The sequence below is a fragment of the Somniosus microcephalus genome, chromosome 2 (assembly GCF_052327205.1).
Source record: "Somniosus microcephalus isolate GS21.2 chromosome 2, FLI_Smic_1.0, whole genome shotgun sequence".
In the NCBI taxonomy this organism is placed as follows: Eukaryota; Metazoa; Chordata; class Chondrichthyes; order Squaliformes; family Somniosidae; genus Somniosus; species Somniosus microcephalus.
This window is the reverse complement of record NC_140988.1, coordinates 150,246,453-150,534,810: the sequence shown is the minus strand read 5'-3', so window position 1 is coordinate 150,534,810 and position 288,358 is coordinate 150,246,453. Positions and strand designations below refer to the sequence as shown.

At 47.3% G+C, this 288,358-nt stretch overlaps 2 long non-coding RNA genes and 8 other non-coding genes across 27 annotated transcripts; 2 read left to right on the top strand and 8 right to left on the bottom strand.

The window, feature by feature from the left end:
- The first annotated feature begins 55,610 nt into the window (after window positions 1-55,610).
- Window positions 55,611-91,036, top strand: LOC147123020 (uncharacterized). Its single transcript, XR_015080384.1, has 2 exons — window positions 55,611-55,664; window positions 90,856-91,036. It is a non-coding gene; the product is annotated as an uncharacterized LOC147123020 (long non-coding RNA).
- A 6,798-nt stretch (window positions 91,037-97,834) lies between these two features.
- LOC147123019 (U2 spliceosomal RNA) lies at window positions 97,835-98,025 on the bottom strand. The gene has a single exon (XR_015075184.1). It is a non-coding gene; the product is annotated as a U2 spliceosomal RNA (small nuclear RNA).
- A 9,629-nt stretch (window positions 98,026-107,654) lies between these two features.
- Window positions 107,655-216,892, top strand: LOC147123011 (uncharacterized). 18 transcript variants are annotated; one of them, XR_015073083.1, is made up of 10 exons: window positions 107,655-107,843; window positions 122,899-123,079; window positions 138,387-138,567; window positions 153,263-153,443; window positions 168,138-168,318; window positions 183,271-183,451; window positions 186,062-186,216; window positions 198,157-198,334; window positions 201,299-201,453; window positions 216,439-216,892. It is a non-coding gene; the product is annotated as an uncharacterized LOC147123011 (long non-coding RNA). The 18 variants fall into 18 exon arrangements; XR_015073082.1 differs by having other exon boundaries at window positions 198,154-198,334; XR_015073101.1 differs by lacking the exon at window positions 186,062-186,216 and adding an exon at window positions 170,929-171,083 and having other exon boundaries at window positions 183,274-183,451; window positions 198,154-198,334.
- Window positions 113,684-113,874, bottom strand: LOC147123018 (U2 spliceosomal RNA). The gene has a single exon (XR_015075172.1). It is a non-coding gene; the product is annotated as a U2 spliceosomal RNA (small nuclear RNA).
- On the bottom strand, window positions 128,922-129,112 carry LOC147123017 (U2 spliceosomal RNA). The gene has a single exon (XR_015075182.1). It is a non-coding gene; the product is annotated as a U2 spliceosomal RNA (small nuclear RNA).
- Window positions 144,046-144,236, bottom strand: LOC147123016 (U2 spliceosomal RNA). Its single transcript, XR_015075171.1, has one exon. It is a non-coding gene; the product is annotated as a U2 spliceosomal RNA (small nuclear RNA).
- Window positions 158,922-159,112, bottom strand: LOC147123015 (U2 spliceosomal RNA). Its single transcript, XR_015075170.1, has one exon. It is a non-coding gene; the product is annotated as a U2 spliceosomal RNA (small nuclear RNA).
- LOC147123014 (U2 spliceosomal RNA) lies at window positions 173,806-173,996 on the bottom strand. Its single transcript, XR_015075178.1, has one exon. It is a non-coding gene; the product is annotated as a U2 spliceosomal RNA (small nuclear RNA).
- LOC147123013 (U2 spliceosomal RNA) lies at window positions 188,938-189,128 on the bottom strand. Its single transcript, XR_015075168.1, has one exon. It is a non-coding gene; the product is annotated as a U2 spliceosomal RNA (small nuclear RNA).
- LOC147123012 (U2 spliceosomal RNA) lies at window positions 204,172-204,362 on the bottom strand. The gene has a single exon (XR_015075174.1). It is a non-coding gene; the product is annotated as a U2 spliceosomal RNA (small nuclear RNA).
- Window positions 216,893-288,358: the final 71,466 nt, after the last annotated feature.

Below are 288,358 nucleotides of genomic sequence, written 5' to 3'. Positions count from 1 at the left end.
AGGAATTTAGTACCTTCTAAAGTCTGGGTACTGCCGGGTGGGGAACAGTTGCCTTTGGTGCAGCTGCACCATGCTCTTTTCCCTCTGTTATTCTGCCTTCTTATCCTTCATCACAGTAGACACAGGAGAATCCTAGGGGGTGTGCCATTTTCTGATAGATGCTTCAGTGGAGAGGATGACTATTAGTCTGGACACAGAAGAGTGGATGGCACAAGCTGGGACATACAAATTACAAATGTTTGCCAGGGAAAAGCAAAGCCATGGAGGGATTTATAAACAAGGAAGATGATTCTGAAATCACTGCAATGTATGATGGGGAGCCAGTGGAGGTTGGAGAAGACTAGAGTGATGAACGAGAGCGACACTGTACAGGATAGGATGCAGATGGCAGAGTTCTAGCAGAGTTGCTAAATTTGGGTAGAAATTGGGACACCAGCTAGGAGGGTCTTGCAAAAGCTAAGCCTGCAGCTGAAAATGGATTTCAGTGGCATTGAGAGTGAGGTAAGTGTAATGATATCAGCAAATAGTGATGATATTTGTCTGTGTTTGATTACTTATGCCTTACAGCATATTTGTCTGTGTTTTTGATTACTTGTGCCTGACCAGCAGAGGTCATGTGAGAGACAAGCAGTCCAGAGGAGTTTTACTTTCAGTTTCATTCTAGATGCATCACAGCATAGTGTGTTCTGTAAAAAGCTGTAGAAAGTCTTGAACAAGACTTTAGATTAAACAACATTCTCTTTCAGAAATGAGTCTTTATTGAACCCAAAAAGAAATCAAAACAGTAAGGAAGGTGGCAGGTGATGTTTTGGAGATGGAAATAGTTGGTATTGATGATGGGCTGGATATGCAGCTCAGGATCAAGCAGGATAACATTTCACATTGTGAGGATCAACCCGAGTTATAGTGTAAATGGACATAAAATCAGAAGCTACAGTGTAGGGCTTCTTGTAAGAATTGAATAGGATGGTTTCAGTTTTGTTAATGTTTAACTGGAGGAAGTTCTGATCCACCCACAATGGAATGTATAAACATCAGTCATGCAGAACTGCAACAGTCATGGTATCAAGGGAGATGCTGGAGAGTTAAAGCTGGTGTCATCAGCATAAAATGGAAGATTACCCATGTTTGCAGATGTCATTGAGAGGCGTGTAGCTGAGGAATAGGAGGTGGCCAAGGGTGGAACCTCATGGTACACCAGAAGTGACTGTATTGGTACATGAGATGTCAGTGCAGAACACATGCTGGCAATGTTGGAAAAGGAGAGAAAGCTATGGAGAGGCCAAGGAGCAACAAAGTTTCAATCACTAAGGATGTTGTTGGTAAATTTCACCACGGCTGTTTTAATGTTGGGGGTGGGACATAGGAACAGCTAGACAAAAAAAATCCAAGTCCATCTAGTTGGCCTTCTACCATTCTGGTAGTTGCATGATGCCGCGATAATGGAGTTGTTGACTAATCATAGCAAGCAATCAATCTCTAGCAGTTAGTCTACAATAGATGCAGACATGAGGCGAGAAAAATCCCAGTCGTAAATGCTTTGGGAACCATAGGTCCAAAGTCACCTGTTCCTTCAAAGCACGCTACACTTGCCACCGGTCATGTCTCAGATTACTTATATACTGTATCCCAAAATATTATTTTCTGAAATAAATCTATCTAATTTGCATTTCAATGAATCAGTACTATCTGTTTACACCAGCTCCCCAAGGAGCCTGTTCCATAGATTGACCACTTGAAGTCTTCCGTCAGCGGTGGCCATACCAGATCATGATCTATCCTATTGATAACAATCATTTAACACTATACTCAAATACACTTTTGGTTTTACTAGGGCGCTAGTTATAGATTAGTGATGCCCTCCTCCAGTTGGGGGACACTTGTATTTGTCATCAGCCCAGAATCAAAATAGTACTTGAGTCTTAATTTAGTATAGTTATTGAGAACAATTTATAATTTGTTTGCTCTGAGGAGCTAGCTAAGCTTAATAACTACTGTAGAACAATTTCCCCAAATTTTCATGGGATGCAATCCTGGCAGTTACCTTGGGATTGCACCCACCACTGCCCTCCAGCGCTAATTCAATCAGAGGATGCAAGGTCATGGGGCCGGCAACTAATCTGCATAGACCCAGCAGCTGGCTGCACCAAAATGGATAACCCATCAGCGTGGAAACTCTGATGCTCTGCTGCTGTCTCAGGGCGGGGTGGTGGGGCGGGGTACTGGGGTGAGAATAGAAAGATCACGTCTGTTCTCCCTTCCAGAAAAACAATTCAAGGTCATTGATGAAGCAGCTGAAGATGGTTGGGCCTAGGACACTGCCCTGAGGAACTCCTGTAGCGGTGTCCTAGGGCTCTGATGATTGACCTCCAACAACCATCTATCTTCCTTTGTGCTAGTGGAGAGTTTTCCCCTGATTCCCACTGACTTCAATTTTACTAGGGCTCCTTGATACCACACTCAGACAAAATGCTGCCTTGATGTCAAGAGCAGTCACTCTCACTTCACCTCTGGAATTCAGCTCTTTTGTCCATGTTAGGATCAAGGCTGTAATGAGGTCTGGAGCCGAGTGGTCCTGGCAGAACCCAACTGAGCATTGGTGAGCAGTTTAATGGTGAGTAAGTGGCATTTGACGTCCCTGTCAATGACACCTTCCATCACTTGATGATTGAGTAGACTGATGGGGCGGTAATTGGCCAGATTGGATTTGTCCTGCTTTTTGTGGACAGGACATACCTAGGCAGTTTTCCGCTTTGTCCAGTAGATACCAGTGTTGTAGCTGTACTGGAACAGCTTGGCTAGAGGCACGGCTGGTTCTGGAGCACAGGTCTTCAGTACAATAGCCGGGATGTTGTCAGGGACCATACGCTTTGCTATATCCAGTGCGCTCAGCTGTTTCTTTATCACGTGGAGTGAATCGAATTGGCTGAAGACTGGCTTCTGTGATGGTGAGTACCTCAGGAGGAGGCCCTTACTGCCTCCCCAGCTTGAAATCACTTCAACCAGCAGAGCACGAATGAAACGTCCGATCTTCTGCTCTGTGTGGATCAGTTCCAATCAATTTCTCTTCTCTCACTCAGTCGGTCTTTTGCTATCACGCCATGTTTTCCCGACTCACGAGGCGTTTCCCCCACTCACTGACCTGGTGTTTTTCCTTTGCTCTCAATCGCCCTGTGTTTTCTCCATACCCCAAATGTTTCCCCTCATTTACTCCATGTTTTCCCCTGTTCCCCCACACTCATGCTGTTTTCACTCACCCAGCTATTTTCCCCTTCATTCATGCCATTTTTCCCCCACCCACTCTATTTTCCCCATAGCAGGTTTTCGCCTCACCGAGGCCACACTTCCTGATTGCCCCTTGATTGTGCCTTAACTCACGACATCTTTCCGCTCCCCCGCGCCACATTTCTCCACACATTCCCACCACAGAGATGGGCATGAAATGCCGGCCTTAGCAGCGATGCCACATCCCATCAACCAATGAAAATTATTCGAGGTTTTCCCCCCCAGCCCTGTTTTTCTTTCTGGCCTCACTCACGCAACATATCCCCTCACCCCTCTGTTACTGCACCACACATTCACCGTTTCCCCCTCACTCCATATGCTCCCCTCACCCATTATCTTATCTCTCATTCCATCTTCTCCCCTCACCCATTATCTTTTCCCTCACTCCATATTCTCCCCTCACCCGTTATCTTTTCCCTCACTCCATATTCTCCCCTCACCCGTTATCTTTTCTCCAACTCCATATTCTCCCCTCACCCATTATCTTTTCCCTCACTCCATATTCTCCCCTCACCCATTATCTTTTCCCTCACTCCATATTCTCCCCTCACCCGTTATCTTTTCTCTCACTCCATATTCTCCCCTCGCCCGTTACCTTTCCCCTCACTCCATATTCTCCCCTCGCCCGTTACCTTTCCCCTCACTCCATATTCTCCCCTCACCTGTTATCTTTTCTCCAACTCCATATTCTCCCCTCGCCCGTTATCTTTCCCCTCGCTCCATATTCTCCCCTCGCCGTTATCTTTTCTCCCACTCCATATTCTCCCCTCACCCGTTTTCTTTTCTCTCACTCCATATTCTCCCCTCACCCGTTATCTTTTCCCTCACTCCATATTCTCCCCTCGCCCGTTATCTTTTCTCTCACTCCATATTCTCCCCTCATCCGTTATCTTTCCCCTCACTCCATACTCTCCCCTCGCCCGTTATCTTTTCTCTGTTGTAGGAAAAATGATTCCTCGGAAACTAGACTTTGAGTAAGAGAGACAACTTTATTAAATGACAGAGCTCTGGGAGAAGCGTCTGCAACCACGCTGTCTGCGAGAGCACCTTCTCCCCGATTGTAGTACGTGCCGAGCTTATATACAATTCCAAGAAGTTGGTTTTAGATCATTTACATTCATCCAATCAATTCGTTTATTAGCGCATATCATTATTTTCCTCCAGTCAGGAGTTTACACACTTGTGTTGCCAATTCTGCCTCTTCAGGTCTTCGTTCCGTCTTGTTCCCCGGCGGAATGTGATTAGTTCGATAATAGGATATAAGTGATTAGTTCGATGATAGGATACCAGTGAACCTTGTTAGTCCTCAGTGATTCAATTAGTCCCAGTCAGGACACGAGATGAACTTTGTTCCAGCCATGCGTAAGCGTGGCATGTCTCACTGTGCAGTGATTCAATTAGTCCCAGTCAGCGAATTTGTTGTTTGTGTCTTTTCCAGCAAAATCTTGTCCAGCAATCTTGTCCAGCAAAATTTTATTCTAACAATCCCTCCTCTTGGTCCTGGAGCACGATTCATTTGCTCCCAGATGACCATCCTCGGTCCCCCTTTCGTCGGTGCTTACAGCGTCGTATTGGTGTTCTTCGTCCCTTGGTAGCAGGTTGGTGTGTTCCTCCTTGATAGAGGCGATCGGCATCACGGTTTTCATAGCAGTTTGGCAACACAACTTTATAAGGCTCAGCGCACAACACATCAACATACAAATTACAACTATTATTATTATCCCTTGCATCATCCACGCTCCCCACCCGGTTTTCCCTAGCAACCAATCAAGCCACCCTGTGCTTGTGGGTTGATGGAGCTTCTTTATTTCTTCTTGGATATGATTTGCTAGGCTCGTGATATCCTCGGAGCTATCTGGGACATATGTACAGCAGTCTGTCCCGATCAGGGCACAGGTGCCTCCTTGCGCCGCCAACAGATAATCTAGGGCTATCCTATTCTGTAAGGCGGTGGTCCGGATCGCCACCATTTCGGCACTCATTTCTCTCAGGGACTCAGCCGTATCGTTGGCTATTTGTTCGAGCACTGCTGCCATGTTTATGGATTCCCTTGCTATTTTTCCTGTTCCGTACCAGGGGAATGCTGTAGCCCAGAATCTTTCGGTTTCCGTAATAGCTCTCTTAAGACGCTTGGCTGGTTGCCATAATGACTGGTACCCGTAGTGGTGGGTTAGGGAGGATAAATAATGGATGTATGGTACTACGTATCCTATATAGCATGACCCAGTCCAGGTTCATGGAAGCCACGGATACGCCTTATATCCGCAAATGAAATAGGTATTATTATAGGCCTCAAATTTGTTCCAAAGTTGGTACATGATCCCAGGTATTCCTTCCAGGGTAGATTGCTAGTCCGGTTTAGCACTTCGGATAAATTAAACGTTCCCACGTAGGGCCATTCTAGGGCACCTGGTGGTTTAGTACTGGTTTTGGTTAAAGTGTAATTATACTTGCACTTACCCCATCCAACCACTAACCCTATCTCGTCATAGTTTACCAAGCAGACTTCCCCCTCTGCATTGTTTAGTTTTCCCCCTGTGCTGACTAATAGCTCTCTGGATACCTTCGATTATCGTACTGGGGATGAAACCATCCTTTAAAGTTCATGGGGTTATACCCTGCCTGTTTCCACTCATGTTCCAGCTGATCTGGATTCAAGCTATTTTGGGTTTGTATGGTGTCCTCCTTATTCCAGGTGGTATTAGAGTATAATAACCACCCTACCATCTCCTTTACCTTAAAGGGGATAGGCCTTAATGGGATTCCTCCCCCCGTATGGGTGGGCACATGGGCGCACACCCAGCAGGAGCTTTGGCTCATTTTTTTTCGCATAGACATATGACATATACAGAAAGGTATTTACATGCAATCCTCTCTCTTTACGTAAATGGGGTACCGCGCTTCCCGTGACAATATGAAATAACGCCATTACCCATAATACTCTAAACATGATTAATATATCACTACAGTCCAGTCGTTACAGGAATTTTATGACAAAGGGTATGCAGATCACCTGTAAAACAGATTCAGAAAGTAGCCAGTCAGTTGTCTTTATATACTTTCAATTGTGTCCAATGCTTCCATACTCCTTTACCCCTTATGTCTAGACAGGCACAGGTATCCCCACTGATTATGATTTCATATGGCCCACTCCATTTTGGGGCGAACCCTGGTTTGCTGGGCAGAGTTTTCACCATGACTTTACTACCTGCTGAGGGAACATAAGCCGTCATTGTGAGCTCTTGTGCCCGATCCTTGTCCTCCTGATTATCACGGACATTTTTTCGCATCTCCTTTAATTGAGTGCTAAGTTCCAGAACGTATCGTTTTAGTCTATCTTTTAAAGGGCCTACATCGGCCCCACCTGTTATGATGCCTTCTGGCAATTGCATCGCCCTTCCTGTCATCAATTCATAAGGGGTCAAGCCTGTCGTTCGGTTTTCAGTGGCTCGCAGCTTCATTAGAATAATGGGCAATACTTCAGTCCAGGTTTTCCCTGACGTCTGCATTGCCTTTGCCAATGCATTTTAAGGGTTCGGTTCATTCGTTCCACCATGCCCGAACTTTGAGGGTGGTATGGGATGTGGAATTTTTGTTTAATTCCCATTAATTGGCATACCGTTTTTATGACACTCCCGGTAAAGTGGGTACCTTGATCAGAGTCCATTTGAATTGGTATTCCCCGCCTGGGGATTACTTCTTCAGCTAAGACTCTGGCAACCGTCAAAGCGGTGCAATTTCACGTGGGGAAAGCCTCTACCCAGCGGGCGAATTGGTCTATGACCACGAGGCAGTAGGTTTTGCCGTGTGACAGCGGAAGGGGACCTGTGAAGTCTATTTGTATGTGCTCCCAGGGCCCTCGCAGCCTTGGTTGATGTCCCATTTTGACCTTTATGGGTCGCCCGGGGTTATACTGCGCACAGGTGATACATCGATGGCAGTATCTCGCGATATCTCTTCCCATCCCCTTCCACCACCATTCTTTGCTGAGGCTTCCCATCATCGCTTCTCTCCCTGAGTGTACAAGCCCATGGTGGAGTTCTAATAGCGTATTTTGAATGCACTTGGGGGCCGTTACCCTGTTATCCTTTCACCAGACATTATCGCTTCCCCGCTTTGCGCCTTGTTCTTCCCACGTACCTTTTTTGACGTCGGGTGTGTCCTCATGGAGTTCGTCAATACTTATCTCGTCCTTGGAGCTGCTCACAGCGGCTATTGGTACTTCTTCGATCCTTTCTTGCTCTAGCGCCCTTTGTGCTGCTTGGTCCGCAGCCTGGTTCCCCTGGTGATTTAACCAGTCCGGGCTAGTCCGGTCCGGTTCCCTCTGATGTGCCTTAATCTTAATTACTGCTACCTGCTGGGGTTTGTCGCTAGCTTCTAGGAGGGCTTCTATCCTCAGCTGGTGTTTTATGGGATTGCCTCCCGTAGTAATGAATCCACTCCTACCCCATGCAGTCATATAATCGTGGACCACCCCAAAGGCATACCTACTATCTGTGTAAATGTTCACGATTTTATTCTCTGACAACTCTAGTGCCCTGGTGAGAGCCACTAGCTCTGCCACTTGGGCCGATAGGCCTCCATCAATCCGTCCTGACTCTACGGTTTTTAATTCACCATTAACCACCGCCCACCCCGTTCGGGGCAGCCCATCTATATACTTGCGTGAACCATCTACGTACAACGTCTCTTCCGCTGTCGCTAAAGGGGTGTCTTTTATCCTATCTTCTTCCAGGTTCATATCTACGTCCCCACAGTTGTGGGGCTCCCCAGTTCCCAGTATTCCTTCTGCCGGGTTCTCCCCTGTGTCTCTAACAATGGTTACTGCTTTACTCGGAGGGAGGAGGACGACCTCCCACTTGGCACGTCTCATGTTCGAGACGGATCTTAATTTCCCGGTATTCAGCATCTCTACCAGAGTGTGTTTAGTGTGCAATATAATGTTTCCTGTCATTACTATCGGCTCACTAACCTTTACTGCCCAAGCCGCACAATCCAATGCAGCTATGCACCGGGAGAGCCCTGTGACTACCGGTCCCTCCGCTGTGGAATAGTAGGCGACGGGCCTTCTTTTATCCCCATGATCCTGTGTAACTACTGCTGTGTAAAACCCTTCTTCATTGTTGCAATGTATGTGGAAGTCCTTACTCATATCTGGCAGTCCTAGCCCTGGGGCTGATACTAGCTCAGACTTTAGTTGAGTATAAGCTTCCTCTTGTTCCGGTCCCCAATCTATCGGTTCCAACGCGGGTTTACCCCCTTTCACTAATCTTTGTATAGGTTCTGCTAATTTAGCGAACCCCGGGATAAAATTTCGACTGTAATTAAAGAGCCCCAGTACCTTCCTGACTCCGCGTACTGTTACAGGTCTCGGCATGCCCTGGACAGCGTGTTTCCTGTCCTGTGGCATTTCTTTAAGTCCTTGGGAGATTAGATGTCCCAGGTATAGGACCTGAGTTTTTCCTATCTGTGCTTTTTTAGGGCTTACCTTGAGGCCAGCTGTCTCTAGGGCCCTTAGTACTAAATATAGGGTTGCCAGATGGTCTGCCTTCGTTTCCGAGGCTATTAGTATGTCGTCGACGTACTGCAAAATAGTGCTTCCTTTAGGTACTTCTATCTGTTTTAGGATATCACTCATGACGCAGTGAAAAATAGCTGGGCTATTATGGAATCCCTGTGGCAATCGGGTCCACATATATTGTTTATCCCCTACTGTGAATGCAAATTTCTCTTGTGATTCCGGATCTAATGGGAGTGCCCAGAATCCGTTAGCTATGTCTAAAACGGTGAATATCTTCTGTTCAGGGGATAGCCCATTCAAAATTGTTGAGGGACTGGCAACGATGGGGTGTAATTTAGGAGTGACCTTGTTGAGGGCCGTATAGTCTATAGTCAACCTATAGCTCCCATCAGGTTTCTCTACTGGCCATGTGGGGGAATTAGTAGTGCTCGTGGTTTCCCTCAGGATACCCCTTTCTACAAGCCCCTTCACTATGTCCATGACTGCCTTCCTGGCCTCCGCCTTTATTAGGTACTGGCGGTGTGGCTTGTGTTCTGGTCCGGGAATCTTAATAGGGTCGATACTAGCTTTTCCTGTATCTAACTTTGTTTCAGCCCATACCCCAATCACGGAATCACAAATGGCTCCGTATCCTCCCGTATCTTCATGCCAGTCCCTGGTAGTTACGGTGGCCACCCCAAGGGTGCCAGTGTTATTTGCCAGTTGTCTAATCTTTTCCTTACGACCATCCGCCTTTGGCCATGTTAACTTTCCTTTGCCACAATCAATTATTGCTTTGTACTCCCTCATTATATCATTACCTAATATTGTACCTTCATTATTTTTACACACATAGAATTTCATGGGGAGGTATATATTATCGATTTCCACCAGCTGCGTGGTGCTCAAGTGAGCTGGCACTTTATTGCCATTGAGTCCTCGCAGGAGTATTGACTTACTAGTCGTGGGGAGGGGGAGGTTAGTGACGGAAACTGATGTGCCTGTGTCCACCAGCATTTCACATTGTCGGCCCCCTACTAGTGCAGACATATAAATTCTCCCCTCCCTTTGACCTTTTATGGGGGCCACAGGACATCAACTACTACACTTATATTCCTGCCATTCCTTATATTCTTCGGCGGTTAGGATGTTTTGCCCCTCACTAGGCCTGCCGTGTTTTCCGTAACAGGCGGCCTCTAGGTGCCCCCGTTTTCCGCAATAATTGCACTGTTTGTCAACTTTCTTCCCTGGAGTTCTAAAGTCTGTGACACATCCCAACCGTCTTTCTACATCTTCTTAATTAACGACTGTCGGTTTGTCATATAAGAATATGTGAGGGAGCCCGAAGGTCCCCTCTTAACTTCCTCACCTGACATCGCCGTTGCTTCACCGATCGTTCCTTCGTGTCTGGAGATCTGTTCCTTAGAGAGCCCCCCTATTCTTTCCTTCCGAGAATACCCGAGCTTCTTGTCGCACTCTATGCCAGCGTTCTCAGAGGTCCGGGTTTGTCTTTCTCTCAAAACTGCCCGGACGTGTAACGCTTGCTTGTTGGATGGGGTTTCTACCCCTCCCCGGTGTCTGTTTACCTGATCAGGGTCCTACAACACCGACACTAATAATCTCCTAGTTCACTTAGCAACATGATATAATGCAGAAAAATGTTAACCATGCTCGACTAGTATCACGACTTTAGAACACCTTGGAGTCTCGGCACCTACTTCATGGTCCTGGCCTTCGCGTGGGGCATTTGCCCTCTTAACAACCGGCCTGAGGCTAGGTGTCTGAGACAAGTGTCCTCCTGGTCCGAAGTTTTTCTTAGTTACTTAGTTACTATTACACAAATACAAATACACACATACAAATCAAGTAGTCTCTCTTACCCACTCAGTCTGTGTCCCAGATTCGTTTTGGTGCCGCTTCGCCACTCAGTCGCCTTGTCGAGTGTCTCTGATTTATGGGTGGTCAAAAATCTGACTACTCACCCTGGTCACTGACTCGAACGACTGTTCAGCTCCGTGGCACCCTGCTCGCAGCGCCAATTTGTTGTAGGAAAAATGATTCCTCGGAAACTAGACTTTGAGTAAGAGAGACAACTTTATTAAATGACAGAGCTCTGGGAGAAGCGTCTGCAACCACGCGGTCTGCGAGAGCACCTTCTCCCCGATTGTAGTACGTGCCGAGCTTATATACAATTCCAAGAAGTTGGTTTTAGATCATTTACATTCATCCAATCAATTCGTTTATTAGCGCATATCGTTATTTTCCTCCAGTCAGGAGTTTACACACTTGTGTTGCCAATTCTGCCTCTTCAGGTCTTCGTTCCGTCTTGTTCCCCGGCGGAATGTGATTAGTTCGATAATAGGATACAAGAAATTAGTTCGATGATAGGATACCAGTGAACCTTGTTAGTCCTCAGAGATTCAATTAGTCCCAGTCAGGACACGAGATGAACTTTGTTCCAGCCATGCGTAAGCGTGGCATGTCGCACTGTGCAGTGATTCAATTAGTCCCAGTCAGCGAATTTGTTGTTTGTGTCTTTTCCAGCAAAATCTTGTCCAGCAATCTTGTCCAGCAAAATTTTATTCTAACATCTCCAACTCCTTATTCTCCCCTCGCCCGTTATCTTTTCTCCAACTCCTTATTCTCCCCTCACCCGTTATCTTTTCCCTCACTCCATATTCTCCCCTCGCCCATTATCTTTTCTCCCACTCCATATTCTCCCCTCGCCCGTTGCCTTTCCCCTCACTCCATATTCTCCCCTCGCCCGTTACCTTTCCCCTCACTCCATATTCTCCCCTCACCTGTTATCTTTTCTCCAACTCCATATTCTCCCCTCGCCCGTTATCTTTTCCATCACTCCATATTCTCCCCTCGCCCGTTATCTTTTCCCTCACTCCATATTCTCCCCTCATCCGTTATCTTTCCCCTCACTCCATATTCTCCCCTCGCCCATTATCTTTCCCCTCACTCCATAATGTCCCCTCACCCGTTATCTTTCCCCTCACTCCATATTCTCCCTTCACCCGTTATCTTTTCCCTCACTCCATATTCTCCCCTCATCCGTTATCTTTTCCCTCACTCCATATTCTCCCCTCATCCGTTATCTTTTCCCTCACTCCATATTCTCCCCTCGCCCGTTTTCTTTTCTCTCACTCCATATTCTCCCCTCGCCCGTTTTCTTTTCTCTCACTCCATATTCTCCCCTCATCCGTTATCTTTTCCCTCACTCCATATTCTCCCCTCACCCATTATCTTTTCTCTCACTCCTTATTCTCTAATCACAGTCATAGAGTTATACAGCACAGAAAGAGGCCCTCCAGCCCATCATGTCCGCGCCGGCCGTCAAGCCCTGTCTATTCTAATCCCATTTTCCGGCACTTGGTCCGTAGCCTTGTATGCTATGGCGTTTCAAGTGCTCTTCTAAATGCTTCTTGAATGTTGTGAAGGTTCCTGCCTCTAGCAGCCTTTCAGGCAGTGAGTTCCAGATTCCAACCACCCTCTGGGTGAAAAAGTTTTTCCTCAAATCCCTTCTGTTATAAATCTCATCAGTCATCAAGAAACTACTCATGAAATAACGCTGGACGGCCATCTGGTGGCGCCGTCCAAGGAGTATAAATACTCGGGCGTCAGCCCCAGCTTTCCAGGGACATTTTGTAAGACAAGTAACTAGTGAAGTACAACTAGACCTCCATGTTCTGAAACAAGTTGATTAAAGCCTTGCTTTATGCTCAAACCAAGTGCGTACTGAGTTTTATTACGTCAATTTAATCAACTTGTTATTGACTCCACGCTTTGGGTGATTCAGGAACAGCCAGCTACGACTCGAACCGTAGAAGGAAACTCAGACAAGTAATCAATCCATCATGGAGAAATTACTCAGACCCGCCCGTCTCAACCTGGACCCGAATTCACGTACAGCCACTAAGGTATGGAAACACTGGTATCGTACCTTTAGCAACTTCCTTGAGGAGTGTGGTGAGAATGTTCCTAACAAATTACGAATGCTTGCTAATTTTGTATCCCCTCATGTGTTTGATTATATCAAAGACTGTGTAGATTATGACGCCGCTATCCAAATACTACAGCAGCTATATGTCAAATCCCCAAATTAAATTTTTGCTCGGCATCTACTGGCTGCAACTCGACAACAACCCGGGGAATCACTTGATGAATTCCTTCAGAAACTTCGCAGGCTCAGCAAGGATTGTAATCTTAAAGCTGTTACAGCTGAGCAGTACCAGGAGGAGTTAATTCGTGATTCCTTTATTAATGGGATTGCGTCTCCCTTCATACGTCAGCGTCTGTTGGAGAATAAAACCCTCAAGTTACAGGCTGCCTATGACCAGGCATGTTCTCTGGACTTAGCCAAGAGGAATGCAGACACCTATCTTTCACCACGTGCACGGGCTGCTGCTATCTCTTTTAGTGACTCTTTCGATAGGCCTCAGGTGGAAGCCCTCATGGATGAGGACTCCAACCCGGCTGATGACAACCCTACCCTAGAAACCTACACTGATGATGACCCCGCCCTAGTGGCATCTTGGCAATCTGGAAGGAAGTGTTTCTTCTGTGGAGGTGCGTTCCATTATAGGAAATTTTGTCTTGCTCGTAATGCGACCTGCAACCATTGCAGCAAGAAAGGTCACTTTTCTAAGGTATGCCAGTCAAGAGCCGCTGTTAGTAAGAAAGGCCACTTTTCTAAGGTATACCGGTCGAGAGCTCCTGTTAGTTTTGCAGCTACTATCTATAAAGCTGCACTCCCCCGAAGCGCTCCGGGACCTGGCTCCCTGTCCAGTCGGTTCCACAGACTCAACCAATAGAGGGACCCACGGGGATGATGCCGACACTCTGTGCTCCCCCGAAGATGACGCCCTACCTGGGGCATCGAGAGATCTGCTAGCTGCCCCACCGCATCCACTCGGGGAGCCAAGCGTTCCCCGTGGGATGGCCACCCGAGGCCAGGACACCGGTCAATCCCCAGCTATCCAACAGGATGAAGCCAGGTCTGCACCTGTGGGGACCCACACCCGGAGTCACGATCTCCCCAGCCTCCCTCAGGTCAATTAGAGCAACACAGGCCCTGTCGATCCACCGGTACGGATCAAGCAGCCCAGGGACCAAGACACGGTCCGGGGAGACATGCCGTAAATTCTAAGAGACTCTGGCTAGTCGTGGTCCACCTGATCCGCTAAGAGGAAGTAGTCGGACTTCCAAATCTTTTAGGCAAGAAGAATGTTATAAATCTCATCAATCATCAAGAAACTACTCGTGAAATAACACTGGACAGCCAGCTGCTGGCGACGTCCAAGGAGTATAAATACTCGGGCGTCGGCCCTAGCTTACCAGGGACATTTTGTAAGACAAGGAACTAGTGAAGTACAACGAGACCTCATGTTCTGAAACAAGTTGATTAAAGCCTTGCTTTATGCTCAAACCAAGTGCGTAGTGAGTTTTATTATGTCACCCTCTAAACCTCCTGCCCCTTACCTTGAAACTATGCTCCCTGGTTATTGACCCCTCTGCTAAAGGGAAAAGTTCCTTTCTATCTACTCTATCTATGCCCTTCATAATGTTGTATACCTCAATCAGGTCCCCCCTCAGCCATCTCTGCTCTAAGGAAAACAACCCCAGCCTGTCCAGTTTCTCTTCATAGCTGAAGCGCTCCAGCCCAGGTAACATCCTGGTGAATCTCCTCTGCACCCTCTCTAATGCAATCACATCCTTCCTATAGTGTGGCAACCAGAACTGCACACAGTATTCCAGCTGTGGCCTAACTAGCGTTTTGTACAGCTCCATCAGAACCTGAAATAACAACAGAAAATGCTGGAAATACTCAGCAGGCCAGGCAGCATCCGTGGAGAGAGAAACAGGGTTAATGTTTCACGTCTGGGACCCTTCATCAGTATTCCATCAGAACCTCCCTGCTCTTATATTCTATGCCTCAGCTAATGAAGGCAAGATGCCAAATTGCCCTGGATCCCATGGGCTCTTACCTTCTTGACCAGTCTCCCATGCGGGACTTTGTCAAAAGCCTTACTGAAGTCCATGTAGGCTACATCAACTGCACTACCCTCATCCATATACCAAGTCACCCCCTCGAAAAATTCAATCAATTTGGTGAGACATGATCTCCCCCTGACAAAGCCATGCTGACTATCCTTGATTAATCCTTGCCTCTCCAAGTGGAGACTAATTCTGTCCCTCAGAATTTTTTCCAATAATTTCCCTACCACTGATGTTAGGCTAACTGGCCTGTAATTCCCTGGTTTATCCCTACTACCCTTCTTGAATAATGATACTACATTAGCTGTCGTTGCTATAGAGACGGCAAGTGGACCGGTGGCGGTTGGCAATTAAATAAATCGCGCATGCGAGTGGAAAACAGGTGAGTGAGAGAAAAGATAACGGGCGAGGGGAGAATATGGAGTTGGAGAAAAGAAAACAGGTGAGGGGAGAGTATGGAGTGAGAGAAAAGATAACAGGCGAGGGGAGAATATGGAGTGAGAGAAAAGACAACGGGTGAATATGAAGTGAGAGAAATGATAACGGATGAGGAGTGAATATGGAGTGAGAAAAGATAACAGGTGCATGAAGAAATACTGGCGGGCAAAATAAAGGAAAATCCCATGGTGTTTTATAAGTATATTAAGGGCAAGAGGATAACCAGGGAAAGAGTAGGGCCCATTAGGGACCAAAGTAGCAATCGGTGTGTAGAGCCAGAAGATGTAGGTGAGGTTTTAAATGAATATTTTGCATCTGTGTTCACTGTGGAGAAGGAACATATAGGAATAGAAATCAGGCAGGGGGATTGTGATATACTTGAACAAACTAGCATTGAGAGGGAGGAGGTACTAGCGGTTTTAGCGGGCTTAAAAGTGGATAAATCCCCAGGCCCAGACGAGATGTATCCCAGGCTGCTGTGTGAGGCAAGGTAGGAGATTGCAGGGACACTGACACAAATTTTCAGAACCTCTCTGGCCACAGGGAAGGTGCCAGAGGACTGGAGAACAGCTAACGTAGTACCATTATTCAAGAAGGGTAGTAGGGATAAACCAGGGAATTACAGGCCAGTGAGCCTAACATCAGTGGTAGGGAAATTATTGGAAAAAATTCTGAGGGACAGAATTAGTCTCCACTTGGAGAGACAAGGATTAATCAAGGATAGTCAGCATGGCTTTGTCAGGGGGAGATCATGTCTAACCAATTTGATTGAATTTTTCGAGGGGGTGACTAGGTGTGTGGATGAGGGTAGTGCAGTTGATGTAGTCTACATGGACTTCAGTAAGGCTTTTGACAAAGTCCCGCATGGGAGACGGGTCAAGAAGGTAAGAGCCCGTGGGATACAAAATTGGCTTAGTGGCAGGAGGCAGAGGGTGATGGTTGAAGATTGTTTTTGTGACTGGAAGCCTGTGTCCAGTGGTGTACCGCAGGGGTCGGTGCTGGGTCCCTTGCTGTTTGTAGTATACATTAAAGATTTAGATATGAATGTAGGAGGTATTATCAGTAAGTTCGCAGATGACACTAAATTGGTGGAGTGGTAAATAGCGAGGAGGGAAGCCTGAGGCTACAGGACGATATAGACGGGTTGGTCAGATAGGCAGAACAGTGGCAAATGGAATTTAACCCTGAAAAGTGTGAGGTGATGCATTTTGGGAGGACTAACAAGGCAAGGGAATACACAATGAATGGTAGGACCCGAGGAAGGACAGAGGATCAGAAGGACCTTGGTGTGCATGCACATAGATCCCTGAAGACAGCAGGACAGGTAGATAAGGTGGTTAAAAAGGCATATGGGATACTTGCCTTTATTAGCTGAGGCATAGAATATGAGAGCAGGGAGGTTAAGATGGAGCTGTACAAAATGCTAGTTAGGCCACAGCTGGAATACTGTGTGCAGTTCTGGTCGTCACACTTTAGGAAGGATGTGATTGCATTGGAGAGGGTGCAGAGGAGATTCACCAGGATGTTACCTGGGCTGGAGCACTTCAGCTATGAAGAGAGACTGGACAGGCTGGGGTTGTTTTCCTTAGAGCAGAGAAGGCTGAGGGGGGACCTAATTGAGGTGTACAAAATTATGAGGGGCATAGATAGGATAGATAGAAAGGAACTTTTCCCCTTAGTAGAGGGGTCAATAATCAAGGGGCATAGTTTCATGGTAAGGGGCAGGAGGTTTAGAGGGGATTTGAGGAAAAACTTTTTCACCAGAGGGTGGTTGGAATCTGGAACTCACTGCCTGAAAGGGGGGTAGAGGCAGGAACCCTCACAACATTCAAGAGGCATTTAGATGAGCACTTGAAACGCCATAGCAAACAAGGCTATGGACCAAGTGCTGGAAAATGGGATTAGAATAGCTGTCATAGAATATCCCAGGGCTTGATGGCTGGCGGGGACACGATGGGCCGAAGGGCCTCTTTCTGTGCTGTAAAACTCTATGACTCTATGGGCTCGATTTTGCCAGGCCTGAGGAGGCGGGATTGGAGGCGTGTGAGGTTGTAAAATCGAAAAAATGGCGGGCGGGCCTGATCCCGCCTCCATCCTGCCTCCGAGCAATTTTCCCAAATGCGTGTTTTCTGACCCCGTTTCCATCCCGCCTCCAAGAGGCAGGATAGGCCCTTAAGGCCCTTAACAACCCTTAACACTTAATTGCCTCTATAATCCCATTTTCAGAGGCCTTTCTGATTTTAGCACTTTCCCCACCTGCTGCACGTCTCCTCTGGAACACGCCAGTGAATTCTGCTGGCCTCGCAAGTGGATTGCTTACTAACAGCTGCAGCTCCACCATTAAAAAGGAGTTTTCACCAATGATCATTTGCAGGTGGCAGAACTTTGTTGTCTCAGGTCTGAGGGAACTTTTAGCAGGCATACCCATTGTTGTGGAGGTTTGGAGCCTGACACCCATCTCCAGTGTGACCTCCTAGGAAACCCCTCTCGCCACCTTGACTGAGCGCTTCCTCAACTGAGGCATATACCAGAAGCATGGGAACCATTTATTTCCTTTCCTCCTGGACATCAGATTCGGACGAAGACCAGCCACGGCAGCAGCAGAACCATGAACAACAGCACCACCAACAGCAGCAGCAACAACGGGAGCGCCAAGCTGCTGCTCACCCACCTGAAGCTGCACAGGCCAGAAGGCGCCAGCGCGCAACCACATTGCTGCCCGGGATGCAAGGGACGCACTCATCTTGGTCAGATTTGCTTAGCCTGCACAATCAAACACTTTGGTCTTGTACCTTCTTATTAGATCATCGACAATGGCCAAGAACCTACTGATTCCTATCACTCTGACCACCATACTGACAATTGCAAGTCACCCTAAACCCTCAATGTGGAAGTCCCATTTGTGAAATGACACACGCCACAACTGCAACAGTTTGCCATCAGAATTTTTTATGACAATAAGCAACCGATGGCATTTCAAAAATAAACACAAAATTACACCCAAGTCACTACCCTTGTGACTACTTGTGCATTCTCTTCCTCTTACGCATGCTCCTACGTGGTGCTTCCCCTGTGGCTTCAGCAGATGTGAAGGCCCTCTGCTCACTTTCTTGCTGCTCCTGTCTCGGCACCTTTGGCGGGCGTCCTCTGGGGTTGCGAGCCTGTGAGGGCTCGGCAACAGTCTGCTGCTCCTGCGGCTGTGCAGAGGATGAGACACTGATCTCAGTTGGGTGGGGACTCTGGTGGGGCTCTGACCGATGGCTCTGCAGTGGCATGGTCGTGTGAGCGCTTGGTGAGGAGCCCCCACTTCCTTGTTGTATGCCACCAACATCCCTCTCATGGGTCAGCCCCACTTCAGAGCTAGCAAGTGGCAGGACAGCACCTTGCTGCACTGCAGGGAGGCCATGAGGACCTTTTTCTGCACTGGAAGTCCTACTCCAGAGGACTTGCATGAAGGTCTGGTTTGTTTGCTCAATAGCTGACCATCGCTCCTCAAGAGATGTCAATCTATTCTGAACAATTACCATGTTTTCAATACCCTGATGACTAAGCTCCTCCATGGACATAGCCATCCTCTCCTCTACCGTAGCCATCCTCTCCTCTACGGTAGCCAGCCTTACCATGGAGGTAGCTATACTTTCCACAGAGGTTGCCATCCTTTCCGTGGTGATGCGTTCATGCGCCAACGCCTCCACAAAGGCTCAGCTCATGTTAGTGATGGACTCCTCCATTCGCTCCACACTCACAGCGACCCTGGAGACAAAACCTGCCAGAGACTCCTGCACCTGTTCCTAGAGTTCCAGCACCGCTCTCCTTCTGGATGGACCCGGAGGCACAGGGTCGACATGCAGCGGAGCCGGGCTGGGAGCATACTGCGCCCCCCGACGAGGACTCTCCACTGCTGTCCCTGTCTCCACCATCTGCTAATGCTCACTTGTGAGCTGTGATGCACCAGGTGACAACACTACTCTATCTCCCGAAGGTCCCACCGAGGTGTGAGTATCTGCGCTGGTGATGTGTGTGCTTAATTTTGCTGACGCTGCGCCCTCAGAGGTTGCAGCTTCCTCTGAGGAGTCTGGAAGCTCAGGCTCTTCCTCCTGGACAGTGGGGATGGGGCCTGTTGATGGTCCTGTGGGGGAGTAAAGGAAAGAGTTAGAGCTGTGAGGTCAAGGTTACATGCACATTGAATAGTGCAGATGATCATAAGTCAATCTGTTAGAGCATCAGATTAATTATCAGTGACTCATGCAATGTCAATGAGAGAGATGTCATACTATTTTGTCACCAGCTTGCTGTGATGCACCTGCCTGTCCGTCCCCAACTTGGGAATCCTCCTCGATCCCGGCAATTTCCAGGGCCGCCTCCTCCGAGGTGGTGAGCTGGGCTACTGAGGATGGCCTTCCTCCTGTCCTCGCTCTTTCCCTCTTATTGTGGGCTCTCTTTTCCTGCAATGAGGGACATAAGTGGAGTTTGAGTGAGAATGAAGGAGTGAGTGTAGAGATTCCATAGCATAAATGCTTAGAAGGAGACAAAGGGCCCTCCCTGTGTGTTGTAAGCTGTCTTTCATCACATTGATAGAGAGTGTGAGGGCTGCATGGTCGAATAGTTAAGTGAATGTGACCATAGAGAGAGGGAATGGGTAAGGGTGCAGGGATGTAAGTGTCAAGTGGGATGTGGAGGAAGAGGTTGGCAAAGCAGAGTGCTGGTGAGGAGAGGTGATGGAGATCAGATTGAGGGTGATGGGAAAGTCATACTCACTTTTCCTGTGTGGAGAAGGTCATGAAACCTCTTCCTGCACTGCAGCCACGTTCTGTGGCACATAGAGATGGAATTGACCTCCTGGGCCACTTGCAGCCACACATTTCTAGTCTGCTGGGGTGGCTTTTTTCTCCCTGAGGAAGGGAAAAGCATCTCCTTATTAGATCTTGCTCACTGCACCAGAGCTTGGAGGGAGGTCTCATCAAAGCGAGGTGCACACTTTTGCTTGCTGGTGGACATGGTCGGTAAATGAAGTCCCTCATACAATGTCCAAAGCGTTTCCAGTCTCCAGAAGAAGCAAAGCTGCTTGCAGGCCTTAAATCCAGCAGCACTGATGATGTCATCGGAGGCGACTTTCAGGATGGAAAGACTAATTGGGCCAGAGGTTCCCACACGCTGGAAATCAAGTGCCCAATTAGAGGAAAATCGCACTTTTTTCCCACTTCACATCGGAGTTGGGATCCTGACACGAAAACCACCTGACACGCCGCAGCCCGACCCCAGTGGCAAAGTCCAGCCCTAAGACTTTATGTGGTTGTGGTTGTTGGAGGCTAATCATCTCAGCCCCATGACATCGTTGCAGGAGTTCCTTAGGGCAGTGCCCTAGGCCCAACCATCTTCAGTTGCTTCATCAATGACTTTCCCTCCATCATAGGGTCAGAAGTGGGGATGTTCATTGATGATTGCATAGTGTTCAGTTCCATTCGCAACTCCTCAGAGCAGTCCATGCCCGCATGCAGTAAGTAAGATCTGGACAAAATTCATCCCTCCAAGTCACGCACAATCATGACTTGGAAATATATTGCCATTCCTTCAGCATCGCTGGGTGAAAATCCTGGAACTCCCTCCGTAACAGCACTATGGGAGTATCTTCACCACGCGGACTGCAGCAGTTCAAGGAGGCGGCTCAACAGCACCTTCTCGAGGGCAAATAAATGATGGCCTTGCCCGTGACGCCCACATCCCAGGAACAAATAAACAAAAGTTCACACATTGTACTTGAAAGAATGCTACCTTTTACAGTGAGCTAAAATGATTTGGTGCTAATATTCTATTCATATTTGGAATGTGCAAAACATTTGATGTACAATTTCCAGAGATGTTTGCTTACTTTGATTATTTTCAAACTGAGCCAATGTGTAGTATTCAGGCTCTCGGTACACGAATACAATATTGGGTGGGGGCGGGGGTGCCTGAAATCATGGCCATTGAGGATGAACCTCGAAATAAACCACTGCATCTTCAGACTTGCAACACACCTCCATGCCTTCACCCAGAGAAGGTTTCTCTCGAAGAGGTATTGCAAACCTTTTGTATGCCATTTATTATGGAGGAGGAGCAACAAAGGAGAGGGGACAGCATTGAAAGAGAATGCACCCCACCAGACTGGCCACCCCTGCATAGAATATACAGGCAACATAGGTCATGGGAGGGCCTTAGTGAGATGTGTATTAGAATTGTGTGCTTCAATAAACAGGCAATATGTCAGCTCTGCCATCTACTGCATGAAGACCTGCAACCTCCATAATCTGTCCACATTGGTGTCTGGCTTTGAAGGTGATGACTACACTCAACCTTTATGGCACGGGGTTTCAGTGTAATATCAGATAGACTGCAGTACAGGCATGCAATTGAAGCACTTTACAGGACAGCAGGGATATTGATCACATTTGCCATCACAGTAAGGGAGTAGCAAGATGTGGCAATCCAGTTTAACAGGGTTGCTGACTTACCCAAGGTCATGGGTATAACTGATGGCATGTAGGTGTTAGATCTCAAGAGTTTAATAACCTTGCTTATATAAGAATTAAAAGAGTACGCAGGAGACAGAGTTCAGTTAACAGCCATGACTTTCCAGAGAATCTTCTCAACTTCATGCACTCTATTTCCCATAGTGCACTGCACATCACAACTACGGTAAGCTATGTGGGACAATTCAAATACAACATTCAAAATACACAACATCTCCTCCCCTCTTACATTAGATGTCCCAATAGAACCACAAAATTTTTAAAACACAATAACCTGGAAGTGAGGGTAGACTTCCTCCAACCATGGCTATACCCATGGGGATTATTCTGCCCCAGATAAAGGGTAAGCCTCTGAACTATAAGTTCAAACGTATAGGGGCTCGCCACTCTCTGGTAGGATACCGGCGGTCAACCTGGCTCTCCAGTTCATTGTCTCTCACAGGTGACGTCAACACAGGTGTAGGCGGCTGAGATGCCTGTATACAGGTCTCCCTTGCTGATGAGATAGGGGCTGAAGCAGCTGCTTCCTCAGAAGGTGAGCCTCTCGGTGTAGAAGGCGGATGAACAACAGCGTCACCCAATGGCAGATAAACTGCTGTTGGTGGTTTAGTGGGTGTTGCTGCACTTCGTAGAAGCTGATCGGTGTGTCTCTTCCAGACAATGTCCTCAGGTGTCTGTACAGTGTAGGATACTGGACCAGTCTGTGCAATGACAGTAGCAGGAACCCACTTAGGTCCACCACCGTAGTTCCGTGCCAACACATGTTCACCTGGACTGAAGACTCTGTCTTGGGAGCATTGTTCACGTCGCTTGATCTGCTTGTCCTGCTGATACTGTACCACGTCTTTCACCTTTGGCGGTTTCAGCAGGTCGAAGTTGGTTTGCAGCTCTCTTTTGAGCAGTAGAGTGGCAGGTGATGCTTTTGTGGTCACATGTGGTGTGTTCCTGTAACTCAACAGGAAACTATTCAGGCGCTGATGAAGCGTTCCCTGGCCTTGCGATGCCTTTAGAGAGTGTTTCATGGTCTGAACAAACCTCTCAGCTAGACCATTGGTCGCAGGGTGGTATGGTGCAGCCCTGATATGTTGTACGCCATTCACCTGCAGGAATGTAGCCATTTCTTGTGACACCCACTGTGGACCGTTGTCTGAGACAAGTTGCATCAGAGATCCAAATCGGCTGAACACCTCACCTAACTTCTCAATGGTCTTCTCAGCGGTGGTGGACCTCATTATAACAACCTCTGGCCACTTACTGTGCGCGTCAACAGCCACCAGGAACATTCTCTCCTCGAATGGACCTGCAAAGTCTACATGAATGTGGTGCCATGCTTCCTCCGGAATGTCCCAGGGGTGAAGAGGTGCAAGCTGTGGCACATTACGAACTCTCTGACATGAGGAACAGGTTTTAGCTTTGTCATCAATCTGTCTATCCATACCCGGCCACCAGAAGTAGCTCCTCGCTATTTCTTTCATACGAATCATTCCGCAGTGTCTGGAGTGTAATTGCTGTAACACTGGTTTCCGTAGCGATGGTGGAATAACCACTCTTCTCCCCCACAGCAAGCATCCAGACTGCACCGACAGTTCGTTTCTCCTTAAGAGATATGGTTTCAGGTTTGGGTCATCACTGTCAAGCTTGCCCCTGACGATAATGTCCAGCATTGCAGAAAACACTGGGTCATTTCTGGTGTTTCGTCGGACCTGTGTCGAAGTAAAGGCACGTTCTCCACCTGCCTAAAATAGCAGATGTCCATGCTACGCGTCATAGGCTTGGTGACAGGCAGCGGCAACCTGGAAAGACCGTCGGCGTTGCCGTGCAGGTCAGACTTGCGATATCTAATGCCAAATGTGTGTGCAGACAACAGCAGCGCCCACCTTTGCATTCTGCTCACAGCAAGTGACGGAATCCCTGTATGTGGCCCAAAGATAGTTGTGAGAGGGCAGTGATCTGTTAGTAGGGTGAACTGTCTCCCGTACAAATATTGGTGAAACTTGCGAACGCCAAAAACGATGCTCAGTGCTTCTCGTTCTATTTGGGCGTAGTTAGTTTCAGTTCTGTTCAAAGACCTAGATGCGAATGCTATCGGCTTCTCTTCTCCGTTTGGCATGATATGAGAAATGACCGCTCCCACACCATATGACGATGCATCGCAAGCTAACTGTATTGGTAATGAAGGGTTAAAATGCGTCAAAGCCTCTGACTTCAGGAGCGTGTCCTTTGCTGTCATGAACGCCTGCTGGCACTTTTAAAGTCCATTCCCACTTCTTGTCTTTACATAGCAACCAATGCAGCGGCCTCAGCATCGAGGCTAGGTTCCTTATGAACCGTCCATAGTAGGTCAGTAACCCTAGAAAAGAACGCAGCTGGCTGATATTTTCAGGTGCTGGGGCATCCACGATTGCCTTGGTCTTGGACGGTGCCTTGTGAAGGCCTGTGGCATCGATCACATGACCAAGGTACTCAACTGATGCCTGAAAAAAATCGCATTTATCCCTGCGAATTCTGAGTCCATAATCCCTCAGCCTCTGTAGCGTTGCGTCCAAGTTACGCAGATGGTCTTGGTCATCACACCCAGTAACTAATCTATCATCTAAGTAGCACTGGACTCCAGGCAATCCACTAAGGAGCTGGTCCATAGCACGTTGGAAAAGCGCTGGAGCTGATGTAATTCCGAAAGGAAGTCGACGATATCTAAATAGGCCCTTGTGCGTCACAATAGTCAGCATTTCTCGTGACTGTTCATCCACATGCATTTGCAGGTAGGCTTGACAGAGGTCGATTGTGCTAAACTTCTGGCCCCCAGCAAGTCCCGCAAACAAATCATCAATATGGGGGAGCGGTTATTGCTCCACTGACAATACAGGGTTAACAGTTACTTTAAAATCTCCACATATCCTAACTCCACCCCCTTTCTTAAGCACTGGTATGATGGGCATTGCCCATTCACTCACGCTGACTGGTTCTAGTACTCCGCTTTCAACTAGGGCTTCTAAGTCAGCCTCGACTTTTGGTCTGATGGCATAAGGTACGGGTCGTGCCTTCATGAACTTGGGTTTGCTATCCTGCTTAATACGAAGCTTCACAGTAATATCTTTCATGTTACCCAGTTCTCCATTAAAGACTTCTGCATGTTTCTTTAAGATGGCGGGTAAGCCTGGATCATTGTGTGACATCATGTAGACTGATGACCAGTCTAATTTTATTCTCTCCATCCACGAATGTCCCAGCAGGGCGGGGTAGTCTCCTTTAACTACGTAGAGTGGTAACTTCCTAGTTTGTCCATTCAACTGAACTGTGACCTCAGTGATACCTCTCACGGTTACTCTTTCACTGGTATATGTCTTTAACACTATGTTAGCTGGCTGAAGTGAAAGGTGCTTTAATGTCTTTTTGTAGACTGTCTCTGACATAAGAGAGACTGCTGCCCCGGTATCGATCTGCATTCGCACAGGCTGCCCCTCTAGCAAGGGTGAGACCCAGTAGCCATGCGAATCCCCAGCTACAGTCAGCACGTTCAGTGATAGTTCCTCCTCTGAAGTGTCACTTGCCTCTGTTTTGTCCTGTTCTACAAAGCGGACATGCTTCTTTGTCTTTTGTCTGAATGTTTTTTTTCTTCCTTCCGTCTTTGATGTTTTCTCTGTGTCCTTTTTATTTCTGCATGCGCGCTGAATATGTCCCTTTTTACCACAGCTGTGGCAATCCATGTCCACACACCAGCATACAGACGCAAGATGCCCCGTTTTGCCACAATGGAAGCATGGCCCTTGGCTCTCTGTTCTTACTTTGTGCATTTTTTCTGTTGCACCCAACTGTTGAGCTTCCTTAGCTGCCAATTCCATGGAAATACTGACTTCAATGGCCTTTTGTAGGGTCAGATTACTCTCCGTTAATAGTCTCTTCTGTATGGCTTCAGTTCTCATACCACACACTAGCCTGTCTCTTATAGTATCATTTAGAACGTTATTAAACTCACAGTGCTCTGATAGTCTTTTTAGTGCAGCTACAAACATGGTCACTGTTTCTCCTTCTTCCTGGTTACGCCTGTGGAACCTAAACCTCTCAGCTATGACTAGGGGTTTGGGTGAAAAATGCCCTTTTAGTATCTCCACAATTTCGCAATATTGTTTAGTCCCTGGTTTATCTGGATGCACTAAAGTACGCAAAAGATTGAAAGTCTTTGGTCCCATCACACTTAACAATGTCATTTGCTTGTGTGAAGTATTCAAATCGTTCTGTGTATGAGCTCCATTGTTCGACATTCTCATCAAACGGTCCAATGTTACCGATAATTCCAGCCATTTTCCTTCTCTCAGGCTCCTAATTATCATTCACTCGGGATCCTTCCAATGTTGAACTCAACTAAAATCACTATCAGTCATTTAGTGCTTCAATTCACAGATCATTTCACAGTTGAATAAATGTCCTTCCCAATTTACTCACTGCTTTTCCTCCCCTTCTTCAAGTCGTTAGTACCTTATACACCGTCTCGTCTTCCCGCCATTGCAAGCTCCTTTATCCTCGAGCCAGCCTCACTTTAATTAACTGTTCACGGCAAAAATAACAGTTTTAAACACGTAAAACCCGACTATCTTCCGCACAGCAGAGCCACGTAAGTTCAGACGTCCTCGTAGCCACTTTTGTTAGATCTCAAGAGTTTAATAACCTTGCTTGTATAACAATTAAAAGAGTACGCAGGAGACAGAGTTCAGTTCACAGCCATCACTTTCCAGAGAATCTTCTCAACTTCATGCACTCTATTTCCCATAGTGCATTGCACATCACAACTACGGTAAGCTATGTGGGACAATTCAAATACAACATTCAAAATACACAACAGTAGGTTGCTTTTTAAACTTCTACAGAAAATTATTTCCAGAAGGGCTTCTACACCCTGAATGTGTCACACAATATGCACAACATGTCAGCATGGGATGCTGGAAATTGTCACAATGCATTCATCCTTCCAAATTTCTCCTGATCTCTTCAAAAAAAATTCATGTCAATGGATGGCATGTGTGTGACTAAGCCTACCCCCCCGTGTCCCATGGATAATGACCCCACTAAGAGTGGCCCAAACACCCCCAGAGGTGCTACAATGATGCACATGCTGCTCCAACAAGATTGGTCATTTCAAGAACCATTGGGATTTTAAAGGGGCCACTTTTGCTGCCTAGACTGATCGGTAGGGGCTCTACAGTATCCTCCAGATCATGTAACATGGCATACTTATAACCTGCTGCATGCTGCACAACTTTGACATGCAAAAAGGTCTGGACTTTGATGTTGCTGCCAGGGTGGTGCCCCTAGCTTTGGAGATCACACTACATGCAGAGCATCACACTGGCCTACAACAAAGGAATTCAAAGTGCATCTCATCACTGAAGTCTCCTGTGTAACAGTTTCCCTTTGACATCAGCACCTTAACTCTTTCCCCACTTTCAAACACAAGAATACTCCCTCCATCCAGTATCCATCCTTCAACATGAGAACACATCAGCCCTTTTTTTGTCTACATTAGTGTGCCAGTAATCACCATCTGATTTGAATAAGTCAACATGAAAGAAGTACATCTTTTCCTGCATGACTCTAAACTCCATTAATAACAATGCAGGTCAGTGCACATTCTAATTTAAGTACAATAAAGTCCAAAGTGAACGCAAGCCAACATACAGCATGCTTCCCCTGGGTGATTACATGTGCCTTCCTTTCTTCTAGGTGCAACCTTGGAGCTTATATAGCAAGAGGAAGATGGCTGTTCATGGTCTATCAAAGGATCATATTGACTGAGGTGGCGCTCCACTTGTTGCAGCTTGCTCCTGGCAGGGAACTGCTGCTGGCACATGTTCCCGGGCAGTTTGATGTTGCCTACATTCTACATATCTAGTGTTCTATAAGGGAATGCGGGTTGAAACCACTTCCTCCATTTTTAAATAGAATGGCCACATTTTAGGGGTGTGCATGCAAGTATTTGCTGTTGGGGAGATGGGTAACAATACTGTAAGATCCAAAGTCATTTTTATTTGTTCCTGGGTCGTTGGTATCGCTGGCAAGGCCAGCATTTATTGCCCATCCCTAATTGCCCTTAAGAAGCTGGTGGTGAGCCACGTTCTTGATAACTGAATGGCTTGCTAGGCCATTTCAGAGGGCAGTTAAGAATCAACCACATTATTGTGGATCTGGAAACACATATAGGCCAGACCAGCTAAAGACAGCAGATTCTCTTCCCTAAAGGACATTCATGAGCCAGATGGGGTTTTATGACAGTCCAATAATTTAATGGTCACCATTACTGATAGTAGCTTTTTATTCGAGATATATTTAACTAACTGAATTTAACTTCACCAGCTGCCCTGGTGAGATTCTGAACTCATATCTCTGGATCATTAGTCCAGGCCTCTAGATTACTAGTCCAGTAACAGAACTGCTACGCTGCCATACCCGCAATAATGCCCCCTTTAACCAGTGTTGTGCAGGGTTAGTTGTACAACTGTTATTTTAGAGGGTGAAGTGTGTACTGGTGTCCACTGAAAAATGGAGGGAGTGGCCAGTGTCTCCTGGCAGAGAACTGCTGCTGGAGCAGGTTCCTGGGCTTGATGTTCCCTATGTTCTGCACAAGTCAAGTCATTAAATGTTTTGCAGTCATAGAATGATATAACACAGAAGGAGGCCATTCGAGCTATTGCGCCTGTGCCGGCTCATTAAAAGAGCTTTTTTTTTCATTCGCTTATGGGATCTGGGCGTCGCTGGCAAGGCCAGCATTTATTGCCCATCCCTAGTTGCCCTTGAGAAGGAGCTATCCAATTTGTCCCACTCCTCTGCTCTTTCCCCATAGCCCTGCAAATTCTGGGGTGAGCTAGCACTCAATGCTAGTGCCACCTCCCTCTTCAGTCAGAAATGGCATTTTAGAGGCTGCACTCTAATTTCCACACACCCCTGCACATTATTCCTTTTTTACACTGGTGTGTGCCGATCATTATTCCAGTGGTGCAGTTAATAACCTCTAATACATTTGCAGACCTGGTAACTTACATCGAGGTAATCGGAGAGGTCAATCTTGACAAAATTTACCATCACTGGAAAACAGAGAGAGACAGACGGTCGGGAGAAATTTCCAGCATAATGCAAGTCCTGTTCAATAAATATGAACCTTATTTACTTGCATTGTTGTATATAGGCTTTAAGTGGTTATTGTTATCGTTTTAAAAATGTAAACTGCCCATAGACAGAAAAGTAGTGCTCAGAGCAGTTAGTAGCTCAACCAGTACAAAGAAAATTTAGAGGGAACATTGCTCATCGCCAGGACTTTCAAACAAGCACCAAGACGCAGCTTGGCTGGTGGTGAGAAAGACCCTGTCCATCAGATTCTTCATGCGTCTTCGCACCGCCACATGCTGTCCTCGAGGCGGCTGTGGTGGGGAAGAGACAGTCGCCTATCTCGTTCTGGAATGTGCATTTGCAAAGAAGGTCGGGGAAGAGATGCGGTGGTCTTTGTTGAGGTTCACCCCAAGCAGCTCTGTAACACAGGACTCTGTGCTCTATGGACTGTTCCCAGGCTCGCATACAGAGACAACTACCAATTTTTTTTTAATTCATTTTTTTTATGGGATGTGGATGTCGCTGGCAAGGCCAGCATTTATTGCCCATCCCTAATTGCCCTTGAGAAGGTGGTGGTGAGCCGCCTTCTTGAACCGTTGCAGCCCGCGTGTTGAAGGTACTCGCACAGTGCTGTTAGGGAGGGAGTTCCAGATTTTGACCCAGCGATGATGAAGGAACAGCGATATACTTCTAAGTCAGAATGGTGTGTGACTTGGAGGGGAACTTGGAGGTGGTGGTGTTCCCATGCGCCTGCTACCCTTGTCCTTCTAGGTGGAAGAGGTCGTGGGTTTGGGAGGTGCTGCTGAAGAAGCCTTGGCAAGTTGCTGCAGTGCATCTTGTAGATGGTACACACTGCAGCCGCGGTGCGCCGGTGGTGGAGGGAGTGAATGTTAAAGGTGGTGGATGGGGTGCTAATCAAGTGGGCTGCTATGTCCTGGATGGTGTCGAGCTTCTTGAGTGTTGTTGGAGCTGCACTCATCCAGGCAAGTGGAGAGTATTCCATCACACTCCTTACTTGTGCCTTGTAGATGGTGGAAAAGTTTTGGGGAGTCAGGAGGTGAGACACTCGCCACAGAATACCTAGCCTCTGACCTGCTCTTGTTGCCACTGCCACGGTCCAGTTAAGTTTCTGGTCAATGGTGACCCCCCAGGATGTTGATGGTGGGGGATTTGCCGATGGTAATACCATTGAATGTCATGGGGATGTGGTTAGACTCTCGCTTGTTGGAGATAGTCATTGCCTAGTACTTCTGTGGCGCAAAAGTTACCTGCCACTTATCAGCCCAAGCCTGAACGTTGTCCAGGCCTTGTTGCACGCGGGCATGGACTGCTTCATTATCTGAGGAGTTGTGAATGGTGCTGAGCACTGTGCAGTCATCAACATTTCTGACCTTATGTTGGAGGGAAGGTCATTGATGAAGCAGCTGAAGATGGTTGGGCCTAGGACACTGCCTTGACACTTTCCAATATAAGCAGGATGGCTTTGAAGTGTTGTAAAAGGAATGCATTGCTTGTTTTCTGAGATGTGAACTGCTTGTTTAAGGAAATAAGTGTTAGTAATGACATCATCTATGAGTGGTTAATGTTCAGTTTTAGGGTAATAAAATATGGGTAGCGAATCCATTAGCTACAGATAACAGTTGCTAAGGCTTTTTCTTTCAAGGGTTTAGGGACTGTTGTGTCAGGAAATCTTGTTTAGGGGATGTATTGTTCAAGTGAACAACTGCAAACTGTTTACATGAGTAGTCTGTTTTCAAGGGATTTGGGAATAGATATGTCATACAGTCTTATCTATGACATTCTCCTTTGATGTAGTCAAAATATATTGGTGTATAAAAAGGAACATGGTTTTCAACAATAATTCAGAGGGCCCAACAGATAGAGAATCTGAGTAGCCACTCTCTGTATACAGTTAAAGACTGATCACCTTTACTGTGCATCAATAAAGTGTGTTCCATATACTCTACTATGAAGTGTCTCGTGCTTACTCGAAACGTGTTGTGAACCAGAGGAGGAAGGAGGTTGACTGCTAACAATAGCATCGACATCAATGATCAGTTCAGGATCTTGACCATGATTGTGGGGCAGGCTTGATGGAGCAGCTGGTCTTTTCCTGCCCATCATTTTCATATATTCTTATGTTCACACAGACTGATGAGGAGTGAGGGAGAACAAGAAGCCATCAAAAAAGGCGCCCAAGTGTCACAAACGACAATGACGTACTGAGCATCCAACAACTCCGGGAGCAGCATCACCTCAGACTTAGAGCAGTCAGGGAAAAGACAAGAGTCGGCACCAAATCGGGAATCACCTGTTACTCCGCTGCCGATGTCACCCAGACAACCAAGTGCCCAAGAGAGAGAGAGAGAACAGGACTTGTAGCTCAGCCGAGGGGCAGTACAATAGTTGGTGCACACCATGGGAATGCCTCAACAGGCCCCAGGGCTGGGAACAGCACAACGGACTGACTGGCTTTAATTACCCAAATATCGATTGGGATAAAGGGAAAGGAGGGGGAGGAATTTCTGAAATGTGTTCAGAATTTCCTTGACCAGTATGTTCTTGGCCCAACTAGGAAGGAGGCCTTGCTGGATCTGGTGCTGAGAAATTATGTGGGCCAGGTCGACCAAGTGTCTATGGGAGAACGATCGTCGTATCATAAGATTTAGGTTTGCAATGGAGAGGAGCAAGGAACAACCTAGAGTGGAACTTCTAAACTGGAATAGGGCTAACTTCAATGGGATGCAAAAGGATCTAACCAGGGTAAAATGGAACCAAAGACTGACAGGAAAAACTGTAATGGGACAATGGGTGGTCTTTAAGGAGGAGATGTTCTGAGTACAGGCTAAGTACATTCCAATAAGAGGGAAGGGTAAGGGAACCAAAGCAAGGGCTCCTTGGATGACGAGGGAGATGAGGGAGATAGAGAAGGTGATGAAACAAAAAAAGAGGGAGTATGATGCATTTTAGGTGAATTCTTCAAGGGAGGACTGAAATAAAGAATAGATTTGCCTTTCTAATCTAGGCTTTGTTAACTTAAAAATCCTGTAGCACATCTTCAACACCCAGTCCCAACTAAAGGCTGGAAAGAACTGAATTTAAGATGGCCACCACAAATCACATGACATCAACTACCAATGAGATTACAGCATACATCTCAAGGCAGGAAACAAACAACCAATCACAATACTTCTTACTAAACATAAAGAATAAACACCACATTCACCCCTCCTTTTAAAATATACTCCAACCTAAATAACCTTTACAATTTATAATTAATTATTTACAACTAAAACTATGCACAGACAAAATAAAACTATTCAACATGACACAATACTAAGTGAGCAACAACAAATAGTAACATTGCACATAAGTATTAAATATCTCTCAACTAAAACAATATAATATAATATTTCAACAATTTTAAAACATTACTATCAATTTAAAAGTCCATTTTCAATCGGTCGACTGGATATCTTATTCATGTCGACCTTCTTAACCTTGGTGAAATTCCTTGCCCTCCCACACCAGGAGACACAGAAGTATCTTCTGCAGGAAGGCTATCCATATCCCGATTTTCAACGGTTTCCGGATTAGAAATCCCATCAGGAGGTAAACTGGGACGGTCATGAACATCCATCGAGGGCTGACTAATAGAAGTATAATTATCTGCAGTCGGATTGGAAATATTCGTAGTATCTGTAACAGCATCCACATTATCTGGATCATGACTATTGTTAATATCCTCAGAAGAGGGCTGGCCACCACAAGGAGCCAAGTCTTTAATTGAAACGGTACTTTCTTTCCCATCTTGGAATCGAATATGAGCATATTGGGAATTTGCCTCCAACAGCTCCACCTCCTCCACTAAAGGATCATATTTTGACAATCTAACATGGCGTCGAAGCAGCACAGGTCCCTGCATAGTAAGCCATGAAGGTACCGAATATCCCGTAGTAGATCTCCGCGGATAGTTAAAGAGCCTTTCATGGGGGGTCACATTAGTAGCCGTTGAAAGCAATGATCTAATGGAATGCAGGGCATCAGGCAGTACCATTTCCCACTGTGTATTCTTAAGGTTCCGGGATGTCAAAGCCAACATAACTGCCTTCCAGATCATCCCATTGTATCGTTCGCACTGTCCATTACCCTGGGGATTATACGGGGTAGTTCTGCTAGTAGAAATTCCCCGACTCTGAAGGTATTCCTTCAACTGGGAAGACATAAAAGAACTTCCCTGATCCGAATGGATATACGCAGGCATCCCAAAGATGACAAAAAGTTGAGTCAGACATTTGATAACTGTAGCAGCTGATACATCTGCGCAAGGAAAAGCAAAAGGGAACCTTGAAAACTCACCCACAACAGTAAATATATATCGGTTTTGAGTAGTTGAAGGAAGAGGCCCCTTAAAATCGACGCTCAAACGTTCAAAAGGAGAAGTAGCCTTTATAAGATGAGCTCATTGAGGCTTAAAGAAATTCAGTTTACACCGAGCACAGATAGAACATGATGAAGTCATCCGCTTGATGTCTTCAACTGAAAAGGGCAAATTCTTACTGCGTACGAAGTGTATCATCCTCGTAACCCCAGGGTGGCATAAGGCATTGTGAAGATTAATAAGCGTATCTCTGTGAATCACAGAACAATAAGCCCTCGACAGCGCATCAGCAGCAACATTATCCTTCCCCGGACGATAAACTATATCAAAATGGTAACATGCCAACTCAATCCTCCACCTCATTATTTTATCATTCTTAATCTTTCCAAAATGTTTGACATCAAACATAAAGGACACAGACTTTTGATCAGTTACCAACGTAAAATGTCGCCCCAATAAATAATGTCTCCATTTACGCAGTGCTTCTACTATTGCATACGCCTCTTTCTCTATTGAAGAATGCCTTTTTTCACTATTGTTCAAGGTACGTGAGAAAAAGGCCACAGGTCTTCCATTTTGGTTCAGAGTAGCCCCAATTGCAAAATCAGAAGCGTCCGTCTCAATCACAAAAGGAACCTGCTCATCAATAGAATGCACAACTGCTCCAAGGATATCCTTTTTAAAATTATAAAAACACGTCCTGGCCTCCCATGATAGAGGATATGTCGTAACCCGAATAAGAGGCCGGATCTTCTGTGAAAGATCATGAGCAAATGCAGCAGAAATTGATGTAATAAACGCCCTATCTAAAGGCTGAATAGTCACAGAGGAGATAATTGAACCTGATGATTTACACACATGTGCGTAATGACCTCTCTTGCCGCATTTACTACACACAGCCTCCTGAGCAGGACACTTCAGACGAGGGTGCCGGACGTTCCCACAAAAATAACACTTTTGAATCCTAGAGGCAACAGCCGCTGAAGTAGAAACTGTTTCAGAATCTAGTAAACCACTCCTATTAAGTCCACATAATTCCTTTTCATCCGGAACTGCCGAAACCACAGTCACAGGCCAATTAAAAAGAGCATAAGAATCCGAACTTCTCTGAGCCACATCCAATGTAGAAGCTTGCAGGGACAGAGGGACCTGGAAGTTAATGTGCATAGGTCCCTGAAGGTGGCAGGACATATTGAGAGAGTGGTTAACAAAGCAAATTGGATCTTGGGCTTCATAAATAGAGGTATTGAGTACAAAAGTAGAGAAATTATGCTGAACCTTTATAAAGCATTGGTTAGGCCACAACTGGAGCATTGCATCCAGTTCTGGTCACCACTCTTTAGGAAGGATGTGAAGGCCCTTGAGAGGGTGCAGAGGAGATTTACCAGAATGGTTCCGGGATGGGGGATCTTAGCTACAAGGACAGGTTGGAGAAGCTGGATTTGTTTTCATTAGAGCAAAGGAGGTTGAGGGGTGATTTGATAGAGGTGTACAAGATTATGACGGGTTTGGATAGGCTCGACGGGGAAAGGCTGTTCCCACTAATTGATGGTACAAGGACTAGTGGACACAGATTTAAGGTTTTGGGCAAGAGATACAGGGGGAGGTGAGGGGAAACTTTTTTACGCAGCAAGTGCTGAGGACCTGGAACTCGCTGCCGACGGAAGTGGTGGAAGTGGAGACACTCAATGTTTTCAAGGGGAGACTGGATAGGCACTTGAGGGAAATAAACTTGCAGGGCTACGGGGATAGAGTGTGGGAATGGGACTGACTGGATTGCTCCACAGAGAGCCGGCATGGACTTGATGGGCTGAATGGCCTCCTTCTGTGCTGTTATGACTCAATGACTCTATGGTGGCACTTTAAACCAAACATTTCAAAATGAGTTGGAAGATAGCTTCAATTACTGTGCTGAGTGTGAAAAGCACTGTGCAATGTGTTCTGACATTGGGGTACCTCACCAAGGTCAAGGCCGACCTACTATTCTTGCAAGAGTCGACTTACCTCACCTCGGGTCATTGATCTGGTCGTGAGGCAACAATTGCCGTTCCTCTGGCCTCTGTATTCTGCTGCAGGGAGGCCACAGTTTAGGGCCCTCCCACCATTGTACAGAGGGGCTGGAACCCATGTAAAACCCCCTCTTGCTAACAAACGTTTGAGAGAAGTGAAATTAATGCTTTTATCCAACATGCTTTGGGAAAATAAGCTAAGTTGGGGAAGCAAGGGCTGATGGGATTGTTTACGACTGAAAACTGCTCACCCAGCAGCTTACTCAAGGAAATCAGGATGTTTGGTGTGTTGTCGGGTCAACATCTGCTATGTAATTTAATTAAGTGCTGACGTAATAAAACTCACTACGCACTTGGTTTGAGTATAAAGCAAGGCTTTAATCAACTTGTTTCAGAACATGGAGGTCTAGTTGTACTTCACTAGTTCCTGTCTTACAAAATGTCCCTGGGCAAGCTGGGCCCATGCCCAAGTATTTATACTTCTTGGATGGCACCACCAGCTGGCCGTCCAGCGTTATTTCATGAGTAGTTTCTTATGATGATGAGCTTTATAACAAGTACTACAGCTTGAGAGATGGCCATGTGGTTGTAAGGATCCATTGTATTGTTAAATGAGATCACCATTCCTCCAGACCCTGTGAACGGCATATTCAGACAGCATGAGAATTAGGACAAACATCTCCATACTAAGAATGGTAGTGAAGAGGATGAAGGGAGTGGGTGGGTGATGCGCTATCAATTACTCATAAAAGACTGAGAGTTAAGAGAGTAACTAAAGGCTTTTATTAACAAAAGAATGAAGGTCTGCCTCGAGTGGTCGACCGGTCCAGAATACAAAGGGCTGGGGAGCAGTCACCTTTATACTAGGACTTGTGGGAGGAGTCAGCTGAGGCATGTCCAGGCATGTACACAGTGGAATACAAACAGTGGTTTACCACATTCACCCCTTGTTTAAAATTGAGTCCGGCGGGGTGAAGTGTATTAAAAGTTAGTGTATTGGAGTCTCTCCGGAGGTCTTGTCTGCCGCTGTGATCGGCGTGGCGACGGCAGGGGTAGTGGAGCTTCCGGCGTCGAGTCCTGCGTAGGCTGTGGCACAGGCGTGTCGTCCTCGTAGATGTCGAGCGGGTCGCGGGGCCCAGGCCTGCCGTCTGCTGGGGCTGGATATCGGATCGTGGGGGGGGGGTGGTAGTGAGTAGTGGGTTACTGCGGCCCCCGAGGGTGCAAGGTCTCTTATGGAGACTGTGTCCTCCCGCCCGTCCGGGTATGCAATGTAAGCATACTGGGGGTTGGCGTGGAGGAGGTCGACCCTCTCGACCAGGGGGTCCGTTTTATGGGTCCTCACGTGTCTTCTCAGTAGGACCGGCCCTGGGGACGTCAGCCATGGCGGTAGCGATGTCCCCGATGTGGACTTCCTTGGGAAGACAAACATTTTCTCGTGAGGGGTGGCGTTAGTGGCAGTGCAGAGCAGTGACCGAATAGAGTGGAGCGCATCGGGGAGCACATCCTGCCAGCGGGAGGTTGGAAGGCCCCTAGACTTTAAGGCTAGCAGGGCGGCCTTCCAGACTGTCGCATTTTCTCTTTCCACCTGTCCGTTCCCCCGGGGGTTGTAACTGGTGGTCCTGCTTGTGGCAATACCCCTAGTTAGCAGGTACTGACGGAGTTCGTCGCTCATAAACGATGAGCCCCAGTCGCTATGGATATAGCTGGGGAAACCGAACAGGGTGAAGAGGTCGTTCAGACATTTAATGATCGTGGCACTGGTCATGTCCGGGCAGGGGATGGCGAACGGGAAACGGGAGTACTCATCAATAATATTGAGGAAGTACACATTGCGGTCGGAGGAGGGGAGAGGCCCTTTAAAATCAACGCTCAGGCGCTCGAAGGGGTGAGTGGCTTTTATCAGGTGGGCCCTGTCTGGTCTATAAAAGTGCGGTTTGCACTCAGCGCAGACTTGGCAGTTCCTGGTCATGGTCCTGACCTCCTCAATAGAGTAAGGCAGGTTGCGGGCCTTGATGAAGTGGAAGAACCTGGTGACCCCCGGGTGGCAGAGGTCATTGTGGAGGGCCCGCAGTCTATCGATCTGCGCGCTGGCGCAGGTGCCACGCGATAGCGCATCCGGGGGTTCATTGAGCTTCCCGGGCCGGTACAAGATCTCGTAATTGTAGGTGGAAAGTTCGATTCTCCACCTCAAGATCTTGTCATTTTTGATTTTACCCCTCTGCTTGTTGTTAAACATGAAAGCAACTGAACGCTGGTCAGTGAGCAGGGTAAATCGTTTTCCGGCCAGGTAGTGCCTCCAATGACGCACAGCCTCCACAATCGCCTGGGCCTCCTTCTCAACAGCGGAGTGTCTGGTCTCCGGGCCTTGGAGGGTTCGTGAAAAGAAGGCCACGGGTCTCCCCGCCTGATTGAGGGTAGCGGCCAGGGCAAAGTCGGACGCGTCGCTTTCCACCTGGAAGGGGATGGATTCGTCCACTGCGTGCATGGTGGCTTTGGCAATGTCCTCCTTGATACGGTGGAAGGCTAAGCGGGCCTCTGCCGTCAAGGGAAAAGAGATGGACTTGATCAGCGGACGGGCCTTGTCCGCATAGTAGGGGACCCACTGGGCGTAATAGGAGAAAAACCCTAGGCACCTCTTCAGGGCCTTGAGGCAGTGGGGCAGTGGGAGTTCCATAAGGGGACGCATCCGGTCGGGGTCGGGGCCGATGACTCCGTGTTCCACAACACAGCCAAGGATGGCGAGGCGGTTTGTGCGGAATATGCACTTCTCCTTGTTATATGTCAGGTTCAGGAGTTGGGCGGTGCGGAGGAATTTTTCGAGGTTTGCGTCATGGTCCTGCAAGTCATGGCCGCAGATGGTCACATTGTCCAGATATGGGAAAGTGGCCTGCAACGCATTTTGATCTACCATCCGGTCCATCTCCCTTTGGAAGACGGAGACCCCGCTGGTGATGCCAAAGGGAACCCTAAGGAAGTGATAGAGGCGGCCGTTTGCCTCAAAGGCAGTATACTGGCGGTCCTCAGGGCGGATAGGGAGCTGGTGGTATGCTGATTTCAGGTCAATGGTCGAGAAGACGCGGTACTGCGCGATCTGGTTGACCATATCAGCTATGCGGGGCAGTGGGTAGGCGTCCAGCAGGGTGTAGCGATTTATTGTCTGGCTGTAGTCGATGACCAGGCGCTGCTTCTCGCCGGTCTTAACGACCACAACCTGGGCTCGCCAGGGGCTGGTGCTGCCCTCAATAATCCCTTCCTTCAGGAGCCGCTCCACTTCGGTTTTAATGAAAACCCTGTCCCCGGCACTGTATCGCCTGCTCTTTGTGGCGATGGGCTTACAGTCGGGGGTGAGGTTAGCAAACAGTGGGGGGGGGTGACTCTGAGTGTGGAGAGGTTGCACCTGGTGCGCGGCGGGCAATTTGGAAGCTGCTGGCTGCGGACTGTGAGTGGGGGTAGGGGTCCACCGTACGCCATCGTAACACTTTTAAGGTGGCACTGAAAATCTAACCCCAGCAGGACGGCAGCGCAGAGGTCGGGCAGGACCAGAAGTTTAAAATGATCGTACACAGTCCCGTCTACTACGAGTGTCACCACGCAGTAGCCGCCGATGTCCGCCGACTGGGACTCGGAGGCCATAGAAATCCGCTGGTGCGCAGGCAGGACTGGGAGAGAGCAACGCCGCACCGTGTCGGGGTGGATGAAGCTCTCCGTGCTCCCAGATTCAAAAAGGCAGATTGTATCGTGACCATTTACCTTAATGTCCATTGTGGAACTGGCCAGCTGGTGCGGTCTCGCTTGGTCCAGTGTAACGGATGCCAGCGTAGGGGTCGGTGTGTCGCTGCGGGTATCAGATGAGGCGGTGTTGGGGGCCTGCTGCGTTCCGGCTGTCATCCAAGATGGCGGCGTCCATGATCCCCATGTGGCTGGAGGCGTCCAAAATGGCTGCTGTACCGGTGGTTCGCACATGGCCGGGGAGGCCCAAGATGGTGGCCTGCATGGCCCACATGCGGCGCTGCTGGGGTTCGGGGTGGCTTTGGCCCTGCAGACGCTAGCGTAGTGTCCCTTCTTCCCGCAGCCCGAGCAGATCGCGTTTTTCGCCGGGCAGCGCACTCTGGGGTGTTTTGCCTGGCCACAGAAGTAGCATTTCTGGCCTTGGGGCACTGCTGTCTGGCCTTGGGACACTGCTGCGGTAGTTGGGCCGTTGCTGGGGTGTGGCTGGGGTGGCACGGCGCTATGAGGCGGTCCTACCATGTCCCAGGCTTTCATTACCCGCGGCGTCCACGGTGCAGAGGAGTAGGCATCCATGCCCCAGTAGGCTGCATCCAATGATAGTGCGAGTTCAGAGGCCTTGTTGAGGTCGAGGTCACTCTGCTCCAACAGTCGCTGTCGGGTGTAATTGGATCTGTGGCCCGCTACAAAAGCGTCCCGGATAAGTTCCTCTGTGTACACGGCGGCCTTTACATCCTTACAACCACAGGCCCGGCCGAGCACAGACAGTGCCTGAAGGTATTCCACGGTCGATTCCCCAGGTTGTTGTTTACGACTCCCCAGAAGGTGCCTGGCGTACACTTCGTTCACTGGGCACGTGTACTGGTCCTTGAGGAGCTTGATAGCGTCCGCGTATGAGGTCGCGTCTTGGATGACCGAGTACACTCGGTGGTTCACTTTGGAGGTCAGGACATCCAGTTTGTCCTCGTCCGATTTGATTGCTGCGGAGGCGGTCAGGAATTTTTCGAAACACTTAAGCCAGTGAGTAAACTTGGTGGATGAGTCCGCCTCCCGATGATCTAAGTCCAGGCATGCTGGTGTGAGGATCTTCTCCATTATAAAAATTTTGTTAATAAAATTGATGCGCTATCAATTACTCATAAAAGACTGAGAGTTAAGAGAGTAACTAAAGGCTTTTATTAACAAAAGAATGAAGGTCTGCCTCGAGTGGTCGACCGGTCCAGAATACAAAGGGCTGGGGAGCAGTCACCTTTATACTAGGACTTGTGGGAGGAGTCAGCCGAGGCATGTCCAGGCATGTACACAGTGGAATACAAACAGTGGTTTACCACAGTGGGTAATTGTGCAAGACATACATGCAAACCCAATATAAGGATAGCCAGGCACCCCAGTCGGGCAGAGCTCTCGGGACAATCCGTGGCGCCGGTGCTATAGATAGAAGACTGATCACCTGTATGCCCTGGGCACAGCTGAGAACTGAGGTTGAGCTATTTAAACCTGTTTTTGTTTAGTATTGCTTGTAATTGATATAACATTTATATTTAAGAAGGTCAATAAAACTCTCTATTGGGGCCAGTGACCAGCAGAAGGGGGAGAGGGAAGAGATCAGAAATTGGCGGCCCATTTCACTGCTTAACGTTGACGACAAAATTTCGTCCAATCGGGTCAAGTCTGCTCTGGAGCTGGTGATCCAGCCAGATCATAAAAACATAGAAACATAGAAGATAGGAGCAGGAGTAGGCCATTCGGCCCCTTGAGCCTGTTCCGCCATTTAATGAGATCATGGCTGATCATCCAAATTCAGTACCCTGTCGCTGCTTTCTCCCCATATGCCTTGATCCCTTTAGCCTTAAGAAATATATCTAACTCCTTCTTGAATATATTTAATAAGTTGGTCTGTGTGGTAGAGAATTCCACAGGTTCACCACTCTCTGGGTGAAGAAATTCCTCCTCATCTCAGTCCTAAATGGCTTACCCCTTATCCTAAGACTGTGACCCCTGGTTCTGGAATCCCCCGCCATTGGTAACATCCTTCCTGCATCTAGTCTGTCTAGTCCTGTTAGAATTTTATCAGTTTCAATGAGATCCCCTCTCATTCTTCTAAACTCTAGTGAATATAAGCCTAATCGACCCAATCTCTCTTCATACGTCATTCCTGCCATCCCAGGTATCAATCTGGTGAATCTTCGCTGCACCCCCTTCATGGCAAGAACATCCTTCCTCAGGTAAGGCAACCAAAACTGCACACAATACTCAAGGTGTGGTCTCACCAAGACCCTGTACAACTGCAGCAAGACATCCTTGCTCCTTGTAATGAAATCTGTTTGTCTTGATCCTGTATTCGTTTTGCACTCATGTATATTACCCTCCCCCACTGTGTATAGTTTCACTTCCTCTTTCCCGACTAACCTGGGAGGTTCCAGGTCTTGGCTCTTGGCTCCGCCCCTGACTTCTGTTACATAAAGATCCCAGGATCTGTATGACTCATTCCTGTGAACCAGTCGACGTGTTGAGATGTTAGCTCTGATCTTAGTGATTAAAAGCCAACTTGTTTAAGTCTATAACTTGTAGTTTTGTGGTTATTGAAGGCCCATCACTCCTGTACTCAAATCCTCTCGCTATGAAGACCAACATACCATTTGCCTTCTTAACCGCCTGCTGCACCTGCATGCTTACCTTCAGTGACTGGTGCACAAGGACACCCAGGTCTCGTTGCACTTCCCCTTTTCCCAATCTATTGCCGTTCAGATAATAATCTCTCTTCCTATTTTTGCCACCAAAGTGGATAACCTCGCATTTATCCACATTATACTGCATCTGCCATGCATCTGCCCAATCACCCAAACTGTCCAAATCATACTGAAGTTTCTCGGCATCCTCCTCACAGCACACACACACACCCAGCTTTGTGTCGTCTGCAAACTTGGAGATATTACATCTAGTTCCCTCGTCTAGATCATTAATATATACTGTGAATAGCTGGGGTCCAAGGACCGATCTCTGCGGTACCCCACTAGTCACTGCCTGCCTCTCGGAAAAAGACCCGTTTATTCCAACTCTTTGCTTCCTGTCTGCCAACCAGTTCTCTATCCAAGTCAGTACCTTACCCCCAATCCCATGTGCTTTAACTTTGCACACCAATCTCTTATGCGGGACCTTATCGAAAGCCTTCTGAAAGTCCAAATACACCACATCCACTGGTTCTCCCTTATCTATTCTACCAGTTACATCCTCAAAATATTCCAGTAGATTAGTCAAGCATGATTTACCTTTTGTAAATCCATGTTGACTTTGTCCGATCCTGTCACTGTTTTCCAAGTGCTCTGCTATTACATCTTTTATAATGGACTCTAGCATTTTCCCCACTGCCGATGTTAGGCTTACCAGTCTATAATTCCCCGTTTTCTCTCTACCACCTTTTTTAAATAGTGGGATTACATTAGCTACCCTCCAATCCATGGGAACTATTCCAGAGTCTATAGAATTTTGGAAGATGACCAGCAATGCATCTACTATTTCTAGGGCCACTTCCTTAAGTACCCTCGGATGTAGATTATCAGACCCTGGGGATTTATCAGCCTTCAATCCTGTCACTTTCTCTAACACCATTTCCCTACAAGTACTGATTTCATTCAATTCCTCCCTCTCATTAGACCCTATGTTCCCTGACATCTCTGGGAGGTTATTTGTGTCCTCCTTTGTGAAGACAGAACCAAAGTATGTATTTAATTGGTCGGCCATTTTTTTGTTCCCCATTATAAATTCCCCTGATTCTGACTGCAAGGGACCTATGCTTGACTTCACTAATCTTTTTCTCTTCACATATCTATAGAAGCTTTTACAGTCAATTTTTATGTTCCAAGCAAGCTTACTCTCGTATTCTATTCTCCCCCTCTTAATTAATCCCTTTGTCCTGCTTTGCTGAATTCTAAACTGCTCCCAATCCTCAGGTTTGCTGATTTTTCTGGCCAATTTATATGTCCTCCCCTTGGATCTGATGCTATCCCTAATTTCCCTTGTTAGCCACGGTTGAGTCACCTTTTTTGTTTTATTTTTATGCCAAACAGGGATGAACAAATTCTGTAGTTCATCCATGCAATCTTTAAATGTTTGCCATTGCCTATCCACCATCAACCCTTTAAGTAACGTTCCCCAATCCATCCTAGCCAACTCGCGCCTCATACCATCGTAGTTTCCTTTATTTAAATTCAGGACCTTAGTCTCAGAGTCAACTACTTAACTGCTGTGCCCTTATTGCGTGCGTCTCTAATTTCCCGTTTAATGTCATCCCCAACCTCAGCATTACTGTTTGGGGGTCTGTTAACAACTCCCACTAACGTTTTCTGCCGCTTGGTATTTCTGACCTGCGCCGTACCCGGCAGGAAGATATGATAGCCTCGCGCTACTCAGTTATACGATCGCTGATGTGCGGGACAGGAGGGTGGACACCTGCTTAATCAGCTTGGACCAGGAGAAGGCTTTCGACAGAATATTGCACATGTACAAGATGGACGTGCTCTCCAAAATGGGGATTGGAGAGGGTATCCGCAATTGGATCCAGCTGCTCTACACAGACATCAGTAGCGCAGTTCTAATCAACGGGTGGGATTCAGAAAGCTTTCCAATCAAATCTGGAGTCAGGCAGGGCTGTCCTCTCTCCTCTGTCTTGTTCGTGTGTTGTATCGAACCTTTTGCCGAGTCCATCAGGAAGGATTCGGGCATAAGAGGAGTGACGATCCCAGGCAGCGGAGGCGCTCATGTGAAGATCTCCCTGTACATGGATGACGTCGCTGTCTTTCGCTCGGTTTCGCTGTCGGTCCACAGATTGCTGAGCATCTGCGACCAGTTTGAACTAGCCTTGGGGGCCAGAGTAAATCGCAGCAAAAGCGAGGCCATGTTCTTTGGGAACTGGGCCAACTGACCATTTTTTCCCCCTTCCCCGAAGGTGCTGGGAATATGGCTCGGTGTGGCCGGGTATGCACCAAGAACTGGGAGGAGTGCATCGCCAAGCTGAGACAGAAACTGGGAATGTACAGATTCACAAATTATTAAAAGTTGCAACACAGGTAAACAAGTCCATAAAAATTTCTAGAGGAGTGGAATTGAACTGGGAATTACAGACCGGTAAGCCTGACATTGGTAGTGGGGAAAATGCTAGAGTCCATTATAAAGGATGTATTAGCAGAGCACTTGGAAAAAAGTGACAGGATTGGACAAAGTCAACATGGATTTACAAAAGGTAAATCGTGCTTGACTAATCTACTGGAATTTTTTGAGGATGTAACTGGTAAAATAGATAAGGGAGAACCAGTGGATGTGGTGTATTTGGATTTTCAAAAGGCTTTCGATAAGGTCCCGCATTAAGGCACATGGGATTGGGGGCAAGGTATTGACTTGGATAGAGAACTGGTTGGCAGACAGAAAGCAAAGAGTTGGAACAAACGGGTCTTTTTCCGAGTGGCAGGTAGTGACTAGTGGGGTACCGCAGGGATCGGTCCTTGGACTCCAGCTATTCACAATATATATTAATGATCTGGATGAGGGAACTAGATGTAATATCTCCAAGTTTGCAGACAACACAAAGCTGGGTGGGCGTGTGTGCTGTGAGGAGGATGCCAAGAAACTCCAGTATGATTTGGACAAGTTGGGTGATTGGGCAGAAGCATGGCAGATGCAATATAACGTGGATAAGTGCGAGGTTATCCACTTTGGTGTCAAAAACAGGAAGGCAGATTATTATCTGAATGGCAATAGATTGGGAGAAGGGGAAGTGCAACGAGACCTGGGCATCCTTGTGCACCAGTCGCTGAAAGTAAGCATGCAGGTGCAGCAGGCGGTTAAGAAGGCAAATGGTATGTTGGCCTTCGTAGCGAGAGGGTTTGAGTACAGGAAGAAGGATGTCTTGCTGCAGTTGTACAGGGCCTTGGTGAGACCACATCTTGAGTATTGTGTGCAGTTTTGGTTGCCTTATCTGAGGAAGGATGTTCTTGCCATGGAAGGAGTGCAGCGAAGGTTCACCAGGCTGATACCTGGGATGGCAGGAATGACGTATGAGGAGAGATTGGGTCGATTGGGCTTGTACTCGCTGGAGTTTAGAAGAATGAGAGGGGATCTCATCGAAACTTATAAAATTCTAACAGGACTGGACAGACTAGATGCTGGAAGGATGCTCCCGATGGCCGGGGAGTCCAGAACCAGGGGTCACAGTCTAAGGATAAGGGGTAAGCCATTTAGGACAGAGATGAGGAGGAATTTCTTCACCCAGAGAGTGGTGAACCTGCGGAATTCTCTACCAAAGAAGGCAGTAGAGGCCAATTCATTAAATATATTCAAGAAGGAGTTGGATATATTCCTTAAGGCTAAAGGGATCAAGGGATATGGAGAGAAGGCAGGAGCAGGGTACTGAATTTGGATGATCAGCCATGATCTCATTGAATGGCGGAGCAGGCTCAAGGGGCCGAATGGCCTACTCCTGCTCCTATCTTCTATGTTTCTATGTTTCTCGGTTTCTATGAAAAGCAGATAAGCTATGTTAAACTTGTATAGAACGTTGGTTAGACCACATTTATTGTACTGTGTACAGTTCTTGTCTCCATATTACAGAAAGGATATAGAGGCAGTGTATTGGATATCTTAGAAGAGTTAAGGGATAATAAGCAAACTACCTCATATCTTGGAGCAACAGACTTTCTAAACTAATCTGGAGAACAGTGGGGTGACATGGAAGAAAGGATGGATTATGTTCTGCCCCAAATGTCTGATTATGTACAAGAAATGCATGTTCAAGGAAATCAGTGTCTGGGATGACATCGACCAGGAGTGATTAATGTATAACTTTAGTGGCTAGTGTTAATAAACATAGATAGAGGATCAATTAACTATTGTATATAGAGTGGATGTTTAGAAAGATAAGTAGTCAAAAAATCTAGTCCTCAAAGGATCAAAGGATTCAAGAGCAGATTGGTCAGGACATTTTGGCTGTGGAAAGTATCATTGAAGTAAACAGCCAAAACTGTTTCTGAAGAGAGTATTCTTGAAAGGATTCAAGAACAGAAATCATGAGGTCTTATCTGTAACATGCACCTTTAAAGTAGGCAAACTGAGGGCTATAAAAGGAGCATGGTTTTCCAGAATTAGTTGAGAGATTGAAAGATAGAGAAACCAAAACCTACACTTACACGGGTCACTATGCTGTACCTGAATAAAGCTGTTCCATACACTCCACCATCAAGTGCCTTGTGCTTACTTGAAGCATGTCGTTGTGAACCATTGAAAGAAGGAGGTTGAATAACAGTTGATTCAACACACGGGAGATAAAAGTTTTATGAGACTGAACAGGCTGGGGCTCTTTTCTCCAGAAAAAAAAGCCAAGGAGTAACCTAATAGAGGTCTTGGGGGGCAAAATTCAGTTGCTTCACACCTCCCATTAGCCATTGGGTTCATGACACCTGCAGGGCAACCTAGAGTGCGCCATACCTGCGGGAAAATAGTTGCAAGTATTAAAATGTGCGTAGTGGTTACAAGATTTACATGATGTGTTTCAACCAAGGTCTACCTGGCCACGATCAAGGCCAACTTGCTGATTCTGCAGGACTACCCGCAATGGTCTACGTGTATAGACCGCTAGTACACCAAGGGGGAAGAACTTCCATACAGTGAGTTGCAACGCTGTTGCGCAAATGGGAAAATATGAGCTGAGTCTGCCAATGGTCTGGAGAGTTATTCACGAGAATTCCCTTTGTGAGCTCATTTACATATCCACCGGAATAGTGATCGGCACATACCAGTGTAAAATAGGAATAATGTGCAGGGGTGCGTGGAAATTAGACTGCAGCCTCTAAGAAGCCAGTTCTGACTGAAGAGGGAGGTGGCACTAGCATTGAGTGCTAGCACACCCCCAGAATTTGCAGGGCTATGGGGAAAGAGCAGGGGAGTGGGACTAATTGGATAGCTCTTTCAAAGAGCCGGCACAGGCGCAATAGGTCGAATGGCCTCCTTCTGTGTTATATCATTCTATGACTGCAAAATATTAAATGACTTGACTTGTGCAGAACATAGGAGACATCAAGCCCAGAAACCTGCTCCAGCAGCAGTTCTCTGCCAGGAGACAGTGGCCACTCCCCCCATTCTTCAGTGGACACCAGTACACACTTCACCCTCTAAAATAACAGTTGTACAACTAACCCTGCACAACACTGGTTAAAGGGGGCATTATCGCAGGTTTGGCAACATAGTGGTTATGTTACTGGACTAATAATCTAGGGACCTGGACTAATGATCCGGAGATGTGAGTTCAGAATTTCATCAGGGCAGCTGGTGAAGTTAAATTCAGTTAATTAAATATATGTGGAATAAAAAGCTACTATCAGTAATGGTGACCATAAAATTATTGGAGTCATAAAAACCCATCTGGTTCACGAATGTCCTTTAGGGAAGGAAATCTGCTGTCTTTAGCCTATATGTGACTCCAGACCTACAATAATGTGGTTGACTCTTAATTACCCTCTGAAATGGCCTAGCAAGCTACTCAGTTATCAAGAATGCGGCTCACCACCAGCTTCTTAAGGGCAGTTAGGGATGGGCAATAAATGCTGGCTTGCCAGCGACGCCAACAACCCAGGAATAAATAAAAATAACGTTGGATCTTACAGTATTGTTACCCATCTCCCCAACAGCAAATACTTGCATGCACACCCCTAAAGTGTGGCCATTCTATTTAAAAAGTGGAGGAAGTGGTTTTAACCTGCATTCTCTTACAGAACACCAGATAAATAGAATGTAGGCAACATCAAGCTGCCCAGGAAGATGTTCCAGCAGCAGTTCCCTCCCATGATCACCACCTCAGTCAATATGATCCTTTGGTAGACCAGGAGCAGCCATCTTCCTCTTCCTATACAAGCCCTAAAGTTGCATCTAGAAGTACTAAAATCGACGAAAGGAAGGCACATGTACCCACCCAGGGAAAGCATGCTGTATGTTGGCTTGCGTTCACTTTGGACTTTATTGTACTTAACTTAGAATGTACACTAAACTGCATTCTTATTAAGGGAGTTTAGAGTCATGCAGGAAAAGATGCACTTCCTTCACATTGACTTATTCAAATCAGATGGTGATTACTGGCACACTAATGTAGGCAAAAAAAGGGCTGATGTGTTTGTATCGATTTGTATTGTGGGTTCAATGACGAGACATTCATGAAAGAGAATGACTTTTTATCTAAAGTATGTTCAACTCAGTTAACAGCATTACAGGAGACATCATGTTTGAGATCCATCTAAAACGAAAGTAAAACTAAACTGCTTGTCTCTCACATGCCCTCTGCTGGTCAGGCATAAGTAATCAATCAGGCAAACATGCTGGTAAGGCATCATAATCAAACAGGCAAATACCATCACTATTTGCTGATATCATTACATCTCCCTTTCTTAAAACAAAAGTATTTTACTTTTAACAAACAACATGTTTTCTTTGTATTAATCTGCATTTTAACTGTAACACTTAATGAACTTACATTATCATTATCATTATCAAGGTTTTTTTAACCTTGCTTTGTGTGTTCACATGAAATATGTAAATACACTAAAACTTGAAGAAAGAATAAGATAACATTACTTCCTTCTATAACAATAGTCCTTAAATTTGCTCATTGAGTCTCTCAGGAGGCTTCACGTGTCTTGAGGATTTTCTGATTGATTGTCCTTGAATCTGAGTTGTTGCCTCCGATGATGATTTCTCAGCTGTGTGATTAGGTTGTTCAACAGTATCAGTGTTTTGACCTGCTGTGTGATCAGGTTGTTCAACAGTATCAGTGTTTTGACCTGCTGTGGCTGGTCCCCTGAGAAGATCTCGACGATTTCTTCGCAGAACAGCACCCTCATCTGTCTGAATGGTGTATGATCTTGGTTGAACTTCACTCAGGACAGTTCCCTTCTGAGTCCATATGTTTGTTTTGTCTTTGAACCTTACTTGGTCACCAGTGTGGAGTTCAGGTAGGTTTTGTGTTCCTCTGTCATAGTAGTACTTTTGCTTTTCTTTCTGTTGTTCTTTGAACTTCCTCACTTTCTCCCCCTCTTTTGTTTTCAGGAGGTTCCCCGGGATGGGTAGGTTTGACCTTAGCCGACGTCCCATAAGGAGTTGGGCTGGTGACATACCACACTCGAGCGGCGTTGTGCGGTATACAAGCATGCTCTGGTAGAAGTCAGTTCCACTGTCTTTTGCCTTGTACATCAGTCTTTTCACTGTCTGGACCGATTTTTCCACTAGTCCATTGGACTGTGGAAAGTGAGGACTTGACATTGTGTGGACAAAGTCCCACTCTTTGGCAAAGTGTCGGAAACTTGCATTGTAAAACTGAGGTCCGTTGTCTGTGAAGACCTCGCTTGCCACGCCATGTCTGGAGAATATGGCTTTCATACATGTTATCACAGCATCTGCAGTGGTGGTGTACAGTCTACAAACTTCTGGATACAGGGAGTAATAGTCTGTGACTACAAGATAGTCCTTCCCTTGACATACGAATAGGTCAGCACCTACCTTCTGGTAAGGTCTGTCCGGCTCTGGGTGTGGCTTTAGTGGTTCTACCGGATTGCTTGCTCGATATTTCAGGCATATTGTGCAGTTTGACACCTCATTTGTCACATCTTGGTTGATTCGTGGCCAGTACATCACCTCTCGTGCTCTTTTCTTACACTTTTCGATTCCCAGATGTCCTCCATGGATCCTTTTTAGCATCTCTTTTCTCAGACTCTTTGGGATAACTACTTTACTTCCTTTGTAGATGATGTCTTCGACCACTGATAGTTCCGCCCTGCAGTTCCAGTACTCTGCCACGTCAGGTGAGCAGTCTTGCTTCATGTTGGGCCATCCATCCAAGATGCTTTTCCTCAGTCGTCTCATTGTTTCATCTTTGTTTGTCTCAGTCTTTATGAGCTCCATTTTTGCATCTGCTATGGGCAGTGCACTTGTGATCATGTCCACGTAGGCGTTCACTTTTTCATCCATTTTGGTGTTTGCGGGCTCACTTGGGTCAACAGCTCTGGACAACGTGTCTGCTGTATACATCAGCTTACCCGGTGTGTACGCAACATTCAGTGTATAGCGTTGCAGCCTGATCATCATTCTTTGTATTCTAAGCGGACAGCTATTTAGTGGCTTCTGGAACAATGCAATCAAGGGCTTATGGTCAGTCTCTACACTGATTGCTTGTCCTGCCACAAACTGGTGAAATCTTTCACAGGCGTATGTGATGCTGAGCAGCTCCTTTTCTATTTGAGCATATCGCGTCTCCGCGTCTGTCATTGAGCGCGATGCATACGCAATAGGTTGCCAGTAGTCATATTTTTGCAGAAGAACGGCACCGAGCCCACTCTGTGATGCATCTGATGATATCTTGATGGGTCTCGCTGGGTCATAAAACCTCAGAACTGGTTCCTCTGTGAGCAGTTTCTTTAGATCGCTCCATGACTTCTCATGCTCATGATTCCATTTCCATTCTATGTTCATTTCAGTTAGTCGTCTCAGTGGCGCCATCTTTTCTGAGAGGTTGGATATGAATTTACCCATGTAGTTGATCATTCCATTAAACCTCTGCACGTCCTTTTTGCATTGTGGCTTTGGCATATTCTCAATGGCGGACACCTTTCTGGGATCTGGTCTGATGCCCTCACTGCTAAGGATATCTCCCACGAATGTCAGTTCTGTCACCCCGAGCTGGCATTTCTCTCTATTCAGCTTCAGGTTTGTTTTCCTTGTTGCTTCCAGCACTTTTTTCAGTCTCTCGTCATGCTCAGTTCTCGTGGTTCCCCATACTATGATGTCATCCATTGATGTATCAACTCCCTCCAGGTGCTCATAGATCATATGGATAGTTTTGTGATACACTTCAGGAGCTGAGGCAATGCCAAATGGTAACCTTAGGAATCTGTATCTGCCAAATGGACTGTTGAACGTGCACAGTCTTGAACTTGCTTCGTCCAGTTTCATCTGCCAAAATCCTGATGGTGCATCTAACTTGCTGAAATACTTTGCATTTGCAAACTGTGACATGATTTCCTCACGTGTAGGAAGCTTGAAGTGCTCTCTCTTTATTGCTCTGTTTAGATCTCTTGGATCCAGGCAAATTCTGAGCTTTCCATTCTTTTTGTCCACAACGACGAGGGAACTCACCCACTCAGTTGGCTCATCTATCTTCTGAATCACGTTCAGGCTTTCCATCCTGTCCAACTCTGCCTTCAGTTGCTTTTGAAGAGCAAACGGAACTTTTCTGCATGGATGTATGACCGTTGGCATACTTTTATCTACTCTGATCGTGTGTTCTCCTGGAATGCAGCCTAGACCCTTAAATAGGTCGTTGTACTCTTTCATGAGTTCATCATAGACTGTCTCTCCTTCGCTTTCCACAACGAGGACTCTCTTTACCAGGTTCAGTCTCTCACAGGCTTTTAAACCTAGTATGGCTTGCACATCCTTTGGCACCACGATTAATGCTAGCGTGTGCTCTCTGTCCTTGTGTGTTACTTTGACAATGCATCTTCCTTTCACTGGTATATCAGTACCTGAGTATCCTGTCACTTTCACTTTTATTCCATGTATCTTTGGTCTGGGTCTAATTTTCTTAAAATCAGTCTCTGATATCACATTAACTTGTGCTCCAGTATCCAATTTAAATGGAATATGTATGTCATTCACTTTTAGTGTCAACATCCAGTCTCTTTTTTCTTTTTTGTTTTCAGACACAACATCTACATAGAACTCCTCTATCTCGCTTTCATCTACTGCATGGACCTTGCTTTGTTGCGCATGGTTCTTACAGCAACGGGCATAATGGTTGTTTTTGTTGCAACTATTGCATGTTTTACCATATGCTGGACACTTTTTTGGTGGATGCTGTGTACCGCATCGACTACATGACTTTCGATTGTCCCTTTCATTTTTGTTCGCTGGCCACGCCTCTTTTTTCACATTGGCGCTCTTTTCGTTAAACAGTTTGTGTCCGTTCATTCTCACTGCATCCACGTTGCAGCTACTGTCACTGAACAGCTCCTTTGCCTGCGACTTCACAGTCTCTGTAGCCCTACACAGTGCTATGGCTTTTCCCAGGTCTAGATCTTGCTCTCTTAGCAGTCTTTCCCTTAGACCATTATCTGGAATACCACACACCAGTCTGTCTTTTATCAGCGAGTCTGTCAGTCCCCCAAATTCACATGTTTTGCTTCGGTTTCTCAGTTCAGTCACATACTGATCAATAGTCTCTCCTGTTTTCTGTACACATGTGAAAAATCTGTGCCTCTCAAATGTCACGTTATGTTTAGGTATGCAGTAGGCCTCAAACTGTTCCATTATTTTATCTAGCTTCATTTTGTCTCCATCAGCAGCGAATGTGAAGTTATTATAGACCTCCAGCGCTTCATCACCCATGACATGTAAGAACACTGACGCTTTCATTTTATCACTTTTCTCATCAGCTCCGATTGCTGATAAATACAACTCCAAACGTTGTTTGAACCTTCTCCAATTTTCAGCCACATTACCTGTCAACTGAAGCTTCGCCGGTGGGTGTAAACCTTCCATTTTTTCACTTCGTTAGCTATTCTCCAATGGTAAGTAACAATGTTCTCTTTTGGTTTGCTAATATGTGGAGAGCTGATTTAACTTCAGATTTTTCCTCTTCATCTCTTTCAATCACTTCTGACATCATGTATCGATTTGTATTGTGGGTTCAATGACGAGACATTCATGAAAGAGAATGACTTTTTATCTAAAGTATGTTCAACTCAGTTAACAGCATTACAGGAGACATCATGTTTGAGATCCATCTAAAACGAAAGTAAAACTAAACTGCTTGTCTCTCACATGCCCTCTGCTGGTCAGGCATAAGTAATCAATCAGGCAAACATGCTGGTAATGCATCATAATCAAACAGGCAAATACCATCACTATTTGCTGATATCATTACAGTGTTCTCATGTTGAAGGATGGATACTGGATGGAGGGAATATTCTTGTGTTTGAAAGTGGAGAAAGAGTTAAGGTGCTGATGTCAAAGGGAAACTGTTACACAGGAGACTTCAGTGATGAGATGCACTTTGAATTCCTTTGTTGTAGGCCAGTGTGATGCTCTGCATGTAGTGTGATCTCCAAAGCTAGGGGCACCACCCTGGCAGCAACATCAAAGTCCAGACCTTTTTGCATGTCAAAGTTGTGCAGCATGCAGCAGGTTATAAGTATGCCATGTCACACGATCTGGAGGATACTGTAGAGCCCCTACCAATCAGTCTAGGCAGCAAAAGAGGCCCCTTTAAAACCCCAATGGTTCTTGAAATGACCAATCTTGTTGGAGCAGCATGTGCCTCATTGTAGCACCTCTGGGGATGTTTGGGCCACTCTTAGTGGGGTCATTATCCATGGGACACGGGGGTAGACTTAGTCACACACATGCCATCCATTGAATTTTTTTTGAAGAGATCAGGAGAAATTTGGAAGGATGAATGCATTGTGACAATTTCCAGCATCCCATGCTGACATGTTGTGCATATTGTGTGACACATTCAGGGTGTAGAAGCCCTTCTGGAAATAATTTTCTGTAGAAGTTTACAAAGCAACTTGCGTGCCATCAGTTATACCCATGACCTTGGGTAAGTCAGCAACCCTGTTAAACTGGATTGCCACATCTTGCTACTCCCTTACTGTGATGACAAATGTGATCAATATCCCTGCTGTCCTGTAAAGTGCTTCAATTGCATGCCTGTACTGCAGTCTAGCTGATATTACACTGAAACCCTATGCCATAAAGGTTGAGTGCAGTCATCACCTTCAATGCCAGACACCAATGTGGACAGATTATGGAGGCTGCAGGTCTTCATGCAGTAGATGGCAGAGCTGATATATTGCTCGTTTATTGAAGCACACAATTCTAATACACTTCTCACAAAGGTCCTCCCATGACCTATGTTGCCTGTATATTCTATGCAGAGGTGGCCAATCTGGTGGGGTGCATTCTCTTTCAATGCTGTCCCCTCTCCTTTGTTGCTCCTCCTCCATAATAAATGGCATACAAAAGGTTTGCAATACCTCTTCCAGAGAAACCTTCTCTGGGTGAAGGCGTGGAGGTGTGTTGCAAGTCTGAAGATGCAGTGGTTTTGTTCGAGGTTCATCCTCAATGGCCATGATTTCAGGCACCCCCGCCCTGCCTCCACCCCAAGATTGTATTCGTGTACCAAGCGTCTAAATACTACACATTGGCTCAGTTTGAAAATAATCAAGGTAATCAAACATCTCTGGAAACAGTACCTCAAATGTTTTGCACATTCCAAATGTGAATAGAATATTAGCACCAAATCATTTTAGCTCACTGTAAAAGGTAGCATTCTTTCAAGTACAATGTGTGAACTTTTTTTTTATTCATTGCTGGGATGTAGGCATCGCGGGAAAGGCCATCATTTATTTGCCCTCCATAAGGTGGTGGTGAACCGCCTTCATGAATCACTGCTGTCCACGTGGTGAAGATACTCCCATAGTGCTGTAACGGAGGGAGTTCCAGGACTTTCACCCAACGATGCTGAAGGAATGGCAATATATTTCCAAGTCAGGATTGTGTGTGACTTGGAGGGATGAATTTTGTCCAGGTCTTACTACATGCGGGCATAGACTGCTGAGGCGTTGCGAATGGAACTGAACACAATGCAATCATCAACGAACATCCCCATTTCTGACCCTGTGATGGAGGGAAGGTCATTGATGAAGCAACAGAAGATGGTTGGGCCTAGAGCACTGCCCTAAGGAACTCCTGTAGTGATGTCATGGGGCTGAGATGATTGGCCTCCAACGACCACAAATACCTTCCTTTGTGCTAGGTATAAATCCAGCCAATGGAGAGTTTTACCCCCAGATTCCCATTGACTTCAATTTTACTGGAGCTGCTTGATGCCACACTGTCAAATGCTGCCTTCCTTGATGGCAAGGGCAGACACTCTCACCTCTGAAATTCAGCTGTTTTATTCATGTTTGGACCAAGGCTGTAATGAGGTCTGGAGCCAAGTGTTCCTGGCAGAACCCAAACTGAGCATTGGCAAGCAAGTGCCGTTTGATAGCACTGTCGACGACATCTTCCATCACTTTGCTGATGATTGAGAATAGACTGATGGGGTGGTAATTGGCCGGATTGGATTTGTCCTGCTTTTGGAAATACCTGGGCAGCATGACAGCCAGGGTATCCAGTGCGCTCAGCTGTTTCTTGATACCTGGTTCAGCTTTCGCTCAGTGGGTAGCATTCTCGCCTCTGTGTCTCGAAGGTTGTGAATTCAAGTTCCACTCAATGGAACTTGAGCACATAAATCTAGGCTGACACTCAAGTGCAGTGCTGAGGGAGTGCTGCAATGTTGGGAGGTATCAGCTTATGGATGGCATCCGCCCGCAATATTTTGCTATTGTACCAGTAAGGACCATTCCGGCTTCTCCTTCTGTAGTTGCCTTCTCCACCCATCTCCCAGCCTCTCTAAATGTGCTTCCACCAGCACACATTCAACCCTCCAACCCTCACACTGCCGAGCAACGGATTCCTGACCGCTTCTTAAATAGTCATTGTAACGTCAGGTTTCTGGGCCCTTCTCGCGAGGTTTGGCCGGGCCCGCTTTTTCCCGGCCCGCGCGGGCGTTGCTATAGAGACAGCAAGTGGACCGGTGGTGGTTGGTAATTAAATCAATCGCGAGTGGAAAACAGGTGAGTGAGAGAAAAGATAACGGGCGAGGGGAGAATATGGAGTGAGAGAAAAGATAAAGGGCAAGGGGAGAATATGGAGTGAGAGAAAAGATAACGGGCGAGGGGAGAATATGGAATTGGAGAAAAGAAAACGGGCGAAGGGAGAATATGGAGTTGGAGAAAAGAAAACGGGTGAGGGGAGAATATGGAGTTGGAGAAAAGAAAACGGGTGAGGGGAGAATATGGAGTGAGAGAAAAGATAACGGGCGAGGGGAGAATATGGAGTGAGAGAAAAGATAACGGGCGAGGGGAGAATATGGAGTTGGAGAAAAGAAAACGGGCGAGGGGAGAATATGGAGTTGGAGAAAAGAAAACGGGCGAGGGGAGAATATGGAATTGGAGAAAAGAAAACGGGCGAAGGGAGAATATGGAGTTGGAGAAAAGAAAACGGGTGAGGGGAGAATATGGAGTTGGAGAAAAGAAAACGGGCGAGGGGAGAATATGGAGTTGGAGAAAAAACGGGCGAGGGGAGAATATGGAGTGAGAGAAAAGATAACGGGTGAGGGGAGAATATGGAGTTGGAGAAAAGAAAATGGGCGAGGGGAGAATATGGAGTGAGGGAAAAGATAATGGGTGAATATGGAGTGAGGGGGAAACGGTGAATGTGTGGTGGAAAAGCAGAGGGGTGAGGGGAAATGTGGCGCGAGTGAGGCCAGAAAAAAAACACGGGGGCTGGAAGGGGACACCGAGTATTTTTCATTGGTTGATGGGATATGGGCATTGCTGCCAATGCTGGCATTTCTTCCCCATCCCTGTGGAGGGAATGTTTGGAGAAATGTGGCGCTGGGGAGCGGAAAGATGTCGTGAGTGAGGGGACAATTGGGAAGTGTGGCCTCGGTGAGGGGGAAACCTGTTATGGGGAAAATGGAGTGGGTGAGGGGTAACATGGTGTAAGTGAAGGGAAAAATAGCTGGGTGAGTGAAAATAATGCGAGTGTGGAAGGAAGAGGGGTAAACATGGGGTAAATGAGCCCCAGTACATCGCTGCAGGAGTTCCTCAGGGCAGTGTCCTAGGCCCAACCATCTTCAGCTGCTTCATCAATTTGCCTTTGCAACTCCTCAGATAATGAAGCAGTCCATGCTCACTTGCAGCAAGACCAGGACAACATTGAGGCTTGGGCTGATAAATGGCAAGTAACATTCACGCCACAGAAGTGCCAGGCAATGATTAGTGCCAACAAACGCGAGTCTAAACACCGCCCCTTGACATTCAACGACATTACCATCGCGGGATCCCCCATCAACTTTCTTGGGGTCACCATTGACCATAAACTTAACTGGACCAGCCACATAAATACTGTGGATACAAGAGCAGGTCAGAGGCTGGGTATTCTGTGGTAAGAGTCTCACCTCCTGACTCCCCAAAGCCTTTCCACCTACAAGGCACAAGTCAGGAGTGTGATGGAATACTCTCCACTTGCCTGGAAGAGTGCAGCTCCAACAACACTCAAGAAGCTAGACACCATCCAGGACAAAGCAGCCTGCTTGATCGGCACCCCATCCACCACCTTAAACATTCACTCCCTCCACCACCGGCGCACCGTGGCTGCGGTGTGTACCATCTACAAGATGCACTGCAGCAACTCGCCAAGGCTTCTTCGGCAGCACCTCCCAAACTGGCAACCTCTACCACCTAGAAGGACAAGGGCAGCAGGCACATGGGAACACCATCACCTCCAAGTTCCCCTCCAAGTTACAACCATCCTGACTTGGAAATATATCGCCATTCCTTCATAGTCACTGGTTTAAAATCCTAACAGCTCCATGGGAGTACTTTCACCTCACGGACTGCAGCGGTTCAAGGTGGCGCCCTCCCCAGCACCTTCAAGGACAATTAGGGATTGGGAATAAATGCTGGCCTTGCCAGCGATGCCCACATCTCAGGAGCAAATAAAAAAATCATTGGTCTGAGCTAGGGAGGGCAAAAATTAGCCATAATTGTCGGTGCTGATTGCTATCTGCTGACTTCACCTGCCACACATGTGGACATTGTGAGAGGCCAGGTCAGGCTTAATTATGGTGGCTCCCACCATAATTGAGCCTGATCCTGGCCTCTCCCAATAGTTCAATAGTCTGCCAATATTGTGATTCCTATTGCCCTCCTGCTATTCATCATTTCCTCGCTACCCTGAAAGATATCTACTTCCTTGCAAACAATAGCTTCCCTACATTACAACAGTCACTACATTTCAAAAGTACTTTACTGACTATGATGCGTTTGGGATGTCCCAAGGTCATGAAAAGCACTAAAAAGACACTGTACAAGTTCTTCCTTTCCAGATGAGTGTATTGAATTGCTGGCTAGGCTGAAACCTGGTTTAGCAAAGGCAACTTCATTCCCTCATCTGAGGGCACCCAATCTGGTAACATGTTTCCTGCTTCAATCAACTTGGTATGGCTCTTGTCTTCAGATCCAGCTTGACTATTCTCCATACACCTTCACTTCCTTTGAGCACATTATTTTCTAACATACTTCTCAGGCCCCATGATGAATTTCCTCACCAAAATCTCTTCCCTACACTCCTTACTTATCATTGAGTAACTCCTTAACCTCGGGTGATTTGAAACTATATCTAAGTTCACCCATCCACTCCCCTCTGACTTCAGTTGGTAGCACACTTGCTTCTGAGTCAGAAGAACATAAGAACATAATACGTAGGAGCAGGAGTAGGTCATTTGGCCACTCAGACCTGCTCCGTCATTCAATAAGATCATGGCTGATCTGATCTTGGCCTCAACTCCACTTCCCTGCCCACTCCCCATAACCCTTGACTTCCTTACCTTTCAAAAATCTGTCTATCTCCACCTTAAATATAAATCAATGACCTAGCCTCCACAGCTCTCTGGGGAAGAGAATTCCAAAGATTCACGACCCTCTGAGTGAAGAAATTCCTCCTCATTTTCAATTTAAAAGGGTGCCCCTTATTCTGAAACTATGCCCCCTAGTTCCAGATTCCCCCACAAGGGGAAACATCCTCTCTGCATCTACCCTGTCAAGCCCCTTCAGAATCTTATATGTTTCAATAAGATCCCCTCTCATTCTTCTAAACTCCAATGAGTATAGGCCCAACCTTCTCAACCTTTCGTCATACGTCAACCCCTTCATCCCAGGAATCAACCTAGTGAACCTTCTCTGCACTGCCTCCAATGCAACCATATCCTTCCTTAAATATGGAGACCAAAACTTTACACAGTACTCCAGGTGCAGTCTCACCAGCGCCCTGTAAAGTTGCATCAAAACTTCCCTACTTTTATACTGCATACTCCTTGCAATAAAGGCCAACATTCCATTAGCCTTCCTAATTACTTGCTGTACCTACATGCTAACTTTTTGTGTTTCATGTAACCCCAGAGAACTTTGGACTGCAGCATTTTGTAGTCTCTATTAAATCCGTGAATCTTAAGGTATGGTGTTCTTCAATAAATAGATGGAGACTGCAGATCAACAATCAACAGGTGTTTACTGGATGAGGGTAGTCTAAAAACTAACAGTACAGATGCCTGCTCAGGGCTTATATACAGGTGTGGTCACTGCCGGTACTACAGTATACAGGAGCTGTAAAAGTAGTTCTCTCTTAAAGGTACATACACTACAATTCCTCCCCTTTTAGATTAACAGTACCATAACATTCAAATAACAGTTAACACTTTTAACATGCACAGTAACTGAAATAGTCCATTTATAGATTCAGTCTTTGGGGCGGCTTCCTGATCCTTTCTGGATAGCGCCTTTCCTGAGTGTGTTGTTCTTGGTGCGGAGGCGATTCTGGCCCCCTGTCGTCGGTTAGTTCATCAGTTTCCGATGCTACTGTTTCTGGGGTAGATGTCGGGTTCATCACCAGGTACGCTAGACATGGGGTTGACTCGTTCCTGTGACGCTAGGATCTGGTCGACATGGCGTCTCACAATGTTCTCCCCGACATCCACTGTGTACATTAGTGGCCCCTGCCGTGTGCATATCGTTCCGGGTTGCCATTTCTCTGTTCGGTAGTCGCGGGCCAAGACTGGTTGTCCTACATTGAAGCTCCTTGTCGGCTTCTCATTGATGTGCTGGAATTGCTTATTCTCAACATTTCTTCGCACATTTGGTCTGAGCAAATCCAGACGAGATCTCAACCTTCGGTTAAAGAACATCATGGCCGGGGTCTGGTTGGTAACTGCATGTGTCGCATTTCTGTAGGCTAACAGGAAATTGTCCACCTTATGCTGCAGTGGAATGTCGTCATCGCACATGGCCCTTACTGCCTTTTTAAAGGTTTGTACGAACCTCTCAGCCAATCCATTTGTGGCTGGATAATACGGGGCGGATGTGTAATGCCTTACCCCATTACTTCTCAAATTTCCGAAACTCTTCGGACACAAACTGTGGTCCGTTATCAGAGCAAATCTGCTCTGGCAAGCCGTTCCTGGCAAATATGGTCCGTAGGACTGCAATCGTTTTCTCCGTAGTGGTGGAGGACATTTTGATCACCTCAGGCCATTTCGAGTGCGCATCCACTGCTATTAAGAACATTGAGTCCATGAATGGACCAGCAAAATCAATATGCACCCGTTGCCATGGAGAGGAGGGCCACTCCCATGGGTGTAGAGGGGCATGTGGTGGTGCATTTTGGACCTTCTGGCATCCTGAGCAGCTCTTTGTTAGGTCCTCGATTTGTTGATCGATTCCCAGCTACCACAAATAAGCCCTAGCAAGGCTTTTCATTTTCACCCCTCCCAGATGGCCTTCGTGAAGCTCATTGAGCACTCTCTCCCTTAACTTGGGTGGAAGTACCACTCGGGATCCACACATCACTGTCCCCTGACATACTGACAGCTGTTCTCTTCTGGATGAGAATGCTGGCAACAGTGAGTCGCCATGTGTTGGCCATCCCTTCACCGTCAAATCATATACCCGAGACAGTGTCGTATCATTTCGGGTCTCCTTCTCTATATCCGCGTTAGTTACTGGCAAGCGTTCAATTATCGACGAATAAAATATTTCGACAGGGTCCACTGCTGGTGCTTCCTCCGCAGTAGGCAGTGGCAGGCGTGATAGCCCATCAGCGTTTCCATGCTGTTTCGTGCCCTTATACTCTATTTCACATTGGTTCGCCCCTAGAAAAAGGGACCATCTTTGTAGCCGTTGCGCAGTCATCACCGGAACGCCCTTCTTTGGATTAAAGATGGAGACAAGTGGTTGGTGGTCAGTCAGCAAGGTGAACTTCTGCCCGTGCAGATAGTGGTTGAACTTTTTTACTCCCCATACTAGGCTGTGGGCCTCCCTGTCAATCTGGGCGTAGTTGCGCTCGGCTGAGGTTAGTGACCGAGACGCAAAGGCTACTGGCCTCTCCAATCCGTCTGGGAATTTGTGCGACAGCACCGCTCCAATACCATAGGGTGATGCATCACACGCCAACCGAATTGGTAGTGCTGGGTTGAAATGGGCCAACACCTCTTTTGATGTGATCAATTCTTTGCACTTCTGGAAAGCTCATTTACATTCGTCATTCCACTTCCATGGTACCCCCATCTGCAGTAGGGTGTTCAGTGGGTGTAATACTGTCGACAAATTTGGTAAGAACTTATGGTAGTAGTTCACCAGCCTGAGGAACGACCTCAGTTGTGACGCATTTTCCGGTGCTGGAGCCTTGACAACTGCCTCAATCTTCTCAGGGGACTTATGTAACCCCTCTTCATCAATAACGTGGCCACAATATGAGATCTGCTTCTGGAAAAACTCGCATTTGTGGCGATTAGCTCGTAGCCCATATTCCTTCAATCTAGTGAGCACCTGCTCCAGGTTGGCGAGGTGATCACTGTCATTTTTGCCCGTGACGAGGATGTCGTCCAAATAACACTGGGTCCCTGGAATCCCTTGCAGGACTTGATCCATTGCCCTTTGCCAAATAGCCGGAGCCGATGCTACCCCGAACACCAGCCGGTTGTATTGGTAGAGACCTTTGTGAGTGTTGGTCGTGAGGTATTGTTTCGAGGCTTCTTCTACCTCCATTTGCAGGTACGCCTGGGCCAGATCAATCTTAGTGAAGCGTTTCCCTCCAGGATAGCGAGGCGAAAATATCTTAAATCCGCAGAAGTGGATATTGTACCGTGTGAAGGACTGGGTTCACTGTCACCTTAAAGTCCCCACAGATGTGAACCTTCTTTGGTTCCCCAGGCGTATTACTCAACGACCTCTTCATTACAGGAACGATGGGTGTAGCCCACTCGCTCCAGTCCACTTTGGACAGTACTCCTGAACGTTCCAAACCTTCCAGCTCTGCTTCGACGGCTGGGCGGATCGCATAAGGCACCGGTCTGGCCTTAAAAAACTTTGGGCTTGCATTTTCCTCTATTTTAATCATCGCTGTTATGCCTTTTAGTGTTCCGAGTCCCTCCTGGAACACTTCTTGTGCGTCAGTTAGCATTTTTGACAGTCCAGGTGTGACGCCGTCATCCTTTTTGGCCTCTACCGTCAGTGCCTGTATGGAATGCCAATCTAATTGTATCTTCCAGATCCATTCACGTCCTAGTAGTGGTGGTCCTCCATCTGGCAAGACATATAGGTCCATTTTTGGTATTTCCTGGCCGTTGTATATCACGTTCACCCTTATTTTTCCTTTGGGGTAGACTTTTTGCCCCGTGTACGTCTTCAAGACAATCTCTGTAGCTCTCAAGGGTATATGTGAGAATAGCCGCTTGTAGTCCCTTCGGTTTATGACTGTTAGGGCTGATCCTGTGTCCAGTTCCATTTTCACTTGGACTCCGTCTATCCTGAGCGTGACCCAGATAGTCTGGTGATCCTCCATTTTGATTACATTATGTAGTTTCAGACAACCCAGCTCCTTGCTTCTGGAGTCTGTATCACTTTTCTGTTCGTCTGAACTACTCTCCGTCACCTTATGTACCTTTTTGTACTTCTCTTGTGGAGATTTCTTGCTGCTGGTTTTCTTCCCCGACCTGCAGACTCTTGCTATGTGTCCTGTTTTTCCACACTGTCTGCACACTTGGTCCTTGAATCAACAATCCTTCTGGTCGTGTGTTGTTCTGCCGCAGCGATAACACTTCCCTGCTCCATATGACATTTCATTGGTGCCATATTCTTGCGGTCTCCGTTATATCTCTGCAGCACCCCGTGCGGCTGCTTCGTGTGATACTACCATGCTGAAAGCCTTGTCCAGCATAAGATCCTTTTCTGATAGAAGCCGTTTCTGGGTTCCTTCACTTTGAAGCCCACACACAAACTTGTCACTTAACATATCTGCTAGTCCCATTCCAAACTGGCAGTGTTTCGATAGCTTGCGCAGTTCCGTTAAATACTCAGCATTACTTTCGTCTTTATGCTGGTTCCTTTTGTGAAACTTAAATCTTTCTGCTATCAGCAGCGGTGTGGGGTTTAAGTGGTCCTGTAGGATTTCCACTATGTTTTCGAAATCCTTATCCACTGGCTTCTCTGGGGTTATTAGGTTTCGCAGTAAGCCATACGTTTTTGCACCCATGGAATTCAACAAAACCAGTGCTTTCCTGGCATCTGGCACTTCATTCACCTTGCAGTACACCTCAATGCGTTCCACATATGTCGCCCAATCTTCGACTTCATTGTCGAACGCTGTGACACTGCCACTCTTCGGCATCCCTGGGTGTGGTTAGACTGGCTAAAATGGCGTCTCCCGCGCTCTCCCTTCTCCGCTGGCTCAAAATGGCATCTCCCGCACTTCCCTTTCTTCCCGCGCTCGCCCTTCTTCTCCGCTGCGGCTTCAAAAATGGCGTCTCCCGCGCTCTCCCTTCTTCTCCGCAGCTCAAATGGCGTCTCCTGCACTTCCTTCCTTCCCCCACGGATGCTGCTCAGCCCTTGAGCCCTGACTGCGCTCTGCGCGTATTCCTGTGCGCCTCTCTCGTTGCCGCCGCTCGGTCCTGAACCCCGGCTATGCTTTACCCTCTTTCTCTTTTTGTTTTCCGTCGACGCCGCTCGGTCTTCAACCCCCGGCTGCGCCCTGTGCGCTTTACCCTCTCTCTTACCCCGTCGACGCTGCTCGGCCTTTTCTGTGCCATCGGTTGGCTCCAGCCGCCGCTGTCTGGGAAGGGTCTGCGCTGTACCTGTTGCCAGACTGTTGCTGGATCGTCGTGGCTAGAGAACCAAGCCCAGCTCTCAACAGCCTCCCCTGCGATGCTTACTCTCTGCCGGATGGCTGGGTGGTTGCTCATGGTCGACGCCCGTGCTTCTGGCCTCGACTTTCTTCCACTGTCCTCCAGGAGCGAATCCTTGGGAGGAAATGCAGAGTTGCAGGTAGGTTCGAATCGACCTCGTCGCCACTATTAAATCTGTGAATCTTAAGATATGGTGTTCTTCAATAAATAGACGGAGACTGCAGATCAACAATCAACAGGTGTTTACTGGATGAGGGTAGTCTAAAAACTATCAGTACAGATGCCTGCTCAGGGCTTATATACAGGTGTGGTCACTGCCGGTACTACAGTATACAGGAGCTGTAAAAGTAGTTCTCTCTTAAAGGTACATACACTACAGCCTCCATTTAAATAATAATTTGCTCTTTCATTCTTCCTTCCAAAGTGGATAACCTCACATTTTCCCACATTATACTCCATCTGCCAAATTTTTGCCCACTCACTTAACCTATCTATATCCCTTTGCAGACTCTTTGGGCTGGATTTTAATTCAGGGGCGGGTTGGGGTTGTTTAATCCGCATCTCATGTTATCCACACAAATCTAAATCGATGCGGGAGATTGATGCGATTTTAACTTAATTGTCCAATTGAGTTCCAACGTGTGGGAACCCATGGCAAATGAGTTTTTCCAGTCTGAAAGTCACTTCCGATTACGTCATTGCTGCTGCATTTAAGGTCTGCAACGAGCCTTGCTTCTTCTGCAAGCTGACAACCTTTTGGCCTTTAATGCTACAGAGACCTGAAGGCAGAATGGCCAGTGAAAGACCTAGGTCTGCCCCAAGATTTGATGACATTGCCCAGCAGGCTCTGGTTGAGGGAGCAAGAGCTCATAAAGAGGTGCTCTTCCCTTCTTCAGGGAGGAAGAAGTCTCCCCAGCAGACCAAGGCTGCGTTGCTGCAAGTGGCAAAGGAGGTCAGCTCCTTATCGGTAACCCGCAGAACATGGATTCAGTGCAGGAAAAGATTTCATGACCTTCTGCGCACTGGAAAAGTGAGTATGAATTTCCCATCACCCTCAATCTGATCGCCATTGCATTTCCTCACCAGCACTCAGCTTTAGCAATCTCTTCCTCCACATCCCACTTGACACTGACATCCATACACCCTTACCCATTCCCTCTCTCTCTATGGTCACATTCACCTAACTATTTGACTATGCAGCCCTCACACTCCCTATCACTGTGATGCTATGATAACAACTGACAACACACCGGGAGGGCCCTTGGTCTTGCCATCTCACTCCATCTTTGTCTCCTAAGTATCTATGCTATGGATTCTCTACACTCACTCCTTCATTCTCACTCAACCTCCACTTGTCTCCCTCATTGCAGGAAAAGAGAGCTCACAATAAGCGAGAAAGAGCGAGGACAGGAGGAGGGCCACCCTCAGTAGCCCACCTCACCTCCTGGGAGGAGGCCGTCCTGGAGATAGTCGGAGTGGAGGAAGATGCGCAAGTGGGGGACGGACAGACGGGTGCATCACAGCAAGCTGGTGGCAGAATAGTTTTCCATCTCTCATTGACATTGCATGAGTCGCTGATAATGATTCTGAAGCTCTAGCAGATGGACTTATGATCATCTGCAATATGCAATGTGCATGTAACCTTGGCATCACATCTCTGACTCTTTCCTTTACTCCCCCACAGGACCATCGACGGCACCCGTCCCCACTAGCCAGGAGGAGGAGTGTGAACATCAAGACTCCTCAGAGGAAGCTGCAACCTCTGAGGGCGCAGCGTCAGCAGAATTAAGCGCACTCAGCACCAGTGCAGACACTCACACCTCGGTGGGACCGTCGGAACATAGAGTAGCGTTGTCACCTGGTTTATCACAGCTCACAAGTGAGCATCAGCTGATTGTGGAGACAGGGACAGCAGTGGAGAGTCCTAGTCAGAGGGCGCAGGACTCTGCCAGCTCGGCTCAGCTGCATGTCGACCCTCTGCCTCTGGGTGGCATAGTGGTTAGCACTGTTGCCTCACAGCGCCAGAGACCCGGGTTCGAATCCGGCCTCGGGTGACTGTCTGTGTGGAGTTTACACATTCTCCCCGTGTTTGCGTGGGTTTCCTCCGGGTGCTCCGGTTTCCTCCCACAGTCCAAAGATGTGCGGGTTAGGTTGATTGGCTATGATAAATTGACCCTTAGTGTTAGGGGGATTAAATATGGGGATAGGGTGGGATATGTGTTGGTGTAGGGGTTACGGGGATCGGGTGGGATATGTGTCGGTGCAGGCTCGATGGGCCGAAATGGCCTCTATCTGCACTGTGGGGTTTCTGTGATTCTGTGAAGATCAGCGGTGCGGGAACTCCAGGAACAGATGCAGGAGTCTCTGGCGGGTTTTGTCTCCAAAACTCTTCGCTGCGAGTGTGGAGCGAATGGAGGAGTCCATAGCGAACATGAGCAGAGCCTTTGTGGAGTCATTGGCGCATGAACGCATCACCATGGAAAGCTTGGCAACCTCCATGGAGGTGATAAGTCGCCAGAGTGCAGAAAATATGGTGAGTGTTCAAAATAGAATGACATCTCTGGAGGAGCGATGGTCATCTATTGAACAGAGAAACCAGACCTTCATGGAAGTCCTTTTGAGTAGGGCTGCCAGTGCAGATACAGGTCCCCATGGCCCCCCTGATGTGCAGCAAGGTGCTCTCAAGCCACTTGCAAGCGCTGAGGGAGACCTGACCCATGAGAGGGTAGTTGGTGACATCAAGGAAGTGGGGGCTCCTCTCCAAGTGCTCACACTTCCATGCCACTGCAGAGCCCTCGGTCAGAGCCCCACCAGAGTCCACATCCAACTGAGATTGGCATCTCAACCCCTGCACAGCCGCAGGAGCAGCAGACTGTTGACGAGCCCTCAGGATTACTTGCAATTGTCAGTATGGTGGTCAAATTGCTACGAATCAGCTGGTTCTTGGCCATTGTCGATGCTCAGGTAAGAAGCTGCGAGGCAAAAGTGCTTGAGTGGCTAGGCTACGCAAATCTGGCCAATATGAGTGCATTCCTTGCATCCCGGGCAGTTATGTTCTCGCGTACTGCTGCCGTTGGTTGATGGGCCTCTGCAAGATGTTCGTTTTCGCTCTCCTCCTCCTCCTCCAAGTGAGGAGCCACTTGGTCCTCAGGAATCTGCAAGCCACGATGCTGTGCCATGTTGTGAAGTGCACAGCAAACCACGACGATTCTGGAGACCCTGGCTGCTGAGTACTGCAGGGCTCCACCTGATCTATCCAGGCATCTGAAGCGCATGGTTTGCTTGATTATGGCTCCGGTGGACATGTGGCTGGAGTTGTAGCTCTCCTCAATTTCGTTGGATGGGCTCCTCAACGGTGTCATTAGCCACGTCTTCAGGGGATAGCCCTTGTCTCCAAATAGCCATCCGTTAAGTTGGTCTGGCGGACTGAATAGCGGAGGCACACTAGACTGGCGCAGTATGAAGGAGTCATGGCAATTGCCAGGGTGTTTGGCACAAACATGCAAACTTTCCTTGTGGTCACACACCAGCTGAACGTTAATGGAGTGGAAGCCATTGCGGTTGGCAAAAATACCTGGATTACGATGGGGTGCCTTAAGGGCCACATGTGTGCAGTCAATGACGCCCTGCACCCTTGGAAAGCCTGCCAGATTAGCTAATCCAACCGCACACGCCGTGACACTTGCTCGATCCCTGGTGAAATGGATGTGATTGTGCGTGAGGGCAAAGAGGGCATCGGTTACCTGCGTGATGCAAGTGTGTGCGGCCGCCTAGGAGATGCCGCTGATGTCTGCTGCTGATCCCTGGAATGAGCCGGAGGCAAAAAAGTTGAGTGCGGTGGTGACTTTGACAGCCACTGGTAAGGGTTGTCCATCTGGTCCTCTGGGCTGCAGGTCTTGTTGCAGCATGGCGCAGAAGTCACCCACTACCTCTCGCGAAAGTCGGAGCCGCCTTTGGCACTGCTGCTCAGACATGTTGAAGTAGCTCACCCTGTGTCTGTAGACCCTGTTTGGGGGGTATCTCCTGCGCCAACGGGCTTCCATGCGCTGGCCCCTTCTGGCCTGTGCAGCTTCAGGTGGGTGAGCAGCAGCTTGGCGCTCCTGCTGGTGCTGCTGCTGTTGGAGCTGCTGTTGTTCATGGTTCTGCTGGTGCCGCAGCTGGTCTTCGTCCTCATCTAATGTCCAGAAGGGAAGGAAATAAATGCCTCCCATGCTTCTGGTATATGCCTCAGTTGAGGAAGCGCTCAGTCAAGGTGGCGAGAGGGGTTTCCCAGGAGGTCACACTGGAGATGGGTGTCAGGCTCCAAACTTCCACAGCTGTGGTTATGCCTTCTAAAAGTTCCCCAGACCTGAGACAACAAAGTCCTGCCACCTGCAAATGATGGCTGATCTAATCTCTTATTTAATGGTTGACCTGCAGCTGATAGTCAGCAATCCAATTGTGCTCCTACCAGGTTTCACCGTCGTGTTTCAGAACAGGCGTGCTTCACGTGGGAAAAGGGTTAAAATCGCAAAGGCCTTTCAAAATGGCGTTATAAAGGCAATTTAGTGCTTGTTAAGGGCCTTAACGGCCTATCCCGCCTCTTGGAGGCGGGACGGAGACGGGACCATTAGACACGAATTAATGAAAATTGCTTGGAGGCGGGGTTGGGCCCGCCTGCCAGTTTTTGCAATTTTAACCCCCCACACGCCTCCAATCCCGCCTCCACGGCCCAATGAATATCCTGCTCTTTGTGTCCTCCACACAACGGTAACCCACCTATCTTTGTATCATCAGAAAATTTGGCTAAAGTACATCTAGTCCCTTCATCCAAGCCATTAATATAGATTGTAAATAGTTGAGGCCCCAGCACTGATCCCTGCGGCACCCCACCAGTTACTGATTGCCAACCGGAAAATGATCCATTTTTCCCGAGTCTCTGTTTTCTGTTAGTTAGCCAATCCCCTATCCGTGCCAATATATTACCCCCAACCCCGTGCGCTCTTATCTTGTGCAGTAACCTTTTATGTGGCACCTTATCGAATGCCTTCTGGAAATCCAAATACACTGCATCTACTGGTTCTCCTTTATCCACCTTGTTTGTTACATCCTCAAAGAACTCTAGCAAATTTGTCAAACATGATTTCTCTTTCATAAAACTATTGACTCTGCTTGATTGTCTTATGATTTTCCAAATGTCCTGCTATTACCTCCTTAATAATGGATTCCAGCATTTTCCCAATGACAGATGTTAGGCTTACTGGCCTATAGTTTCCTGCTTTCTGTCTCCCTCCTTTCTTGAATAGTGGCATTATATTTGCGGTTTTCCAATCCGCCGGGACCTCTCCAGAATCCCGGGAATTTTGGTAGATTACAACTAACACATTCATTATCTCTGCAGCCACTTCTTTTAAGACCCTAGGATGCAGGCCATCAGGTCCAGGGGACTTGTTGGCCTTTAGCCCCATTAGTTTGCCCAGTACTTTTTCATAGAATCATAGAAAGTTACAGCACGGAAGGAGGCCATTTCGGCCCATTGTGTCCGCGCCGGCCAACAAAGAGCTATCCAGCCTAATCCCACTTCCCAGCTCTTGCTCCGTAGCCCTGCAGGTTAGAGCATCCCAAGTGCACATCTATATACTTTTTAAATGTGGCTTGGGTTCCTGCCTCTACCACCCTTTCAGGCAGTGAGTTCCAGACACCCACAACTGTCTGGGTGAAGAAATTTCCCCTCAAATCCCCTCTAAACCTTCCCCCAGTTACTTTAAATCCGTGCCCCCTGGTTTTTGACCCCTCTGCTAAGGGAAATAGGTCCTTTCTATCCACTTTATCTATGCCCCATATAATTTCATACACCTCAATAAGGTCTCCCATCAGCCTCCTCTGTTCCAAGGAAAACAGACCCAGCCTATCCAGTCTTTCCTCATAGCTAAGATTCTCTACTCCCGGCAACATCCTTGTAAATCTCCTCTGTACCCTCTCTAGTGCAATCACATCTTTCCTGCAATGTGGTGACCAGAACTGCCTGCAGTACTCTAGCTGAGGCCTAACTAGTGTTTTATACAGTTGAAGCATATCCCCCCTGCTCTTGTATTCTATGCTACGGCTAATAAAGGCAAGCATTCCGTATGCCTTCTTAACCACCTTATCTACTTGGCCTGCTACCTTCAGGGATCTGTGGACATGCACTCCAAGGTCCCTTTGTTCCTCTACAATACTCAGTGTCCTACCATTTAATGTGTATCCCCTTTCCTTGTTAGCCCTCCCTAAATGCATTACCTCACACTTCTCCGGATTGAATTCCATTTGCCACTGTTCTGCCCACCTGACCAATTTATTGATATCTTCCTGCAGTCTACAGCTTCCTTCTTCAGTATCAACCACACAGCCGATTTTAGTATCATCTGCAAACTTCTTAATCATACCCCCAATATTCAAGTCAAGATCGTTGATATATACCACAAAAAGCAAGGGACCTAGTACTGAGCCCTCTGGAACCCCACTGGAAACAGCCTTCCAGTCACAGAAACACCCGTCAACCATTACCCTCTGCTTCCTGTCTCCGAGCCAGTTTTGAACCCAACTTGACACTTTGCCCTGGATCCCATGGGCTTTTAACTTCGTGACCAGTCTGTTATGTGGAACCTTATCAAAAGCCTTGCCAAAGTCCATATACACTACATCAAACGCACTATCCTCATCGACCCTCGCTACCTCGTCAAAAAATTCAGTCAAGTTTGTCAGACGCGACCTTCCCTTAACAAATCCGTGCTAACTATCCTTGATTAATCCGTGTCTTTCTAAATGAAGATTTATCCTGTCCTTCAGAATTCTTTCCAATAATTTTCCCACCACCGAGGTTAGGCTGACCGGCCTGTAATTACTTGGTCTATCCTTTTCTCCCTTTTTAAACAAGGGTACCACATTAGCAGTCCTCCGGCACCACACCTGAAGCCAGAGAGGATTGAAAAATGATGGTCAGGGCCTCTGCTATTTCCTGTTTTGCTTCGCTTAACAGCCTGGGATACATTTCTTCCGGGCCTGGGGATTTATCCACTTTTAAACCTCCTAAACCCCTTAATACTTCCTCTCTCACTATGTTTTTTTAATTTTCATTGATGGGATGTGGGCGTCGCTGGCTGGCTATGCCTGCATTTAGTGCCCATCCCTAATTGCCCTTGAGAAGATGGTGGTGAGCCGCCTTCTTGAACCGCTGCAGTCCATATGGTGAAGGTACACCCACAATGCTGTTAGGAAGGGAGTTCCAGGATTTTGTCCCAGCGACAGTGAAGGAACGGCGATACAGGTCCAAGTCAGGATGGTGTGTGGCTTGGAGGGGAACTTGTAGGTGGTGATGCGTCTGCTGCCCTTGTCCTTCTAAGTGGTAGAGGTCGCAGGTTTGGAAGGTGCTGTTGAAGGAGCTTTGGCGAGTTGCTGCAGTGCATCTTGTAGATGGTACACACTGCAGCCACAGTGCGCCGGTGGTGGAGGGAGTGAATGTTGAAGGTGGTGGATGGAGTGCCAATCAAGAGGGCCGCTTTATCCTGAATGATGTTGAGCTTCTTGTTTATTTCATCTAATATTTCATACTCTTCCTCCCCCGATAGCAATGTCTGCTCCGCCCCTCTACTTTGTGAAAACAGACACAAAGTATTCATTAAGAACCCTACCGACATCTCCCGCCTCCACACACACATTACCCTCATGATCTCTAATAGGCCCTACCCTTTCTTTAGTTATCCTCTTACTCTTAGTATATTTATAAAACATCTTTGGGTTTTCCTTGATTTTACTTGCAAGAATTTTTCATGCTCTCTCTTTGCTTTCCTAATATCATTTTTAATTGCACACCTGCACTTTCTGTACTCTAAAGATTCTGGAGTATTTAGCCCTCCGTATCTGTCATACGCCTCCCTTTTTTTCCTTTATCCTACCTTGCATGTCTCTAGAAATCCAGTGGGCTCTAGATTTATTAGTGCTACCTTTTTTCTTTAAGGGCACATGTTTGGTCTGAACCCTCCAGATCTCCTCCTTGAATGCCTCCCACTGCTCTGACACTGATTTACCTTCAAGTAGCTGTTTCCAGTCTACTATGGCTAAATCCCCTCTGAGCTTAGCAAAATTTGCTTTTCCCCAATTTAGAATTTTTATTCCTGGTCTATCCTTGTCCTTTTCCATAACTACCTTAAATCTAACAGAATTATGGCCACTAGCACCAAAATGTTCCCCCACTGATACACCTTCTACCTGCCCAGCTTCATTCCCTAAAACTAAGTCCAAAACCGCCCCCTCCCTTGTTGAGCTTGCTACATACTGGCTAAAAAAGTTCTCCTGGATGCATTTGAGGAATCCTGCACCTTCTATACCCTTCACACTAATTTTATCTCAGTTTATATTGGGGTAGTTGAAATCCCCTACTATTACTGCCCTATAGTTTTTGCACTTCTCAGAAATTTGTCTACATATTTGTTCTTCTATCTCCCTCTCACTGTTTGCGGGTCTGTAGTACACTCCCAGCAGTGTGATCGCCCCTTTTTTGTTTTTCAATTCGACCCATATGGCCTCGTTTGATGATCCCTCCAACATATCATCCCTCCTCACAGCTGTAATAGTTTCTTTAATCAATACCACGACCCCCCTCCCTTTTTACCTCCCTCTCTATCCCGTCTGAAAATCCTGTAACCAGGAATGTTGAGCTGCCATACCTGCCCCTCTTTCAGCCACGTCTCTGTAATAGCTATAATATCATAGTCCCAAGTATCTACCTGTGCCCTCAGCTCATCTACCTTGTTCGCTATACTCCTTGCATTGAAGTATATACCATTTAGTACAGGCAAACCTCCTTGTTGACTACTATCTAGCCCTTGATTCCTCTGTCCTTCCAATTTACTTTCTACATTTTTGTTTTCCAATTCCAGTTTTTCTTCCCTCCCCATTGGCTCTATACTTAGGCTCCCATCCCCCTGCCAAGCTGGTTTAAATCCTCCCCAACAGCACTAGCAAACCCTCCCTTTTTCTCTAGTGATAGAGATGGTTTTAAGTTCCTCCCTCCCTATAGCCCTTGATTATCTGTTATTATTGGGATGTTTTTAGTGGCTTCTACCGAAGACCGATCCAAATTAATTGTTTTAGAGTCTCTGCCATTTTTCTATTTCCCATTATTAATTCCCCAGTCTCATCCAATAAGGGACCAGCGTTTACTTTAGCTACTCTCTTCCTATTTATATACCTGTAGAAGCTCTTACTGTCTGTGTTTATATTATTTGCTAGTTTATTCCTTACTCTGTCTTCTCCCTCTTTATAATTTTTTTAGTCTTCCTTTGCTGGTATCTAAATATTTCTCAATCCTCTGGCCTAACACTAATCTTCGCAACATTGTACGCCTTTTCTTTCAATTTGATACCATCCTTAACTTCCTTAGTTAGCCACGGATGGTGCATCCTTCTCGTAGAACCTTTCTTTCTCACTGGAATATACCTTGCTGAGATTTGTGAAATATCTCCTTAAATGTCTGCCACTGCTGATCTACCGTTTTACCCTTTAATCTATTTTCCCAGTCCACTTTAGCCAACTCTGTCCTCATACCCTTGTAATTGCCTTTATTTAAGTTTAGGACACTAGTTTCAGACCCAAGTTTCTCACCCTCAAACTGAATTTGAAATTCTATCATGCTATGATCACTCTTTTATAGGGGATCCTTTACTATGAGATCATTAATTAATCCTGCCTCATTGCACATTACCAGATCTAATATAGCCTGCTCCCTGGTTGGTGCCTCATCGTATTGCTCTAAGAAACCATCCCGAATACACTCTATGAACTTGTCCTCAAGGCTACCTTTGCCAATTTGATTTGTCCAATCTATATGATGATTAAAATCGCCCATGATTACTGCAGTACCTTTCTTACAAGCCCCCATTATTTCTTGAAGCATCTATCAGAAAATGGCACCCCCTTAGGATTCTCCTGTGTCTGCTGTGATGGAGGATAAGAAGGCAGAGTAACAGAGGGAAAAGGGCATGGTGCAGCTGCACCAAAGGCAACTGTTCCCCACCCGGCAGTACCCAGACTTTAGAAGGTACTAAGGCCTAGAAATTCACTTGGGCGCGGGCAGCTCGCTCGCGCCCAAAAGTTAGCGCTGGGCGGGGAGGCATTAGCGCACGCCGTATATTCGTCTTCTGCGCCCCAATTCGGAAGCGGGCGCTATACCAGGGTGTGCCCGCCTCCGTTTGGGGCGCTGCAACTGAATATCGGCGCGCTAGTTGCCGCAGCGCCACCCGATGCGGTGCGGCAGGCTGCGGTACTGCAGGCCTCCTCCTTCTCTTAAGGGGGAGGTGCCTGCAACGGCCGGAGCCCCGATCGCGAGTGCCGGCAAAAGAACCCGGCACAACGGAGAAGTGCCGGGCTCCACGGAAACCAGCCGGCAATGCCGCGGGGGGGGTGGAGGAGGCCGGGGAAGGAGGTGCGGGCAGGCGGCCGCCGAAAAAGCGGCCGGCCGCACCTTCAGCTTTAAAGCGCCCCACTATGGCAGCAGGACGGCCCCGTTTTCTGTTCGCTGTTTGCGCCCGCTTCGGAGGAGGTGGGCGCAAATAAATATGGGGATCGGCGCGGTTTCGGGGCGTTACGGGCCACCGCGCACACCGATGACGTCATCGGTCCCGGCGCAGCGCTAACGGCTACCGCCGCCAATACCGCTGCAGTCAATTTCAGCGCTACCACCCCGCCGGCGCAAAAGACCTCTTTAGGCGCTAAGTGGGCGCAAGGCCCACTGAATTTCTAGGCCTAAATTCCTTAAAGCTTGTGGAGCCTGACCATAAAGTGGTGTATCAGTCGGCTTTGTTTCCCTAAGGAAACAATCCAAGAGCTGTGTGACATGCTGCATGTAAACCTCCAACCAACCTCCAGAGCGCTGACTGCACTCCCGGTAGCAGTCAAAGTAACCATAGCATTCATTTTTGTATCTGTGGCTCAATCCAGGCTGTCACTGATGATGTCAGAAATCTATCTCTGTCCATTGCCCTAAAGTGCTTCCTTGAGGTTACAGGTTGTTCATTGACCAGGGCTACCAACCTGCCTATGAATGGGATATTTGAGCTGGAAAGTGCTGTGAGCTTATACTGAACAACTGGATTTCCCAGGGTTCAGAGTATTGGATCAGCACAAGATTATGTAGGGTGGAAGATGGGAGGTTGGCCAGGAGAGCATTGGAGTGGTCTGGCTCAGCTTCAGACAGTAACCAGGGATGGAAACGGTGATCGGGGAACGGAGTTTGTGGCAGTACCAAAAGCAATGACTCCAGCAGGATGCAGACGTAGGTGAATGTTATTTTCATATTTTTCTAAAAAAAATTAGAATGATCCATGTAAGGCTTTCATATAAAGGAAAAGTCCATCCATTTGAATGAAGTGTAAATAGTTAGTGGATTGATTTAAAAATGAGGAAGTTAGGGGTAAGATGAGAAATCAGCCCCAACTATTTTACTCACAGTGCAGTAGAGCTGTGCAGTGAGTTGCCAGAGACGGCATTTAAAGTGGACAGTGTTAATCAACATGTTTCTAGAAGGATGTCAGGTAAGGTCATTCTCTACTGTGACAGCACATTGGTTAAAACAGTTTACCTGGAAAGTGACAGAAGGTAGAAATAGTTTTATTTTATGTCAACCTTACTATAAAGCAGTTTTATCCAATTGTGATATGCAGTAATGCAAAGGCTGACATTCCTTGACGTGTGAACCCCGAACCTGATAAACACTATTGATCCTTTTGAGCTATTCTGCCACTCCCCAATATCACAGATTGAATTGTTTTTCTGTTTAATTTCCTGCAACAGGAGTCAGCTAAACTCAGCCCATATTGAGCAATGTTCACCGAGTTTGGCTGCTGGGCCGTGCTACATCAATGATGTCATAGAGTAGTGACATTTCCTATGATATCATAATCCTTAGTCAGTGATCAGGAAATGTCACTGATAAATGCAGTGCAAGCTAATCAGGGTTCACATTTGAGCCTGGCACTAATGCAGTGGAGATCAGAGACAACAATGTGAGTGCCTAACTCAGGCGAGCTTTGGAATAGGCATGTCTGGAGGTGACCAAGGCATGGATAGAGGTTTCAACAGCAGATGGGCTGAGGCCGGGGCAGGGGTGGGAGTAGGCAGTCTTTCTGACTGAGAGGATATAAATTTTCCAGCTTAGTTCGGGGTCGAATAGGACGGCGAGGTTACAACAGTTTGAGGGAGTGGCTGGGGAGGTGGGTGGAATCGGTGACGAGGGAACGGAGTTTGTGGTGGCGGCCGAAGATGAGGACTTTGAACTTCCTATTATTTAACTGGAGGAAATTGCAACTCAGCCAGGACTGGTTGCCAGACAGGCAGTCCAACAATACAGAGGCAGTGGAAAGAGCAAGAGAGGTGGTGGATAGGAAGAGCTGAGTGGTGGAGGTAGAGCTGGGTGGTGGAGTGGCAGAGCTGGATGGTGGAGTGGCAGAGCTGGATGGTGGTGAGGTAGAGCTGGATTTTATTTTTATTTGTTCCTGGGATACTGGCAAGGCCAGCATTTATTACCCATCCCTAATTGCCCTTGAGAAGGTGGTGCTGAGCTTCCTTCTTGAACCGCTGCAGTGTGGGTGGTGAAGGTACTCCCACAGTGCTGTTAGGGAGAAAGTTCCAGGATTTTGACCCAGTGACTGAAGGAACGGTGATATATTTCCAAGTCAGGATGGTGTGTAACTTGGGTGGGGAACTTGCACGTGACGGTGTTCCCATGCACATGCTGCCCTTGTCCGTCGAGGTGGTAGAGGTCGCAGGTGTGGGAGTTGCTGCCGAAGAACCCTTGGCGAGTTGCTGCAGTGCATCTTGTAGATGGTACACACTGCAGCCACGGTGTGCCGGTGGTGGATGGAGTGAATGTTTAAGGTGGTGAATGGTGTGCCAATCAAGCGGGCTGCTTTGTCCTGGTTGGTGTCGAGCTTCTTGAGTGTTGTTGGAGCTGCACTCATCCAGGCAAGTGGAGAGTATTCCATCACACTCCTGACTTGTGCCTTGTATATGCTGGAAAGGCTTTGGGGAGTCAGGAAGTGAGACACTCGCTGCAGAATACCTAGCCTTTGACCCTCTCTTGTTGCCACAGTATTTATGTGGCTGGTCCAGTTAAGTTTCTGGTCAATGGTTACTCCCAGGATGTTTATAGTGGGGAATTGGCAATTGTAATGCCATTGAATGTCAAGGTGGTTAGACTCTCGCTTGTTGCAGATAGTCATTGACTGGCGTTTGTGTGACGCAAATGTTACGTGCCACTTATCAGCCTAAGCCTGAATGTCATCCAGGTCTTACTGCATGCGGGCATGGACTGCTTCATTATCTGAGGGGTTGTGAATGGAACTGAACACTGTGCAGTCATCAGCGAACATCCCCACTTCTGACCATATGATGGAGGGAAGGTCATTGATGAAGCAGCTGAAAATGGTTGGATGTTGGACACTGCCCTGAAGAACTCCTCCAGCGATACCCTGGGGCTGAGGTGATTGACCTCCAACAACCACAACCATCTTCCTTTGTGCTAGTTATGACTAGCCAGTGGAGAGTTTTCCCCCTGATTCCCATTGACTTCAATTTTACTGGGGCTCCTTGATGCCACACTCAGTCAAATGCTGCCTTGATGTCAAGGGCAGTCACTCTCTCACCTCACCTCTGGAATTCAGCTCTTTTGTCCATGTTTGAATCATAGAATGGCTACGGCACAGAGGGAGGCCATTCTGCCTGTTGAGCCCATGCTGGCTCTCTGCAAGAGCACTTCAGCTAGTCCCACTCCCCCGCCCTTTCCCCGTAGCCCTGCAAATATTTTTCCTTCAGATACTTATCCAATTCCCTTTATGAAAGCCACGACAGTCTGCCTCCACCACGCTTTCAGGCAGTGTATTCCAGATCCTAACCACTCGCTGCGTAAAAAAGTTTTTCCTCATGTCGCCTTTGGTTCTTTTGCCAATCACCTCAAATGTGTGTCCTCTGGTTATCGACTCTTCTGCCAATAGGAACAGTTTCTCTCTATCTACTCTGTCTAGAACCATCATGATTTTGAACACCTCTATTAAATCTCCTCTGAACTTTCTCTGCCCTAAGGAGAACAGCCCCAGCTTCTCTTGTCTATCTATGTAACTGAAGTTCCTCATCCCTGGAACCATTCTCCTAAATCTTTTCTGCACAATCTCTAAGGCTTTCACATCTTTCCTAAAGTGCAGTGCCCAGAATTAGACACAATACCCCAGTTGAGGCTGAACCAGTATTTTATAAAGGTTCATCATAATTTCCTTGCTTTTGTACTCGATGACTCTATTTATGAAGACCAGGATCTCATATGCTTTTTTAACTGATTTCTCAACTTGCCACCTTCAACGATTTGTGCACGTATATCACCAAGTCTATCTGTTCATGCACCCCCTTTAGAATTGTACCCTTTAGTTTATATTGCCTCTCCTCAGTGTCAGCTGTGGCTCAGTGGGTAGCACTCTCACCAGAAAATTATGGGTTAAAGTCCCACTCCATGGACTTGAGCACTAAAATCTAGGCTGACACTCCAGTGCAGTGCTGAGGGAGTGTTGCACTGTTGAAGATGCTGTATTTCTAATGAGACATTAAACCGAGGCCCCGTCTGCTCTCTCAGGTGGACGTAAAAGATCCCATGGCACTCTTTTGAAGAAGAGCAGGGGAGTTATCCCTGCTGTCCTGGCCAATATTTATCCCTCTATCAACATAACAAAAAGAGATTATCTGGTCATTATCACATTGTTGTTTGTGCACAAATTGGCTGCCGCATTTCCTACATTACAACAGTGACTACATTCCAAAAGTACTTCATTGGCTGTAAAGCGCTTTGAGATGTCCAGTGGTCGTGAAAGGCGTCATATAAATACAAGTCTTTCTGTTTTCTTTTCCTCGTTCTTCGTACCAAAATGTATCACTTCGCACTTTTCTGCATTAAATTTAATCTGCAATGTGTCCGCCCTATCCACCAGCCTGTCTATGTCCTCTTGAAGTCTATCTCTATGTTCTTCACTGTTCACTATACTTCCAAGCTTTGTGTCATCTGCAAATTTTGAAATTGTGCCCTGTACACCCAAGTCCAAGTCATTAATAGTCAGCAATGGTCCTAGTACCGGCCCCTGGGGAACACCACTGTATATCTTCCTCCAGTCCGAAAAACAAACGTTCACCACTACTCTCTGTTTCCTGTCACTTAGCCAATTTCGTATCCATGCTGCCACTGTCCCTTTCATTCCATGGGCTTCAACTTTGCTGGCAAGCCTATTATGTGGCACTTTATCAAACCGCTTTTGGAAGTCCATGTACAACACATTAACCGCATTGCCCTCATCAACCCTCTCTGTTTGTTACCTCATAAAAAAACTCGATTGAGTTAGTTAAACACGATTTGCCTTTTACAAATTTGCGCTGGATCGTTTCTAAAAGCTTCTCCACTACCAAGATTAAACTGACTGGCCTGTCGTTGCTGGGTTTATCCTTACACTTTTTTTTGAGTAAGGGTGTAACTATCAATTCTCCAGTCCTCTGGCACCACCCCTCTAAGGAGGATTGGAAGATTATGGCCAGTCCCTCCGTGATTTCCACTTTAACTTCCTTCAGCATCCTAGGATGCATCCCATCCGGTCCTGGTGACTTATCTACTTTAAGTACAGCCAGTTTTTCTGGTACCTCTATCAATTTTTATCCCATCCAGTATCTCCACTACCTCTTCTTTCACTGACTTTGGCAGCAGCTTCTTCCTTGGTAAAGACAGATGCAAAGTATTCACTTAGTACCTCAGCCATGCCCTCTGCCTCCATGCGTGGGTATCCTTTTTGCTCCCTAATCGGCCCTACCCCTCCTCTTACTACCCGTTTACTATTTATATGCGTATAGAAGACTTTTGAATTCCCTTTTATGTTAGCTGCCAGTCTATTCTCATACTCTCTCTTTGTCACTCTTATTTTCTTTTTCACTTCCCCTCTGAACTTTCTATATTCAGCCTGATTCTCACTTGTATTCTCAACCTGACATCTGTCATACGTGCTCTTTTTCTGTTTCATCTTACTCTCTATCTCTTTTGTTATCCAGGGAGCTCTGACTTTAGTTGCCCTACCTTTCCCCCTCGGGAATGTACGTCGCCTGTACCTGAACCATCTCCTCTTTAAAGGCAGCCCATTGTTCGATTAGAGTTTTGCCTGCCAATCTTTGATTACAATTTACCCGGGCCAGATCCATTCTCAACCCACTGAAATTGGCCTTCCTCCAATTAAGTATTTTTACTCTAGATTGCTCCCTGTCCTTTTTCAGAGCTAATCTAAACCTTACGATATTATGATCACTGTTCCCTAAATGTTCCCCTACAGACGCTTGATCCACTTAACCCACCACATTCCCCAGAACCAGATCCTTCATTGGGCCAGAAACATACTGATCAAAAAAGTCCTCCTGAACACACTTCAGAAATTCTTCCCCCTCTCTGCCTTTTATGCTATTACTATCTCAGTCTATATTAGGATAGTTGAAGTCCCCCATTATCACTACTTAGTTCTTGCACCTCTCTATAATTTCCCTGCAAATTTGCTCCTCTGTAACCTTCCCACTAGTTGGTGGCTTATAGAATACACCTAGTAGTGTAATGGCACCTGTATTATTTCTTAACTCTAACCAAATAGATCTGTCCTTGACCCCTCTAGGACATCCTCTCTGTCCAGCACCGTAACATTCTCCTTAACCAATACTGCCACGCTACCTCCTTCCATTGGACCAAGGCTGTAATGAGGTCTGGAGCCCAGTGGTCCTGGCAGAACCCAAACTGAGCATCGGTGAGCAGGCTATTGGTGAGTAAGTGCTGCTTGATAGCAGTTCACTTCCATCACTTTGCTGATGATTGAGAGTAGACTGATGGGGGCGGTAATTGGATTGGATTTGTCCTGCTTTTTGTGGACAGGACATACCTGGTCAGTTTTCCACATTGTCGGATAGATGGCAGTGTTGTGGCTATACTGGAACAGCTTGGCTAGAGGCGCGACTAGTTCTTCAAGTCTTCAGCCCGACAGCCGGGATGTTATGATAGCAAAATACTGCAGATGTTGGAAATCCGAAATAACAACAGAAAATGCTGGAAAAACTCAGCAGGCCAGGCAACATCCCTGGAGAGAAATTAAAAGTCGAAGTTTCGGGTGAACCCTTTTTCAAAACTGGAAAGGAAATAAAATAGATCGAAGGCAGGGCTGCGATAGAACAAAAGAGAAGTAAAGAGACATTAAGAGGTATTCAAAACCAGACAAGATGGTAATAGGACAAGTGGAGACAAAGGACGGCTCAGATTAGGTGTGAAGTGTACTGGCAGGATGAGAAACAGCTGCCTGGTTGGCAGACAGGAAGCAAAGAGTTGGAATAAAGGGCTCTTTTTCCGAGTGGCAAGCAGTGACTAATGGGGTACCGCAGGGATCGGTCCTAGGACCCCAGCTATTCACAATATATATTAATGATCTAGACGAGGGAACTAGATGTAATATTTCCAAGTTTGCAGACGACACAAAGCTGGGTGGGCGTGTGTACTGTGAGGAGGATGCCGAGAAACTCCAGTATGATTTGGACAGGTTGGGTGATTGGGCAGAAACATGGCAGATGCAATATGACGTGGATAAATGCAAGGTTATCCACTTTGGTGTCAAAAACAGGAAGGCAGATTATTATCTGAATGGCAATAGATTGGGAGAAGGGGAAGTGCAACGAGACCTGGGTGTCCTTGTGCACCAGTCACTGAAGGTAAGCATGCAGGTGCAGCAGGCGGTTAAGAAGGCAAATGGTATGTTGGCCTTCATAGCAAGAGGTTTTGAGTACAGGAACAAGGATGTCTTGCTGCAGTTGTACAGGGCCTTGGTGAGACCACATCTTTAGTATTGTGTGCAGTTTTGGTCGCCTTGTCTAAGGAAGGATGTTCTTGCCATGGAAGGAGTGCAGCGAAGATTCACCAGACTGATACCTGGGATGGCAGGAATGACGTATGAGGAGAGATTGGGTCGATTAGGCTTACACTCGCTGGAGTTTAGAAGAATGAAAGGGGATCTCATTGAAACTTATAAAATTCTAACAGGACTAGACAGACTAGATGCAGGAAGGGTGTTCCCGATGGTCGGGGAGTCCAGAACCAGGGGTCACAGTCTAAGGATAAGGGGTAAGTCATTTAGGACAGAGATAAGGAGGAATTTCTTCACCCAGAGAGTGGTGAACCTGTGGAATTCTCTACCACAGAAGGCAGTAGAGGCCAATTCATTAAATATATTCAAGAAGGAGTTGGATATATTTTTTAAGGCTAAAGGGATCAAGGGATATGGGGAGAAAGCAGGGACAGGGTACTGAATTTGGATGATCAGCCATGATCGCATTGAATGGCGGAGCAGGCTCGAGGGGCTGAATGGCCTACTCCTGCTCCAATCTTCTATGTTTCTATGAGCCCATTGTATAGGTTCTTGTACGTTTAAGAGCAGCGGCAGCAGCAGCGAGCTGCTTTAAAATGTTGCTGAAACACTAGTTGTGAGCTGTATTTGCAAGTGAAATGACTTTTGGTATTTGGAATGTAGACTGTCAGCTGAGAGTGGCAGCGTAGCAGCATCCTGGCAGCATGCAAGGTTTGTCAGCATTTAGTGGTTTTAAATTTGAGAGTGAATGTACAGACCGCCTGTGTTTGTTTTGAAGTTGTTCCTTGTGTGTAGCTGTGAGTGTCTTAGGTTTTGAAATGTACACGTGTTGAAAAAAAAAAGTAAAGAAAGAAAGTAGATGTTTTTCATGAAGCTCAAAAGATTGGAGGTATTTGTCAGGTTCGGGGTTCACACGTGAAGAATTGTTGGCCTTTGCTTTATTGCACATCACAACCAGATAAAGTTACTCGATGGTTGGCATAAATAGAGCCTTTTCTTACCTACTGTCACTTTCCTGGGGAACTGTTAACCAATAGAATCATACAGCACAGAAAGAGGCCACTACATCGTGTCTACAACAGAGAAACAGGCCGTTCGGCCCAAGTTGTCTATGCCGGCGCTTATGCTCCACACGTGCTTCCTCCCACCCCTCTTCATCTAACTCTGTCAGCATACCCCTTCTGATTCCTTTGTCCCCCGTGTGCGTATCAGGCTTGCCCTTGAACGCAAAATGTCCGCTCAATATGGGGAGAGGCGCAGGGTTTGCTGCGCCCGGGCGCTAGTTGGGTAGTGCCCCACTTGTCGGCCTCTTTAGGCGCTAACGGGTGGCGCAAACAACCGAAATTTTCCCCCTATGAGTCTTGCTGCAATTATGTAGCCAGGTGAGCCAGTGGATGTGGTGTATTTAGATTTTCAGAAGGCATTCCATAAGGTGCCACATAAAAGGTTACTGCATAAGATAAGAGCTCATGGGGTTGGGGGTAATATATTAGCATGGATAGAGGATTGGCTAACTAACAGAAAACAGAGAGTCGGGATAAATGGGTCATTTTCAGGTTGGCAAACTGTAACTGGTGGGGTGCCGCAGGGATCAGTGCTGGGGCCTCAACTATTTACAATCTATATTAATGACTTGGATGAAGGGACTGAGTGTAATGTAGCCAAATTTGCTGATGATACAAAGATAGGTGGGAAAGCAAATTGTGTGGAGGATGCAAAGAATCTCCAAAGGGACATAGATAGGCTAAGTGAGTGGGCAAAGATCTGGCAGATGGAGTTTAATGTGGGGAAAATGCGAGGTTATCCACTTGGGTAGGAAAAATAAAAAAGTAAATTATTATTTAAATGGGGAGCGATTACAAAATGAGGCATCTGGGGGTCCTTGTACATGAATCACAAAAACTTAGCATGCAGGTACAGCAAGTAATTAGGAAGGCAAATGGAATGTTGGCCTTTATTGCAAAGGGAATGGAGTATAAAAGTAGGGAAGTCCTGTTGCAACTGTACAGGGCGTTGGTGAGACCACACCTGGAGTGCTGCGTACAGTTTTGGTCTCCTTATTTAAGGAAGGATATACTTGCATTGGAGGCAGTTCAGAGAAGGTTCACGAGGTTGATTCCGGAGATGAAGGGGTTGGAGTTTAGAAGAATGAGAGGGGATCTTATTGAAACATATAAGATTCTGAAGGGACTTGACAGGGTAGATGCAGAGAGGATGTTTCCCCTCGTGGGGGAATCTAGACCTAAGGGGCATAATTTCAGAATAAGGGGGCACCCTTTTAAATGGGAAATGAGGAGGAATTTCTTCTCTCAGAGGGTCGTGAATCTTTGGAATTCTCTTCCTCATTGAATATATTTAAGGTGGAGATAGACAGATTTTTGAAAGGTAAGGGAGTCGAGGGTTATGGGAAGTGGGCAGGGAAGTGGACTTGAGGCCAAGATCAGATCAGCCATGATCTTATTGAATGGTGGAGCAGGCTCGAGGGGCCAAATGACCTACTCCTACTTCTTATGTTCTTATTAAATATATCGCCGTTCCTTCATCGTCGCTGGGTCAAAATCCTGGCACTCCCTCCCTAACAGCATTGTGAGAGTACTTTCACCACTAGGACTGCAACGGTTCAAGAAGGCGGCTCACCACCACCTTTTCAAGGGCCATTAGGGATGGGCAATAAATGCTGGCCTTTCCAGCGACGCCCACGTCCCAGGAACGAATTTTTTTTAAAAAAGAGAAGTGACCTCATTGAAACGAAAATAATTCTTACAGGGCTCGACAGGGTAGACGCTGAGAGGCAGGTTCCTCTGGCTGGAGAGTCTAGAACTAGTGGTCATTGTCTCAGCATAAGGGGTCAGCCATTTAGGACTGAGATGAGGAGAAATTTCTTCACTCATATGGTTGTGAATCTTTGGAATTCTCTACTACCCCATAGGGCTGTGGATGCTCCGTCGATTAGTATATTCAAGACTGAGAGCGATAGATTCTTGGGCACTATGGGAATCAAGAGATATGGGGGTAGGGCGGGAAAGTGGAGTTGATGTAGAAGTTCAGCAATGATCTTATTGAATGGCGTAGCAGGCTCGAGTGGCCGTATGGCCTACTCCTGCTCCTGTTTCTTATGTTGGGCAGTAGCCCTATCTAAAACCGCTCACCGTCTACTGTCCTTGAGCCAATTTGCAATCCATCTTGTAATAACACACTTGACACCATGGGGCACCATTTCAGCACAAAGTCCCTAATGCAGCACTTTACCAAAACCTTTTTGGAAATCCAAGTGGGTGACATGTACCAAATCTCCCTGATCTACGATACCACTGGCTTTTTCAAGTAGCTGGATCAGGTTTGTCAAACGTGATCTCTCTTTTCTGAAGCCGATTTAAGTATCACACAGTAGTTTTGGTTGAGTGAGTGGCTGACTGATAGCTAGAGCCTGGTCTGTTTGCACTGCAATAACCAGTGACTCTTCCTACTCCCTGCCTAAGGACTGTGATATCATAGGAATGGTCACTGTTCTATGACATCATTGGTGTAGCACTGCCCAGCAGCCAAACTCGATGAACGCTGCTCAATATGGGCTGAGTTTAGCTGACTCCTGTTGCAGGAAATGAAACAGGAGCACATTTTAACCTGTGTTATTGGGCAGTGGTATAATAGCTCAAAAGATCGGCGGTATTTGTCAGGTTCGGAGTTCACACGTGAAGAATTGTTGGCTTTTGCTTTATTGCACATCACAACCAGATAAAGTTACTCGATGGTTGACATAAATAGAGCCTTTTCTTACCTACTGTCACTTTCCTGGGGAACTGTTAACCAATAGAATCATAGGGCTCGATTTTAACTCAGCCGTCAGGCAGGCTTTGAGGCGTGTGGGGAGTTAAAATCGCAAAACCTGGGGGTCAGGACCACCCCCCCCAACCCGGCCTGGTTCCCGACACCTAGCCATTTTAACCCAGGTGTGTCTGATGGTCCCGAATCAGTCCCGCCTGCAACAGGCAGGACTGGTCTTTAGGGCCCTTAAACAGCACTCATTGGCCTTTATAATCCCATTTTAACAGGCCCTTGCCTGTTTAACCCTTTTCCCATGTAAAACACGCCTGGTGGGGATCACGCCTGTGAAACCTGGCGTGAGCACTATTGGCTTGCTGACTATCAGCTGCAGGTCAACCATTAAAGAGGAAATTTGAGCAGTCATCATTTGCAGGTGGCAGGACTTTGTTGTTTCAGGCCTGGGGCAACTTTTACCAGGCTTAACCACACCTCTGGAAGGTTGGAGCCTCACACACTTCTCCAGTGTGACCTCCTGCAAAACCCCTCTCGCCAGCCTAACTCAGCCTTCCTCAACTGAGGCATCTACCAGAAGCATGGGAGGCCTTTTTTCCCTTCCCTTCTTGGCATTAGAGGACCTCCAGCCCCATTCGCGAAATGACACACGCCACAACTGCAGAAGTTGCCATTAGAATTTTTATGCAAAACAAACAACTGATGGCATTTTTACAGAATACACAACATTTCACCCAAGTGACTACCCTTCTGACTATTTGTGCTTTATTTTCCTCTTAGGCGTGCTCCTACATAGTGGTTCTCCTGTGGCTTCAGCAGATGTGGAGGCCCCTTGCTCACTTTCCTGCTGCTCCTGTCTCGACACCTTTGGCGGACGTCCTCTGGGATGGCAAGCCTGTGAGGGCTCGTCAGCAGTCTGCTGCTCCTGCGGCTGTGCAGGAGTTGAGACGTCTATCTCACTTGGGTGTGGACTCCGGCGGGGCTCTGACCGAGGGCTCTGCAGTGGCATGGAAGTGTGAGTGCTTGGAGAGGAACCCCCACTTCATTGAGGTCTGCCACCAACCTCCCTCTCATGGGTCAGCTCCCCCTCCGCGCCTGCAAGTGGCTTGAGAGCACCTTGCTGCACATCAGGGGGGCCATGGGGACCCGTATCTGCAATGGCAGTCCTACTCAGAAGGACTTCCATGAAGGTCTGGTTTCTCTGTTCAATAGATGCCCATCGCTCCTCAAGAGATGTCATTCTGTTCTGAACACTCACCATGTTTTCCATACCCTGGCGACTAACCTCCTCTATGGCTGTAGCCTTACTCTCCTCTACCGTAGCCAGCCTTACCACGGAGGCAGCAATCATTTCCACGTAGGTAGCCATCCTTTCCGTGTTGATGCATTCATGCGTCAATGACTCCACAAAGGCTCTGCTCATGGTCGCTATGGACTCCTCCATTCGCTCCACACTCGCAGCGACCCTAGAGACAAAACCTGCCAGAGACTCCTGCATCTGCGCCTGGAGTTCCATCACCTCTGATCTTACGGGTGGACCCAGAGGCAGAGGGTCGACATGCAGCTGAGCCGAGCTGGCAGAGTCCTGTGCCCTCCGACGAGGACTTTCCACTGCTGTCCCTGTCTCCACAATCTGCTGATGCTCACTTGTGAGCTGTGATACACCAGGTGACAACTCTACTCTATGTCCCGAAGGTCCCACCGAGGTGTGAGTGTCTGCGCTGGCGCTGGGTGCGCTTATTTCTGCTGACGCTGCGCCCTCAGAGGTTGCAGATTCCTCTGAGGAATCTGGCATCTCAGGCTCTTCCTCCTACACACTGGGGACGGGGGCTCTCGATGGCCCTGTGGGGGAGTCAAGGAAAAATTTAGAGATGTGATGCCAAGGTTACATGCACATTGCATTTTGCAGGTGATCATAAGTCCATATGATATAGCTTCAGAATCATTATCAGCGACTCATGCAATGCTAATGAGAGAGATGGAAAACTATTCTGTCACCAGCTTGCGGGGCTGCACCTGTCTCTCCTTCCCCAACTTCCGCATCTATGTCAGCCCCGACAATCTCCAGGACGCCTTCCTCCCAGGGGGTGAACTGGGCTAATGAGGGCGGCCCTCCTCCTGTCCTGGCTCGCTCTCTCCTGTTGTGAGCTCTCTTTTCCTGCAATGAGGGAGACAAGTGGAGGTTGAGTGAGAACGAAGGAGTGAGTGCAGAGATTGCATAGCATAGATACTTAGAAGGAGACAAAGATGAAGTGAGGTTGCGAGACCAAGGGCCCTCCCTGTGTGTTGTCAGTTGTGTTCAAAGCATCAGAGTGAGAGGGAGTGTGAGGGCTGCATGGTGGAATAGTTACGTGAATGTGAGCATAGAGAGAGAGGGAATGGGTAAGGGTGCATGGATGAGAGTGTCAAGTGGGATGTGGAGGAAGAGATTGCTAAATCTGAGTGCTGGTGAGGAAAGGCAATGGGGATCAGATTGAGGGTGATGGAAACGTCATACAGTACTTACTTTTCCAGTGCGATGAAGGTCATGGAATCTTTTCCTGCACTGCATCCAGGTGCGCCGTGTGAGCCCCAAGGAGTTGACTTCACCAGCCACCTGTAGCCACACAGCCTTGGTCTGACTGGGAGGCCTCTTCCTCCCTGAAGAAGGGAACAGGACCTCCCTGTGCGCCCTAGCACCATCCAGCAATGCCTGGAGTGAAGCCTCATCAAATTTGCGGGCAGCTCTTGCCCTCCCGCTGGCCGTTGCTCCTGTGCCATCTCAATGGTGAAGCTTGGAAGCCTGCAGAAGAAGCAAGGCTTGCTGTGGGCCCTAAAAGCAGCAGCAATGATGATGTCATATTCTGCGACTTTCTGACTGGAAATACTCAATTGCCAAGGCTTCCCACATGTTGGAAATCAATTGGCCAATTGAGTGAAAATTGCATCAATCTCACAGACCCATTTAGACTCGTGTGGGAAACACCAAATTCGGGGAACCCGACAACTCCCCGCGCCTGAGTTAAAATCGAGCCCATAGAGTACAAAAGCCAGGATGTTATGCTAAACTTATATGAAACACTAGTTTGGCCACAGCTTCAGTGTTGTGTCCAATTCTGGGCTCTACACTTTAGGAAGCACATGAAGGTATTGGAGAGGGTACAGAAGAGATTTACTAGAATGGTTCCAGGGATGAGGGATTACAGTTACGTGGATAGACTGGAGAAGCTGGGGTTGTTCTCCTTCGAGCAGAGAAGGCTAAGGAGAATTGATAGAGGTGTTTAAAATCATGTAGAGTTTAGATAGAGTAAATAAAGAGAAACTGTTTCCAATGGCTGAAGGGTCGATAACCAGAGGGCACAGATTTAAGGTGATTGACAAAAGAACCAGAGGTGACATGAGGAAAACCGTTTTTACGCAACGAGTGGCTAGAATTTGGAACGCACTGCCTAATTGGGTGGTGGATACAGGTTCAATCGTAGTCATCAAAGGGGAATTGGATAAATACTTGGAGAAAAAAAATTGCAGGGATACAGGGAAAGAGCAGGGGAGTAGGACTAACTGGATTACATAGGCTCTGGCCACAATCTTCCAATCCTCCTTAGATATGGGAGTGGTGCCAGAGGACTGGAGGATTGCAAATGTTAAAAAAGATAAACCGGGAACTACAGGCCAGTCAGCCCAGCGTCGGTGGTGGGGAAACTTTTAGAGGCCTAATTTCAAAGTTTGCAGATGACACGAAACTCGAAAAGGTAGTAAACAATGAGGATGATAGTAACAGAATTCAGGAGGACATAGGCAGACTGGTGAAATGGGCAGACACATGGCAGATGAAATTTAACGCAGAGAAGTGTGAAGTGATGCATTTTGGCAGGAATACTGAGGAGATGCAAAATGAACTAAATGGCACAATTTTAAAGGGGGTGCAGGAACAGGGAAACCTGAGGGTGTATGAACACAAATATTTGAAGGTGGCAGGACAAATTGAGAAGGCTGTTAAAAAAGCATATGTGATCCTTGGCTTTATTAATAGAGGAATAGAGTACAAAAGCAAGGAAATTCTGCTAAACCTTTATAAAACTGGTTCGGCCTCAGCTGGAATATTGTGTTCAGTTCTGGACACCACACTTTAGGAAGGATGTCAAGGCCAAGGAGAGGGTGCAGAGAGATTTACTGGAATGGTACCAGGGATGAGGGACTTCAGTTATTTGGAGAAACTGGGGGGTTTCTCCTTAGTGCAGAGAAGGTTAAGAAGAGATTTAATTGAGGTGTTCAAACTCAGGAGCGGTTTTGATCGAATAAATAAGGAGAAACTGTTTCCAGTTGCAGGTTCGGTAACCAGAGGACACAGGTTTAAGGTGATTTGCAAAAGAACCAGAGGCGTCATAAGGAAATATTTTTTTATGCAGCGAGTTGTTGTGATCTGGAATGCACTGCCTGAAAGGGTGACGGAAGCAGATTCAATAGTAACATTCAAAAAGAAACTTGGATAAATCCTTGTAGCGGTCAGAAATTACAGGGCTATGGGGAGGGAGCAGGGGAGTGGGACTAATTGGATAGCTCTACCAAAGAGGCACAGGCACGATGGGCCGAATGGCCTCCTTCTGTACTGTATCATTCTATGATTAATACTTAGAATCATGAATGATACAGCACAGAAGGAGGCCATTTGGCCCATCGTGCAGTGCCGACTCTTTGTTAATTTCAATTAGGGTGTGAAAATTAAATAATAAATTAATCATTTAGCTGTAAGTCCTCGCGCACCTGCCTCTGCGCTGATTTTGCCGTTACTTTTCTAATTTTTCCCTCTGATTACTTTAGTCTCTCGGGAGCTCTCCTACGATGCTCTGCCGCTGGTCATACCTGCTCAGATTTTATGAGCGCAAATCAGAGCAGCACATTTTCCTGCAGGCACTGGAGCCCCTATTCCATCTGTATTCCAAAATTTAATGTTTTGTCCTTAGATAGGGGACGTAACAGATAGTACTTTGTTAAGAATGTTGTACTTTATCTTAACTAAAAGCCTAGAAATTATAATTTGTAAATTCCCTCATTCTCTTGTGGTCCATTGTGAAGCCAGATTCAGTTCTCTGACCACTTATTTCTGCTCATACGACGTGCTGTCTGTTGTGTAATGGGCAGGCCTCGGGGGAGGGGTCATGGACCTCATCTCTGTAACTGAGACCTGTCTGTGACAGCGGGGGGTTGCTGGAGCCAGAAATGCTTCCTCAAACCCAACCTGAAGACGGGACATGCAGGTTTGTGCGTGGACAAAACAGCAGCATTTTAGGTTCACTTGGATTTTACTAAGGCAAGGGGTGATTGAAAGAGTCAAATGTTTCCCTTTAGCAGCCACTACTGATGACAGAAAGAATACAGGGAGCTGATTTATCACAGAGCGTGCACAAGAAGAGGCCAGCCAAGCATATTGCCAGGAGGAGCCTGAAAGCTGCAGTCAGCACGAGAAAGGGCAGAAAAAAAAGATAACAGCTGGGTGAGAAATGGAGGAAAGTCTGTGACACACGCACAGGTAAGTGTGCTATTTTGCAGTTCAAGTTCAATGTTTTGTGCCAGACATTTTTACAGTATGGATAGTTTCCGCTTTTCTAGTAGCTAGGATATGCCTGTTCCCTTCCGATAAGGTCATACATCTGCATGGTGGTTTCTTTCTGCCCTCGCTCCCCACTTGGGTTGCCTACTTCCAAGAGGGACCGATTGAAGTTTGAAAAGATGATTAAAAGAAAGGAGAGAGGAAATCCGTGCAGGCTTGCAGATTCTGTGCTGTGTGCATGTGGTTTTGCTGCAAAGTTTAGCTTGCGTTCAACTGTGTGTTGGGGCTGAAAAATTCCGAAAATTTTAAAGAAATTAGTCTTTGAGAATGGAAGAAAAAGTTTTTTTAAAGTCCCATCCCATGTAATTGCTGAGACAACAATGGTGTAAGACCTTAAGATAACTGCTTTTCTAACTGTTGAGTGAATTGCAACCAATTCACACCTACTTTTGTGATTACAATCATTCACTGGCACCAAATTCTCAGGAGGTGCTGACTGTGCTGCATTCGGTCCCCTTTTGGGCTAATTGTTGGTTTATTCCCTTATACTTTGCCTCCCTTTGTGCTTGGCTGCAGGTGAAATGCCTCTGGTTGGTTTCGACGGAGTTTCCTTCTTTGCAAGCTCTATTATGCGTAAGTTTTGGGTGTGGAAATCTCTCTTCTCTTAGGCAGTCCCTCGGAACCGAAGATGACTTAAATACATGGAAATACATGAATGTGACCAGTGATGGCTACTTTTAATTGTTGAGTCTTTGACCTTTCAATCATTTGTGGATTTACACATTTGTGACTAGCTGTAAACTGTGCCAATTGTTGTATAGGATCTTGCAACTTTAAGAGCAGCGGCAGCAGCAGAGAGCTGCTTTAAAATGTTGCAGAAACACTAGTTATGAGCTGTATTTTTGCAAGTGAAATGACTTTTGGTACTTGGAATGTAGACTGTCAGCTGAGAGTGGCAGCGTAGCAGCATCCCGGCAGGTTTGTCAGCATTTAGTGGTTTTAAATTTGAGAGGGAATGTACAGACCCCGCTTGTGTTTGTTTTGAAGTTGTTCCTTGGGTGTAGCTGTGAGTGTCTGAGGTTTTGAAATGTACACGTGTTGAAAAAAAAGTAAAGAAAGAAAGTAGATGTTTTTCATGAAGCTCAAAAGATTGGAGGTATTTGTCAGGTTCGGGGTTCACACGTGAAGAATTGTTGGCCTTTGCTTTATTGCACACCGCAACCAGATAAAGTTACTCGATGGTTGACATAAATAGAGCCTTTTCTTACCTACTGTCACTTTCCTGGGGAACTGTGTTAACCATTAGAATCATACAGCACAGAAAGAGGCCACTACATCGTGTCTACAACAGAGAAACAGGCCGTTCGGCCCAAGTTGTCTATGCCGGCGCTTATGCTCCATATGTGCTTCCTCCCACCCCTCTTCATCTAACTCTGTCAGCATACCCCCTCTGATTCCTTTGTCCCCTGTGTGCGTATCAGGCTTGCCCTTGAATGCATCTATGCTTTTGCCTCAACTACTCCTTGTGGTAGCACGTTCCACATTCTTACCATACTTTGGGTAAAGAAGTTTCTCCTGAATTTATTAGTGATGACTATTTTATATTAATGGCCTCTAGTTTTGGTCTCCCCCACAAGCGGAAACAATTTCTCTACATCTACCTTATCATACTCTTCGAATGAGCTAACCAAATGTCCCACTCAATGTCCTTCGTAGGCAGCACTACCTGCTGCGCGTCCTCCCTCCCCTACCACCCCAACCTGACTTCATAGACCCACAGGGCAACAACCATGTGTTTGGCCAGACCCCTTTATATGTCACACCAGCCATCGCAAATTGGAACAACCTTGATTGTGAAATAAATAAAAGCGGTAGGGAGGTAGTGCAACTCTGCCGAGCCTTAGGCCTGTACATAGTTAACGGTAGGTTCAGAGGGGACTCCTTAGGGAGACTCACATATTCCTCAACTCTTGGGTCTGGTGTGGTGGATTATACAATCACTGACCTGGACCCCTGCGATATCAACGCATTCACTGTCAGGCAGCAATCCCCCCTCTCAGACCATAACCAAATAAATGTGTACCTTAAACTTTCTGCCCAAACTACAGACACAAAAAAGGAACCCAGTAAGCTCCATAAAATAAAGCAGACATACAGATGGGCCCCAGACAGTGGAGATAAATTCATCACAGCACTAAATTCACCTGATCTCACAAGTAAAATATCAAAATTTAAAGAAAATCTATATGAGATCACCAGAGATGGTGTAAACATGACCATAGATGATATAAATATGATCTTCCATGAGGCAGCTGTAAAAGCCGACCTTGTGAAACAGAAGAGGAAACGTTACAAAAGACAAAATAAAAATGAGAAATGGTTTGACCACGAATGCAAAAATGCCAGAAAAGACCTGAGAAAAATATCAAACCAAAAGCATCGCCAACCAAACAATCCAGACCTACGTATTAGATACAATGAGACCCTCAAAAGATATAAACACACCATTAGGAACAAAACACAAAATTATACCCACAAAATACTCGAAGAAATTGAAAACTCCATTAATCCAAATCAATTCTGGGATATGTGGAATAACCTGAGTACAACACAATTGCAAGCATTACCAATCCAAGATGGCGACATCTGGAGAACACATTTTGAAACCTCTACAAAGACATCCCAATAAACGAAACAAACCCAAGTCAACATCATGTCACAGAAAAACTCCACACATTAGAAGCAACAATTAAAGACAACCAAAACCCTCTAGACTCCCCAATCACATGGAAAGAACTGGCCACAAAAACAATATCTCTCCACCTAAAGAAAGCCTGTGGTCCAGACAACATCAAAAATGAAATGCTCAAGTTCAGCAATATGGAGATGCAGGGTGCTGTACTCAAGTTATTCAACATCATATTACGTTCAGGCTGTTTTCCCGATATCTGGTGCCAAGGACTCATCTCTCCCATATATAAAAGTGGAAACAAATCAGACCCAAATAACTACCGCGGCATCTGTGTCAACAGTTGTCTAGGGAAGTTATTCTGCAGTATTCTAAATAATAGATTACTGGATTTTCTTAACAAACATAATATCCTTAGAAAAAATCAAATAGGCTTTCTTCCAAAACACTGCACCACCGACCATATCTATACCCTTCACACTCTCATTGAAAAACATATACACCAAACAAAAAATGGGAAAATATTCGCTTGTTTCATTGACTTCAAGAAAGCCTTTGACTCTATCTGGCACGAAGGGCTCTATTATAAACTTCTTCAGTGTGGAATAAGGGGCAAAGTCTATGACCTTATTAAATCGATGTATCTGAAAAATAAATGCGGTGTCAAAATTGGAGACAAACGCACCGGTTTCTTCACCCAGAGAAGAGGCGTCCGGCAGGGCTGCAGTTTGAGCCCGACCCTGTTCAACATATACATAAATGAATTAGAAGACATGCTGGAGCAAAGCGAGTCACCGGGTCTCTGTCTCCTGGATGGAGAAGTGAAATCCCTGTTCTATGCGGACGACCTGGTTCTGCTGTCTCCCACAGAACAGGGATTACAGCAACAACTAGACCTACTCGACAAATACTGCCAAAATTGGGCCCTAACAGTAAATCTAAAGAAAACCAACATCAAAAGGCCCAGGTGTCAGGAAAACAAATACCAGTTTACCCTCAGTGATACCATCATAGGACACACTATGAGCTACACTTACCTTGGTCTAACCATTACAGCATCAGGGAGCTTCAGCATAGCAGTGAATGCACTAAAAGAAAAAGCCCGAAGAGCCCTATATGCAATAAAAAGAAAATTCTACAACATCCAAATCCCAATCAAAATCTGGCTCAAAATATTTGACAGCATAATCCTGCCCATTGCGCTGTACGGTAGTGAAGTATGGGGCCCGCTCAATCACCATAGCTACACTAAATGGGAAAAACACACAATAGAAGCCCTACATGCAGGATTTTGCCGAAGCATTCTTCGCACCCAAAGGAAAACACCAACAAATGCATGCAGAGCCGAACTAGGCAGATACCCACTGATAATAAACATCCAAAAACGAGCACTAAACTTCCTAAATCACCTCAAATCTAGCTCCCCAGACACCCTTCATTTTAAAGCCTTCCAGACCCAAGAGCTAAACCCAGAAAAGAGTCCCCTGAGTCAGCTGCTACTGAAACTAAGTACTCCTACTCAGCCGGACCCTGACCAGTCCCAGACCAACACTGCCGTCCAAACACCAATCCGAGTGAACCAAATCATTAAACAATGCAAAGAAACCTACCTGGAACATTGGAACAAAATAACCAAAAGCCAAAGCAGATTAGAATGTTACCGGGCCCTAAAAAGAGAATATAAACTGGCAGACTATCTCTCGACCATCAGAGACACAAAACAGAGACAGACCCTCACCAGGTACAGACTAAGCGACCACCAACTGGCAATTGAAAAAGGAAGATACAAGAAATCCTGGCAGCCTAGAGAGAATAGAATATGTGATCAATGTCTGGCCGGCGAGGTTGAGACAGAGATGCATTTCCTCCTAAAATGCGAAAAATTCAACACAACAAGAAACATATTATTTGACAAGCTCAGCCAAACAACCCCAGATTTCAAAGAATTGGATGACCTGTCAAAATTAAGATTAGTCCTGGGAGAAGGAGACAGACCATACCTTGGTGCCAAATATGTAACAACATGTCACAACCTGAGGACTGTTTAAAATTAATACTGAATGTACCCAACGATGTACAACGACTGTTTAAATTAATATTGTTTAAAGTAATATTGTATGTTCCCAACGAAGGTCAAAATTGTTTGACACCTACAGAATGTTGGAAAACTGTACTTTTTGTTATGTAAGCTTTGGCAATATGGTTCCCTGTAAACTTTCATGCCATTAAAGCATTTGAATTGAATTGAATTGAATTGAATACAGGGAGCTGATTTATCACAGAGCACGCACAAGAAGAGGCCAGCCAAGCATATTGCCAGGAGGAGCCTGAAAGCTGCAGTCAGCACGAGAAAGGGCAGAAAAAAAAATAACAGCTGGGTGAGAAATGGAGGAAAGTCTGTGTGACACACGCACGAAGTTTCCTGCTTCGACTCCTGCAGCACAGCAGCTGATTCTCTGCTCCTCCGACAGCTCCTCAATCCAACATCTCTCCTCTGGTGACTCCGAACCCCTCTCCTTCTCCAAGCTGCCTCCACCCTGTCTACAACTGAACTTCATCCCATCGTAACCTCCTGGCCCTCAGACTTTAAAGTGGGGTACGGCTAGTGAGTTCTTGTTGGGCCTTGTTTGTACCTTTTGTTAAAAATTGGACCTTCACTTTCCAAAGCGTCATTCTGGTTTGAATCGAAATTTTCAATTGATCCATTTTCGGGATGTAACATGCACCAATCAGCTTATCATGCTTCGCTATTGCTAACCCGCCTCCTAAACTCCTTTGGAATCTTAGCTGAGCAAATCATTCTGCCTGAGGTGGGCCTAGTCATGTCCAATCTTCCCTGTAAGCTACGCTTGTTCTACGCGGCCTGTTTCTTTTAATGCGCGGTGCCTTTAAATTTCTGCGCATGCGCGGTACTTACAGTGTAAAAGCAGGTGAGCGGCCTGCACGGGACCTTTCAGATTACTGCACGCGCGCACCTTAGCGGGAACATTGGTCACGTCCAAGTGTTTGGGTTTGAGGTACTTGAGAAGGATGCTGTGATAACTTCCTTTCAATGTCTCTAACTCTTGTCTTCAACAATTCCATCCAGTAACTTTGAAGTTATCCTTGTCAGATTGGGCTGATGCTTGACTCGGATACTGTCCTCGTGGGCGACTGGAATTTCGGGACCTCTGCTTGGAATGGATTATCATTGCTGTTTGCCACCTTTCCTATCATTTTGGCGAGTCATGGACACCTTCTTGGTTTTGTGACTGGCAATCTAAATTCCTAACTGTATTATCCCGTTGGTTAGGGGCTTTAGCTTTTTCTGATTCTAGTACTTCTTCTGAATTGAGCGAGAGAGTTATGATACTATGTCAGCTGCTGTTGAGTAGTTTCCTTGTGCCCTGCTTCATTTTGTAGGAACTGTCTTACGTCCTTCTTATCCACTTTGTTCTCTTGGCATTCGGCCTCCTTTTGGGCTAATTGTTGGTTTATTCCCTTATACTGTACTCTGCCTCCCTTTGTGCTTGGCTGCAGGTTAAATGCCTTTAGTTGGTTTTGGCGGAGTTTTATGCGTAAGTTTTGGGTGTGGAAATACATGAATGTGACCAGTGATGGCTATTTTTGATTGTTGAGTCTTTGACCTTTCAATCATGTGCAGAGTATGATCTTGTGGATTTACACATTTGTGACTACAGTAGCTGTAAAGTGTGCCAGGTTTGAGCCCATTGTTGTATGGGTTCTTGTATTTTTAAGAGCAGCGGCGGCAGCAGCAGCAGCAGCAGCAGCAGCAGAGAGCTGCTTTAAAATGTTGCTGAAAGACTAGTTGTGAGCTGTATTTGCAAGTGAAATGACTTTTGGTATTTGGAATGTAGACTGTCAGCTGAGAGTGGCAGCGTAGCAGCATCCCAGCAGCATGCAAGGTTTGTCAGCATTTAGTGGTTTTAAATTTGAGAGCGAATGTACAGACCGCCTGTGTTTGTTTTGAAGTTGTTCCTTGGTGTCTTAGGTTTTGAAATGTACACGTGTTGGGGGGGGGAAAAAGTAAAGAAAAAAAGTAGATGTTTTTCATGAAGCTGTTTTTAATTTTTCAAAATCTCCCGAGAGGGAGGTGCACCGTTCCCAGAGGCACTGCAATACCAGGTCGATGCGTGGAGTGGACGGAGCAAGCCCCTATTCCATCTCCCTGTTCCAAAAATCAATTTAATATATGGTCCCCAGATAGGGGACGTATCAGATATTAAACTGATAAGAACAGATACTACACTTGATCTTAGCCAAAAGGCCGAGAAGCGATGCTCACGCCGCCCATAGTGTTCTCGGGTCCCGTTTGCCCTCCTTCTTTTACGTCAGGCTGACTGTGTCCAAAGACGTATAACTGCTGACGGTTTCACTGTTGGGATATTTTTGCCGGGATTTCTAATTGGACCGAAGATTAGTTTACAGAAGTTGCCTTTCTTACCCTTTTCAGTGAAACTGCTTCATAGATATGTATATTGCCAGTATTCCACCAATCAGCTGGGAGAGGGTTGTGCCTGTCCACACGTACGTCACTGTCAGAGGCTGCCGTGGAACAAAAACTTTTTAAACCAGTTGCGTAAGACGTCTTGCAGGGCGTGAGTGACAATGCAACAACCAACTGACAAAGTGGATCGGTGATCTGGGTGTAACAAGCAGGGTAGAGAAGGGAGAACCAGTGGATGTAGTATATGACTTAATAAAACTCACTACGCACTTGGTTCGAGTATAAAGCAAGGCTTTAATCAACTTGTTTCAAAACATGGAGGTCTAGTTATCTTTCACTAGTTCCTGTTTACAAAATGCCCTGGGCAAGCTGGGCCCACGCCCGAGTATTTATACTCCTTGGACGGCGCCACCAGCTGGCCGTCCAGTGTTATTTCATGAGTCTTTCTTCATGGATCATAAGATTCATAACAGTATATTTGTATTTTCAGAAGGTATTCGATAAGGTGCTACACGAGAAGTTGTTGCACAATATTAGGGCTCATGGGATTGGGGGTAATATATTAGCATGGATCGAGGATTGGTTAACGGACAGAAAACGGAGAGTAGGAATAAACGGGTCATTTTCGGGATGGCAGGGTATGTAACTAGTGGAGTGCCGCAAGGATCAGTGCTCGGGCCTCAGGCTATTTACAGTCTATATCAATGACTTAGATGAGGGAACAAAGTGTAATGTATCCAAGTTTGCTGACGAGGGAAAGTAAGCTGTGAGGAGGATGGAAAGGAATGTAGACCACTGGTTAAGTGATTGGGCAAGAAGGTGGCAGATGGAGTATAATGTGGGGAAGTATGAAATTATCCACTTTGGTAGGAAGAATGGAACAGCGGAATATTTTTTAAAAGGTGAGAGACTAGTAAATGTTGGTAGGCAGAGGGACTTGGGGGTCCTTGTACACGAATCATAGAAAGTTAACATGCAGGTTCAGCAAGCAATTAGGAAGGCAAATGGTATGTTAGCCTTTTTTGCAAGGGGTTTGGAGTATAAGAGTCTTGCTGCAATTATGTAGCCAGGTGAGCCAGTGGATGTGGTGTATTTGGATTTTCAGAAGGCATTCCATAAGGTGCCACATAAAAGGTTACTGCATAAGATAAGAGCTCACGGGGTTGGGGGTAATATATTAGCATGGATAGAGGATTGGCTAACTAACAGAAAACAGAGAGTCGGGATAAATGGGTCATTTTCAGGTTGGCAAACTGTAACTGGTGTGGTGCCGCAGGGATCAGTGCTGGGGCCTCAACTATTTACAATCTATATTAATGACTTGGATGAAGGGACTGAGTGTAATGTAGCCAAATTTGCTGATGATACAAAGATAGGTGGGAAAGCAAATTGTGTGGAGGATGCAAAGAATCTCCAAAGGGACATAGATAGGCTAAGTGAGTGGGCAAAGATCTGGCAGATGGAGTTTAATGTGGGGAAAATGCGAGGTTATCCACTTGGGTAGGAAAAATAAAAAAGCAAATTATTATTTAAATGGGGAGCGATTACAAAATGAGGCATCTGGGGGTCCTTGTACATGAATCACAAAAACTTAGCATGCAGGTACAGCAAGTAATTAGGAAGGCAAATGGAATGTTGGCCTTTATTGCAAAGGGAATGGAGTATAAAAGTAGGGAAGTCCTGTTGCAACTGTACAGGGCGTTGGTGAGACCACACCTGGAGTGCTGCGTACAGTTTTGGTCTCCTTATTTAAGGAAGGATATACTTGCATTGGAGGCAGTTCAGAGAAGGTTCACGAGGTTGATTCCGGAGATGAAGGGGTTGTCTTATGCAGAAAGGTTGAGCAGGTTGGGCCTATACTCATTGGAGTTTAGAAGAATGAGAGGGGATCTTATTGAAACATATAAGATTCTGAAGGGGCTTGACAGGGTAGATGCAGAGAGGATGTTTCCCCTCGTGGGGGAATCTAGACCTAAGGGGCATAATTTCAGAATAAGGGGGCACCCTTTTAAATGGGAAATGAGGAGGAATTTCTTCTCTCAGAGGGTCGTGAATCTTTGGAATTCTCTTCCTCATTGAATATATTTAAGGTGGAGATAGACAGATTTTTGAAAGGTAAGGGAGTCAAGGGTTATGGGAAGTGGGCAGGGAAGTGGACTTGAGGCCAAGATCAGATCAGCCATGATCTTATTGAATGGTGGAGCAGGCTCGAGGGGCCAAATGACCTACTCCTACTTCTTATGTTCTTATTAAATATATCGCCGTTCCTTCATCGTCGCTGGGTCAAAATCCTGGAACTCCCTCCCTAACAGCACTGTGAGAGTACTTTCACCACTAGGACTGCAACGGTTCAAGAAGGCGGCTCATCACCACCTTTTCAAGGGCCATTAGGGATGGGCAATAAATGCTGGCCTTTCCAGCGACGCCCACGTCCCAGGAACGAATTAAAAAAAAAAGAGAAGTGACCTCATTGAAACGAAAATAATTCTTACAGGGCTCGACAGGGTAGACGCTGAGAGGCAGGTTCCTCTGGCTGGAGAGTCTAGAACTAGTGGTCATTGTCTCAGCATAAGGGGTCAGCCATTTAGGACTGAGATGAGGAGAAATTTCTTCACTCATATGGTTGTGAATCTTTGGAATTCTCTACTACCCCATAGGGCTGTGGATGCTCCGTCGATTAGTATATTCAAGACTGAGAGCGATAGATTCTTGGGCACTATGGGAATCAAGAGATATGGGGGTAGGGCGGGAAAGTGGAGTTGATGTAGAAGTTCAGCAATGATCTTATTGAATGGCGTAGCAGGCTCGAGTGGCCGTATGGCCTACTCCTGCTCCTGTTTCTTATGTTGGGCAGCAGCCCTATCTAAAACCGCTCACCGTCTACTGTCCTTGAGCCAATTTGCAATCCATCTTGTAATAACACACTTGACACCATGGGGCACCATTTCAGCACAAAGTCCCTAATGCAGCACTTTACCAAAACCTTTTTGGAAATCCAAGTGGGTGACATGTACCAAATCTCCCTGATCTACGATACCACTGGCTTTTTCAAGTAGCTGGATCAGGTTTGTCAAACGTGATCTCTCTTTTCTGAAGCCGATTTAAGTATCACGCAGTAGTTTTGGTTGAGTGAGTGGCCGACTGATAGCTAGAGCCTGGTCTGTTTGCACTGCAATAACCAGTGACTCTTCCTACTCCCTGCCTAAGGACTGTGATATCATAGGAATGGTCACTGTTCTATGACATCATTGATGTAGCACTGCCCAGCAGCCAAACTCGATGAACGCTGCTCAATATGGGCTGAGTTTAGCTGACTCCTGTTGCAGGAAATGAAACAGGAGCACATTTTAACCTGTGTTATTGGGCAGTGGTATAATAGCTCAAAAGATCGGCGGTATTTGTCAGGTTCGGAGTTCACACGTGAAGAATTGTTGGCTTTTGCTTTATTGCACATCACAACCAGATAAAGTTACTCGATGGTTGACATAAATAGAGCCTTTTCTTACCTACTGTCACTTTCCTGGGGAACTGTGTTAACCAATAGAATCATACAGCACAGAAAGAGGCCACTACATCGTGTCTACAACAGAGAAACAGGCCGTTTGGCCCAAGTTGTCTATGCCGGCGCTTATGCGCCACACGTGCTTCCTCCCACCCCTCTTCATCTAACTCTGTCAGCATACCCCTTCTGATTCCTTTGTCCCCCATGTGCGTATCAGGCTTGCCCTTGAATGCATCTATGCTTTTGCCTCAACTACTCCTTGTGGTAGCACGTTCCACATTCTTACCACTCTTTGGGTAAAGAAGTTTCTCCTGAATTTATTAGTGACCATCTTATATTTATGGCCTCTAGTTTTGGTCTCCCACACAAGTGGAAACAATTTCTCTACATCTACCATATCATACTCTTCGAAAGAGCTAACCAAATGCCCCACTCAATGTCCTCCGTAGGCTGCACTACCTGCTGCGCGTCCTCCCTCCCCCACACCTCCCTGGAGTGCTATCAAACATAATTTGACACCGAGCCACGTAAGGAGAGACAATACAAGCAAAATGGTACAATTTTAAAGGGAGTGCGAGAACAGAGAGACCTGGGGGTGTTTGTGCACAAATCTTTGAAGGGGCCAGGACATTAACAAAGCAGTTAATGAAGCATATGGGATCCTGGGCTTTATAAATAGAGTCATAGGGCTCGATTTTAACTCGGCCGTCGGGCAGGCTTTGAGGCGTGTGGGGAGTTAAAATCGCAAAACCTGGGGGTCGGGACCCCCCCCCCCCCGGCCTGGTTCCCGACACCTAGCCATTTTAACCCAGGTGTGTCTGATGGTCCCGAATCAGTCCCGCCTGCAACAGGCAGGACTGGTCTTTAGGGCCCTTAAACAGCACTCATTGGCCTTTATAATCCCATTTTAACAGGCCTTTGCCTGTTTAACCCTTTTCCCATGTAAAACACGCCTGGTGGGGATCACGCCTGTGAAACCTGGCGTGAGCACTATTGGCTTGCTGACTATCAGCTGCAGGTCAACCATTAAAGAGGAAATTTGAGCAGTCATCATTTGCAGGTGGCAGGACTTTGTTGTTTCAGGCCTGGGGCAACTTTTACCAGGCTTAACCACACCTCTGGAAGGTTGGAGCCTCACACACTTCTCCAGTGTGACCTCCTGCGAAACCCCTCTCGCCAGCCTAACTCAGCCTTCCTCAACTGAGGCATCTACCAGAAGCATGGGAGGCCTTTTTTCCCTTCCCTTCTTGGCATTAGAGGACCTCCAGCCCCATTCGCGAAATGACACACGCCACAACTGCAGAAGTTGCCATTAGAATTTTTATGCAAAACAAACAACTGATGGCATTTTTACAGAATACACAACATTTTACCCAAGTGACTACCCTTGTGACTATTTGTGCTTTATTTTCCTCTTAGGCGTGCTCCTACATAGTGGTTCTCCTGTGGCTTCAGCAGATGTGGAGGCCCCTTGCTCACTTTCCTGCTGCTCCTGTCTCGACACCTTTGGCAGGCGTCCTCTGGGGTGGCAAGCCTGTGAGGGCTCGTCAGCAGTCTGCTGCTCCTGCGGCTGTGCAGGAGTTGAGACGTCTATCTCACTTGGGTGTGGACTCCGGCGGGGCTCTGACCGAGGGCTCTGCAGTGGCATGGAAGTGTGAGTGCTTGGAGAGGAACCCCCACTTCATTGAGGTCTGCCACCAACCTCCCTCTCATGGGTCAGCTCCCCCTCCGCGCCTGCAAGTGGCTTGAGAGCACCTTGCTGCACATCAGGGGGGCCATGGGGACCCGTATCTGCAATGGCAGTCCTACTCAGAAGGACTTCCATGAAGGTCTGGTTTCTCTGTTCAATAGATGCCCATCGCTCCTCAAGAGATGTCATTCTATTCTGAACACTCACCATGTTTTCCATACCCTGGCGACTAACCTCCTCTATGGCTGTAGCCTTCCTCTCCTCTACCGTAGCCAGCCTTACCACGGAGGCAGCAATCATTTCCACGTAGGTAGCCATCCTTTCCGTGTTGATGCGTTCATGCGCCAATGACTCAACAAAGGCTCTGCTCATGGTCGCTATGGACTCCTCCATTCGCTCCACACTCGCAGCGACCCTAGAGACAAAACCTGCCAGAGACTCCTGCATCTGCGCCTGGAGTCCCATCACCTCTGATCTTACGGGTGGGCCCAGAGGCAGAGGGTCGACATGCAGCTGAGCCGAGCTGGCAGAATCCTGTGCCCTCCGACGAGGACTTTCCACTGCTGTCCCTGTCGCCACAATCTGCTGATGCTCACTTGTGAGCTGTGATACACCAGGTGACAACTCTACTCTATGTCCCGAAGGTCCCACCGAGGTGTGAGTGTGTGCGCTGGCGCTGGGTGCGCTTATTTCTGCTGACGCTGCGCCCTCAGAGGTTGCAGATTCCTCAGGAATCTGGCATCTCAGGCTCTTCCTCCTACACACTGGGGACGGGGGCTCTCGATGGCCCTGTGGGGGAGTCAAGGAAAAAGTTAGAGATGTGATGCCAAGGTTACATGCACATTGCGTTTTGCAGGTGATCATATGTCCATATGATATAGCTTCAGAATCATTATCAGCGACTCATGCAATGCTAATGAGAGAGATGGAAAACTATTCTGTCACCAGCTTGCGGGGATGCACCTGTCTCTCCTTCCCCAACTTCCGCATCTATGTCAGCCCCGACAATCTCCAGGACGCCTTCCTCCCAGGGGGTGAGCTGGGCTAATGAGGGCGGCCCTCCTCCTGTCCTGGCTCTCGCTCTCCTGTTGTGAGCTCTCTTTTCCTGCAATGAGAGAGACAAGTGGAGGTTGAGTGAGGATGAAGGAGTGAGTGCAGAGATTGCATAGCATAGATACTTAGAAGGAAACAAAGATGAAGTGAGGTTGCAAGACCAAGGGCTCTCCCTGTGTGTTGTCAGTTGTGTTCAAAGCATCAGAGTGAGAGGGAGTGTGAGGGCTGCATGGTGGAATAGTTATGTGAATGTGAGCATAGAGAGAGAGGGAATGGGTAAGGGTGCATGGATGTGAGTGTCAAGTGGGATGTGGAGGAAGAGACTGCTAAATCTGAGTGCTGGTGAGGAAAGGCAATGGGGATCAGATTGAGGGCGATGGAAACGTCATACAGTACTTACTTTTCCAGTGTGATGAAGGTCATGGAATTTTTTCCTGCACTGCATCCAGGTGCGCCGTGTGAGCCCCAAGGAGTTGACTTCACCAGCCACCTGTAGCCACACAGCCTTGGTCTGACTGGGAGGCCTCTTCCTCCCTGAAGAAGGGAACAGGACCTCCCTGTGCGCCCTAGCACCATCCAGCAATGCCTGGAGTGAAGCCTCATCAAATTTGGGGGCAGCTCTTGCCCTCCCGCTGGCCGTTGCTCCTGTGCCATCTCGACGGTGAAGCTTGGAAGCCTGCAGAAGAAGCAAGGCTTGCTGTGGGCCCTAAAAGCAGCAGCAATGATGACGTCATATTCTGCGACATTCTGACTGGAAATATTCAATTGCCAAGGCTTCCCACACGTTGGAAATCAATTGGCCAATTGAGTGAAAATTGCATCAATCTCACAGACCAATTTAGATTCGTGTGGGAAACACCAAATTCGGGGAACCCGACAACTCCCCGCGCCTGAGTTAAAATCGAGCCCATAGAGTACAAAAGCCAGGATGTTATGCTAAACTTATATGAAACACTAGTTTGGCCACAGCTTCAGTGTTGTGTCCAATTCTGGGCTCTACACTTTAGGAAGCACATGAAGGTATTGGAGAGGGTACAGAAGAGATTTACTAGAATGGTTCCAGGGATGAGGGATTACGTTACGTGGATAGACTGGAGAAGCTGGGGTTGTTCTCCTTCGAGCAGAGAAGGCTAAGGAGAATTGATAGAGGTGTTTAAAATCATGTAGAGTTTAGATAGAGTAAATAAAGAGAAACTGTTTCCAATGGCTGAAGGGTCGATAACCAGAGGGCACAGATTTAAGGTGATTGACAAAAGAACCAGAGGTGACATGAGGAAAACCGTTTTTACGCAACGAGTGGCTAGAATTTGGAACGCACTGCCTAATTGGGTGGTGGATACAGGTTCAATCGTAGTCATCAAAGGGGAATTGGATAAATACTTGGAGAAAAAAAATTGCAGGGATACAGGGAAAGAGCGGGGGAGTAGGACTAACTGGATTACATAGGCTCTGGCCACAATCTTCCAATCCTCCTTAGATATGGGAGTGGTGCCAGAGGACTGGAGGATTGCAAATGTTAAAAAAGATAAACCGGGAACTACAGGCCAGTCAGCCCAGCGTCGGTGGTGGGGAAACTTTTAGAGGCCTAATTTCAAAGTTTGCAGATGACACGAAACTCGAAAAGGTAGTAAACAATGAGGATGATAGTAACAGAATTCAGGAGGACATAGGCAGACTGGTGAAATGGGCAGACACATGGCAGATGAAATTTAACGCAGAGAAGTGTGAAGTGATGCATTTTGGCAGGAATACTGAGGAGATGCAAAATGAACTAAATGGCACAATTTTAAAGGGGGTGCAGGAACAGGGAAACCTGAGGGTGTATGAACACAAATATTTGAAGGTGGCAGGACAAATTGAGAAGGCTGTTAAAAAAGCATATGTGATCCTTGGCTTTATTAATAGAGGAATAGAGTACAAAAGCAAGGAAATTCTGCTAAACCTTTATAAAACTGGTTCGGCCTCAGCTGGAATATTGTGTTCAGTTCTGGACACCACACTTTAGGAAGGATGTCAAGGCCAAGGAGAGGGTGCAGAGAGATTTACTGGAATGGTACCAGGGATGAGGGACTTCAGTTATTTGGAGAAACTGGGGGGTTTCTCCTTCGTGCAGAGAAGGTTAAGAAGAGATTTAATTGAGGTGTTCAAACTCAGGAGCGGTTTTGATCGAATAAATAAGGAGAAACTGTTTCCAGTTGCAGAAGGGTCGGTAACCAGAGGACACGGGTTTAAGGTGATTTGCAAAAGAACCAGAGGCGACATAAGGAAATATTTTTTTACGCAGCGAGTTGTTGTGATCTGGAATGCACTGCCTGAAAGGGTGACGGAAGCAGATTCAATAGTAACATTCAAAAAGAAACTTGAATAAATCCTTGTAGCGGTCAGAAATTACAGGGCTATGGGGAGGGAGCAGGGGAGTGGGACTAATTGGATAGCTCTACCAAAGAGGCACAGGCACGATGGGCCGAATGGCCTCCTTCTGTACTGTATCATTCTATGATTAATACTTAGAATCATGAATGATACAGCACAGAAGGAGGCCATTTGGCCCATCGTGCAGTGCCGACTCTTTGTTAATTTCAATTAGGGTGTGAAAATTAAATAACAAATTAATCATTTAGCTGTAAGTCCTCGCGCACCTGCCTCTGCGCTGATTTTGCCGTTACTTTTCTAATTTTTCCCTCTGATTACTTTAGTCTCTCGGGAGCTCTCCTACGATGCTCTGCCGCTGGTCATACCTGCTCAGATTTTATGAGCGCAAATCAGAGCAGCACATTTTCCTGCAGGCACTGGAGCCCCTATTCCATCTGTATTCCAAAATTTAATGTTTTGTCCTTAGATAGGGGACGTAACAGATAGTACTTTGTTAAGAATGTTGTACTTTATCTTAACTAAAAGCCTAGAAATTATAATTTGTAAATTCCCTAATTTTCTTGTGGTCCATTGTGAAGCCAGATTCAGTTCTCTGACCACTTATTTCTGCTCATACGACGTGCTGTCTGTTGTGTAATGGGCAGGCCTCGGGGGAGGGGTCATGGACCTCATCTCTGTAACTGAGACCTGTCTGTGACAGCGAGGGGTTGCTGGAGCCAGAAATGCTTCCTCAAACCCAACCTGAAGACGGGACATGCAGGTTTGTGCGTGGACAAAACAGCAGCATTTTAGGTTCACTTGGATTTTACTAAGGCAAGGGGTGATTGAAAGAGTCAAATGTTTCCCTTTAGCAGCCACTGCTGATGACAGAAAGAATACAGGGAGCTGATTTATCACAGAGCACGCACAAGAAGAGGCCAGCCAAGCATATTGCCAGGAGGAGCCTGAAAGCTGCAGTCAGCACGAGAAAGGGCAGAAAAAAAAGATAACAGCTGGGTGAGAAATGGAGGAAAGTCTGTGACACACGCACAGGTAAGTGTGCTATTTTGCAGTTCAAGTTCAATGTTTTGTGCCAGACATTTTTACAGTATGGATAGTTTCCGCTTTTCTAGTAGCTAGGATATGCCTGTTCCCTTCCGATAAGGTCATACATCTGCATGGTGGTTTCTTTCTGCCCTCGCTCCCCACTTGGGTTGCCTACTTCCAAGAGGGACCGATTGAAGTTTGAAAAGATGATTAAAAGAAAGGAGAGAGGAAATCCGTGCAGGCTTGCAGATTCTGTGCTGTGTGCATGTGGTTTTGCTGCAAAGTTTAGCTTGCGTTCAACTGTGTGTTGGGGCTGAAAAATTCCTAAAATTTTAAAGAAATTAGTCTTTGAGAATGGAAGAAAAAGTTTTTTAAAAGTCCCATCCCATGTAATTGCTGAGACAACAATGGTGTAAGACCTTAAGATAACTGCTTTTCTAACTGTTGAGTGAATTGCAACCAATTCACACCTATTTCTTTTTGTGATTACAATCTTTCACTGGCACCAAATTCTCAGGAGGTGCTGACTGTGCTGCATTCGGTCCCCTTTTGGGCTAATTGTTGGTTTATTCCCTTATACTTTGCCTCCCTTTGTGCTTGGCTGCAGGTGAAATGCCTTTAGTTGGTTTCGACGGAGTTTCCTTCTTTGCAAGCTCTATTATGCGTAAGTTTTGGGTGTGGAAATCTCTCTTCTCTTAGGCAGTCCCTCGGAACCGAAGATGACTTAAATACATGGAAATACATGAATGTGACCAGTGATGGCTACTTTTAATTGTTGAGTCTTTGACCTTTCAATCATTTGTGGATTTACACATTTGTGACTAGCTGTAAACTGTGCCAATTGTTGTATAGGTTCTTGTACTTTTAAGAGCAGCGGCAGCAGCAAAGAGCTGCTTTAAAATGTTGCAGAAACACTAGTTATGAGCTGTATTTTTGCAAGTGAAATGACTTTTGGTATTTGGAATGTAGACTGTCAGCTGAGAGTGGCAGCGTAGCAGCATCCCGGCAGGTTTGTCAGCATTTAGTGGTTTTAAATTTGAGAGGGAATGTACAGACCGTGCCTGTGTTTGTTTTGAAGTTGTTCCTTGGGTGTAGCTGTGAGTGTCTGAGGTTTTGAAATGTACACGTGTTGAAAAAAAAGTAAAGAAAGAAAGTCGATGTTTTTCATGAAGTTCAAAAGATTGGAGGTATTTGTCAGGTTCGGGGTTCACACGTGAAGAATTGTTGGCCTTTGCTTTATTGCACATCACAACCAGATAAAGTTACTCGATGGTTGACATAAATAGAGCCTTTTCTTACCTACTGTCACTTTCCTGGGGAACTGTGTTAACCATTAGAATCATACAGCACAGAAAGAGGCCACTACATCGTGTCTACAACAGAGAAACAGGCCGTTCGGCCCAAGTTGTCTATGCCGGCGCTTATGCTCCATATGTGCTTCCTCCCACCCCTCTTCAGGGGCCAGCACGGTGGCATAGTGGTTAGCACTGTTGCCTCACAGCGCCAGGGACCCGGGTTCGAATCCGGCCTCGGGTGACTGTCTGTGTGGAGTTTGCACATTCTCCCCGTGTTTGCGTGGGTTTTCTCCGGGTGCTCCGGTTTCCTCCCACAGTCCAAAGATGTGCGGGGTTAGGTTGATTGGCTATGATAAAAATTGACCCTTAGTGTTAGGGGGATTAAATACGTGGGGTTATGGGGATAGGGTGGGATATGTGTAGGGGTTACGGGGATCGGGTGGGATATGTGTCGGTGCAGGCTCGATGGGCCGAAATGGCCTCTATCTGTACTGTGAGGTTTCTGTGATTTCTGTGATCTAACTCTGTCAGCATACCCCTTCTGATTCCTTTGTCCCCCGTGTGCGTATCAGGCTTGCCCTTGAATGCATCTATGCTTTTGCCTCAACTACTCCTTGTGGTAGCACGTTCCACATTCTTACCACTCTTTGGGTAAAGAAGTTTCTCCTGAATTTATTAGTGATGACTATTTTATATTAATGGCCTCTAGTTTTGGTCTCCCCCACAAGCGGAAACAATTTCTCTACATCTACCTTATCATACTCTTCGAAAGAGCTAACCAAATGTCCCACTCAATGTCCTTCGTAGGCAGCACTACCTGCTGCGCGTCCTCCCTCCCCCACACCTCCCCTACCACCCCAACCCCTCCCACGCCTGGCCCATTCAAATTTTTGTGCATGCGCGGAATCTACAATGTAAATGCCGATGAGCAGCCTGTGCGGGACCTCAGACCACTGCACGGCCACGCGTGTGCACACCTTAGCGGAATCTCTGGTCCCACTCCCCTACTCATTTTCTCCATAGCCCCAGAAATGTTTCTTTTTCAAGTACATATCCCATTCCCTTTTGAAAGTTACTATTGAATCTGCTTCCACCATGTTTTCAGGCAGTGCATTCCAGATCATAACAACTCGCTGGAGTTAGCTGTAAGTCCTCAGGCTCTTGCCTGTGCGCTGAGTTTGCCGTTACTTTTCTCATTTTTCCCTCTGTTTGTTTTAGCCTCTCGGGGTCTCTCCCACGATGCCAGCACTGCCGCTGGTCATAGCTGCTCAGATTTTAAGAGCACAGATCAGAGCAGCACACTTTCCTGCGGGCACTGTAATAGCGGAGCAGGCCCCTATTCCATCTGTGTTCCAACAGATAGTACTTTGTTAAGAATGTTGTACTTGATCTTAACTAAAAGCCAAGAAATTATAATTTGTAAACTCCCCTCATTTTCTTGTGGCCCATTGTGAAGCCAGATTCAGTTCTCAGACCACTTATTTCTGCTCAGACGACCTGCTGTCTGTTGTGTAATGGGCAGGACTCGGAGGAGGGGTCATGGTCCTCATCTCTCTAGCTGAGACCTGTCTGTGTCAGCAGGGGGCTGGAGCCAGAAATGCTTCCTCAAACCCAACTTGAAGACGATTCATACAGGCAAAGCAGCAGCATTTTAGGTTCTACTTGGATTTTACAGAAAGAAGACAGAGAGCTGATCTATCACAGAGCACTCAGAAGAAGAGGCCAGCCAAGCGTATTGCCAGGAGGAGCCTGAAAGCTGCAGTAACAAGAAAGCAGGACAAAGATAACAGCTGTGTGAGAAAGGGAGCAAAGACTGTGACATACGCTCAGGTAAGTGTGTTGGATGTTCTGTCCTAGGCTTTCTGATTGCACGGCCGGCAGTAAGCCATTTTTTTCATAGGTTACTGTCAGCATTCCAATCTGAAAGCCAGGGCGACCAGGAGTTTTTGGGTGATAACTGGGACTTTGTTTGGCCTGGTGTGGAATCAGGAGGGCTTCCTAGCGCAAGCCTGGGCTTACAACTGCAATGAGATCCCAAAGACGTGACCAGGGCCTCACGTGCATATTTAAATAAGACCCCCGCCAGCTTCGGGCGGGGTCCTTGGCGCCTGCAATTTAAAATTGTAGTCAGGCGATTTTGGGCCAAATCGGCAAGACTCCTTCTCCACTTTAACCACCACCCCCCCCCCCACCACCACCGAGTTTCTGACGGGCAGCGGGTGTTAACGTTCCCGCCACCCCCACCCTGTGAAGACCAGATTAGAAATGAATTTCAATGAGATTGCATTGACGCGACCTTCACATTTCTGCATTTAGGATTAAAAAGCTTTTCAGATTGGTCGGGGGGCATGAGAAATTTCCTCACTCACTTTTAACAATTCAGTTTCTGCTCCTCTGCGACTCTCATAGTTGACAAAGGGACAATTATTGCTGTTTCTCTCTGCTCACTGCTGGGCTGACTGCCATACCACACGGGGTGTTGCTGTCCTGCTGCTCAAGGTCCACTGCCTCGCTGCTTGCTATATGCTTGCTTCGCTGGCCATGGATTTTGCCCCGCTCCATTCTGCTTTCAGAACTTGCCCTGCGCTGGATGGACTGGCTCCTCGGCTCCTCCTGCAGCTCTCGGTGTTGTGTGCTCCTCGTTGCCTAATAGCTGTTCTTCGGCCCATCTTCATCTGCACTGAACTGTTGGTTTTACCCTTCACCTCCCCTGGATCCCTAATCTTTGCTGTTCTTAGTCCCTGGGTTTCACGCCCACTGCTCCATGCTTCTCCACTATCCCAGCAGGTCCGCTGTTAACACCTGAGGTCACTCTACACTTCCGCTGGACCCCAGGATCAACCACCGCCGGTCAATTTTCCTTTCCTCTTTGGCTTTATGAATCCATTGGAGTTTCCTGCTTCGACTCCTGCAGCACAGCAGCTGATTCTCTGCTCCTCCGACAGCTCCTCAATCCAACATCTCTCCTCTGGTGACTCCGAACGCCTCTCCTTCTCCAAGCTGCCTCCACCCTGTCTACAACTGAACTTCATCCCATCGTAACCTCCTGGCCCTCAGACTTTAAAGTGGGGTACGGCTAGTGAGTTCTTGTTGGGCCTTGTTTGTACCTTTTGTTAAAAATTGGACCTTCACTTTCCAAAGCGTCATTCTGGTTTGAATCGAAATTTTCAATTGATCCATTTTCGGGATGTAACATGCACCAATCAGCTTATCATGCTTCGCTATTGCTAACCCGCCTCCTAAACTCCTTTGGAATCTTAGCTGAGCAAATCATTCTGCCTGAGGTGGGCCTAGTCATGTCCAATCTTCCCTGTAAGCTACGCTTGTTCTACGCGGCCTGTTTCTTTTAATGCGCGGTGCCTTTAAATTTCTGCGCATGCGCGGTACTTACAGTGTAAAAGCAGGTGAGCGGCCTGCACGGGACCTTTCAGATTACTGCACGCGCGCACCTTAGCGGGAACATTGGTCACGTCCAAGTGTTTGGGTTCGAGGTACTTGAGAAGGATGCTGTGATAACTTCCTTTCAATGTCTCTAACTCTTGTCTTCAACAATTCCATCCAGTAACTTTGAAGTTATCCTTGTCAGATTGGGCTGATTCTTGACTCGAATACTGTCCTCGTGGGCGACTGGAATTTCGGGACCTCTGCTTGGAATGGATTATCATTGCTGTTTGCCACCTTTCCTATCATTTTGGCGAGTCATGGACACCTTCTTGGTTTTGTGACTGGCAATCTAAATTCCTAACTGTATTACCCCGTTGGTTAGGGGCTTTAGCTTTTTCTGATTCTAGTACTTCTTCTGAATTGAGCGAGAGAGTTATGATATTATGTCAGCTGCTGTTGAGTAGTTTTCTTGTGCCCTGCTTCATTTTGTAGGAACTGTCTTACGTCCTTCTTATCCACTTTGTTCTCTTGGCATTCGGCCTCCTTTTGGGCTAATTGTTGGTTTATTCCCTTATACTGTACTCTGCCTCCCTTTGTGCTTGGCTGCAGGTTAAATGCCTTTAGTTGGTTTCGGCGGAGTTTTATGCGTAAGTTTTGGGTGTGGAAATACATGAATGTGACCAGTGATGGCTATTTTTGATTGTTGAGTCTTTGACCTTTCAATCATTTGCAGAGTATGATCTTGTGGATTTACACATTTGTGACTACAGTAGCTGTAAAGTGTGCCAGGTTTGAGCCCATTGTTGTATGGGTTCTTGTATTTTTAAGAGCAGCGGCGGCAGCAGCAGCAGCAGCAGCAGCAGCAGAGAGCTGCTTTAAAATGTTGCTGAAAGACTAGTTGTGAGCTGTATTTGCAAGTGAAATGACTTTTGGTATTTGGAATGTAGACTGTCAGCTGAGAGTGGCAGCGTAGCAGCAGCATGCAAGGTTTGTCAGCATTTAGTGGTTTTAAATTTGAGAGCGAATGTACAGACCGCCTGTGTTTGTTTTGAAGTTGTTCCTTGGTGTCTTAGGTTTTGAGATGTACACGTGTTGGGGGGAAAAAGTAAAGAAAAAGAGTAGATGTTTTTCATGAAACTGTTTTTAATTTTTCAAAATCTCCCGAGAGGGAGGTGCACCGTTCCCAGAGGCACTGCAATACCAGGTCGATGCGTGGAGTGGACGGAGCAAGCCCCTATTCCATCTCCCTGTTCCAAAAATCAATTTAATATATGGTCCCCAGATAGGGGACATATCAGATATTAAACTGATAAGAACAGATACTACACTTGATCTTAGCCAAAAGGCCGAGAAGCGATGCTCACGCCGCCCATAGTGTTCTCGGGTCCCGTTTGCCCTCCTTCTTTTACGTCAGGCTGACTGTGTCCAAAGACGTATAACTGCTGACGGTTTCACTGTTGGGATATTTTTGCCGGGATTTCTAACTGGACCGAAGATTAGTTTACAGAAGTTGCCTTTCTTACCCTTTTCAGTGAAACTGCTTCATAGATATGTATATTGCCAGTATTCCACCAATCAGCTGGGAGAGGGTTGTGCCTGTCCACACGTACGTCACTGTCAGAGGCTGCCGTGGAACAAAAACTTTTTAAACCAGTTGCGTAAGACGTCTTGCAGGGCGTGAGTGACAATGCAACAACCAACTGACAAAGTGGATAGGTGATCTGGGTGTAACAAGCAGGGTAGAGAAGGGAGAACCAGTGGATGTAGTATATGACTTAATAAAACTCACTACGCACTTGGTTCGAGTATAAAGCAAGGCTTTAATCAACTTGTTTCAAAACATGGAGGTCTAGTTATCTTTCACTAGTTCCTGTTTACAAAATGTCCTGGGCAAGCTGGGCCCACGCCCGAGTATTTATACTCCTTGGACGGCGCCACCAGCTGGCCGTCCAGTGTTATTTCATGAGCCTTTCTTCATGGATCATAAGATTCATAACAGTATATTTGTATTTTCAGAAGGTATTCGATAAGGTGCTACACGAGAAGTTGTTGCACAATATTAGGGCTCATGGGATTGGGGGTAATATATTAGCATGGATAGAGGATTGGTTAACTAACAGAAAACAGAGAGTCGGGATAAATGGGTCATTTTCAGGTTGGCAAACTGTAACTGGTGTGGTGCCGCAGGGATCAGTGCTGGGGCCTCAACTATTTACAATCTATATTAATGACTTGGATGAAGGGACTGAGTGTAATGTAGCCAAATTTGCTGATGATACAAAGATAGGTGGGAAAGCAAATTGTGTGGAGGATGCAAAGAATCTCCAAAGGGACATAGATAGGCTAAGTGAGTGGGCAAAGATCTGGCAGATGGAGTTTAATGTGGGGAAAATGCGAGGTTATCCACTTGGGTAGGAAAAATAAAAAAGCAAATTATTATTTAAATGGGGAGCGATTACAAAATGAGGCATCTGGGGGTCCTTGTACATGAATCACAAAAACTTAGCATGCAGGTACAGCAAGTAATTAGGAAGGCAAATGGAATGTTGGCCTTTATTGCAAAGGGAATGGAGTATAAAAGTAGGGAAGTCCTGTTGCAACTGTACAGTGCGTTGGTGAGACCACACCTGGAGTGCTGCGTACAGTTTTGGTCTCCTTATTTAAGGAAGGATATACTTGCATTGGAGGCAGTTCAGAGAAGGTTCACGAGGTTGATTCCGGAGATGAAGGGGTTGTCTTATGAAGAAAGGTTGAGCAGGTTGGGCCTATACTCATTGGAGTTTAGAAGAATGAGAGGGGATCTTATTGAAACATATAAGATTCTGAAGGGGCTTGACAGGGTAGATGCAGAGAGGATGTTTCCCCTCGTGGGGTAATCTAGACCTAAGGGGCATAATTTCAGAATAAGGGGGCACCCTTTTAAATGGGAAATGAGGAGGAATTTCTTCTCTCAGAGGGTCGTGAATCTTTGGAATTCTCTTCCTCATTGAATATATTTAAGGTGGCGATAGACAGATTTTTGAAAGGTAAGGGAGTCGAGGGTTATGGGAAGTGGGCAGGGAAGTGGACTTGAGGCCAAGATCAGATCAGCCATGATCTTATTGAATGGTGGAGCAGGCTCGAGGGGCCAAATGACCTACTCCTACTTCTTATGTTCTTATTAAATATATCGCCGTTCCTTCATCGTCGCTGGGTCAAAATCCTGGAACTCCCTCCCTAACAGCACTGTGAGAGTACTTTCACCACTAGGACTGCAACGGTTCAAGAAGGCGGCTCATCACCACCTTTTCAAGGGCCATTAGGGATGGGCAATAAATGCTGGCCTTTCCAGCGACGCCCACGTCCCAGGAACGAATTTAAAAAAAAAGAGAAGTGACCTCATTGAAACGAAAATAATTCTTACAGGGCTCGACAGGGTAGACGCTGAGAGGCAGGTTCCTCTGGCTGGAGAGTCTAGAACTAGTGGTCATTGTCTCAGCATAAGGGGTCAGCCATTTAGGACTGAGATGAGGAGAAATTTCTTCACTCATATGGTTGTGAATCTTTGGAATTCTCTACTACCCCATAGGGCTGTGGATGCTCCGTCGATTAGTATATTCAAGACTGAGAGCGATAGATTCTTGGGCACTATGGGAATCAAGATATATGCGGGCAGGGCGGGAAAGTGGAGTTGATGTAGAAGTTCAGCAATGATCTTATTGAATGGCGTAGCAGGCTCGAGTGGCCGTATGGCCTACTCCTGCTCCTGTTTCTTATGTTGGGCAGCAGCCCTATCTAAAACCGCTCACCGTCTACTGTCCTTGAGCCAATTTGCAATCCATCTTGTAATAACACACTTGACACCATGGGGCACCATTTCAGCACAAAGTCCCTAATGCAGCACTTTACCAAAACCTTTTTGGAAATCCAAGTGGGTGACATGTACCAAATCTCCCTGATCTACGATACCACTGGCTTTTTCAAGTAGCTGGATCAGGTTTGTCAAACGTGATCTCTCTTTTCTGAAGCCGATTTAAGTATCACGCAGTAGTTTTGGTTGAGTGAGTGGCCGACTGATAGCTAGAGCCTGGTCTGTTTGCACTGCAATAACCAGTGACTCTTCCTACTCCCTGCCTAAGGACTGTGATATCATAGGAATGGTCACTGTTCTATGACATCATTGATGTAGCACTGCCCAGCAGCCAAACTCGATGAACGCTGCTCAATATGGGCTGAGTTTAGCTGACTCCTGTTGCAGGAAATGAAACAGGAGCACATTTTAACCTGTGTTATTGGGCAGTGGTATAATAGCTCAAAAGATCGGCGGTATTTGTCAGGTTCGGAGTTCACACGTGAAGAATTGTTGGCTTTTGCTTTATTGCACATCACAACCAGATAAAGTTACTCGATGGTTGACATAAATAGAGCCTTTTCTTACCTACTGTCACTTTCCTGGGGAACTGTGTTAACCAATAGAATCATACAGCACAGAAAGAGGCCACTACATCGTGTCTACAACAGAGAAACAGGCCGTTTGGCCCAAGTTGTCTATGCCGGCGCTTATGCTCCACACGTGCTTCCTCCCACCCCTCTTCATCTAACTCTGTCAGCATACCCCTTCTGATTCCTTTGTCCCCCATGTGCGTATCAGGCTTGCCCTTGAATGCATCTATGCTTTTGCCTCAACTACTCCTTGTGGTAGCACGCTCCACATTCTTACCACTCTTTGGGTAAAGAAGTTTCTCCTGAATTTATTAGTGACCATCTTATATTTATGGCCTCTAGTTTTGGTCTCCCCCACAAGTGGAAACAATTTCTCTACATCTACCATATCATACTCTTCGAAAGAGCTAACCAAATGCCCCACTCAATGTCCTCCGTAGGCTGCACTACCTGCTGCGCGTCCTCCCTCCCCCACACCTCCCTGGAGTGCTATCAAACATAATTTGACACCGAGCCACGTAAGGAGAGACAATACAAGCAAAATGGTACAATTTTAAAGGGAGTGCGAGAACAGAGAGACCTGGGGGTGTTTGTGCACAAATCTTTGAAGGGGCCAGGACATTAACAAAGCAGTTAATGAAGCATATGGGATCCTGGGCTTTATAAATAGAGTCATAGGGCTCGATTTTAACTCGGCCGTCGGGCAGGCTTTGAGGCGTGTGGGGAGTTAAAATCGCAAAACCTGGGGGTCGGGACCCCCCCCCCCCCCGGCCTGGTTCCCGACACCTAGCCATTTTAACCCAGGTGTGTCTGATGGTCCCGAATCAGTCCCGCCTGCAACAGGCAGGACTGGTCTTTAGGGCCCTTAAACAGCACTCATTGGCCTTTATAATCCCATTTTAACAGGCCTTTGCCTGTTTAACCCTTTTCCCATGTAAAACACGCCTGGTGGGGATCACACCTGTGAAACCTGGCGTGAGCACTATTGGCTTGCTGACTATCAGCTGCAGGTCAACCATTAAAGAGGAAATTTGAGCAGTCATCATTTGCAGGTGGCAGGACTTTGTTGTTTCAGGCCTGGGGCAACTTTTACCAGGCTTAACCACACCTCTGGAAGGTTGGAGCCTCACACACTTCTCCAGTGTGACCTCCTGCGAAACCCCTCTCGCCAGCCTAACTCAGCCTTCCTCAACTGAGGCATCTACCAGAAGCATGGGAGGCCTTTTTTCCCTTCCCTTCTTGGCATTAGAGGACCTCCAGCCCCATTCGCGAAATGACACACGCCACAACTGCAGAAGTTGCCATTAGAATTTTTATGCAAAACAAACAACTGATGGCATTTTTACAGAATACACAACATTTTACCCAAGTGACTACCCTTGTGACTATTTGTGCTTTATTTTCCTCTTAGGCGTGCTCCTACATAGTGGTTCTCCTGTGGCTTCAGCAGATGTGGAGGCCCCTTGCTCACTTTCCTGCTGCTCCTGTCTCGACACCTTTGGCAGGCGTCCTCTGGGGTGGCAAGCCTGTGAGGGCTCGTCAGCAGTCTGCTGCTCCTGCGGCTGTGCAGGAGTTGAGACGTCTATCTCACTTGGGTGTGGACTCCGGCGGGGCTCTGACCGAGGGCTCTGCAGTGGCATGGAAGTGTGAGTGCTTGGAGAGGAACCCCCACTTCATTGAGGTCTGCCACCAACCTCCCTCTCATGGGTCAGCTCCCCCTCCGCGCCTGCAAGTGGCTTGAGAGCACCTTGCTGCACATCAGGGGGGCCATGGGGACCCGTATCTGCAATGGCAGTCCTACTCAGAAGGACTTCCATGAAGGTCTGGTTTCTCTGTTCAATAGATGCCCATCGCTCCTCAAGAGATGTCATTCTATTCTGAACACTCACCATGTTTTCCATACCCTGGCGACTAACCTCCTCTATGGCTGTAGCCTTCCTCTCCTCTACCGTAGCCAGCCTTACCACGGAGGCAGCAATCATTTCCACGTAGGTAGCCATCCTTTCCGTGTTGATGCGTTCATGCGCCAATGACTCAACAAAGGCTCTGCTCATGGTCGCTATGGACTCCTCCATTCGCTCCACACTCGCAGCGACCCTAGAGACAAAACCTGCCAGAGACTCCTGCATCTGCGCCTGGAGTCCCATCACCTCTGATCTTACGGGTGGGCCCAGAGGCAGAGGGTCGACATGCAGCTGAGCCGAGCTGGCAGAATCCTGTGCCCTCCGACGAGGACTTTCCACTGCTGTCCCTGTCGCCACAATCTGCTGATGCTCACTTGTGAGCTGTGATACACCAGGTGACAACTCTACTCTATGTCCCGAAGGTCCCACCGAGGTGTGAGTGTGTGCGCTGGCGCTGGGTGCGCTTATTTCTGCTGACGCTGCGCCCTCAGAGGTTGCAGATTCCTCAGGAATCTGGCATCTCAGGCTCTTCCTCCTACACACTGGGGACGGGGGCTCTCGATGGCCCTGTGGGGGAGTCAAGGAAAAAGTTAGAGATGTGATGCCAAGGTTACATGCACATTGCGTTTTGCAGGTGATCATATGTCCATATGATATAGCTTCAGAATCATTATCAGCGACTCATGCAATGCTAATGAGAGAGATGGAAAACTATTCTGTCACCAGCTTGCGGGGATGCACCTGTCTCTCCTTCCCCAACTTCCGCATCTATGTCAGCCCCGACAATCTCCAGGACGCCTTCCTCCCAGGGGGTGAGCTGGGCTAATGAGGGCGGCCCTCCTCCTGTCCTGGCTCTCGCTCTCCTGTTGTGAGCTCTCTTTTCCTGCAATGAGGGAGACAAGTGGAGGTTGAGTGAGGATGAAGGAGTGAGTGCAGAGATTGCATAGCATAGATACTTAGAAGGAAACAAAGATGAAGTGAGGTTGCAAGACCAAGGGCTCTCCCTGTGTGTTGTCAGTTGTGTTCAAAGCATCAGAGTGAGAGGGAGTGTGAGGGCTGCATGGTGGAATAGTTATGTGAATGTGAGCATAGAGAGAGAGGGAATGGGTAAGGGTGCATGGATGTGAGTGTCAAGTGGGATGTGGAGGAAGAGACTGCTAAATCTGAGTGCTGGTGAGGAAAGGCAATGGGGATCAGATTGAGGGCGATGGAAACGTCATACAGTACTTACTTTTCCAGTGTGATGAAGGTCATGGAATTTTTTCCTGCACTGCATCCAGGTGCGCCGTGTGAGCCCCAAGGAGTTGACTTCACCAGCCACCTGTAGCCACACAGCCTTGGTCTGACTGGGAGGCCTCTTCCTCCCTGAAGAAGGGAACAGGACCTCCCTGTGCGCCCTAGCACCATCCAGCAATGCCTGGAGTGAAGCCTCATCAAATTTGGGGGCAGCTCTTGCCCTCCCGCTGGCCGTTGCTCCTGTGCCATCTCGACGGTGAAGCTTGGAAGCCTGCAGAAGAAGCAAGGCTTGCTGTGGGCCCTAAAAGCAGCAGCAATGATGACGTCATATTCTGCGACATTCTGACTGGAAATATTCAATTGCCAAGGCTTCCCACACGTTGGAAATCAATTGGCCAATTGAGTGAAAATTGCATCAATCTCACAGACCAATTTAGATTCGTGTGGGAAACACCAAATTCGGGGAACCCGACAACTCCCCGCGCCTGAGTTAAAATCGAGCCCATAGAGTACAAAAGCCAGGATGTTATGCTAAACTTATATGAAACACTAGTTTGGCCACAGCTTCAGTGTTGTGTCCAATTCTGGGCTCTACACTTTAGGAAGCACATGAAGGTATTGGAGAGGGTACAGAAGAGATTTACTAGAATGGTTCCAGGGATGAGGGATTACAGTTACGTGGATAGACTGGAGAAGCTGGGGTTGTTCTCCTTCGAGCAGAGAAGGCCAAGGAGAATTGATAGAGGTGTTTAAAATCATGTAGAGTTTAGATAGAGTAAATAAAGAGAAACTGTTTCCAATGGCTGAAGGGTCGATAACCAGAGGGCACAGATTTAAGGTGATTGACAAAAGAACCAGAGGTGACATGAGGAAAACCGTTTTTACGCAACGAGTGGCTAGAATTTGGAACGCACTGCCTAATTGGGTGGTGGATACAGGTTCAATCGTAGTCATCAAAGGGGAATTGGATAAATACTTGGAGAAAAAAAATTGCAGGGATACAGGGAAAGAGCGGGGGAGTAGGACTAACTGGATTACATAGGCTCTGGCCACAATCTTCCAATCCTCCTTAGATATGGGAGTGGTGCCAGAGGACTGGAGGATTGCAAATGTTAAAAAAGATAAACCGGGAACTACAGGCCAGTCAGCCCAGCGTCGGTGGTGGGGAAACTTTTAGAGGCCTAATTTCAAAGTTTGCAGATGACACGAAACTCGAAAAGGTAGTAAACAATGAGGATGATAGTAACAGAATTCAGGAGGACATAGGCAGACTGGTGAAATGGGCAGACACATGGCAGATGAAATTTAACGCAGAGAAGTGTGAAGTGATGCATTTTGGCAGGAATACTGAGGAGATGCAAAATGAACTAAATGGCACAATTTTAAAGGGGGTGCAGGAACAGGGAAACCTGAGGGTGTATGAACACAAATATTTGAAGGTGGCAGGACAAATTGAGAAGGCTGTTAAAAAAGCATATGTGATCCTTGGCTTTATTAATAGAGGAATAGAGTACAAAAGCAAGGAAATTCTGCTAAACCTTTATAAAACTGGTTCGGCCTCAGCTGGAATATTGTGTTCAGTTCTGGACACCACACTTTAGGAAGGATGTCAAGGCCAAGGAGAGGGTGCAGAGAGATTTACTGGAATGGTACCAGGGATGAGGGACTTCAGTTATTTGGAGAAACTGGGGGGTTTCTCCTTCGTGCAGAGAAGGTTAAGAAGAGATTTAATTGAGGTGTTCAAACTCAGGAGCGGTTTTGATCGAATAAATAAGGAGAAACTGTTTCCAGTTGCAGAAGGGTCGGTAACCAGAGGACACGGGTTTAAGGTGATTTGCAAAAGAACCAGAGGCGACATAAGGAAATATTTTTTTACGCAGCGAGTTGTTGTGATCTGGAATGCACTGCCTGAAAGGGTGACGGAAGCAGATTCAATAGTAACATTCAAAAAGAAACTTGAATAAATCCTTGTAGCGGTCAGAAATTACAGGGCTATGGGGAGGGAGCAGGGGAGTGGGACTAATTGGATAGCTCTACCAAAGAGGCACAGGCACGATGGGCCGAATGGCCTCCTTCTGTACTGTATCATTCTATGATTAATACTTAGAATCATGAATGATACAGCACAGAAGGAGGCCATTTGGCCCATCGTGCAGTGCCGACTCTTTGTTAATTTCAATTAGGGTGTGAAAATTAAATAACAAATTAATCATTTAGCTGTAAGTCCTCGCGCACCTGCCTCTGCGCTGATTTTGCCGTTACTTTTCTAATTTTTCCCTCTGATTACTTTAGTCTCTCGGGAGCTCTCCTACGATGCTCTGCCGCTGGTCATACCTGCTCAGATTTTATGAGCGCAAATCAGAGCAGCACATTTTCCTGCAGGCACTGGAGCCCCTATTCCATCTGTATTCCAAAATTTAATGTTTTGTCCTTAGATAGGGGACGTAACAGATAGTACTTTGTTAAGAATGTTGTACTTTATCTTAACTAAAAGCCTAGAAATTATAATTTGTAAATTCCCTAATTTTCTTGTGGTCCATTGTGAAGCCAGATTCAGTTCTCTGACCACTTATTTCTGCTCATACGACGTGCTGTCTGTTGTGTAATGGGCAGGCCTCGGGGGAGGGGTCATGGACCTCATCTCTGTAACTGAGACCTGTCTGTGACAGCGAGGGGTTGCTGGAGCCAGAAATGCTTCCTCAAACCCAACCTGAAGACGGGACATGCAGGTTTGTGCGTGGACAAAACAGCAGCATTTTAGGTTCACTTGGATTTTACTAAGGCAAGGGGTGATTGAAAGAGTCAAATGTTTCCCTTTAGCAGCCACTACTGATGACAGAAAGAATACAGGGAGCTGATTTATCACAGAGCACGCACAAGAAGAGGCCAGCCAAGCATATTGCCAGGAGGAGCCTGAAAGCTGCAGTCAGCACGAGAAAGGGCAGAAAAAAAAGATAACAGCTGGGTGAGAAATGGAGGAAAGTCTGTGACACACGCACAGGTAAGTGTGCTATTTTGCAGTTCAAGTTCAATGTTTTGTGCCAGACATTTTTACAGTATGGATAGTTTCCGCTTTTCTAGTAGCTAGGATATGCCTGTTCCCTTCCGATAAGGTCATACATCTGCATGGTGGTTTCTTTCTGCCCTCGCTCCCCACTTGGGTTGCCTACTTCCAAGAGGGACCGATTGAAGTTTGAAAAGATGATTAAAAGAAAGGAGAGAGGAAATCCGTGCAGGCTTGCAGATTCTGTGCTGTGTGCATGTGGTTTTGCTGCAAAGTTTAGCTTGCGTTCAACTGTGTGTTGGGGCTGAAAAATTCCTAAAATTTTAAAGAAATTAGTCTTTGAGAATGGAAGAAAAAGTTTTTTAAAAGTCCCATCCCATGTAATTGCTGAGACAACAATGGTGTAAGACCTTAAGATAACTGCTTTTCTAACTGTTGAGTGAATTGCAACCAATTCACACCTATTTCTTTTTGTGATTACAATCTTTCACTGGCACCAAATTCTCAGGAGGTGCTGACTGTGCTGCATTCGGTCCCCTTTTGGGCTAATTGTTGGTTTATTCCCTTATACTTTGCCTCCCTTTGTGCTTGGCTGCAGGTGAAATGCCTTTAGTTGGTTTCGACGGAGTTTCCTTCTTTGCAAGCTCTATTATGCGTAAGTTTTGGGTGTGGAAATCTCTCTTCTCTTAGGCAGTCCCTCGGAACCGAAGATGACTTAAATACATGGAAATACATGAATGTGACCAGTGATGGCTACTTTTAATTGTTGAGTCTTTGACCTTTCAATCATTTGTGGATTTACACATTTGTGACTAGCTGTAAACTGTGCCAATTGTTGTATAGGTTCTTGTACTTTTAAGAGCAGCGGCAGCAGCAAAGAGCTGCTTTAAAATGTTGCAGAAACACTAGTTATGAGCTGTATTTTTGCAAGTGAAATGACTTTTGGTATTTGGAATGTAGACTGTCAGCTGAGAGTGGCAGCGTAGCAGCATCCCGGCAGGTTTGTCAGCATTTAGTGGTTTTAAATTTGAGAGGGAATGTACAGACCGTGCCTGTGTTTGTTTTGAAGTTGTTCCTTGGGTGTAGCTGTGAGTGTCTGAGGTTTTGAAATGTACACGTGTTGAAAAAAAAGTAAAGAAAGAAAGTCGATGTTTTTCATGAAGTTCAAAAGATTGGAGGTATTTGTCAGGTTCGGGGTTCACACGTGAAGAATTGTTGGCCTTTGCTTTATTGCACATCACAACCAGATAAAGTTACTCGATGGTTGACATAAATAGAGCCTTTTCTTACCTACTGTCACTTTCCTGGGGAACTGTGTTAACCATTAGAATCATACAGCACAGAAAGAGGCCACTACATCGTGTCTACAACAGAGAAACAGGCCGTTCGGCCCAAGTTGTCTATGCCGGCGCTAATGCTCCATATGTGCTTCCTCCCACCCCTCTTCAGGGGCCAGCACGGTGGCATAGTGGTTAGCACTGTTGCCTCACAGCGCCAGGGACCCGGGTTCGAATCCGGCCTCGGGTGACTGTCTGTGTGGAGTTTGCACATTCTCCCTGTGTTTGCGTGGGTTTTCTCCGGGTGCTCCGGTTTCCTCCCACAGTCCAAAGATGTGCGGGGTTAGGTTGATTGGCTATGATAAAAATTGACCCTTAGTGTTAGGGGGATTAAATACGTGGGGTTATGGGGATAGGGTGGGATATGTGTAGGGGTTACGGGGATCGGGTGGGATATGTGTCGGTGCAGGCTCGATGGGCCGAAATGGCCTCTATCTGTACTGTGAGGTTTCTGTGATTTCTGTGATCTAACTCTGTCAGCATACCCCTTCTGATTCCTTTGTCCCCCGTGTGCGTATCAGGCTTGCCCTTGAATGCATCTATGCTTTTGCCTCAACTACTCCTTGTGGTAGCACGTTCCACATTCTTACCACTCTTTGGGTAAAGAAGTTTCTCCTGAATTTATTAGTGATGACTATTTTATATTAATGGCCTCTAGTTTTGGTCTCCCCCACAAGCGGAAACAATTTCTCTACATCTACCTTATCATACTCTTCGAAAGAGCTAACCAAATGTCCCACTCAATGTCCTTCGTAGGCTGCACTACCTGCTGCGCGTCCTCCCTCCCCCACACCTCCCCTACCACCCCAACCCCTCCCACGCCTGGCCCATTCAAATTTTTGTGCATGCGCGGAATCTACAATGTAAATGCCGATGAGCAGCCTGTGCGGGACCTCAGACCACTGCACGGCCACGCGTGTGCACACCTTAGCGGAAACTCTGGTCCCACTCCCCTACTCATTTTCTCCATAGCCCCAGAAATGTTTCTTTTTCAAGTACATATCCCATTCCCTTTTGAAAGTTACTATTGAATCTGCTTCCACCATGTTTTCAGGCAGTGCATTCCAGATCATAACAACTCGCTGGAGTTAGCTGTAAGTCCTCAGGCTCTTGCCTGTGCGCTGAGTTTGCCGTTACTTTTCTCATTTTTCCCTCTGTTTGTTTTAGCCTCTCGGGGTCTCTCCCACGATGCCAGCACTGCCGCTGGTCATAGCTGCTCAGATTTTAAGAGCACAGATCAGAGCAGCACACTTTCCTGCGGGCACTGTAATAGCGGAGCAGGCCCCTATTCCATCTGTGTTCCAACAGATAGTACTTTGTTAAGAATGTTGTACTTGATCTTAACTAAAAGCCAAGAAATTATAATTTGTAAACTCCCCTCATTTTCTTGTGGCCCATTGTGAAGCCAGATTCAGTTCTCTGACCACTTATTTCTGCTCAGACGACCTGCTGTCTGTTGTGTAATGGGCAGGACTCGGGGGAGGGGTCATGGTCCTCATCTCTCTAGCTGAGACCTGTCTGTGTCAGCAGGGGGCTGGAGCCAGAAATGCTTCCTCAAACCCAACTTGAAGACGATTCATACAGGCAAAGCAGCAGCATTTTAGGTTCTACTTGGATTTTACAGAAAGAAGACAGAGAGCTGATCTATCACAGAGCACTCAGAAGAAGAGGCCAGCCAAGCGTATTGCCAGGAGGAGCCTGAAAGCTGCAGTAACAAGAAAGCAGGACAAAGATAACAGCTGTGTGAGAAAGGGAGCAAAGACTGTGACACACGCTCAGGTAAGTGTGTTGGATGTTCTGTCCTAGGCTTTCTGATTGCACGGCCGGCAGTAAGCCATTTTTTTCATAGGTTACTGTCAGCATTCCAATCTGAAAGCCAGGCCGGCCAGGAGTTTTTGGGTGATAACTGGGACTTTGTTTGGCCTGGTGTGGAATCAGGAGGGCTTCCTGGCGCAGGCCTGGGCTTACAATTGCAGTGAGATCCCAAAGACGTGACCAGGGCCTCACGTGCATATTTAAATAAGACCCCCGCCAGCTTCGGGCGGGGGTCCTTGGCGCCTGCAATTTAAAATTGTAGTCAGGCGATTTTGGGACAAATCGGCAAGACTCCTGCTCCACTTTAACCCCCCCCCCCACCACCACCACCGAGGTTCCGACGGGCAGCGGGTGTTAACGTTCCCGCCACCCCCACCCTGTGAAGACCAGATTAGAAATGAATTTCAATGAGATTGCATTGACGCGACCTTCACATTTCTGCATTTAGGATTAAAAAGCTTTTCAGATTGGTCGGGGGGCATGAGAAATTTCCTCACTCACTTTTAACAATTCAGTTTCTGCTCCTCTGCGACTCTCATAGTTGACAAAGGGACAATTATTGCTGTTTCTCTCTGCTCACTGCTGGGCTGACTGCCATACCACACGGGGTGTTGCTGTCCTGCTGCTCAAGGTCCACTGCCTCGCTGCTTGCTATATGCTTGCTTCGCTGGCCATGGATTTTGCCCCGCTCCATTCTGCTTTCAGAACTTGCCCTGCGCTGGATGGACGGGCTCCTCGGCTCCTCCTGCAGCTCTCGGTGTTGTGTGCTCCTCGTTGCCTAATAGCTGTTCTTCGGCCCATCTTCATCTGCACTGAACTGTTGGTTTTCCCTTCACCTCCCCTGGATCCCTAATCTTTGCTGTTCTCAGTCCCTGGGTTTCACGCCCACTGCTCCATGCTTCTCCACTATCCCAGCAGGTCCGCTGTTAACACCTGAGGTCACTCTACACTTCCGCTGGACCCCAGGATCAACCACCGCCGGTCAATTTTCCTTTCCTCTTTGGCTTTATGAATCCATTGGAGTTTCCTGCTTCGACTCCTGCAGCACAGCAGCTGATTCTCTGCTCCTCCGACAGCTCCTCAATCCAACATCTCTCCTCTGGTGACTCCGAACGCCTCTCCTTCTCCAAGCTGCCTCCACCCTGTCTACAACTGAACTTCATCCCATCGTAACCTCCTGGCCCTCAGACTTTAAAGTGGGGTATGGCTAGTGAGTTCTTGTTGGGCCTTGTTTGTACCTTTAGTTAAAAATTGGACCTTCACATTCCAAAGCGTCATTCTGGTTTGAATCGAAATTTTCAATTGATCCATTTTCGGGATGTAACATGCACCAATCAGCTTATCATGCTTCGCTATTGCTAACCCGCCTCCTAAACTCCTTTGGAATCTTAGCTGAGCAAATCATTCTGCCTGAGGTGGGCCTAGTCATGTCCAATCTTCCCTGTAAGCTACGCTTGTTCTACGCGGCCTGTTTCTTTTAATGCGCGGTGCCTTTAAATTTCTGCGCATGCGCGGTACTTACAGTGTAAAAGCAGGTGAGCGGCCTGCACGGGACCTTTCAGATTACTGCACGCGCGCACCTTAGCGGGAATATTGGTCACGTCCAAGTGTTTGGGTTCGAGGTACTTGAGAAGGATGCTGTGATAACTTCCTTTCAATGTCTCTAACTCTTGTCTTCAACAATTCCATCCAGTAACTTTGAAGTTATCCTTGTCAGATTGGGCTGATTCTTGACCCGGATACTGTCCTCGTGGGCGACTGGAATTTCGGGACCTCTGCTTGGAATGGATTATCATTGCTGTTTGCCACCTTTCCTATCATTTTGGCGAGTCATGGACACCGTCTTGGTTTTGTGACTGGCAATCTAAATTCCTAACTGTATTACCCCGTTGGTTAGGGGCTTTAGCTTTTTCTGATTCTAGTACTTCTTCTGAATTGAGAGAGAGAGTTATGATACTATGTCAGCTGCTGTTGAGTAGTTTCCTTGTGCCCTGCTTCATTTTGTAGGAACTGTCTTACGTCCTTCTTATCCACTTTGTTCTCTTGGCATTCGGCCTCCTTTTGGGCTAATTGTTGGTTTATTCCCTTATACTGTACTCTGCCTCCCTTTGTGCTTGGCTGCAGGTTAAATGCCTTTAGTTGGTTTCGGCGGAGTTTTATGCGTAAGTTTTGGGTGTGGAAATACATGAATGTGACCAGTGATGGCTATTTTTGATTGTTGAGTCTTTGACCTTTCAATCATGTGCAGAGTATGATCTTGTGGATTTACACATTTGTGACTACAGTAGCTGTAAAGTGTGCCAGGTTTGAGCCCATTGTTGTATGGGTTCTTGTATTTTTAAGAGCAGCGGCGGCAGCAGCAGCAGCAGCAGAGAGCTGCTTTAAAATGTTGCTGAAAGACTAGTTGTGAGCTGTATTTGCAAGTGAAATGACTTTTGGTATTTGGAATGTAGACTGTCAGCTGAGAGTGGCAGCGTAGCAGCATCCCAGCAGCATGCAAGGTTTGTCAGCATTTAGTGGTTTTAAATTTGAGAGGGAATGTACAGACCGCCTGTGTTTGTTTTGAAGTTGTTCCTTGGTGTCTTAGGTTTTGAAATGTACACGTGTTGGGGGGGGGGGGAAAAAGTAAAGAAAAAAAGTAGATGTTTTTCATGAAGCTGTTTTTAATTTTTCAAAATCTCCCGAGAGGGAGGTGCACCGTTCCCAGAGGCACTGCAATACCAGGTCGATGCGTGGAGTGGACGGAGCAAGCCCCTATTCCATCTCCCTGTTCCAAAAATCAATTTAATATATGGTCCCCAGATAGGGGACGTATCAGATATTAAACTGATAAGAACAGATACTACACTTGATCTTAGCCAAAAGGCCGAGAAGCGATGCTCACGCCGCCCATAGTGTTCTCGGGTGCCGTTTGCCCTCCTTCTTTTACGTCAGGCTGACTGTGTCCAAAGACGTATAACTGCTGACGGTTTCACTGTTGGGATATTTTTGCCGGGATTTCTAATTGGACCGAAGATTAGTTTACAGAAGTTGCCTTTCTTACCCTTTTCAGTGAAACTGCTTCATAGATATGTATATTGCCAGTATTCCACCAATCAGCTGGGAGAGGGTTGTGCCTGTCCACACGTACGTCACTGTCAGAGGCTGCCGTGGAACAAAAACTTTTTAAACCAGTTGCGTAAGACGTCTTGCAGGGCGTGAGTGACAATGCAACAACCAACTGACAAAGTGGATAGGTGATCTGGGTGTAACAAGCAGGGTAGAGAAGGGAGAACCAGTGGATGTAGTATATGACTTACTAAAACTCACTACGCACTTGGTTCGAGTATAAAGCAAGGCTTTAATCAACTTGTTTCAAAACATGGAGGTCTAGTTATCTTTCACTAGTTCCTGTTTACAAAATGTCCTGGGCAAGCTAGGCCCACGCCCGAGTATTTATACTCCTTGGACGGCGCCACCAGCTGGCCGTCCAGTGTTATTTCATGAGTCTTTCTTCATGGATCATAAGATTCATAACAGTATATTTGTATTTTCAGAAGGTATTCGATAAGGTGCTACACGAGAAGTTGTTGCACAATATTAGGGCTCATGGGATTGGGGGTAATATATTAGCATGGATCGAGGATTGGTTAACGGACAGAAAACGGAGAGTAGGAATAAACGGGTCATTTTCGGGATGGCAGGGTATGTAACTAGTGGAGTGCCGCAAGGATCAGTGCTCGGGCCTCAGGCTATTTACAGTCTATATCAATGACTTAGATGAGGGAACAGAGTGTAATGTATCCAAGTTTGCTGACGAGGGAAAGTAAGCTGTGAGGAGGATGGAAAGGAATGTAGACCACCGGTTAAGTGATTGGGCAAGAAGGTGGCAGATGGAGTATAATGTGGGGAAGTATGAAATTATCCACTTTGGTAGGAAGAATGGAACAGCGGAATATTTTTTAAAAGGTGAGAGACTAGTAAATGTTGGTAGGCAGAGGGACTTGGGGGTCCTTGTACACGAATCACAGAAAGTTAGCATGCAGCTACAGCAAGCAATTAGGAAGGCAAATGGTATGTTAGCCTTTATTGCAAGGGGTTTGGAGTATAAGAGTCTTGCTGCAATTATGTAGCCAGGTGAGCCAGTGGATGTGGTGTATTTGGATTTTCAGAAGGCATTCCATAAGGTGCCACATAAAAGGTTACTGCATAAGATAAGAGCTCACGGGGTTGGGGGTAATATATTAGCATGGATAGAGGATTGGCTAACTAACAGAAAACAGAGAGTCGGGATAAATGGGTCATTTTCAGGTTGGCAAACTGTAACTGGTGTGGTGCCGCAGGGATCAGTGCTGGGGCCTCAACTATTTACAATCCATATTAATGACTTGGATGAAGGGACTGAGTGTAATGTAGCCAAATTTGCTGATGATACAAAGATAGGTGGGAAAGCAAATTGTGTGGATGATGCAAAGAATCTCCAAAGGGACATAGATAGGCTAAGTGAGTGGGCAAAGATCTGGCAGATGGAGTTTAATGTGGGGAAAATGCGAGGTTATCCACTTGGGTAGGAAAAATAAAAAAGCAAATTATTATTTAAATGGGGAGCGATTACAAAATGAGGCATCTGGGGGTCCTTGTACATGAATCACAAAAACTTAGCATGCAGGTACAGCAAGTAATTAGGAAGGCAAATGGAATGTTGGCCTTTATTGCAAAGGGAATGGAGTATAAAAGTAGGGAAGTCCTGTTGCAACTGCACAGGGCGTTGGTGAGACCACACCTGGAGTGCTGCGTACAGTTTTGGTCTCCTTATTTAAGGAAGGATATACTTGCATTGGAGGCAGTTCAGAGAAGGTTCACGAGGTTGATTCCGGAGATGAAGGGGTTGTCTTATGAAGAAAGGTTGAGCAGGTTGGGCCTATACTCATTGGAGTTTAGAAGAATGAGAGGGGATCTTATTGAAACATATAAGATTCTGAAGGGGCTTGACAGGGTAGATGCAGAGAGGATGTTTCCCCTCGTGGGGGAATCTAGACCTAAGGGGCATAATTTCAGAATAAGGGGGCACCCTTTTAAATGGGAAATGAGGAGGAATTTCTTCTCTCAGAGGGTCGTGAATCTTTGGAATTCTCTTCCTCATTGAATATATTTAAGGTGGAGATAGACAGATTTTTGAAAGGTAAGGGAGTCGAGGGTTATGGGAAGTGGGCAGGGAAGTGGACTTGAGGCCAAGATCAGATCAGCCATGATCTTATTGAATGGTGGAGCAGGCTCGAGGGGCCAAATGACCTACTCCTACTTCTTATGTTCTTATTAAATATATCGCCGTTCCTTCATCGTCGCTGGGTCAAAATCCTGGAACTCCCTCCCTAACAGCATTGTGAGAGTACTTTCACCACTAGGACTGCAATGGTTCAAGAAGGCGGCTCACCACCACCTTTTCAAGGGCCATTAGGGATGGGCAATAAATGCTGGCTTTCCAGCGACGCCCACGTCCCAGGAATGAATTTAAAAAAAAAGAGAAGTGACCTCATTGAAACGAAAATAATTCTTACAGGGCTCGACAGGGTAGACGCTGAGAGGCAGGTTCCTCTGGCTGGAGAGTCTAGAACTAGTGGTCATTGTCTCAGCATAAGGGGTCAGCCATTTAGGACTGAGATGAGGAGAAATTTCTTCACTCATGGTTGTGAATCTTTGGAATTCTCTACTACCCCATAGGGCTGTGGATGCTCCGTCGATTAGTATATTCAAGACTGAGAGCGATAGATTCTTGGGCACTATGGGAATCAAGAGATATGGGGGCAGGGCGGGAAAGTGGAGTTGATGTAGAAGTTCAGCAATGATCTTATTGAATGGCGTAGCAGGCTCGAGTGGCCGTATGGCCTACTCCTGCTCCTGTTTCTTATGTTGGGCAGCAGCCCTATCTAAAACCGCTCACCGTCTACTGTCCTTGAGCCAATTTGCAATCCATCTTGTAATAACACACTTGACGCCATGGGGCACCATTTCAGCACAAAGTCCCTAATGCAGCACTTTACCAAAACCTTTTTGGAAATCCAAGTGGGTGACATGTACCAAATCTCCCTGATCTACGATACCACTGGCTTTTTCAAGTCGCTGGATCAGGTTTGTCAAACGTGATCTCTCTTTTCTGAAGCCGATTTAAGTATCACACAGTAGTTTTGGTTGAGTGAGTGGCCGACTGATAGCTAGAGCCTGGTCTGTTTGCACTGCAATAACCAGTGACTCTTCCTACTCCCTGCCTAAGGACTGTGATATCATAGGAATGGTCACTGTTCTATGACATCATTGATGTAGCACTGCCCAGCAGCCAAACTCGATGAATGCTGCTCAATATGGGCTGAGTTTAGCTGACTCCTGTTGCAGGAAATGAAACAGGAGCACATTTTAACCTGTGTTATTGGGCAGTGGTATAATAGCTCAAAAGATCGGCGGTATTTGTCAGGTTCGGAGTTCACACGTGAAGAATTGTTGGCTTTTGCTTTATTGCACATCACAACCAGATAAAGTTACTCGATGGTTGACATAAATAGAGCCTTTTCTTACCTACTGTCACTTTCCTGGGGAACTGTGTTAACCAATAGAATCATACAGCACAGAAAGAGGCCACTACATCGTGTCTACAACAGAGAAACAGGCCGTTTGGCCCAAGTTGTCTATGCCGGCGCTTATGCTCCACACGTGCTTCCTCCCACCCCTCTTCATCTAACTCTGTCAGCATACCCCTTCTGATTCCTTTGTCCCCCATGTGCGTATCAGGCTTGCCCTTGAATGCATCTATGCTTTTGCTTCAACTACTCCTTGTGGTAGCACGTTCCACATTCTTACCACTCTTTGGGTAAAGAAGTTTCTCCTGAATTTATCAGTGACCATCTTATATTTATGGCCTCTAGTTTTGGTCTCCCCCACAAGTGGAAACAATTTCTCTACATCTACCATATCATACTCTTCGAAAGAGCTAACCAAATGCCCCACTCAATGTCCTCCGTAGGCTGCACTACCTGCTGCGCGTCCTCCCTCCCCCACACCTCCCTGGAGTGCTATCAAACATAATTTGACACCGAGCCACGTAAGGAGAGACAATACAAGCAAAATGGTACAATTTTAAAGGGAGTGCGAGAACAGAGAGACCTGGGGGTGTTTGTGCACAAATCTTTGAAGGGGCCAGGACATTAACAAAGCAGTTAATGAAGCATATGGGATCCTGGGCTTTATAAATAGAGTCATAGGGCTCGATTTTAACTCAGCCGTCAGGCAGGCTTTGAGGCGTGTGGGGAGTTAAAATCGCAAAACCTGGGGGTCGGGACCCCCCCCCCCCACCCGGCCTGGTTCCCGACACCTAGCCATTTTAACCCAGGTGTGTCTGATGGTCCCGAATCAGTCCCGCCTGCAACAGGCAGGACTGGTCTTTAGGGCCCTTAAACAGCACTCATTGGCCTTTATAATCCCATTTTAACAGGCCCTTGCCTGTTTAACCCTTTTCCCATGTAAAACACGCCTGGTGGGGATCACGCCTGTGAAACCTGGCGTGAGCACTATTGGCTTGCTGACTATCAGCTGCAGGTCAACCATTAAAGAGGAAATTTGAGCAGTCACCATTTGCAGGTGGCAGGACTTTGTTGTTTCAGGCCTGGGGCAACTTTTACCAGGCTTAACCACACCTCTGGAAGGTTGGAGCCTCACACACTTCTCCAGTGTGACCTCCTGCGAAACCCCTCTCGCCAGCCTAACTCAGCCTTCCTCAACTGAGGCATCTACCAGAAGCATGGGAGGCCTTTTTTCCCTTCCCTTCTTGGCATTAGAGGACCTCCAGCCCCATTCGCGAAATGACACACGCCACAACTGCAGAAGTTGCCATTAGAATTTTTATGCAAAACAAACAACTGATGGCATTTTTACAGAATACACAACATTTTACCCAAGTGACTACCCTTGTGACTATTTGTGCTTTATTTTCCTCTTAGGCGTGCTCCTACATAGTGGTTCTCCTGTGGCTTCAGCAGATGTGGAGGCCCCTTGCTCACTTTCCTGCTGCTCCTGTCTCGACACCTTTGGCGGGCGTCCTCTGGGGTGGCAAGCCTGTGAGGGCTCGTCAGCAGTCTGCTGCTCCTGCGGCTGTGCAGGAGTTGAGACGTCTATCTCACTTGGGTGTGGACTCCGGCGGGGCTCTGACCGAGGGCTCTGCAGTGGCATGGAAGTGTGAGTGCTTGGAGAGGAACCCCCACTTCATTGAGGTCTGCCACCAACCTCCCTCTCATGGGTCAGCTCCCCCTCCGCACCTGCAAGTGGCTTGAGAGCACCTTGCTGCACATCAGGGGGGCCATGGGGACCCGTATCTGCAATGGCAGTCCTACTCAGAAGGACTTCCATGAAGGTCTGGTTTCTCTGTTCAATAGATGCCCATCGCTCCTCAAGAGATGTCATTCTATTCTGAACACTCACCATGTTTTCCATACCCTGGCGACTAACCTCCTCTATGGCTGTAGCCTTCCTCTCCTCTACCGTAGCCAGCCTTACCACGGAGGCAGCAATCATTTCCACGTAGGTAGCCATCCTTTCCGTGTTGATGCGTTCATGCGCCAATGACTCCACAAAGGTCGCTATGGACTCCTCCATTCGCTCCACACTCGCAGCGACCCTAGAGACAAAACCTGCCAGAGACTCCTGCATCTGCGCCTGGAGTTCCATCACCTCTGATCTTACGGGTGGACCCAGAGGCAGAGGGTCGACATGCAGCTGAGCCGAGCTGGCAGAGTCCTGTGCCCTCCGACGAGGACTTTCCACTGCTGTCCCTGTCTCCACAATCTGCTGATGCTCACTTGTGAGCTGTGATACACCAGGTGACAACTCTACTCTATGTCCCGAAGGTCCCACCGAGGTGTGAGTGTCTGCGCTGGCGCTGGGTGCGCTTATTTCTGCTGACGCTGCGCCCTCAGAGGTTGCAGATTCCTCTGAGGAATCTGGCATCTCAGGCTCTTCCTCCTACACACTGGGGACGGGGGCTCTCGATGGCCCTGTGGGGGAGTCAAGGAAAAAGTTAGAGATGTGATGCCAAGGTTACATGCACATTGCATTTTGCAGGTGATCATAAGTCCATATGATATAGCTTCAGAATCATTATCAGCGACTCATGCAATGCTAATGAGAGAGATGGAAAACTATTCTGTCACCAGCTTGCGGGGCTGCACCTGTCTCTCCTTCCCCAACTTCCGCATCTATGTCAGCCCCGACAATCTCCAGGATGCCTTCCTCCCAGGGGGGTGAGCTGGGCTAATGAGGGCGGCCCTCCTCCTGTCCTGGCTCGCTCTCTCCTGTTGTGAGCTCTCTTTTCCTGCAATGAGAGAGACAAGTGGAGGTTGAGTGAGGATGAAGGAGTGAGTGCAGAGATTGCATAGCATAGATACTTAGAAGGAAACAAAGATGAAGTGAGGTTGCAAGACCAAGGGCTCTCCCTGTGTGTTGTCAGTTGTGTTCAAAGCATCAGAGTGAGAGGGAGTGTGAGGGCTGCATGGTGGAATAGTTACGTGAATGTGAGCATAGAGAGAGAGGGAATGGGTAAGGGTGCATGGATGTGAGTGTCAAGTGGGATGTGGAGGAAGAGATTTCTAAATCTGAGTGCTGGTGAGGAAAGGCAATGGGGATCAGATTGAGTGTGATGGAAACGTCATACAGTACTTACTTTTCCAGTGCGATGAAGGTCATGGAATCTTTTCCCGCACTGCATCCAGGTGCGCCGTGTGAGCCCCAAGGAGTTGACTTCACCAGCCACCTGTAGCCACACAGCCTTGGTCTGATTGGGAGGCCTCTTCCTCCCTGAAGAAGGGAACAGGACCTCCCTGTGGGCCCTAGCACCATCCAGCAATGCCTGGAGTGAAGTCTCATTAAATTTGGGGGCAGCTCTTGCCCTCCCGCTGGCCGTTGCTCCTGTGCCATCTCAATGGTGAAGCTTGGAAGCCTACAGAAGAGATTTACTAGAATGGTTCCAGGGATGAGTGATTACAGTTACGTGGATAGACTGGAGAAGCTGGGGTTGTTCTCCTTCGAGCAGAGAAGGCTAAGGAGAATTGATAGAGGTGTTTAAAATCATGTAGAGTTTAGATAGAGTAAATAAAGAGAAACTGTTTCCAATGGCTGAAGGGTCGATAACCAGAGGGCACAGATTTAAGGTGATTGACAAAAGAACCAAAGGTGACATGAGGAAAACCGTTTTTACGCAACGAGTGGCTAGAATTTGGAACGCACTGCCTAATTGGGTGGTGGATACAGGTTCAATCGTAGTCATCAAAGGGGAATTGGATAAATACTTGGAGAAAAAAAATTGCAGGGATACAGGGAAAGAGCGGGGGAGTAGGACTAACTGGATTACATAGGCTCTGGCCACAATCTTCCAATCCTCCTTAGATATGGGAGTGGTGCCAGAGGACTGGAGGATTGCAAATGTTAAAAAAGATAAACCGGGAACTACAGGCCAGTCAGCCCAGCGTCGGTGGTGGGGAAACTTTTAGAGGCCTAATTTCAAAGTTTGCAGATGACACGAAACTCGAAAAGGTAGTAAACAATGAGGATGATAGTAACAGAATTCAGGAGGACATAGGCAGACTGGTGAAATGGGCAGACACATGGCAGATGAAATTTAACGCAGAGAAGTGTGAAGTGATGCATTTTGGCAGGAATACTGAGGAGATGCAAAATGAACTAAATGGCACAATTTTAAAGGGGGTGCAGGAACAGGGAAACCTGAGGGTGTATGAACACAAATATTTGAAGGTGGCAGGACAAATTGAGAAGGCTGTTAAAAAAGCATATGTGATCCTTGGCTTTATTAATAGAGGAATAGAGTACAAAAGCAAGGAAATTCTGCTAAACCTTTATAAAACTGGTTCGGCCTCAGCTGGAATATTGTGTTCAGTTCTGGACACCACACTTTAGGAAGGATGTCAAGGCCAAGGAGAGGGTGCAGAGAGATTTACTGGAATGGTACCAGGGATGAGGGACTTCAGTTATTTGGAGAAGCTGGGGGGTTTCTCCTTAGTGCAGAGAAGGTTAAGAAGAGATTTAATTGAGGTGTTCAAACTCAGGAGCGGTTTTGATCGAATAAATAAGGAGAAACTGTTTCCAGTTGCAGAAGGGTCGGTAACCAGAGGACACAGGTTTAAGGTGATTTGCAAAAGAACCAGAGGCGACATAAGGAAATATTTTTTTACGCAGCGAGTTGTTGTGATCTGGAATGCACTGCCTGAAAGGGTGACGGAAGCAGATTCAATAGTAACATTCAAAAAGAAACTTGGATAAATCCTTGTAGCGGTCAGAAATTACAGGGCTATGGGGAGGGAGCAGGGGAGTGGGACTAATTGGATAGCTCTACCAAAGAGGCACAGGCACGATGGGCCGAATGGCCTCCTTCTGTACTGTATCATTCTATGATTAATACTTAGAATCATAGAATGATACAGCACAGAAGGAGGCCATTTGGCCCATCGTGCAGTGCCGACTCTTTGTTAATTTCAATTAGGGTGTGAAAATTAAATAATAAATTAATCATTTAGCTGTAAGTCCTCGCGCACCTGCCTCTGCGCTGATTTTGCCGTTACTTTTCTAATTTTTCCCTCTGATTACTTTAGTCTCTCGGGAGCTCTCCTACGATGCTCTGCCGCTGGTCATACCTGCTCAGATTTTATGAGTGCAAATCAGAGCAGCACATTTTCCTGCAGGCACTGGAGCCCCTATTCCATCTGTATTCCAAAATTTTATGTTTTGTCCTTAGATAGGGGACGTAACAGATAGTACTTTGTCAAGAATGTTGTACTTTATCTTAACTAAAAGCCTAGAAATTATAATTTGTAAATTCCCTCATTCTCTTGTGGTCCATTGTGAAGCCAGATTCAGTTCTCTGACCACTTATTTCTGCTCATACGACGTGCTGTCTGTTGTGTAATGGGCAGGCCTCGGGGGAGGGGTCATGGACCTCATCTCTGTAACTGAGACCTGTCTGTGACAGCGAGGGGTTGCTGGAGCTAGAAATGCTTCCTCAAACCCAACCTGAAGACGGGACATGCAGGTTTGTGCGTGGACAAAACAGCAGCATTTTAGGTTCACTTGGATTTTACTAAGGCAAGGGGTGATTGAAAGAGTCAAATGTTTCCCTTTAGCAGCCACTACTGATGACAGAAAGAATACAGGGAGCTGATTTATCACAGAGCACGCACAAGAAGAGGCCAGCCAAGCATATTGCCAGGAGGAGCCTGAAAGCTGCAGTCAGCACGAGAAAGGGCAGAAAAAAAAGATAACAGCTGGGTGAGAAATGGAGGAAAGTCTGTGACACACGCACAGGTAAGTGTGCTATTTTGCAGTTCAAGTTCAATGTTTTGTGCCAGACATTTTTACAGTATGGATAGTTTCCGCTTTTCTAGTAGCTAGGATATGCCTGTTCCCTTCCGATAAGGTCATACATCTGCATAGTGGTTTCTTTCTGCCCTCGCTCCCCACTTGGGTTGCCTACTTCCAAGAGGGACCGATTGAAGTTTGAAAAGATGATTAAAAGAAAGGAGAGAGGAAATCCGTGCAGGCTTGCAGATTCTGTGCTGTGTGCATGTGGTTTTGCTGCAAAGTTTAGCTTGCGTTCAACTGTGTGTTGGGGCTGAAAAATTCCTAAAATTTTAAAGAAATTAGTCTTTGAGAATGGAAGAAAAAGTTTTTTAAAAGTCCCATCCCATGTAATTGCTGAGACAACAATGGTGTAAGACCTTAAGATAACTGCTTTTCTAACTGTTGAGTGAATTGCAACCAATTCACACCTATTTCTTTTTGTGATTACAATCTTTCACTGGCACCAAATTCTCAGGAGGTGCTGACTGTGCTGCATTCGGTCCCCTTTTGGGCTAATTGTTGGTTTATTCCCTTATACTTTGCCTCCCTTTGTGCTTGGCTGCAGGTGAAATGCCTTTAGTTGGTTTCGACGGAGTTTCCTTCTTTGCAAGCTCTATTATGCGTAAGTTTTGGGTGTGGAAATCTCTCTTCTCTTTGGCAGTCCCTCGGAACCGAAGATGACTTAAATACATGGAAATACATGAATGTGACCAGTGATGGCTACTTTTAATTGTTGAGTCTTTGACCTTTCAATCATTTGTGGATTTACACATTTGTGACTAGCTGTAAACTGTGCCAATTGTTGTATAGGTTCTTGTACTTTTAAGAGCAGCGGCAGCAGCAAAGAGCTGCTTTAAAATGTTGCAGAAACACTAGTTATGAGCTGTATTTTTGCAAGTGAAATGACTTTTGGTATTTGGAATGTAGACTGTCAGCTGAGAGTGGCAGCGTAGCAGCATCCCGGCAGGTTTGTCAGCATTTAGTGGTTTTAAATTTGAGAGGGAATGTACAGACCCCGCTTGTGTTTTGTTTTGAAGTTGTTCCTTGGGTGTAGCTGTGAGTGTCTGAGGTTTTGAAATGTACACGTGTTGAAAAAAAAGTAAAGAAAGAAAGTAGATGTTTTTCATGAAGCTCAAAAGATTGGAGGTATTTGTCAGGTTCGGGGTTCACACGTGAAGAATTGTTGGCCTTTGCTTTATTGCACACCGCAACCAGATAAAGTTACTCGATGGTTGACATAAATAGAGCCTTTTCTTACCGACTGTCACTTTCCTGGGGAACTGTGTTAACCATTAGAATCATACAGCACAGAAAGAGGCCACTACATCGTGTCTACAACAGAGAAACAGGCCGTTCGGCCCAAGTTGTCTATGCCGGCGCTTATGCTCCATATGTGCTTCCTCCCACCCCTCTTCATCTAACTCTGTCAGCATACCCCTTCTGATTCCTTTGTCCCCCGTGTGCGTATCAGGCTTGCCCTTGAATGCATCTATGCTTTTGCCTCAACTACTCCTTGTGGTAGCACGTTCCACATTCTTACCACTCTTTGGGTAAAGAAGTTTCTCCTGAATTTATTAGTGATGACTATTTTATATTAATGGCCTCTAGTTTTGGTCTCCCCCACAAGCGGAAACAATTTCTCTACATCTACCTTATCATACTCTTCGAAAGAGCTAACCAAATGTCCCACTCAATGTCCTTCATAGGCAGCACTACCTGCTGCGCGTCCTCCCTCCCCCACACCTCCCCTACCACCCCAACCCCTCCCACGCCTGGCCCATTCAAATTTTTGTGCATGCGCGGAATCTACAATGTAAATGCCGATGAGCAGCCTGTGCGGGACCTCAGACCACTGCACGGCCACGCGTGTGCACACCTTAGCGGAATCTCTGGTCCCACTCCCCTACTCATTTTCTCCATAGCCCCAGAAATGTTTCTTTTTCAAGTACATATCCCATTCCCTTTTGAAAGTTACTATTGAATCTGCTTCCACCATGTTTTCAGGCAGTGCATTCCAGATCATAACAACTCGCTGGAGTTAGCTGTAAGTCCTCAGGCTCTTGCCTGTGCGCTGAGTTTGCCGTTACTTTTCTCATTTTTCCCTCTGTTTGTTTTAGCCTCTCGGGGTCTCTCCCACGATGCCAGCACTGCCGCTGGTCATAGCTGCTCAGATTTTAAGAGCACAGATCAGAGCAGCACACTTTCCTGCGGGCACTGTAATAGCGGAGCAGGCCCCTATTCCATCTGTGTTCCAACAGATAGTACTTTGTTAAGAATGTTGTACTTGATCTTAACTAAAAGCCAAGAAATTATAATTTGTAAACTCCCCTCATTTTCTTGTGGCCCATTGTGAAGCCAGATTCAGTTCTCAGACCACTTATTTCTGCTCAGACGACCTGCTGTCTGTTGTGTAATGGGCAGGACTCGGAGGAGGGGTCATGGTCCTCATCTCTCTAGCTGAGACCTGTCTGTGTCAGCAGGGGGCTGGAGCCAGAAATGCTTCCTCAAACCCAACTTGAAGACGATTCATACAGGCAAAGCAGCAGCATTTTAGGTTCTACTTGGATTTTACAGAAAGAAGACAGAGAGCTGATCTATCACAGAGCACTCAGAAGAAGAGGCCAGCCAAGCGTATTGCCAGGAGGAGCCTGAAAGCTGCAGTAACAAGAAAGCAGGACAAAGATAACAGCTGTGTGAGAAAGGGAGCAAAGACTGTGACACACGCTCAGGTAAGTGTGTTGGATGTTCTGTCCTAGGCTTTCTGATTGCAGTAAGCCATTTTTTTCATAGGTTACTGTCAGCATTCCAATCTGAAAGCCAGGGCGACCAGGAGTTTTTGGGTGATAACTGGGACTTTGTTTGGCCTGGTGTGGAATCAGGAGGGCTTCCTAGCGCAAGCCTGGGCTTACAACTGCAATGAGATCCCAAAGACGTGACCAGGGCCTCACGTGCATATTTAAATAAGACCCCCGCCAGCTTCGGGCGGGGTCCTTGGCGCCTGCAATTTAAAATTGTAGTCAGGCGATTTTGGGCCAAATCGGCAAGACTCCTTCTCCACTTTAACCACCACCCCCCCCCCCCACCACCACCGAGTTTCTGACGGGCAGCGGGTGTTAACGTTCCCGCCACCCCCACCCTGTGAAGACCAGATTAGAAATGAATTTCAATGAGATTGCATTGACGCGACCTTCACATTTCTGCATTTAGGATTAAAAAGCTTTTCAGATTGGTCGGGGGGCATGAGAAATTTCCTCACTCACTTTTAACAATTCAGTTTCTGCTCCTCTGCGACTCTCATAGTTGACAAAGGGACAATTATTGCTGTTTCTCTCTGCTCACTGCTGGGCTGACTGCCATACCACACGGGGTGTTGCTGTCCTGCTGCTCAAGGTCCACTGCCTCGCTGCTTGCTATATGCTTGCTTCGCTGGCCATGGATTTTGCCCCGCTCCATTCTGCTTTCAGAACTTGCCCTGCGCTGGATGGACTGGCTCCTCGGCTCCTCCTGCAGCTCTCGGTGTTGTGTGCTCCTCGTTGCCTAATAGCTGTTCTTCGGCCCATCTTCATCTGCACTGAACTGTTGGTTTTACCCTTCACCTCCCCTGGATCCCTAATCTTTGCTGTTCTTAGTCCCTGGGTTTCACGCCCACTGCTCCATGCTTCTCCACTATCCCAGCAGGTCCGCTGTTAACACCTGAGGTCACTCTACACTTCCGCTGGACCCCAGGATCAACCACCGCCGGTCAATTTTCCTTTCCTCTTTGGCTTTATGAATCCATTGGAGTTTCCTGCTTCGACTCCTGCAGCACAGCAGCTGATTCTCTGCTCCTCCGACAGCTCCTCAATCCAACATCTCTCCTCTGGTGACTCCGAACGCCTCTCCTTCTCCAAGCTGCCTCCACCCTGTCTACAACTGAACTTCATCCCATCGTAACCTCCTGGCCCTCAGACTTTAAAGTGGGGTACGGCTAGTGAGTTCTTGTTGGGCCTTGTTTGTACCTTTTGTTAAAAATTGGACCTTCACTTTCCAAAGCGTCATTCTGGTTTGAATCGAAATTTTCAATTGATCCATTTTCGGGATGTAACATGCACCAATCAGCTTATCATGCTTCGCTATTGCTAACCCGCCTCCTAAACTCCTTTGGAATCTTAGCTGAGCAAATCATTCTGCCTGAGGTGGGCCTAGTCATGTCCAATCTTCCCTGTAAGCTACGCTTGTTCTACGCGGCCTGTTTCTTTTAATGCGCGGTGCCTTTAAATTTCTGCGCATGCGCGGTACTTACAGTGTAAAAGCAGGTGAGCGGCCTGCACGGGACCTTTCAGATTACTGCACGCGCGCACCTTAGCGGGAACATTGGTCACGTCCAAGTGTTTGGGTTCGAGGTACTTGAGAAGGATGCTGTGATAACTTCCTTTCAATGTCTCTAACTCTTGTCTTCAACAATTCCATCCAGTAACTTTGAAGTTATCCTTGTCAGATTGGGCTGATTCTTGACTCGAATACTGTCCTCGTGGGCGACTGGAATTTCGGGACCTCTGCTTGGAATGGATTATCATTGCTGTTTGCCACCTTTCCTATCATTTTGGCGAGTCATGGACACCTTCTTGGTTTTGTGACTGGCAATCTAAATTCCTAACTGTATTACCCCGTTGGTTAGGGGCTTTAGCTTTTTCTGATTCTAGTACTTCTTCTGAATTGAGCGAGAGAGTTATGATATTATGTCAGCTGCTGTTGAGTAGTTTCCTTGTGCCCTGCTTCATTTTGTAGGAACTGTCTTACGTCCTTCTTATCCACTTTGTTCTCTTGGCATTCGGCCTCCTTTTGGGCTAATTGTTGGTTTATTCCCTTATACTGTACTCTGCCTCCCTTTGTGCTTGGCTGCAGGTTAAATGCCTTTAGTTGGTTTCGGCGGAGTTTTATGCGTAAGTTTTGGGTGTGGAAATACATGAATGTGACCAGTGATGGCTATTTTTGATTGTTGAGTCTTTGACCTTTCAATCATTTGCAGAGTATGATCTTGTGGATTTACACATTTGTGACTACAGTAGCTGTAAAGTGTGCCAGGTTTGAGCCCATTGTTGTATGGGTTCTTGTATTTTTAAGAGCAGCGGCGGCAGCAGCAGCAGCAGCAGCAGCAGCAGAGAGCTGCTTTAAAATGTTGCTGAAAGACTAGTTGTGAGCTGTATTTGCAAGTGAAATGACTTTTGGTATTTGGAATGTAGACTGTCAGCTGAGAGTGGCAGCGTAGCAGCAGCATGCAAGGTTTGTCAGCATTTAGTGGTTTTAAATTTGAGAGCGAATGTACAGACCGCCTGTGTTTGTTTTGAAGTTGTTCCTTGGTGTCTTAGGTTTTGAGATGTACACGTGTTGGGGGGAAAAAGTAAAGAAAAAGAGTAGATGTTTTTCATGAAACTGTTTTTAATTTTTCAAAATCTCCCGAGAGGGAGGTGCACCGTTCCCAGAGGCACTGCAATACCAGGTCGATGCGTGGAGTGGACGGAGCAAGCCCCTATTCCATCTCCCTGTTCCAAAAATCAATTTAATATATGGTCCCCAGATAGGGGACATATCAGATATTAAACTGATAAGAACAGATACTACACTTGATCTTAGCCAAAAGGCCGAGAAGCGATGCTCACGCCGCCCATAGTGTTCTCGGGTCCCGTTTGCCCTCCTTCTTTTACGTCAGGCTGACTGTGTCCAAAGACGTATAACTGCTGACGGTTTCACTGTTGGGATATTTTTGCCGGGATTTCTAACTGGACCGAAGATTAGTTTACAGAAGTTGCCTTTCTTACCCTTTTCAGTGAAACTGCTTCATAGATATGTATATTGCCAGTATTCCACCAATCAGCTGGGAGAGGGTTGTGCCTGTCCACACGTACGTCACTGTCAGAGGCTGCCGTGGAACAAAAACTTTTTAAACCAGTTGCGTAAGACGTCTTGCAGGGCGTGAGTGACAATGCAACAACCAACTGACAAAGTGGATAGGTGATCTGGGTGTAACAAGCAGGGTAGAGAAGGGAGAACCAGTGGATGTAGTATATGACTTAATAAAACTCACTACGCACTTGGTTCGAGTATAAAGCAAGGCTTTAATCAACTTGTTTCAAAACATGGAGGTCTAGTTATCTTTCACTAGTTCCTGTTTACAAAATGTCCTGGGCAAGCTGGGCCCACGCCCGAGTATTTATACTCCTTGGACGGCGCCACCAGCTGGCCGTCCAGTGTTATTTCATGAGCCTTTCTTCATGGATCATAAGATTCATAACAGTATATTTGTATTTTCAGAAGGTATTCGATAAGGTGCTACACGAGAAGTTGTTGCACAATATTAGGGCTCATGGGATTGGGGGTAATATATTAGCATGGATAGAGGATTGGTTAACTAACAGAAAACAGAGAGTCGGGATAAATGGGTCATTTTCAGGTTGGCAAACTGTAACTGGTGTGGTGCCGCAGGGATCAGTGCTGGGGCCTCAACTATTTACAATCTATATTAATGACTTGGATGAAGGGACTGAGTGTAATGTAGCCAAATTTGCTGATGATACAAAGATAGGTGGGAAAGCAAATTGTGTGGAGGATGCAAAGAATCTCCAAAGGGACATAGATAGGCTAAGTGAGTGGGCAAAGATCTGGCAGATGGAGTTTAATGTGGGGAAAATGCGAGGTTATCCACTTGGGTAGGAAAAATAAAAAAGCAAATTATTATTTAAATGGGGAGCGATTACAAAATGAGGCATCTGGGGGTCCTTGTACATGAATCACAAAAACTTAGCATGCAGGTACAGCAAGTAATTAGGAAGGCAAATGGAATGTTGGCCTTTATTGCAAAGGGAATGGAGTATAAAAGTAGGGAAGTCCTGTTGCAACTGTACAGTGCGTTGGTGAGACCACACCTGGAGTGCTGCGTACAGTTTTGGTCTCCTTATTTAAGGAAGGATATACTTGCATTGGAGGCAGTTCAGAGAAGGTTCACGAGGTTGATTCCGGAGATGAAGGGGTTGTCTTATGAAGAAAGGTTGAGCAGGTTGGGCCTATACTCATTGGAGTTTAGAAGAATGAGAGGGGATCTTATTGAAACATATAAGATTCTGAAGGGGCTTGACAGGGTAGATGCAGAGAGGATGTTTCCCCTCGTGGGGTAATCTAGACCTAAGGGGCATAATTTCAGAATAAGGGGGCACCCTTTTAAATGGGAAATGAGGAGGAATTTCTTCTCTCAGAGGGTCGTGAATCTTTGGAATTCTCTTCCTCATTGAATATATTTAAGGTGGAGATAGACAGATTTTTGAAAGGTAAGGGAGTCGAGGGTTATGGGAAGTGGGCAGGGAAGTGGACTTGAGGCCAAGATCAGATCAGCCATGATCTTATTGAATGGTGGAGCAGGCTCGAGGGGCCAAATGACCTACTCCTACTTCTTATGTTCTTATTAAATATATCGCCGTTCCTTCATCGTCGCTGGGTCAAAATCCTGGAACTCCCTCCCTAACAGCACTGTGAGAGTGCTTTCACCACTAGGACTGCAACGGTTCAAGAAGGCGGCTCACCACCACCTTTTCAAGGGCCATTAGGGATGGGCAATAAATGCTGGCCTTTCCAGCGACGCCCACGTCCCAGGAATGAATTTTTTAAAAAAGAGAAGTGACCTCATTGAAACGAAAATAATTCTTACAGGGCTCGACAGGGTAGACGCTGAGAGGCAGGTTCCTCTGGCTGGAGAGTCTAGAACTAGTGGTCATTGTCTCAGCATAAGGGGTCAGCCATTTAGGACTGAGATGAGGAGAAATTTCTTCACTCATATGGTTGTGAATCTTTGGAATTCTCTACTACCCCATAGGGCTGTGGATGCTCCGTCGATTAGTATATTCAAGACTGAGAGCGATAGATTCTTGGGCACTATGGGAATCAAGATATATGCGGGCAGGGCGGGAAAGTGGAGTTGATGTAGAAGTTCAGCAATGATCTTATTGAATGGCGTAGCAGGCTCGAGTGGCCGTATGGCCTACTCCTGCTCCTGTTTCTTATGTTGGGCAGCAGCCCTATCTAAAACCGCTCACCGTCTACTGTCCTTGAGCCAATTTGCAATCCATCTTGTAATAACACACTTGACACCATGGGGCACCATTTCAGCACAAAGTCCCTAATGCAGCACTTTACCAAAACCTTTTTGGAAATCCAAGTGGGTGACATGTACCAAATCTCCCTGATCTACGATACCACTGGCTTTTTCAAGTAGCTGGATCAGGTTTGTCAAACGTGATCTCTCTTTTCTGAAGCCGATTTAAGTATCACGCAGTAGTTTTGGTTGAGTGAGTGGCCGACTGATAGCTAGAGCCTGGTCTGTTTGCACTGCAATAACCAGTGACTCTTCCTACTCCCTGCCTAAGGACTGTGATATCATAGGAATGGTCACTGTTCTATGACATCATTGATGTAGCACTGCCCAGCAGCCAAACTCGATGAACGCTGCTCAATATGGGCTGAGTTTAGCTGACTCCTGTTGCAGGAAATGAAACAGGAGCACATTTTAACCTGTGTTATTGGGCAGTGGTATAATAGCTCAAAAGATCGGCGGTATTTGTCAGGTTCGGAGTTCACACGTGAAGAATTGTTGGCTTTTGCTTTATTGCACATCACAACCAGATAAAGTTACTCGATGGTTGACATAAATAGAGCCTTTTCTTACCTACTGTCACTTTCCTGGGGAACTGTGTTAACCAATAGAATCATACAGCACAGAAAGAGGCCACTACATCGTGTCTACAACAGAGAAACAGGCCGTTTGGCCCAAGTTGTCTATGCCGGCGCTTATGCTCCACACGTGCTTCCTCCCACCCCTCTTCATCTAACTCTGTCAGCATACCCCTTCTGATTCCTTTGTCCCCCATGTGCGTATCAGGCTTGCCCTTGAATGCATCTATGCTTTTGCCTCAACTACTCCTTGTGGTAGCACGTTCCACATTCTTACCACTCTTTGGGTAAAGAAGTTTCTCCTGAATTTATTAGTGACCATCTTATATTTATGGCCTCTAGTTTTGGTCTCCCACACAAGTGGAAACAATTTCTCTACATCTACCATATCATACTCTTCGAAAGAGCTAACCAAATGCCCCACTCAATGTCCTCCGTAGGCTGCACTACCTGCTGCGCGTCCTCCCTCCCCCACACCTCCCTGGAGTGCTATCAAACATAATTTGACACCGAGCCACGTAAGGAGAGACAATACAAGCAAAATGGTACAATTTTAAAGGGAGTGCGAGAACAGAGAGACCTGGGGGTGTTTGTGCACAAATCTTTGAAGGGGCCAGGACATTAACAAAGCAGTTAATGAAGCATATGGGATCCTGGGCTTTATAAATAGAGTCATAGGGCTCGATTTTAACTCGGCCGTCGGGCAGGCTTTGAGGCGTGTGGGGAGTTAAAATCGCAAAACCTGGGGGTCGGGACCCCCCCCCCCACCCGGCCTGGTTCCCGACACCTAGCCATTTTAACCCAGGTGTGTCTGATGGTCCCGAATCAGTCCCGCCTGCAACAGGCAGGACTGGTCTTTAGGGCCCTTAAACAGCACTCATTGGCCTTTATAATCCCATTTTAACAGGCCTTTGCCTGTTTAACCCTTTTCCCATGTAAAACACGCCTGGTGGGGATCACGCCTGTGAAACCTGGCGTGAGCACTATTGGCTTGCTGACTATCAGCTGCAGGTCAACCATTAAAGAGGAAATTTGAGCAGTCATCATTTGCAGGTGGCAGGACTTTGTTGTTTCAGGCCTGGGGCAACTTTTACCAGGCTTAACCACACCTCTGGAAGGTTGGAGCCTCACACACTTCTCCAGTGTGACCTCCTGCGAAACCCCTCTCGCCAGCCTAACTCAGCCTTCCTCAACTGAGGCATCTACCAGAAGCATGGGAGGCCTTTTTTCCCTTCCCTTCTTGGCATTAGAGGACCTCCAGCCCCATTCGCGAAATGACACACGCCACAACTGCAGAAGTTGCCATTAGAATTTTTATGCAAAACAAACAACTGATGGCATTTTTACAGAATACACAACATTTTACCCAAGTGACTACCCTTGTGACTATTTGTGCTTTATTTTCCTCTTAGGCGTGCTCCTACATAGTGGTTCTCCTGTGGCTTCAGCAGATGTGGAGGCCCCTTGCTCACTTTCCTGCTGCTCCTGTCTCGACACCTTTGGCAGGCGTCCTCTGGGGTGGCAAGCCTGTGAGGGCTCGTCAGCAGTCTGCTGCTCCTGCGGCTGTGCAGGAGTTGAGACGTCTATCTCACTTGGGTGTGGACTCCGGCGGGGCTCTGACCGAGGGCTCTGCAGTGGCATGGAAGTGTGAGTGCTTGGAGAGGAACCCCCACTTCATTGAGGTCTGCCACCAACCTCCCTCTCATGGGTCAGCTCCCCCTCCGCGCCTGCAAGTGGCTTGAGAGCACCTTGCTGCACATCAGGGGGGCCATGGGGACCCGTATCTGCAATGGCAGTCCTACTCAGAAGGACTTCCATGAAGGTCTGGTTTCTCTGTTCAATAGATGCCCATCGCTCCTCAAGAGATGTCATTCTATTCTGAACACTCACCATGTTTTCCATACCCTGGCGACTAACCTCCTCTATGGCTGTAGCCTTCCTCTCCTCTACCGTAGCCAGCCTTACCACGGAGGCAGCAATCATTTCCACGTAGGTAGCCATCCTTTCCGTGTTGATGCGTTCATGCGCCAATGACTCAACAAAGGCTCTGCTCATGGTCGCTATGGACTCCTCCATTCGCTCCACACTCGCAGCGACCCTAGAGACAAAACCTGCCAGAGACTCCTGCATCTGCGCCTGGAGTCCCATCACCTCTGATCTTACGGGTGGGCCCAGAGGCAGAGGGTCGACATGCAGCTGAGCCGAGCTGGCAGAATCCTGTGCCCTCCGACGAGGACTTTCCACTGCTGTCCCTGTCGCCACAATCTGCTGATGCTCACTTGTGAGCTGTGATACACCAGGTGACAACTCTACTCTATGTCCCGAAGGTCCCACCGAGGTGTGAGTGTGTGCGCTGGCGCTGGGTGCGCTTATTTCTGCTGACGCTGCGCCCTCAGAGGTTGCAGATTCCTCAGGAATCTGGCATCTCAGGCTCTTCCTCCTACACACTGGGGACGGGGGCTCTCGATGGCCCTGTGGGGGAGTCAAGGAAAAAGTTAGAGATGTGATGCCAAGGTTACATGCACATTGCGTTTTGCAGGTGATCATAAGTCCATATGATATAGCTTCAGAATCATTATCAGCGACTCATGCAATGCTAATGAGAGAGATGGAAAACTATTCTGTCACCAGCTTGCGGGGATGCACCTGTCTCTCCTTCCCCAACTTCCGCATCTATGTCAGCCCCGACAATCTCCAGGACGCCTTCCTCCCAGGGGGTGAGCTGGGCTAATGAGGGCGGCCCTCCTCCTGTCCTGGCTCTCGCTCTCCTGTTGTGAGCTCTCTTTTCCTGCAATGAGGGAGACAAGTGGAGGTTGAGTGAGGATGAAGGAGTGAGTGCAGAGATTGCATAGCATAGATACTTAGAAGGAAACAAAGATGAAGTGAGGTTGCAAGACCAAGGGCTCTCCCTGTGTGTTGTCAGTTGTGTTCAAAGCATCAGAGTGAGAGGGAGTGTGAGGGCTGCATGGTGGAATAGTTATGTGAATGTGAGCATAGAGAGAGAGGGAATGGGTAAGGGTGCATGGATGTGAGTGTCAAGTGGGATGTGGAGGAAGAGACTGCTAAATCTGAGTGCTGGTGAGGAAAGGCAATGGGGATCAGATTGAGGGCGATGGAAACGTCATACAGTACTTACTTTTCCAGTGTGATGAAGGTCATGGAATTTTTTCCTGCACTGCATCCAGGTGCGCCGTGTGAGCCCCAAGGAGTTGACTTCACCAGCCACCTGTAGCCACACAGCCTTGGTCTGACTGGGAGGCCTCTTCCTCCCTGAAGAAGGGAACAGGACCTCCCTGTGCGCCCTAGCACCATCCAGCAATGCCTGGAGTGAAGCCTCATCAAATTTGGGGGCAGCTCTTGCCCTCCCGCTGGCCGTTGCTCCTGTGCCATCTCGACGGTGAAGCTTGGAAGCCTGCAGAAGAAGCAAGGCTTGCTGTGGGTCCTAAAAGCAGCAGCAATGATGACGTCATATTCTGCGACATTCTGACTGGAAATATTCAATTGCCAAGGCTTCCCACATGTTGGAAATCAATTGGCCAATTGAGTGAAAATTGCATCAATCTCACAGACCAATTTAGATTCGTGTGGGAAACACCAAATTCGGGGAACCCGACAACTCCCCGCGCCTGAGTTAAAATCGAGCCCATAGAGTACAAAAGCCAGGATGTTATGCTAAACTTATATGAAACACTAGTTTGGCCACAGCTTCAGTGTTGTGTCCAATTCTGGGCTCTACACTTTAGGAAGCACATGAAGGTATTGGAGAGGGTACAGAAGAGATTTACTAGAATGGTTCCAGGGATGAGGGATTACAGTTACGTGGATAGACTGGAGAAGCTGGGGTTGTTCTCCTTCGAGCAGAGAAGGCTAAGGAGAATTGATAGAGGTGTTTAAAATCATGTAGAGTTTAGATAGAGTAAATAAAGAGAAACTGTTTCCAATGGCTGAAGGGTCGATAACCAGAGGGCACAGATTTAAGGTGATTGACAAAAGAACCAGAGGTGACATGAGGAAAACCGTTTTTACGCAACGAGTGGCTAGAATTTGGAACGCACTGCCTAATTGGGTGGTGGATACAGGTTCAATCGTAGTCATCAAAGGGGAATTGGATAAATACTTGGAGAAAAAAAATTGCAGGGATACAGGGAAAGAGCGGGGGAGTAGGACTAACTGGATTACATAGGCTCTGGCCACAATCTTCCAATCCTCCTTAGATATGGGAGTGGTGCCAGAGGACTGGAGGATTGCAAATGTTAAAAAAGATAAACCGGGAACTACAGGCCAGTCAGCCCAGCGTCGGTGGTGGGGAAACTTTTAGAGGCCTAATTTCAAAGTTTGCAGATGACACGAAACTCGAAAAGGTAGTAAACAATGAGGATGATAGTAACAGAATTCAGGAGGACATAGGCAGACTGGTGAAATGGGCAGACACATGGCAGATGAAATTTAACGCAGAGAAGTGTGAAGTGATGCATTTTGGCAGGAATACTGAGGAGATGCAAAATGAACTAAATGGCACAATTTTAAAGGGGGTGCAGGAACAGGGAAACCTGAGGGTGTATGAACACAAATATTTGAAGGTGGCAGGACAAATTGAGAAGGCTGTTAAAAAAGCATATGTGATCCTTGGCTTTATTAATAGAGGAATAGAGTACAAAAGCAAGGAAATTCTGCTAAACCTTTATAAAACTGGTTCGGCCTCAGCTGGAATATTGTGTTCAGTTCTGGACACCACACTTTAGGAAGGATGTCAAGGCCAAGGAGAGGGTGCAGAGAGATTTACTGGAATGGTACCAGGGATGAGGGACTTCAGTTATTTGGAGAAGCTGGGGGGTTTCTCCTTAGTGCAGAGAAGGTTAAGAAGAGATTTAATTGAGGTGTTCAAACTCAGGAGCGGTTTTGATCGAATAAATAAGGAGAAACTGTTTCCAGTTGCAGAAGGGTCGGTAACCAGAGGACACAGGTTTAAGGTGATTTGCAAAAGAACCAGAGGCGACATAAGGAAATATTTTTTTACGCAGCGAGTTGTTGTGATCTGGAATGCACTGCCTGAAAGGGTGACGGAAGCAGATTCAATAGTAACATTCAAAAAGAAACTTGGATAAATCCTTGTAGCGGTCAGAAATTACAGGGCTATGGGGAGGGAGCAGGGGAGTGGGACTAATTGGATAGCTCTACCAAAGAGGCACAGGCACGATGGGCCGAATGGCCTCCTTCTGTACTGTATCATTCTATGATTAATACTTAGAATCATAGAATGATACAGCACAGAAGGAGGCCATTTGGCCCATCGTGCAGTGCCGACTCTTTGTTAATTTCAATTAGGGTGTGAAAATTAAATAATAAATTAATCATTTAGCTGTAAGTCCTCGCGCACCTGCCTCTGCGCTGATTTTGCCGTTACTTTTCTAATTTTTCCCTCTGATTACTTTAGTCTCTCGGGAGCTCTCCTACGATGCTCTGCCGCTGGTCATACCTGCTCAGATTTTATGAGTGCAAATCAGAGCAGCACATTTTCCTGCAGGCACTGGAGCCCCTATTCCATCTGTATTCCAAAATTTTATGTTTTGTCCTTAGATAGGGGACGTAACAGATAGTACTTTGTCAAGAATGTTGTACTTTATCTTAACTAAAAGCCTAGAAATTATAATTTGTAAATTCCCTCATTCTCTTGTGGTCCATTGTGAAGCCAGATTCAGTTCTCTGACCACTTATTTCTGCTCATACGACGTGCTGTCTGTTGTGTAATGGGCAGGCCTCGGGGGAGGGGTCATGGACCTCATCTCTGTAACTGAGACCTGTCTGTGACAGCGAGGGGTTGCTGGAGCTAGAAATGCTTCCTCAAACCCAACCTGAAGACGGGACATGCAGGTTTGTGCGTGGACAAAACAGCAGCATTTTAGGTTCACTTGGATTTTACTAAGGCAAGGGGTGATTGAAAGAGTCAAATGTTTCCCTTTAGCAGCCACTACTGATGACAGAAAGAATACAGGGAGCTGATTTATCACAGAGCACGCACAAGAAGAGGCCAGCCAAGCATATTGCCAGGAGGAGCCTGAAAGCTGCAGTCAGCACGAGAAAGGGCAGAAAAAAAAGATAACAGCTGGGTGAGAAATGGAGGAAAGTCTGTGACACACGCACAGGTAAGTGTGCTATTTTGCAGTTCAAGTTCAATGTTTTGTGCCAGACATTTTTACAGTATGGATAGTTTCCGCTTTTCTAGTAGCTAGGATATGCCTGTTCCCTTCCGATAAGGTCATACATCTGCATAGTGGTTTCTTTCTGCCCTCGCTCCCCACTTGGGTTGCCTACTTCCAAGAGGGACCGATTGAAGTTTGAAAAGATGATTAAAAGAAAGGAGAGAGGAAATCCGTGCAGGCTTGCAGATTCTGTGCTGTGTGCATGTGGTTTTGCTGCAAAGTTTAGCTTGCGTTCAACTGTGTGTTGGGGCTGAAAAATTCCTAAAATTTTAAAGAAATTAGTCTTTGAGAATGGAAGAAAAAGTTTTTTAAAAGTCCCATCCCATGTAATTGCTGAGACAACAATGGTGTAAGACCTTAAGATAACTGCTTTTCTAACTGTTGAGTGAATTGCAACCAATTCACACCTATTTCTTTTTGTGATTACAATCTTTCACTGGCACCAAATTCTCAGGAGGTGCTGACTGTGCTGCATTCGGTCCCCTTTTGGGCTAATTGTTGGTTTATTCCCTTATACTTTGCCTCCCTTTGTGCTTGGCTGCAGGTGAAATGCCTTTAGTTGGTTTCGACGGAGTTTCCTTCTTTGCAAGCTCTATTATGCGTAAGTTTTGGGTGTGGAAATCTCTCTTCTCTTTGGCAGTCCCTCGGAACCGAAGATGACTTAAATACATGGAAATACATGAATGTGACCAGTGATGGCTACTTTTAATTGTTGAGTCTTTGACCTTTCAATCATTTGTGGATTTACACATTTGTGACTAGCTGTAAACTGTGCCAATTGTTGTATAGGTTCTTGTACTTTTAAGAGCAGCGGCAGCAGCAAAGAGCTGCTTTAAAATGTTGCAGAAACACTAGTTATGAGCTGTATTTTTGCAAGTGAAATGACTTTTGGTATTTGGAATGTAGACTGTCAGCTGAGAGTGGCAGCGTAGCAGCATCCCGGCAGGTTTGTCAGCATTTAGTGGTTTTAAATTTGAGAGGGAATGTACAGACCCCGCTTGTGTTTTGTTTTGAAGTTGTTCCTTGGGTGTAGCTGTGAGTGTCTGAGGTTTTGAAATGTACACGTGTTGAAAAAAAAGTAAAGAAAGAAAGTAGATGTTTTTCATGAAGCTCAAAAGATTGGAGGTATTTGTCAGGTTCGGGGTTCACACGTGAAGAATTGTTGGCCTTTGCTTTATTGCACACCGCAACCAGATAAAGTTACTCGATGGTTGACATAAATAGAGCCTTTTCTTACCGACTGTCACTTTCCTGGGGAACTGTGTTAACCATTAGAATCATACAGCACAGAAAGAGGCCACTACATCGTGTCTACAACAGAGAAACAGGCCGTTCGGCCCAAGTTGTCTATGCCGGCGCTTATGCTCCATATGTGCTTCCTCCCACCCCTCTTCATCTAACTCTGTCAGCATACCCCTTCTGATTCCTTTGTCCCCCGTGTGCGTATCAGGCTTGCCCTTGAATGCATCTATGCTTTTGCCTCAACTACTCCTTGTGGTAGCACGTTCCACATTCTTACCACTCTTTGGGTAAAGAAGTTTCTCCTGAATTTATTAGTGATGACTATTTTATATTAATGGCCTCTAGTTTTGGTCTCCCCCACAAGCGGAAACAATTTCTCTACATCTACCTTATCATACTCTTCGAAAGAGCTAACCAAATGTCCCACTCAATGTCCTTCATAGGCAGCACTACCTGCTGCGCGTCCTCCCTCCCCCACACCTCCCCTACCACCCCAACCCCTCCCACGCCTGGCCCATTCAAATTTTTGTGCATGCGCGGAATCTACAATGTAAATGCCGATGAGCAGCCTGTGCGGGACCTCAGACCACTGCACGGCCACGCGTGTGCACACCTTAGCGGAATCTCTGGTCCCACTCCCCTACTCATTTTCTCCATAGCCCCAGAAATGTTTCTTTTTCAAGTACATATCCCATTCCCTTTTGAAAGTTACTATTGAATCTGCTTCCACCATGTTTTCAGGCAGTGCATTCCAGATCATAACAACTCGCTGGAGTTAGCTGTAAGTCCTCAGGCTCTTGCCTGTGCGCTGAGTTTGCCGTTACTTTTCTCATTTTTCCCTCTGTTTGTTTTAGCCTCTCGGGGTCTCTCCCACGATGCCAGCACTGCCGCTGGTCATAGCTGCTCAGATTTTAAGAGCACAGATCAGAGCAGCACACTTTCCTGCGGGCACTGTAATAGCGGAGCAGGCCCCTATTCCATCTGTGTTCCAACAGATAGTACTTTGTTAAGAATGTTGTACTTGATCTTAACTAAAAGCCAAGAAATTATAATTTGTAAACTCCCCTCATTTTCTTGTGGCCCATTGTGAAGCCAGATTCAGTTCTCAGACCACTTATTTCTGCTCAGACGACCTGCTGTCTGTTGTGTAATGGGCAGGACTCGGAGGAGGGGTCATGGTCCTCATCTCTCTAGCTGAGACCTGTCTGTGTCAGCAGGGGGCTGGAGCCAGAAATGCTTCCTCAAACCCAACTTGAAGACGATTCATACAGGCAAAGCAGCAGCATTTTAGGTTCTACTTGGATTTTACAGAAAGAAGACAGAGAGCTGATCTATCACAGAGCACTCAGAAGAAGAGGCCAGCCAAGCGTATTGCCAGGAGGAGCCTGAAAGCTGCAGTAACAAGAAAGCAGGACAAAGATAACAGCTGTGTGAGAAAGGGAGCAAAGACTGTGACACACGCTCAGGTAAGTGTGTTGGATGTTCTGTCCTAGGCTTTCTGATTGCAGTAAGCCATTTTTTTCATAGGTTACTGTCAGCATTCCAATCTGAAAGCCAGGGCGACCAGGAGTTTTTGGGTGATAACTGGGACTTTGTTTGGCCTGGTGTGGAATCAGGAGGGCTTCCTAGCGCAAGCCTGGGCTTACAACTGCAATGAGATCCCAAAGACGTGACCAGGGCCTCACGTGCATATTTAAATAAGACCCCCGCCAGCTTCGGGCGGGGTCCTTGGCGCCTGCAATTTAAAATTGTAGTCAGGCGATTTTGGGCCAAATCGGCAAGACTCCTTCTCCACTTTAACCACCACCCCCCCCCCCCACCACCACCGAGTTTCTGACGGGCAGCGGGTGTTAACGTTCCCGCCACCCCCACCCTGTGAAGACCAGATTAGAAATGAATTTCAATGAGATTGCATTGACGCGACCTTCACATTTCTGCATTTAGGATTAAAAAGCTTTTCAGATTGGTCGGGGGGCATGAGAAATTTCCTCACTCACTTTTAACAATTCAGTTTCTGCTCCTCTGCGACTCTCATAGTTGACAAAGGGACAATTATTGCTGTTTCTCTCTGCTCACTGCTGGGCTGACTGCCATACCACACGGGGTGTTGCTGTCCTGCTGCTCAAGGTCCACTGCCTCGCTGCTTGCTATATGCTTGCTTCGCTGGCCATGGATTTTGCCCCGCTCCATTCTGCTTTCAGAACTTGCCCTGCGCTGGATGGACTGGCTCCTCGGCTCCTCCTGCAGCTCTCGGTGTTGTGTGCTCCTCGTTGCCTAATAGCTGTTCTTCGGCCCATCTTCATCTGCACTGAACTGTTGGTTTTACCCTTCACCTCCCCTGGATCCCTAATCTTTGCTGTTCTTAGTCCCTGGGTTTCACGCCCACTGCTCCATGCTTCTCCACTATCCCAGCAGGTCCGCTGTTAACACCTGAGGTCACTCTACACTTCCGCTGGACCCCAGGATCAACCACCGCCGGTCAATTTTCCTTTCCTCTTTGGCTTTATGAATCCATTGGAGTTTCCTGCTTCGACTCCTGCAGCACAGCAGCTGATTCTCTGCTCCTCCGACAGCTCCTCAATCCAACATCTCTCCTCTGGTGACTCCGAACGCCTCTCCTTCTCCAAGCTGCCTCCACCCTGTCTACAACTGAACTTCATCCCATCGTAACCTCCTGGCCCTCAGACTTTAAAGTGGGGTACGGCTAGTGAGTTCTTGTTGGGCCTTGTTTGTACCTTTTGTTAAAAATTGGACCTTCACTTTCCAAAGCGTCATTCTGGTTTGAATCGAAATTTTCAATTGATCCATTTTCGGGATGTAACATGCACCAATCAGCTTATCATGCTTCGCTATTGCTAACCCGCCTCCTAAACTCCTTTGGAATCTTAGCTGAGCAAATCATTCTGCCTGAGGTGGGCCTAGTCATGTCCAATCTTCCCTGTAAGCTACGCTTGTTCTACGCGGCCTGTTTCTTTTAATGCGCGGTGCCTTTAAATTTCTGCGCATGCGCGGTACTTACAGTGTAAAAGCAGGTGAGCGGCCTGCACGGGACCTTTCAGATTACTGCACGCGCGCACCTTAGCGGGAACATTGGTCACGTCCAAGTGTTTGGGTTCGAGGTACTTGAGAAGGATGCTGTGATAACTTCCTTTCAATGTCTCTAACTCTTGTCTTCAACAATTCCATCCAGTAACTTTGAAGTTATCCTTGTCAGATTGGGCTGATTCTTGACTCGAATACTGTCCTCGTGGGCGACTGGAATTTCGGGACCTCTGCTTGGAATGGATTATCATTGCTGTTTGCCACCTTTCCTATCATTTTGGCGAGTCATGGACACCTTCTTGGTTTTGTGACTGGCAATCTAAATTCCTAACTGTATTACCCCGTTGGTTAGGGGCTTTAGCTTTTTCTGATTCTAGTACTTCTTCTGAATTGAGCGAGAGAGTTATGATATTATGTCAGCTGCTGTTGAGTAGTTTCCTTGTGCCCTGCTTCATTTTGTAGGAACTGTCTTACGTCCTTCTTATCCACTTTGTTCTCTTGGCATTCGGCCTCCTTTTGGGCTAATTGTTGGTTTATTCCCTTATACTGTACTCTGCCTCCCTTTGTGCTTGGCTGCAGGTTAAATGCCTTTAGTTGGTTTCGGCGGAGTTTTATGCGTAAGTTTTGGGTGTGGAAATACATGAATGTGACCAGTGATGGCTATTTTTGATTGTTGAGTCTTTGACCTTTCAATCATTTGCAGAGTATGATCTTGTGGATTTACACATTTGTGACTACAGTAGCTGTAAAGTGTGCCAGGTTTGAGCCCATTGTTGTATGGGTTCTTGTATTTTTAAGAGCAGCGGCGGCAGCAGCAGCAGCAGCAGCAGCAGCAGAGAGCTGCTTTAAAATGTTGCTGAAAGACTAGTTGTGAGCTGTATTTGCAAGTGAAATGACTTTTGGTATTTGGAATGTAGACTGTCAGCTGAGAGTGGCAGCGTAGCAGCAGCATGCAAGGTTTGTCAGCATTTAGTGGTTTTAAATTTGAGAGCGAATGTACAGACCGCCTGTGTTTGTTTTGAAGTTGTTCCTTGGTGTCTTAGGTTTTGAGATGTACACGTGTTGGGGGGAAAAAGTAAAGAAAAAGAGTAGATGTTTTTCATGAAACTGTTTTTAATTTTTCAAAATCTCCCGAGAGGGAGGTGCACCGTTCCCAGAGGCACTGCAATACCAGGTCGATGCGTGGAGTGGACGGAGCAAGCCCCTATTCCATCTCCCTGTTCCAAAAATCAATTTAATATATGGTCCCCAGATAGGGGACATATCAGATATTAAACTGATAAGAACAGATACTACACTTGATCTTAGCCAAAAGGCCGAGAAGCGATGCTCACGCCGCCCATAGTGTTCTCGGGTCCCGTTTGCCCTCCTTCTTTTACGTCAGGCTGACTGTGTCCAAAGACGTATAACTGCTGACGGTTTCACTGTTGGGATATTTTTGCCGGGATTTCTAACTGGACCGAAGATTAGTTTACAGAAGTTGCCTTTCTTACCCTTTTCAGTGAAACTGCTTCATAGATATGTATATTGCCAGTATTCCACCAATCAGCTGGGAGAGGGTTGTGCCTGTCCACACGTACGTCACTGTCAGAGGCTGCCGTGGAACAAAAACTTTTTAAACCAGTTGCGTAAGACGTCTTGCAGGGCGTGAGTGACAATGCAACAACCAACTGACAAAGTGGATAGGTGATCTGGGTGTAACAAGCAGGGTAGAGAAGGGAGAACCAGTGGATGTAGTATATGACTTAATAAAACTCACTACGCACTTGGTTCGAGTATAAAGCAAGGCTTTAATCAACTTGTTTCAAAACATGGAGGTCTAGTTATCTTTCACTAGTTCCTGTTTACAAAATGTCCTGGGCAAGCTGGGCCCACGCCCGAGTATTTATACTCCTTGGACGGCGCCACCAGCTGGCCGTCCAGTGTTATTTCATGAGCCTTTCTTCATGGATCATAAGATTCATAACAGTATATTTGTATTTTCAGAAGGTATTCGATAAGGTGCTACACGAGAAGTTGTTGCACAATATTAGGGCTCATGGGATTGGGGGTAATATATTAGCATGGATAGAGGATTGGTTAACTAACAGAAAACAGAGAGTCGGGATAAATGGGTCATTTTCAGGTTGGCAAACTGTAACTGGTGTGGTGCCGCAGGGATCAGTGCTGGGGCCTCAACTATTTACAATCTATATTAATGACTTGGATGAAGGGACTGAGTGTAATGTAGCCAAATTTGCTGATGATACAAAGATAGGTGGGAAAGCAAATTGTGTGGAGGATGCAAAGAATCTCCAAAGGGACATAGATAGGCTAAGTGAGTGGGCAAAGATCTGGCAGATGGAGTTTAATGTGGGGAAAATGCGAGGTTATCCACTTGGGTAGGAAAAATAAAAAAGCAAATTATTATTTAAATGGGGAGCGATTACAAAATGAGGCATCTGGGGGTCCTTGTACATGAATCACAAAAACTTAGCATGCAGGTACAGCAAGTAATTAGGAAGGCAAATGGAATGTTGGCCTTTATTGCAAAGGGAATGGAGTATAAAAGTAGGGAAGTCCTGTTGCAACTGTACAGTGCGTTGGTGAGACCACACCTGGAGTGCTGCGTACAGTTTTGGTCTCCTTATTTAAGGAAGGATATACTTGCATTGGAGGCAGTTCAGAGAAGGTTCACGAGGTTGATTCCGGAGATGAAGGGGTTGTCTTATGAAGAAAGGTTGAGCAGGTTGGGCCTATACTCATTGGAGTTTAGAAGAATGAGAGGGGATCTTATTGAAACATATAAGATTCTGAAGGGGCTTGACAGGGTAGATGCAGAGAGGATGTTTCCCCTCGTGGGGTAATCTAGACCTAAGGGGCATAATTTCAGAATAAGGGGGCACCCTTTTAAATGGGAAATGAGGAGGAATTTCTTCTCTCAGAGGGTCGTGAATCTTTGGAATTCTCTTCCTCATTGAATATATTTAAGGTGGAGATAGACAGATTTTTGAAAGGTAAGGGAGTCGAGGGTTATGGGAAGTGGGCAGGGAAGTGGACTTGAGGCCAAGATCAGATCAGCCATGATCTTATTGAATGGTGGAGCAGGCTCGAGGGGCCAAATGACCTACTCCTACTTCTTATGTTCTTATTAAATATATCGCCGTTCCTTCATCGTCGCTGGGTCAAAATCCTGGAACTCCCTCCCTAACAGCACTGTGAGAGTGCTTTCACCACTAGGACTGCAACGGTTCAAGAAGGCGGCTCACCACCACCTTTTCAAGGGCCATTAGGGATGGGCAATAAATGCTGGCCTTTCCAGCGACGCCCACGTCCCAGGAATGAATTTTTTAAAAAAGAGAAGTGACCTCATTGAAACGAAAATAATTCTTACAGGGCTCGACAGGGTAGACGCTGAGAGGCAGGTTCCTCTGGCTGGAGAGTCTAGAACTAGTGGTCATTGTCTCAGCATAAGGGGTCAGCCATTTAGGACTGAGATGAGGAGAAATTTCTTCACTCATATGGTTGTGAATCTTTGGAATTCTCTACTACCCCATAGGGCTGTGGATGCTCCGTCGATTAGTATATTCAAGACTGAGAGCGATAGATTCTTGGGCACTATGGGAATCAAGATATATGCGGGCAGGGCGGGAAAGTGGAGTTGATGTAGAAGTTCAGCAATGATCTTATTGAATGGCGTAGCAGGCTCGAGTGGCCGTATGGCCTACTCCTGCTCCTGTTTCTTATGTTGGGCAGCAGCCCTATCTAAAACCGCTCACCGTCTACTGTCCTTGAGCCAATTTGCAATCCATCTTGTAATAACACACTTGACACCATGGGGCACCATTTCAGCACAAAGTCCCTAATGCAGCACTTTACCAAAACCTTTTTGGAAATCCAAGTGGGTGACATGTACCAAATCTCCCTGATCTACGATACCACTGGCTTTTTCAAGTAGCTGGATCAGGTTTGTCAAACGTGATCTCTCTTTTCTGAAGCCGATTTAAGTATCACGCAGTAGTTTTGGTTGAGTGAGTGGCCGACTGATAGCTAGAGCCTGGTCTGTTTGCACTGCAATAACCAGTGACTCTTCCTACTCCCTGCCTAAGGACTGTGATATCATAGGAATGGTCACTGTTCTATGACATCATTGATGTAGCACTGCCCAGCAGCCAAACTCGATGAACGCTGCTCAATATGGGCTGAGTTTAGCTGACTCCTGTTGCAGGAAATGAAACAGGAGCACATTTTAACCTGTGTTATTGGGCAGTGGTATAATAGCTCAAAAGATCGGCGGTATTTGTCAGGTTCGGAGTTCACACGTGAAGAATTGTTGGCTTTTGCTTTATTGCACATCACAACCAGATAAAGTTACTCGATGGTTGACATAAATAGAGCCTTTTCTTACCTACTGTCACTTTCCTGGGGAACTGTGTTAACCAATAGAATCATACAGCACAGAAAGAGGCCACTACATCGTGTCTACAACAGAGAAACAGGCCGTTTGGCCCAAGTTGTCTATGCCGGCGCTTATGCTCCACACGTGCTTCCTCCCACCCCTCTTCATCTAACTCTGTCAGCATACCCCTTCTGATTCCTTTGTCCCCCATGTGCGTATCAGGCTTGCCCTTGAATGCATCTATGCTTTTGCCTCAACTACTCCTTGTGGTAGCACGTTCCACATTCTTACCACTCTTTGGGTAAAGAAGTTTCTCCTGAATTTATTAGTGACCATCTTATATTTATGGCCTCTAGTTTTGGTCTCCCACACAAGTGGAAACAATTTCTCTACATCTACCATATCATACTCTTCGAAAGAGCTAACCAAATGCCCCACTCAATGTCCTCCGTAGGCTGCACTACCTGCTGCGCGTCCTCCCTCCCCCACACCTCCCTGGAGTGCTATCAAACATAATTTGACACCGAGCCACGTAAGGAGAGACAATACAAGCAAAATGGTACAATTTTAAAGGGAGTGCGAGAACAGAGAGACCTGGGGGTGTTTGTGCACAAATCTTTGAAGGGGCCAGGACATTAACAAAGCAGTTAATGAAGCATATGGGATCCTGGGCTTTATAAATAGAGTCATAGGGCTCGATTTTAACTCGGCCGTCGGGCAGGCTTTGAGGCGTGTGGGGAGTTAAAATCGCAAAACCTGGGGGTCGGGACCCCCCCCCCCACCCGGCCTGGTTCCCGACACCTAGCCATTTTAACCCAGGTGTGTCTGATGGTCCCGAATCAGTCCCGCCTGCAACAGGCAGGACTGGTCTTTAGGGCCCTTAAACAGCACTCATTGGCCTTTATAATCCCATTTTAACAGGCCTTTGCCTGTTTAACCCTTTTCCCATGTAAAACACGCCTGGTGGGGATCACGCCTGTGAAACCTGGCGTGAGCACTATTGGCTTGCTGACTATCAGCTGCAGGTCAACCATTAAAGAGGAAATTTGAGCAGTCATCATTTGCAGGTGGCAGGACTTTGTTGTTTCAGGCCTGGGGCAACTTTTACCAGGCTTAACCACACCTCTGGAAGGTTGGAGCCTCACACACTTCTCCAGTGTGACCTCCTGCGAAACCCCTCTCGCCAGCCTAACTCAGCCTTCCTCAACTGAGGCATCTACCAGAAGCATGGGAGGCCTTTTTTCCCTTCCCTTCTTGGCATTAGAGGACCTCCAGCCCCATTCGCGAAATGACACACGCCACAACTGCAGAAGTTGCCATTAGAATTTTTATGCAAAACAAACAACTGATGGCATTTTTACAGAATACACAACATTTTACCCAAGTGACTACCCTTGTGACTATTTGTGCTTTATTTTCCTCTTAGGCGTGCTCCTACATAGTGGTTCTCCTGTGGCTTCAGCAGATGTGGAGGCCCCTTGCTCACTTTCCTGCTGCTCCTGTCTCGACACCTTTGGCAGGCGTCCTCTGGGGTGGCAAGCCTGTGAGGGCTCGTCAGCAGTCTGCTGCTCCTGCGGCTGTGCAGGAGTTGAGACGTCTATCTCACTTGGGTGTGGACTCCGGCGGGGCTCTGACCGAGGGCTCTGCAGTGGCATGGAAGTGTGAGTGCTTGGAGAGGAACCCCCACTTCATTGAGGTCTGCCACCAACCTCCCTCTCATGGGTCAGCTCCCCCTCCGCGCCTGCAAGTGGCTTGAGAGCACCTTGCTGCACATCAGGGGGGCCATGGGGACCCGTATCTGCAATGGCAGTCCTACTCAGAAGGACTTCCATGAAGGTCTGGTTTCTCTGTTCAATAGATGCCCATCGCTCCTCAAGAGATGTCATTCTATTCTGAACACTCACCATGTTTTCCATACCCTGGCGACTAACCTCCTCTATGGCTGTAGCCTTCCTCTCCTCTACCGTAGCCAGCCTTACCACGGAGGCAGCAATCATTTCCACGTAGGTAGCCATCCTTTCCGTGTTGATGCGTTCATGCGCCAATGACTCAACAAAGGCTCTGCTCATGGTCGCTATGGACTCCTCCATTCGCTCCACACTCGCAGCGACCCTAGAGACAAAACCTGCCAGAGACTCCTGCATCTGCGCCTGGAGTCCCATCACCTCTGATCTTACGGGTGGGCCCAGAGGCAGAGGGTCGACATGCAGCTGAGCCGAGCTGGCAGAATCCTGTGCCCTCCGACGAGGACTTTCCACTGCTGTCCCTGTCGCCACAATCTGCTGATGCTCACTTGTGAGCTGTGATACACCAGGTGACAACTCTACTCTATGTCCCGAAGGTCCCACCGAGGTGTGAGTGTGTGCGCTGGCGCTGGGTGCGCTTATTTCTGCTGACGCTGCGCCCTCAGAGGTTGCAGATTCCTCAGGAATCTGGCATCTCAGGCTCTTCCTCCTACACACTGGGGACGGGGGCTCTCGATGGCCCTGTGGGGGAGTCAAGGAAAAAGTTAGAGATGTGATGCCAAGGTTACATGCACATTGCGTTTTGCAGGTGATCATAAGTCCATATGATATAGCTTCAGAATCATTATCAGCGACTCATGCAATGCTAATGAGAGAGATGGAAAACTATTCTGTCACCAGCTTGCGGGGATGCACCTGTCTCTCCTTCCCCAACTTCCGCATCTATGTCAGCCCCGACAATCTCCAGGACGCCTTCCTCCCAGGGGGTGAGCTGGGCTAATGAGGGCGGCCCTCCTCCTGTCCTGGCTCTCGCTCTCCTGTTGTGAGCTCTCTTTTCCTGCAATGAGGGAGACAAGTGGAGGTTGAGTGAGGATGAAGGAGTGAGTGCAGAGATTGCATAGCATAGATACTTAGAAGGAAACAAAGATGAAGTGAGGTTGCAAGACCAAGGGCTCTCCCTGTGTGTTGTCAGTTGTGTTCAAAGCATCAGAGTGAGAGGGAGTGTGAGGGCTGCATGGTGGAATAGTTATGTGAATGTGAGCATAGAGAGAGAGGGAATGGGTAAGGGTGCATGGATGTGAGTGTCAAGTGGGATGTGGAGGAAGAGACTGCTAAATCTGAGTGCTGGTGAGGAAAGGCAATGGGGATCAGATTGAGGGCGATGGAAACGTCATACAGTACTTACTTTTCCAGTGTGATGAAGGTCATGGAATTTTTTCCTGCACTGCATCCAGGTGCGCCGTGTGAGCCCCAAGGAGTTGACTTCACCAGCCACCTGTAGCCACACAGCCTTGGTCTGACTGGGAGGCCTCTTCCTCCCTGAAGAAGGGAACAGGACCTCCCTGTGCGCCCTAGCACCATCCAGCAATGCCTGGAGTGAAGCCTCATCAAATTTGGGGGCAGCTCTTGCCCTCCCGCTGGCCGTTGCTCCTGTGCCATCTCGACGGTGAAGCTTGGAAGCCTGCAGAAGAAGCAAGGCTTGCTGTGGGTCCTAAAAGCAGCAGCAATGATGACGTCATATTCTGCGACATTCTGACTGGAAATATTCAATTGCCAAGGCTTCCCACATGTTGGAAATCAATTGGCCAATTGAGTGAAAATTGCATCAATCTCACAGACCAATTTAGATTCGTGTGGGAAACACCAAATTCGGGGAACCCGACAACTCCCCGCGCCTGAGTTAAAATCGAGCCCATAGAGTACAAAAGCCAGGATGTTATGCTAAACTTATATGAAACACTAGTTTGGCCACAGCTTCAGTGTTGTGTCCAATTCTGGGCTCTACACTTTAGGAAGCACATGAAGGTATTGGAGAGGGTACAGAAGAGATTTACTAGAATGGTTCCAGGGATGAGGGATTACAGTTACGTGGATAGACTGGAGAAGCTGGGGTTGTTCTCCTTCGAGCAGAGAAGGCTAAGGAGAATTGATAGAGGTGTTTAAAATCATGTAGAGTTTAGATAGAGTAAATAAAGAGAAACTGTTTCCAATGGCTGAAGGGTCGATAACCAGAGGGCACAGATTTAAGGTGATTGACAAAAGAACCAGAGGTGACATGAGGAAAACCGTTTTTACGCAACGAGTGGCTAGAATTTGGAACGCACTGCCTAATTGGGTGGTGGATACAGGTTCAATCGTAGTCATCAAAGGGGAATTGGATAAATACTTGGAGAAAAAAAATTGCAGGGATACAGGGAAAGAGCGGGGGAGTAGGACTAACTGGATTACATAGGCTCTGGCCACAATCTTCCAATCCTCCTTAGATATGGGAGTGGTGCCAGAGGACTGGAGGATTGCAAATGTTAAAAAAGATAAACCGGGAACTACAGGCCAGTCAGCCCAGCGTCGGTGGTGGGGAAACTTTTAGAGGCCTAATTTCAAAGTTTGCAGATGACACGAAACTCGAAAAGGTAGTAAACAATGAGGATGATAGTAACAGAATTCAGGAGGACATAGGCAGACTGGTGAAATGGGCAGACACATGGCAGATGAAATTTAACGCAGAGAAGTATGAAGTGATGCATTTTGGCAGGAATACTGAGGAGATGCAAAATGAACTAAATGGCACAATTTTAAAGGGGGTGCAGGAACAGGGAAACCTGAGGGTGTATGAACACAAATATTTGAAGGTGGCAGGACAAATTGAGAAGGCTGTTAAAAAAGCATATGTGATCCTTGGCTTTATTAATAGAGGAATAGAGTACAAAAGCAAGGAAATTCTGCTAAACCTTTATAAAACTGGTTCGGCCTCAGCTGGAATATTGTGTTCAGTTCTGGACACCACACTTTAGGAAGGATGTCAAGGCCAAGGAGAGGGTGCAGAGAGATTTACTGGAATGGTACCAGGGATGAGGGACTTCAGTTATTTGGAGAAACTGGGGGGTTTCTCCTTAGTGCAGAGAAGGTTAAGAAGAGATTTAATTGAGGTGTTCAAACTCAGGAGCGGTTTTGATCGAATAAATAAGGAGAAACTGTTTCCAGTTGCAGAAGGGTCGGTAACCAGAGGACACGGGTTTAAGGTGATTTGCAAAAGAACCAGAGGCGACATAAGGAAATATTTTTTTACGCAGCGAGTTGTTGTGATCTGGAATGCACTGCCTGAAAGGGTGACGGAAGCAGATTCAATAGTAACATTCAAAAAGAAACTTGAATAAATCCTTGTAGCGGTCAGAAATTACAGGGCTATGGGGAGGGAGCAGGGGAGTGGGACTAATTGGATAGCTCTACCAAAGAGGCACAGGCACGATGGGCCGAATGGCCTCCTTCTGTACTGTATCATTCTATGATTAATACTTAGAATCATGAATGATACAGCACAGAAGGAGGCCATTTGGCCCATCGTGCAGTGCCGACTCTTTGTTAATTTCAATTAGGGTGTGAAAATTAAATAACAAATTAATCATTTAGCTGTAAGTCCTCGCGCACCTGCCTCTGCGCTGATTTTGCCGTTACTTTTCTAATTTTTCCCTCTGATTACTTTAGTCTCTCGGGAGCTCTCCTACGATGCTCTGCCGCTGGTCATACCTGCTCAGATTTTATGAGCGCAAATCAGAGCAGCACATTTTCCTGCAGGCACTGGAGCCCCTATTCCATCTGTATTCCAAAATTTTATGTTTTGTCCTTAGATAGGGGACGTAACAGATAGTACTTTGTCAAGAATGTTGTACTTTATCTTAACTAAAAGCCTAGAAATTATAATTTGTAAATTCCCTCATTCTCTTGTGGTCCATTGTGAAGCCAGATTCAGTTCTCTGACCACTTATTTCTGCTCATACGACGTGCTGTCTGTTGTGTAATGGGCAGGCCTCGGGGGAGGGGTCATGGACCTCATCTCTGTAACTGAGACCTGTCTGTGACAGCGAGGGGTTGCTGGAGCCAGAAATGCTTCCTCAAACCCAACCTGAAGACGGGACATGCAGGTTTGTGCGTGGACAAAACAGCAGCATTTTAGGTTCACTTGGATTTTACTAAGGCAAGGGGTGATTGAAAGAGTCAAATGTTTCCCTTTAGCAGCCACTACTGATGACAGAAAGAATACAGGGAGCTGATTTATCACAGAGCACGCACAAGAAGAGGCCAGCCAAGCATATTGCCAGGAGGAGCCTGAAAGCTGCAGTCAGCACGAGAAAGGGCAGAAAAAAAAGATAACAGCTGGGTGAGAAATGGAGGAAAGTCTGTGACACACGCACAGGTAAGTGTGCTATTTTGCAGTTCAAGTTCAATGTTTTGTGCCAGACATTTTTACAGTATGGATAGTTTCCGCTTTTCTAGTAGCTAGGATATGCCTGTTCCCTTCCGATAAGGTCATACATCTGCATAGTGGTTTCTTTCTGCCCTCGCTCCCCACTTGGGTTGCCTACTTCCAAGAGGGACCGATTGAAGTTTGAAAAGATGATTAAAAGAAAGGAGAGAGGAAATCCGTGCAGGCTTGCAGATTCTGTGCTGTGTGCATGTGGTTTTGCTGCAAAGTTTAGCTTGCGTTCAACTGTGTGTTGGGGCTGAAAAATTCCTAAAATTTTAAAGAAATTAGTCTTTGAGAATGGAAGAAAAAGTTTTTTAAAAGTCCCATCCCATGTAATTGCTGAGACAACAATGGTGTAAGACCTTAAGATAACTGCTTTTCTAACTGTTGAGTGAATTGCAACCAATTCACACCTATTTCTTTTTGTGATTACAATCTTTCACTGGCACCAAATTCTCAGGAGGTGCTGACTGTGCTGCATTCGGTCCCCTTTTGGGCTAATTGTTGGTTTATTCCCTTATACTTTGCCTCCCTTTGTGCTTGGCTGCAGGTGAAATGCCTTTAGTTGGTTTCGACGGAGTTTCCTTCTTTGCAAGCTCTATTATGCGTAAGTTTTGGGTGTGGAAATCTCTCTTCTCTTTGGCAGTCCCTCGGAACCGAAGATGACTTAAATACATGGAAATACATGAATGTGACCAGTGATGGCTACTTTTAATTGTTGAGTCTTTGACCTTTCAATCATTTGTGGATTTACACATTTGTGACTAGCTGTAAACTGTGCCAATTGTTGTATAGGTTCTTGTACTTTTAAGAGCAGCGGCAGCAGCAAAGAGCTGCTTTAAAATGTTGCAGAAACACTAGTTATGAGCTGTATTTTTGCAAGTGAAATGACTTTTGGTATTTGGAATGTAGACTGTCAGCTGAGAGTGGCAGCGTAGCAGCATCCCGGCAGGTTTGTCAGCATTTAGTGGTTTTAAATTTGAGAGGGAATGTACAGACCCCGCTTGTGTTTTGTTTTGAAGTTGTTCCTTGGGTGTAGCTGTGAGTGTCTGAGGTTTTGAAATGTACACGTGTTGAAAAAAAAGTAAAGAAAGAAAGTAGATGTTTTTCATGAAGCTCAAAAGATTGGAGGTATTTGTCAGGTTCGGGGTTCACACGTGAAGAATTGTTGGCCTTTGCTTTATTGCACACCGCAACCAGATAAAGTTACTCGATGGTTGACATAAATAGAGCCTTTTCTTACCGACTGTCACTTTCCTGGGGAACTGTGTTAACCATTAGAATCATACAGCACAGAAAGAGGCCACTACATCGTGTCTACAACAGAGAAACAGGCCGTTCGGCCCAAGTTGTCTATGCCGGCGCTTATGCTCCATATGTGCTTCCTCCCACCCCTCTTCATCTAACTCTGTCAGCATACCCCTTCTGATTCCTTTGTCCCCCGTGTGCGTATCAGGCTTGCCCTTGAATGCATCTATGCTTTTGCCTCAACTACTCCTTGTGGTAGCACGTTCCACATTCTTACCACTCTTTGGGTAAAGAAGTTTCTCCTGAATTTATTAGTGATGACTATTTTATATTAATGGCCTCTAGTTTTGGTCTCCCCCACAAGCGGAAACAATTTCTCTACATCTACCTTATCATACTCTTCGAAAGAGCTAACCAAATGTCCCACTCAATGTCCTTCGTAGGCTGCACTACCTGCTGCGCGTCCTCCCTCCCCCACACCTCCCCTACCACCCCAACCCCTCCCACGCCTGGCCCATTCAAATTTTTGTGCATGCGCGGAATCTACAATGTAAATGCCGATGAGCAGCCTGTGCGGGACCTCAGACCACTGCACGGCCACGCGTGTGCACACCTTAGCGGAAACTCTGGTCCCACTCCCCTACTCATTTTCTCCATAGCCCCAGAAATGTTTCTTTTTCAAGTACATATCCCATTCCCTTTTGAAAGTTACTATTGAATCTGCTTCCACCATGTTTTCAGGCAGTGCATTCCAGATCATAACAACTCGCTGGAGTTAGCTGTAAGTCCTCAGGCTCTTGCCTGTGCGCTGAGTTTGCCGTTACTTTTCTCATTTTTCCCTCTGTTTGTTTTAGCCTCTCGGGGTCTCTCCCACGATGCCAGCACTGCCGCTGGTCATAGCTGCTCAGATTTTAAGAGCACAGATCAGAGCAGCACACTTTCCTGCGGGCACTGTAATAGCGGAGCAGGCCCCTATTCCATCTGTGTTCCAACAGATAGTACTTTGTTAAGAATGTTGTACTTGATCTTAACTAAAAGCCAAGAAATTATAATTTGTAAACTCCCCTCATTTTCTTGTGGCCCATTGTGAAGCCAGATTCAGTTCTCTGACCACTTATTTCTGCTCAGACGACCTGCTGTCTGTTGTGTAATGGGCAGGACTCGGGGGAGGGGTCATGGTCCTCATCTCTCTAGCTGAGACCTGTCTGTGTCAGCAGGGGGCTGGAGCCAGAAATGCTTCCTCAAACCCAACTTGAAGACGATTCATACAGGCAAAGCAGCAGCATTTTAGGTTCTACTTGGATTTTACAGAAAGAAGACAGAGAGCTGATCTATCACAGAGCACTCAGAAGAAGAGGCCAGCCAAGCGTATTGCCAGGAGGAGCCTGAAAGCTGCAGTAACAAGAAAGCAGGACAAAGATAACAGCTGTGTGAGAAAGGGAGCAAAGACTGTGACACACGCTCAGGTAAGTGTGTTGGATGTTCTGTCCTAGGCTTTCTGATTGCACGGCCGGCAGTAAGCCATTTTTTTCATAGGTTACTGTCAGCATTCCAATCTGAAAGCCAGGCCGGCCAGGAGTTTTTGGGTGATAACTGGGACTTTGTTTGGCCTGGTGTGGAATCAGGAGGGCTTCCTGGCGCAGGCCTGGGCTTACAATTGCAGTGAGATCCCAAAGACGTGACCAGGGCCTCACGTGCATATTTAAATAAGACCCCCGCCAGCTTCGGGCGGGGGTCCTTGGCGCCTGCAATTTAAAATTGTAGTCAGGCGATTTTGGGACAAATCGGCAAGACTCCTGCTCCACTTTAACCCCCCCCCCCCACCACCACCACCGAGTTTCCGACGGGCAGCGGGTGTTAACGTTCCCGCCACCCCCACCCTGTGAAGACCAGATTAGAAATGAATTTCAATGAGATTGCATTGACGCGACCTTCACATTTCTGCATTTAGGATTAAAAAGCTTTTCAGATTGGTCGGGGGGCATGAGAAATTTCCTCACTCACTTTTAACAATTCAGTTTCTGCTCCTCTGCGACTCTCATAGTTGACAAAGGGACAATTATTGCTGTTTCTCTCTGCTCACTGCTGGGCTGACTGCCATACCACATGGGGTGTTGCTGTCCTGCTGCTCAAGGTCCACTGCCTCGCTGCTATATGCTTGCTTCGCTGGCCATGGATTTTGCCCCGCTCCATTCTGCTTTCAGAACTTGCCCTGCGCTGGATGGACGGGCTCCTCGGCTCCTCCTGCAGCTCTCGGTGTTGTGTGCTCCTCGTTGCCTAATAGCTGTTCTTCGGCCCATCTTCATCTGCACTGAACTGTTGGTTTTCCCTTCACCTCCCCTGGATCCCTAATCTTTGCTGTTCTCAGTCCCTGGGTTTCACGCCCACTGCTCCATGCTTCTCCACTATCCCAGCAGGTCCGCTGTTAACACCTGAGGTCACTCTACACTTCCGCTGGACCCCAGGATCAACCACCGCCGGTCAATTTTCCTTTCCTCTTTGGCTTTATGAATCCATTGGAGTTTCCTGCTTCGACTCCTGCAGCACAGCAGCTGATTCTCTGCTCCTCCGACAGCTCCTCAATCCAACATCTCTCCTCTGGTGACTCCGAACGCCTCTCCTTCTCCAAGCTGCCTCCACCCTGTCTACAACTGAACTTCATCCCATCGTAACCTCCTGGCCCTCAGACTTTAAAGTGGGGTATGGCTAGTGAGTTCTTGTTGGGCCTTGTTTGTACCTTTAGTTAAAAATTGGACCTTCACATTCCAAAGCGTCATTCTGGTTTGAATCGAAATTTTCAATTGATCCATTTTCGGGATGTAACATGCACCAATCAGCTTATCATGCTTCGCTATTGCTAACCCGCCTCCTAAACTCCTTTGGAATCTTAGCTGAGCAAATCATTCTGCCTGAGGTGGGCCTAGTCATGTCCAATCTTCCCTGTAAGCTACGCTTGTTCTACGCGGCCTGTTTCTTTTAATGCGCGGTGCCTTTAAATTTCTGCGCATGCGCGGTACTTACAGTGTAAAAGCAGGTGAGCGGCCTGCACGGGACCTTTCAGATTACTGCACGCGCGCACCTTAGCGGGAATATTGGTCACGTCCAAGTGTTTGGGTTCGAGGTACTTGAGAAGGATGCTGTGATAACTTCCTTTCAATGTCTCTAACTCTTGTCTTCAACAATTCCATCCAGTAACTTTGAAGTTATCCTTGTCAGATTGGGCTGATTCTTGACCCGGATACTGTCCTCGTGGGCGACTGGAATTTCGGGACCTCTGCTTGGAATGGATTATCATTGCTGTTTGCCACCTTTCCTATCATTTTGGCGAGTCATGGACACCGTCTTGGTTTTGTGACTGGCAATCTAAATTCCTAACTGTATTACCCCGTTGGTTAGGGGCTTTAGCTTTTTCTGATTCTAGTACTTCTTCTGAATTGAGAGAGAGAGTTATGATACTATGTCAGCTGCTGTTGAGTAGTTTCCTTGTGCCCTGCTTCATTTTGTAGGAACTGTCTTACGTCCTTCTTATCCACTTTGTTCTCTTGGCATTCGGCCTCCTTTTGGGCTAATTGTTGGTTTATTCCCTTATACTGTACTCTGCCTCCCTTTGTGCTTGGCTGCAGGTTAAATGCCTTTAGTTGGTTTCGGCGGAGTTTTATGCGTAAGTTTTGGGTGTGGAAATACATGAATGTGACCAGTGATGGCTATTTTTGATTGTTGAGTCTTTGACCTTTCAATCATGTGCAGAGTATGATCTTGTGGATTTACACATTTGTGACTACAGTAGCTGTAAAGTGTGCCAGGTTTGAGCCCATTGTTGTATGGGTTCTTGTATTTTTAAGAGCAGCGGCGGCAGCAGCAGCAGCAGCAGCAGAGAGCTGCTTTAAAATGTTGCTGAAAGACTAGTTGTGAGCTGTATTTGCAAGTGAAATGACTTTTGGTATTTGGAATGTAGACTGTCAGCTGAGAGTGGCAGCGTAGCAGCATCCCAGCAGCATGCAAGGTTTGTCAGCATTTAGTGGTTTTAAATTTGAGAGGGAATGTACAGACCGCCTGTGTTTGTTTTGAAGTTGTTCCTTGGTGTCTTAGGTTTTGAAATGTACACGTGTTGGGGGGGGGGGAAAAAGTAAAGAAAAAAAGTAGATGTTTTTCATGAAGCTGTTTTTAATTTTTCAAAATCTCCCGAGAGGGAGGTGCACCGTTCCCAGAGGCACTGCAATACCAGGTCGATGCGTGGAGTGGACGGAGCAAGCCCCTATTCCATCTCCCTGTTCCAAAAATCAATTTAATATATGGTCCCCAGATAGGGGACGTATCAGATATTAAACTGATAAGAACAGATACTACACTTGATCTTAGCCAAAAGGCCGAGAAGCGATGCTCACGCCGCCCATAGTGTTCTCGGGTGCCGTTTGCCCTCCTTCTTTTACGTCAGGCTGACTGTGTCCAAAGACGTATAACTGCTGACGGTTTCACTGTTGGGATATTTTTGCCGGGATTTCTAATTGGACCGAAGATTAGTTTACAGAAGTTGCCTTTCTTACCCTTTTCAGTGAAACTGCTTCATAGATATGTATATTGCCAGTATTCCACCAATCAGCTGGGAGAGGGTTGTGCCTGTCCACACGTACGTCACTGTCAGAGGCTGCCGTGGAACAAAAACTTTTTAAACCAGTTGCGTAAGACGTCTTGCAGGGCGTGAGTGACAATGCAACAACCAACTGACAAAGTGGATAGGTGATCTGGGTGTAACAAGCAGGGTAGAGAAGGGAGAACCAGTGGATGTAGTATATGACTTACTAAAACTCACTACGCACTTGGTTCGAGTATAAAGCAAGGCTTTAATCAACTTGTTTCAAAACATGGAGGTCTAGTTATCTTTCACTAGTTCCTGTTTACAAAATGTCCTGGGCAAGCTAGGCCCACGCCCGAGTATTTATACTCCTTGGACGGCGCCACCAGCTGGCCGTCCAGTGTTATTTCATGAGTCTTTCTTCATGGATCATAAGATTCATAACAGTATATTTGTATTTTCAGAAGGTATTCGATAAGGTGCTACACGAGAAGTTGTTGCACAATATTAGGGCTCATGGGATTGGGGGTAATATATTAGCATGGATCGAGGATTGGTTAACGGACAGAAAACGGAGAGTAGGAATAAACGGGTCATTTTCGGGATGGCAGGGTATGTAACTAGTGGAGTGCCGCAAGGATCAGTGCTCGGGCCTCAGGCTATTTACAGTCTATATCAATGACTTAGATGAGGGAACAGAGTGTAATGTATCCAAGTTTGCTGACGAGGGAAAGTAAGCTGTGAGGAGGATGGAAAGGAATGTAGACCACCGGTTAAGTGATTGGGCAAGAAGGTGGCAGATGGAGTATAATGTGGGGAAGTATGAAATTATCCACTTTGGTAGGAAGAATGGAACAGCGGAATATTTTTTAAAAGGTGAGAGACTAGTAAATGTTGGTAGGCAGAGGGACTTGGGGGTCCTTGTACACGAATCACAGAAAGTTAGCATGCAGCTACAGCAAGCAATTAGGAAGGCAAATGGTATGTTAGCCTTTATTGCAAGGGGTTTGGAGTATAAGAGTCTTGCTGCAATTATGTAGCCAGGTGAGCCAGTGGATGTGGTGTATTTGGATTTTCAGAAGGCATTCCATAAGGTGCCACATAAAAGGTTACTGCATAAGATAAGAGCTCACGGGGTTGGGGGTAATATATTAGCATGGATAGAGGATTGGCTAACTAACAGAAAACAGAGAGTCGGGATAAATGGGTCATTTTCAGGTTGGCAAACTGTAACTGGTGTGGTGCCGCAGGGATCAGTGCTGGGGCCTCAACTATTTACAATCCATATTAATGACTTGGATGAAGGGACTGAGTGTAATGTAGCCAAATTTGCTGATGATACAAAGATAGGTGGGAAAGCAAATTGTGTGGATGATGCAAAGAATCTCCAAAGGGACATAGATAGGCTAAGTGAGTGGGCAAAGATCTGGCAGATGGAGTTTAATGTGGGGAAAATGCGAGGTTATCCACTTGGGTAGGAAAAATAAAAAAGCAAATTATTATTTAAATGGGGAGCGATTACAAAATGAGGCATCTGGGGGTCCTTGTACATGAATCACAAAAACTTAGCATGCAGGTACAGCAAGTAATTAGGAAGGCAAATGGAATGTTGGCCTTTATTGCAAAGGGAATGGAGTATAAAAGTAGGGAAGTCCTGTTGCAACTGCACAGGGCGTTGGTGAGACCACACCTGGAGTGCTGCGTACAGTTTTGGTCTCCTTATTTAAGGAAGGATATACTTGCATTGGAGGCAGTTCAGAGAAGGTTCACGAGGTTGATTCCGGAGATGAAGGGGTTGTCTTATGAAGAAAGGTTGAGCAGGTTGGGCCTATACTCATTGGAGTTTAGAAGAATGAGAGGGGATCTTATTGAAACATATAAGATTCTGAAGGGGCTTGACAGGGTAGATGCAGAGAGGATGTTTCCCCTCGTGGGGGAATCTAGACCTAAGGGGCATAATTTCAGAATAAGGGGGCACCCTTTTAAATGGGAAATGAGGAGGAATTTCTTCTCTCAGAGGGTCGTGAATCTTTGGAATTCTCTTCCTCATTGAATATATTTAAGGTGGAGATAGACAGATTTTTGAAAGGTAAGGGAGTCGAGGGTTATGGGAAGTGGGCAGGGAAGTGGACTTGAGGCCAAGATCAGATCAGCCATGATCTTATTGAATGGTGGAGCAGGCTCGAGGGGCCAAATGACCTACTCCTACTTCTTATGTTCTTATTAAATATATCGCCGTTCCTTCATCGTCGCTGGGTCAAAATCCTGGAACTCCCTCCCTAACAGCACTGTGAGAGTACTTTCACCACTAGGACTGCAACGGTTCAAGAAGGCGGCTCACCACCACCTTTTCAAGGGCCATTAGGGATGGGCAATAAATGCTGGCTTTCCAGCGACGCCCACGTCCCAGGAATGAATTTAAAAAAAAAGAGAAGTGACCTCATTGAAACGAAAATAATTCTTACAGGGCTCGACAGGGTAGACGCTGAGAGGCAGGTTCCTCTGGCTGGAGAGTCTAGAACTAGTGGTCATTGTCTCAGCATAAGGGGTCAGCCATTTAGGACTGAGATGAGGAGAAATTTCTTCACTCATGGTTGTGAATCTTTGGAATTCTCTACTACCCCATAGGGCTGTGGATGCTCCGTCGATTAGTATATTCAAGACTGAGAGCGATAGATTCTTGGGCACTATGGGAATCAAGAGATATGGGGGCAGGGCGGGAAAGTGGAGTTGATGTAGAAGTTCAGCAATGATCTTATTGAATGGCGTAGCAGGCTCGAGTGGCCGTATGGCCTACTCCTGCTCCTGTTTCTTATGTTGGGCAGCAGCCCTATCTAAAACCGCTCACCGTCTACTGTCCTTGAGCCAATTTGCAATCCATCTTGTAATAACACACTTGACGCCATGGGGCACCATTTCAGCACAAAGTCCCTAATGCAGCACTTTACCAAAACCTTTTTGGAAATCCAAGTGGGTGACATGTACCAAATCTCCCTGATCTACGATACCACTGGCTTTTTCAAGTCGCTGGATCAGGTTTGTCAAACGTGATCTCTCTTTTCTGAAGCCGATTTAAGTATCACACAGTAGTTTTGGTTGAGTGAGTGGCCGACTGATAGCTAGAGCCTGGTCTGTTTGCACTGCAATAACCAGTGACTCTTCCTACTCCCTGCCTAAGGACTGTGATATCATAGGAATGGTCACTGTTCTATGACATCATTGATGTTGCACTGCCCAGCAGCCAAACTCGATGAATGCTGCTCAATATGGGCTGAGTTTAGCTGACTCCTGTTGCAGGAAATGAAACAGGAGCACATTTTAACCTGTGTTATTGGGCAGTGGTATAATAGCTCAAAAGATCGGCGGTATTTGTCAGGTTCGGAGTTCACACGTGAAGAATTGTTGGCTTTTGCTTTATTGCACATCACAACCAGATAAAGTTACTCGATGGTTGACATAAATAGAGCCTTTTCTTACCTACTGTCACTTTCCTGGGGAACTGTGTTAACCAATAGAATCATACAGCACAGAAAGAGGCCACTACATCGTGTCTACAACAGAGAAACAGGCCGTTTGGCCCAAGTTGTCTATGCCGGCGCTTATGCTCCACACGTGCTTCCTCCCACCCCTCTTCATCTAACTCTGTCAGCATACCCCTTCTGATTCCTTTGTCCCCCATGTGCGTATCAGGCTTGCCCTTGAATGCATCTATGCTTTTGCTTCAACTACTCCTTGTGGTAGCACGTTCCACATTCTTACCACTCTTTGGGTAAAGAAGTTTCTCCTGAATTTATCAGTGACCATCTTATATTTATGGCCTCTAGTTTTGGTCTCCCCCACAAGTGGAAACAATTTCTCTACATCTACCATATCATACTCTTCGAAAGAGCTAACCAAATGCCCCACTCAATGTCCTCCGTAGGCTGCACTACCTGCTGCGCGTCCTCCCTCCCCCACACCTCCCTGGAGTGCTATCAAACATAATTTGACACCGAGCCACGTAAGGAGAGACAATACAAGCAAAATGGTACAATTTTAAAGGGAGTGCAAGAACAGAGAGACCTGGGGGTGTTTGTGCACAAATCTTTGAAGGGGCCAGGACATTAACAAAGCAGTTAATGAAGCATATGGGATCCTGGGCTTTATAAATAGAGTCATAGGGCTCGATTTTAACTCAGCCGTCAGGCAGGCTTTGAGGCGTGTGGGGAGTTAAAATCGCAAAACCTGGGGGTCGGGACCCCCCCCCCCCACCCGGCCTGGTTCCCGACACCTAGCCATTTTAACCCAGGTGTGTCTGATGGTCCCGAATCAGTCCCGCCTGCAACAGGCAGGACTGGTCTTTAGGGCCCTTAAACAGCACTCATTGGCCTTTATAATCCCATTTTAACAGGCCCTTGCCTGTTTAACCCTTTTCCCATGTAAAACACGCCTGGTGGGGATCACGCCTGTGAAACCTGGCGTGAGCACTATTGGCTTGCTGACTATCAGCTGCAGGTCAACCATTAAAGAGGAAATTTGAGCAGTCACCATTTGCAGGTGGCAGGACTTTGTTGTTTCAGGCCTGGGGCAACTTTTACCAGGCTTAACCACACCTCTGGAAGGTTGGAGCCTCACACACTTCTCCAGTGTGACCTCCTGCGAAACCCCTCTCGCCAGCCTAACTCAGCCTTCCTCAACTGAGGCATCTACCAGAAGCATGGGAGGCCTTTTTTCCCTTCCCTTCTTGGCATTAGAGGACCTCCAGCCCCATTCGCGAAATGACACACGCCACAACTGCAGAAGTTGCCATTAGAATTTTTATGCAAAACAAACAACTGATGGCATTTTTACAGAATACACAACATTTCACCCAAGTGACTACCCTTGTGACTATTTGTGCTTTATTTTCCTCTTAGGCGTGCTCCTACATAGTGGTTCTCCTGTGGCTTCAGCAGATGTGGAGGCCCCTTGCTCACTTTCCTGCTGCTCCTGTCTCGACACCTTTGGCGGGCGTCCTCTGGGGTGGCAAGCCTGTGAGGGCTCGTCAGCAGTCTGCTGCTCCTGCGGCTGTGCAGGAGTTGAGACGTCTATCTCACTTGGGTGTGGACTCCGGCGGGGCTCTGACCGAGGGCTCTGCAGTGGCATGGAAGTGTGAGTGCTTGGAGAGGAACCCCCACTTCATTGAGGTCTGCCACCAACCTCCCTCTCATGGGTCAGCTCCCCCTCCGCACCTGCAAGTGGCTTGAGAGCACCTTGCTGCACATCAGGGGGGCCATGGGGACCCGTATCTGCAATGGCAGTCCTACTCAGAAGGACTTCCATGAAGGTCTGGTTTCTCTGTTCAATAGATGCCCATCGCTCCTCAAGAGATGTCATTCTATTCTGAACACTCACCATGTTTTCCATACCCTGGCGACTAACCTCCTCTATGGCTGTAGCCTTCCTCTCCTCTACCGTAGCCAGCCTTACCACGGAGGCAGCAATCATTTCCACGTAGGTAGCCATCCTTTCCGTGTTGATGCGTTCATGCGCCAATGACTCCACAAAGGTCGCTATGGACTCCTCCATTCGCTCCACACTCGCAGCGACCCTAGAGACAAAACCTGCCAGAGACTCCTGCATCTGCGCCTGGAGTTCCATCACCTCTGATCTTACGGGTGGACCCAGAGGCAGAGGGTCGACATGCAGCTGAGCCGAGCTGGCAGAGTCCTGTGCCCTCCGACGAGGACTTTCCACTGCTGTCCCTGTCTCCACAATCTGCTGATGCTCACTTGTGAGCTGTGATACACCAGGTGACAACTCTACTCTATGTCCCGAAGGTCCCACCGAGGTGTGAGTGTCTGCGCTGGCGCTGGGTGCGCTTATTTCTGCTGACGCTGCGCCCTCAGAGGTTGCAGATTCCTCTGAGGAATCTGGCATCTCAGGCTCTTCCTCCTACACACTGGGGACGGGGGCTCTCGATGGCCCTGTGGGGGAGTCAAGGAAAAAGTTAGAGATGTGATGCCAAGGTTACATGCACATTGCATTTTGCAGGTGATCATAAGTCCATATGATATAGCTTCAGAATCATTATCAGCGACTCATGCAATGCTAATGAGAGAGATGGAAAACTATTCTGTCACCAGCTTGCGGGGCTGCACCTGTCTCTCCTTCCCCAACTTCCGCATCTATGTCAGCCCCGACAATCTCCAGGATGCCTTCCTCCCAGGGGGGTGAGCTGGGCTAATGAGGGCGGCCCTCCTCCTGTCCTGGCTCGCTCTCTCCTGTTGTGAGCTCTCTTTTCCTGCAATGAGAGAGACAAGTGGAGGTTGAGTGAGGATGAAGGAGTGAGTGCAGAGATTGCATAGCATAGATACTTAGAAGGAAACAAAGATGAAGTGAGGTTGCAAGACCAAGGGCTCTCCCTGTGTGTTGTCAGTTGTGTTCAAAGCATCAGAGTGAGAGGGAGTGTGAGGGCTGCATGGTGGAATAGTTACGTGAATGTGAGCATAGAGAGAGAGGGAATGGGTAAGGGTGCATGGATGTGAGTGTCAAGTGGGATGTGGAGGAAGAGATTTCTAAATCTGAGTGCTGGTGAGGAAAGGCAATGGGGATCAGATTGAGTGTGATGGAAACGTCATACAGTACTTACTTTTCCAGTGCGATGAAGGTCATGGAATCTTTTCCCGCACTGCATCCAGGTGCGCCGTGTGAGCCCCAAGGAGTTGACTTCACCAGCCACCTGTAGCCACACAGCCTTGGTCTGATTGGGAGGCCTCTTCCTCCCTGAAGAAGGGAACAGGACCTCCCTGTGGGCCCTAGCACCATCCAGCAATGCCTGGAGTGAAGTCTCATTAAATTTGGGGGCAGCTCTTGCCCTCCCGCTGGCCGTTGCTCCTGTGCCATCTCAATGGTGAAGCTTGGAAGCCTACAGAAGAGATTTACTAGAATGGTTCCAGGGATGAGTGATTACAGTTACGTGGATAGACTGGAGAAGCTGGGGTTGTTCTCCTTCGAGCAGAGAAGGCTAAGGAGAATTGATAGAGGTGTTTAAAATCATGTAGAGTTTAGATAGAGTAAATAAAGAGAAACTGTTTCCAATGGCTGAAGGGTCGATAACCAGAGGGCACAGATTTAAGGTGATTGACAAAAGAACCAAAGGTGACATGAGGAAAACCGTTTTTACGCAACGAGTGGCTAGAATTTGGAACGCACTGCCTAATTGGGTGGTGGATACAGGTTCAATCGTAGTCATCAAAGGGGAATTGGATAAATACTTGGAGAAAAAAAATTGCAGGGATACAGGGAAAGAGCGGGGGAGTAGGACTAACTGGATTACATAGGCTCTGGCCACAATCTTCCAATCCTCCTTAGATATGGGAGTGGTGCCAGAGGACTGGAGGATTGCAAATGTTAAAAAAGATAAACCGGGAACTACAGGCCAGTCAGCCCAGCGTCGGTGGTGGGGAAACTTTTAGAGGCCTAATTTCAAAGTTTGCAGATGACACGAAACTCGAAAAGGTAGTAAACAATGAGGATGATAGTAACAGAATTCAGGAGGACATAGGCAGACTGGTGAAATGGGCAGACACATGGCAGATGAAATTTAACTCAGAGAAGTGTGAAGTGATGCATTTTGGCAGGAATACTGAGGAGATGCAAAATGAACTAAATGGCACAATTTTAAAGGGGGTGCAGGAACAGGGAAACCTGAGGGTGTATGAACACAAATATTTGAAGGTGGCAGGACAAATTGAGAAGGCTGTTAAAAAAGCATATGTGATCCTTGGCTTTATTAATAGAGGAATAGAGTACAAAAGCAAGGAAATTCTGCTAAACCTTTATAAAACTGGTTCGGCCTCAGCTGGAATATTGTGTTCAGTTCTGGACACCACACTTTAGGAAGGATGTCAAGGCCAAGGAGAGGGTGCAGAGAGATTTACTGGAATGGTACCAGGGATGAGGGACTTCAGTTATTTGGAGAAGCTGGGGGGTTTCTCCTTAGTGCAGAGAAGGTTAAGAAGAGATTTAATTGAGGTGTTCAAACTCAGGAGCGGTTTTGATCGAATAAATAAGGAGAAACTGTTTCCAGTTGCAGAAGGGTCGGTAACCAGAGGACACAGGTTTAAGGTGATTTGCAAAAGAACCAGAGGCGACATAAGGAAATATTTTTTTACGCAGCGAGTTGTTGTGATCTGGAATGCACTGCCTGAAAGGGTGACGGAAGCAGATTCAATAGTAACATTCAAAAAGAAACTTGGATAAATCCTTGTAGCGGTCAGAAATTACAGGGCTATGGGGAGGGAGCAGGGGAGTGGGACTAATTGGATAGCTCTACCAAAGAGGCACAGGCACGATGGGCCGAATGGCCTCCTTCTGTACTGTATCATTCTATGATTAATACTTAGAATCATAGAATGATACAGCACAGAAGGAGGCCATTTGGCCCATCGTGCAGTGCCGACTCTTTGTTAATTTCAATTAGGGTGTGAAAATTAAATAATAAATTAATCATTTAGCTGTAAGTCCTCGCGCACCTGCCTCTGCGCTGATTTTGCCGTTACTTTTCTAATTTTTCCCTCTGATTACTTTAGTCTCTCGGGAGCTCTCCTACGATGCTCTGCCGCTGGTCATACCTGCTCAGATTTTATGAGTGCAAATCAGAGCAGCACATTTTCCTGCAGGCACTGGAGCCCCTATTCCATCTGTATTCCAAAATTTTATGTTTTGTCCTTAGATAGGGGACGTAACAGATAGTACTTTGTCAAGAATGTTGTACTTTATCTTAACTAAAAGCCTAGAAATTATAATTTGTAAATTCCCTCATTCTCTTGTGGTCCATTGTGAAGCCAGATTCAGTTCTCTGACCACTTATTTCTGCTCATACGACGTGCTGTCTGTTGTGTAATGGGCAGGCCTCGGGGGAGGGGTCATGGACCTCATCTCTGTAACTGAGACCTGTCTGTGACAGCGAGGGGTTGCTGGAGCTAGAAATGCTTCCTCAAACCCAACCTGAAGACGGGACATGCAGGTTTGTGCGTGGACAAAACAGCAGCATTTTAGGTTCACTTGGATTTTACTAAGGCAAGGGGTGATTGAAAGAGTCAAATGTTTCCCTTTAGCAGCCACTACTGATGACAGAAAGAATACAGGGAGCTGATTTATCACAGAGCACGCACAAGAAGAGGCCAGCCAAGCATATTGCCAGGAGGAGCCTGAAAGCTGCAGTCAGCACGAGAAAGGGCAGAAAAAAAAGATAACAGCTGGGTGAGAAATGGAGGAAAGTCTGTGACACACGCACAGGTAAGTGTGCTATTTTGCAGTTCAAGTTCAATGTTTTGTGCCAGACATTTTTACAGTATGGATAGTTTCCGCTTTTCTAGTAGCTAGGATATGCCTGTTCCCTTCCGATAAGGTCATACATCTGCATAGTGGTTTCTTTCTGCCCTCGCTCCCCACTTGGGTTGCCTACTTCCAAGAGGGACCGATTGAAGTTTGAAAAGATGATTAAAAGAAAGGAGAGAGGAAATCCGTGCAGGCTTGCAGATTCTGTGCTGTGTGCATGTGGTTTTGCTGCAAAGTTTAGCTTGCGTTCAACTGTGTGTTGGGGCTGAAAAATTCCTAAAATTTTAAAGAAATTAGTCTTTGAGAATGGAAGAAAAAGTTTTTTAAAAGTCCCATCCCATGTAATTGCTGAGACAACAATGGTGTAAGACCTTAAGATAACTGCTTTTCTAACTGTTGAGTGAATTGCAACCAATTCACACCTATTTCTTTTTGTGATTACAATCTTTCACTGGCACCAAATTCTCAGGAGGTGCTGACTGTGCTGCATTCGGTCCCCTTTTGGGCTAATTGTTGGTTTATTCCCTTATACTTTGCCTCCCTTTGTGCTTGGCTGCAGGTGAAATGCCTTTAGTTGGTTTCGACGGAGTTTCCTTCTTTGCAAGCTCTATTATGCGTAAGTTTTGGGTGTGGAAATCTCTCTTCTCTTTGGCAGTCCCTCGGAACCGAAGATGACTTAAATACATGGAAATACATGAATGTGACCAGTGATGGCTACTTTTAATTGTTGAGTCTTTGACCTTTCAATCATTTGTGGATTTACACATTTGTGACTAGCTGTAAACTGTGCCAATTGTTGTATAGGTTCTTGTACTTTTAAGAGCAGCGGCAGCAGCAAAGAGCTGCTTTAAAATGTTGCAGAAACACTAGTTATGAGCTGTATTTTTGCAAGTGAAATGACTTTTGGTATTTGGAATGTAGACTGTCAGCTGAGAGTGGCAGCGTAGCAGCATCCCGGCAGGTTTGTCAGCATTTAGTGGTTTTAAATTTGAGAGGGAATGTACAGACCCCGCTTGTGTTTTGTTTTGAAGTTGTTCCTTGGGTGTAGCTGTGAGTGTCTGAGGTTTTGAAATGTACACGTGTTGAAAAAAAAGTAAAGAAAGAAAGTAGATGTTTTTCATGAAGCTCAAAAGATTGGAGGTATTTGTCAGGTTCGGGGTTCACACGTGAAGAATTGTTGGCCTTTGCTTTATTGCACACCGCAACCAGATAAAGTTACTCGATGGTTGACATAAATAGAGCCTTTTCTTACCGACTGTCACTTTCCTGGGGAACTGTGTTAACCATTAGAATCATACAGCACAGAAAGAGGCCACTACATCGTGTCTACAACAGAGAAACAGGCCGTTCGGCCCAAGTTGTCTATGCCGGCGCTTATGCTCCATATGTGCTTCCTCCCACCCCTCTTCATCTAACTCTGTCAGCATACCCCTTCTGATTCCTTTGTCCCCCGTGTGCGTATCAGGCTTGCCCTTGAATGCATCTATGCTTTTGCCTCAACTACTCCTTGTGGTAGCACGTTCCACATTCTTACCACTCTTTGGGTAAAGAAGTTTCTCCTGAATTTATTAGTGATGACTATTTTATATTAATGGCCTCTAGTTTTGGTCTCCCCCACAAGCGGAAACAATTTCTCTACATCTACCTTATCATACTCTTCGAAAGAGCTAACCAAATGTCCCACTCAATGTCCTTCATAGGCAGCACTACCTGCTGCGCGTCCTCCCTCCCCCACACCTCCCCTACCACCCCAACCCCTCCCACGCCTGGCCCATTCAAATTTTTGTGCATGCGCGGAATCTACAATGTAAATGCCGATGAGCAGCCTGTGCGGGACCTCAGACCACTGCACGGCCACGCGTGTGCACACCTTAGCGGAATCTCTGGTCCCACTCCCCTACTCATTTTCTCCATAGCCCCAGAAATGTTTCTTTTTCAAGTACATATCCCATTCCCTTTTGAAAGTTACTATTGAATCTGCTTCCACCATGTTTTCAGGCAGTGCATTCCAGATCATAACAACTCGCTGGAGTTAGCTGTAAGTCCTCAGGCTCTTGCCTGTGCGCTGAGTTTGCCGTTACTTTTCTCATTTTTCCCTCTGTTTGTTTTAGCCTCTCGGGGTCTCTCCCACGATGCCAGCACTGCCGCTGGTCATAGCTGCTCAGATTTTAAGAGCACAGATCAGAGCAGCACACTTTCCTGCGGGCACTGTAATAGCGGAGCAGGCCCCTATTCCATCTGTGTTCCAACAGATAGTACTTTGTTAAGAATGTTGTACTTGATCTTAACTAAAAGCCAAGAAATTATAATTTGTAAACTCCCCTCATTTTCTTGTGGCCCATTGTGAAGCCAGATTCAGTTCTCAGACCACTTATTTCTGCTCAGACGACCTGCTGTCTGTTGTGTAATGGGCAGGACTCGGAGGAGGGGTCATGGTCCTCATCTCTCTAGCTGAGACCTGTCTGTGTCAGCAGGGGGCTGGAGCCAGAAATGCTTCCTCAAACCCAACTTGAAGACGATTCATACAGGCAAAGCAGCAGCATTTTAGGTTCTACTTGGATTTTACAGAAAGAAGACAGAGAGCTGATCTATCACAGAGCACTCAGAAGAAGAGGCCAGCCAAGCGTATTGCCAGGAGGAGCCTGAAAGCTGCAGTAACAAGAAAGCAGGACAAAGATAACAGCTGTGTGAGAAAGGGAGCAAAGACTGTGACACACGCTCAGGTAAGTGTGTTGGATGTTCTGTCCTAGGCTTTCTGATTGCACGGCCGGCAGTAAGCCATTTTTTTCATAGGTTACTGTCAGCATTCCAATCTGAAAGCCAGGGCGACCAGGAGTTTTTGGGTGATAACTGGGACTTTGTTTGGCCTGGTGTGGAATCAGGAGGGCTTCCTAGCGCAAGCCTGGGCTTACAACTGCAATGAGATCCCAAAGACGTGACCAGGGCCTCACGTGCATATTTAAATAAGACCCCCGCCAGCTTCGGGCGGGGTCCTTGGCGCCTGCAATTTAAAATTGTAGTCAGGCGATTTTGGGCCAAATCGGCAAGACTCCTTCTCCACTTTAACCACCACCCCCCCCCCCACCACCACCGAGTTTCTGACGGGCAGCGGGTGTTAACGTTCCCGCCACCCCCACCCTGTGAAGACCAGATTAGAAATGAATTTCAATGAGATTGCATTGACGCGACCTTCACATTTCTGCATTTAGGATTAAAAAGCTTTTCAGATTGGTCGGGGGGCATGAGAAATTTCCTCACTCACTTTTAACAATTCAGTTTCTGCTCCTCTGCGACTCTCATAGTTGACAAAGGGACAATTATTGCTGTTTCTCTCTGCTCACTGCTGGGCTGACTGCCATACCACACGGGGTGTTGCTGTCCTGCTGCTCAAGGTCCACTGCCTCGCTGCTTGCTATATGCTTGCTTCGCTGGCCATGGATTTTGCCCCGCTCCATTCTGCTTTCAGAACTTGCCCTGCGCTGGATGGACTGGCTCCTCGGCTCCTCCTGCAGCTCTCGGTGTTGTGTGCTCCTCGTTGCCTAATAGCTGTTCTTCGGCCCATCTTCATCTGCACTGAACTGTTGGTTTTACCCTTCACCTCCCCTGGATCCCTAATCTTTGCTGTTCTTAGTCCCTGGGTTTCACGCCCACTGCTCCATGCTTCTCCACTATCCCAGCAGGTCCGCTGTTAACACCTGAGGTCACTCTACACTTCCGCTGGACCCCAGGATCAACCACCGCCGGTCAATTTTCCTTTCCTCTTTGGCTTTATGAATCCATTGGAGTTTCCTGCTTCGACTCCTGCAGCACAGCAGCTGATTCTCTGCTCCTCCGACAGCTCCTCAATCCAACATCTCTCCTCTGGTGACTCCGAACGCCTCTCCTTCTCCAAGCTGCCTCCACCCTGTCTACAACTGAACTTCATCCCATCGTAACCTCCTGGCCCTCAGACTTTAAAGTGGGGTACGGCTAGTGAGTTCTTGTTGGGCCTTGTTTGTACCTTTTGTTAAAAATTGGACCTTCACTTTCCAAAGCGTCATTCTGGTTTGAATCGAAATTTTCAATTGATCCATTTTCGGGATGTAACATGCACCAATCAGCTTATCATGCTTCGCTATTGCTAACCCGCCTCCTAAACTCCTTTGGAATCTTAGCTGAGCAAATCATTCTGCCTGAGGTGGGCCTAGTCATGTCCAATCTTCCCTGTAAGCTACGCTTGTTCTACGCGGCCTGTTTCTTTTAATGCGCGGTGCCTTTAAATTTCTGCGCATGCGCGGTACTTACAGTGTAAAAGCAGGTGAGCGGCCTGCACGGGACCTTTCAGATTACTGCACGCGCGCACCTTAGCGGGAACATTGGTCACGTCCAAGTGTTTGGGTTCGAGGTACTTGAGAAGGATGCTGTGATAACTTCCTTTCAATGTCTCTAACTCTTGTCTTCAACAATTCCATCCAGTAACTTTGAAGTTATCCTTGTCAGATTGGGCTGATTCTTGACTCGAATACTGTCCTCGTGGGCGACTGGAATTTCGGGACCTCTGCTTGGAATGGATTATCATTGCTGTTTGCCACCTTTCCTATCATTTTGGCGAGTCATGGACACCTTCTTGGTTTTGTGACTGGCAATCTAAATTCCTAACTGTATTACCCCGTTGGTTAGGGGCTTTAGCTTTTTCTGATTCTAGTACTTCTTCTGAATTGAGCGAGAGAGTTATGATATTATGTCAGCTGCTGTTGAGTAGTTTCCTTGTGCCCTGCTTCATTTTGTAGGAACTGTCTTACGTCCTTCTTATCCACTTTGTTCTCTTGGCATTCGGCCTCCTTTTGGGCTAATTGTTGGTTTATTCCCTTATACTGTACTCTGCCTCCCTTTGTGCTTGGCTGCAGGTTAAATGCCTTTAGTTGGTTTCGGCGGAGTTTTATGCGTAAGTTTTGGGTGTGGAAATACATGAATGTGACCAGTGATGGCTATTTTTGATTGTTGAGTCTTTGACCTTTCAATCATGTGCAGAGTATGATCTTGTGGATTTACACATTTGTGACTACAGTAGCTGTAAAGTGTGCCAGGTTTGAGCCCATTGTTGTATGGGTTCTTGTATTTTTAAGAGCAGCGGCGGCAGCAGCAGCAGCAGCAGCAGCAGCAGAGAGCTGCTTTAAAATGTTGCTGAAAGACTAGTTGTGAGCTGTATTTGCAAGTGAAATGACTTTTGGTATTTGGAATGTAGACTGTCAGCTGAGAGTGGCAGCGTAGCAGCAGCATGCAAGGTTTGTCAGCATTTAGTGGTTTTAAATTTGAGAGCGAATGTACAGACCGCCTGTGTTTGTTTTGAAGTTGTTCCTTGGTGTCTTAGGTTTTGAGATGTACACGTGTTGGGGGGAAAAAGTAAAGAAAAAGAGTAGATGTTTTTCATGAAACTGTTTTTAATTTTTCAAAATCTCCCGAGAGGGAGGTGCACCGTTCCCAGAGGCACTGCAATACCAGGTCGATGCGTGGAGTGGACGGAGCAAGCCCCTATTCCATCTCCCTGTTCCAAAAATCAATTTAATATATGGTCCCCAGATAGGGGACATATCAGATATTAAACTGATAAGAACAGATACTACACTTGATCTTAGCCAAAAGGCCGAGAAGCGATGCTCACGCCGCCCATAGTGTTCTCGGGTCCCGTTTGCCCTCCTTCTTTTACGTCAGGCTGACTGTGTCCAAAGACGTATAACTGCTGACGGTTTCACTGTTGGGATATTTTTGCCGGGATTTCTAACTGGACCGAAGATTAGTTTACAGAAGTTGCCTTTCTTACCCTTTTCAGTGAAACTGCTTCATAGATATGTATATTGCCAGTATTCCACCAATCAGCTGGGAGAGGGTTGTGCCTGTCCACACGTACGTCACTGTCAGAGGCTGCCGTGGAACAAAAACTTTTTAAACCAGTTGCGTAAGACGTCTTGCAGGGCGTGAGTGACAATGCAACAACCAACTGACAAAGTGGATAGGTGATCTGGGTGTAACAAGCAGGGTAGAGAAGGGAGAACCAGTGGATGTAGTATATGACTTAATAAAACTCACTACGCACTTGGTTCGAGTATAAAGCAAGGCTTTAATCAACTTGTTTCAAAACATGGAGGTCTAGTTATCTTTCACTAGTTCCTGTTTACAAAATGTCCTGGGAAAGCTGGGCCCACGCCCGAGTATTTATACTCCTTGGACGGCGCCACCAGCTGGCCGTCCAGTGTTATTTCATGAGCCTTTCTTCATGGATCATAAGATTCATAACAGTATATTTGTATTTTCAGAAGGTATTCGATAAGGTGCTACACGAGAAGTTGTTGCACAATATTAGGGCTCATGGGATTGGGGGTAATATATTAGCATGGATAGAGGATTGGTTAACTAACAGAAAACAGAGAGTCGGGATAAATGGGTCATTTTCAGGTTGGCAAACTGTAACTGGTGTGGTGCCGCAGGGATCAGTGCTGGGGCCTCAACTATTTACAATCTATATTAATGACTTGGATGAAGGGACTGAGTGTAATGTAGCCAAATTTGCTGATGATACAAAGATAGGTGGGAAAGCAAATTGTGTGGAGGATGCAAAGAATCTCCAAAGGGACATAGATAGGCTAAGTGAGTGGGCAAAGATCTGGCAGATGGAGTTTAATGTGGGGAAAATGCGAGGTTATCAACTTGGGTAGGAAAAATAAAAAAGCAAATTATTATTTAAATGGGGAGCGATTACAAAATGAGGCATCTGGGGGTCCTTGTACATGAATCACAAAAACTTAGCATGCAGGTACAGCAAGTAATTAGGAAGGCAAATGGAATGTTGGCCTTTATTGCAAAGGGAATGGAGTATAAAAGTAGGGAAGTCCTGTTGCAACTGTACAGTGCGTTGGTGAGACCACACCTGGAGTGCTGCGTACAGTTTTGGTCTCCTTATTTAAGGAAGGATATACTTGCATTGGAGGCAGTTCAGAGAAGGTTCACGAGGTTGATTCCGGAGATGAAGGGGTTGTCTTATGAAGAAAGGTTGAGCAGGTTGGGCCTATACTCATTGGAGTTTAGAAGAATGAGAGGGGATCTTATTGAAACATATAAGATTCTGAAGGGGCTTGACAGGGTAGATGCAGAGAGGATGTTTCCCCTCGTGGGGTAATCTAGACCTAAGGGGCATAATTTCAGAATAAGGGGGCACCCTTTTAAATGGGAAATGAGGAGGAATTTCTTCTCTCAGAGGGTCGTGAATCTTTGGAATTCTCTTCCTCATTGAATATATTTAAGGTGGAGATAGACAGATTTTTGAAAGGTAAGGGAGTCGAGGGTTATGGGAAGTGGGCAGGGAAGTGGACTTGAGGCCAAGATCAGATCAGCCATGATCTTATTGAATGGTGGAGCAGGCTCGAGGGGCCAAATGACCTACTCCTACTTCTTATGTTCTTATTAAATATATCGCCGTTCCTTCATCGTCGCTGGGTCAAAATCCTGGAACTCCCTCCCTAACAGCACTGTGAGAGTGCTTTCACCACTAGGACTGCAACGGTTCAAGAAGGCGGCTCACCACCACCTTTTCAAGGGCCATTAGGGATGGGCAATAAATGCTGGCCTTTCCAGCGACGCCCACGTCCCAGGAATGAATTTTTTAAAAAAGAGAAGTGACCTCATTGAAACGAAAATAATTCTTACAGGGCTCGACAGGGTAGACGCTGAGAGGCAGGTTCCTCTGGCTGGAGAGTCTAGAACTAGTGGTCATTGTCTCAGCATAAGGGGTCAGCCATTTAGGACTGAGATGAGGAGAAATTTCTTCACTCATATGGTTGTGAATCTTTGGAATTCTCTACTACCCCATAGGGCTGTGGATGCTCCGTCGATTAGTATATTCAAGACTGAGAGCGATAGATTCTTGGGCACTATGGGAATCAAGATATATGCGGGCAGGGCGGGAAAGTGGAGTTGATGTAGAAGTTCAGCAATGATCTTATTGAATGGCGTAGCAGGCTCGAGTGGCCGTATGGCCTACTCCTGCTCCTGTTTCTTATGTTGGGCAGCAGCCCTATCTAAAACCGCTCACCGTCTACTGTCCTTGAGCCAATTTGCAATCCATCTTGTAATAACACACTTGACACCATGGGGCACCATTTCAGCACAAAGTCCCTAATGCAGCACTTTACCAAAACCTTTTTGGAAATCCAAGTGGGTGACATGTACCAAATCTCCCTGATCTACGATACCACTGGCTTTTTCAAGTAGCTGGATCAGGTTTGTCAAACGTGATCTCTCTTTTCTGAAGCCGATTTAAGTATCACGCAGTAGTTTTGGTTGAGTGAGTGGCCGACTGATAGCTAGAGCCTGGTCTGTTTGCACTGCAATAACCAGTGACTCTTCCTACTCCCTGCCTAAGGACTGTGATATCATAGGAATGGTCACTGTTCTATGACATCATTGATGTAGCACTGCCCAGCAGCCAAACTCGATGAACGCTGCTCAATATGGGCTGAGTTTAGCTGACTCCTGTTGCAGGAAATGAAACAGGAGCACATTTTAACCTGTGTTATTGGGCAGTGGTATAATAGCTCAAAAGATCGGCGGTATTTGTCAGGTTCGGAGTTCACACGTGAAGAATTGTTGGCTTTTGCTTTATTGCACATCACAACCAGATAAAGTTACTCGATGGTTGACATAAATAGAGCCTTTTCTTACCTACTGTCACTTTCCTGGGGAACTGTGTTAACCAATAGAATCATACAGCACAGAAAGAGGCCACTACATCGTGTCTACAACAGAGAAACAGGCCGTTTGGCCCAAGTTGTCTATGCCGGCGCTTATGCTCCACACGTGCTTCCTCCCACCCCTCTTCATCTAACTCTGTCAGCATACCCCTTCTGATTCCTTTGTCCCCCATGTGCGTATCAGGCTTGCCCTTGAATGCATCTATGCTTTTGCCTCAACTACTCCTTGTGGTAGCACGTTCCACATTCTTACCACTCTTTGGGTAAAGAAGTTTCTCCTGAATTTATTAGTGACCATCTTATATTTATGGCCTCTAGTTTTGGTCTCCCACACAAGTGGAAACAATTTCTCTACATCTACCATATCATACTCTTCGAAAGAGCTAACCAAATGCCCCACTCAATGTCCTCCGTAGGCTGCACTACCTGCTGCGCGTCCTCCCTCCCCCACACCTCCCTGGAGTGCTATCAAACATAATTTGACACCGAGCCACGTAAGGAGAGACAATACAAGCAAAATGGTACAATTTTAAAGGGAGTGCGAGAACAGAGAGACCTGGGGGTGTTTGTGCACAAATCTTTGAAGGGGCCAGGACATTAACAAAGCAGTTAATGAAGCATATGGGATCCTGGGCTTTATAAATAGAGTCATAGGGCTCGATTTTAACTCGGCCGTCGGGCAGGCTTTGAGGCGTGTGGGGAGTTAAAATCGCAAAACCTGGGGGTCGGGACCCCCCCCCCCACCCGGCCTGGTTCCCGACACCTAGCCATTTTAACCCAGGTGTGTCTGATGGTCCCGAATCAGTCCCGCCTGCAACAGGCAGGACTGGTCTTTAGGGCCCTTAAACAGCACTCATTGGCCTTTATAATCCCATTTTAACAGGCCTTTGCCTGTTTAACCCTTTTCCCATGTAAAACACGCCTGGTGGGGATCACGCCTGTGAAACCTGGCGTGAGCACTATTGGCTTGCTGACTATCAGCTGCAGGTCAACCATTAAAGAGGAAATTTGAGCAGTCATCATTTGCAGGTGGCAGGACTTTGTTGTTTCAGGCCTGGGGCAACTTTTACCAGGCTTAACCACACCTCTGGAAGGTTGGAGCCTCACACACTTCTCCAGTGTGACCTCCTGCGAAACCCCTCTCGCCAGCCTAACTCAGCCTTCCTCAACTGAGGCATCTACCAGAAGCATGGGAGGCCTTTTTTCCCTTCCCTTCTTGGCATTAGAGGACCTCCAGCCCCATTCGCGAAATGACACACGCCACAACTGCAGAAGTTGCCATTAGAATTTTTATGCAAAACAAACAACTGATGGCATTTTTACAGAATACACAACATTTTACCCAAGTGACTACCCTTGTGACTATTTGTGCTTTATTTTCCTCTTAGGCGTGCTCCTACATAGTGGTTCTCCTGTGGCTTCAGCAGATGTGGAGGCCCCTTGCTCACTTTCCTGCTGCTCCTGTCTCGACACCTTTGGCAGGCGTCCTCTGGGGTGGCAAGCCTGTGAGGGCTCGTCAGCAGTCTGCTGCTCCTGCGGCTGTGCAGGAGTTGAGACGTCTATCTCACTTGGGTGTGGACTCCGGCGGGGCTCTGACCGAGGGCTCTGCAGTGGCATGGAAGTGTGAGTGCTTGGAGAGGAACCCCCACTTCATTGAGGTCTGCCACCAACCTCCCTCTCATGGGTCAGCTCCCCCTCCGCGCCTGCAAGTGGCTTGAGAGCACCTTGCTGCACATCAGGGGGGCCATGGGGACCCGTATCTGCAATGGCAGTCCTACTCAGAAGGACTTCCATGAAGGTCTGGTTTCTCTGTTCAATAGATGCCCATCGCTCCTCAAGAGATGTCATTCTATTCTGAACACTCACCATGTTTTCCATACCCTGGCGACTAACCTCCTCTATGGCTGTAGCCTTCCTCTCCTCTACCGTAGCCAGCCTTACCACGGAGGCAGCAATCATTTCCACGTAGGTAGCCATCCTTTCCGTGTTGATGCGTTCATGCGCCAATGACTCAACAAAGGCTCTGCTCATGGTCGCTATGGACTCCTCCATTCGCTCCACACTCGCAGCGACCCTAGAGACAAAACCTGCCAGAGACTCCTGCATCTGCGCCTGGAGTCCCATCACCTCTGATCTTACGGGTGGGCCCAGAGGCAGAGGGTCGACATGCAGCTGAGCCGAGCTGGCAGAATCCTGTGCCCTCCGACGAGGACTTTCCACTGCTGTCCCTGTCGCCACAATCTGCTGATGCTCACTTGTGAGCTGTGATACACCAGGTGACAACTCTACTCTATGTCCCGAAGGTCCCACCGAGGTGTGAGTGTGTGCGCTGGCGCTGGGTGCGCTTATTTCTGCTGACGCTGCGCCCTCAGAGGTTGCAGATTCCTCAGGAATCTGGCATCTCAGGCTCTTCCTCCTACACACTGGGGACGGGGGCTCTCGATGGCCCTGTGGGGGAGTCAAGGAAAAAGTTAGAGATGTGATGCCAAGGTTACATGCACATTGCGTTTTGCAGGTGATCATAAGTCCATATGATATAGCTTCAGAATCATTATCAGCGACTCATGCAATGCTAATGAGAGAGATGGAAAACTATTCTGTCACCAGCTTGCGGGGATGCACCTGTCTCTCCTTCCCCAACTTCCGCATCTATGTCAGCCCCGACAATCTCCAGGACGCCTTCCTCCCAGGGGGTGAGCTGGGCTAATGAGGGCGGCCCTCCTCCTGTCCTGGCTCTCGCTCTCCTGTTGTGAGCTCTCTTTTCCTGCAATGAGGGAGACAAGTGGAGGTTGAGTGAGGATGAAGGAGTGAGTGCAGAGATTGCATAGCATAGATACTTAGAAGGAAACAAAGATGAAGTGAGGTTGCAAGACCAAGGGCTCTCCCTGTGTGTTGTCAGTTGTGTTCAAAGCATCAGAGTGAGAGGGAGTGTGAGGGCTGCATGGTGGAATAGTTATGTGAATGTGAGCATAGAGAGAGAGGGAATGGGTAAGGGTGCATGGATGTGAGTGTCAAGTGGGATGTGGAGGAAGAGACTGCTAAATCTGAGTGCTGGTGAGGAAAGGCAATGGGGATCAGATTGAGGGCGATGGAAACGTCATACAGTACTTACTTTTCCAGTGTGATGAAGGTCATGGAATTTTTTCCTGCACTGCATCCAGGTGCGCCGTGTGAGCCCCAAGGAGTTGACTTCACCAGCCACCTGTAGCCACACAGCCTTGGTCTGACTGGGAGGCCTCTTCCTCCCTGAAGAAGGGAACAGGACCTCCCTGTGCGCCCTAGCACCATCCAGCAATGCCTGGAGTGAAGCCTCATCAAATTTGGGGGCAGCTCTTGCCCTCCCGCTGGCCGTTGCTCCTGTGCCATCTCGACGGTGAAGCTTGGAAGCCTGCAGAAGAAGCAAGGCTTGCTGTGGGCCCTAAAAGCAGCAGCAATGATGACGTCATATTCTGCGACATTCTGACTGGAAATATTCAATTGCCAAGGCTTCCCACATGTTGGAAATCAATTGGCCAATTGAGTGAAAATTGCATCAATCTCACAGACCAATTTAGATTCGTGTGGGAAACACCAAATTCGGGGAACCCGACAACTCCCCGCGCCTGAGTTAAAATCGAGCCCATAGAGTACAAAAGCCAGGATGTTATGCTAAACTTATATGAAACACTAGTTTGGCCACAGCTTCAGTGTTGTGTCCAATTCTGGGCTCTACACTTTAGGAAGCACATGAAGGTATTGGAGAGGGTACAGAAGAGATTTACTAGAATGGTTCCAGGGATGAGGGATTACAGTTACGTGGATAGACTGGAGAAGCTGGGGTTGTTCTCCTTCGAGCAGAGAAGGCTAAGGAGAATTGATAGAGGTGTTTAAAATCATGTAGAGTTTAGATAGAGTAAATAAAGAGAAACTGTTTCCAATGGCTGAAGGGTCGATAACCAGAGGGCACAGATTTAAGGTGATTGACAAAAGAACCAGAGGTGACATGAGGAAAACCGTTTTTACGCAACGAGTGGCTAGAATTTGGAACGCACTGCCTAATTGGGTGGTGGATACAGGTTCAATCGTAGTCATCAAAGGGGAATTGGATAAATACTTGGAGAAAAAAAATTGCAGGGATACAGGGAAAGAGCGGGGGAGTAGGACTAACTGGATTACATAGGCTCTGGCCACAATCTTCCAATCCTCCTTAGATATGGGAGTGGTGCCAGAGGACTGGAGGATTGCAAATGTTAAAAAAGATAAACCGGGAACTACAGGCCAGTCAGCCCAGCGTCGGTGGTGGGGAAACTTTTAGAGGCCTAATTTCAAAGTTTGCAGATGACACGAAACTCGAAAAGGTAGTAAACAATGAGGATGATAGTAACAGAATTCAGGAGGACATAGGCAGACTGGTGAAATGGGCAGACACATGGCAGATGAAATTTAACGCAGAGAAGTGTGAAGTGATGCATTTTGGCAGGAATACTGAGGAGATGCAAAATGAACTAAATGGCACAATTTTAAAGGGGGTGCAGGAACAGGGAAACCTGAGGGTGTATGAACACAAATATTTGAAGGTGGCAGGACAAATTGAGAAGGCTGTTAAAAAAGCATATGTGATCCTTGGCTTTATTAATAGAGGAATAGAGTACAAAAGCAAGGAAATTCTGCTAAACCTTTATAAAACTGGTTCGGCCTCAGCTGGAATATTGTGTTCAGTTCTGGACACCACACTTTAGGAAGGATGTCAAGGCCAAGGAGAGGGTGCAGAGAGATTTACTGGAATGGTACCAGGGATGAGGGACTTCAGTTATTTGGAGAAGCTGGGGGGTTTCTCCTTAGTGCAGAGAAGGTTAAGAAGAGATTTAATTGAGGTGTTCAAACTCAGGAGCGGTTTTGATCGAATAAATAAGGAGAAACTGTTTCCAGTTGCAGAAGGGTCGGTAACCAGAGGACACAGGTTTAAGGTGATTTGCAAAAGAACCAGAGGCGACATAAGGAAATATTTTTTTACGCAGCGAGTTGTTGTGATCTGGAATGCACTGCCTGAAAGGGTGACGGAAGCAGATTCAATAGTAACATTCAAAAAGAAACTTGAATAAATCCTTGTAGCGGTCAGAAATTACAGGGCTATGGGGAGGGAGCAGGGGAGTGGGACTAATTGGATAGCTCTACCAAAGAGGCACAGGCACGATGGGCCGAATGGCCTCCTTCTGTACTGTATCATTCTATGATTAATACTTAGAATCATGAATGATACAGCACAGAAGGAGGCCATTTGGCCCATCGTGCAGTGCCGACTCTTTGTTAATTTCAATTAGGGTGTGAAAATTAAATAACAAATTAATCATTTAGCTGTAAGTCCTCGCGCACCTGCCTCTGCGCTGATTTTGCCGTTACTTTTCTAATTTTTCCCTCTGATTACTTTAGTCTCTCGGGAGCTCTCCTACGATGCTCTGCCGCTGGTCATACCTGCTCAGATTTTATGAGCGCAAATCAGAGCAGCACATTTTCCTGCAGGCACTGGAGCCCCTATTCCATCTGTATTCCAAAATTTAATGTTTTGTCCTTAGATAGGGGACGTAACAGATAGTACTTTGTCAAGAATGTTGTACTTTATCTTAACTAAAAGCCTAGAAATTATAATTTGTAAATTCCCTAATTTTCTTGTGGTCCATTGTGAAGCCAGATTCAGTTCTCTGACCACTTATTTCTGCTCATACGACGTGCTGTCTGTTGTGTAATGGGCAGGCCTCGGGGGAGGGGTCATGGACCTCATCTCTGTAACTGAGACCTGTCTGTGACAGCGAGGGGTTGCTGGAGCCAGAAATGCTTCCTCAAACCCAACCTGAAGACGGGACATGCAGGTTTGTGCGTGGACAAAACAGCAGCATTTTAGGTTCACTTGGATTTTACTAAGGCAAGGGGTGATTGAAAGAGTCAAATGTTTCCCTTTAGCAGCCACTACTGATGACAGAAAGAATACAGGGAGCTGATTTATCACAGAGCACGCACAAGAAGAGGCCAGCCAAGTATATTGCCAGGAGGAGCCTGAAAGCTGCAGTCAGCACGAGAAAGGGCAGAAAAAAAAGATAACAGCTGGGTGAGAAATGGAGGAAAGTCTGTGACACACGCACAGGTAAGTGTGCTATTTTGCAGTTCAAGTTCAATGTTTTGTGCCAGACATTTTTACAGTATGGATAGTTTCCGCTTTTCTAGTAGCTAGGATATGCCTGTTCCCTTCCGATAAGGTCATACATCTGCATGGTGGTTTCTTTCTGCCCTCGCTCCCCACTTGGGTTGCCTACTTCCAAGAGGGACCGATTGAAGTTTGAAAAGATGATTAAAAGAAAGGAGAGAGGAAATCCGTGCAGGCTTGCAGATTCTGTGCTGTGTGCATGTGGTTTTGCTGCAAAGTTTAGCTTGCGTTCAACTGTGTGTTGGGGCTGAAAAATTCCTAAAATTTTAAAGAAATTAGTCTTTGAGAATGGAAGAAAAAGTTTTTTAAAAGTCCCATCCCATGTAATTGCTGAGACAACAATGGTGTAAGACCTTAAGATAACTGCTTTTCTAACTGTTGAGTGAATTGCAACCAATTCACACCTATTTCTTTTTGTGATTACAATCTTTCACTGGCACCAAATTCTCAGGAGGTGCTGACTGTGCTGCATTCGGTCCCCTTTTGGGCTAATTGTTGGTTTATTCCCTTATACTTTGCCTCCCTTTGTGCTTGGCTGCAGGTGAAATGCCTTTAGTTGGTTTCGACGGAGTTTCCTTCTTTGCAAGCTCTATTATGCGTAAGTTTTGGGTGTGGAAATCTCTCTTCTCTTTGGCAGTCCCTCGGAACCGAAGATGACTTAAATACATGGAAATACATGAATGTGACCAGTGATGGCTACTTTTAATTGTTGAGTCTTTGACCTTTCAATCATTTGTGGATTTACACATTTGTGACTAGTTGTAAACTGTGCCAATTGTTGTATAGGTTCTTGTACTTTTAAGAGCAGCGGCAGCAGCAAAGAGCTGCTTTAAAATGTTGCAGAAACACTAGTTATGAGCTGTATTTTTGCAAGTGAAATGACTTTTGGTATTTGGAATGTAGACTGTCAGCTGAGAGTGGCAGCGTAGCAGCATCCCGGCAGGTTTGTCAGCATTTAGTGGTTTTAAATTTGAGAGGGAATGTACAGACCGTGCCTGTGTTTGTTTTGAAGTTGTTCCTTGGGTGTAGCTGTGAGTGTCTGAGGTTTTGAAATGTACACGTGTTGAAAAAAAAGTAAAGAAAGAAAGTCGATGTTTTTCATGAAGCTCAAAAGATTGGAGGTATTTGTCAGGTTCGGGGTTCACACGTGAAGAATTGTTGGCCTTTGCTTTATTGCACATCACAACCAGATAAAGTTACTCGATGGTTGACATAAATAGAGCCTTTTCTTACCTACTGTCACTTTCCTGGGGAACTGTGTTAACCATTAGAATCATACAGCACAGAAAGAGGCCACTACATCGTGTCTACAACAGAGAAACAGGCCGTTCGGCCCAAGTTGTCTATGCCGGCGCTTATGCTCCATATGTGCTTCCTCCCACCCCTCTTCAGGGGCCAGCACGGTGGCATAGTGGTTAGCACTGTTGCCTCACAGCGCCAGGGACCCGGGTTCGAATCCGGCCTCGGGTGACTGTCTGTGTGGAGTTTGCACATTCTCCCCGTGTTTGCGTGGGTTTTCTCCGGGTGCTCCGGTTTCCTCCCACAGTCCAAAGATGTGCGGGGTTAGGGTGATTGGCTATGATAAAAATTGACCCTTAGTGTTAGGGGGATTAAATACGTGGGGTTATGGGGATAGGGTGGGATATGTGTAGGGGTTACGGGGATCGGGTGGGATATGTGTCGGTGCAGGCTCGATGGGCCGAAATGACCTCTATCTGTACTGTGAGGTTTCTGTGATTTCTGTGATCTAACTCTGTCAGCATACCCCTTCTGATTCCTTTGTCCCCCGTGTGCGTATCAGGCTTGCCCTTGAATGCATCTATGCTTTTGCCTCAACTACTCCTTGTGGTAGCACGTTCCACATTCTTACCACTCTTTGGGTAAAGAAGTTTCTCCTGAATTTATTAGTGATGACTATTTTATATTAATGGCCTCTAGTTTTGGTCTCCCCCACAAGCGGAAACAATTTCTCTACATCTACCTTATCATACTCTTCGAAAGAGCTAACCAAATGTCCCACTCAATGTCCTTCGTAGGCTGCACTACCTGCTGCGCGTCCTCCCTCCCCCACACCTCCCCTACCACCCCAACCCCTCCCACGCCTGGCCCATTCAAATTTTTGTGCATGCGCGGAATCTACAATGTAAATGCCGATGAGCAGCCTGTGCGGGACCTCAGACCACTGCACGGCCACGCGTGTGCACACCTTAGCGGAAACTCTGGTCCCACTCCCCTACTCATTTTCTCCATAGCCCCAGAAATGTTTCTTTTTCAAGTACATATCCCATTCCCTTTTGAAAGTTACTATTGAATCTGCTTCCACCATGTTTTCAGGCAGTGCATTCCAGATCATAACAACTCGCTGGAGTTAGCTGTAAGTCCTCAGGCTCTTGCCTGTGCGCTGAGTTTGCCGTTACTTTTCTCATTTTTCCCTCTGTTTGTTTTAGCCTCTCGGGGTCTCTCCCACGATGCCAGCACTGCCGCTGGTCATAGCTGCTCAGATTTTAAGAGCACAGATCAGAGCAGCACACTTTCCTGCGGGCACTGTAATAGCGGAGCAGGCCCCTATTCCATCTGTGTTCCAACAGATAGTACTTTGTTAAGAATGTTGTACTTGATCTTAACTAAAAGCCAAGAAATTATAATTTGTAAACTCCCCTCATTTTCTTGTGGCCCATTGTGAAGCCAGATTCAGTTCTCTGACCACTTATTTCTGCTCAGACGACCTGCTGTCTGTTGTGTAATGGGCAGGACTCGGGGGAGGGGTCATGGTCCTCATCTCTCTAGCTGAGACCTGTCTGTGTCAGCAGGGGGCTGGAGCCAGAAATGCTTCCTCAAACCCAACTTGAAGACGATTCATACAGGCAAAGCAGCAGCATTTTAGGTTCTACTTGGATTTTACAGAAAGAAGACAGAGAGCTGATCTATCACAGAGCACTCAGAAGAAGAGGCCAGCCAAGCGTATTGCCAGGAGGAGCCTGAAAGCTGCAGTAACAAGAAAGCAGGACAAAGATAACAGCTGTGTGAGAAAGGGAGCAAAGACTGTGACACACGCTCAGGTAAGTGTGTTGGATGTTCTGTCCTAGGCTTTCTGATTGCACGGCCGGCAGTAAGCCATTTTTTTCATAGGTTACTGTCAGCATTCCAATCTGAAAGCCAGGCCGGCCAGGAGTTTTTGGGTGATAACTGGGACTTTGTTTGGCCTGGTGTGGAATCAGGAGGGCTTCCTGGCGCAGGCCTGGGCTTACAATTGCAGTGAGATCCCAAAGACGTGACCAGGGCCTCACGTGCATATTTAAATAAGACCCCCGCCAGCTTCGGGCGGGGGTCCTTGGCGCCTGCAATTTAAAATTGTAGTCAGGCGATTTTGGGACAAATCGGCAAGACTCCTGCTCCACTTTAACCCCCCCCCCCACCACCACCACCGAGTTTCCGACGGGCAGCGGGTGTTAACGTTCCCGCCACCCCCACCCTGTGAAGACCAGATTAGAAATGAATTTCAATGAGATTGCATTGACGCGACCTTCACATTTCTGCATTTAGGATTAAAAAGCTTTTCAGATTGGTCGGGGGGCATGAGAAATTTCCTCACTCACTTTTAACAATTCAGTTTCTGCTCCTCTGCGACTCTCATAGTTGACAAAGGGACAATTATTGCTGTTTCTCTCTGCTCACTGCTGGGCTGACTGCCATACCACACGGGGTGTTGCTGTCCTGCTGCTCAAGGTCCACTGCCTCGCTGCTATATGCTTGCTTCGCTGGCCATGGATTTTGCCCCGCTCCATTCTGCTTTCAGAACTTGCCCTGCGCTGGATGGACTGGCTCCTCGGCTCCTCCTGCAGCTCTCGGTGTTGTGTGCTCCTCGTTGCCTAATAGCTGTTCTTCGGCCCATCTTCATCTGCACTGAACTGTTGGTTTTCCCTTCACCTCCCCTGGATCCCTAATCTTTGCTGTTCTCAGTCCCTGGGTTTCACGCCCACTGCTCCATGCTTCTCCACTATCCCAGCAGGTCCGCTGTTAACACCTGAGGTCACTCTACACTTCCGCTGGACCCCAGGATCAACCACCGCCGGTCAATTTTCCTTTCCTCTTTGGCTTTATGAATCCATTGGAGTTTCCTGCTTCGACTCCTGCAGCACAGCAGCTGATTCTCTGCTCCTCCGACAGCTCCTCAATCCAACATCTCTCCTCTGGTGACTCCGAACGCCTCTCCTTCTCCAAGCTGCCTCCACCCTGTCTACAACTGAACTTCATCCCATCGTAACCTCCTGGCCCTCAGACTTTAAAGTGGGGTATGGCTAGTGAGTTCTTGTTGGGCCTTGTTTGTACCTTTAGTTAAAAATTGGACCTTCACATTCCAAAGCGTCATTCTGGTTTGAATCGAAATTTTCAATTGATCCATTTTCGGGATGTAACATGCACCAATCAGCTTATCATGCTTCGCTATTGCTAACCCGCCTCCTAAACTCCTTTGGAATCTTAGCTGAGCAAATCATTCTGCCTGAGGTGGGCCTAGTCATGTCCAATCTTCCCTGTAAGCTACGCTTGTTCTACGCGGCCTGTTTCTTTTAATGCGCGGTGCCTTTAAATTTCTGCGCATGCGCGGTACTTACAGTGTAAAAGCAGGTGAGCGGCCTGCACGGGACCTTTCAGATTACTGCACGCGCGCACCTTAGCGGGAATATTGGTCACGTCCAAGTGTTTGGGTTCGAGGTACTTGAGAAGGATGCTGTGATAACTTCCTTTCAATGTCTCTAACTCTTGTCTTCAACAATTCCATCCAGTAACTTTGAAGTTATCCTTGTCAGATTGGGCTGATTCTTGACCCGGATACTGTCCTCGTGGGCGACTGGAATTTCGGGACCTCTGCTTGGAATGGATTATCATTGCTGTTTGCCACCTTTCCTATCATTTTGGCGAGTCATGGACACCGTCTTGGTTTTGTGACTGGCAATCTAAATTCCTAACTGTATTACCCCGTTGGTTAGGGGCTTTAGCTTTTTCTGATTCTAGTACTTCTTCTGAATTGAGAGAGAGAGTTATGATACTATGTCAGCTGCTGTTGAGTAGTTTCCTTGTGCCCTGCTTCATTTTGTAGGAACTGTCTTACGTCCTTCTTATCCACTTTGTTCTCTTGGCATTCGGCCTCCTTTTGGGCTAATTGTTGGTTTATTCCCTTATACTGTACTCTGCCTCCCTTTGTGCTTGGCTGCAGGTTAAATGCCTTTAGTTGGTTTTGGCGGAGTTTTATGCGTAAGTTTTGGGTGTGGAAATACATGAATGTGACCAGTGATGGCTATTTTTGATTGTTGAGTCTTTGACCTTTCAATCATGTGCAGAGTATGATCTTGTGGATTTACACATTTGTGACTACAGTAGCTGTAAAGTGTGCCAGGTTTGAGCCCATTGTTGTATGGGTTCTTGTATTTTTAAGAGCAGCGGCGGCAGCAGCAGCAGCAGCAGAGAGCTGCTTTAAAATGTTGCTGAAAGACTAGTTGTGAGCTGTATTTGCAAGTGAAATGACTTTTGGTATTTGGAATGTAGACTGTCAGCTGAGAGTGGCAGCGTAGCAGCATCCCAGCAGCATGCAAGGTTTGTCAGCATTTAGTGGTTTTAAATTTGAGAGGGAATGTACAGACCGCCTGTGTTTGTTTTGAAGTTGTTCCTTGGTGTCTTAGGTTTTGAAATGTACACGTGTTGGGGGGGGGGGAAAAAGTAAAGAAAAAAAGTAGATGTTTTTCATGAAGCTGTTTTTAATTTTTCAAAATCTCCCGAGAGGGAGGTGCACCGTTCCCAGAGGCACTGCAATACCAGGTCGATGCGTGGAGTGGACGGAGCAAGCCCCTATTCCATCTCCCTGTTCCAAAAATCAATTTAATATATGGTCCCCAGATAGGGGACGTATCAGATATTAAACTGATAAGAACAGATACTACACTTGATCTTAGCCAAAAGGCCGAGAAGCGATGCTCACGCCGCCCATAGTGTTCTCGGGTGCCGTTTGCCCTCCTTCTTTTACGTCAGGCTGACTGTGTCCAAAGACGTATAACTGCTGACGGTTTCACTGTTGGGATATTTTTGCCGGGATTTCTAATTGGACTGAAGATTAGTTTACAGAAGTTGCCTTTCTTACCCTTTTCAGTGAAACTGCTTCATAGATATGTATATTGCCAGTATTCCACCAATCAGCTGGGAGAGGGTTGTGCCTGTCCACACGTACGTCACTGTCAGAGGCTGCCGTGGAACAAAAACTTTTTAAACCAGTTGCGTAAGACGTCTTGCAGGGCGTGAGTGACAATGCAACAACCAACTGACAAAGTGGATAGGTGATCTGGGTGTAACAAGCAGGGTAGAGAAGGGAGAACCAGTGGATGTAGTATATGACTTACTAAAACTCACTACGCACTTGGTTCGAGTATAAAGCAAGGCTTTAATCAACTTGTTTCAAAACATGGAGGTCTAGTTATCTTTCACTAGTTCCTGTTTACAAAATGTCCTGGGCAAGCTAGGCCCACGCCCGAGTATTTATACTCCTTGGACGGCGCCACCAGCTGGCCGTCCAGTGTTATTTCATGAGTCTTTCTTCATGGATCATAAGATTCATAACAGTATATTTGTATTTTCAGAAGGTATTCGATAAGGTGCTACACGAGAAGTTGTTGCACAATATTAGGGCTCATGGGATTGGGGGTAATATATTAGCATGGATCGAGGATTGGTTAACGGACAGAAAACGGAGAGTAGGAATAAACGGGTCATTTTCGGGATGGCAGGGTATGTAACTAGTGGAGTGCCGCAAGGATCAGTGCTCGGGCCTCAGGCTATTTACAGTCTATATCAATGACTTAGATGAGGGAACAGAGTGTAATGTATCCAAGTTTGCTGACGAGGGAAAGTAAGCTGTGAGGAGGATGGAAAGGAATGTAGACCACCGGTTAAGTGATTGGGCAAGAAGGTGGCAGATGGAGTATAATGTGGGGAAGTATGAAATTATCCACTTTGGTAGGAAGAATGGAACAGCGGAATATTTTTTAAAAGGTGAGAGACTAGTAAATGTTGGTAGGCAGAGGGACTTGGGGGTCCTTGTACACGAATCACAGAAAGTTAGCATGCAGCTACAGCAAGCAATTAGGAAGGCAAATGGTATGTTAGCCTTTATTGCAAGGGGTTTGGAGTATAAGAGTCTTGCTGCAATTATGTAGCCAGGTGAGCCAGTGGATGTGGTGTATTTGGATTTTCAGAAGGCATTCCATAAGGTGCCACATAAAAGGTTACTGCATAAGATAAGAGCTCACGGGGTTGGGGGTAATATATTAGCATGGATAGAGGATTGGCTAACTAACAGAAAACAGAGAGTCGGGATAAATGGGTCATTTTCAGGTTGGCAAACTGTAACTGGTGTGGTGCCGCAGGGATCAGTGCTGGGGCCTCAACTATTTACAATCCATATTAATGACTTGGATGAAGGGACTGAGTGTAATGTAGCCAAATTTGCTGATGATACAAAGATAGGTGGGAAAGCAAATTGTGTGGATGATGCAAAGAATCTCCAAAGGGACATAGATAGGCTAAGTGAGTGGGCAAAGATCTGGCAGATGGAGTTTAATGTGGGGAAAATGCGAGGTTATCCACTTGGGTAGGAAAAATAAAAAAGCAAATTATTATTTAAATGGGGAGCGATTACAAAATGAGGCATCTGGGGGTCCTTGTACATGAATCACAAAAACTTAGCATGCAGGTACAGCAAGAAATTAGGAAGGCAAATGGAATGTTGGCCTTTATTGCAAAGGGAATGGAGTATAAAAGTAGGGAAGTCCTGTTGCAACTGCACAGGGCGTTGGTGAGACCACACCTGGAGTGCTGCGTACAGTTTTGGTCTCCTTATTTAAGGAAGGATATACTTGCATTGGAGGCAGTTCAGAGAAGGTTCACGAGGTTGATTCCGGAGATGAAGGGGTTGTCTTATGAAGAAAGGTTGAGCAGGTTGGGCCTATACTCATTGGAGTTTAGAAGAATGAGAGGGGATCTTATTGAAACATATAAGATTCTGAAGGGGCTTGACAGGGTAGATGCAGAGAGGATGTTTCCCCTCGTGGGGGAATCTAGACCTAAGGGGCATAATTTCAGAATAAGGGGGCACCCTTTTAAATGGGAAATGAGGAGGAATTTCTTCTCTCAGAGGGTCGTGAATCTTTGGAATTCTCTTCCTCATTGAATATATTTAAGGTGGAGATAGACAGATTTTTGAAAGGTAAGGGAGTCGAGGGTTATGGGAAGTGGGCAGGGAAGTGGACTTGAGGCCAAGATCAGATCAGCCATGATCTTATTGAATGGTGGAGCAGGCTCGAGGGGCCAAATGACCTACTCCTACTTCTTATGTTCTTATTAAATATATCGCCGTTCCTTCATCGTCGCTGGGTCAAAATCCTGGAACTCCCTCCCTAACAGCACTGTGAGAGTACTTTCACCACTAGGACTGCAATGGTTCAAGAAGGCGGCTCACCACCACCTTTTCAAGGGCCATTAGGGATGGGCAATAAATGCTGGCCTTTCCAGCGACGCCCACGTCCCAGGAATGAATTTTTTTAAAAAGAGAAGTGACCTCATTGAAACGAAAATAATTCTTACAGGGCTCGACAGGGTAGACGCTGAGAGGCAGGTTCCTCTGGCTGGAGAGTCTAGAACTAGTGGTCATTGTCTCAGCATAAGGGGTCAGCCATTTAGGACTGAGATGAGGAGAAATTTCTTCACTCATATGGTTGTGAATCTTTGGAATTCTCTACTACCTCATAGGGCTGTGGATGCTCCGTCGATTAGTATATTCAAGACTGAGAGCGATAGATTCTTGGGCACTATGGGAATCAAGATATATGGGGGTAGGGCGGGAAAGTGGAGTTGATGTAGAAGTTCAGCAATGATCTTATTGAATGGCGTAGCAGGCTCGAGTGGCCGTATGGCCTACTCCTGCTCCTGTTTCTTATGTTGGGCAGCAGCCCTATCTAAAACCGCTCACCGTCTACTGTCCTTGAGCCAATTTGCAATCCATCTTGTAATAACACACTTGACACCATGGGGCACCATTTCAGCACAAAGTCCCTAATGCAGCACTTTACCAAAACCTTTTTGGAAATCCAAGTGGGTGACATGTACCAAATCTCCCTGATCTACGATACCACTGGCTTTTTCGAGTAGCTGGATCAGGTTTGTCAAACGTGATCTCTCTTTTCTGAAGCCGATTTAAGTATCACGCAGTAGTTTTGGTTGAGTGAGTGGCCGACTGATAGCTAGAGCCTGGTCTGTTTGCACTGCAATAACCAGTGACTCTTCCTACTCCCTGCCTAAGGACTGTGATATCATAGGAATGGTCACTGTTCTATGACATAATTGATGTAGCACTGCCCAGCAGCCAAACTCGATGAACGCTGCTCAATATGGGCTGAGTTTAGCTGACTCCTGTTGCAGGAAATGAAACAGGAGCACATTTTAACCTGTGTTATTGGGCAGTGGTATAATAGCTCAAAAGATCGGCGGTATTTGTCAGGTTCGGAGTTCACACGTGAAGAATTGTTGGCTTTTGCTTTATTGCACATCACAACCAGATAAAGTTACTCGACGGTTGACATAAATAGAGCCTTTTCTTACCTACTGTCACTTTCCTGGGGAACTGTGTTAACCAATAGAATCATACAGCACAGAAAGAGGCCACTACATCGTGTCTACAACAGAGAAACAGGCCGTTTGGCCCAAGTTGTCTATGCCGGCGCTTATGCTCCACACGTGCTTCCTCCCACCCCTCTTCATCTAACTCTGTCAGCATACCCCTTCTGATTCCTTTGTCCCCCATGTGCGTATCAGGCTTGCCCTTGAATGCATCTATGCTTTTGCTTCAACTACTCCTTGTGGTAGCACGTTCCACATTCTTACCACTCTTTGGGTAAAGAAGTTTCTCCTGAATTTATTAGTGACCATCTTATATTTATGGCCTCTAGTTTTGGTCTCCCCCACAAGTGGAAACAATTTCTCTACATCTACCATATCATACTCTTCGAAAGAGCTAACCAAATGCCCCACTCAATGTCCTCCGTGGGCTGCACTACCTGCTGCGCGTCCTCCCTCCCCCACACCTCCCTGGAGTGCTATCAAACATAATTTGACACCGAGCCACGTAAGGAGAGACAATACAAGCAAAATGGTACAATTTTAAAGGGAGTGCGAGAACAGAGAGACCTGGGGGTGTTTGTGCACAAATCTTTGAAGGGGCCAGGACATTAACAAAGCAGTTAATGAAGCATATGGGATCCTGGGCTTTATAAATAGAGTCATAGGGCTCGATTTTAACTCAGCCGTCAGGCAGGCTTTGAGGCGTGTGGGGAGTTAAAATCGCAAAACCTGGGGGTCGGGACCCCCCCCCCCCCACCCGGCCTGGTTCCCGACACCGAGCCATTTTAACCCAGGTGTGTCTGATGGTCCCGAATCAGTCCCGCCTGCAACAGGCTGGACTGGTGGCATAGTGGTTAGCACTGTTGCCTCACAGCGCCAGGGACCCGGGTTCGAATCCGGCCTCGGGTGACTGTCTGTGTGGAGTTTGCACATTCTCCCCGTGTTTGTGTGGGTTTCCTCCGGGTGCTCCGGTTTCCTCCCACAGTCCAAAGATGTGCGGGTTAGGTTGATTGGCTATGATAAATTGACCCTTAGTGTTAGGGGGATTAAATACGTGGGGTTACGGGGATAGTGTGGAATATGTGTTGGTGTAGTGGTTACGGGGATTGGGTGGGATATGTGTCGGTGCAGGCTCGATGGGCCGAAATGGCCTCTATCTGCACTGTGGGATTTCTGTGATTCTGGTCTTTAGGGCCCTTAAACAGCACTCATTGGCCTTTATAATCCCATTTTAACAGGCCCTTGCCTGTTTAACCCTTTTCCCATGTAAAACACGCCTGGTGGGGATCACGCCTGTGAAACCTGGCGTGAGCACTATTGGCTTGCTGACTATCAGCTGCAGGTCAACCATTAAAGAGGAAATTTGAGCAGTCATCATTTGCAGGTGGCAGGACTTTGTTGTTTCAGGCCTGGGGCAACTTTTACCAGGCTTAACCACACCTCTGGAAGGTTGGAGCCTCACACACTTCTCCAGTGTGACCTCCTGCGAAACCCCTCTCGCCAGCCTAACTCAGCCTTCCTCAACTGAGGCATCTACCAGAAGCATGGGAGGCCTTTTTTCCCTTCCCTTCTTGGCATTAGAGGACCTCCAACCCCATTCGCGAAATGACACACGCCACAACTGCAGAAGTTGCCATTAGAATTTTTATGCAAAACAAACAACTGATGGCATTTTTACAGAATACACAACATTTCACCCAAGTGACTACCCTTGTGACTATTTGTGCTTTATTTTCCTCTTAGGCGTGCTCCTACATAGTGGTTCTCCTGTGGCTTCAGCAGATGTGGAGGCCCCTTGCTCACTTTCCTGCTGCTCCTGTCTCGACACCTTTGGCGGGCGTCCTCTGGGGTGGCAAGCCTGTGAGGGCTCGTCAGCAGTCTGCTGCTCCTGCGGCTGTGCAGGAGTTGAGACGTCTATCTCACTTGGGTGTGGACTCCGGCGGGGCTCTGACCGAGGGCTCTGCAGTGGCATGGAAGTGTGAGTGCTTGGAGAGGAACCCCCACTTCATTGAGGTCTGCCACCAACCTCCCTCTCATGGGTCAGCTCCCCCTCCGCGCCTGCAAGTGGCTTGAGAGCACCTTGCTGCACATCAGGGGGGCCATGGGGACCCGTATCTGCAATGGCAGTCCTACTCAGAAGGACTTCCATGAAGGTCTGGTTTCTCTGTTCAATAGATGCCCATCGCTCCTCAAGAGATGTCATTCTATTCTGAACACTCACCATGTTTTCCATACCCTGGCGACTAACCTCCTCTATGGCTGTAGCCTTCCTCTCCTCTACCGTAGCCAGCCTTACCACGGAGGCAGCAATCATTTCCACGTAGGTAGCCATCCTTTCCGTGTTGATGCGTTCATGCGCCAATGACTCAACAAAGGCTCTGCTCATGGTCGCTATGGACTCCTCCATTCGCTCCACACTCGCAGCGACCCTAGAGACAAAACCTGCCAGAGACTCCTGCATCTGCGCCTGGAGTCCCATCACCTCTGATCTTACGGGTGGACCCAGAGGCAGAGGGTCGACATGCAGCTGAGCCGAGCTGGCAGAATCCTGTGCCCTCCGACGAGGACTTTCCACTGCTGTCCCTGTCGCCACAATCTGCTGATGCTCACTTGTGAGCTGTGATACACCAGGTGACAACTCTACTCTATGTCCCGAAGGTCCCACCGAGGTGTGAGTGTGTGCGCTGGCACTGGGTGCGCTTATTTCTGCTGACGCTGCGCCCTCAGAGGTTGCAGATTCCTCAGGAATCTGGCATCTCAGGCTCTTCCTCCTACACACTGGGGACGGGGGCTCTCGATGGCCCTGTGGGGGAGTCAAGGAAAAAGTTAGAGATGTGATGCCAAGGTTACATGCACATTGTGGTAGAAAGAATGAGGAGAGGACATATAACCTAAATGGTACAATCCTGAAGGGGGTGCACGAACAGAGAGACTTAAGGGTATATGTGCACAAATCGTTGAAGGTGGCAGGGCAGGTTATGAAAACAGTTTAAAAGGTTTACGGGATCCTGGGCTTCATAAATAGAGGTATAGAATACAAAAATGCGGAAATTATACTGAACCTGTATAAAACACTGGTTTGGTCCCAACTGGAGTATTGTGTCCAATTCTGGGCACCACAATTTAGGAAGGATGTGAAGGCCTTAGAGAGGGTGCAGAAAAGATTTACGAGAATGATTCCAGGAATGAGGGACTTCAGTTACGTTGATAGACTGGAGAAACTAGGGTTGTTCTCCTTGGAGTGGAGGAGGTTGAGAGGAGATTTGATAGAGGTGTTCAAAATCATGAGGGGTCTGGTCAGTAGAGGGAAACTGTTCCCATTGGCAGAAGGGTCGAGAACCAGAGGACACAGATTTAAGGTGATTGGCAAAAGAACCAAAGGTGACATGAGGAAAAACATTTTTTTACGCAGCGAGTGGTTAAGATCTGGAATGCACTGCCTGAAAGGGTGGTGGAGGCAGATTCAATCAGAGCTTTCAAAAGGAGTTGAATAAGTAATTGAAGGAAATAACTTTTGCAGGGCTAGGGGGAGAGGGCGGAGGAGTGGGACGAGCTGAAGTGCTCTTGCAGAGAGCCAGCAAGGGCTCGATGGACCGAATGGCCTTCTTCCATGCTGTAACCATTCTATGATTCTATTATCATCCCTGCCACTGCTGTTAAGCTAACTGGGAGAACATCCAGTTCCACTTTTTAACCCGCAGTTGTTATAATACCTCAATGGTGCATTGATTCTGTCCTTTTCACCTCATTAGTCAGTGCATCTTGCAGTTCCACTTCTGACAAAAGTTCATTGCCCTGAAACATTAACTCTGTTTCATTGTCCACAGATGCTGCCTGACCTACTGAGCATTTCTAGCAATTTTTGTTTTTATTTCAGACTTCCAGCATCCGCAGTATTTTGGTTCTGTTTTAGTGTATGCTGCAGTTCCACATTGTCCCAACAGATGTCCCCATTAGCTCATCAGTAAGTGCCCCTTGCAATTCCACTTAGAGCCAACAGATGTCCCCATCACTCCACTCCCACTCTGACCTCTCCATCCTCGGCCTCTTACATTGTTCTAATGAAGCTCAACGTAAGCTCAAGGAATAGCACCTCATCTTTCGATTAGGCACTTTACAACCTTCTGGACTCAACATTGAGTTCAACAATTTCAGACCATAACCTCTGCCCCTATCATTTTTTTCTCTCTCTCACATGGCAGCTGTTGATCATCCTGCCATTGCCATTTGCACTTTATCTAGAGTCATCATTTGTTTCTTAACTTGTCCCATTACCACCTCCTTTTGCCTTGTACCATCATCCCTTTTGTCTCTTAATCTCTCCTGCCTTCTATCCTATTACAGACCTTCCCATGCAATTTTCCACTTTGAACCAACAGATGTCCCCATCACCTCACCAGTAAGTGAACCTTGCAGTTTCACTTTGAACCAACAGATGTCGTCACTACACTCATTTGTAAGTGCCCCTTGCAATTCCACTTTGAACCAACAGATGTCCTCATCAGACACAGAAGTAAGTACACCTTGCAATTCCACTTTGAACCAACAGATGTCCCCATCACCTCACCAATAAGTGAATCTTGCAATTCCACTTTGAACCAACAGATGTCCTCATCAGACTCATCAGTAAGTACAATATCAAAATACTGCGGATGCTGGAAATCTGAAAACAACAGAAAAAGCTGGAAAAACTCAGCAGGCCAGGCAACATCCATGGAGAGAGGAAACAGTTAACGTTTCAGGTCGAAACCCTTCTTCAGAAGTACACCTTGCAATTCCACTTTGAACCAACAGATGTCCCCATCACACTCATGAGTAAGTGCATCTTGCAGTTCCACTTTGTCTTCATCGTCTTAGTGCTGAATTTGCATTGTCATAGAGTCATAGAGTTTTACAGCACAGAAAGAGGCCCTTCGGCCCATCGTGTCTGCGCCGCCCATCCATCCCTGTCCAGTCTAATCCCATTTTCCAGCATTTGGTCCATAGCCTTGTATGCAATGGCATTTCAAGTGCTCATCCAAATGCTTCTTGAATGTTGTGAGGGTTCCTGCCTCTACCACCCCTTCAGGCATTGAATTCCACCTTCCAACCACCCTCTGGGTGAAGAAGTTCCTCCTCAAATCCCCTCTAAATCTCCTGCCCCTTACCCTGAATCTATGCCCCCTTGTTATTGACCCCCCCACTAAGGGGAAAAGTTCCTCTTTATCTACCCTATCTATGCCCCTCATCATTTTGTACACCTCAATCAGGTCCCCCCTCAGCCTTCTCTGCTCCAAGGAAAACAACCCCAGCCTGTCCAGCCTCTCTTCATAGCTGAGGCGCTCCATCCCAGGTAACATCCTGGTGAATCTTCTCTGCACCCTCTCCAAAGCAATCACATCCTTCCTATAGTGAGGCGACCAGAACTGCACACAGTACTCCAGCTGTGGCCTCGCCAGCGTTTTGTACAGCTCCATCATAACCTCCCTGCTCTTATATTCTATGCCTCGGCTAATGAAGGCAAGTATCCCATATGCCTTTTTAACCACCTTATCTACCTGCTCCGCTGCCTTCAGGGATCTATGTACATGTACACCAAGGTCCCTCTGACCCTCTGTACTTCCTAGGGTCCTACCACTCCTTGTGTATTCCCTTGCCTTATTTGTCCGTCCAAAATGCATCACCTCGCACTTTTCAGGGTTAAATTCCATTTGCCACTTTTCCGCCCATCTGACCAACCCGTTTATATCGTCCTGTAGCCTGAGGCTTTCCTCCTCGCAATTTACCACCCCACCAATTTTCGTGTCATCTGCGAACTTACTGATCATACCTTTTACATTCTCATCCAAATCATTTATGTAGATCACAAACAACAAGGGACCCAGCACCGATCCCTGAGGTACCCCACTGGACACAGGCTTCCAGTCACAAAAGCAACCTTCGACCATCACCCTCTGCCTCCTGCCACTCAGCCAGTTTAGGATCCAACGCGCCAAGGCACCCTGGATCCCATGGGCTCTTACCTTCTTGACCAGTCTCCCATGCGGGGAGACTGGATAGGCACTTGAGGGAAATAAACTTACAGGGCTACGGGGATAGAGCGTGGGAATGGGACTGACTGGATTGCTCGACAGAGAGCCGGCACGGACTCGATGGGCTCGACAGAGAGCCGGCACGGACTCGATGGGCTGATTGTGGTAAGATTCACTACAAATGCTTCTCCAATTATTCACTTAACTACCAAACAACCTAATTTGTGGACTCACATTGGTGAAATAAAAAAATGGCTGGTGATGTAAAACAACGAGAAGTTATTTCAACAGTAAACAGCCAATCAGAGAAGAGGTGAGAACAATAGAAGATGCACGGAATGAGCACAAGATAGTAAATATTCTAAATGATTACCTTACCTTGTTGGAGTCATAGAGTTATAATGGCACAGAAGGAGGCCATTCAGCCCATCGAGTCCGTGCCGGCTCTCTGTCGAGCAATCCAGTCAGTCCCATTCCCACGCTCTATCCCCGTAGCCCTGTAAGTTTATTTCCCTCAAGTGCCTATCCAGTCTCCCCTTGAAAACATTGAGTGTCTCCGCTTCCACCACTTCCGTCGGCAGCAAATTCCAGGTCATCACCACTTGCTGCGTAAAAAAGTTTTTCTCACATCCCCCCTATATTTCTTGCCCAAAACCTTAAACCTGTGTTCCCCTAGTCCTTTTACCATCAACTAGTGGGAATGGCCTTTCCCTGTTTAGCCTATCCAAACCCACCATAATCTTGTACTCCTCTATCAAATCACCCCTCAGCCTCCTTTGCTCTAATGAAAACAAATCCAGCATCTCCAACCTGTCCTTGTAGCTAAGATCCCCCATCCCCGGAACCATTCTGGTAAATCTCTGTACCCTCTCAAGAGCCTCCACATCCTTCCTAAAGTGTGGTGACCAGAACTGGACACAATACTCCAGCCTAACCAGTGCTTTATAAAAGTTCAGCATAACTTCTCTACTTTTGTACTCAATACCTCTATTTATGAAGCTCAAGATCACATGGGGGGAGAAATTCAGTATCGCCCCATTTGGGGCGCAATTATCGGCCTGGCACAAAGATTAGCGCCTGGCGCTAATTATCGCCTCTGACTGCAAACTTGGCTTTTATCGTCCCTGGAGGTGATTGAAGCGCTAAATCAGGCGCTTCACACCTGTCTTAAGGCGCAAAGGCCGAGGAGCGAGGCGCTACCTCAGAGCGCTGGCGAAGCTCATGTGATGTCAGTCAGCAATGGAACACAGACACAATGCTGCCGGCCAGTTCTTAAAGGGGAGGGTTGATCTTGCTCTCCATCCACATCCTGCTCATTGCAGCCTTGAATCTCGGCCTGGAGAGACCTGTACATCAAATCTGCTGGAAAGAACAATGGAGAAAACCAGGGAAAGAGCTCTGAGTGCAGCCCCACAGTCTCTTCTAAATCGATACAAGGAAGGTCAAATCAAAATGAACCTGCAAAGTGCTGCTCAGTACCCAAAGCTCCTTCACACAGCGTTGAATCTCTCCAGAAGTCTCTCTCTCAGAATGCATGGTGCAAAAATGTCACCAACAAAAAAAGGCAGGAAGCGATCACGTTTAAATAGCGCTCCCCCAGTCCCTTCCTGACTGCAAAACGCTCCCCTCAACCTGTCCGGTCCTGGGTGCTACCGAGGCGTTGCACACTCAACTGACATCACGATCTGCCGGCGCAGGAGATCGTGGCGGTAGTGTTTAGCGCTGCAGCAAAATGTCTAGATAATTTCGTGAGCGGTGCAAACATCGCCGCTCACAGGCGCTAGTTGCTTTGCGCCCCCATTAGCGCCCTCTTAAGGTACTAACGGGAGGCGCAAACCAACTGAGTTTTTCCCCCATATGCTTTGTTAACCACTCTCAATATGTCCTGCCACCTTCAGGGACCTATGCACATTAACTCCCAGGTCCCTCTGTCCCTGCACACTCTTTAATACCGTGCCATTAAGTGTATATTGCCTCTCCCTGTTCCTTCTGCCAAAATGCATCACCTCACACTTCTCTGTATTAAATTCCATCCGCCATGCACTAACCAAATTAATATCATACGTTAGTTTATGTTAGAATATGTATAATGTAGCACCAGTGTACAGGGTGGGAGTAGCGAATTAATTCATACCCTGATTTAAACGGTATATAGGTCTGTATTTATTGCATTTATCCAGCTAAGCTTGAGGTGATGGGAAATTAAACTGCGAAGCCAGCTGCAACTCGTGGGAAGATTGGGGAGGATGCCTATTCAACCAGACAGGGCAGCACACAGACAAGGCGACCTTCATTTGTTTATAGTTGTCTAAAAGACAAAATGGCTTACATCAAAGTCTGGTGGAACTAATTACAAATATGCTTACCTTGCAGAAGTGACATGAGCAAGTTACAAGGACAGAATCTGTGCTTTGCAGAGATAGTTTGGACCAGTAGGCCGATTGAACAAGAACTGTTATGAAAACCTGTTACTAAGCCGGACCATTTGGCAGAGACAATGGACGACTGTGGCTCCAGGCTACAAGAGTAGATAAGAAAAAGCCACGGTGATAAAGGAGGTGGAATAAGTCAAATAAGCAAACAACATGATTAACTGTGGGATATGGGGAGAAGCGTAAAAATGTCACACGGTAGAAGCAATGGATATAATGGAATACTAGAGACTGTGATTGATAGATTTGTACTTGCCGCTAGGGCAGGATATGATTGATAAGATTATGTATAAGAATGTAACTCACTAAACTTTCGGTGGAGTCGGATCTGAGAAGGGTCTCAGAAGGTTCTCCCCAGGCCTGTGAATAAAGACCGTTTTGAACCTCCGATCAAAGTCTGTCATCTGTACTATAGCTAAGCATCAACCTTGTATATCACTTGGTCCGTCTGTAGCTTACATCATGCCACTTGTCTGCCCATTCTGCTAGCCTTTCTATGTCCTGTTGCAGTCGATTGGTATCATCCTCACTGTTTGCCACACCTCCAAGTTTGGTGTCATCAGCATATTTAGGAATTCTACTCTGTATTCCAATATCCAGGTCATTTATTTATATATCAAAAAAAGCAGTGGCCCCAGCACTGACCCTTGGGGAACACCACTGTCTACCATCCTCCAGTCTGAAAAACAGCCATTTACCACAACTCGCTGTTTTCTGTCCTTAAGCCAATTCCTTATCCAAGCTGCCACTGACCCACCTATTCCATGAGCCTCAATTTTGTTAACCAGACTTCTATGTGGTACTTTGTCAAATGCCTTCCTAAAATCCATGTAGACAACATCCATTGCATTCCCTTCATCAATCCTCCCTGTTACTTCATCAAAAAATTCTATTAGAGATTAGTCAAACACAATCTGCCTTTTACAAATCCGTGTTGGCTCTCCTTAATTAGCTTAAACCTCTCCAAGTGCCCATTAATTTTTTCCTTGATTATTGTTTCTAAAACTTTACCCACCACTGATGTTAAACTGACCAGCCTGTAGTTACTAGGGTTATCCTTACACCCTTTCTTGAACAATTTCCACTTTCCAATCCTCAGACACCTGTCCCGCATCTAGGGAAGATTGGAAACTTATGGCAAACCCTTCCGCTATCTCCTTCCCCAGTTCCCTTAGCAACCTGGGATGCAAGCCATCTGGACTAGACGACTTGTCCACTCTAAGCATATCCAGCCTTTCTACTACATCCTGTCTATCAATTTTCACCCCTTCCATTGCTTCTACCTTTTCCACATCTACTGATATTTTGCCAGCATCCGTCTCCTTAGTAAACACCGATACAAGGTACTCATTGAGTATTCTAACCTTGCCCTGCACCTCTAAGCATATATCACCTTCTTTGACTCTAATAGGCCCCACCCCGCCTCTCACTACTTGCTTACTGTTTACATGCCGATAGATTTTTGGGTTCCCTTTTATATTAACTGCCATTCTACTCTCATATTCTCTCTTTGCCAATCTTATTTTCATCTTCACATCCCCTCTCAACTTATTGTATTTGGTCTGGTTCTCACTTGAAGAATTCACTTCTTCTTAGGCAGTCCCTCAGAACCGAGGATGACTTGCTTCCACATTAAAAATGAGTTCGCAGGTGACTGATGAGTCCAATGCGGGACCTACAGTCTCTGTCACAGGTGGGGCAGACGGTGGTTGAGGGGACGGGTGGGTGGGGTGCTTGGGTTGACTTGCGCTGCCTGCGCTTGGCTTCCGCTTGCTCCCGGCGAAGAGACTTGAGGTGTTCGGTGCCTTCCTGGATGCTTCTCCTCCACTTTGTGTGGTCTTGGGCCAGGGATTCCCAGGTGTCAGTGGGGATGTTACACTTTTTCAAGGAGGTTTCGAGAGTGTCCTTGAAGCGTTTCCTCTGCCCACCTGGGGCTCTCTTGCAGTGCCGGAGCTCCGAATAGAGCGCTTGTTTTGGGAGTCTCGTATCGGGCATGCGGACAATGTGACCCGTCCATCGGAGCTGATTGAGCGTGGTCAGAGCTTCGATGCTGGGGATGTTGGCCTGAGCAAGAACACTGACGTTGGTGCGCCTATCCTGCCAATAGATTTGCAGGATCTTGCGGAGGTAGCGTTGGTGGTACCTCTCCAGTGCTTTGAGGTGCCTGCTGTACATGGTCCATGTCTCTGAGGCATACAGCAGGGCAGGTATCACTGCTGCTCTGTAGACCATGAGCTTAGTGCCGGGTTTGAGGTCCTGGTCTTCAAACACTCTCTTCCTCAGGCGACCGAAGGCTGCACTGGCACACTGAAGGCGGTGTTGGACTTCGTCGTCGACGTCTGCCCTTGTTGACAGTAGGCTCCCAAGGTATGGAAAGTGTTCCACGTTGTCCAAGGCCTTGTTGTGGATTTTGATAATCGGGGGGCAGCACTGTGTGCCGGGGGCAGGTTGGTAGAGGACCTTTGTCTTACGGATGTTTAGTGTAAGGCCCATGCTCTCGTATGCTTCGGTGAAGGTGTTTATGATGGTTTGGAGTTCGACCTCCAAGTGAGCGCAGACGCAAGCATCGTCTGCATACTGTAATTCGATGACAGGATGGGACGACCTTTGATCTGGACTGGAGGCGACGGAGGTTGAACAGTTTCCCGTTTGTTCTGTAAATTAGCTCCACTCCAGTGGGGAGCTTACTGAGGGTGAGATGGAGCATTGCAGCAAGGAAGATTGAGAAGAGCGTTGGTGCGATGACACAGCCTTGCTTGACCCCGGTTCGTACGTGAATTGGGTCTGTGGTGGAACCATTGGTCAGGATCATGGCTTGCATGTCGTTGTGAAGCAGGCGGAGGATAGTGACAAACTTTTGAGGGCAGCCGAATTTGAGGAGGACACTCCATACTCCCTCACGGTTGACAGTGTCGAAGGCCTTTGTGAGATCAAAGAAGGCCATGTACAGCGGTTGGTGCTGTTCCCTGCATTTCTCTTGTAATTGACGTGCGGTAAAGATCATGTCCATTGTGCCCCTTAGTGGGCGGAATCCGCATTGCGACTCTGGGAGGAGCTCTTCGGCCACTGGGAGAAGGCGATTGAGGAGGATTCTTGCGATGACTTTCCCTGTGGCAGATAGCAGGGAAACTCCTCTGTAATTACCGCAATCGGACTTGTCACCTTTCTTGAAGATGGTCACAATTACGGCGTCTCTGAGATCCCCTGGCATGCTCTCCTCCTTCCAGATAAGAGAAATGAGTTCATGAATTCGCGCCAGTAGAGCTTCTCCGCCATGCTTTAGTGCCTCGGCGGGGATTCCATCTGCTCCTGAGGCCTTGTTGTTCTTCAGTTGTTGGATGGCCTTTTCAACCTCATGCCGGGCTGGGGTTGTGCTGAGATGGTAGCGGGTAGCATGCTGTGGGATGGAGTTGAGGACACTCGTGTCGAAGACAGAGTCGTGATTAAGGAGATCTTCGAAGTGCTCCTTCCAGCGGGCACTGACTGCTTCCCTGTCCTTGATGAGTACCTCTCCGTTCTTGGCCCGCAGTGGGGAAGGGCCTTGGGTGCTTGGGCTGTAGATGGTCTTGACTGCGCTAAAGAATCCACGCACGTCGTGGTTGTCGGCTAGCTGCTGGATCTCCTGCGCTTTCTCCACCCACCATCTGTTCTTTAGGTCACGAGTTTTTTGTTGGACCTCGGCCTTCAGGCTTCTGTAGAGCTGTTTTCTTGCTTTCGAGTTCTGTTGCTGTTTCCAGATCAGAAATGCCTTGCGCTTGCGGCTTATTAGCTCCTGGATCTCCTGGTCATTCTCGTCGAACCAGTCTTGGTGTTTCCTGGTTGAGTGACCGAGCGTCTCTTCACAGGTGCTGATTATGGAGGCCTTGAGTGCAGACCAGACGCTGTGGGCACTCTGTGTCTCTGCATCACTGGGAGTCGTCAGGTTCAATTCAATTCTTCAATTCAAGATGTCTCCTGTGCTGGCAGCTCCCTAGTGAGCTCCTTTGCCATCCTTGACAATCCATTGCCATCCTTTGCTCTCTTTCCCCCCAGTCTCCTCTCTTCTGCTGTTTAAGCTCCCCTGGCTCTAATAGTGGGTGCATTTTTATCCCTAACTGCAAGTTCAAGCTGCAAGGTTAAAGTTACCTGACCCAACTGCCCATCCCCCGACCATGCCTGTTCTTTGTTCTCAGTGAGCACTGGCTCTTCACTTAAACTTAGCTCCCAAAACGAGAATATCAATGCTAATTTGATCCTGTGAGAGACAACATCATTCATGTCCGAGGCCAGGACCCAGGAACGAGGACGAGCCCAGCAGGGAGGTCAAGGCGCAGGAGTGGCGCAGCGTGAACCAACAGCGGGGTCGGGGCCCAGGGAAGGTGTGGCACGGGCTAACAGCGAGGTCGGGAGGACCACAATGCATCCTACGAAACCCAAGCAAAGAGGACCTGCGGGAAGGAAGGAGGAGGACAGTAGGAATATGATTGTGTGTGTGTGCTAGGCCGTTGTAGCAGAGCCTGGTCTCCAATCGTCTTGGATCCCCTTGCCATTGGACCAAGACCTTGCTCTGTCAAGCCCGTGTGGTAGCTGGTGTGCAACGACCACCCCACGTTAAAAGAATTCACGCACAGGCATCTTCCACCCTTTAAAATGAAGTTCGGGACCTGGAATGTCAGGACCCTCGTGGACAACCCCAACAGTGACAGACCGGAACGCCGTACTGCTATCGTTGCCCGGGAGTTCAGACGCTTCGACATTGACATCGCCGCCCTAAGTGAGACCCGGAGGGAAGGGGAAGGCCAGCTCAAGGAGCAAGGCGGTGGTTACACCTTCTTCTGGAAAGGCAAACAAGAAGAAGAATGCCGCCTCCATGGTGTAGGCTTCGCCATAAAAAATGAACTGGTCGGGCGTCTCAGAGACTCCCCTAGTGGTATAAACGAGCGCCTCATGACTCTTCGACTCACCCTAGCCCGAAACCAGTGCGCTACGGTCATCAGTGCGTACGCCCCAACACTGGAAGCCACAGACGAGACCAAAGAGGAATTCTACTCCAGCCTCGAACAATCCCTGTCCCGAGTCCCAACGGGCAACAAGCTGATCCTCCTTGGCGACTTCAACACCAGAGTTGGAAAGGACACAGACCTCTGGGGAGGTGTGATCGGCAGAGAGGGGGTAGGGAAAGCCAACTCCAACGGTACCCTCCTCCTGTCGAAATGCTTAGAACATGGCCTCGTCATAACCAACACCTTGTTCCGTCAGAGAGACAAGTACAAGGCTTCATGGCAGCACCCTCGTTCCAAGCACTGGCATCTGCTGGACTACGTCATCATCCGAATGAGGGACCGCAAGGGCGTCCGCAACACCCGCGCCATGACAGGAGCTGACGACTGCTGGACAGACCACCGCCTAATCCGCTCTGTCATCTCCATCAATGTAGGCCCAAAACAGCGGCGGCAACAGAAACAATGCTGCAGGAAAATTAACGCTGGAGCACTCAAAGACCCCGCTAAGAAAGCCCTATTCAGCCTGCGCCTCACAAACAACCTGACGACTACCTTAACATGCATCATACACCCTCTTTTTTTATTTCATCATCTTCTCTATCTCCCTCGTCATCCAAGGAGCCCTTGCTTTGGTTCCCTTACCCTTCCCTCTTATTGGAATGTACCTAACCTGTACGTGGAACATCTCCTTAAAGATTACCCATTGTTCCGTTACAGTTTTTCCTGTCAGTCTTTGGTTCCATTTTACCCTGGCTAGATTCTTTGGCATCCCATTGAAGTTGGCCATATTCCAGTTTAGAAGTTCCACTCTATATTGTTCCTTGCTTCTCTCCATTGCTAATCTAAATCTTATGATACGATGATCACTCGTACCCAAGTGTTCTCCCACAGACACTTGGTCGACCTGGCCCACCTCATTCCCCAGCACCAGATCCAGCAATGCCTCCTTCCTAGTTGGGCCAAGAACATATTAGAGTCATAGGGGGAAAAATTGGGTGAGTAGCGCCACCTGTTAGCGCCTAAAGAGGCAGTCAGCGGCTGTAGCGCCACTGGCTGCGCCTCCCGCAATATTTAGCAGGGGCGCTAATGGTGGCATTAGACATTTGCGCTGCGCCGCCACCGATGACGTCATCGGTGTGCGCAGCACCCCGTTCGCGATATTTGGTAGCGAACGGCGCAGTTGTAGCTACCCGCGCCCGGTTCACGGGGTCTTACTGTGCCGGCAGAGGCGCAAGTTAAGGTGGAGGTGCAGGGCAGCCGCTTTTTCGGCGGCCGCCAGCCAGCACCTCCGTCCTCGGCCTCCTGGTCCCCCCGCGGCATTGCCGGCTCTTTCCCGAGAGCCCGGCACTTCTCCTTGGTGCCGGGCTCTTTTGCCGGCACTCGCGCTGTTGCAGGCCCCTCCCCCTAACAGTGGGAGGAAGGCCTGCAGTACCGCAGCGTGCCGTGCCGCAGCGTGTGGCGCTGCGGCACGTAGCGCTGCGAAATTCACTTTCAGCGCCCGAAGAGGGACGCGGAGCGCCTCGAGCCGTGCCCCGTCTCCCTCTAGGGGCACTTCAACTGAATTTGCGGCGATCGCGGCGCAAATTCCAGCGCCCAGGCGAACTTTGCGCCGCTTGGGCGCCTCAGGCCAATTTCTAGGCCATAGAGTTATACAGCACAGAAAGAGGCCCTTCGGCCCATCACGTCCGCGCCGACCATCAAGCCCTATCTAATCTAATCCCATTTTCCAGCATTTGGTCCGTAGCCTTGTATGCTATGGAATTTCAAGTGCTCGTCCAAATGCTTCTTGAATGTTGTGAGGGTTCCTGCCTCTACCACCCTTTCAGGCAGTGAGCTCCAGATTCCAACCACCCTCTGGGTGAAAAAGTTTTTCCTCAAATCCCCTCTAAACCTCCTGCCCCTTACCTTGAATCTATGCCCCCTTGTTATTGACCCCTCTACGAAGGGGAAAAGTTCCTTTCTATCCACCCTATCTATGCCCCTCATAATTTTGTATACCTCAATCAGGTCCCCCCTCAGCCTTCTCTGCTCCAAGGAAAACAACCCCAGCCTGTCCAGTCTTCATAGCTGAAGCGCTCCAGCCCAGGTAACATCCTGGTAAATCTCCTCTGCACCCTCCCCAATGCAATCACATCCTTCCTATGGTGTGGCGACCAGAACTGCACACAGTACTCCAGCTGTGGCCTTACCAGCGCTTTGTACAGCTCCATCATAACCTCCCTGCTCTTATATTCTATGCCTCGGCTAATGAAGGCAAGTATCCCATATGCCTTTTTAACCACCTTATCCACCTGTTCTGCTGCCTTCAGGGATCTATGTACATGCACACCAAGGTCCCTCTGATCCTCTGTCTTTCCTAGGGTCTTACCATTCATTGTGTATTCCCTTGCCTTGTTAGTCCGTCCAAAATGCATCACCTCACACTTTTCAGGGTTAAATTCCATTTACCACTGTTCCGCCCATCTGACCAACCCATCTATATCGTCCTGTAGCCTGAGGCTTCCCGCCTCGCTATTTACCACCCCACCAATTTTCATGTCATCTGCGAACTTACTGATCATACCTTTCACATTCACATCCAAATCATTAATGTAGACCACAAACAGCAAGGGACCCAACACCGATCCCTGCGGTACCCCACTGGACACAGGCTTCCAGTCACAAAAACAACCTTCCACCATCACCCTCTGCCTTCTGCCATTAAGCCAGTTTTGGATCCAATGTGCCAAGGCACCCTGGATCCCATGGGCTCTTACCTTCCTGACCAGTCTCCTATGCGGGACTTTATCAAAAGCCTTACTGAAATCCATGTAAACCACATCCACTGCACTACCCTCATCCACACACCTAGTCACCCCCTCGAAAAATTCAATCAAATTGGTCAGACATGATCTTCCCTTGACAAAGCCATGCTGGTTATCCCTAATTAATCCCTGCCTCTCCAAGTGGAGACCAATTCTGTCCCTCAGAATTTTTTCCAATAATTTCCCTACCACTGATGTTAGGCTCACTGGCCTGTAATTCCCTGGTTTATCCCTACTACCCTTCTTGAATAATGGTACTACGTTAGCTGTTCTCCAGTCCTCTGGCACATCCCCTGTGGCCAGAGAGGTTCTGAAAATTTGTGTCAGAGCCCCTGCAATCTCCTCCTTTGCCTCACATAGTAGCCTGGGATACATCTCGTCCGGGCCTGGGGATTTATCCACTTTTAAGCCTGCTAAAACCGCTAGTACCTCCTCCCTCTCGATGCTAATATGTTCAAGTATATCACAGTCCCCCTGCCCGATTTCTATGTCCACATCGTCCTTCTCCATAGTGAACACAGATGCAAAAAATTCATTTAAAACCCCACCTACATCCTCTGGCTATACACACAGTTTGCCACTTTGGTCCCTAATGGGCCCTACTCTTTCCTTAGTTATCCTCTTGCCCTTAATATACTTATAAAATACCTTAGGATTTTCCTTTATTTTGCTCGCCAGTGTTATTTCATGGCCCCTCCTCGCTCTCCTAATTTCTTTTTTAAGTATCCCCCTGCACTTTTTATACTCCTCAAGGGCTTCCTCTGTCTTTAGTCCTTTGTATCTGCCAAAAGCCCCCCTTTTTTCCCTAATCCATTCTCGTATATCCCTTGACATCCAAGGTTCCCTGGGCTTGTTGGTCCCACCCTTGACCTTTACGGGAACATGTTGCCATTGTACTCTCTCAATTTCCTTTCTGAAAGACTCCCATTGCTCCGATGTGGATTTTCCTTCAAGTAGCTGATCCCAGTCCACATTGGCCAGATCCTGCCTTATCACATTAAAATCGGTCTTCCCCCAATTGGTCAAGGAAATTCTCCTGAACACATTTCAGAAATTCCTCCCCCTCCTTTCCCTTTACCCTAGCATTATCCCAATCGATATTTAGGTAATTAAAGTCCCCCAATATCACCACTCTATAGGTCTTGCATATCTCTGCGATTTCCCTGCAGATTTGCTCCTCTACCTCCCTCTCACTATTTGGAGGCCTATAGAATACCCCCAATAGCGTGATCATACCTTTTTTGCTCCTCAGCTCTAACCAAATGGATTCTGTCCTTGTCCCCTCAAGAACATCCTCCCTTTCCAACACTACAATGTCTCCCTTAATCAGCACTGCCACCCCACCTCCCTTTTTTCCTTCCCTATCTTTTCTGAACACCTTGTACTCTTGAATATTAAGTGCCCAGTCCTCACCGTTTTTAAGCCACGTTTCCGTTATTGCCACAACATCATATTGCCATACGTTATTCACCCCACTTTATGCGTGAACATACATGCATTCTAAACCCATTTTTAAATTTTTCGTAGTCTTTCTTAGTCTGTTCCTATCTAATATGGTACTACTACCACCGCCCCTAGTACTATCTTCTCTAGTACTATCCAACACACTCACTCTTTTATGCACCTTATTCCTCTTTTCTACTCCTATATGCTGGTGCCCATCTGCCTGCCAAACTAGTTTAAACCCTCCCCAACAGCTCTAACAAACCTCCCCACGAGAATATTGGTCCCGGCTCTGTTAGTTACATCAGTTACTGCAATCTTTTTATAACAATTGTCATTTTATATTCCCCTCAAACAGCCATTTTGGAACTTGATTCTCATCAAATGAAATTACTTCAAGCATCCTTATTATGTTCTCCTTAATAGATACATGGTCAAAATACTGTACTACCTGAAGACAGTGGGGGAGAAATTCGGTTGCTAGCGCCAGCGATTAGCGCCTAAAGAGGCCGAGAATTGGGGCGTTACCCAATTTTCGGGCGGGCGCAGTGAACCCTGCACCTCTTGCCATATTGAGTGGGCTTTTAGTGCCGGCGCTAAATCTTAGCGCCCGTTCGCGGGCGCAGGCAGATCATGACGTCATTTCAGTGTGCAACGCCTTTTTGGCGCCCCAGACCGGAAATTCAGTGGCGCCCCCCTCTGTTCCGCCCGGCGCTAATAAGGCCAGCTTCCTGGAACGTTCCCAGTGGCTCTCGGGCTTAGGGGGGTGCTATTTAAAGGGGACTGCACTGGTATAAAAGCGGCAGGCATTTTGGGAGCACAACTTATTTGAGATTTACACAGAGTTGCAAAGTTGAACTCTGAGCCATTTCACTAGTGACCCAGCGCTGCCAGAGGACCTTCAGCCTTCATACCATCACCCTGCTGCTGGTGAGCGTTTACACCCTATTTAATTTCTGCTGACCTATTATTATGGGGGCTGCTTTGGAGTGGAACGTCCTGCTGCTCGACCATCTGGAAAGGGCACAGGGATGGAGGGAGAGAGGGCCAGGAATGGCCAGACGGAGGAAGGCCAACAGACGTCGCCACACCAGACCTTACGCTGCCAGGGTATTCAGGCAGCAGTTCTCTTACCTCAACGTGTCGGAGGAGCAGTGTGTTAGGAGGCTGCAATTCCGAAAGGAGATGGTGACTGAGCTGTGCCACCTGCTTCAGGAAGATCTGCAGCCGCAGATAAGGTGCAGGACCTCTCTGTCGGTGGCTGTGAAGATAACAGTGGCATTGAATTTCTATGCGACCGGCTCCTTCCAGTCAGCAACTGGGGACATTGCCAACATATCCCAGTTTGCGGTGCATAGCTGCATCCAGCAGGTTACAGATGCCCTGTTTAAAAGGCGGCGTCAGTACATATCCTTCAATGTGACACCGGAGAAGCAGCGGGAGCGCGCAGAGGGCTTCGCGGCAATAGTGGACTTCCCCATGGTGCAGGGCGCCATTGACTGCACGCACGTGGCTTTGCGGGCGCCTGTACAGAATCCTGAGGAGTTCTGCAACTGCAAGGGGTTCCACTCCTTGAATGTGCAGCTGGTCTGTGACCACCGGCAGCTGATCCTGGCGGTCAATGCACAGTTCCCAGGCAGCAGCCACGACGCTTTCATCCTGCGCCAGACTTCAGTCGCTGACCTTTTCGAGGCCCAGGCTCACCCAGAAGGCTGGCTTCTCGGCGACAAGGGCTATCCACTGTGCCCATGGCTGATGACCCGCTCCGTACGCCCAGCACCCCTGCAGAAGAGCACTACAACGTCAGCCATCAGGCGACGAGGAACATTGTGGAGCACACAATCGGCGTGCTTAAGCAGCGGTTCCACTGTTTGGACCATTCGGGAGGAGCCTTGCAGTACTCGCCAGAGAGAGTCTCCCACTTTGTCGTTGTCTGCTGCATGCTCCATAACCTCGCCACCCTGCACACCCAGCCAATGCCAGCAGACATTGAAGGACCAGCAGAGGAGGAGGAGGAGCAGGAGGAGGAGGAGGAGGAGGAGAAGGAGGACCAAGACGGGAGGGTCCGAGAAAGTGGAAGGGCCATCCGTCTGAGGCTGATAAGGAGTCGGTTCTCGGCCCCTCTCACGGACTGCTTGGTGCCATTCGAAGACCACGAATGGAACCATTCGGATAACCCAAAGCCTATGAAGGCCACAATGATTGTAAATAGCAGACATGGCCAATGACATTAAAATTCTTTGTTTATTTTGAAAACTGTGTTTCCTTCCAGCATGACAAAGCAATGGCAACTGAAAGCTTAACTAACAAACTAACACATCCGTGACTCGCACACCCGGGAGACTATCCAAAACATGAGTAACATTCAGAACACGTGACTCGCACACCCGGGAGACTATCCAAAACATGACTAACATTCAGACCAGCATCCACGGCCTTGATTTCTAGAAATTGGACATTTCTGCAGCCCCTTCTACTCTTTCCCCTTTGATGGTAATCTACTTCTCTTGCGAAAACGGCCCCTTCCCTCCCTGCAGCTCCTCTGTAATGGGACCCCAGTGGCTGTATGAAGGCTGGGGGACGCCTGCTGACTGTCCGAAAGCGCTGATGCCCCTGAGGGATGGCCTGGACGGACTCTGGGCTTGGAGGGGCCGGATGCTGACTGCTCCAATTGGGCATGGGTGGAAGCAGTCTGTCCTGCAGGTGATGGCAGCTGCAGTGGAGACGTGCCAGCGTTGGCATCAGGAATGCTGACATCCTGAGAGCGGACACCTGTTCCGTGGTCGGCCGACACACTGGCACTCTGACGGAGCAGCATGCGGACCCATCGGCTGGTCCACAGATTGCTGGCCTGCTGTGGTGCTGCAAGGGCCCCGGGTAATCCTGCCTGATCCATGGAGGGTGGCAGCAGTCAGTGCTTCTGTGGCCTCAATCTGCCTCTGCATGAGGCCAGTGAGAGACTGCGTGGCAGCACTCAGCACTTGCGTGGCAGGTGCCAGTGCATCGGTGAAGCCCTGGACAGTCCTTTCCAGTGATGTCGCGATGCCCTGCACAGTCCTTTCCAGTGATGTCCCCACGCCCTGGGCAGTCTTTTCCAGGGCTGCCCCGAAGCCCTGGGCACTCCATTCCTGTGCTGCCCCGAAGCCCTGGGCACTCCTTTCCTGTGCTGCCCCGAAGTCTTGCACACTCCTTGCCAGTGTCTCGATGGCTTCAGGCATCCTTGCAACTGCAGCCATCAGCTCAGTGTGCCTGAGTTGAGCCTGGGCGCTCATTTCTGCAAGGGAACGCACCTCTTCTGCGCTCTGTGCAGCAGTCATCGTGGCCTGATGCGCCCTCCGGGGAGATGGCTCCCAAACTTCCCTACCCCCCCTTGCGCTGCTGGAGGCCGCTGGTTCCTGCAACTGGTTCCTCCTCAGATCCATCCCCTCTGCTCCCTTCCAGGGAAGCACTATCTGCAGATGGGCTGGCTCGCCTGAGGGTGGGACGGATGGTCCGGCTTCCTCCTGCTCGTCGCCTCCGGAGTCAGTGTCCCTGGCAGCTAGATGGCCCGGCTCCCGAGCTGGTGATGCAGCATCTGAAAGCAGGGAGGTTGAAGAGTGGATTTAGCGAAAGGCCAGGGTGGCAGCAAGGGATGCAAGAGTGCTGCAATGCTCTGACATGGGTCCAGACTGAAAAAGCATGCTGGTGGGGGGAACAAGCACGGTGGCATAGTGGTTAGCACTGTTGCCTCACAGCGCCAGGGACCCGGGTTCAAATCTGGCCTCGGGCGACTGTCTGTGTGGAGTTTGCACATTCTCCCTGTGTCTGCGTGGGTTTTCTCCGGGTGCTCCGGTTTCCTCCCACAGTCCAAAGATATGCAGGTTAGGTTGATTTGGCTATGATAAATTGACCCTTAGTGTTAGGGGATTAAATACATGGGGTTATGGGGATAGGGTGGGATATGTGTCGGTGCAGGCTCGATGGGCCGAAATGGCCTCTATCTGCACTGTAGATTCTGTGATTCTGTGATTCTGTGAGAGAGTTCAAAAAGGTGATGACTTTACCATCACTGTGCACAATGGGGTCGGCAGCTCCAGTGGTGACAGGACCAATCATCCGGCCTCCAACAATCTGGTGGACTCTTTCCTCCAGGTCCGTCAGTTCCTGCAGCTGAGGAGGGCCCCCGCCAGTACGAATCTGTTCCCTCCGGTTCCTGGCCAGCTTGCCCTGCAGGAGAAAGGACGGGAAGTTCTGAAACATGCTGCCCTGAGTTGTCATCTCATGCCCCCCCATGGTGGATCAGCCCTTACATGATGCCCTGAGTTGAATGTGCGTGTGTGTTCCCAGAAAGGGCCATGGGTGCTGGCTGACAGATGGCCATTGGGGCATCGCGCACCCTCTGGCCATAAAGTCAGGTGCAGATGGAGGGATGAAGAAGATTGCCAACAAGCCACTCACCCTAACGACCCGAGTGAGATCGTTGAACTTCCTCATACATTACACAGGAGTCCTTGGCGCCACGCTGATGGAGTTGACTCTTTGACAAACTTCCCTCCAAGCTCTGCGGTACTCGTTCTGAGGAGGCCTCTTGCCATTGTCAGGGTACAGCACTGCTCGCCGGCGCTCCACTGCGCCAACCAAAGCATCCAATGCCCTTTGGGAAAAGCGCTCCACTCTCTGCCTCACCCTCTCCATCTGGTCAAAGTTTGTAACGCCTCAGATTGCACAGCGCCGAATTTGAGGCCTACAGGGCGATGAGTGTGGCTGCTGAACCTAGATGACCCGCCCCTTTAAGAGCTGGCCGGCGCCAGCATGTCTCGTGGTCATCGATTATTGACAGCACCTGCGCTGCGCCCGTCCGCCCAGATATTGAGTAGCGCCGCCAGGTTAGCGCCTTAGGAGTCCCGTGCAGCGCCTGATTTAACGCCACAATCACCTTCAGGGGCACAGCAACCCAATATCGCTGGAGGTGGCGATAAGTTGCGCCTGGCGATAAAATTTGCGCTTCGCCAATTCTAGCGCCCCGAGCAGGGCTATACCCAATTTCTCCCCCAGTAAGTACAGAATATAATTGCCAAATACATTGGCTTGGGTTTCCAATCGTAACATCAGCAGTAACCTAGTAAAACAAATGGGCTACTGTTTGTGTTACAATCAGAGAACCTAGTGCAGTATTTTTTGAGCATCAGACACCTGTGAATGCTTGTGATCGCAAAAGGGCTAGAGGGTATGAGTGTCTGCAGCTTATTCTGCAGCGGCAGCGACGAGAGGATAAAGAGCGGCCCGAGAGCGGACCTGAATTAAAGCAGCGGCGAGGCTCTGATTCAAAAACAACAAAAAATCAGAGTGACGTCACAGGAGAGCAGGTAGGTGATTGGTTGGTGAGTATTACAGGTTTTTTTTGCTCCCTAAGTTAGGGAAAGGGATTTAATTAAGAGCTGAGAAACTGTAACTTGCTAGTACCGATTAATTTAACAACTTAAACTAGGTAAAATAATCAAACAATAGAACTAAAATATTGATTGAATAAAAGCTTTAACTAATTAATTAATAAATAAAACAAGCTTAGAGATGGCAGGGCAGGTGGTGTGTCGTAACTGCAGCATGTGGGAGTTTGTGGAGAGCATTGCAATCCCGAGCAACCACATCTGCAGTAAGTGTCTGCAACTCGAGGAACTTCGGCTCAGAATTGTTGAGCTGGAGTACGAGCTGCAGACATTGCGATGCATCAGGGAGGGGGAGAGTTACCTGGGCACTTTGTTCCAGGAGGCAGTCACACCCTTTAGGTTAAGTAGTACTTTAGAGTTCGTCAGTGGTCAGGGACAGGAGGGTGTGACTGTGAATCAGGAAGGTATGGGGACCCAGGATGTGGTGATGCAGGAGCCTCAGCCCTGGACCTTGACCAACAGGTACGAGGTACTTGCTACCTATGTGGATGAGGAAAAGGACTGCAGGGAGGATGGGCAAACTGACCACGGCACCGTGGTACAGGGAGCCATCCAAGTGGGGGGAGAAGGAAGGAATGTGGTAGCAGTAGGAGACAGTATAAGTCAGGGGGATAGATACTGTTCTCTGCAGCTGTGAAAGAGAGCCCCGAAGGCTGTGTTGCCTGCCCAGTGCCAGGGTTAAGGATATCTCCTTAACCCTTGAGAAGAACTTGGAGTGGGAGGGGGAGGATCCAGTTGTCGTGGTCCATGTAGGAACCAATGACATAGATAGAACTAAGAATGAGGTTCTGCTGAGGGAGTTTGAGGAGCTAGGGTCCAAATTAATAAACAGAACCTCAAGGGTAATCTCTGGATTACTACCTGAGCCACGTGCAAATTGGCATAGGGTCAAGCAGATCAGAGTTAAATGCATGGCTCAAAGAGTGGTGTGGGAAGAAGGGGTTTCAATTCATGGGGCACTGGCACCAGTACTGGGGAAAGAGGGAGCTGTTCCGTTGGGACTGGCTCCACTTAAACTGGGCTGGGACCAGCGTCCTGGCGAATCAAATAACTAGGGCTGTAGATAGGGCTTTAAACTAAAAAAAGGGGGTTTGTTCAGGTGAGGGGAAATTTAGAAATCTAAAGAAAAAGGTCAAGGCAATAGAGAAGTGTAGCGATTTGGGTAAAAATAAGCTGAGTGTGACAGGAAGGGACAGAGAGTTTAACGGTAGCAGTGCAGCAGAGAATAAGGTCAAAGCAGGGAATAATGGTAAAAAATTTAAATTAAAGGCTCTTTATCTGAATGCACGAAGCATTCGTAACAAAATAGACGAACTAGTGGCACAAATAGAGATAAATGGGTTGGATCTAATAGCCATAAATCCCCAGGCCCGGATGAAATGTATCCCAGACTGTTAAGAGAAGAGAGGAAATAACAGAGGCTCTGACCATCATTTGACAATCCTCTTTGGCTGCAGGTGTGGTGCCAGAAGACTGGAGGACTGCTAATGTGGTACCGTTGTTTAAAAATGGAGAAAGGGATAGACCGAGTAATTACAGGCCAGTCAGCCTAACCTCAGTGGTGGGAAAATTATTGGAAAAAATTCTGAGGGACAGGATAAATCTTCATTTAGAAAGACACGGATTAATCAAGGACAGTCAGCATGGATTTGTCAAGGGAAGGTCGTGTCTGACTAACTTGATTGAATCTTGAGGAGGCAACAAGGAGGGTTGATGAGGGTTGTGCATTTGATGTAGTCTATATGGATTTTAGCAAGGCTTTTGATAAGGTCCCACATGGCAGACTGGTCATGAAAGTAAAAGCCCAAGGCAAAGTGGCAAGTTAGATCCAAAATTGGCTCAGAGGTAGGAAACAAAGGGTAATGGTCGAAGGGTGTTTTTGTGACTGGAAGGCAGTTCCCAGTGGGATTCTGCAGGGCTCAGTACTGGGTTCTCTGCTTTCTGTGGTATATATCAATGATTTGGGCTTAAATGTAGCAAGTATGATTAAGAAGTTTGCAGATAATACAAAAATTGGCTGTGTGGTTGATAATGAAGAAGAAGGCTGCAGGAAGATATCAATGGACTAGTCAGGTGGGCAGAACAGTGACAAATGGAATTCAATCTGGAGAAGTGTGAGGCAATGCATTTGGGGAGGGCTAACAAGGCAAGGGAATACACTATAAATGGTAGGACACTGAGAAGTGCAGAAGATCAGAGGGACCTTGGAGTGCATGTCCACAGATCCCTGAAGGTAGCAGGACAGGTAGATAAGGTGGTTAAGAAGGCATATGGGATACTTTCCTTTATTAGCCGAGGCATAGAATATAAGAGCAGGGAGGTTATGCTTGAACTGTATAAAACATTAGTTAGGCCGCAGCTAGATTACTGCGTGCAGTTCTGGTCACCACATTACAGGAAGGATGTGATTGCACTAGCGAGGGTACAGAGGAGATTTACAAGGATGTTGCCTGGGGTGGGGAATTTTAGCTATGAGGAAAGATTGGACAGGCTGGGGTTCCTTTCTTTGGAACAGAGGAGGCTGAGGGGAGACCTAATTGAGGTGTATAAAATTATGAGGGGCCTAGATAGAGTGGATAGGAAGGACCTATTTCCCTTAGCAGAAGGGTCAATAACCAGGGGGCATAGATTTAAAGTAATTGGTTGGAGGTTTAGAGGGGAGTTGTGGAGAAATGTTTTCACCCAGAGGGTGGTGGGGGTCTGGAACTCACTGCCTGAAAGGGTGGTAGAGGCAGAGACCCTCATCATATTTAAAAAATACTTGGATATGCACTTGAAGTGCCATAACCTAGAAGGCTGCGGACCAAGTGCTGGAAAGTGGGATTAGGCTGGATAGCTCTTTGTCGGCCGGCACGGACAAGATGGGCCGAATGGCCTCCTGTGCTGTAAATTTCTATGATTCTATGATTACAGAGACGTGGTTGCAAGGTGACCAAGGTTGGGAACTAAATGTTCCAGGGTACTAAAAATGTTACAGTGAGAAAAACAAAGACTGGAGCTCTCACATGGGGATAAGGTCTAACCTGAAATAATCATGAACAAACTTTTTAAAAATATATAAACTTTCTTTTTTTAAATTTGTTTAAAAATTGTAATTTTTATCATAATGGAGAAATTTGACACGCCACAAAATTAAGATTAGTTTTTCAGGGCTGTAATGTTTCTTTAACAGTCAACACTTTGTAAAAACCTCTAACCCAACAGGACCTAACATTTAATGGGGTATTTAACAGCGATATTACCATGGAAAAGCCCAGGTTTTTGTCAGTTTCACTGATTACACCGATTGCCGGCTAAGGGTGGGTGTGAGGCGGGGGGGGGGGGCGTCCACAGTGCAGCCAGTGCCGGAGCAGTGAATGACTGACGGCAATTTCAGGATTTCCGTGTTTAGATGCGCAAGCGCTACATCCTGAAGTTGCAGTCAGTTTCAAAGGGATAATAACGGCAGATACTTTTAGTTTGCCGTTATTATCCACTGCAAATTCCAGCCCAATGAATTGCATAGAATGTACAGCACAGAAACAGGCCATTCAGGTCAACCAGTCAATGCCGGTGTTTATGCTTCATTCGAGCCTCCTCCCAACCTTCCTTTGCTAGGTTATTTGTGTCCTCCTAACCTCCCAGAGATGTCGGGGAACATAGGGGGAAAATTTCAGTTGTTTGCGCCTCCCGTTAGTGCCTTAAGAGGGTGCCAAGTGGGGCACAAAGCAACTAGTGCCTGGGCGCAGCGATGTTTGCGCCGCTCGCGAAATTAACTAGACATTTTGCGGCGGCACTAAACACTGCCGCCACGATCTCCTGCACCGGCAGATCGTGATGTCAGTCAAGTGCGCAACGCCCCGTTAGTGCCCCGGACCGGAAATTGAGTGGCGCCCCCTGCCTTACCGCCTGCCGCTAGCAACGACAGGTTGAGGGGAGCGCTATGCTGTCAGAAAGGGACTAGGGGAGCGCTATTTAAAGGCGACCACTTCCTGCCTTTTTTCGTCGGTGACAGTTTTGCACCACGCATTCTGAGAGAGAGAGACTTCTGGAGCGATTCAACGCTGTGTGAAGGAGTTTTGGGTACTGAGCAGCACTTTGCAGGTCGGTTTTGATTTGCCCTTCCTTGTATCGATTTAGAAGAGACTATGGGGTCTGCACTCTGAGCTCTTTCCCTGGTTCTCTCCATTGTTCTTTCCAGCAGATTTGATGTACAGGTCGCTCCAGGCTGAGATTCAGGCTGAGATTCAAGGCTGCAATGAGCAGGATGTGGATGGAGGCAAGATCAACCCTCCCCTTTAAGATAAAAACAGAAAATGCAGGAGAAACTCAGCAGGTCAAGCAGCATCTGTAAGGAGAGAAACAGAGTTAACGTTTCAGGTCGATGACCATTCGTCAGAACTCCCCTTTAAGAATTGGACGGTGCCAGTGTGTCTGTGTTCCATTGCTGACTGACATCACATGAGCTTCGCCGGCGCTGTGAGTTAGCGCCTCGCTCCTCGGCCTTAGCGCCTTAAGAGAGGTGTGTAGCGCCTGATTTAGCGCTCCAATCACCTCCAGGGGCGATAAAAGCCAAGTTTGCTGTCGGAGGCGAAAATTAGCGGCAGGCGCTAAACTTTGCGCACCGCCAATAATGGCGCCCCAACTGGGGCGATACCGAATTTTTCCCCCATAGGGTCTAATAAGAGGGAGGAACTGAATGAAATCAATATTTGTAGGGAAATGGTGTTAGGGAAATTGACGAGATTGAAGGCCGATAAACCCCCAGGGCCTGATAATCTACATCCTAGGGTACTTAAGGATGTGGCCCTAGAAATAGTAGATGCATTGCTGGTCGTCTTCCAAAATTCTATAAACTCTAGATCAGTTCCCATGGATTGGAGGGTAGCTAATGTAACCCCACTATTCAAAAAAGGTGGTAGAGAGAAAACGGGGAATTATAGACCGGTAGTGGGGAAAATGCTAGAGTCCATTATAAAAGATGCAATAGCAGAGCACTTGGAAAACAGTGACAGGATCAGACAAAGTCAACATGGATTTACAAAAGGTAAATCGTGCTTGACTAATCTACTGGAAATTTTTGAGGATGTAATTGGTAGAATAGATAAGGGAGAACCAGTGGATGTGGTGTATTTGGACTTTCAGAAGGCTTTCAATAAGGTCCCGCATAAGAGATTAGCATGTAAAGTTAAAGCACATGGGATTGGGGGTAAGGTACTGACTTGGATAGAGAACTGGTTGGCAGACAGGAAGCAAAGAGTTGGAATAAACGGGTCTTTCTCTGACTGGTAGGCAGTGACTAGTGGGGTACCGCAGGGATCGGTGCTAGGACCCCAGCTATTCACAGTATATATTAATGATCTAGACGAGGGAACTAGATGTAATATCTCCAAGTTTGCAGACGACACAGAGCTGGGTGGGCGTGTGTGCTGTGAGGAGGATGCCGAGAAACTCCAGTATGATTTGGACAGGTTGGGTGATTGGGCAAATGCATGGCAGATGCAGTATAATGTGGATAAATGCGAGGTTATCCACTTTGGTGGCAAAAACAGGAAGGCAGATTATTATCTGAACAGCAATAGATTGGGAGAAGGGGAAGCGCAACGAGACCTGGGTGTCCTTGTGCACCAGTCGCTGAAGGTAAGCATGCAGGTGCAGCAGGCAATTAAGAAGGCAAATGGTATGTTGGCCTTCATAGTGAGAGGATTCGAGTACAGGAGCAAGGATGTCTTGCTGCAGTTGTACAGGGCCTTGGTGAGACCACACCTTGAGTATTGTGTGCAGTTTTGGTCGCCTTATCTGAGGAAGGATGTTCTTGCCATGGAGGGAGTACAGCGAAGATTCACCAGACTGATACCTGGGATGGCAGGAATGATGTATGAGGAGAGATTGGGTCGATTGAGCTTATATTCGCTGGAGTTTAGAAGAATGAGAGGGGATCTCATTGAAACTTATAAAATTCTAACAGGACGAGACAGACTAGATGCAGGAAGGATGTTCCCGATGGCGGGGGAGTCCAGAACCAGGGTTCACAGTCTAAAGATAAGGGGAAAGCCATTTAGGACAGAGATGAGGAGGAATTTCTTCACCCAGAGAGTGGTGAACCTGTGGAATTCTCTACCACAGAAGGCAGTTGAGGCTAATTAATTAAATATATTCAAGAAGGAGTTAGATATATTTCTTAAGGCTAAAGGGATCAAGGGATATGGGGAGAAAGCAGGGACAGGGTACTGAATTTGGATGATCAGCCATGATCTCATTAAATGGCGGAGCAGGCTCAAGGGGCTGAATGGCCTACTCCTGCTCCTATCTTCTATGTTTCTATGTTTCCTCACCTCACTCTATCAGCATAGCCCACCATTCCCTTATCCCTCATGTGCTTATCTAGATTCCTCTTAAATGCATCTATACTATTTGCCTCAACTACTCCCTGTGGTAGCGAGTTCCATATTCTCACCACTCTCTGGGTAAAGAAGTTTCTTCTGAATTTCCTATTTGATTTTTTGGTGACTATCTTATATTGATGACCTCTAGTTATGCTCTTCCCCACAAGTGGAAACACTCTGTCTGTATCCACTCTATCAAAATCTTTCATAATTTTGAAGACCTCTATTAGGTCACCCCTCAGCCTTCTCTTTTCAAGAGAAAAGCGACCCAGCCTGTTCATTCTTTTCTGATAGGTGTAAAGTCTGTGGGTTGTATAGCGAAGTAATACACAGACTACAAGAGTAACTTAAACAGGACTTTACTATTCGAAGGTCAGGGCGAATCTGCCCAATAAATTCTGCCACAGCACTTATATACCGGTGTGGTCACCGTCGGTATTACAGTATACAGCAGCCAGGATAAAGTAGTGCCACACCTAAAATAGTTCTCTTAAAGGTGGACGGTTACATACAATAGTTCTCTTAAAGGTAGAACAGTTACATACACTACAATCCTCCCTTTTTAGCTTACAACATACTTATTCCCCATTAACATAACATCATAACATATCCAACTTCATGTTACAACAGTTCACAGAGGTAGTCTCTGCGGAAACAGTTCACAGATTCAGTCTCTGCGGGAAACAGTTCACAGATTCAGTCTCTGATCTTCTTGACTCGGTCCGGACCACGCCTCCGTGGTGTAGTCGGGTCACCTTGCTAGAGGGACTCATCCCATAGTCCTTCCCTAGACTTAACAGCTTTACTTCCATCACTTCTGAACCAGCATTGCTGACTTTTTAAAACAAACAAAAAACAGTTGGATTGCCTTGGGAAATTTTCCTACTTTCCAACTGATTTGGCTCCGTTCGGGGGACCACGTGTGTGATCAGGTAGAGGTAATAATGGTTCAGATGGTTATCATCTTCTGCTTCGTCTTTTCCTTTTTTGCTTCTTGGAGACTCTCGGGGCTCCATTGTCAGCTGCCAGCTGTAACGCCACCAGCTCCCTATGTTCCTTAGACTTTAAGTGATTCATCCTGATTTCGGCACTTTGGGAGTTCTCGGCACAAGCTGGGCAGACCAGGTCCTCGTAATATTCAGTGTCACTCAACAGATCATGGTAATATTCGGTGTCGTCCTGAGCTAGGCCAGTGAGAGGGTCTTCTATTTCCTCCTTACCCAGCTGGACGTTAGCCGACTTTTGTTCCAATTCCCGACATCTGTCCTGAAGAGACTTCATCATGCGTTCAGATTCATCCCGCTTTTTCTGGGCTTCCTGCAAGTCTTTTACTAATGTCCTCATTTGTGATTTCAATACTTCAACTTCATTCGGAGACTGATTGATCGGACTATTCAATCCCTCTACTGAAGTAGCTGTTTCAGTATTCTGTTGTTCTACATTGCTGTGCGTCAGCGTACTTTTGGCATCCAAGGGCTGTTCTGCTGCAGACTTCTCAGTCTGGGTTGCCACCTCAGCTCTTCCAATGACTTTTGAGAGCTCCCTTCCCTTTGAAGATTGAGGCTCGTATTTAAATTTTTCCCATTTTAGAGTTTTATCCCTCAGCATATGAATGAGTTGGCTGACTGTTAACTCTTCTGCCATCATCCCTTTTCCATTAACTACAGGGCTGTTTATAGCCTTGCCCTGGAGGAGTTGGCTGACTGTTAACTCTTCTGTCCTCATCCCTTTTCCATTAGCTGCAGGGCTGTTTAGAACCTTGTCCTGGGGCTCCTTTGCTGCTTGTACTTCGCCATCATCCGCAGCCCCCACCATTCGAATTTCCACAAATGAATCGTCTGGTGATGCTGCACCCAACTTCAGTAGGAGCTCGGAAGTCATGTCGACCAACTCAGCTTTTTCTGCCTGCAACCTGCTAACCAGCGCCTTCAGTTGCGGCACATCTTGTTCCACCGGATTGGAGCACGCCCCTTCAGAAGCCGAATCAGCTTTGATTCGTTTGGCCTCCTCGTGCAGACGGTTTGTGTGCTCCTGCTCCCTTTTCTTCCCCAGCTGCTTCTGTTGTCTTTCCAGATTCTCCCATTCGGTATCATAGAACTTTTTCATTGCTTTCATCTCTTGCTCGAGACGGCAATTCAATTGTTCTAATTGCTGCCGTAATCTGAAATAAGTTTGCGTTTGAGCTCGATGTTCCTCAGTAATATATATGTCTGTAACTTGAACAGACTCAGAATTCTCTGTCAAGCTATGTTGTTGTTGTTCAGAGGAATTCTGTTCTGAAACTTTGTTCTCCTCTGGAGCATAAGCCTTTATGCCCACATTCGTTCTACCAACCTTAGTCAGCAAGTTCATTGTAGACTTGTCTTTCATGCTTGGGCTGGTCTTATCGTCATCTGTTTCAGAGTCTGAGCTGATTGTCTGCCCCGAGTCCTCACTCGTTATTGCTTTGAGGTAGTGCCATTCCATGTCTATTTTCTTGATCCACTCCCGTCCTAGAAGTGGTGGTCCTCCCTCAGGTAGTACGTATAAGTCCATTCCGGGGTGTTCTTTGCCCCTGTCTCTCACCTTGACTCTTATCTTTCCCATGGAGTATACTTTATGCCCCGTGTATGTCTGCAATACGAACTTGGTATCTCTCAAGGGTATATGTGAGAATAGCCGGTTGTAATCCCTTCGATTTATGACTGATAGGGCTGATCCAGTGTCCAATTCCATTCTCACTTGGACTCCGGCTATTTTTAGCATGACCCAGATAGTTTGTAGGTCAGCTTCCTTACACACATTATGAATTCTCAGACTACCCAGTTCCTGGCCGCTTGGGTCTGAATCCGAATTCTGTTCATCTGAACTCTTCTCAACCACCTTGTGTACTTTGTTGTACTTTTCCTGTGATGGCTTTTTTTTTTGGTTGTTGGTCTTCTTCCCTGACCGGCATACTTGGGCTATGTGACCCAGTTTGCCACATTTCCTACAGTCCTGGTTTTTAAACCAGCATTGGTTCTGGTCGTGTGTTGTCTTCCCACAACGATAACATTTCGTTGCACCCGAAGTAATTTGATCCACACTGAGGACCGCTGCCTTCAGCTGCATTTCCGCAGTTCCTTTCGCTGCGGCTTCGTGTGATGCTGCAATAAGGACAGCCCTATCCAGTGTAAGGTCGTTCTCTTCGAGCAGTCGCTTTTGCGTTCCTTCCTTCGACAACCCGCACACGAACTTGTCTCGCAATGCCTCTGTCAGATTTCCTCCAAACTGGCAGTATTTCGCTAGCCTACGCAGTTCGACCAAGTATTCCGCGTTGCTTTCCTCTTTCCGTTGCGTTCTCGCATAAAATTTGAATCGTTCCGCCAACATCAGCGGTGTGGGGTTCAAGTGATCCTTCAGAACAGCAACAATATTATCGAAGGTTTGATCCGCCGGTTTAACTGGTGCTAGAAGATGCTTCAATAGCCCGTATGTCTTCGCCCCCATCGAGTTTAGCAAGGTTATAGCTTTATCATCATCCTCTATTTTATTGGCCTCACAATATATCTCAATGCGTTCTACATACGTGGCCCAATCTTCTACCTCGGAATCGAAATCGTTGATGTTACCACGCTTAGGCATCTTCACCTCCCTGATAAACAACAACGAAATATTTCTTTAACTCTTTTTTAAAAAAATTTTTTCCAAGATGGCGGTTTGCCCGCGCTTATCTTCTTTCCCCGCCCCTTTCAAAATGGCGGTTCCCGCTTCTGTCTTTTTCTCCGCCTACTGGCGGCTTCCCGCGGTTTCCCGCGCTTATCTTCTTTCCCCGCCCACTTTCAAGATGGCGGTTCCCGCTTTTCTTCCCCTGGCGGGAGGGGTAAGCTTTTCCCTCGGGCGACGGCCGCTGGCTTTTGGGGTTCGCAGCCTGCTCTTCGGCTTCAGCGCGTTCCCTTTTCTCGGCCGGGCAACCGGCTCTGGTACAACCCGTTGACGGCGAACAGTCTCAGCCGCTGGCTGGATCTCGCTCAGTCTCCCTCGCTCGGGCTCTGTCTCTCCGGTGCTGGGTACAACCCGTTGACGGCGAACAGTTTCAGCCGCTGGGCTGGATCTCGCTCAGTCTTCCTCGGGCTCTGTCTCTCCCGCTCGCGCGGCTCTCGCTCGCTCTCTCTCAGGCTATGTCTCTCCCGTTCGCGCGGCTCTCGCTCGGGCTCTGTCTCTCCCGCTCACGCGGCTCTCGCTCGGGCTCTGTCTCTCCCGCTCGCGCGGCTCTCAATCGCGCCTCCCAGCCCTCTCGCAGTCCGATGCTTCCCTCCCCGGCTGCGGCTGAGTTCTCCGCGATTTATTTATTTTATCTCTTCCCGCGCCTTACGATCCCGGTCGCAGCGCTTCGTGGCCTCGGTCACTGTCCGACCTTTTTCACCCCAATCGCGCCTCCCAGCTTCTCGCAGTCCGGTGCTTTCCTCCCCGGCTGTGGCTGAGTTCTCCGTGGCTTATTTATGTTTATATCTTCCCGCGCCTTACGATCCCGGTCGCAGCGCCTCGTGGTCGCGGTATTTGTCCGGCCTTTTTCGCCGTCGCGGTCTAGTCGTCTCACGACGCTCCCCAGCCCACTTGTACTGCGGCTTCTGCTCCACGCTGCCCCAGTCTCAGCGCCTCTGGGCCCGACTTCTGTCCGGCTCCTTTCCCCCCCTCCCCCCCTTATCCTCCGTTTATTTGTTTCTATTTTCCCTTTACTCACAGTCACCGTGGCCGACTTGCTTCTCGTGTTGATCGGCTCACTCACCACCGTGGCAGAAGGGACAATCCGTGCCTGTTGCTGATGGAAGACTTCGTGTTTGAAATCTTCCTCCTTTCTTGGTCTGCAGACTCGAGTTTTCTCTCAGCAAAACGACAAGGGCGGGTGCCTCTTCTCGACGCTCGTTTACTTCTTCAGAAGTATTGTTGCCGCAGGGTAAGATCGAACTCGTCGCCACTGTAAAGTCTGTGGGTTGTATAGCGAAGTAATACACAGACTACAAGAGTAACTTAAACAGGACTTTACTATTCAAAGGTCAGGGCGAATCTGCCCAATAAATTCTGCCACAGCACTTATATACCGGTGTGGTCACCGTCGGTATTACAGTATACAGCAGCCAGGATAAAGTAGTGCCACACCTAAAATAGTTCTCTTAAAGGTGGACGGTTACATACAATAGTTCTCTTAAAGGTAGAACAGTTACATACACTACAATAGGTATACCCTTTCATTTCTGGTACCATCCATTCATCTAACTATCAGCATAACCCTCTATTTCCTCTCCCTCATATGCTTATCTAGCCTCCCCTTAAATGCATCTATACTATTCGCTTCAACCACTCCCTGTAATAGCAAGCTCCACATTCTCACCACTCTCTGGGTAAAGAAGTTCCTTCTGAATTCCCTATTTGATTTCTTATATTGATGGCCTCTAATTTTGCTCTTCCCCACAAGTGCAAACACTCTCTCTGGGCCCGATTTTTGGCTTGTGTGGGAAATGGTCGGGTTTCCCCGAATGTGGGGTTTCTGACACACAAAAAAATGTGTCAGCCAGCTCCACGCATTTTTCCCTCAAGTGGCCAATTAATTCCCAGCATGTGGGCAGCCTTGCTAATTGTCCAATTCGTGTCAGAAAGCCCCACAATATGATGTCATCATTTGTGGTGCTTTTAAAGTGTCCAGCAAGCTTCTCCACCTCTGCAGGCTTCTCAACCACTCTTGCACAATGGCGGAGGAGCCTGCACCAGCTGTTGCCAGTGGCAGAGGCCGAGCTGCGGCCAAATTCAACAAGACGTCATTGCAGACCTTGGTGGATGGGGTAAGGGCCCACAGGGAGGTCCTCTACCCTCGCTCAGGGAGGAAGAGGCCTCCCAAAGAGTCCATGGCTGCCTGGATGGAGGTGGCAGCACAGGTAAACTCTCTGGGTGTCACCCGTCGCACCTGGCTGCAGTGCAGGAAGCGCTTCCATGACCTTCACCGCACAGGGAAATCAAGTATGAAGTTTCCATCACCCTCAACCTGATCCCCATTGCCTTTCCGCAACAGCACTCAGCTTCAGCAATCTCTTCTTCCACATCCCACTTCACAGTCACATCCATGCACCATTACCCATTCCATCTCTCTCTATGCTCACATTCACATAACTATTCCACCATCCAGTCTTGTAAATAGTTTTAATGCCATCATTTTCCTGTACATAAAAAATCTGGTGCCAGCTGCTGCAGTTATGGCGTCTGCCATTTGGCGAATGGGGATGTCACATAGAGGCCTTAGGATAACTTGCAGATGACTGCAAGCTGGTCAAAGTTGTTGGAAAGTGCAGGCATGGGCCACTGTCTATGGTCAGTTCAGAAGCAGTGAGGCTGCAGTGTTTGATGTACCAGGCTACGCAAATCTGCCCAGGATGAGTGCGTTCCTTGCATTCCGCCCAGCAATGTTCTCGTGCACTGGTGCCGCTGGTTGGCGGGCCTCTGCAGGATGCTTGTTTCTGTCCTCCTCCTCCTCCTCCTCCTCCTCCTCAGCATCATCCTCATCCGAGGCGGCTCTGTGAGGAGCCTCTTGGTCCTGCGGAATCGGCAAGCCACGACGCTGTGCCATGTTGTGAAGCACACAGCATACCACAACGATTTTGGAGACCCTGGCTGATGAGTACTGTAGGGCTCCACCTGATCTATCGAGGCATCTGAAGCGCATCTTCAGCAATCCGATGGTTTGCTCGATAATGCATCTGGTGGTAATGTGGCTGGAGTTGTAGTGCTCCTCAGCTTCACTGGCTGGTCTCCTCAACGGCGTCATTAGCCAAGAGCGCAGGGGATATCCCTCGTCTCCAAGTAGCCATCCTTGAAGTTCGTTTGGCGGACTGAATAGCGGAGGCACAGTAGACTGGCGCAGTATGAAGGAGTCATGGCAGCTGCCAGGGAACCTGGCACAAACATGCAAAATCACCTTCTTGTGGTCACACACCAGCTGAACGTTAAGGGAGTGGAAGCCCTTGCGGTTGACAAAAACTCCTGGATTGCGGTGGGGTGCCCTAAGGGCCACATGTGTGCAGTCAATGACGCCCTGCACCCTTGGAAAGTCTGCCAGCTGAGCGAATCCACGCGCTCGCGCCCTCACACTTGCGCGATCCCTGGTGAAATGGATGTGAATGTGCGCGATGGCAAAGAGGGCATCGGTTACCTGCGTGATGCATGTGTGTGCGGCAGCCTGGGAGATGCCGCTGATGTCTGCTGCTGATCCCTGGAAGGAGCCTGAGGCATAATAGTTGAGTGCGGTGGTGACTTTGATGGCCACTGGCAAGTAGTGTGGACCTGTTGCTCTGGGCTCCAGGTCTTGCAGCAGCATTGCGCAGATGTCAGTCACAACCTCTCGTGAAAGTCGGAGCCGCCTCTGGCACTGCTGCTCAGTCATGTTGAGGTAGCTGACCCTGTGTCTGTACACCTTGTTTGGGGGGTATCTCCTGCACCGACGGCCTTCCATGCGCTGACCCCTTCTGGACTGTGCTGCCTCAGGTGGGTGAGCCGCAGCCTGCCGCTCCTGCTGGTGATGCTGTTGCTGGAGTTGCTCCAGCCTCCTCTGCTGTTGGAGATCCTCTAATGCCAGGAAGGGAAGGTACCAAAGACCTCCCATGCTTCTGGCAGATGCCTCCGTTGAGGAGGCACTGAGTTAGGGTGGTGAGAGGGGCTTCCCAGGAGCTCACACTGGAGAAGTGTGTGAGGCTCCAACTTTCTACAGCTGTGCCTAAGCCTTCAAAAAGTTCCCCCAAGCCTTCATCAACAAGGTCCTGCAGCCTGCAAATGCTGCCTGTTTAAATCTCTTCAGTCCTCATTGACCTGCAGCTGCAAGCAAGCAAGCCAACTGTTTTCACGCCAGGTCTCATCAGCGGGGTTCCCCGCAGGCGTGTTTCACGTGGGGAAAGCCCCAAAATCGCAACGGCCCCTCAAAATCTACTTAAACAAGGTAATAATTGGTGATTTGTGTTCCGACGGCCAGTCCCGCCAGTGGCGGGTGGGACTGAAGCGGGTCGCGGAGAAACGGCGGTCCGAAAGTCAGACGGGGCGGGGAATCAGGCGGGGGGGTGGTCGCGACCCGTTTTTTCGGCCCCCGGCCGCCTGGAAAGCCGCCCAACGGCTGGCACAAAATCGGGGCCTCTGTGTCTACTCTATCAAAACCTTTCATAATTTTAAAGACCTCTATTAGGTCACCCCTCAGCCTTCTCTTTTCAAGAGAAAAGCGACCCAGCCTGTTCATTCTTTTTTGATAGGTATACCCTCACATTTCTGGTACCATCCATGTAAATCTTCTCTGCACCCTCTCCAGTCCCTCTATATCCTTTTTATAATATGCCGACCAGAATTGCACACAGTACTCTAAGTGTGGTCTAACCAAGGGTTGATACAAGTTTAGCTTAACTTCACTACTTTTCAATTCTGTCCCTCTAGAAATAAACCCGAGTACTTGGTTTGCTTTTTTATGGCCTTGTTAACCTGTGTCGCTATTTTTAGTGATTTCTATATTTGTACTCCCTTTGCTCCTCTACCCCAACCAAACTCTCACCCTCCAAGTAATAAGTGACCTCCCTATTCTTCCTACCAAAATGTAATGCCTCACATTTATCAGTGTTGAATTTAATTTGCCAATTATATGCCCGTTTTGCAAGTTTATTAATGTCTCCCTGTAATTTGCTGCAGTCCTCGTCAGTATTAATTATCCCCCCCAATTTGGTGCCTTCCGCAAATTTAGAAATTGTGTTTTTGATTCCAAAGTGTAAATCGTTAATATAAATTGTGACAAATGAGTAGGCCATTCAGCCCTTCGAGCCTGTTCTGCCATTCAATGGCTGATCTGCGACCTAACTCCTTTGGCCTATATCCCTTAATAACTTTGGTAAACAAAAAGCTATCAATCTCAAAATTAGCAATTGATCTAGCACAAATTGTCACTTGTGGAAGAGAGTTCCAAACTTCTACCACTGTTTGTGTGTAGAAGTGTTTCCTAATTTCACTCCAGAAAATCTGGCTATAATTTTTAGACTATGCCCCCAGTCATAGAATCCCCAACCAGCGGAAATAGTTTTTGGGGAAAATGCGGGTGATTTGCGCCTGGGCGCGGTGCCGCCAACGCCTCCCGCGAAATTCAGCGGGAGGTTAGCAGCGGCGGTAACCGTTAGCACCCCACGGCGCTGCGCCTCTGGCCATGACATCATCACCATGTGCAGCACCCCGCTTGTGCCCCGGCTGCGATCTTCGGTAGCGCCCCTGACTTACCGCCAGACACTATGTACAACAGGGTCAGGGGGGCCTACCTGCGGCCAGAGCGGCGCAAATTAAAGGGGAGGAGCCAGGTGGCCACTTTTGTTGCTGACCGCCTGCCAGTACCTGCCCCCGTTGCTGTCCCCAGCCTTCTGTGCAGCAGCCCCGCTCTTTTGCCGGCACTCCAATCCCTGGTGGCCCAGTTGGGCCCTGGTTGAGCTGCGCCAGGCCTCTTCCCTTTAATAAGGGGAGGAAGGCCTGCAGTACCACAGCACGTAGCGCCGTGATATTCACTCGCAGCGCCCCAAGAGGGAGGTGGGGCGCTTCCAATAGCGCCCTGCCTCCCTCTTGGGACACTACCAGTGAATTTCGGGTGCGGGGGTGCTAAATTTTTCTCCCTTTCTCTCTATCTACCCTATCTGTTCCCCTTAATATCTTGAAAACTTCGATCAGATCGCCCCTTAACCGTCCAAATTCTAGGGAATACAACCCTAATTTGTGCAATCTCTCCTCATAACATAACTCTTGAAATGCAGGTATCATTCTGTAAACCTACACTGCAACCCCTCCAAGGCCAATATATCCTTCCTAAGGTGTGGTGCCCAGAACTGCTCACAGTGCTCCAGGTGTGGTCTAACCAGGGTTTTGTATAGCTGCAGCATAACTTCTACTCCCCCCCCCCCCCCTCCCCACCTTGTATTCTAGTCCTCTCGATATAAAGGCCAGCATTCTATTAGCCTTTTTGATTGGAGATTTGACTGCAGAATTGCAAATGTTACACCCTTGTTCAAAAAAGGGTGTGAGGATAAACCCAGCAACAACAGGCCAGTCAGTTTATTCTCGGTAGTGGGGAAACTTTTAGAAACGATAATCAGGGACAAAATTAACAGTCAATTGGACAAGTGTGGATTAACTAAGGAAAGCCAGCACGGATTTTTTAAAAGCAAATCGTGTTTAACTAACTTGATTGAGTCTTTTGATGAGGGCAATGCAGTTGATGTGCTGTACATGGACTTCCAAAAGGTGTTTGATAAAGTGCCACATAATAGGCTTGCCAGCAAAGTTGAAGCCCATGGAATAAAAGGGACAGTGGCAGCATAAATTCAAAATTGGCTAAGTGACAGAAAACGGAGAGTAGTGGTGAACGGTTGTTTTTCAGACTGGAGGAAGGTATACAGTGGTGTTCCCCAGGGGATGGTACAAGAAACACTGCTTTTCTTGATATATATTAATGGCATGGGGGGCAAAATTCGGTTGCTTTGCACCTCCCGTTAGCATCCTAAGGGGGCGCTAACAGGGTGCAAAGCAACTAACGCCTGGGCGCTGCACCGCGAATGCCTCCCGCAAAATTCAGCCTGCGGTAGCTGGTTGTGCCCCCTGACGTACAGCCGGACGCTATGTCCAACAGGGTCAGGGGGGCGTACGTGCAGCCGGGGCGGCAATATTTAAAGGGAAGGTGCTGGGCAGCCATTTTTCTGTCGGTCGCCTGCCAGTAGCTGCCCCCTCTGCCGACCCCACGTGGAGTGCCGGCACCCCGCTCCCTGGTGGCCCAGCAGGGCCCCCGGTTCACACTGCGCAAGGCCCCTTCCCTTTAATAAGGGGAGGAAGGCCTACAGTACCGTGGCATGATGCCCCGGCACGTGTGGCACTGCAACACGTAGCACTGCAATATTGAGCTGGACCGCCCCAAGAGGGAGGGGGAGCAGTTGCAGAAGCGCCCCGCCGAAGTTAGATCCAAAGGTGGCGTGACCCAATTTTTGCCCCTTGGACTTGGGTGTACAGGGCACATTTTCAAAATTTGCAGATGACATAAATCTTGGAAGTGAGGAAGATAGTAATAGACTTCAAGAAGACATAGACAGGCTCGTGAAATGGGCGGACACGTGGCAGATGAATTTTAACGCCGAAAAATTCAAAGTGATACATTTTGGTAGGAAGAATGAGGAGAATCAATATAAACTAAAGGGTACAATTCTAAAGGGATACATGAACAGAGAGACCTGGGCGTATATGTGCAATTCTAGGCACTGCACTTTAGGAAGGATGTGAAGCCCTTAGAGAGGGTGCAGAAAAGATTTATGAGAATGATTCCAGGGATGAGGGACTTAAGTTACGTGGATAGACTGGAGAAGCTGGGGTTGTTCTCCTTAGAGCAGAGAAGGTTGAGAGGAGAATTGATAGAGGTGTTCAAAATCATGAGGGGTCTGGACAGAGTAGATAGAGAGAAACTGTTCCCATTGGCGGAAGGATCAAGAACCAGAGGACACAGATTTAAGGTGATTGGCAAAAGAACCAAAGGCGACATGAGGAAAAACTTTTTTACTCAGCGAGTAGTTAGGATCTGGAATACACTGCCTGAAAGGGTGGTGGAGGCAGACGCAATTGCAGCTTTCAAAAGGGAATTGGATAAGTACCTGAAGGAAAAATATTTGCAGGGCTATGGGGAAAGGGCGGGGGAGTGGGACTAGCTGAAGTGCTCCTGCAGAGAGCTGGCACGTATGGCCCCCTTCTGTGCTGTAACCATTCTATGATTCTATGATTATACTGGCTTCTTACATACTAGGTTAGAAAGGAGTCCTGTACATATTGTAGAAACTCCATTCCCTTATTCCCTTATCCCCTTTACCTATCTCTCCTGGTCAATTAATTTCAGGGTATTTGAAATCCCCCATGATTGTTATTCTATGTTTGTTACTCATTTCCCTAATTTGTTTGCATATTTCTTCCTGTACCTCCCTTACACGATTAAGTGGTCTGAAGATCACTCCATTAGTGTGACTCATCCTTCTTTATCTCTTATTTCTATCCATGTGGATTCTATTTCTGTCTTACTGATGGCTGTTATTTTTTTCTACTGCCATTATCACTAATAAATACAGCTACTACACCTCGCCTTATTCCCACTCTATCTTTTCTAAATATGTTATACCCGGCAATATTTAATCCCCAGTCCTGATTTTACTGTAGCCATGTCTCAGTAATCCCGACTATATCTGGTTCCTCGCGGCGTATTATTGCATTGCTCCACAGATAGTTTCACTCATTTTTAATAGCAGTTCCTCGCTTTATTTTTAACCGTCTTTTTACTTCCCAGTTCTATAATTCTATTTATTCCATGGCCATTCACGTCCTCCCTTAGTGTAGTCTGTCCCATGCTCTCCATTCCTGTTTTGTTTATATTTAAGCTTGTAGATCCCTCCCCCCGTCTCACTAGTTTAAAACCTTTGCTACCTCCATATTTACCCTTTCTGCTAGGACACTGGTCCTAGTTAAAGAATACCTGTCAGCAAAAAATGGGAGTAGGAACTGGGAAAAATCATCACAGAATGTAGCAAAAAAAACCTTCAGCTCAGAGACGGCACAAAGTATTCTTCAAATGTAACAGAATAAATATCAAACAGACAGCACAAACTGATATTCAAAGTTGACAAGAAGCAGATAGTAAACTGCTGACAACAAACTCAATCAGATGGGGCAAAATCTAAATAGAAAGGGGGAAGAGGCATTGAAACCCTCATTAACAGAGAAAAGAAAAGAAATAAATGAACAGTCAACAACCACAACAACAACTTGTATTTATATAGCACCTTTAAAGTAGTAAAACGTCCCAAGGCGCTGCCTTTTAAGACAAATAATTTGACACCGATCCACATAAGGATAAATTAGGGCAGGTGACCAAAAGCTTGGTCAATGAGGTAGGTTTTAAGGAGCGTCTTAAAGGAGGAAAGAGAGGTAGCGAGGCAGACAGGTTTAGGCAGGGAATTCCAGAGCTTAGGGCCCAGGCAACAGAAGGCACGGCCACCAAAGGTTCAGCGATTATAATCAGGGATGCTCAAGAGGGTAGAATTAGAGGAGTACAGATATCTCGGGGGTTGTGCGGCTGAAGGAGATTACAGAGATAGGAAGGGGCGAGGCCATGGAGGGATTTGAAAACAAGGATGAGAATTTTGAAATCGAGGCGCTGCTTAACCGGGAGCCAATGTAGGTCAGTGAGCACAGGGGTGATGGGTGAATGGGACTTGGTGCGAGTTAGCACACGGGCAGCAGAGTTTTGGATGACCTCAAGTTTATGTAGGGCAGAATGTGGGAGGTCAGCCAGGAGTACACTGGAATAGTCAAGTCTAGAGATAACAAAGGCATGGATGAGGGTTTCAGCAGCGGATGAGCTGAGGCAAGGGCAGAGACGGGCGATGTTACGGAGGTGGAAGTAGGCAGTCTTAGTTATGCTGCGGATATGTGGTCGGAAGTTCATTTCGGGGTCAAATATGAGACCAAGGTTGCGAAGTGTGGTTCAGCCTCAGACAGATGTTAGGGAGAGGAATGGAGTCAATGGCTAGGGAATGGAGTTTCTGGCGGGGACCGAAAATAATGGGCTGGATTTTGTCATTGGGGTCGGGTTGGGGGCGGGTCAGGTGGTCGGCAGATCGCGCCCCTGCCTCCGATGTGAGGCGGGATAATTTCGCAATTTTGCCCTAATTGGGCACTTGATTTCCAGCGTGTGGGAACCCCTGACCCAATGACTCTTTTGGTCCTGAAACTCACTTCTGATGACTTCATCTATGCAGCTGCATTTAAGGCCTGCAAGCAGCCTTGGTTCATTTTCTGCCTTACAACTTTTTTACTAGACTTCTGAGGGACTAGTGGTGCAAACATGGCAAGCTGAAGGCCCCAATGTGCACCCAGCTTTGATGAGGACTCCCTCCAAGTTCTGGTGGAGGGCGCCAGAGCTCAGAAGGAAGTGTTGTTTACTTCATCTGGGAGGAAAAAGCCTCCCCAGCAGACCAAAGCTGTGTGGCTGCAAGTGGCACAGGAGGTCAGTGCCACCTCAATGTGCAGCAGAACCTGGTGCAGTGCAGAAAGAGGTTTCATGACCTTCTCCGCACAGGAAAAGTATTACATCACCATGACCCTCAATCTGCTCCCCATCGCCGCTCATCACCAGCACTCTTCATTGTCAACCACCTCCTCCACATCCCACTTGACCCTTACGTCCCTGCACCCTTACCTATTCCCTCTCTCTGTATGTTCACATTCACTTAACTATTCGACTGTGCAGCCCTCGCATTCCCTATCACTGTTATGCTATGACAACAATTTACAACACACTGGGAGGGCTCTTGGTCTTGGGACCTCACTCCATCTTTGTGTCCTTCTAAACATCTATGCTATGGATTCTCTACACTCCTTCATTCTCACTCAAACTCCACTTGTGTCCCTCATTGCAGTAAAAGATTGCCCACAATAAGAGGCAAAGGGCGAAGACAGGAGGAGGGCCACCCTCAATAGCCCAGCTCACCAGCGCAGAGGAGACGGCCCTCAAGATCGTGGGAGTCGAGGAAGATGCGCAAGTGGGGACGGACAGACGGGCGCATCAGAGCAAGCTGGTGACAGAATAGTTTTTCATGTCTCTCATTGACATTGCATGCGTGACTGATATTAATTCTGATGGTCTAACAGGTTGACTTATGATCATCTGCACAATTCCATATGCATTCAACGTTTATCTCACATGTCTAACTCTTTCCTTTACTCCCCCACAGGACCATTGACAGCCCCCCTTCCCCGCTGTCCAGGAGGAAGAGCCAGAAGACTCCTCAGAGGAAACTGCAACCTCTGAGGGCGCAGCGTCACCAGAATTAAGCGCACCCAGCACCAGCGCAGACACTCACACCTCGGTGGGACCTTCAGGACATAGAATAGTGTTGTCACCTGGTGTATCACAGCTCACAAGTGAGCATCAGCAGATGGTGGAGACAGGGACAGCAGTGGAGAGTCCTTGTCGGAGGGCGCAGGACTCTGCCAGCTCGGCTCAGCTGCATGTCGACCCTGTGCCTCCAGGTCCATCCAGAAGGAGAGCAGTGCTGGAACTCCAGGAACAGGTGCAGAAGTCTCTGGCAGTTTTTGTCTCCAGGGTCACTGCGAGTGTGGAGCAGATGGAGGAGTCCATCGCTAACATGAGCAGAGCCTTTGTGGAGGCACTGGCGCATGAACGCATCACCACGGAAAGATGGCTACCTCCGTGGAAAGGATGGCTATGGTAGAGGAGAGGATGGCTACAGCCATGGTGGAGCTAAGTCGCCAGAGTGTTGAAAACATGGTCATTTTTCAGAATAGACTGACATCTCTGGAGGAGCGATGGACAGATATATTGAGCAGAGAAACCAGAGCTTCATTGAAGTCCTCTGGAGTAGGACTGCCAGTTCAGAAACGGGTCCTCATGGCCCCCCTGAAGTGCAGCAAGGTGCTGTCAAGCCACTTGCTAGCTCTGAAGTGGGCCTGACCCATGAGAGGGATGTTAGTGGCAGACAACAAGGAAGTGGGGGCTCCTCTCCAAATGCTCACACTTCCATGCCACTGCAGAGCCCTTGGTCAGAGCCCCACCAAAGTCCTCACCCAACTAAGATGGGTGTCTCATCCCTTGCACAGCCGCAGGAGCTCCAGACTGTTGGCGAGCCCTCACAGGCTCGCAACCCCAGAGGACGCCCGCCAAAGGTGTCGAGGCAGGAGCAGCATGAAAGTGAGCAAGGGGCCTCCACATCTGCTGAAGCTACAGGGGAAGCACCACGTAGGAGCACACGTAAGAGGAAGATAAAGCACAAGTAGTCACAAGGGTAGTCACTAGGGTGTTCTGTTGTGTTTAATTGTGAAATGCCATATGTGAATTAATGTTATAAAATGACTTGATGGCAAACTGTTGAAGTTGTGGGCTGTGTCATTTCACAAATGGGACTTCCACATTGAGGGCTCAGGGTGACTTGGAATTGTCAGTGTGGTGGTCAGAATGATAGGAAGCCGCAGGTTCTTGTCCATTGTCAATGCTGTGGTAAGAAGGTGTGAGCCAAATGTGTTTGATTGGGCAGCCTAAGCAAATCTGGCCAAGATCAGTGCATCCCTTGCATTCCGGGCAGCAATGTTCTCGCGTACTGCTGCCACTGGTTGATGCGCCTGGGCAAGCTGTTCGTTGTCGCTCTCCTTCTCCTCCTCCTCCTCCTTATCCTCACCTGAGGAGGCTATGTGATGAGCCACTTGTACCTCAGGCAGCTGCAAGCCACGACGCTGTGCTATGTTGTGAAGTGCACAGCAGACCACGACGATTCTGGAGACCCTGGCTGCTGAGTACTGCAGGGCTCCACCTGATTTATCAAGGCATCTGAATCGCACCTTCAACAAGCCGATGGTTTGCTCGATAATGGACCTGGTGGAAATGTGGCTGGAGTTGTAGCGCTCCTCATCTTCATTGGATGGCCTCCTCAACGGCGTCATTAGCCACGTCTTTAGGGGATAGCCCTTGTCTCCAAATAGCCATCCGCAAAGTTGGTCTGGTGGACTGAAGAGTGGAGGCACACTAGACTGCCGCAGGATGAAGGAGTCATGGCAACTGCCAGGGTACTTGGCGCAAACATGCAAAATTTCCTTATTGTGGTTACACACCAGCTGCACGTTGAGGGAGTGGAAGCGCTTGCGGTTGACAAAAATACCTGGATTGTGATGGGGTGCCTTAATGGCCACATGTGTGCAGTCTACGATGTCCTGCACCCTTGGAAAGCCTGCCAGATTAGCAAATCCAACCGCACACGCAGTTACACTTGCTTGATCCGTGGAGAAGTTGATGTAATTGTGCACGTTGGCAAAGAGGGCATCAGTTACCTGCATGATGCAAGTGTGTGTGGCCGCCTGAGAGATGCCGCTGATGTCTGCTGATAATCCCTGGAATGAGCTTGAAGCAAAAAAGTTGAGTGCGGTGGTGACTTTGACGGCCACTGGTAAGGGATATCCACCTGCTCCTCTGGGTTCCAGGTCTTGCTGCAACATTGTGCATATGTCACCCACTACCTCTCACAAAAGTCTGAGCTTCCTTTGGCACTGCTGCTCAGTCATGTTGAGGAAGCTCATCCTCTGTCTGTAAATCCCTGCGCTGGCGCCTTCTGGCCTGTGCAACTTCAGGTGGGTGAGCAGCAGGTTGGCGCTCCTGTTGTTGCTCCTGCTGGTGGTGCTGCTGTTGTTCCAGGTTCTGCTGGTGCCGCGACTGGTCTTCATCCGAATCTGAGGTCCAGGATGAAAGGAAATAAATGGTTCCCATGCTGCAGGTACAGGAAACTCTCGATTTACCGGCAGCTAAATAACCGGAAAACTCTGTTAACTGGCAAAATTCAGGAGTAGGTTCAGGTAAGTTTTAGTTCATATTAGTGGCCGTTCCAAGATCTGTGGCTGTGTAACCGGGGTTCCTGCACCTGTTGCTAAGCAACAGGGACACCTGGATCTTGTGGCCAGGGTTCCTGCACCTGTTGCTAAGCAACAGGGATGCCTGGATCTTGTGGCCGGGGCTCCTGCACCTGTTGCTAAGCAACGAGGCCGCTTGGATCTGTTGCTGTGTACGGGGCTCTCGTACATTTTACTATACCTCTCTAATCCAGACTTTTTGATAAACTGGCACCACACTGGTCCCGTCGGTGCCGGAAAAAAAAGAGTTTCCTGTATATACCTCAGTTGAGGAAGCACTCAGTCAAGGTGGGGAGAGGGGTTGTAAGATTTGCAAAATTTCTACATTTCCCCAAAGGTTATTAATAAGAAAAGGGACCCTGCATGGACATTTTAATGAAAAAAGGGTACCCAAGATGACGTCCACACCTCGTGGCAGAAAGCCTGCGAGATTTTTAAAAACTTGGACTCTGCGGCACAGGCAGCTCATGGAGAAATCGAAACCAAAGCTACAGTTTCTGTGAAGAGAGACTTTGCATTTTGAAAACCAGACAGGACTTTGAATTATGTATTAGACCAAATCGGGGACAGATCAAAACCCAGGTAGGCCTATAGCTAAGGCCATCAAGCAGTTTGCATAAATAATCGGGAACAGCTTAAGGAAGCCATCGAGGCTGGACAGGCCCATTAAGCTGTATTAATAACAAAACAAGTCAATTATCAGGCCAGTAGATGCGATTACCGGCCATCTTAAAACAGTTAGAGTAGATTGCTACCGTTATTTAAAATAGCCCGCCAAGGTTGGGACAAAGAGCTAACCTGATTTGGCGCGCAGATAAGGGCCATCCAAAGGAGTATAATTGTAGGCCCACTGGCAACCGTCTCGCTCTGCTCTTCAGCCTTTGCTCCGGCTCCGGCCCCTCGCCCTAGTGGCTACTGCTCTTCCCCCGTCCCGCACTTAGTGACCGGCCACTGCCCATGCCTTCCCCATTCCATCAGGGATGCCCGGCATTGCGCCAGGCGGACACGGACAAACCAGGCCAGGCGAGGCGGGACACAATGAGGCGAGGTGGTGAAGAAGACGAATGGAATGACGACTGAAGAAAAGCTTCGACTAATCGGGCCTTCAGTCCAGCTGACCTGCGACTATCTTCATGCAAACTCCAACCGCCGGCCGAGGAAGAGGAACCATCATCCCTGCGAGGTAAGCAGAGACTTTAACTTTGGGGTACTTGTACCTGGACAATGCCCTTGCTGCACCCCGAGACCACGTGATGACGGCAGGCTCCAGAGAGCACAAAGAGCGAACCCCAAACCTCACCGCTGTTTTGAATTCAGCAGATCTTTTGGTTTGGTGAGCATGAATTCTGACCCCTCATAGCTTAATCTGGTTAGGTATAGGGGGTGGGATAAGGATAAGGGGATTGTTAAGATAGTCATTTTCCCTCGATGTGACATGTGTTCCCCATTCCCTGTATAAGTATAGTTGTTTTGTATTTTGCCTATAAAATTGTATACTAGTCATTTTTCATAAGATTGTGTTAATTTCTTCTTCAATAAAAATCTTGGTTTTGCTTACATCCAACCACCTGTCTACTCGAGTCTTTTCTGTATCGCCGCCTTGTACCTAAGTCCAGTGTCGAGAACACAGGGGCGTGGGAGCGATTCGAACCGCTCATAAACAGTCAGAGGCATAACTGACTAGGCGTACGCACCACCCCACACCACCCCCTACAGAAATGGCGACCGCAGCAGGACACCGGCAACAAGGTTGCGATGCAGTAGACAATGGTTTGGATGAGCGAACCATGATGGAGGAAAGGATTTCTGATTATGTGTTTAGCAAGGTGAATATCACTAAGAAGTGGATCACCACTCTGTTAAAGGCTGTGCGTCCGGTAGATGCAGCAGCTAAGTGGACAGAGGGAAAGGAACACAAGAAATCCTTAGAGAAGGCAGTTTGGCTGATGTGTTTTAAAAAGCAGGTCCAGCTTTTGGACAGGCTCGTTGCAGCACAGGCAGTCGAGTTAAGGGAGTCAGCCCTGGAGATCCAGGATAAGGCTCTTGCAGGGGAAAAGTTATTAGTAGCTTTGCAGGCTCTGAATCAGGAGAGAGTGCATTTAGTGGGAGAACACAAGGCCCAGTTGGAATACCTAAGGTGCCAAGTCACCGAGGCCAAGGGAAATGAGTTAAGGTTGCGGGAGAAGAACGCCCGCTTGGCAAGGCAGATTAGGGAACAGGAAGAGAAAGTACAGGAGGTAAAGGCAGCGTATAAGCTAGCGAGTGAACAGGGGTTTGAGGAGGCAGACCACGGACCCTGTAGAGAGAGGATAGAAAATCTGAGCCAGGCCCTCCGGATGGCAAAAGGCATGGTATGCCTCATAAGCCCAAAGGCAGGCCAGGCAGATTTTATGGGGAACGAGGGAAGGACAGTTCCAACGTCACCGGTTGTGTCTAGGGACAACCAGGTTGAGAGAGAGGAGACCTCACGACCACCACCCGTAGCGCCAAGTTTCAGCGAGGTTTGGCAGCAAGGGGGGGTGGAGCCTGGGGTGGAGCCCGGAGTGGAACACAGAGTGGAGCCAGAGGTGGAGGCGGAGCTAGAGCAACCCCCGCCAGAGAGGTCGGAGCCGGGGCCGATTTGCCCAGCATGGCATCGGAGGTTCGGCCCACCCGCCAATGGCGACATTGAGGGACCCCTCCAAAACCAGTTCGTATTACCCTTTAACACCCAACAGCTTAGGGCCATGGTCAACTATCTCCCGATGCTCTCCGAAAAGGGAGACCCCTCGATCCACTTCAGGGAAGTAGAGCAAACCACCAGCGTCAATGACTGCGATGACGCGGAGAAGGCCAAAATGCTGCTATTCTCCCTGGAGAGTAGTTTCCTCCAATCCCTCTCTGATGAGTGCAAAAGGGGACAGTGCGGGTATGAGGAGCATAGAGATGCGGTTCTGGAGGCCATGGGGATGGATGAGGGAAGTCCTTTCTCCCATGTGGAGAAGACGATCCAGCTCTCAGGGGAAACCACGCAGGCTTTTGCGGACCGGCTGTGGCCGGTGTACCGGAGGGCCTGTCCGGGGACGCCGGACCAGGCGTTCCTGAATGGGGATTCCCTGGCCCATTGGCTCCGTTGCCTGGTGGCAAACAGCTTGCCACAGGTCCGGGCCAAGGCAGAAGCCTGGTTCGATCCCAAAAATCCCCAGACCACCGAATTTACGGTAATTAAGCAGCTCACTCTGGCTTACAAAAACGGTAGGGGAGCTGATGCACACCCACCCAAGGGAAAGGTGCATGAGGTAAAACCTGGACCGGGTAGGAAAGAGTGGCACCAGGAAGGGAGTAACCCCCGCAACACCAAGACCAATTGTTATGGGTGTGGGAAGGATGGTCACTGGCGGAAGGAGTGCAAAAACCCTTGGAAAGATAACAAGGGAAAGCATCCCACAGCCCCAGCCCAAAAGGCGGGGGCAGGGATCCCTTCCACAGAGGTCGAGTCACTTTTGGACGCCATGAGGTCCTTACTGACTGGCCAGGGGAGAGTAGCAGCCTCCACCGGTGCTCTCACCCCATCCGCCCCATCCAACCCACAGTCATGACTAGAGCCAGCGCAGCCTGTTTATCTGTGCTCTCTCCGATACGATGAGTGGAAAAGACCCCTTTTGGAGATGGAGGTGGAGAAGGTGACGAGGACCTATCTGTTCGACACGGGGGCATCATGCACCGTGGTCTACTCAGCTAACCCCGCCACCTCACCTCTCTCCAGGGGGGTCCCATGCAGTCTATCGGGGTTCACAGGTAGGGAACGGGCTGGCTCCTTTTCCATCCCGCTCGCCATTCGGTTAGGACTGCTCCGCTCCAAGTGGACCTGTGTCCTGATGAAATGGGACGTGGAGGGTGGAAGAGGGGTCCTGGGAGCCGACTTTATCATAGGCCACGGGATCCTAGTGGATTTGAGGAATCACTGCCTTTGGGGGGCAGGTAAAGTAAAGAACGGAGAGATCGTAGTAATCCCGGGAAAAGAAGGGAAGGAGACCCTCTGCACCATGAAGCCCAAAGAGGATTATAACCTTGGGCTCATGGTCAGCAACACCCCACCAGAGTTCCAGGCATTTGTGCAGGCCCACCTGGCCACATTTGGCACACACAAACACGACTGCAGGAGGGTCACAGGGTTTGAGGTCAGCGTAGACGGGGACCTCATGGCCCGACCACAGAAACAGTATAACTTCCTCAGGGAAGCAGAACCGGACATGGAAGCAGCCATGTCCTCGGTAGTGCAGCAGGGAGTTCTGAGACCGATAGCTACCCATGTGAATTCTCCATTATGGCCGGTCAGAAAGCCAGACTATTCCTGGAGGGCCATGGTGGATTATCGAATGCTCAATAGTAACATCCCAGCCTGCGCACCCACAGTAGCAGCAGTTGCCGACCTCATCGGGAGTATTCCAGTATCTGCGACCACTTTCACGGTGCTGGATATTTCAAATGGGTTTTGGTCCATCCCTGTAAGGAGGGAGGATCAGTACAAGTTTGCCTTTACGTTTAAAGGGCAACAGTACACGTGGAACTGTTTGCCTCAGGGCTTCCACAACAGCCCCAGCATTTTCCATCAGTGCATGGCCAACAGTTTGAAGGATTTTAGCCAGCCCAGACAGTTGGTTCAATATGTGGATGACCTGCTTCTGTTCACTGATTCAAAAGAGGAGCATGGCCCACTATTGGCCGAACTGCTGGAGCTGTTAGGACAGAAGGGTTTCAAAGTGAATCCCAAGAAAGCGCAGATCGGCCAGCAGGAGGTGAAATTCCTCGGCCTGACCGTCCGCGCTGGAGAAAGGGCCATAGATAAGGCTAGGAGGGAGGTGGTACAAGAACTACCGGTCCCTAACACAGTAACGGGTGTGAGGTCATTTCTAGGGCTGACCGGGTACTGTAGAGATTTCATTGAGGATTATGCAGCCACCGCAGCCCCTCTGCTCGGACTCCTTCACAAGGGAGTGGCGTGGCTTTGGGATGAGGGTTGCCAGGCAGCATTTGTCAGGCTCAAGGAAGACTTGCAGACCGTGCCAGCTCTAGGGGCCTTAGATGGGGGGAAAGAGTTTTTCCTGGCGGTAGTAGCCAGTGGGGACAGCCTGAGCACTGTGATGGTCCAAGAGCGGCACGGCCGGCTGCGGCTGGTGGTCTACTCCTCCAGGATACTCACTGATGTGGAAAGTGTTATGTCTGCGTATCTTAATGTTGTGTCCTTCAATAATCAGACAACAGACTGCAGAGAATGATTCAACAGGTGTTTACTGAATGAGGGTTACTCTAGAACTAACTGTACAGATCACTACTCAGTGTTTATATACAGGTGTGGTCACTGCCGGTACTACAGTATACAGGAGCTGTAAAAGGTAGTTCTCCCCTTAAAGGTACATACATTACAATTCTTCCCCTTTTAGATTAACAGTACCATAACACTCATTTAACAATTAAATATCAAACTAATTACAATTAACACTTTTAACATGCAACATTGGCTGAAAATAGTCTATTTATATATTCAGTCTTTGGGGAGGCTTCCTGATCCTTTCTGGATAGCGCCTTTCCTGAGTGTCTTGCTCTTGGTGTGGAGGCGATTCTGGCCCCCTGTCGTCGGTTGGTTCATCAGCTTCCGATGCTACTGTTTCTGGGGTAGATGCTACCTGTACGTCGGGTTCATCACCAGGTACGTATGGGCGAGGCATGGGGTTGACTTGTTCCTGTGACTCTAGGATCTGGTCAGCATGGCGTCTCACGATGCTCTCCCCAACGTCCACTGTGTACATTAGTGGGCCCTGCCGTGTGCATATCGTTCCTGGCTGCCATTTTTCTGTTCGGTAGTCGCGGGCCAAGACTGGTTGCCCTACATTGAAGCTCCTTGTTGGCTTCTCATGGATGTGCTGGAATTGCTTACTCTCAACATCTCTTCGTACGTTTGGTCTGAGCAAATCCAGGCAAGATCTTAACCTTCGGTTAAAGAACATCATGGCTGGGGCCTGGTTGGTGACTGCATGTGTCGCATTCCGGTAGGCGAACAGGAAATTGTCCACCTTGTGCTGCAGCAGAATGTTGTCATTGTACATAGCCTTTATTGCCTTCTTAAAGGTTTGTACGAACCTCTCAGCCAATCCATTTGTGGCTGGATGATACGGGGCGGATGTGTAATGCCTTACCCCATTCCTTTTCATAAATCTTTGAAACTCTTCGGACACAAACTGTGGTCCGTTATCAGAGCAAATCTGCTCTGGCAAGCCGTTCCTGGCAAAAATGGTCCGTAGGACTGCAATTGTTTTCTCCGTGGTGGTGGAGGACATTTTGATCACCTCAGGCCATTTCGAGTGCGCATCCACGGCTATTAAAAACATTGAGTCCATGAATGGACCAGCGAAATCAATATGCACCCGTTGCCATGGAGATGAGGGCCACTCCCATGGGTGTAGAGGGGCATGTGGTGGTGCATTTTGGACCTTCTGGCATCCTGAGCAGCTCTTTGTCAGGTCCTCAATTTGCTGATCGATCCCCGGCCACCACACATAAGCCCTAGCAAGGCTTTTCATTTTCACCCCTCCCAGATGACCTTCGTGAAGCTCATTGAGCACTCTCTCCCTTAACTTGGGTGGAATTACCACTCAGGATCCACACATCAAGGTCCCCTGGCATACTGACAGCTGTTCTCTTCTGGATGAGAATGCTGGCAACAGTGAGTCGCCATGTGCTGGCCATCCCTTCACCGTCAAATCATATACCCGAGACAGTGTAATTTCGGGTCTCCTTCTCTATACCAGCGTTAGTTACTGGCAAGCATTCAATTATAGTCGAATGAAATATTTCGACAGGATCCACTGCTGGTGCTTCCTCCGCAGTAGGCAGTGGCAGGCGTGATAGCCCATCAGCGTTTCCATGCTGTTTCGTGCCCTGATACTCGATTTCATATTGGTGCGCCCCTAGAAAAAGGGACCATCTTTGTAGCCGTTGCGCAGTCATCACCGGAATGCCCTTCTTTGGATTAAAGATGGAGACAAGTGGTTGGTGGTCAGTCAGCAAGGTGAACTTCTGCCCGTGCAGATAGTGATTGAACTTTTTCACTCCCCACACTAGGCTGTGGGCCTCCCTGTCAATCTGGGCGTAGTTACGCTCGGCTGAGGTTAGTGATCATGACGCAAAGGCTATTGGCCTCTCTGAGCCGTCCGAGAATTTGTGCGACAGCACCGCTCCAATGCCGTAGGGTGACGCATCACATGCCAACCGAATTGGTAATGCCGGGTTGTAATGGGCCAATACCTCTTTCGATGTGATTAGTGTTTTGCTCTTCTGGAAAGCTCGTCTACATTCGTCACTCTACTTCCATGGCACCCCAGTTTGCAGTAGGGTGCTCAGTGGGTGTAGTATTGTAGACAAATTTGGCAAGAACTTATGGTAGTAGTTTACCAGCCCGAGGAACGACCTCAGTTGTGACACATTTTCCGGTGCTGGAGCCTTGACTACTGCCTCAATCTTCTCTGTGGACTTATGTAACCCCTCTTTATTGATAACGTGGCCACAATACGAGATCTGTTTTCTAAAAAACTCGCATTTGGGGCGGTTAGCTCAGAGCCCATATTCCTGCAATCTAGTGAGCACCTGCTCCAGGTTGGCAAGGTGATCACTGTCATTTTCGCCCGTGACCAGGATGTCGTCCAAATAACACTGGGTCCCTGGGATCCCTTGCAGGACTTGTTCCATTGCCCTCTGCCAAATAGCCGGAGCTGATGCTACCCCGAATACCAGCCGGTTGTATTGGTAGAGACCTTTATGGGTGTTGATTGTGAGGTATTTTTTTGATGCTTCTTCTACCTCCATTTGCAGATACGCCTGGGCCAGATCAATCTTAGTGAAGCGTTTCCCTCCAGATAGCGAGGCGAAAATATCTTCAATCCGCGGAAGTGGATATTGTACGATGTGAAGGACCGGGTTCACTGTTACCTTAAAGTCCCCACAGATGCGAACCTTCCTTGGTTCCCCAGTCGTGCTGCTCAACGACTTTTTCATCACAGGGACGATGGGTGTAGCCCACTCGCTCCAGTCTACCTTGGACAGTACACCTGAACGTTCCAGACTCTCCAGCTCTGCTTCGACGGCTGGGCGGATCGCATAAGGTACCGGTCTGGCCGTAAAAAATTTTGGGTTTGCGTTTTCTTCAATTTTAATCATCGCTGTCATGCCTTTTAGTGTTCCGAGTCCTTGCTGGAACACTTCTTTCGCGTCAGTTAGGATCTTTGACAGTCGCCCAGGTGTGACGTCGTCATCCTTTTTGTCAGCCACAGTCAGTGCCTGTATGGAATGCCAATCTAGCTGTATCTTCCGGATCCATTCACATCCTAGTAGTGGTGGTCCTCCATCTGGCAATACATATAGGTCCATTTTTGGTGTTTCCTTGCCGTTATATATAACATTCGCCCTTATTTTTCCTTTGGGGTAGACTTTTTGCCCCGTGTACGTCTTCAAGACAATCTTTGTATCTCTCAAGGGTATATGTGAGAATAGCCGCTTGTAGTCCCTTCGGTTTATGACTGTTAGGGCTGATCCTGTGTCCAATTCCATTTTCACTTGGACTCCTGCTATCTTGAGCGTGACCCAGATAGTTTGGTGATCCTCCGTTTTGATCACATTATGTAGTTTCAGACAACCCAGCTCCTTGCTTCCGGAGTCTGTATCACTCTTCTGTCCGTCTGAACTACTCTCCGTCACCTTATGTACCTTCTTGTACTTCTCCTGTGGAGATTTCTTGCTGCTGGTTTTCTTTCCCGACCTGCAGACTCTTGCTATGTGTCCTACTTTTCCACACTGTCTGCACACTTTGTCCTTGAACCAGCAATCATTATGGTCGTGTGTTGTTCTGCCACAGCGATAGCACTTCACTGTTCCGTATGACATTTCATTTGTGCCATATTCTTGCGGCCTCCGTTGTACCTCTGCAGCACCCCGTGCTGCTGCTTCGTGTGATACTGCAATGCTGAAAGCCTTGTCCAGCGTAAGATCCTTTTCTGATAGAAGCCGTTTCTGGGTTCCTTCACTTTGAAGCCCACACACAAACTTGTCCCTTAAAGTATCTGCTAGTCCTGTTCTAAACTGGCAGTGTTTTGATAGCTTGCGCAGTTCCGTTAAATACTCAGCATTACTTTCATCTTTATGCTGGTTCCTTTTGTGAAACTTAAATCTTTCTGCTATCAGCAGCGGTGTGGGGTTTAAGTGGTCCTGTAGGATTGACACTATGTTTTCAAAATCCTTTTCCACTGGCTTCTTTGGGGTAACTAGGTTTCGTAGTAAGCTATACGTTTTTGCACCCATTGAATTCAACAATACCAGCGCTTTCTTGTCATCTGGCACTTCATTCGCCTTGCAGTATACTTCTATGCGTTCGACATATGTCATCCAATCTTCGACTTCATTGTCGAACGCTGTGATACTGCCACTCTTCGGCATTTTTGGGTGTGGTTAGACTGGCTTAAAATGGCGTCTCCCGTGCTTTCCTTTCTTCCCCGCTGCGGCTTAAAATGGCGTCTCCCGCGCTGCTGCCAACGCCGCTCTCAGCGGTCCTCGTGGCAAATGGCGACGCCCTGTGGGTTTCGTGCGCTGCTCCTGTGCTGCTGCCAATGCCGCTCTCTGCAGTCCTCGTGGCAATGGCAGCGCCTCGCGTTTTCCTGCGCGCCTCTCTCCTCCGTTGACGCTGCTCGGCCCTTGAACACCGGCTGCGCTCTGCGCGTTTTCCTGCGCGCCTCTCTCCCCCGTTGACGCTGCTCGGCCCTTGAACACCAGCTGCGCTCTGCTCTCTCTCGCCTCTCTCCCCGCTGACGCCGCTCGGTCCTGAACACCAGCTGCGCCCTGTGCGCTCTGCCTTCTCTCTCTCCCCCGTCGATGCTGCTCGGCCTTTTTCTGTGCCGCTCGGTCGGGCTCTAGCCCGTCGCTGTCCGGGAAGGGTCTACGCAGTACCTGTTGCCAGCCTGTTTCGCTGGACCACCGTGACTGGAAAGCCAAGCCTGGCTCTCGACAGCCTCCCCTGCGATGCTCAAATCTCCGCTGGATGACTGGGCGGTTGCCCGTGGTCGACGCCCGTGCTTCTGGACTCGACCTTCTTCCACTGTTCTCCAGGAGCGAATCCCTGGGAGGTGATGCAGAGTTGTAGGTAGGTTCGAATCTGCTCGTCGCCAATGTTATGTCTGTGTATCTTAATGTTGTGTCCTTCAATAATCAGACAACAGACTGCAGGGAACGATTCAACAGGTGTTTACTGAATGAGGCTTACCCTAGAACTAACTTTACAGATCACTACTCAGGGTTTATATACAGGTGTGGTCACTGCCAGTACTACAGTACACAGGAGCTGTAAAAAGTAGTTCTCCCCTTAAAGGTACATACATTACAGAAAGGAGCTATTCCAACTGTGAGCGGCACCATTTGGCCACACATTGGGCTGTGAAAAGATCAATGATCTTCACAGGCAACTCTCCCATCACCCTCCTCACCCATCACACACCCACCCAGATGCTTCTGGACGGGAGGATCAAGGATGGAACAGTGAGCAGTGCCCGCTGGACCTTGCTCCTCTCACAGATGGATCTGAAGGTTAAGGGTCTCTGTGAGCCTAAGCTCGCAGCCAACCTGGTATATCCCGGAACAGCCCACCAGTGTTCCATTGAAGGGGTTTGGGAAGTAAACATAGGTTTACGGGCCGGGATACATCCCACAGGCCGCGAGATCTATGTAGACGGTTCCAGCACGGTATCTGCTGGCAAGCGCCCCACGGGGTGTGGAGTTTACGACGCAGCGGCAAACATTGCCCTGGCGATTAAGCTCCCCAGCACCATGAGCGCCCAGCAGGCTGAACTGTCCGTGGTGGTGTACGTTGTTACACACCCTGAAATCTTCCCTACCCCCTGCACGATTTGCTCGGGCAGCATGTTCACGTGCAATTCGTGTACGGAGTACCTGGCCATCTGGTCCCGCCGCAGATACACCTCTGTTGACGGGAGACCCCTCACAGTAGGAAGGGGAGGTTTTCATTCACAAGGTGAAGGCCCATTCCTCCACAGAACCCCGCGGCCAAGGCAACCAGCAGGCTGACTTGCTCGCCAAGGAGGGTGCCCGCGCAGGCACTTTCTGGGACCCATTTGGGTCCAGACCCATGGCGGCAGTCAGAGGTAGGGACGGGACCCAAGGGAGTGTAGGGGTAGCATTAGCCCCGGACCTTAAGACGGTCCAAGGCCAAGGCCCCATCCTAAAAGTAGTCCTCGGCGCAGTTGCTGAGGGAAAGGGAATAGAAGGTCCGTACGGCACAGCGACTCTCTCCGTTAAAGAGGGCATGCTGTTCCGGGGGGAACAGTGGGTTGTGCCACAGCAGCACAGGAGGGAATTCCTCCAACTGGCCCATGAGGGTCCAGGAGCGGAACACCCCGGGCCTGAGACCACCTGGCAGCGGGTGGAACAGGCGGGATGGTGGCCGGGACTCAGGGACGATGTCCGCGACTTCTGTGCAGGCTGTCTTGTGTGTGCTGCGAATAACCCCGACCCACACAAAAGGAAGGTACCTATGGGACACGTCAGGAGGGTAGAGGGACCATGGCAGTCGATACAAGTCGACTACATCAGGCCCCTGCCCACTGAGGAAATCTACATGATATAAGGGGTTAATTTCGGGTGCATGCTGGGTAAAAGTTTTCAGACTTGACACAGGTAAAGAGTCGATGTGTAACTAGAGCTATTGCACAAACCTGGATTACAGCCAAGAACAGATGTCTGCCCACCTAATAAGAATGTAGAAGTGAAACAATGGGTTCCGTTTGAAGTACCCAGTGACCTAACAACTTGCGACCGTAAGCAAACCTAGTCTCCAGATACATGATTAAGATTAAAGAGGACCTCCGGTTACACGATTCATGTCCTGTTATAGATTAACGGTTGACTTATGTGTCCAGGGTCCTTCTGTCAATATGTCATAAGACCTAATGATTAATCTAAAATGTATTCTGATTGAGGAACAAAGGAATGTCAATTAAACTTGTTTGTTACACTGTATAAATGTGGAACGCTAACGCTGTATCATTGGAATAGTAGCCTCACCCCTTGAGTGGAGGTACTGATTCCCCTTGCAAGTGAAATAAAAGGCCTGTCCGTCTGACGAATCCAAGAGTGTATTGAGTCATTACCCAGAGCTAAAAAAAAGGCACTTCAACAATTTGGAGGTTCCACCGAGATGGCTTGCTGTACCAATTGGTGAGTTAACAGACGCCGAGCACGTTGCTCGGTTAGGAAAAATCCCATCGGCCGAAGGTGGTGTTTTGCCACATTTTTGGGACTTTCCCTGCCAGAAGCATAGCTGCGCATAGTCTGTTTATTCCATTGGACAGTACTGCCATCGGGTAATTGACTCACAAGGTTCGGAGGTTAAACTGCCGTTGTGACTGCTTCCCTTTCAGAAACGGAATAGAGGATCAGCCATGAGGCGCTGACGCCCCGCGAACTGGATCGTGCAGAAAAGGACGGTAGGAAGCGCTGAAATAAAGGTACGAGAGAGAGAAGGTTAAGTCACGAATTTGATTAACTAAGGAGCTAGCGATTTACTGGAAATTGAACTAGCAGGGTTCCAGCTTGCTGAGAGAGAAGGTTAAGTCACGAATTTGATTTAACTAAGGAGCTAGCGATTTATTGGAAATTGAACTAGCAAGGTTCCAGCTTGAAGTTAGTTGGGACAAATTGAAGGCCCTTTTTGCTAAAGATTTGGCTAAAGGGAGTAGGGTAGAAGGAGAGAGAGTGGGTGAAGTTAGTTGGGACAAATTGAAGGCCCTTTTTGCTAAAAATTTGGCTAAAGGGAGTAGGGTAGAGGGAAGAAGAGTAGGCGATTGTCTGAAACACAGTGTCAATGTTTAATGTTTATGAGAGTGAGTATTTAACTACTTGTTATTATCAATCAACTTCGTCCAGTAAGGCTGCATAGGTTGGGGATTTAGTAACACTTTGGTTGTTGTTTAACAAGTGTATTGTTTATTGTCATATGTATTAATGTTTAATCATGTCTGATCTGTAGAGGCGTCCCACGCAGATCATAGAGTGTTACGAAATTGTTGTATGTTTTAACTAAAATATTTAAGCTGGAAAAAAAAACTGCAGAAGGGGTTGGAAAAGACCCAAGCCGGGGAAGTGAGTCCCGCGGCGGAATGTATGGTTGAGAAAATAGTGATGTCTTTTACATGATCCACTAAGCTATTGTGGATTCAGTGTTTTCCCCAGTTAGAAATACCTTCCACGAGGGTTGAGAACCTTCGAGTTTTAAAGCATAAGGATATGTCTTAATGTGTTGTAAATATTTTTTTAAAAAACCTTGTTGCAGTCAGTTGACTAAATTCAGTCGGGAAGTGCTGAGTTTCAGTCGCCTAGCCTCAGGCCAGTTATTAAGAGGGCAAATGCCCCACGTGAAGGCCGGGACCATAAAGTAGGCGCCGAAACTCTAAAGGCACTCGGAGTGACAAATGGTCAAGGACTTTGTGACACTGATTTGAAGTAAAGACCAAGAAGATTGGATGTGACTGTAATTTTGATACGTATGTATAGTTTATTAATCTGATCTGTAGGTGCGTACAACGCAGATCACGGATTGTCACAGGAGTTTAGATTGTTTTAAGTGAACCATTTAAGCTGCTAAAATGGGTGCTAGCACCAGTAAGCCACCCGAGAAAGGCACGCCAGCAGCCTTTATGTTAAAGAACTGTGGTCAATCATCCATTGATCACCTACCAAATTGGTCCAAATGGACTGTAAATAAGACTAGACCCTTTCCCTCAGATGGTTCATTTAACATAGAAAGAATTACTTGCCTCAAGGAATGTTTAACGGACAAGAGAGAAATAGAGAACAGCCAGATAAAAAGACTGCCTCTATGTTTGTTGAGTCAGAAGAAAAAAAAATTACCCCGAAGAAACACCTTTCTCCTCTATTATGGTAGGATAACAAGGTAACTATAGAAGGATGAATAGAGGGGAATATAGAGGAAGACGTGGTAGAGTAAGAGGGTATGGACGATCTGGTAATTGTTACAATTGCAGACAACCCGGACATTGGGCAAACCAATGCCCTGCGAAAAATCGTCAGAACCAAACCTCCAATAATGGACCTCCGTTAGAGAATAAAGGTCCTAATTTCACTGTCCATAACCCTTTTTCGGACCAGTCAGGAGGTTACCCTACAAACGGACAGGGATTTAGGATAAATAGAGATCAGAATTACTGACTGACACCAACAGCCCCAGGCGCCACAGACCACCAAATGCCCGTTGTTTCTTTAAATTCACGCAGCGAACCTGAAATTAAAATGCAAATAGCTGGGAGACCTATGTCATTTTAGTAGATACAGGAGCAACCTTTTCGGTGTTAGGGAAAGGATATCCTGAAGGAATGCCTATTAATGGGAAAAAGACCCCAATAGCTGGATTGGCTGGAATACTACAACGCTTGAATCAATCGACTCCCCTCACAGTAAAAGTAGAAGAATTTGAGGAAGAACACTCCTTTCTGTTATCAGGAGATGTCTCTATGAATTTATGTGGCAGTCTGTAAATATCTATACTGACTCTCGATATGCTTTTGGAGTAGCTCATGATTATGGACAGATTTGGAAGATTTGCGGTTATTTAACGTCATCAGGAACCCAAATTAAAAATTGCACGAGGTTCAAAACCTTTTATTAGCCATCCAGAGACCTAAGCAGATTGCCATTATTAAGTGCCAAGCGCACACGGGGCATTTGGACGAGGTTGCGCTTGGAAACGCTGCTGCAGATAGCGCTGCTAAGTCAGTAGCTATATCAAGTACTGAACGACAAGTTTCAGCCTTCCCTGTTAGGGAAAAGCCAGAGATACCGCAGCCCCCGTCCTTAGATGATGTGCTGACCCATCAAGATAGGGCCAGTTCTGATGAAGTAAAGGAATGGGTTGTTAATCATTGTTTTAAAAACACTGACGGCTTATGGGTTCATCATGACGGCCGCATGGTGGCACCCAAATCATTATTATCATCAATTGCCCGATGTGTTCATAAATTCACCCATGCGGGCAAAGGGGGGATGGCGGACTATATCCTCAAGACCTGGTATGCACCAGGAATCTCAAAGTTGGCAAAACAAATATGCGAAAATTGTACTATTTGCCAGACCATGAATGCAGGGAAAATAAAGAAGGTACAGCCCGCATCCCACCCAAACCCCATGGGCCCTTTTGTACACTTGCAAATGGATTTTATTGAACTACCTGCGTGCATGAGCTTTAAATATGTATTAATTATTGTTGATATGTTTTCAAGATGGATTGAAGCGTTTCCTTGTAGAAAGAGTGACGCCACCACTGTTGCTAAATGTTTATTGAAGGACATTGTGCCTCGCTTTGGGATACCAGCAAAACTGTCAAGTGACAATGGGTCCCATTTTACGGGAACAGTGATTAAGGAACTATGCAAAGCCTTACAGATTAACCAGCACCTCCATTGCAGTTATCATCCACAGTCGGCTGGACTAGTGGAAAGATATAACGGGATGGGGAAAAACAAGCTTGCAAAACTGTGTAAAGAAACTGGACTTAAATGGGTTGATTTGTTACCCATAGCTTTAATGACAATGCGGTCTGCTACCAACAGAACTACAGGATTGTCGCCTCACGAGATCGTCATGGGAAGACCACAAAAATTGCCCTTTTCGGCACCTTTAACAGCTAAACAAATGGACATTCATAAAATGGAGGAAGATATGTTGAGTTATTGCATTGCACTAACCAAATGCATTTCTAGTTTCCATCAACAGGTGAAGGAAGCCCAGGTCGATCCCGCTGAAGGAAAGTGCCATACTTTCGAGCCAGGAGATAACGTCTACATAAAAATCTTCAAGCGAAAGAATGGCCTTCAACCCAGATTTGAGGGACCCTTCCAAGTACTCCTGACCACAAACACCGCTGTAAAAGTAAAGGAGCGACCAACATGGATACATGCGTCCCATTGTAAGAAGGCATCAGTTGAAGACGATACACTGCCAAGATGAACTGGATTTGGACTCTAATAAGACTGTTCTCTTTGTTAACGATAATTGAAACTGCCATATTGATTTACCCAGATCCCCTGAAGGGCAAACCATGCATAGAAGAATGTGTACTCTTAAACAGTGATTTCTTTTATATTATATGCTATAACGAGACTATGAAGGTTCAGCTTCAAGATCACACTATGCAGGTACCCCCGTATCAACCCCTGAGTCTTAGGATTAGGCAGAATAAGATAGTAGAAGAAGATAGTGGACAGAAGCTTAATAAGCTATGGGTTTTATGCCCCGATACTGTGTCACCAAGTGAAAGAATTGCGAATGAAGGAGTTATCTGTAGTGGTAATCCAAAGGGAGGACTGGCCCTGACGGCCAGGCCAATGTTTTGTAACAATCCAGTTACACAGCCCTTTATTTCAACATTAGCCACTCAGAAAAGAAAACTTAATAAGACAGATAAGAAACAGGGAAGAAGAGGAAGAAGGCTGTTAAACAAGCATGGCTATACATGAGTTATTTGTATGCCAAAAGACAGAACCTTACTAAATGCTGGATATGCAGTCACACCCCTATACATGCAGAGGGTGGAATACCCCTACGGCCCATTCCCTTTGGAATGGAGGAGATGGTAGGGTGGTTATTACAATTTAATACTACCTGGAACAATGAGGATGCCCCTGGTACAGTGTCCCAAAATAGTTTGAATCCAGAACAACTAGAAGATGAGTGGAAGGGAGCAGGATATAACCTAACAAAATTCGAAGGATGGTTTCATCCCCAATATGATAATCAAAGGAATCCAGAGAATCTATTAGTGACGTCAATGGGAACCGTAAATAATACAAAAGGAGAAGCCTGTCTGGTAAACGACAATGGAGAAGGATTGATGGTTGGATGGAGTAAGTGCAAATGTAACTACACCTTGACTAAAACTACTACTAAACCACCGGGTGCAGTCGAATGGCCCTATTGGGGACGGTGGAACCTGTCCACGGTACAAAATTTGACTAGCAAAAAAACCTGGGAAGGAGAACAAGGAATAGGAATGATGCACCAGATATGGAACAAATTTGAAGTCTATAATAACACCTATTTCATCTGTGGGCATAGAGCATACCCTTGGTTACCACAAAATTGGACTGGGTCATGTTACTTGGGATATGTAGTGCCCTATATACATCATATTTCATCTTTGGATAGCCACCCTGGGACACGAGTAAAACGAGCCATTACAGAAACTGAAAGGTTCTTTGCTATAGCATTTCCCTGGTATGGAACAGGGAAGCTAGCAAGAGAATCTATAAACATGGCAGCAGTGTTGGAACAAATAGCCAATGATACTGCTGATGCTCTTAGTGATGTAAACGCAGAAATGGTGCGCACTGTTGCTTTACAAAACCGCATGGCTCTGGACTATTTGTTGGCAAAAGAAGGGGGCACATGTGCAATCATAAAAACCGAATGTTGCACCTATATTCCAGATAGTTCAGAAAATATCACCAATTTGGTAAACCACATAAAGGAGGCCGTAAAGAAACTACACCAACCTGAACAATGGTCCATTTGGGATTGGATTTCAGGATGGGGAGGAGCATTAGGAAAGCAAATTTTGGAAGTCTTAATTGCAATTGTGATGATTATAATTTTAATTAGTTTATTGATTGGTTGTTTAAAATTATTGTGTACAAAAGTCCTTTCCTCATTAACATCAACTCCCCCAGTACCCATGATGTCTGAATATGAGGATATTAAGGGTTAAACCTTTGATGTGGAATTTCTTAAACTTAGCGAAATAGATTGTCCTTAGAAAGGACAAAAGGGGGGAATGAGGAAATCTACATAATATAAGGGGTTAATTTCGGGTGCTTGCTGGGTAAAAGTTTTCAGACTTGACACAGGTAAAGAGTCGATGTGTAACTAGAGCTATTGCACAAACCTGGATTACAGCCCACCTAATAAGAATGTAGAAGTGAAACAATGGGTTCCGTTTGAAGTACCCAGTGACCTAACAACTTGCGACCGTAAGCAAACCTAGTCTCCAGATACATGATTAAGATTAAAGAGGACCTCCGGTTACACGATTCATGTCCTGTTATAGATTAACGGTTGACTTATGTGTCCAGGATCCTTCTGTCAATATGTCATAAGACCTAATGATTAATCTAAAATGTATCCTGATTGAGGAACAAAGGAATGTCAATTAAACTTGTTTGTTACACTGTATAAATATGGAACGCTAACGCTGTATCATTGGAATAGTAGCCTCACCCCTTGAGTGGAGGTACTGATTCCCCTTGCAAATAAATAAAAGGCCTGTCCGTCTGACGAATCCAAGAGTGTATTGAGTCATTACCCAGAGCTAAAAAAAAGGCACTTCAACACCACTGCCCAGGGAGGCTATAAGTACTGCCTTAGTCCTGGTGGACGTGTTTACCAAATGGGTAGAGGCCTTTCCCTGCAGAACAGCCACAGCTCCGGGTACTGCCAGGATCCTGGTCCGGGAAGTGTTCTCACGGTGGGGACCACCACAGTTTGTGGAATTCGACCAAGGGAGTCACTCCACCGGACAGGTGATGCAGAACACCCTTATGCTGTTAGGCATTGAAGGGAAATGGCACGTGGCCCACAACCCACCGTCATCAGGGGTTGTGGAACGTATGAATCGGACCCTCAAAGAAAGGTTAAGAAAGGAGACGGTGAACTCGCCCCGTAAATGGGCTGAGGCATTACCGTTGGTTTTGATGGGGGTCCGGGCCTGCCAGTCTAAAAGCACGGGGTACTCCCCATATGAGCATTGACTGGCAGGGTTATGCGGACCCCCACCCATGTACTAGCCCCGGTGCTCACGGAGGGTCAGCTCAGAGAGGTCAACCGGGACAGGTTCGCCCGAAACCTCTTTGAGCACCTGAAGCAGGTCCATGAGCAAGCGGCTGGGAACATGGGAAAGCAGCATCGGAGTAACCAATTGCTGCTCGAACCCAGAAAGCACCATGAGTGGGAGGTAGGAGATCAGGTCATGGTAAGAAACTATACCCGAGTAGGGAGTTTGGAGCCATTGTACATGGGGCCCTACAGTATTGTAGATAAAGCCAGCCCCATGGTATACGCCGTGAAGATGCCCCGGCGTACAAAATGGTTCCATATCAACCAGTGTAAGCTGTTTACACCTGAAAGGGGAAAACAGCCAGTTGGGAAAAGGGCTGAGGATAAAGATCCTCAGCCTGCAGCAGGAGCGAGTTCACAGACTGCACAGGCAGGCGCTGTGGCTTGCTTAAAGGGAGGGACCAGCCCGCCCATCGATTGGGACACTCCCCCACTCTTCTGGGATCCAGATGAGGGGGAGGGACCTGAGGGCGAAAACTCCGCCCCTAACCCAGGTATAGAGAGGGAGGGACCTGAGGTCGAAAAACCCACCCCGGACCCAGCCATGGGACCTGGGGGCGGAGACTCTCAGCTCGCAGCAGCAGGCTGCGAAAAGTTACCTGCCCCCAGCCCAGGTTCGGGAGGGGTCAAGCCTGAGGGAGCAGCGGTTCGGGTTAGAGGCCCAGTGGCCAAGAAAGCCCCACCCGCCAAGGCCCCCAGAAGGTCCCCACGGACGCCCCAGCTGAGAAAGCCATGGTCACCAGCCCTCCAGTTACCAAGGGCCGCCCCTCGAGTCAGGGAAAGGTCCAAGGACAGAGGTCCTCAGCCAGCAGCCACCAACAGTGAAGGACAGTGCGGTCACGCTGGGGGTGGTGGTGAGCCGCAGTCCGACCAGGGATTAGCCTGGCCGCCCGGAGACGGGCGGCGGATGTATATAGTTTTCGTTTAAGTTTTGGTTAGTGTTTATTGTTAAGTTTAATTATTTGGCTTAAGCTTGGGTGTTTTAGTTTAAGCTAAATAAGGTGATGGGTACTTTTAAGTAAGCAATCTGCTAAGAGTGTGTATAAGGAGCGAGAGCTGGAGAGCGGACAGTTTGAAAGAGCAGAGCTGGAGCGGACAGTTTGAAGGAGCGAGAGCTGGAGAGAGCAGTTTGAAGGAGCAGAGCTGGAGCGGACAGTTTGAAGGAGCGAGAGCTGGAGAGAGGACAGTTTGAAAGAGCAGAGCTGGAGCGGACAGTTTGAAGGAGCGAGAGCTGAAGCAGACAGTTTGAAGGAGCAGAGCTGGAGCGGACAGTTTGAAGGAGCGAGAGCTGGAGCGGACAGTTTGAAGGAGCGAGAGCTGGAGCGGACAGTTTGAAGGAGCAGAGCTGGAGCGGACAGTTTGAAGGAGCGAGAGCTGGAGCGGACATATTGAAGGAGCGAGAGCTGGAGAGAGGACAGTTTGAAGGAGCGAGAGCTGGAGTGGACAGTTTGAAGGAGCGAGAGCTGGAGCGGACAGTTTGAAGGAGCGAGAGCTGGAGAGGACAGTTTGAAGGAGCGAGAGCTGGAGCGGACAGTTTGAAGGAGCGAGAGCTGGAGTGGACAGTTTGAAGGAGCGAGAGCTGGAGCGGACAGTTTGAAGGAGCAGAGCTGGAGAGAGGACAGTTTGAAGGAGCGAGAGTTGGAGCGGACATATTGAAGGAGCAGAGTTGGAGAGAGGACAGTTTGAAGGAGCGAGAGCTGGAGCGGACAGTTTGAAGGAGCGAGAGCTGGAGCGGACAGTTTGAAGGAGTGGAGCTGGAGCGGACAGTTTGAAGGAGCGAGAGCTGGAGTGGACAGTTTGAAGGAGCGAGAGCTGGAGCGGACAGTTTGAAGGAGCGAGAGCTGGAGTGGACAGTTTGAAGGAGCGAGAGCTGGAGCGGACAGTTTGAAGGAGCAGAGCTGGAAAGAGGACAGTTTGAAGGAGCGAGAGCTGGAGTGGACAGTTTGAAGGAGCGAGAGCTGGAGCGGACAGTTTGAAGGAGCGAGAGCTGGAGCGGACAGTTTGAAGGAGCGAGAGTAGGAGCGGACAGTTTGAAGGAGCGAGAGCTGGAGCGGACAGTTTGAAGGAGCGAGAGCTGGAGAGGGGACAGTTTGAAGGAGCAAGAGCTGGAGTGGACAGTTTGAAGGAGCGAGAGCTGGAGCGGACAGTTTGAAGGAGCGAGAGCTGGAGTGGACAGTTTGAAGGAGCGAGAGCTGGAGAGAGCAGTTTGAAGGAGCGAGAGCTGGAGCGGACAGTTTGAAGGAGCGAGAGCTGGAGAGAGGACAGTTTGAAGGAGCGAGAGCTGGAGCGAACAGTTTGAAGGAGCAGAAGCTGGAGAGAGGACAGTTTGAAGGAGCAGAGCTGGAGAGAGGACAGTTTGAAGGAGCGAGAGCTGGAGTGGACAGTTTGAAGGAGCGAGAGCTGGAGCGGACATATTGAAGGAGCAGAGCTGGAGAGAGGACAGTTTGAAGGAGCGAGAGCTGGAGCGGACAGTTTGAAGGAGCGAGAGCTGGAGCGGACAATTTGAAGGAGCGAGAGCTGGAGTGGACAGTTTGAAGGAGCGAGAGCTGGAGTGGACAGTTTGAAGGAGCGAGAGCTGGAGCGGACAGTTTGAAGGAGCAGAGCTGGAGAGAGGACAGTTTGAAGGAGCGAGAGCTGGAGCGGACAGTTTGAAGGAGCGAGAGCTGGAGCGGACAGTTTGAAGGAGCAGAGCTGGAGCGGACAGTTTGAAGGAGCGAGAGCTGGAGTGGACAGTTTGAAGGAGCGAGAGCTGGAGCGGACAGTTTGAAGGAGCGAGAGAGAGAGAGGGGAAACATCGAGAAAGACTGAGAGGAAACATCGAGATAGATAGATGGGAAATATCGCGTGTATATGTCGGTATGTGTTTTTTTGTGATGGCGCCGATGAAGATGGCTGCCGTCCTTGCGAGCTCCGTGCGTACCAGGCAGCTAAGTGTTCTTGCTGCTTGGTGCTCTCGGCACGTCAAGAAAAAAGCATTTCACTGACTAGATTACACTTCTTGTATTTAGTTATGTGACCAATAAAAATTGAAATTGAAATTGAAATATTTGGGGTCGAGGTCGCGGGACCCGACCATGCTTTACCAAGCCAAAGAATCTCTTGGGGACCTGGCTGCATGTTTTTGTATCTTTTGCAGAAAGGTTTTCAGGATGAAGGGTGTCGTGATCCTATTCACCCTGATTGGGATGAGCGTCGAAAGACGAGGCGACGTCCAGGACTCCCACATCTACGGGTGCTCGGGAGACAAGGCGCCTACAGCGGTCGATGGGAGCGGTGTATGGGATGCGGAGGAGACCGCCATCTACTTCCACAAGGGAAGGTGGCCAGGATGGCTGGGGTCCAATTCGTCTCAGTACTCCAGCCAAACCAGATTCACGTACGGGGAGACCTCACTCCTGTGCCCCAGGGTACGGGTCGTTACCACGAGTAACGAGTGACGAGTCAGCGTCACCGTTGGAAAGCGAATATGTTTGACATGTAAAGGACACATTCCACTGGATAGGTGGTGGTGGCTCAGGAAGCTGAGCAAGGACATGAGGAACCCCGAAATCGAGTGGGAACGATTGGGGAACAACACCCACCAGATGATTACAGGGACTCATGGAGGATTAAGTGTGTGTTGGGACAAGTGGTGGGAACCGGACCAAGGGATTTATATCTGTATGTGGGGGTCAGAGGAGGTCTGCCCCGCAGGCATATCCATCGTTTTCCACCGGCAGTGGCACGACACCAGGGAGGGGATGAAGTGGGATACCAGCCTGAAGGTGTGTGCGGTCCCATACACCCCGATCCCAGTCAATGCCACTGATCTTGTGCCCCGCCCACGGCGCAGGTGGCGAGGTTACCCAGGGAAGGTTGCCCCACCACCACCAAGGGACCAGGGAATGGGTTGGTACTAATCCCCGCCGATCAGATGCTGTACCAGGGGGTACACTACGCGGTAGCCTCCATGATTTTAAATCTCACCGAGGTACATTTGCCGGAGTGGTGTCCCAAAGAAACAGCAGCTATACCAGGCCCAATTAAAGGACATGTTCAAGAAGTTCTACGAGTTCGATTTCGCCCACATGGACAAAACTGAACTCTACACCACACACCGAGAGTTTTTGGGTAATGTAGGGAGGCAAAGAAGGGGTGTATGGAATGATGTTTTTACTGCATTTAATACTGGGTCCTCTGTCAACAGTTTAGATGACATAGAGCTGCAGACCCAGATAAATGGTTTAAAAACACAGTTAAAGAAGATATTACTGGATGAGAACAAGGTAGTGGGCTAGGAGTTGCATGAGGACCAGGCCATGACGGTCCATTTAAAAGAAGTCATAGAGGAGTTGGAAAAGCACGCAAAGACGGTAAATGCTCTCATAAGGGAGGACAGAAATGCTTCTGACCAGGCTGCGCAGAATGAGGTGTGCGTGTTATACGGGGCGTGGTTACTGAGCGAGGGCCACAGTAATCTGGAGGATTTAAAACAGGGTTTAATCCCCTCCTGGATTAGCAACAAGCACCTCGCAGCCCTCCACCCTTTTGAGAATGCATTAAGCCCGTGCCAACTCCGGCTAGCCTCTGAAGCCTATCCAGTCCCCGTGGATTGTGGGCGGTCCAACCACACAATCATGGGAGTAGTAGTTAGGATGCCGGTCATGGGTAGGACAGCCCGACCCGTGCCGGTATACAGGGTTGAGAACATTAGAGTCATTCAAGGGGGTGCACACATTCGTTTCACAGCGGTCCCACCTTACGTCATAAAGTGGGAGCACGCTATGACAGGTACTGACCTCTCAGGGTGCCGGAGCCGGGGAGCACACATAATCCTGTGTCCCCAGCACTTGAATGCCTATTCAAAACCGCAGTGTGGGTTCAGAGCTGCTGGCGTGAAACCTATAAATTGTACCATGGAGGCAATGGCACAAGGCCATGTTCCCCCGCAGGTAGCATATATAGGAGGTGGGACATTTTGTGTCGCCACCAGCGCATCACACTACCAGCATGGACAGCATAGCTGGTGTCCGGTCAGTGAAAGAAGCTTCTGTTTTAAACCCGAGGCAGAAGTTCAAGTGGCCCAGGAGCGGATTGTCCCCATTCCTGAACCCGCCACTGTTCACCTCACTGTGAAGGAGAATTTCACGGATTTGCAAAAGTACGTAGCCCACTTTGGCTACGGAATTCCCCCTCTCCCTGAACACCTTACCAAAATACTCAAAGCCATTATAATTTTGTAGAAACATTTTTACACTCTAGAGCAGGAAACCGTAGAGATAGGGACTAAGATATTGGATATTGTGATTCCACCCTGGTGGGACATTTTCAATAACATAGAGGTCCCTTCGTGGATCAGACTGGCTTCCCACATTCTCGTGGTTTGCCAGTTAGGGATAGTGTTGTATCTAGTTTGCATTCAATGTAAGGGAAAAGGTCAGTTGTTAGAATTCCGTAACCAGAAAATCTGGAAGGAACATTATGTAAAGGTGGAGGGAGATACGCCTGTTTAAGTTTTTCCTTGTATTTTTGATTAAAGGTTGTTGTTTTTTTGTGGTTTGTTATTTTTAATAAAGGTTTTTCTGTTGTTTTTTTTGTGACGCAGTTAATAAAGATGCATGTGTACCAAGTGGTGCAGGGGTGTTGGACCCCCCTCCATGCTTGGATGTGTGTAAAGTCTGTGATTTGCTATCTGTATGCTGATGTACACTACATTTTCGCGGAATGGGAAGTGCATGTGTCGTGGGTATATTAGATAGGTAATTACAGGGGAAGGTTGACTATGGAGAGTCAGAAATTTTTGCTCACTTTGTAAAAGTATGATACTTCAAGCAAGTTTTTGTATCACGGGGGGAGTGTAAGATTCACAAAATTTCTACATTTCCCCCAAAGGTTATTAATAAGAAAAGGGACCCTGCAAGGACATTTTAATGAAAAAAGGGTACCCAAGCTGGCATCCGCGCCTTGTGGCAGAAAGCCTGTGAGACTTTAAAAAACTTGGACTCTGCGGCACAGGCAGCTCGTGGAGAAATCGAAACCAAAGCTGCAGTTTCTGTGAAGAGAGACTTTGCATTTTGAAAACCAGACAGGACTTTGAATTATGTATTAGACCAAATCAGGGACAGATCAAAACCCAGGTAGGCCTATAGTTAAGGCCATCAAGCAGTTTGCATAAATAATCGGGAACAGCTTAAGGAAGCCATCGAGGCTGGACAGGCCCATTAAGATGTATTAATATTAATAACAAAACAAGTCAATTATCAGGCCAGTAGATGCGATTACCGGCCATCTTAAAACAGTTAGAGTAGATTGCTACCGTTATTTAAATTGCCCGCCAAGATTGGGACAAAGAACTAACCTGATTTGGCGTGCAGATAAGGGCCATCCAAAGGAGTATAATTGTAGGCCCACTGGCAACCTTCTCTCTCTGCTCTCAGCCTTTGCTCCGGCTCCGGCCCCTCGCCCTCGTGGCTACTGCTCTTCCCCCGTCCCGCGCTTACCGCCCGGCCACTGCCCGTGCCTTCCCGATTCCATCAGGGACGCCTGGCATTGCACCAGGCGGACACGGACAAACCAGGCCAGGCGAGGCGGGACGCGACGAGGTGAGGTGGTGAAGAAGACGAATGGAAAGACGACTGAAGAAAAGCTTCGAATAATCGGGCCTTCAGTCCAGCTGACCTGCGACTATCTTCATGCAAACTCCAACCGCCGGCCGAGGAAGAGGAACCATCATCCCTGCGAGGTAAAGTACCCAAGCAGAGACTTTAACTTTGGGGTACTTGTACCTGGACAATGCCCTTGCAGCACCCCGAGACCACGTGACAATGGCAGGCTCCAGAGAGCACAAAGAGCGAACCCCAAACCCCACTGCTGTTTTGAATTCAGCAGATCTTTTGGATTGGTGAGCATGAATTCTGACCCCTCATAGCTTAATCTGGTTAGGTATAGGGGGTGGGATAAGGATAAGGGGATTGTTAAGATTGTAGTTTTCCCTCGATGTGCCATGTGTTCCCCATTCCCTGTATAAGTATATAGTTATTTTGTATTTTGCCTGTAAAAGTGTATACTAGTAATTTTTCATAAGATTGTGTTACTTTCTTCTTCAATAAAAATCTTGGTTTTGCTTACATCCAACCACCTGTCTACTCGAGTCTTTTCTGTATCACCGCCTTGTACCTAAGTCCGGTGTCTAGAACGATTCGAACTGCTCATAAACAGTCAGAGGCATAACTGACTGGGCGTACGCGCCACCCCACACCACCCCCTACAGGGTTTCTCAGGAGGTCAGAGTGGAGATGTACCTCAGCTTCACCACTTCCAAAATCAGTAGACCTGCAAAAAGTTCTCCCAGACATGAGAAAAGAAAGTTCTGCCACCTGCAAATGATCATTGTGGAAAATGCCTTTTTTATGGTGGAGCTGCAGCTGTTAGTAAGCCATCCAATTGTGAGCCCACCAGGATTAACTGGCGTGTTCCATGGGAGACGTGCAGCACGCGTGAAATGTGTTAAACTCTGAAAGGCCTCTCAAAATGGCAGTATAGAGGCGCTTAAGTGGTTGTTAAGTGCCTTAAGGGCCTATCCCGCCTCTTGGAGACGGGACCGAAACGGGGTCTGAAAGCCCGCATTTGGGAAAGTTGCTCAGAGGCGGGTTCGAGGCGGGATCGGAGCCCGAGGCCATTTTTGGCAACTTTCCCACCTGACCCGCCTTCAAACCCGCCTCCTCAGGCCTGGCAAAATCCAGCTCAATGGCTTCAGTTTTCCCAATATTTAATTGGAGAAAATTTTTGCTCATCCAGGATTGTATGTCAGAGAAGCAGTGGAGGGGCCGAGAGAAGAAGTAGTGAGGTAGACCAGTCAGTAAAGCAACAGCACAACCAGTGCCTGGAATGGTCTGGAAAGTTGTGACTAACATATCCCATTGGGATTGTGTTGTATTTAATTTGTTTGTGCTCCACTGAATTCAGTGTTTCACCAGATACAAGAGCCCTGCAGGTTCGGAGAGAGCAAAAGATTTGAATCAAATTGTGGGTCTCCAGATACTGCAGTGATAAACAGGAGTCAGATTAACTGGTGATCAATTCATTGATATTAATGCTCCCATAACCAGAAGTCCTTGAGTGAATGTAGCTCAGAATGCTATCTATTACAATATGAATGGCTGGTACTGCACTGAATGAGGTGCAAAGCTCGCCACCTGGTTCCTATTCAGCTCCAGCCCTGAACCCAAGAGCTGGATTTTGCCAATGAGGAGCTTTTGGAGGTTGGACTCCCACTTGCCAGGTTTTAGTCCCGCCTCCATCAACTTCTGGCCAACCCGCTGTCAATCAAATCAAATTTCACTGCCAACCCGCCACCAATTCCGTCTGCTGAGCACCCACAAAATTACAGCCTAAGAGGCGACCTGATAGAAGTCTTTAAAATTATGATAGAGTTCAATAGGGTGAATGTGGAGAAACTGTTTCCACATGTGGGTGAGTCCAGAACAAGGCCAATAAATATTAGACAGCCACCAACAGATCAAGTAAAGAACTTAGGAGAAATGTCTTTACACAGAGAGTGATGAGAATATGGAACTCGCTGCCACATGGAGTGGTTGAAGCAGCTAGCATTGACAGATTTAAGGAGAGTCTTGATAGATACTTGAGGGAGAAGGGAATAGAGAGCTATAGAAGCAGGGTGGAAAGAGGCAGTTAGACTGGGAGGAGGCTTGTGTGGAGTATAAACACTGGCTTCGACCAGTTAGGCCAAATGGCCATTTTCTGTGCTGTGTATTCTATGTAATTATGCTAGGTCAACCACGAGTCTCTCAGAAACTGCTTATTAGATGGCCTGGATGAAGAAGAGGCCAAAGTTTATCTGCAAGAGAGAAAATACTTTAAAAAACCTACAATGAAGTAATTAAAATTCAAAAAAACTCAAAACAGTCCAGTTACCTTTAACAAGATGCAGGACGAGACTACAACAGAGTTCTCCAGAGCTATCGAGTGGTCAGAGTATGGAACCATATGAAGACTGAAAAAAATCAGTCAACACCTAACATTGGAAACTCCTACCACAGCACCACCTACAGATGTAACAGGTATTACATGGAATGTGGTGATCTAAATCAGGCCTGGACAAAATCAGGGTAAATAAGGAGCAATCGGAACATATTTTACTTGCATCTACCTAGGTCTTCTCAGTCACTCCAAAGAATGAATTGTATTTATAAATTAATTAATTGACTGACAAGCTAACACTTTGGAACATCTTTTGAATGCTGTTACCTTGATATCAAATCCACCTGCATGGTGCTTACAGTAGTTCTATTACTAAAGGTATTAGATTTTCATTCAGACAGCCCATTTCAAATATCAGCCTCAACTTGCAATCAAACTTAAATACTCTCTATGGATAAATCTTACTAGTTCTCAATTTGCTTCTACCAGATTGAATACCTTGTAATTGTAATAATTGCGAAAAGAGGGAATATCAGATGAAGACTTGTTCCATCCCTGCTGACTGATACAGAGTTATGCAGGCACTGTATGCACGCCATAGTGTCCCGCTAACCTTCTGAAAAAGAGCATCAGGAAGGTATCTTTCCCTTAGGGATAAAGTTGGGTAGAGTTGATATTTAGAGAACTTAAGCTTTCAAATGCATGTCACAATATTTATTGTACTAATTTTGTACAGCTTCCATATATGTTAATGTATAATGAAACATTTTCATAATTGAGTTATTATAATATTATGAATTGGCTGGTTGAGTTACCAAATGACAGTTTGATGTGACATAGAATAGAAAAAGTTGCACACCTGAAACTGTTTATTAATACTGCCCACTTTCACAAATAGATTGCTTCTGTCCTGGATCATATTACATTTTCTGCTTCTTCAGGTTACCAATGTGGCTAGCTTCTTTCCAGTGCTCTGATAAAGCAAACCATGACACAGTTCAGAATATCATTGTAAGCAGTTAGTAATTTTAGTATAACAGGACTGTCAATCAATTCACTTGCATGATAATTACTTTGGGACTTTGGTCATTCATTATAAACAGGCATTTATAATGCCCAAGTTTATTATTAGAGTGTAGCACTGTGTTTCAAAATAAATGTACTTTGGTTATAAAATATAGTGCACTGTTTTCAGAAATGTGCATAACTGATGAAATAGTATACTGGTGCAACATTGTGACATATCTGCACTAGTTATATATTTGTTGTAGTTTCAAGTCAACAGCATCATTTTGATTGCTTAGAAAATGCATATTGAAAATCTGCTTTAAAAGCAAAATGACCTAGGACCACCGACCCAGCCCTTTCTCAAGGTTGTGATGTGGTGGCATCATTCTCCTGTTATAAACACTAAAGTATCATTTAAAATGCTTTGGTAGATTTGAATCAAGCTGTTTTTAAAAAGTTGTAATCAATAAAAGAAAACTGTGAGATGGCACATCACACAGTGATGCACTGTTGAATTCTCAGTCATTTATGGCTTGCCTGCATGTACCTCCTGGGAACTGGTTCAGGGCAGCATTTACTAAAGTTTTCGGATCAGGTTGACCACCCATCTTTTGGTCCATCTGGTGTGCAACCTAGAGAGACTCAGACAAAAAGGAGAAAACAATTGGAAGAGCCTCAGAGGTTTAGAACCTCAACAAAACATAAGAAATTGTGTTGCTCTCCACTTAGTTTCTTTATCCTCATTTGTAGTACAATGATATTGGGCCAGATTTTGCTGGAGTGGGGCAGCTCGCGGCAAGCCCCATTAGTTAGACTTGTTCGTGCACGCTTTAGGTTTTAAAAAATGTTTGCCCAAAAAGTTGCTGGAAGAGCTGATAATGGCATGATGAGGGCACCAGGACATCTGAGACCTTGATGACTAATGGGATAAACAGTATATTTCCTTAACCAATGAGATTTAATGTAGGAAGTCACACAACACCAGGTTATAGTCCAACAGCTTTATTGGAAATCACAAGCTTTCGGAGCGCTGCTCCTTCATCAGGTGAAGTGAAGAGAAGCATACAGGCACAGCATATATAGTCAGAGAAAACTGCCAGATGATTACAGGTAATCTTTCTAACTGCCCTTTATCACACCTCGACAGAGAGATAATCACAGCAATCAAAGGTGTGAATGGTGTCCAAACAGGTCATTCAGGAAAACATTACATCAAAGAACAATGAGGTGGGGTCACAAGGGGTCAAATGTTGCAGATGCTGGGGTCTGTATGAAAAACAGAAAAAAAACAAAAAACTTTGCTGGAAATCACAGCAGGTCCAGCCGCATCTGTGCAGAGAGAACAAGCCAACGACGACTCGAGTCTGGATGACTCTACGTCAGGTGGGGTTACATGTAGCGTGACATGAACCCAAGATCTCGGTTGAGGCCGTCCTCATGAGTGCGGAACTTGGCTATCAGTTTCTGCTCGACGATTTTGCGTTGTCGTGTGTCTCGAAGGCCACCTTGGAGAATGCTTACCCGAAGATCGGAGGCTGAATGTCCTTGACTGCTGAAGTGTTCCCCGACTGGGAGGGAACACTCCTGCCTGGCGATTGTTGTGCGGTATCCGTTCATCCGTTGTCGCAGTGTCTGCATGGTCTCGCCGGTGTACCATGCTCTGGGGCATCCTTTCCTGCAACGTATGAGGTAGACAACGTTGGCCGAGTCACATGAGTATGTACCATGTACCTGGTGAGTGGTGTCCTCATGTGTGATGATGGTATCTGTGTTGATGATCTGGCATGTCTTGCAGAGGTTGCCGTGGCAGGGTTGTGTGGTGGCGTGGTCGCTGTTCTCCTGAAAGCTGGGTAATTTGCTGCGAACGATGGTCTGTTTGAGGTTAGGCGGCTGTTTGAAGGCGAGTAGTGGAGGCGTGGGGATGGCCTTAGCGAGGTGTTCGTCGTCGTCGATGACATGATGACAGCGAAAAATCGCACAGACCTCCTCAGAAGGCAAACACGGGACACAACCAACAGAGTACGGGATATGACACTCGACTCGTCGATCGACAGTTCCGACAGGCCACAGCGAAAAATCACACAGACCTCCTTAGAAGACAAACATGGGACACAACCAACAGAGTACCCTTCGTCGTCCAGTACTTCCCCGGAGCGGAGAAACTACGCCATGTCACACCTTTGACAAGTCTGTATGTACAGATCTGACAAAAGTATGAATGGAGATCACGTTTAAAAACAGTTAAACATTAAATACATTTTTTTCAAATCACATATTTAAAATTAGTTAAAATTACATTAAATTAAATATTTTAAACAAAAATTTAAATTTTTGAAAAAAATAATTAAAGTTTTTTATGGGGCTAAAAATAAGCTTATTTTTTAAAGTATTTTAAAATTATAAATGAGTGAAAAAAAATTATTTAAATTTTTTAAAACTCTTTTGCTGGTAAAAGCAGGTCTGCCAGGCGTAAGATTTTTAAAGGTTTTCAGCGGGCGGAAGTTGTGCAGAAAGCTGAACTCTCTGCCCGCGGAGGCCCATCTCTCAGGCAGGCGACAGATTGCAAGTGCTGGGTTTTAGCACATGTGCTTCGCATGCCTAAACCCAGCACTTGCGAGGCCCCTAAGGGTGCGTACACACCTCGTACGCACCCGTGGGAGTTGGAAAATCTGGCCCATTAACTATAATTCATATAATACCAGGTTTCTAATTTTCAAAATTAACTTTTGGAGAGTTTTTCTTTAATCTTCATTATGGTATCATCCCAGTAGTCAATTTCTCAATCATTCTCAGTAATCAATGGTGATCAGATAGATATTAACATAAAAAAGAGAAACAAATTGATTCCACCCTTCTGATCAGATATTTCACGGGCATCAGTGTTTCCTTCTGCTGTGTAATAGTGTTTGACAAACATCACATTTCTCAGCGTAATCTTTCAGTTCTGCATACATCCTTGGCCAATAGACACATTTGCAGACTTTTCAGCCAACCTTCTACTCCAGTATAGAATGATTGGATTCACTGAATTGTCTTTCTCAATATTTTCAGGATGATTGCTCATTCTCCTCTAAACAGGATCTCACTCTGGATAAGGAGTTCATCTCTAAATTAAAGAATGGAACAGTTGTAGCTAAAACTGTTTCTCTACTATGTGGTTAACCATTTAAGATATGTTTCTGCACAATCTGAAGGTTTAGATTAGTTGCAGCATGTGACTCAATAGCTTCCAGCTACAGCTCTACAATCCTCCATCATACTCATTGGCCCAGAAATTCGGGTCCCAACGCGTGAGTACGCACGGGTTACTCATGTGTAGGCCCAATGAAAGTGCCGGTTTCGTGCATGCGCGGGAAACCGGCACTTCCGTTCCCCTGAAAGAAGGGGTTAAGAGGTGGAATGCGTGCGCGGGAGAGGCAGCGCGTGCGCATTGATCTTACGTTTTTTTTCCAGGTTTCTCCGGGAAGGTAAGTCTCCAGAAGTTAGACATGTAAAAAGCAGTCGCAAGGCCTGCTTTTAACAAGGTAAGTGGTGAATTAATTAAAATTAAAACATTTTTTCCACAAGTTTATTATTTTTAAATACTTTAAAGAAAGGTAAGTTTATTTTTAGCCCCGTTAGAAAATGTAATTATTTTTTCAAAAATTTAAATTATTGTTTAAAATAGTTAATTCATGTAATTTATAGTTTATTTTAAAAATGTAATTTTTAAACATTTATTTGAGGTTTTAGTGATGTTTTGGGGCTTATAGTATTTATAGGTTTGACAGATCTTCCTGTCAAACTTATGAATGAAGCATTCCCTGCTACCATTGGCTATCCATGGCCCACGTGATCCCAGGGGACGCATCGAACTAACTGCGCCCCTGGGATACGCAAGCACTGCACGCCGGCAGTTGGAGGAGGCCCAGGATCGGAATTCCACGGGGGCCCACAGTTCAACGGCCGGCGCGCAAGGTAGGTGCAGGTCGGAGGCTTGCACCCGCGGGTAGCCTCCGACCCGAATTTCTGGGCCATTGTCTTTAACTTTTCTTTGGAACTATAGGGTAAATATGATCCAGTAAAGATATCACTACATGTGTTTTCCTAACTGGCAGATAATACATATGTCAAATATTTAAAATCTCAATTAGAGCTTTTGCAGCCTTCTTGGCATTTCTTCATTATAACTTTTAAGGGCTAATGTTTTATCTATACAGTCACTGATCTACCATAAGTATAGTGATGGAAACTCTCAAGTCCAGATACCAGGTCTAGTAGCCTTTTCTTCAATGTTTCTCAGGGACTACAAGCCATCTACAGTGCTGGCATATACAGCTAACTATCCCAGCAGATTGTAGTGCTTCAGTACTGGATGATTTCAAATCAAATCAACTTTTATTGTCATTGTTAGTGCACAAGTGCAGTACAACGAAATGTAGGCTTGCGGCTCCCGAGAGTGTACATTTGGATTAAGACATTTAAACATTCAACATACATTTGGCTTGTAGTATATTAACATAACATAACCATAATAAAGTGCATTGG